This window comes from Oreochromis aureus, linkage group 3 (assembly GCF_013358895.1).
Source record: "Oreochromis aureus strain Israel breed Guangdong linkage group 3, ZZ_aureus, whole genome shotgun sequence".
Taxonomy (NCBI): domain Eukaryota; kingdom Metazoa; phylum Chordata; class Actinopteri; order Cichliformes; family Cichlidae; genus Oreochromis; species Oreochromis aureus.
Window position 1 is genome coordinate 86407515 of NC_052944.1, and position 275765 is coordinate 86683279.

The following is a 275765-nucleotide window of genomic DNA, read 5'->3' on the forward strand; positions in this document are numbered from 1 at the left end:
AAATAAGATAGCATTAACAGTTTGAGCGTAGTTACAGTCAACAGTGAATATAAATGCTAAAACTGAATATATTGCATAGTGTTCCCCCCCTCCACCGTTAACAAATGGTTCAGCCCATAGCAGGACCGGCTTTTTTCTTGTTTTCAGTAGCAAGAGATGCTTTTGATTGTGCCAGAGCACATTCTGAACAACACCATGGGAATTTCGGATTTTACACAGGTGGTTGGATGTTACACTCTGGAAATGTAATGAAGGTGAGTGTTATTAACCCTCTGTGGTCCACGGACATGCTGCACCTCCAAATCACATGACTGATGTAAGCTGACATAGCAATAAGCTGCAGCCAGGCTGAGTCTCTATTTCAGCCCACATTGAAAGTTCGGACTTCAAAGTTTTTACATTTTAATTACAGGCCAGTAAATCAAGAGTTATGATAATATATATAAGCCACGCTTTTTTCTAAATACTGCCGTCACGTTTGTGTGTGTGTGTGTTTTAAGCGTTTTCTAAGGACAGCGCGAAAACAGTAAAGAAAGGAAAAGAAGCCACCTCTTTCCTATCGGTGGAAAAATGCACCATGTAAACCAATTTTTTTTTAAAATTCAACACGTGGGATTTGGTTGTTTAGGAAGAATTTTGGGAATGACGGTAACGGCAGCGAGACAGAGCGAGCGAGTGAGCGAGAGAGAGAGAGAGTTTTTAGATGTGGGAGATTTGTGACGTTTAGTGTGGAGTGTATACTTAGTGTGTTGTGTTGTCTTGTGTAGCTGTTCTGTTGTGTAGTCGTTTTGTTTTGTGTGTCAGTGAGGCCACTAATGAATGTCACTAAGGCACATTGCAGTGTAAACACTGTCACTAAGTAGAAAACCAGCAGAGTGATACACCTCCTGTTGTCAGGCCTGCAGGTTTGTCCCTGTGCTGTTCTCCTCTGTCTTTTGGTGGACAAACTTTTTTTTTACTGGCACACATCATTTGTGGGGCATCTTATTGCGACACCTGATTGTTCTCTCATTTTAGTTTTAGTAATATTTTTAAATGGTTGTACAAAATGAAAAAAAAAACGGCAGGTGTATCGGCTGCATTTTTAGATAAATAGTTGTATATGTTTACAAAATGTACATTTTATATTTGCATTTCAAGTTATAAAAATTTACTCAGCATGTCTGGTTTTTTTTACAGTAAAAAAAATGCTACTAGGATTTTAAGTTCTTTGTGTGATTTCAGATCAGTAATACTAATGCAGTTTGTCAGTGAAAAAAAACAACTAAATTCAGTTGAGCTGAAAAGAATGAAACCAAACAAGGCAAGGAGGAAAAAATAAAATGAAACAATCTGAGGGTGAAATACAAACGTAAACTCAAAAGGAGTCAAAAATGGCCGGTTGTATTTCAGACCTGAGAGGGTTAATCCAACAAATCATGAAAAATTAGGTTTAAATTTTTGTTCATGACAGTGCAGATTTCTGACATTTTGTGTAATTTAAGCTGTAACAATGTGACTATTTTCTAACAAAAAACAGTTTGAAACTTAAGTTAGACTTGTGTTTGTAAATGAACCGCCCCATGTTGTGTAGCTTTCTGGATTTTATACTCATTGGGCTACATATTTATTAATTATACAGGCTATACAGTACATAAAATCAAAACTCACATGTTTTATGTAACTAAAGTGTGTAATTATGTGGGCTACAGACAATAATTAAGTTATAGACTATATTTATATGAAAAACATGTATACTTACTGCATTTGAATCATTTTAACCATATGTAACCACCTGCATATGTGTTTGGGGGGGGGAAAGGCTTTGATTTTGCCACCCCATTTGATTTCTTTGCCACCCTCATGCCACCCTGAGAAAATTTCTCTAGATCCGCCCCTGCACTGAAGGAACAATGGGCGGGGAGGTCAGTTCCTTAATCATAATTATGCAAATTCTCATGACCATTGATCAACAACCACTGACCAAAACCCACGTTAAGGTTTCTGGGAAGGGATCTCAAAACTGGATTATAGATGGCAGACAGCTGGTGTCGTAAACCACCGCCTCTCTGTCTCTCATTGGCATCCTCGAAAGAGTGACCTTTGACCTTTAGATGCAGATGGGCCGCTGAGTCTTGTCCCACGAAGGAGGCTCTTCTATGTTGTGCCATTTGTTTATGAAGTGGCTGTTTAGTCTCTCCAAACCAAGGGAGACCAAGAACTAGATAAAAAAGTAATTGTGTCAAGACTGAATGTACTTCTGTGTTGACCAACTGTTTGGGAAGTCCTCAGTCCAAACTGACTTTATGGTTCACTAATGTCAACTCAGGAAGCTGCTGCCGTGACCTCCCCTCTGTGAACACACACACACACACACACACAGAGAGACAGAGAGAGAGAGAGACAGAGAGATCATTAATGCAAAGGATTGCAGCAGCTTTTAGATTTTCACTCTCTGTTGGATTTTAGATGAACAGTCATATAAAATGTATCCCAAATTTTTTGCCTTTTCTTCCATTAAGATGTGTCTTTAAATCTATGATATGTTTTTTGTTCAAATAGTCCATTCACATAGTAAAGAAGTAGCTAGGGTACTCACTAAGTAGGAACAACAATAGTTTAAAGACATTTTTTTTTTTGCCTGTCCTGTTTGGATCTTTAGCCATCAGAATTGTTGTCTGAAGGCCAAGAAAGATGCCAAGCGGATTTACTTTACCAATTGGATCATCATGGCCTTGCCATATTGGTCCATTTGATCGACCTTTATCATAATTATGTATTTCTTTTACTTGATTTTTGGTTGTTACAGACGGGACAGACATGACTGGGGGATAGGACAGGAAGAAAGAATGAAAGAAAGAGAGGGAGAGAAAGAAAAAGAAAACCAAACAGAAGAGAAAACAAACAAAAAAGAGCAACATAATAAATACAACATCATCACAATAAACTAGCTAAGAGTAGATAACAGTAGATACTAAATATTAAATGTTGTTGTGCAGCACACAAGGTCGACAGCGCACAATGTGCTTTGAGGTAGCAGCCAAGAAAGGTGTAGCTTGTGTCTGTGAAAACCCGTGTGTACACCTGTGTGCACACCTGTGTGGATCAGCACGCTTGTAATCAAAAGGCTTCTCCATGGGCGTTTCTCAATATGCGTACTTGTGCGTACTTGCGTTCTCGTGTACTCGTGATACGTCATCAGTCGGAGACCAAGTACTGTTCCAATTCGAAGTACGCATCAAGCCAAGAACGCGAAAAAGTCCCGGATGTGTTCTCGCTCCGCCCGTTTTATCGAGCATGCATCGGTGGTGACTTGTGTGGACTTGGTACAGCTAAATATCCCAGAATGCATTTCGTCCAGAACAGCGGACTCCCGGCACATCGTTTTCAACCCCCGCCCCCCACGGTCTTTTCACTACTCAAGTTAAAGAAACCCCAGCAGCTGTCTATAGTATTGTGTAGGGCTGCACGATATTAGGAAAACCTGCGATGTGCGATAACTGTGATCAATATTGCGATAACGATATGACTTGCGATAAAATAAATAGCAAAACAAACAAACAAAAAACGAATACATAATTTCCATTTTACTGCAACAGTTTTATTTAAAGAAAGCTGCTGTATTAGCAGTGTAACAACAAAGTGCAGTCAAACATTGAAACATTGCCCCCATAAAAAAATTTCTGAGGCTTGAATTCTGAAAGACATCCTTCCCGGTCTCTATAATTAGTTTTAAATAAACATAACTTAAATTATACTGCAAATTATCTCTATGCAGTTGTTCATCATTTTACCACTCACCAAGTAGTTATGATGCAAGTCAAAACTGGAGTGGAAACTTTACTAGATTAAACTATAGGTAAGAACTTGTCTGCTGTGGGAACACACCAAAGAACAATTGTCTACCTTTGTGGTCGTACTGGCCAAGACTAATATTATCAACAATTAAGAACAATGTAGGTAGTGTATTTTTGTAATTTTTTGAAAAAAAAAAAAGGTTTCTCTATCTTGCATTCATCCTTCCTGAGTGAATGTTTTTTATGGCAAGTTCTTGGTAAGGAAAACCAACATGTTTACTCTCCAAGGTTTTAAACATGTGCACTGACATGTTACTATGTTTCCTGATGTACTAAAAAGTCTCTCTGAAGGTGAGCTACTTGCAGGTATGCAGAGATACTTCCTTGCAAGCTTGCTTAGCTGTGGGAATGTCATTTTGTGGAGTTTCCACCATGCCAAGGGGTCTTCCTCACTGTCTATGGCCGTGGATAGCAAGTAGCTGTTAAGCTCAGCTTCAACAGCTTGTGAGAGATGCATAAAAGAGGAGGTAGGGATTGGAGCTGCCTTGAAGAAACTGCCCAGTGACTTTTTTGCCTTCTTCAGGGGACGACTGGGTGGATCATCTGTCTGGGCCTCTGGTTCAGCGGAGTTTCTCTCCTGGAACAGAAAGCAGATTATAAGAAAAGTAAACATTTTGGACTAAATATGAATTGAAAGGTTTTATATATAAGCATGCATGAATACCTTCTGTGCCACTGCTTCCATTTCTGACATCACTCTGGTCTTGATGTCTGAGACTCGATCAGTGCTGGTGTAGCTGACTTTAAATCTGGGATCCATGAAGCACGCCATGTCCAGAAGTTCCTGGGTAGCTGGATTTTCATATTTAGTAATCAGGTACTCGAGGATTTTCTTCTTAATTGATTTTGTCAAATCACTGTCTTCTTCCTTCTCTGCAAGCACCGACGTCTTCATCAGATGAAGGACTGGTTTTACATATGAAACACTAACGTAGCTCTCACCAGACAGGGCATCTGTAAAGTCTTGCAGGGGGTGTAATGCCTGGTTGACAGACTCCAGTACCTCAAGATCCTGCCAAGTAGGAATCAAGTGTCTTGATTTCTTGTCTGCTGAGATGACATCAGAAATGGCCCGCTGCTGCTCCAGGACTCTCTCAATCATCTTCTGCCTGGAACCCCACCTGGTTGGGCATTCTGTGATCAGTGTGTGCTCTGGGAGGTTGAACTTCTGCTGTGCTTTTTTCAGAGCCATCTTTGCTTTCCAGCTGTGGCAAAAATGTCCAACTAACTTTTTGCAAAGTCCAATGGCTCGGGCAATGCGGGCATCATCTTTGATAGAATTTTCTGGAGAAAGAAGAGGAAACAAAAAAACTGTCATGTTTAAAACCTTTTTTTTTTTAAACTAATTGAAATTTATAACTAAAGTTGTCTAAAAAGGTAACATTATCCTTATCAATATCAATTTGATAATAATGTATAGCACATTTTCATTGCTAAAAAGATCTGCCTTGAATAAAACTTACCGATTGCAAGGTGCAGCCTGTGTCCAAAACACTGAAGTCTGACCCAGTTGTTTAGCTCTGTGGCTCTCACAACATTGGCACCGTTGTCTGTGGTGATGCACACTTGTCGATCTTCTTTAAGATCCCAGCTGGCTAACACCTCACGTAATACATGGGCTATATTTTCACTAGTGTGAGAGTCTGGAAAATACACAGTCTCTAGACACCGTGTTTTCAGTTCAAAGTCTAAGGTGAGGAAGTGCACTGTGAAACTCATATATGGTTCCGTTGTACGACTTGACCATAGGTCTGTAGTGCTTGCGTAGTTTTCAGCTTGGCTCAGTTCAAACATGACGGTCTTGCGGCATGTTTCATACATTTGTGGAATGGCGACATGGGAAAAGTAGTTTCGTGAGGGGATGCGGTATCTCTGGTCCACTTTATGTATCAGACTGGTGAAGCCCTCTCTGCTAACTGTATTTATAGGCATCATGTCTTTAGCCAAAAAATGTGTAATGGCCTCTGTTATTTCTTTGTACCGCTTCGACGTTTTCTCATAAGGAATTCCACTTGAAAAACTCTGATACAGAGACGGCTGTTGGACTGCTGTGCTCTTTGTCTTAACATTAGCAACCTTTGTTTGGCTAGCCCTATCTTTCTGGAACTCTTCAAACAGTTCTCTGTGGTTGTATTGAAGATGATGGTGGAGATTAGTCGTGTTTCCTCTGGTGGTTGCCACAAGTGTTCGGCAAGTTTTGCAGAGTACCTGTGTTTGGAGAACGTCGTCTTTATCAAATCCAAAGTACCTCCAAATAAGTGAGGTACTATTTTTTTTTTTTAGCCACGAGTTCAGTAGCATTCTCGTCACGCGTCTCGCTCTCAGCCATTACAACTCTGACTCTTTGCTGCAGCGTTGTTCGCGCCCGACCTGCGTAGGAGGCGGGCCTCTAATCCATTTGATTGGTTAATGCCGTGAAGGGCTCTATTCGACTGGTCAAATGTGTAAATGGATTTCTTTGATTGGTAAATTCTTTACAGCACGTGTGTAAACATTTTAAGGTACCCAATTATCGCAGTTTACGCCGTCTTTTGCGATGGGCCCATCGCACAGGCTGATATCGCGATGACAATAAATTTTCGATTTATTGTGCAGGCCTAGTATTGTGTGTCCACTAAAATAAAAATAAAAGCGTTCTAACATCTCACCTGCTTGTTTTTATTAAGGTATGTACACGTATGTACATGTACACTATTTTTATTATTAGAGGTTTCACTACTGAGGTTAAAAATGATATATAAGTCACTTAGATCACTTCCAAATGTTAATGTTTGGTTTATTTGAGTGTTGTATTTGTTCCTGAGTAAACCGGTTTGGCTGTGATTAAAGTTAAGCTTCATAACATGTTGCTAAGATAAGATAAGATAAGATAACCTTTATTAGTCCCACACGTGGGAAATTTGTTTTGTCACAGCAGGAAGTGGACAGTGCAAAAGTTATGAAGCAAAAATTAGAATAAAATAAAATAAGAATAAATACAGTACACAACTGTACAGAATAGAATAAAATAAAATACTATATACAGCAGAATAAAATAGAATAAAATATACAATAAGATAAAAATAGAGTACAAATGCTATATACAATTGAGTAAAAATACAAGTAAAGTAAAGTAAAAATACTGTTGCTCACAGTTACATTAAGAGGGGACGGCAGTAAAAACTCCGGACCTGTGACATCATCATCAGTAACATTTTAAACACTGTTTGAAAGCGCGGGCTACAACAGACATGTTTACTGTATTAAAGGGAGCAGAGAAACACGCTGTATTGTTGCAATTGTCTTTTGCATAAGCCACACCAGAAACGCTCTGTGCGAATAGCAAAGTCTGCGCTGAGGGGGTGGTGCGGCTGGATCCTCAGCTTCCACGCCGGGATCTGCTGCACAACCTCGCACTGGCCCCAGGGGCACGGCAAAACTTGTAAGCCCTAGTTCAACTCCCGAAAAAGAAGCTTGAGTTGTTCTTGCATCCAACAAAATTAGTTTTATTTATTATGTTACTCTGGGCTGCATTAGCGGTTATTGATACGGGCGACGGTTGCCCGGGGCGGCATCGTGGTGGAGGGCGGCATCACGTGCATCGGCAAAAAACCAAAACAAACAAAAGAAATTGCTCGTACTCATGCTGCCCCAACATCAGCCAGCGCATATTGGGAATGGCATAGGCACCGATTGGTTTTCTATCGCCCATTTGCTGGGAGTAAGGGCGCCCTCCGTTTGCGAAGTGCGCCTGCTGCTTGCGGCACAGGGAAGAGAGGGACTGCGGGGGATTCTCTGGCTGGCTGGAGCAGCATCTAATAACCAACTCGCAAAATGAAACAAAATAAAAACAAAACAACAAACACGAAAACACCAGACATAATGATACAGACTTATAATTTGTAGTGGTGGGCGGATCGATCCAAATATCGATAGTATCGATCCCAAGTCGGGATCGGTATCGGATCGATACTGGCCTGGTTAGATCGATTCTTTACTTTGAGTTCTGCTTGTTTGCTACGCTGTGCTTTCGCAAAAACGAAACAGCCAGGTCGCTGGACTCGCCGCTCCTGTGACAGCGGAGAGCAGGCACACTTTGCTCCCCCCCCCCCTTCTTATGTTTCGGTGTTGCGCTGACACATCACGTGACTTAGACACTTTCGGGGTTGTTAAGTTGTTTACATATTAATAATATATATTGTTTTTGTTGTTGAGAATTTTAATTGTCATTTTTGTATTATAGTTTATCAACAGTATTTGTTTTAATTTGTTTACTGGTTTGCGTGCACTTAAGATTTAGAAAAAAAAAAAAAAAAAAGATCGCCACCACGGCAGACCCGATGGCATTTTCGTGCTTGGCGCATCATTTATTCTTACAATAATCCCACGGTTGCTGTAATAGTACATTCAACGGCTGCAGCTCTCCGCTGGCAGCCGTACACATCACCACCACCAAACCTGCAGCGGCATCGCAGAACACGCCCCTGCCACATACCCCTGCCAGCTTCACCCCACCCCACGAGCAGGCGAGGGAATCGGCCCGGACCGTCGGCGCCCATTCCCGGCCCAGCGACGGGAAGTGTCCACTCTGGCGGTCGCCCGCGCCTCCAGTGGAAGCCCGGGAGCTGGCCTGATGGCCACCCATATGGCAAGCAGAGGCGGCGGAGCAGGAGTGGAAGTGAGCCGGGGCTCAGAGGCAGCTGGGCAGACGGCCAAGCGGACAGCATGCCGCCTCAGGCAGGACCCCCGCGCACCTCGACCTCCATCTCCAGCTTGGCAGGTCCCGCTGGCGCGCCAGCCTCCGGCTCACCCCGAGCGCGCTGTCCACCCTTACAGTGATCACACGGTTGCTGTAACAGTAGCCTACATTCAACGGCTGCAGCCTTCCTGCTGCCAGCTATACACATCAACACCAAAAACAACAACAGCACAAGCAGCGCACAGGTTTTAAGCCGGTGAGGCATGATTGTAGATGCAATGAAGGTGAGTCCATCTCACCTGCAGCAGCATCGCAGACGGCGGCTGCCACAATAATAAAGCATTTTTATTTAATTATAAATTAATTATTTCTCCTAATTATGTCCCGGATTTTAAGTAATAAATAATACAAAAGGAAAAATCACAAAAAACACTTAAGGTCATGAAAATTAATTGCGATTTAGCAATTCAATGAGGCATCCACCTTGTTTATTGAAAAGTATTGGTATCGGTATTGGTATCGGCGATACTGGCCCGTATTTACTTGGTATTGGATCGATACCAAAATATGCAGTATCGCACACCACTAATAATTTGCACCGATGTTTTTTCGAAATTTCCGCTACATACAGTCCAGTATATAGAGAGACGAGACGACAAGGCTCCACCCATATGGAAAAGAAATAGTAAAAACTTACATGATTTACTCATGAAAGTGGCCACTTTCTCATTACTTTCATATATTGTTTTAGTAAGTATCCAAAACATACAAGTTTCATTATATAATTTTTCAAGGGATCTTATATCTGTTTTCACTCTTGTATGCTTTTCATACAAGTTTCACACAAGACAGATACAAACTTTATAAGATTTATATATATCTTTTCCATATGGGCAGTTACAGCAGTGCAAGTAAACAAACAATATATATAAGAAGAGTAAGAAAATAAATATACACTTTAGGACTCGGGGTAAAGGGATCAATAACAATTTAACATTTACATTTATTTGATGATTTAAAGGCTCACACACAACCTGTCGAAAGGGGGGGGGCCCTGCTGCTTCCAAATAGAGCGCATTTCATTCATAATGTTGTAAATCCAAGCCCATTATGTATTCATGATTTGAATCCTGGGTTGTGTGAAATCTCAGAAATGCACCCTAGACAAAGTGAATCTGTGAACTAAAGTGTAGGTGTGTTAGGTTATGTTGTGGTGATTCTCGGGTTGGGGGATGGGTGTTCATGCTGGAGTGCAAAATTAAAACCAAGATGGACAAGAAAAGTTCAAAGCCATCAGGTGCTCAGTTTAGAAAAAAGAGAAAAGAAGAGGACAAATGAGCAAAAGATGCAGGTAAGCAGATGTGTCATTGGATAATGGCAGGTCATCCTGAAACAATCAGAATCAGAATACTTTATTAATCCCTAAGGAAATTATGTGCGTTACAGTTGCTCCAAGAAGAAATGGTAAAAATAGTAACAGTAACAGACTAAACTCCAAACAATACATTATGTTACAGATTTTAATATTAATTAGTCATTGTCAGTTGTTGATTTGTCCTGTTCTCATTGTATGATGAATTATGACGGCTGTTTGGTAGCTGCAAACACAAAGGGGTGATATATATAAAATTTAAAAATTACCTGTTTCTCAAGTATCTTTATAACTGTGTTATTGTATTTACATTATAATCAATCAGCTCCCTTTTGTCACTTAAAATATGTTTGCTGAACTATTGTTGCAATTTTAGCTGTCCTCTTGGCCAGATTACTCTTAAAAATACATTTTTCAAGTCAACAAGTTTTTTTCTAACTGAGGCTTCATCCGTGGTCTATGCCTGTAACACGTGTTTCCCCAGTGGAAATGTTTAGAAGCGTTTTCTCCGCTGTTCAGCCCTCTGATTCAGTCCAGTGCAGAAGTCCTGAGAGAGCTTCATACGTCCTGCTGTTAAACAGCAAAGACCCTCGTAGTGCAGATGCCAACTGGTCTGGATAACCCGTGTTCCGCTAACAATAAACATATAAAACAGCCAAATATTCAGTATATTCTAATAAATACGAAGCAAACTGAATAATATCTCCTACAGCGGGTCTCTGTCATTAAAATAATTTTCACTGCTTTTAAATAATTTCTTAAGAAATCCAAAACATTTCCAGTGAAATTAATGTTTAAATAAACATGATAAACTGTTTCAATTATTTTTTAAAAATCAACGTAAAATACAGATTTAAAAAATGTTATAAATGAATAAATATCCTTTAAAGCTGTAACATAATATGTTTTTTCTTGTGTTGGGGTGGTGCAGCCTTAAACATGAGGGAAAGTAATGACAGTGACAATGATGTTAATGATCCAGAGGAGCCCCTCTGGGTCATCGTGCAGGGCTCAGCATCTTCCTTAGATGTGGATAAACTCACAGGTGAGCCGGCACACGTGCCACATGGTGGTGCTGTACAAGAAGAGGGTCGCGGGTATGAATCCAGTCTGTGCTGTTCATATGTTCTTCCACTGTCCAGAGGATCACTGCGATTCTAAATGAAATCAAAGAATTGTATGATCCATCATACAAATCGTTTATCTCGTGACATGAATCCTGTTTTTTTTAAAGCTCAGATTATCTGTTGGGTTTGTAAAAAGTCTGTTGTCCTTAAATGTCTTTGAAATAAAACTAATGACACAAATCGGACAGAAAAAGATCCACATCAGTAACCTGTGATATCTGCTGTCACATCAGCACTGCTGTGTTCACCTTAATAAAGACGTATTTGCTGTGATGCAGAGATGGAGTAAATTCACCAGACTGCAGGAAATGAAGTGTCACACGTCCAGTAAAACTCGGTACGAAAGCATAGGGTTTCATTGTGGTCATAAATATTTTGTGCAGTTGTGAGTTTTGTACCCTTGTAAACATAAGATATCAGAAAATGTTATGTTTGTGCATCTACAGATGAGAATTTGTGTTTGTAAAAGATATTTACACAAGTTACTTTAAAAAAAATTGATCTGGTTACAGGTACAAAGCAAAAAAAACCACTTGTTTTTGCAAAGTGGTTGGTCAAACTCATGTCAATCAGTTGAAGGGGTTCTTTACTGAGCTCCTTTCAAAAGCACCCCTCCGACATGCAGATTGGATATTAAAATTTGTGATTGACATGACATTGACCAATTAGGTGAAAGGAAGAAAAATTGGGTCAAAATTTGTGCTTGCAAGTTGAAACTCCAACACAGCCAGGGAACTTGAGCGCAGTTTTACATGTAGTTTCTTGCTTTGTATCGGTAAGTAGAACTTAACAAAAATAATTTATTACACAAATCTTTTTTTGCACACTCATAATTCTCATCTATAAATGCACAAACCTAAAATTTTCAGATATTTTGGTTTACAAGGTTACAAAATTCAGTTCACAACTACGCAAAATATTTATGACCACAATTAGGAAATCACCGAAGCGAGTTTTTCAATACATCACCCTGTGATGTCACAGTGACTCATAAAGTTAGACACTGCAGCTTATAGAAACCAAAGACTTCCAAAAAAAAAATCTGTTCCGGTCATATGCGTAAAGATAAAAAACTATATGATCTTCTGGGTCAAAGGTCAGCGTCACACTGATTAAGATGAAGGATCAGCTCCAAACTTGATTTATTAAATATGATATTCATAATGATCTCTTTCTTGGTTTGAGGTATTTAAAAATGTCAAAGCAGCATACGACTTCACACTGACACACAAAGACTGATATACTATATTAATGTTTAAGAAAAACACCATAAAACATCACAGTTTTAGTATATATCTCTCTGAGTGCTTGTGTTTTATTTTTTTGTTCCTTCATGGAGTCTAACGTCACCGCTCTCTCTTTCTGTCTGCTGTTTATTCAGAAACAGAAGAAGAAGACTGGACGTAGTGTGCACCAGTGCCAGGACTGCAACAAGACCTATAAATCCAAACACAATTTAAAGCTTCACCATAGAATTCACACCGGAGAGAGACCGCACAGCTGTGACGAGTGTGGAGCAGCTTTCAACACTTTAGGCGCTCTACAAATCCACCAGCGCATCCACACAGGAGAGAAACCCTACAGCTGTGAAGAGTGTGGCGCAGCCTTCGCAGTTTCAAGTACACTGAAAAAGCATCTCCGTGTTCACACTGGAGAGAAACCCTATGTTTGTAAAGAATGTGGCAAACGGTTTACGGAGTCCAGCGCCCTCAGGGGCCATCAACGGGTGCACACTGGAGAGAAACCATATAGCTGTGACCTGTGTGACAAAACCTTTGCACAGCTGGGGGCCTTAAAGAGCCACCGCCGTAGCCACACTGGAGAGAAGCCATACTGGTGCGACAAGTGCAACAAAACCTTTTCTAATCGGTCCACTCTAACCCACCACATGCGTGTGCACACTGGAGAGAGACCGTTCTGGTGCGAAACGTGCGGGAAAACATTTGTTTGGCAACGCAGCCTGAAGGAGCATCAACTCTCTCACACAGGGTACCCGTGCAGACGCTGCGGGGACGTGTTCCCTGATCGAAGTCTTCTGTACAATCACAACCTTGGTCACAGGTGGAGAGACAAACAGGTCAAGAGAGCAATGCAAATGAAATCTGAGGCTGAGAATCAACACCCACCCTGTGTTTTTGTTTAAGCTTTTGCCCCTGTAGCAGGGGCAATAAGAACTGGCTTGTGGCCACGACCTTCAGACTCACTGTCTAATGTCAAAACTGACCTCAGTCCAGCTCAAGCAGATAGTATGAAGGATATGAAGTTGTTTCTTTGAGAAATGATTAAAATCCTTTTTTTTTAAATATCAATTCATTAAATCCAAAAATGCCAGAATCTCAGATTAAAACTCATAAAACTATTTCAACAAACGCCAAACAGCTAAAACGGCAAATGAGAGCAGGTAAACAGATTCAGCACAAAATGCAGACCTGATGCATCAGAATCTCACCAAGCTACACGAACTCGCCGTTGGAGCTGAAAGCCGACATCTCGCAGATTCTCTGCAGGTTTCATTATTCTCCGACCAAAATTCACTGAACCAGCAGAAAAGAAGATCAGAACCTTTTTTTCTTCAAAAATTCCGACAAGAAAGCCTAATTTCTGCTTTTCTGTACTGAAGAAATGTACACTTAAAAAAAAAAAAAAAAAAGATTATGCCAAATTACAAATTGCTGTGTCTCTAATAAAACCTCTGTAACATTACTCTGCTTCACTTCAGCAACATCAGGTCATATGTTGATTTTCTTTCGTTTTTATTGTATTGCAGAATATTTTTAAGGTTGTCTGCTATAAAAAGCCAGGCCAGGAAAATCACTTTTATGTTTTTCTGTGTTTTATCCCCAGTTAAGCTGGGCATACACTGTGCAATTTTTTTTCAGTCACGTTATTCAGCTCCTGCTCAAAGTGACTGAATCGCAGGGGTTAGAAGTTCGTAGGTCACGATGCAGGGTCTCACACTATACAGCCCGATGCTCAGCTCTGCGACCTGAGTGCTCACACTGTGCATCCAAATTTTAGCTTGGTAACATGAAGTGTTACCAAAGCTTATATTATATAGCTAAGATATAACACAAAATCTGTCTCTTGCTCTTCCTCTCTCTCCCTCTCTGTCTTTCACTCACACAGACACACACCACCAACAACATCAACTAAAATGCTAATAAAAAACACTGACTTACAACACAGCTGCAATTGAGCAGCAATGTCCATCCTACTTCTTTCGCGGATGCAATGATAATTTTCTAAGCCCACATCAAAAAGGCTTGGATGGGCTTGCCAAAGTTCTACAAGTCCGCTGCTTGCATCCAGATCACACACTGCACTGATTCATCTTTTTCACTTCGTTTTCTGTATTTGCACATGCGGAGTGTGAGATGTTGCGTTAAATTGGCTCTTCGCATCGCATCTATAGTGTGCCCTCACGAGTGGCAACCATGTGACCGTACAATTGCTGATTGGGAGCTGGTCGTGAGGTGTTAATCGCTTCTCATTACCCCATGTATACTACATGATGCATGACACACGATTAAGGTGAAACTCCCCAAATCTCCGTTAGCGAGTTGATGCTGACAGCACTAAGTAAAACAAAAGGAAAAGTCAGATTTATAAAGAGTCGATCTCCAAAACAGTCGCAGGAGTGAAAAATCGTCTCAAAATGGGCCATAAATTGTATGTCCAGCTTAACTTTGACACAAAGGCATCTGCTGTGATGTTTACACCTGTGATGAAATCTCACTAGTGTCAGATTTTATTTTATACACAGACATAAAAATATGGATATGTACAGATAAATGATCCGAATTATAATCTTTCTGTCTGAGTCAAAATTGAATCGAATTAAATCAATTATAGAAATCAGATACCCAGCCCTGTTTTTTTTTCTGCCAAATATTTGCTAATGTTTTTCAACCACAATTTTATCAGCTTGATAAAGAAATGACTGAAACACTCTTGTGAGGCCTGTTTAGTGAACTGATGTTGATCTTAACTGATTTAATTCCTACTCCTTTTCTTATTTTAAGTTTATCGTTCTAATCGTTTTCTGCTGCATTATATTTTCAATTTTATTTTGTTGTTTAGGGATTTTTGGCAACATGGGGGTTAGAAGGTCCTGAGTTCAATTCCACCATCAGGCCGGGGTCTTTTTGTGTGGAGTTTGCATGTTCTCCCCCGTGTTTGTGTGGGTTCTCCCCTGGTACTCCGGCTTCCTCCCACCATCCAAAGACATGCACTTTGTGGGGATAGGTTAACTGAAAAATCTAAATTGCCCACAGGTGTGAATGCTGGAGTGAATGTGAGTGTGAATGGTTGTCTGTCTATGTGCGTTGGCCCTGCAACAGACTGGCGACCTGTCCAGGGTGTACACCGCCTCTTCCCCTATGACAGCTGGAATAGGCTCCAGCACCCCCTGCGACCCTGAAAAGGATAAGCGGAAGCGAATGGATGGATGGAAGGATTTAGTTTTAGGTCTTTTTGTTACTGTTTTTTTTTCTTGTGTTCTTTTCTTCATGTTTGCTGTTCTGATTTTTTTTTAATTCATGGCTTTACTGTGAGGCTTTACATGTGGGGTGTTAGGTTTTTGTATTGTTTATTGTCATTTATGCTTAGAAATATTTACTCATATATGCTTAGAAGTATATAATCATTTGTAGATTGAAAGAATGTCTCATCCCAGGAGGTCTGTAACAACTCTGTGTAGCATGAAGAGGGGAGTGCGTTCACTCCTCTTCAGAGTGTTCTGGCATAGATCACACGCCTCCTAGGAGAGGTCGTATTTTCTCTTGCTGATATATGGTATAGCAAACACACGTATATCTGTGGCTCTTAGACTCTGTTTGAGTTTAAGAGCCTTTTGTTTAGATGGACCGCTAGACTCCTGGCACCAGCTTTGGGGAGTCACACACACACACACACACACACACACACACACACAGGGTATTCTTTGTTCACATGTATACCTATATAAGAGGTCATATGTTAATGAACCTATGCATATTCATGTAACCACAATAAAAGAGCAGTGTTACGGGAGAGCGGACGAGAGCAACTGGGGTCAAGCGAAGGAACGGCACCTGTCCAGTTCTCTCCCGTGCACGTGAAACATAAAGAACTTGCCTACTCGAGTCTTGCTTGCTGTGTAATTACATTGTCCTCGACGTTCCAGCGAATAGGTTCAAGCTACAAACCTATCAGGGTTTCACAATTTGTATTTGCACCCGGATTAAGATGTGCTCTCTAAATAAAGGTTTTCTTAATTGACTTCTGAACCAAATAACAGCTTATGAGGTGGTAACTATCTGGGAACGTGTCCTCAGGGCGCGAGTGCCTCTTGTTTTCTGGAGTAAAAACCTGTTCAGCATAACTGAAGAATAAAGGTGCACTAAACGATGAGGATGATGTTGAGTGGTGGTGACACATACAGGTTGCACAGCTGTGACTTCCAACCAACATAAAATCAAGATCATCAAAATGTAACGACCTCGAAAGGAAATCTGCAATGACCCAAACGCTTTAATAAAGTTTAATGAAAGAATCGTTTTTGCCTCAGGATTTTATAATCATCAATGCCAGTGCTGATTTATGAGAAACATCAATTTCATTTAATATAGGATTTAAACAGCACCAGATGAGACAAGGATAAAAGACAAAAGATAGCATGAAAAAAGAATAATGCACAACTAAAACCAAAGCCCTGAAATATTATTTTATGATTATTTGCTGTTTTCGTTCATCTTTAAAAACTCTCCTGAGAGACTGTGAAAAGCTGCCAGGAAACCTGAATTGTTTCAGGTAGGTGGAAAACATCCACAGCACCGCAATAACAAAATAACTCAAGTACCTTTATTAAGAGGAGTCGGCACCCCACAAACAGCTGTGGACGGCCTTGTTTGTGTAAACCCTTTGTTATTGAGAACAGATGAATAAATATCGTCACTTCACACTTCAGGAAACCTTTCCCTGTGTGTTCATCAGAAATATATTGATGACAATGAGCCTCAATAGTTTTTCTTTTTAAAAAGATTTGATTTTTTTGGATTTAAAATGGTTTTGTTAACATTTTTATTTATTTGTTTTTATTTCAGTCATTCAGTCTCCAGATTTAGAGGAACCTCAGCCATCCATCCAATAATAAATGCACCACTGTTTCATTTTCTTCCAGTTACTTTAAAGCACTTATTTTTTATTCTATATAATATAATATAATATAATATAATATAATATAATATAATATAATATAATATAATATAATATAATATGCCTTGCAGCTGGAGCTTCTGCTCTCATTTGATTCTAACTACACTACCCATGATGCCCTTCCCGTCCCGTTGCCAGGATACGTAACATTCCACAAAGGCCATTTTGACGCCGAAAAGCGAGTTTGGCTTGAACTCAGACGTCAAGTAAGACATTTAAAACATTTATCGGATTTGAATTTAGCTCTGCCGGCAGGTCGTTTGTCTCTGTATGCCGAGTGTGTGCTGTCTCAGGTGGGTTAACCGGCTTAAAACCGCCGGTGTCGGCTTCTTGTTAGCTGTCTGCTGCTAGGCGGCTAATGCTACTGTAAACCGTTGTTTCTGATGGAGGTTTTACTGTGTCCGCCCGCAGCTGACCCGCCGGACTCCGATGGAGCGGGCTGACCGGGACAGAGGAGGCCGCCTGCTGAAGAACCAGCCGTACGACGAGAGCCTGGATGTGGCGGACGCCGAGGAGGTACCGAGCGTGTACAGCCCGACTCCGCGCAGCCAGCCCCAGGTAATCTCCTCCTGTCCTTGCGGAGAGCTCCGGTTTAACCGGTGATCGTGACGCCTGCTCGTGTTTCTTCTTTATTTAAAGCTCAAGGTGTTTCCAGTCACAAACTCGTCTCATATAAGAAGCTGTGTAGAAATGACAGAAGACTGAATCCGGTGATGTTAAGTTGTGAGCATCATGTTTTAAACCCTAGTTTTTATTAAAACAGTAAATAAAGTTTCCTTCCATCAGAGTTGAACTGTAAGCTGAGTCACTCCTGCCATGCTCCAGGTTGGTCTCAGGTCCTGGTTTTGTTCCTTCGTCTTTCAGGTGGAGTTCAGGAGGAGCAGCAGGAGGGTTCACAGCCTGATGTCGGCCCACAGCAGCAGCGACGAGTTTGACGAGGACCACGGGAGGGGGAAGGAGCCGGCAGGGGGGCGGCCAGAAGAGGAAGAAGAGGATGATGACGAAGAAGATGATGACGACGACGACGACGACTCCGAAGATGACGAGTCGGAGGAGGACAGCAAGCTCCACAAGGCGCCGGAGGGCCTGTATGATCCCGCCGACTACGCCAGCCTGCCTGTCAGCACCGACATCAAAGAGCTGTTCCAGTACATCACACGGTGAGCAGAGACACACGTGCCAACTCATGTTTTTTAACACCATCTGGTGCTTGTTTCTGCTAAAAAAAACCTTATCAAAGTTTATTGATAAAGCACCGAATCACAACAACAGTCACCACAAAGCACTTTATATTGTTAAGCCCTGCAGTAAATCACGTAGTTGTCATGCACACATCTGGAGTGCTTCCATGTTTTGTCTCAGATACACCCCCGAGTCTGTTGAGCTGGAGCACAACCTGAAGCCATTTATCCCGGACTTCATCCCCGCGGTGGGAGACATTGACGCCTTCCTCAAGGTTCGAACACAATCACACCTGATAGCACAGAAAGCGCAACCTCTGACCTCAGAGTGACCTCATGTTGTAATCCCACAGGTGCCGAGGCCCGATGACAAACCGGACAACCTGGGGCTGCTGGTTCTGGATGAGCCCAGCGTGAAGCAGTCGGACCCGACGGTGCTGTCGCTGTTTCTGTCGGAGGAGACCAAGCAGCACGGCGCCACCGAGGTACACACACACACACACCTGTACACACACACACTCAGCATTAAAGTCAGAGTCACTCCTCATTGTTTCCTCTCCTGCAGGTGAAGAAGGTGACGAGCATTGCCAACCCTCAGAGCAACCCGCGGGCAGTGGACAGCTGGGTGGAGAGCATCAGCGCGCTGCACCGCTCCAAGCCGCCAGCGAGCGTCCAGTACAGCCGACCGATGCCTGACATCGACAGCTTGATGCAGGAGTGGCCAACCGAGCTGGAGGAGCTGCTGGACCGCCTGCAGCTGCCGTCCGCCCGCCTGAACTGTGACCTGCCGCAGTATGCGGACATCGTGTGTGGCCTGCTCGACATCCCCGTTTATGGCAGCCACGTCCAGTCCCTGCACCTGCTCTTCAGCCTCTACCTGGAGTTCAGAGACTCGCAGCACTTCACACGCAGAGCTTAGTGGCTGGAAGTACGACATCCAGAGGGTCACAAAAGTCTGTTCAGGAACTGAAAACTAACCCCAGATGTGCCAGATGTTCGACTCTTTTGTGCTGAGAACCTGTTGCTCTGCTTTTGTTTATTTCCTCAATTTGTTTTCTGTTTGTCCACTGAAATAAAAGCCATGTTCAAGCTCTTTGTAAAAACACAGCTTTCGAGCTTCATCTAACCTAAGCTTACTTTCACTGTGAACCTGTGCCACCTGCAGCAGCCTGAATACTTCAGGAACCAGATGAAGGTCCTTGATAAACACTGTAATAAACCAGCTGCTCAGAACAAGGTCACTGTCTGAACATCTGTAAAGTCCTGAGCCTGCAAAAACCGTCTATGTTACTCAAAGATGCCCATATATATTATATGTAGAATAGAATAGAATAGAATAGAATAATCCTTTAATTGTCCCACAAGGGGAAATTTGGTTGTAACAGCAGCCAAAAAGACACATATACAAACAAACAGGACACAGAACAGAAACGTACACAATTTTTCTTAAATATTTACATATGTAACTAATAAAGTAAACTCTGTGAGTGTAACCCAGTCATAGATTACATATTGTTATAATTACACAAACTGTGTTCTTTATACCTGACTGTGAGGACCTTCAAGCCTGTAGTTATATTCATTATCGGTTAGAGCCCCTTCTCATTGTTCTTCTTCGTTGGTGCAACCCTATAAATACAGTGTACCCCTTTGGTCTCTCCCGTTTTCTACAATTCCCCCGTGGGAGAGGTGGCTGTCATTTCTTTCCAGACCGTGTACAACACACATATAATTCATATTTAGGCACCCTGATGTTTCTGATAGTGATTTTAGTTCAATTATTGTCATCATTATGCCTGTTTTTTGTTAGACGCTATAAATGTGTAGTACGTGTGTGCCATAAATGTGTTTTAGGCGCCATTAATGCTAGCACGAATATATAATTATGGCTAGCTTGGAAGTTGTGATGGGTTGAGCTAACCCTCTCCCCCCACTGTTTGTATTTGGTTGTAGGAGCTGGAGCGAGCAAGTTATTTACTCGGAGGTCTTTCTTTTACCTTTCTTTGTCAGGTATGTCGGATTTTTTGTTGGTGTTTTTTTTTCTTATCTTATGTCAAATATGGTCCATATCAGTTCGTACTTTATGTTTAATGTAAAAATAAATGCCGCGCCTTTTCTACAATTCCCCTGTGGGAGAGGAGCTGGAGCGAGCAGTTATTTAGTTTGAGGTTTTTCTTTCTTTTACCTTTCTTTGTCAGACACAACGCAGAAACACACTGGTTACATGAGGTCAAAGGTCAAGCTCCAAATATAATTTTAAAAGACGTTTTCAGAAGTTTTCTTTAGGTGTGTTTTACTTCTAAACATTTAGATTTTTAACACTAATTTAACAAATAATCCTCTTTTGTTTTATTAGTATTTTAAGCTGTAAAAAAAAAAACTGCGTCTCCTCCCTCCTCCCACAATGCACCGCACTGTTATTGTTTGGGCTTCTTCAACATGGCAGCCGCGGGCTGCCTCTTCCACAGAACCCTGGCCCGGTCCAGACCCGGTACTAACAAGGTGTGCTTCCACTACATACAGCCGCCAGGACGATCTTGATCGGTCTGATTGATTAACCGGTTCCTACAGCTGCTAAATCTCCCGCCTTTTTTGCCGCCACCCTATCCTCCACCAGACTCCATTCAAAAACCTTCAGCTTTATCTTGACCAGCGCAGTCAGTATGACGTGTTAGCGCTGCTGAATGATTCTCACATTAAAAAAACATATGTGATATAGAAAAGGATCCGCCATGTTTACTGACCGATTACTAAATTAATATTACATAATAGAGACGTAGAAACATGTCCAAACTGTGTTATATCCGTTAGCTTTTAGCCTGTAAGAAACATGCTTAAATGTCAGATAATGGATGAGCTGCTTGAAACGCGCTTTCTAAAAAGAAACAGCAACCCGTCCGGTGACTGAATGTTGTGCCGAAATCAAATTAGGATCATAAGTATTTAGAAAAAAAGCCAGATGTGTTTTGGGTTTGTTCATTTGAAGGCGTGGAATACGAAAATCATTGATTAGTACGTTTTTAAAATTGGATTTGGTTTGTGTGACGTACCTCAGCCTGAAGGCGTCAGTAAATGACGGATTTAGAGTATAACCTGTTTTTATCCTTTAAAAATCAATCCGTTTTTATGTTGTACCTGTTGTATGTTGTTTTTAAGACTGCTTATCATCACTCAGACTTAAAGTAGAAACGATTCTGCTCAATTCCAGCTCCAAAATGTTTTATTCACTTTTTATTCACTAAAACTTTCTTCAGTTTTACCTGAATGACAGTTTAAAATAATAATTTAATCTTATTTTGGCCCTTTAAACTCCCCCCTGCTCCTCCTCCTTTAAAACAACTTTCTTCTCATTGGCTGCCCCTTCTGTCCTCTATGTGATGTCATACAGATCCAAGACTAGAAAAAACAGTGATAAACTGAGCTTTTGGAGCAGCAAGTACATACACTGAGCCCATAGTTGGTTATGAACGTCTACAGGTGTAGCAGGAGCTATGTTAAGAAGTAAAAGAAGAGTATATTACATTTTTAACACTTGTTTTTGCCTTGCAGGCATCTCCATCCTCTTCAGTCGTCTGCAGGGAGTTCCTCTATGTGGTGGACTTGCAGCGTTATACCAGGGACCAGGGCTTCCCCGTCTACTTCCCCCAGGCCGTCCTCAAAGGTCGGACCCGGTTTTAACTGGTTGTTTGATACTTCAATCTGATGACGATACTGGTTTTCTCTGGGTTTTACCAGTTTGATGTCTTCAGGTGACGACTTGTACGACGCCACATTGAGTGATGGGGACTGCCGGGTTCAGGTGACTCTGGATCCCGGTCTGAACCGGCTGGTGGAGAGGAACATCCTGCGGCCTGGGCTTGCAGTGAGACACGCCACTTTCAGCACTGCCATTACCGCACAGCTCCCAGAGTGCTCCGGGGCCTTTGGGGAAGGAGACAGGTGAGTGAGGACAATGAAGAAGATGGAGCTGTGATGCAGTCAGACCAGCTGACTTGTGTGTGCTCCTGCAGCTACAGGCTGGTGAGCCTGGAGGTGAAGGACGAGGATGAAGAAGTAGGGGTCAGATGGTCGGATGTGGACTGGGACTCTTTGCCCTGGTTTGGATCCTCAAAAACTGAAGGTAAGAGGCTAGAAACTAGGAGATTCTGACTCTCAGATTTTTCAGATTTCAGGTTGGAAATGACTTAAACAATTCTGAAAACATGAAAAAAAAAATTTATATTCTTTTTCACTGCTGATCTCTGTTTTTGTTTTGTGTTACAAATGAACTGCACCACTTTCATTTTGGTCAAGGTTTGATTTCTGCAGCGCTTCTTAGTTAAGAGAAGGTTGACACGATGGCTCTTCTCGTAGCACATATGAAGCATGTGAACCACACAAAAAATGATCTGTTTCACTTCTTCACAAATGTTATTCTGCTCACAACCATTGGCCTCTTCAAAGTGCACTAGTGTGATAAATGTACCTGTTCTTTCTAACTAGTTTTAGAGTTTTCTGGTGTTTTTGACCCTAAAGAACATCTTGCAATGGCAGCCACCAGTCACTTTCAATCAGACTGAGATGGATAGAATCATCCTTTACATGAGTAGTGAAGAAAAGAACTGGGTGGTGATGGACATGGTGTCCATTTCTCTAACACAGATTTTGGTCATCAAAGTCTTCTTTAGTCATTTTGTCTCAAGCTGAACTAAACAGCGAACTAAAGTTTGAACTTTGCTTTTACAGTTTTAAAGCTTCTGACTTGTTGATGTTGTTTAACCAGCAGGTCCTTTGGTTCCTCTGAGAGCCAGCAGGAGCGTCTTTCTCCCACTGTGGAACAATGTGGACTACAGCGGGGAGGTGTGGATGGAAGCTCCAGCCACTGATAAAGAGGGAGCGGGTCAGGAAGCAGAAGAAGAGCCAGAGGAAGGTACCTATGTATTCATTAAAAAAAACATCACTTCAAACAAACCCGCTGACTTCAAGACAGGAAGTGCTCTCAATTTCAGGTTTAAGGACTCATGATTCTTTCTTTTATTTACCATTTTTTATTTACCATTTATCTGGAAGTAGGCCTTTCTTCTCATTGCCTGTCCCCCAGAGAGCAGGTGGGTGTGGTATCTGTCTCTCAATGACATCACACAAATATAAGAGTAGAAAAAAACAGTGTGATTGCCGTTTTTAACATTATCATCGACCGCTAGAACAGTAGATATATGACAGAAGATTGTAATAGTAAATTATAGAATTATAAAATATAAAGTGAGTTAAGACAAATCCGTTCAGTGGATTCATGTCATTCTTATTGGCTTTGCGTGTTAACAGGACGATGTCCTGCTGTGACCATATCCAAGTTGCGTGAGTCCTACCTGTACGGTCGCCGGGGCATCACCAGAGGGGCCGTCCAGCACGAACTGATTGTACGCATCATCAACAAATCACATCTCATGTATTATGGGAGAACAGACAGGAACTGTGAGTGTCCTTATAAGGTCAGTGAGCATGTGCACTATTATTGAGATTGGTAAAAACATTGATAAAGATTTCTATTATTTATTTACCTATTCACTGTTTAAACTAACTCAAACTTAAACAACGTCAGACAATGTAAAAAAGCATTAATTGCTATGCCAGAAGGGGAAAACTGCTCATTCAGTCTCATTTTTAGTTCAGTGTTGCACATTGGAAGAATTGAATATTAGTTGTGATGTTGGTTTGATAAAGTATTTTAGTTAGTTTTAAAGAGTCATTCAAGTGAAACAGATAAAGACACAGTGTAACAGCCGTAAGGAACACGTCTTTGTATTTTCATAGTAGTACAAATGATGTAATTACCAGAGGACCTAATACTGATCCCTGAGGAACTCCAGACTTTCTGAACTGTTCTCTCGCTCCCTCTGCTTCAGGCGGTGCTGGAAGTGCACGATCGAACAGGAAATGTGTGGGTGGTGTTGTGGAACAGTGTATGTGTCAGCTGGTACCGCTGCCTCAAGCCTGGTGACATCATCAGCCTTAGACGCTATCGAGTCAAACAGCATTACCAGGCTGAGCTCAACGACATAGGTACACAGGACAAAAGCAATGAGACTTTTTTTTAGTCTTTTTTTGAACTCCTGTACTTTGGGGTAAAAAGTGTTTTATGATGTGCAGATTTTAAAGCTTAACATATTATTATATTAACTTCACCCTAAAACTCAGTTTGAACTGGGGATTCTTTGCTTTTGTGCCCAGTGGGCCTCTCATTGAGTTTTCCCACTTGTGTTATTCACACACGTCTATATTTAATCTTTCATTTTAGCCTTTTCAACTTCTCAGTTACCTTTAAATTTCACCACAGGTTAGAAGGCAGACTTATTCTAACTGAACATTGTATACGTGGACACCTGTGACTCACAGTTATCGCTCTGATTCTGTTTTTCTGTGCAGAGATCAGTGTGAACAGCAGAAATCCTGCTGCACAGATTTCTGTCCTCCAAGAATCCTCTGTTTCACCTGATTATCTGCCCCCTGCACCCACCTACAGCTTCTACAACAGGTACATGATCCTGTTTGCACATGAGGACTCTACTCAAACCCTTAGAGCAGTGTTTCCCAAACTTTCGGAGCCACGGCACATATTTCACATCAGAAAAATCACAAGGCACACTACCAAACAAAAATGTCACAAAAACCATATTTATTGAAATATAATGATAATCTGCTATCAATTTACTTACTTAGTGTGAAACCTGGGCCTGCTTAGTTGAACACAAAGCTGATATTCTTGCAGGAACTGAAGAAAGAAGTTCTTCCTCAACAGCTCTGAGTCTCTTTTTTCCTCTTTATTGCAGTCGTACTATAGTACTACTATGTACATTAGTATTTCTTCTTCGTCTTTTTATTAGTATTTTATTATTTAGTATTAGTATTAGTCTTTTTATTTTATTTATTATCTTATGTGTCGTGGCACAGTATTTAAACTCTTCTAGTTTAAATAAAGCATTTCTTGCTCCTGTCGGGAACCTTGGGCCTTGCAGCTGAATGTTTCCCCCTCACAGTTGACCGTGAAACTAAACTTTACCCTTGAAACAGGCAAGCATGTCCTCATAAATGAGAAATGTCCCCATAATTCAAAGATGTCCTCATTTTGATCGTTTAAAGCTGATGTGCTGTCATGGTGTGCAAGACAAGCGCACAGACTGACTCTTTTTGTCAGTAAGGAGCTGCTGGACCGCCCTAATGGTGCTGAATGTGATGTTATTGGCCTGCTGACGTTCTCAGGACGGCCGGAGCGAATCAGGAGCAAGGGTGAGGGAGTTACCATGGCGATAAAAACACACAATGACAACACAAGTTGCTGATTTTCTTTCAGTTTTCGTTCAGCCACAAAGAAATTGGCGTTTTATTATTAATTATTAATTTTTATTTTAATTTGAAGATGGCAGAGGGGTGGAGCTTCTGGAGTATCGCTGGCTACGATTGGAGGACGGGATGAGTGAGCAGCCAGTCATGGTGAAACTTTTCTCCACGTCTCAGCCAGAAACCCACCTGAGGCTGTACCCACGTGAGACACAGTAGCTTTGATCCGTAAACATGTGAATGTGTGTCTACAGCATATTTTATCTTTGTTTACCCATCCTCTGTCTGCAGTGTCCGTGGTTGTTTGTACACGACTGAAGGTGGTCAGGTCCTCGGATCAAAGTCACAACTGCTTCTACCTGACCAACACCACCTACACACAGGTGTACTGCACAGGTAACACGCTGTGTACGAAGCTAGATTTTCATTTTCAGTTGCAGCATTTCTCCTACTGACTCCTCCTGGCGGTCAATAGCGTGCGTCAACTCTGTCCTCTCTCCTGATTGGTCGACTGGCAGGCCAGGGGCACCACTCAGAGATGAGTTACCGCAGGCTCCGCCCAGTTCGGCAGTTCCTGCAGTGGCTGAGGAGCCAGGACGATGAAGAGGTTCTGAACAGGGCCCTGATTGGAGGCTTCTTCATCTACCCACCCCCTCCGGTCTCCTTGGAAACATACATGAAGGACAGGAGAGGTCAGCGTGCTGTGTTTATAGCTCCTGACCACAGAGCAGTTTCATTTTTCTGATCTTCATTTTTCTCCGCTTCGAGTATCTCAATGATGATCTTTCGTCTCACCTGTGCTGAATCTAAAACACAGGTGAGCTGGGATTCCTGCAAGGGGCAGAGCTTAAGAGGGAGGTGGAGCGGCTCTGTTACAGGGAGAGACACACCTTCTGTATCCAGGCTACCATCACCATGGTTACTTATAGCCGCAGAGGAGAGGTAACAGCTTAAAAAGTGCACAATTATTCGTTATGTAAATGTAAACTGCTTTACTTTGTGATTTGATCTGTAAACAGTTGAGTTATTTTCCATTTCTCATCTGTTCTAATGAAAATACATGCAGAGGTGAGGTCATGTGACTAACTCATATTCAGCATAACAGAGACTGGGTTTGGCAGGTAACCTGTATTCTTTATAATGGCCACTAGAGGGAGATAGCTGCGTGTAGAAGGGTGGAGATGACTTCAACGGTGATGAAAATGTGACAACTTTTTGGTGTTTATTTTCACTGCATATCTCTCGTTTTCTCTTGTGTTATAAATCAAGTGCACCTCATTTATTTCAGTCGAGAGTTACATTAAAGGTTTGATTTTTGCAGCGCTTAGTTTAAAGTTCACATGAAGGTTCAGATGACTGAGATAGATAGTTAGACAGATTTGACATAATTTATTATTTTATTAATCCTTTGCATGAGTTATGAAGAAAAGAGCTGAGTAGTGACGGATACAAATGAGACCCAGTGTGAGTCTTAATTCCTCTGACACAGACTTTGGTGGCCAAAGTCTCTCTTAGTCTCAAGCTGAACTAAACAGCGAGTGACTTTAAGCTTTCAGGAAGGGACAAAAGCAGGTTGCTGTAAAGTAACTAGCTTGCTTTCAAAACTTAAAACTTCCTGTTTGGACATGGGTCACATGTCTACAGGAAAACAGACAGACCAACAAACACTTTCTTATTAGTTCATGAGGTGGGAGCTCCTAATTTAAACGCTCTTTTTTCCAATTATTGGTGTAAACATTCAGGATAGATGTGAGGAAAGATGCTCAGAAACAAAGCAGGTGTAGCCTCGTGAATACGAATGTGCTAGCATTGACCACAGGTTACAGGATAAATCATGTATCACTTTCCTGCTCTCGAGATTCACCACAGTGAACATCGGGAAAAAAACTCGAGCTCCGGCAGCTTTAATTAAAAGAAGATCAGCTCTTTGTGTGAATTGTCCAAAGCGTCTCCATCAGTGTAAACTCCCCTGATCACCTGACCTCCTTCTGTTCCTCCTTTAACACCTCCTCATCTCTCCTTCAGGAGGATCGCTGCTTGTTCTGGACAGACCGAGCTTCATCTCTCTGCCCCTCCTCGGCATCCTCTTCCTCGCCCTCTTCTCGCCACCGCTACGCATCTCCCCCCTCCTCCCCCTCTTACTTCTCCCAACTCCCGTTACTTTCCACCCCTCATTCCTTCAGACCTCCCCTCTCCTCCTCCCCCTCATCCCCCTCTCTCTCTCTGGCCTCTCCGTCCTCACTGGTCAGTAAGTCGACGCCTTGTCCTCCGGACCGCAGAGCAGGGTGAGACTTTAAACCGGCTTTGACTGCAGCGCTCAGCTCTGACCGCGAGTCACACTCACCATGTTTGTTTCAGCAGGAAGTCGTGGAAGAGGAAGCAGCTTCTGCAGGCGGACACGCCAACCAAGAGGTCAGTTCTGAGGGGGATGTGTTAGGGTTCAATGTTGAGAGAAGAATCCATAAAAACCACAGATCCAGGCGTGTGCAATTTAGACGGCATTTTAATGAACACATGTGTGAGTTCAACAACCCAATCAGTGTTGAACTGAACTTACAATCATGAGACAAGGTTTTATATGGGTACAATAACAAAGCCCCCCTCTTTTACAAAAATAGACAATAGTACAGCTTACGTCAATCCAAACCACAAAATGTTCCCTGACCTTTAACATTGCTCTAAAAAACATTGTCTTCGGGTCGGTGCTTCCCCTCTTCGCTGTCGCTCGTCTGGTGCACTTCCTCTAAGTACGTCGGCACACTTCTGCATTTCTGTGTGTATGTGTCTGCAGTGTATGCTACGACGTGTCATGACCTCTCACTATTTGTCTGTGTGTACGTGCAGAGTTTGCATCTGCTTTCTGAACCTTAGTTGACCTCAACTTAAGCAACCAACCAGGCTAAGGCCATCCTGTGTGTAATGATCTTGACTTATATGTGAAATATATAAACAACTGTTTCAATCTACCACAACTGCTTAAGGCTTAATCCGCAATAAATGCATACTAAACACCCTTGCACTTAAACTTCTGGCTTCAGTTTCACTTCTGCAAAACATGCTCTGCAGACGCGTTTTGTTTCCTGTCTCATTTTGGCACAGAGAGTATTGTCCTGTCTCTGCCCTCTACACAGAGATCATAAAAGCATTAATAACATTTAAATTATAGATTCAACAGAACCATTTAAAATGGTTCTTCTTTGGACCTGTAATAAAGGCTATAACCATATATTTGAACATCTGAATGCATCTAACTGCAACCTCACTATTAATACTGAAATGTTAATGATGATTATAAAAATAGCAGCAACTAATAGCAGGACAATATTTCTATTCCTGACACTCCCACTCTTGACCTCTTGACCACAAGAGGTCACCATACTGTGTGTTGGGTCACTCCTTGGCCCATTCAACTGCTCCCCTGTCCATCCCAGACATCATGGACATTTAGGATCACTGTTCTTAGCTCTGACCCTCTCTTGGCATCCTGTGACTTAACAAATCAGACAACCTCATGTCATCTAGGTGGTCTTAATAATAAAATGCCAGCTCCCACTTGAGAACACTCATGCTTAAGGTTAATCACACCAAAGTATCAGCGAGCCTAAAGTTGATCAGGGCATGAGAGAATAAGAGTGCGAGCAGAGCTCAATCAGCACTCCTCCCTCACCCCAGAACCCACTCATACCCGGTGAAAGACCCTTACACTTGTGAATCTCTAGTGGTCTGTCCCTTTTCTGGGTCCCACTCTAGTGGAAATCTGGCCACCTGCAAAGGAAACAAAACACTTTCTCCCTACTATGCTCTAAGTTACTCTGTTCCTCGATTGTTCTCAAAACATGAACCTAATTTCGTATTTGGTTTTGACTTTTATTCCTATATAATCTTAAACATCACTCATCTCAATCTACAGCTTTCTAACAGTCTTACAGCACTGCTGTCATACGTTCCTGTTTTTCCTTATCTGATCATCAACATCCTGTGCACAAAACTGTCCCTGCTGCTGCAAGTGCCTCTCATCTAAAGTCACCTCTCACCAGCAAAATCATCATAAAATCATTATAACGGCTTATTCTACTAAAAGGATCAAAGAAAAAACAACCACTTTAATCACTAAGTGTAAGCACCTAGTTAATTGCTTCTAGATAAACTTCATCATAGCTAAAAACTGAACTCTAACAGTATTTTGAACTCCCATTTTCTGGGTAATAACCTGTTTGAATATATCATTTTATTTCATTTTGCTGCTTTTAATGTAATGCCTCCTCTAACTTAAACTTTATCAGACTTAACCAACATATATAAGCTTTCTCCCTTTGCTTCTGTTTTCTGTATTTCTGTATTCTGTAACTGCTTTTTATATAAGAGGACTAAGTTAGAGCTGCATCTGTTATCTCAATATTTTATATGTCACTCAGTTTAGTTACAAGCAAAACTCCTATTCAGTTCCTCTTTCTGTCATTTGTTATTGGGCCAACTCAAATTCAGTTAAAAGCTAAAGGAATTTCAGGCCCTAGGCCTCAAATCAATACTGTCCTGTGTGTTGATGAACTCTGTATGTCTGTAAGCGTGTGCAATCCTTCAAAACTCAGGTCATTCTCACAGTAGATTGGCTAATCATAACGTTAACCAAAAGTTTATGACCCTCAAGAGGCGACTCTCTGAGCCACAACTCCGTTAAAGGCCCCAAAATGCAATGTGTATGAAAAATCATTTCTACATATATAATCTCCAATATTATTCATTTGAGTCAGCGAGACTTTTAACATCCTCATAAAAAGCTCTCCACTACCCTAAAAATAACAACATTCTAACATTATGTCACTGTTACCACTTATCCTAAAAATCAAAAGAAAAATCCCACATTTTCTACTCATAAAATGTTCACTATTTTCCCCAAAGCATATCCTTTATTCCCACAATTTCCCTTTAATTTGGTGTACAACTTCTTTTTAACCCCAGCAATTTATCTTCTAAACAGAATTCAGTTCATTTTACTCCTTTCTTTAGAATTAACAATCTCTGCCTCAGTTTTACCATATCTAAATTATCAAACAACCCCAATCGTTATAAAATCCTAGTAAAACCCTTTCACATTAAACAAATTAAATCTTAAACCCCTCTCTTTTTGACACATCTCATGTGGCAAAAAACTCAACATGCTCCACCCAAGCTTAACAAATTAAAAGGAAAAAGGTTAGTCATTTCATTGCCCAGAACCGCTCAGCAATTCTCCTCTCCGGTGTTTTGCTTCAGCCCTGAAAACCTGTGTTTAAGGAACAAAATCAATTTAATCATCATGTCAAATCTCCTCCAACTCGTTGCTCCATGCAAGGTCTGGATCCTTGGAATTTCCTGAAAACAAAACCTGTAGTTTACATTTCATACTCAACTCTCCCTTATGATCCCGTCTATGTCATAACAAAAATAAACTTGAACAGAACAGTTATTAATCCTGAGTTACCTCAGTTAATGGTAACTTGAATCTCATCAAACAATGTTTCCCTTTTAGCATTTAGCATTCTCCCAACAATATAATGTAATCCCATAATCTAACCCCGTAAAAGAAATTTTCTCAAAGCAAACATCAGCATCCCAAAATCAGCCTCCCCAGATTTAAGTCTCCCACTTGTCCTGCCTATGGCAAAAGCAAAACAAAGCATCCCCTTTCTTTTCCTCACATGATAAATCTGTCCACATTTATTCATTCCCACCTTAGTCCAGTCACTCACATTCACTCACATGCATTCACTCATGATATTTTTTGCTGATCTGCAGCCTTCCGCGCAGACGTCATCAGATGCTCCACATCAGCAAAATGAGCTCAATCATTTGTTTTATTTCGTTTTCCTGTTTAGGAAAATAGTTCTCTATACTTTTGACTGGATTGAATCGATACAATCCATTTTTAGACAGAGACTTGCCGCCAATCAGTCTCTGATTGTAATCAATTATAATTCTGTAAAGCCCACCTGATTTTTCGTACTTGGTAATTTTGTCAGCGCCGTCCGTTCACTCTCTTCCAGGCCTGCTTAGAACAAAAATGAAAAAGAGAGCTGATTATTAGCTCATCAAAGTACCAAACAAAATCACCTGACAGGTTTTTTCCTGAGTGCACTTACTACTACAAAAAATTTTTGGGGCCCCTCTCAGACCTATCCCTGCCTTAATGAAACACCCTCTCTGGAAATAAAACAACAGCCTCAAAAATCTGAAACAATCTTAAATTTCACCCGTTCAACACACGAAAACCTCGTCAAAAGATCAAAGACCGTTTTCATTCAGCACAAGATAAAAACCAATTTCAACCACATATCATCCTTAAATTATAAATTTCCTGTCCAAATCTGCCCCTCTGAACAGACCTGACCACCGTAATCAAATATCCTGATACTTTACCATTATATATTTCTCCCAATACTCTTCAACAGCCACTGCTCTCTCTTGAACTGAACCGAAAGCCTCCGCCACACACACGCACACAGGAAGTGTCTTTGTCACTCACTCACTCCAGCTAATTTGCATAAACCCACAGCTCAACAGCCAACTTAACAAGAGGAATACATGTTTAAACTTTATCACGTTATTGAATTATTTTCATTTTCTTTCTATACTAATCACTTACTTTGATAAATCAGTGCAAGAGCACTCCTGAGTCACTCTTATAGACACTTTTCTTTTGTTTTTCCATCTATTTTAAATCTTTCCATCAATTGTATTAACCATTCACACCATTCTCTCACTCATACAAGCAGCAAGCAGATCTTCATTGCATATGCTTATGTTCTTAGCCAGGTTTTAAATCAATACCTGTTCATTAAGCTTCAAGAGCTTGTCTTTATAAGGTTAATGCATTTTCTGTTTGTGTGTGTATGGGTATATGTTATTTTGCATCTATGGCTTCACAGTCTCCCAGACTTCTTCCCCACTCTCCAGTTAAGCAGTCAGTTTTCTTTTTCCCCAATTACTAACCCACATTTTGATTTCCCACCTTAAATAAAGCACTCCTAGTCTTCAGCCAGGAGCTGGGGCTTGCTTTTCAGGTTCCTGGACACATCATGCTGTGAACAATTCAACCAGAAACTTGCCTTAACATATCCATTCATGTTAACCTGTAATTTCTTCAGACTCCTGCATCTGGAGAATTGGCCTGGGTCTGCTTTTTACCCTGAAAATAACAAACTAAGACATTTTCATTATTATCACCAGTGGTTAAATAACCCATTTCTCTATCTCTGATCAGAAACACCAATTATGCCATGCATGTAAGCGTGTTCTTCCCTGCATTTTATGTTAATTGGGTGTAAACTGCTTCTTCATTAAATTAACTCATTGAGTTCTTCGTTGCCTTGCGATGTATTCATGTTAATGTACACTACGTGTAAGCTGTTTCTTCATTGCATCCGATATATTCATATTTAATTTATGCATTTCACCACTGAGCTTTAGACTCAAACTATCTCACTTCTGATTCATTTCAAAAATAATCTCACATGTAACAATTTGTATGTGTTTTCTATTCATTAAGGTAATGACAATTATTTTCGTTCATTATTCCTACCTTTTCTAATGTTTACCTCTTTGTTATGCTGTAGTGGACATCCCTAAACAATTCATGAGTTCAGGTTTCAATTTTCAATCCAATTATATCCTATATTCTCGCAGTCAAACTCGTCCAGCTTCATCTCTCACTGGTCCTCTCTGCACAATGTCCTGTTCGGGCTTCAAAGCTCCAGCAAACACAGTCTCAACTCAGCTGTTGTCTTCTTCTCTGTTTCTTTACAGTCTTTCTTTCAGATTTAAGTCCCAGCATGGCAAAATATCACTCAATGTCCAGTGCTCTTCCACAATTCTTTATCCCACTGTTCAACTGCCCAGCCTGTATTTTCACAGTACATGTTACATTACTCTTACATGCTGCTGCTGGTCGTCAGTCGTCATCAGGGTTAATGGATCAGTGGCACTGCCGTTTGCCTGCTGTATTCAAGTTCACGATGTTCTATCGGTCTTCATCAGGCGATTGACTGTCCTTTGAACTTCTTCTCCGCTTCAGGGACAAAGTGAGAGATCCAGCCGCACAATTTCGAGCCAAAAACTGGCTTATTCTCCCAATTCTTTTAATCTACTTTTCTGCTGCTGAACTCAAGGTTGCAAAGTTGAAAGACGCCCACCTGTATTGACCATATAATTAGTATTATATTCATTTTTTCTTAAAGGCTTCATTTGCTCCCATTTCCTCGTCTGTCTCTCTGTGTTCTTTCTGCACACACTCAGTTCCCATATATGGGCATGCACAGTTCCTGTTCACTATTTCCTGTTGCTGCAGCCCCGATACACAGAGCAATATTTCCTGTTCCTCAAACTAATCTAACTCCTTTGTTTTTTGTTTTCTTGAATTAAAAACACTTTCAAACTTTAGCACATCCTACTTTTTCATCACCCAAGAAATATATTTCACACTCCTTTATTCCATACACACCTTTAAAAGTTCTCACCTCTTTCAGACGCCATAAATCGTCTCACACGCACTGCCTTTCTCTCACTCAGAGAACTCACGCAGAGTCACTCAAATCAAATACTGACAGCACTCACACAGTTAAAATCACTCGAAATACGCTTTCATACGAGTATTTTGGACATGCCTTCCATGATCAGAAAGAGCAAGTCAAAAGAAAAAGAAAAGAAAACTGAAACCTCTCATCATCCTCACGGCTTCTCCCCACACACATAACTGAAAAATAAAACACACCAACATTTATGGCTCACGAAATATACATCTATCAAAATTCAGTCATTTACTATGCATCCACACTAATATATTCACACTGTATTTACACTCTCATAATAAGCTCTTATATACAGGCATTTAGCAAAAAGCTCTCAGTCCTCTCAAAATTGAAACCACCCTCTCTCTGCGTCACTGCTGCTCATTTGCATTTACACACACAATCAGTGCACTTCCGGCTGTGCATGACTGACACAGAGACTGATCCTACTCATAGATCTCATATTTTATATTACAGACGTCTTAAATTACAACTGCACAGATTTTTTTTAGGCCTCTTAAATCCTATAAATTTCGACAAATTTATCCATAACGGTCCGACCGATAAAAGTCCCTGACTTTTTTGCGACCAATTTTAGCCAGTATTCCGTCCCTGACGGTGGCCCGATGCTAATGCCCTAACCAAATTTATCGTAGCCAAAAAGCGCAAGAATAGGGGACTTGAACCCCTAGCTTATCTCAGGATGCCCTGTACCCCACGGTCAAGCCAAACCGAGCTAACCCTACTCGCCGGTAGGTCAACAATGCGCGTCCGCATCGAGGAGGGATCGCAACGTCCGGGCTATGCGCTTCTTAACAGACGCCGCTGTCGTTCTAGAAAAATTTAGAATAATTTGAAACAACAATCTACACCCAACACAGGATTAAGATTGAGGACAACCCTCAACAGTTTTAGAGATTCCCCAGTCCTCTTCGGATGTTGCCCGAAACTATCCCTAGTCATCGCTAGGTGAAGGATAGATTTCTCTATCCAGCAGGGGCGCCACCTCCGAGAAAGTTCTTAAGGGTTGCATAACCAATGGGACTTGAACCCACACAATGACCAAATTCCCTATCATTCTAAAAGTTCACTTCGCAGTCCAACTGCTTTAATTCTCTTTTCATTCCTTTATTCTCATTACTCAGTACTGTCACTTATACTTCATTATCATTACTTCAACCGGTAAACTTCATCAAAATTTCGCCAAAATTAAAAAACAGACATTTACCAGTAATTCCAGTGAGTAGACTTTAATTTGACATGCCCAATGTGACACCTTTTGAAATATATTTCAACAGGCAGTGTCTTACCTTTAAATGCCCCGGGAATGCCTGCTCACTTTCACCACTGATTACCGTCTGCCCGTCCAATTACCACGGACCCCGGATCTCACCAAAACCCCAACATTCCCTCTCTCTCACCGAACGAGCCCCCAAATGTTAGGGTTCAATGTTGAGAGAAGAATCCATAAAACCACAGATCCAGGCGTGTGCAATTTAGACGGCATTTTAATGAACACATGTGTGAGTTCAACAACCCAATCAGTGTTGAACTGAACTTACAATCATGAGACAAGGTTTTATATGGGTACAATAACAAAGCCCCCTCTTTTACAAAAATAGACAATAGTACAGCTTACGTCAATCCAAACCACAAAATGTTCCCTGACCTTTAACATTGCTCTAAAAACATTGTCTTGGTCGGTGCTTCCCCTCTTCGCTGTCGCTCGTCTGGTGCACTTCCTCTAAGTACGTCGGCACACTTCTGCATTTCTGTGTGTATGTGTCTGCAGTGTATGCTACGTACGTGTCATGACCTCTCACTATTTGTCTGTGTGTACGTGCAGAGTTTGCATCTGCTTTCTGAACCTTAGTTGACCTCAACTTAAGCAACCAACCAGGCTAAGGCCATCCTGTGTGTAATGATCTTGACTTATATGTGAAATATATAAACAACTGTTTCAATCTACCACAACTGCTTAAGGCTTAATCCGCAATAAATGCATACTAAACACCCTTGCACTTAAACTTCTGGCTTCAGTTTCACTTCTGCAAAACATGCTCTGCAGACGCGTTTTGTTTCCTGTCTCATTTTGGCACAGAGAGTATTGTCCTGTCTCTGCCCTCTACACAGAGATCATAAAAGCATTAATAACATTTAAATTATAGATTCAACAGAACCATTTAAAATGGTTCTTCTTTGGACCTGTAATAAAGGCTATAACCATATATTTGAACATCTGAATGCATCTAACTGCAACCTCACTATTAATACTGAAATGTTAATGATGATTATAAAAATAGCAGCAACTAATAGCAGGACAATATTTCTATTCCTGACAGATGTCACTGACTCCAGGTCATCAGGTTATATTAATGTATAACCTGATGGGGCGATCGTGGCTCAAGAGTTGGGAGTTCGCCTTGTAATCGGAAGGTTGCCGGTTCGAGCCCCAGCTTGGACAGTCTCGGTCGTTGTGTCCTTGGGCAAGACACTTCACCCGTTGCCTACTGGTGGTGGTCAGAGGGCCCGGTGGCGCCAGTGTTCGGCAGCCTCGCCTCTGTCAGTGCGCCCCAGGGTGGCTGTGTCTACTATGTAGCTTGCCATCACCAGTGTGTGAATGTGTGTGTGAATGGGTGGATGTCTGGATATGTAAAGCGCTTTGGGGTCCTTAGGGACTAGAAAGCGCTATATAAATACAGGCCATTTACCATTTACCATTTATAAACTGCATACCGCACTATTCCAGTGTCTGACTAATCAGAGCTCCTCCTGACAGTCTAATCGAATGAGGTTGAATTGTTTTGTCCCTTCAGAAGTCCCCGGATTACACTGCAGCCAGAGCAGAACAACAAGACGGGTAAGCCTGAATGTTGTTTTAAAAAACCTGCACTTTGCTGAGAGGAAGTTTCTGTATGACCGAATCTAAATATAATAGAGAGCCTTTGTTTTTCATTTAAATGTTTGTCTTCAGCAGCTCTACCTGATAATTAAGACAAAAGGTCTGACCACTTCAGTCTACTTGCGAGGTTTTCTTCCTTACATGTAATAAAAACATAAAGGTCCTCCCAAAAAGTATGGTCCTCAGGTGGGATAAAAATGTAAATAAAATTAAATAAATTTTACCTGGTCCTGAAAAGGACTCCTTAAAAGCTGTTGTCCTCCTATGGGACACACACACACACACTCTGAAAAAAAATCTTAGCAGTGACCAGAAAACGTTTAATCATCACAAGAAGCCAAAAAGCCTGAGTTACTCACATCTGACTAGAAAAAAGAAGGATCATCGTAAGGGCAAAAAAAGAAAATGACCAAAGGCATTTCCACCAATCAACTGAAGTTCTCAGAAAATCTATGCTCCTCACAAGTGAGTAGGACCTTTTTGTGACCAGAGAGACTGTAATCATTTAAAAGGAAAAAAACAGAAATATTAGTCCTCACAAGATTCGACCCTCGTAGGTGAGAAAAAACAATAATCAAATGTGGTGCTAACAAAAAAACCAAAAGGACAGAGGTCCTCACAAGAGACCAGAAAAAGCAACTTTTCATAAAATAGACCCAACTGTGCTCCTTGTGTCTACCAGAATAGCCCAAGGACCTCACAGATGACAGAACACAAAAAGATGATGGACCTGGTAATCAGACAGAGGAGCTACGGTCCTCATAAGTGACCACGGGGACCGCGTTCCTCATAGGTGCCGTACGATGTTACTCGATTTTCTGTCTGTCTGCAGTGATTCTCTTTGAAGCCTCTATGGAGTTCCTTGAAAACACAAACTCTGATGACAACAATGATGAAGACGACGAAGACGATGATAATGATGATGAAGACACCTCGTCTTTTGTTACTGCCCACACTTTGCCGGCCTTCTCGCCTGTTGCTGTGGAGACACTCCCGATGCGTTACGACCACACCCACAGAGAGGAGCAGGTGGCTGCGGTGGCAATGGGAGGGCGGGTGACGCCTGAGAGATTTGACTCCACCCTCGATGGCTACTACACATTGAGACTGAGAGGTACACTTTAATAAGCGCACTGGTAACCATGGTGACTGTCATGATATCTTATTGAGACACGGTCAGATTTTCCAAATGTAAATGAACCCCTCTGTCCCCTCAGCTCTCTCAGACGGAGTGCTGATCGACACCGTCTTTCTCCCCCATGCCTCATCTTCCTCTCCTGCTCCTCTCCTCTCGTCTCACTCCAACACCTGGACCTCCATCTTATCACACGGAGCCTTCTCCTCACACACACCTCCACCTTCACCAGGTCAGTGAACACACTCAGACTGGGCAGTGTATCCTTTTAATGCAGAAATGTCCTCATAAATCCAGTGTTGCATCCAGCCAGACTGTGCTCAGAATACAGAGATGTCCCCTTAAAACAGAAATGTCCCCACAGAACAGCAATAAAAATAAAAGTTAACCCATAAAATTGTTCCTATAGAGAGCAATGTCCTCATAATGCGGAAATGTGGTCATCAAATATACAAATGTCCTCTTTGTGCAAAGATGTCCACACTGAGCAGAAACACTTTCATAATTAAAATTTCCTCTTAAAGGAGAAAGGTTCCCACAGAACAGAAATGTCCTTTTATTGCAGACTTGTCCCCAAAATGCAGGAACGTCCTAATACGCAGAAATGTCCTTGTAATGCATAAACGTCCCCACAAAGCAGAAATATCTTCTTAATTCAGAAATGTCCTCACGAACTAGATACGTTCCCACGGAGCATATCTGGTCACACCTTCCCACACACAAAGATGTGATAGTGAAGGGTCTTCTCTTTGCCTCTCAGGTGACCTTATCGCTATGGCGTCCCGGTTGACCAATCAGAGGCTGGTGTGCATTGTAGAGGCATGTTATCTGGGTGGAGCTACAACTGAACTCGTCCTAAGCAGAGCCTTTCAGCTGACCCACTGATGCCTGATGGGAGCTGTAGTATGTACACTTAGTATTACAAACGCTATTGAGAGTTGTAGTTTTTTACACTAATTTTAACTACATTGTAACATCTCCAGTGACAAATTTATACACTTTATTGCTGTTCTCTTTTTTTCATTGTTCTTATTTACAAAACGCTGGGAGTTGTAGTACCACTTCATCAAAGTACTCAAAGAGTACAGTAATATAACGAGGTATTAATAAAATGTGTATAGCAGGGTTTATAAGCTTAATAGAAGGAGGTAAAGAGTTAGAAGTGTTGTTGTTTAGGGTAAAATTAGGCGTAAAAAGTCCTTTTTACGCCTAATTTTGCTTTTATTTTGAATAATACACTAAGATTGTGTTGGTTCACGTTTGTACGGTTCAGTTTGGACCATTTTGTATTTACAGTGTAAAATTGTTTCTCATTTCCCTTAAAATTTCAGATTTATGACCTTATTTTATCCCCCATTTTCCTCTTGTGGACTGTGACATAATATTTAACATTTTTCAAACTAAAACTAAACTAAAAATTAACTTATTTAAGCTATAAGGAGAGAAGAGCTGATGTGGCGATTAATGCGATGTGGTTACTTTCTGTGCTTCTCACTGCTGCTGCTGCTGTTTCGTTGTTTGTGGTATTTTCTGCCTTTTTACTGTAAAATTTCTGTAAAGTATTCACTGTTACATTCAGTGTGTTTTCTGTGAAGGAGGCTTTGAAATAGGATTAACATTTGTGCTACAATGTCAGGTCCGCAGTGTTTTTGAAATCCTGTCTTTGTTTACCTGTTTTCTGTTATCTGTTCTTGCCAACAAAAAGCATTTAATAACTTTAAATTATATTTTATATTTTAGTATATGCCAAACCGCTTTGTTAACCTTGATAAATTTTTGTTTTCCTGGATTCACAGCTTGGGACATTGTATCTGTAGTATGGAAAACATTGTTGTTCTTCACTGAATGTTCTTTGGATTTCTACACATGTGAAGTTTTTATACTTCAAGCAAATATATTTCATTTAACATCCCAATAAAATGTCGCCTCATGTGAATGTGAATATTGTCCAACTGATGTTTTTAACTCCCTAAAAAGCTGTTTTCTCTCACTGACAGCAGTAATTCATCTTCCAGTGCTTTTTGTGTTTTTTCCACTACCAGTTTCTTGGATCTTCAAACCCATCATGGATCATCTGAATATCTACTTCTTTAAACCACCTTACAGATGTGTAGTTTTATTTTATGGTTATTTTATTTATCTTTTTTGAGGATTGGGAGGTCTGTATCACTTTGAGTTCATAAAGTGCAGTTTCTATTCTGGTATTCCTAAACATGGCCTTGACCAACACCTTCTGTAAAATAATAATAATGATATTAATAATAAAAAAAACATTAACACTAATAGTGACACAAATAAAAAACTGGTCTGGAAGCAGAAATTAGACTGATTGGAAAAGACAAAACCACAATGACTGGATAATGACTTAAAGAGTTAGTTCAGTTGTGGCTGGTGCTGATGGAGGAGAGCTTGAACAACCTTGTCCAGACATAGAAGAAGAAATATAAGAAAGAGGAGGTAAAAAAAAGTTTCACCTTCATAAAGTTGTCAGTGTTTCGAACTACTTCAGCAGTATGTACCAACATGTAGTACATGCTTTAAGGAGCCTGATTACTTTCCTAAATAGCTTGGGCATTTTTAGGAACTCATCTTTGTTTAACAATTAAGGAACTCTCAAATTTTCCATAGGAACTTGATAATCTATAAGAACTTAGACTTATTTAATTAACTGTTGAACTTTTAAACTTCGAGAACTTTTTAAACCACTAGAGAACTTCTGTAAGAACCTTTTGAACTTTTTTCAGTAACTTAATTTTAAAAACCTAAATTAACTCTGATTAACTTGAGAACTTATATAAATGTTGTTACGTGTTCACCCCTACATGTCAGTAGATTGCAGACAGCTGAGTTCTATATTTTCTTACCCCTCCCAATTCAAGTTCATAATCCTAGCTATAATGGTGGCTGTAGAACCAACATGTTTTAAGTCAGCCAAGACAGATCTAAGCCATTTAGACTGTAGCCCATAACCCCATACAGTGTACAAAATATGTACGCACACATTTAAAATGTACACAATATTCTAAAAATATGAACACTTAGCAAAAAATTAGGAAATGAAAAATAAACAAATTCTAATTTTATGCTTCCTTTCTTACATTTTTGTCCTTTCTTCCAATGTTTTTATCTCTTTTGATGATTTTATATGCATAGCACTTTGGTCAACAGTTATTGTTTTAAATACGCTATAATGAGGAAATTTTTTAAAAATGGACACAATCCATGTTCAAATAAATATTTTACAGTATTTTACATTTTGAGTCATCTTAAAAACTGTTTTTCCCTATAATGTTAACTGTGTACCTCAGCTGTCAATGCCTACTTTAGACTAAAGTTTTATGGCCTTCTTTGGACTTTGCTACATGTTTATGCATGTTTTCATATGTTACAGCCCTGACTTCATGTCTGGAGAGAAGTCTTGAAGTGAGGATGGCATTTTTTGTTTAATTTCTTTAGTGTAGGAGACTCCTCCAACATTAAAACATAGGTATGATGCTTCATAGCTCAAGTCTGAATGTGCAGGCATAAATTTAAATGTCGCTCCGTGGAAAGCAAATTACTGCAAGTTCTCTTCACCACATTTGCAACACAGATAATGATCCATTAACTCGAGGACTTTTTCAAGAATCCTGGGAGCTTTTTTAATGCACTTCAAGTTCAAAACTTTTTTAAGGAACCTGATCATTTAATTAAGGAATTCTCAAAAGTGACTTGGCTTAAGAAACACTTGATCTGTGAAACCATACCTTTTTTAGGACATGGAGAGTTTTCCTTTAGGGCTACTTTTTCAGGAATTCAAAGAACTATTTAAAGAACTTTTAATCTCTTGGTTTGTTCGGGATAATGAAGGAAGGTTTCAGGGAAATTGATGATGTGTTTTATTAGATTTTTGGGCACCAGTGGAGTTCTGGAAAATTAGGTACATCAAGATTTTGATACAGCATACAAACTGCAAAGCACTAATGAACTTTCCCTCAGCACAGCAGAAACAGATCATTCTGGTAGCTTGTAATCACACTATTCAATGGTGTCAGCTCACAGCTCACATCTGAGTTTAGTTCTTCATGGTGTGCCTCTGACATATGAAGCGCATTTTGCTGGAGCAGTGCAGATCGTTAAGACGTCCATCAGAATGAAGATGAGCGCAGTCTTCATCCCCGGGACCGAGACCATGATGGGTCCAGGCGTCAGGCTGCCCAGGTCTCCACCTCCTACAAAAGAATGATACAAAGTGAGTCTTAAGGTGAGCTGCAACCACCATGACAGACAAGAGAAGCCAGCGTCAAAGCACATGAAGTTGCAGTTCCTCTAATGTCCAATTGAGGCTCGTTCCAGCAGTCACTCAGTTCGCACAAATTTTCAAGGTAAAAAGTCCAACTTTACAGCCGCTATAAACATTTTTGCAGCTCATACAATGAACTATATGGGAAAATGCGCACAAAAATTCTCAAACACAAACGCAATAATGCCAAATAACTATTTATAGTTATGTCTTGATGCATGCTCAATCATCCAGGTAAGGAAATCTCCAAAACTTGATTCTGTTCAACGTTTCTCCCACTGAAAACGCTATGTCCAGATGAACAGAATCAAGTTTTGGATATTTGTAGTTACAGTTATCCCCAAACACACATAAGCATGACCAGTATGATATAAATATAATAGTGGTGTACCCCTGAGATTATAATAATGTAGATGTGACATGAAGCGCCTGAGGACTGGGACTTCAGTTCAGTAACGAAATGTTTTTTCCTGCCTGGAGGTCTGGACTATGAAGGTCCTGCAAAAAGACTTTCAGATGTCAGCAGCGAGAACAGCTGACAAGGAAGTGGTAGTCCCGAAGATGCCACTTAACGTTGATGTCTGATGATTTTCCATGATTATGGCTCTCTGGACACTTTTCCTTTTGTCCTTTGTGTTATGTATGGACCAAGAGTTATTGTGTGCTATGCAAGCCATCGCCAGTAGGGGGCACCACGCCCAGTTATGTGTGTGTGTTACGTCTGTGTTAAGGAATAAAGAAGAAGTCAACTAGTAAACAAACTATCGTGTGTGCAGTCTGACTCAGCATAAGCTCTAATAGTGTACTGACACTACAGTGGAAATATAACACTTTGCGTACTATGTGTGACATACTCTTTGTAGGTGTCTTTAAAAAGAACATGTGAGGTCATGTGAACTCATAAACATAAAGCAGGACACCCTCGCCACTTCATACCTTTTGATTTTGGAAAAAAGGATGTCTTTGTTTTTCCTGAAGCTCATAATGATGGTGATGATGGGACTGAGTATAACGTCTATTAAATCTATTCATTCTACAATTAGTATTCTTTAAAAATCATTGTCCCACAATGACTAGGGATGGGTACCGGTATGGCACCGGTTCTGACATAAACGGTAGTAACCAGACCGAAAAGCAGCCCACATTTCGGTACTTTATTTCGGTGATTTTTTTCCCTGAGATGTGATACACTTCAGATTCTAGCCAATCATTTTACGTTTCCGAGGATAGTAGGCGGGCCCAGGTACGTACGTTCTTTTAGAGCAGAGATTAAAAATGCCCAAGGTGAAGCAGTCAAAAGTCTGGCTGTACTTCACAGCAAAAGATGCAAACTCAGCAGCCTGCAACAAGTGCTTTACGCTGATACTGTAATACTGTGCAAAGGAGGTAACACCTCAAATCTGATGAAACACCTGGCGACGCATAGCGTTTTTTTTAAAGCCGAGTAATGCACCGTACCTACTAACGGGTGTGGTGCCTGTTATCGGACCCGGAGTTAGCAACATCCCCCAAAAACCCGAAGAGGAGAGTCCTGGCCCCTAGCCCTGTCAGTGTAGCAGAAATGCTGATGGATGATGATGGCAGCAGCAGCCGTTCTTCTCTGCGTGAGTAGCTTCATGTTGTTCGTGTGTAATTAACGTTGAGTACGCTAACCACATTATTACATTAATGCATGTAAGGTGAACTAGCAAACACCGTCGTAGTTACATGCGGCTGTCTTCTAGTTTGATGGCAGATACTCCTTTCACCCTGGCCAAAAAGGCTAAAATGACCAAAGAAAAATTGGAAAACCGTTAAACATGAGAGGTTTTTGGACAAAGTTTGTGTTTTTTCCATTGTTTAAGCACTGCTTCCAGCCAAGAGTGATACCATATATGCCCTATAGCTGCAGAAAAGGCTAACATTGTTATCTTTTTACAAAAAAACAGCTAAACATGAGAGGTTTTAGGACAAAGTTTGTGTTCTCCATTCTTTAAGCACCGGTTCGAGCACCGTTTAAGCACCGGCACCGTTTCAAAAGTACCGGTTTGGCACCGGTATCGGATAAAACCTAAACGATCCCCATCCCTAACAATGACTCTGGGTTAACTGTAAATAGAAAATGTTGCAGATGGTTTCCTGATAATATTGACTCATGATATTTTACTCATGATTAATTATATACCTTATAGTGTTTATAAATGAACAAGAATAAAGATTAGAAATATGCCCAATTAGAAAAAAAACAAACAAAAGAAACATCTTTTTTAACAAAAGGTTCATCATACTTGGACTGTGGTGCCTTTAGCAAAAAAACCCCTCAAACAAACAAAAAATCAGCATCCTAAAGGCCTCTCTTTGCTGTCTAGAAGTGAAGTGGTCGCAAAGAGGGCGCTGCTTTAGCAACCAATTTCACAGTAACTATCAGCCATCAATAACTGCTCACCAACTACTCAGGGAATATCCATTTTCCCCTAGTAACCAACACCAGGCCTGTGTGACTGAGGTCATTCATGGCTGGTCTAAATATAGGGAGTCTTGTAGCAAGATTACCTTTGAATGGTTTATACACTGGTTATGTACTATAGCACTATTTTTTTCCTTATGGCAGTGTTCCCAACCACTGTGTCATGGCACATAGGTGTGCTGTGAGAAATGATCAGGTGTGCTAGGAAGGTTATCTTGTTCCACCTGATTGGTATTCTAAGCTACCGGCATGAGTAATGGGCAGAACAATTACATTCTCTTCCTAATTGGCAGTACAAAAAACACAGCCCCTCATTTTCTTGCATGTATACCATCAGTTGTTTGTTTTTTTAAGTGTAACAGCTTACCTCCGGTTCATGATGTAGGGTGTCTGGTTGACCCACTCCCACTGCCCAGTCCTCTCATCAGTCAGACCCACCCAGTGGAAGGTGCCCACACTACGCTGGGTCACAAAATCCTGTTAAAGGCAGACGGACAGAAAACTCTAATTTTCAGTTTCAACCAAGAATCAATACAGGTTCCTCCCCTTTTCAGTCACATACATGAGCTATAGATCTGTTTTTATAGATTAGCTCATGACAGAGGAATTCCTGTTGAGGTGACAGTGTGTTTAAGCTGCATCACATATTTGAGTGTCAGTGCAAACAGATGAGAGGGACAGCCAACTCACCCACTCCTCGTCAGTGAGAAGAATGACCAAGTGAGATTCGTGTCCATTGCACCAGTCTCTGGCATCGTGCCACGATAATGGCGTGGTACTGAATAAGTAGCAGTTGGTGCCAAAAGAATCCCAATTCAGAGGACAACAGCCGTGTGCTGTCGTGCCTGACAGACGGACAGACAGAAAGTGTCTGGTTTCCATGTTTTATAAGAGTCATTTCAAAAATACACTTTTAGATATTGGAGACCTTTAAAAGGGGACAGTCCTAGAAGATATTAGACAGTCGTTGTGAGCACTATTTTTAGAACGACATATTTTTGGTGAAGAAATATGATGAGATTAACATCATCCTTTTCAAGAAAGATCAGTGGATGAAAGCACACAATCACATGGTTAAGAAAATTCTAAAATAAAAAAAGGCCAAACAAATAATAACAAATAAGTATAATAAACAAATGGAACAATTGGAGAGCTTAATACAAATCTTAAATTAGGAAATAACACGATTTAGTTACTAATTTCCTCATAAGACCTCGCTCCCCCCCAGAGAGACAAAACCTTTCTGCCTTAGCTTGTTACAGTTTATACAAAGAAACATGAATTTTGGTTCTTAGCTTCAAGAACCTGTTTAAACCTTCCAGTAATGCCTGCAGGTGTTTGAAGTTAGTCTGAGCTCATTAGATGCCTCAGACTCAGAGATAAATGACTTGGGTGCCAATGAACCAAGGCACATTTATACACAGGCTTCTTCTTTAGTAACGGTAAAGGTGTTCTATAAGCTTAAAACTGTGAGGGCATCTTTGGTCAATGAAGCAGAGGGCAGAACATTAGACTGGATGACTAAATGACGAAGAGGGGAGAGGATTAGACAGGAGCTGTGTACCATTGTTGACCAAGCGTTCAAAAGAACATTTGAGTTCGGCGACCGTCCTGCGGAGAGCGTCCAGGACTGAGAGCTGCCTCAGTGCCTCTGATACTGATGAGTTGCACACACAAAGCACAGGTATGTTAATGAAACTACTTGCTAGTGTCAATGTGTATGCAGTGTTGCTCTGCAGAGTTCCCACCTGATGCCAGCTGGTCCTTGTTGTTCTCCACTGCAAACTTCATTGACAAAACTTCTTTTGCTGTATCTATTGCAGAAGAACAGGAAATTACAGAGTGTTAAGAAGAAAGGACAGCAATTGAGTAACGCAGTATCACAGTATGAGTACATCTGAGCTACCTTTGGTGAGCTGCTGTGTGTCCCTCAGTGATTCAGTCAGATTAGAAACACTTTTCTCCGAAGACCACAACCGGTTCCATGTTGACGTGTCTGCAAACACACAGACATATAAAAAAAATTATAAAATAAAAATTTTTTTCTTCAAATCATTACCAAAAAGATTCTCACCATTAAATAAAAGTACTTACTGTTGTTGTTCATTTTATTTTGTGATTATTTACATCTGCTTAACTGTTTATGGCGTAGCACACATTATGCATCATTACTTTCTTTATCTTTTGCCTCCACAGAGCCAGCCTTTTTTGTAATCTTTTAAAAAAGCTTGAACTATTCTTCTCCAGGCTTTCTGAAGTTTTTTTTAAAGGTCATTGTTTTGTTGATATGGCACGGTAACTGAATCTTCAATAACAAATGTTTTGTTTTCTTCTACACATTATACAGGTCAGCTGTTCCACACAGATTTAAGGTTTATGTAATGCAATAGTTTGTAATGACACAGCTGGATCTCTATTCTGACCTCACTGTCTAGATAAAAACACACCTCTTTTGGTTGATTGAGGTAGACAACTGACAGAAAAGAGTTTCAAGAAAGAAACAAGAAAATGCTGGTTTGTGAGTCAGTTACTGCCCACAAACTATGTTTTACATGTTTGTTTTACACCGTCAGATCCACAACCTGAGCATCATTTCATTATATTGTGGCTGAAGTGAAGCCAGACACCTCTACAGTCAATATCTCCTAAAGTGGGCAGCTCACACTTGGAAAAATCCAAAAGGATAAACATCACTGCAGGCCAGACAGGAAAATCTATACACTTGTGTTTTAGGTGTCTATTTTGATAAATAGTGACCTTAAGGCCCTGTTGTGTCCTGAGTGTACTCACTGCTGGCTCCCAGAGCTATGATCAGAATCACGAGGAGTGTAGCCGTCAGAGCAGGAAAGAGCCATCGTCTGTACCTGGAGAACCTGGAGAAATCGACAGTACGAGGCTCTGCGGACAGACAAATAGGACATGAGTTTTTCATTTTACAGAACGCACAGACAGACAGACAGACACACAGACAGGCACCTTTGTTCCAGAAATTGCTCATTTCTTCGTCCACATTGTCATGGTATTCAGTCGTCATGGCGATTCTGGTCTCTGGGTCTGTCTCTGTGTGAAATGGTGTGCGTCTGACTTCGTCTTCATCCAGTCCCCAATGAACAAACAGGCGAACTGTCCAAACACAGAGCCTCAGGTCATTGGCCACGAGCTGCACTTTGCACTGGAAAACACCACCTGTGTGTGTGTGTGTGTTTGTGTGTGTGTGTGTGTGTGTGTTAGCTGATTACTACACCGAGATAATCTACATCAACAACTACAAAGAACTAAACTTTCATGGAAAAAAGGACAAACATCAGAAAATACCTGAGTCTGGAGCTGCAAACAGACTAAAAGGAAAAGTGACGGATGAACACATAATCATTAAAATATTTTTGAGTAGCAGTGGCAATAAAGGTAAGGAAGCAGTGACAGACACAGATTTGTTTTCAATTATTTTAATGTATGTCATAATGTCTGACTACAACATGTCAGTCAGCGGTTAGAGATCTTGCACTTTCCTCCCTGACACTTTTCAATCAACTGCTGCATCTGTTGTCCATCATAGGCAAGGCAAGTTTATTTATATAGCACAATTCAACAACAAGGTGATTCAAAGTGCTTTCCAGAGACATTAAAAACGAAAACAAATAAAAAGCATGATTAGAATTGATTTAAAAAACAGTAGATAAAATCAGAACAGTAGGTAAAATCAGTAGTTAAAATTTAAGTTTTGAAATTTAAGCTTAAGAGTGTGGATTTGGTGTTTTATTCAAATGCAGCTGAGAATAGGTGGGTCTTCAACCTGGATTTGAATAAACTGAGTGTTTCAGCAGATCTAAGGCTTTCTGGGAGTTTGTTCCAGAAATATGGAGCATAAAAGCTGAATGCAGCTTCTCCGTGTTTGGTTCTGACTCTGGGAACCGATAAAAAACCGTATCCGGATGACCTGAGGGATCTGGAAGGTTCATACTGGGTCAGGAGGTCACTGATATATTTCGGTCCTAAACCATTCAGAGCTTTATAGACCAGCATCAGAACTTTAAAGTCTATCCTCTGACGGACAGGCAGCCAGTGTAAAGACCTCAGAGCTGGACTGATGTGGTCCACTTTTTTGGTCTTAGTGAGGACTCGAGCAGCAGAGTTCTGAATGAGCTGTAGTTGTCTGACTGATTTTTTAGGTAGACCTGTAAAGATGCTGTTACAGTAATCAAGCCTACTAAAGATGAATGCATGGACTAGTTTTTCAAGGTCCTGTTGAGACATCAGATCTTTTATCCTTGATATATTCTTGAGGTGATAGTAAGCTGATTTTGTTATTGTCTTAATGTGTTTTTCTAAGTTTAGGTCTGCATCCATCACTACACCCAAATTTCTCGCCTGATTTGTGGTTTTTAGGTGTATAGATTGGAGTTCTCTGGTGACCTGTAATTGTTTTTCTTTGGCACCAAAGACTATTACTTCAGTTTTGTTTTTGTTTAGCTGGAGAAAATTGTGGTACAACCAGTCATTAATTTCCTCAATGCATTTACCAAGAGCCTGTACAGGGCCTCGGTCTCCTGGTGACATTGTGCTATATGTTTGTGTGTCATCTGCATAGCTATGATAGTTTATTTTGTTGTTCTTTATAATCTGTGCCAGTGGGAGCATGTAAATGTTAAACAGAAGGGGTCCCAAGATGGAACCTTGGGGAACTCCACATGTGATACTTGTCTGCTCAGATGTGAAGTTACCTATTGATACAAAGTATTTCCTGTTTTCTAAGTATGTTTTGAACCAGTTTAGTACAGTTCCTGAAAGACCTGCCCAATTCTCCAGTCGTTTGAGTAATATGTTGTGGTCAACTGTATCAAATGCTGCACTGAGATCCAGTAAAACTAAGACTGACATTTTTCCACTGTCTGTATTCAGACATATGTTATTAAACACTTTGGTCAGAGCAGTTTCAGTGCTGTGGTTCTGTCTAAAACCTGACTGGAAGGCATCATAGCAGTTATTCTGTTTTAAGAAGTAATTGAGCTGTTGAGAAACTGCTTTTTCAATGATCTTACTTAAAAATGGGAGATTTGAGATCGGCCTGTAGTTGTTCATTTGTGTCTTGTCAAGATTGTCCTTCTTCAGTATGGGTTTAATTACAGCAGTTTTTAGTGATTCTGGAAACACACCTGACATTAAAGAAAAGTTGACAATCTGTAACAGGTCTGACTCCAAGGTCTTTGAGACCTTTTTGAAAAAACTTGTAGGCAGGATATCTAAACAGCAAGAGGAAGAGTTCAGTTGACCTAAGATGTCCTCCAGGTCTTTGCTGTTTATAGGGTGAAACTGTTTGATGGTGTTTAAACAGTTTTTCGGTGGACACAGTACATATCCTGAATCTGCTGTTGATGTACTAATTGCTTGTCTAATCTTTTGGATTTTTTCTGTGAAGAATTTGGCAAAGTCATTGCAGGCCATGGTTGAATGAAGTTCAGCTGGAACTTCATTTCATACTGGAAAAATAGAAACAAATGAGGTGTGATTTACAAAATAACATGATCGCAAGGTTCAATGAATGTCATTTACGTTTTAGAGAAACAATATAAAAGATCAATAGGAGGATTTATTGGATGCCTATGTAGCTGGGATATAATATACTGAGTGTGAACATTCTCAAAACTGTATTGTATATAGTTTTTTTTTTTTTATTGTGTAAATTTAATTTTTGTAAAACTAAGGTTCCACATGTCACTGTTGAAGTGAGGCATTGATCAGTGTGACACCACTTGTAAACATGCTGCATGTGTGGGGGTTCCCAGCCAGTGCTGCATGGACTCCACACTGGTGAGGCACACTCTCTGTAGCTCCTCTCCCTGTATTAAATTATACGCTTAAATTTGGTGTATTTTTCTTTAATAAGTATTAGTTCTTTTGGCTTAAAGCTCCCAAAGTGTTTTTGATTACTTTGAACGAGGAAAATAGTAATTGGAACTGCCTTTTATCTGTTACACCATCCGTTTATGTGTTCCTTACTTGTGCTAAACAGGGATGAGCAGAGGCGTGCTGTTGCTGTGTGACACTGATTTTGCTGCTCCACTTTGTGTTTTAGGTATGTGTAAATGTATAGTTTTTGTTTTCTGTGTATAATGAGTTCATGATCTGAGGCTGCACACTGAATAGCATTTTCAGCCATGTTGGTAAAAGTTAAAGTTGTTTGAATATGTATTGTGTATTTGATCCATCTTAGTGGGAATTTGAATATTATAAGTTATTATTAGTGGCTTATTTTTGACTGCACCTTGCTTCATCTTTGTCTCTGTTTTACCCCACTATAACGTTTGATTTAAATGTGGCTGTTGAGAAAAACCACACCGTTGTTTTGATAGATTGTATTTTCTTTTATATATTGTAAGCAGTGCTGCATGGACTCCACACTGGGATGAGCAGAGGTGTGCTGTTGCTGTGTGACACTGATTTTGCTGCTCCACTTTGTGTTTTAGAAATAAATCCAGTTTCCAGCCAGTCTGTGTCTGTCGTCACAACGCAGTCAACCGTTCGAAATCTGCTACACCTACATGGAACAAAGTACATCTGACATCTCATATAAGTTTACAATGAAAATGAATGCACAGCTACATGTTTACTAAAGAAATAATGGGATGTTTTATTATGTACATTATATGCATATTGTCAACATGAGCAAGAGTCTGATCTTCATTTATTTAGATTTTCAATGTATTAGCATTATTTTGAAGCTTAAAGCAAATAAACTAAATTCTGGCTACAACTCCAATGTTTAGAGTTCCTCTCAGACAATAATGTGGAACTTTGTCATATTCTGGAAATTTGAGGAAATGTTCTAAGATTTATTTATTTTTTTAAATTAGGCTTTACAATGAGAGATGTAAAGATGGTCTGAAGTGTGTTTGTATAGGATGCGTGGACTGTTTCTAAATAGGCTATGTTGCATTTATTAATTCTGGAATATTTTGAAAGAACTCTACATTAAAGAGCAAGTCCACAGAGTGGAATTTCCTGATTGTATTAGAAGTTCTCATTGTTTTTCTATACAGTGCTTTAATTGGAGAGGTTCCTTTTATTCTGAAGTGAGTGGCGTCAGGCCAGCAGGTGTGTTCAGCCTCTCAGGTTGTCTTTCTGACAGATGAAGCGTTCTTTGATGGAGCAGTGCTGGTCGTTCATGCGTCCATCATTGTGAAGGATAGCACAGTCTTCATTCCCAGGTCCTAGACCATGATGGGCCCAGTTGTCGGGCTGCCCAGGGAACCACCGCCTTGAAAAACATGCACAAAGATGTTTATGTGTAATTCCTGTGGAGCACTGACTGATAATAATTCCTCTTTATGCTGAAAGCCCACTGCTCCCATGACACTCACAATCGCTGATCTACTGGTTACCGTTTCTGGACAAACGTTTTAGACTTTGATTCAGGATATGAAACCGCTTGGTTATATGTAGGCATTTAAAACTTTATATTAGGTTTAGGTAATAAAAACAAATCTTGAAAAAACCAAAGTCATTTTGTAACTAGTGCACGTTTGCTTTGGGACAAGAGCATACTGAAACAAACCTGGGCTCCGCTCATCCACCCATTCCCAATCCTCAAACACTTGTGCAATCGTGCCAAATAACTATGTAGGTACAGTTATCCCCAAACACACATAAAAGTATGACCAGTATAATGTAAATATAATCGTTAGTGGTGTACCCCTGAGATTATAATAATGTAGATGTGACATGAAGCGCCTGAGGTTTTCTAGGACTTCAGTTCAGTAACGAAATGAAGAGGCTGTTTTTTCCTGCCTGGAAGTCTGGACTATGAAGGTCCTGCAAAAAGACTTTCAGATGTCAGCAGCGAGAACAGCTGACGAGGAAGTGGTAGTCCCGAAGATGCCGCTTAATGCTGATGTCTGATCATTTTCCATGATTATAGCTCTCTGGACTCTTTTCCTTTTGTCCTTTGCGTACTATGTGTGACATACTCTTTGTAGGTGCCTTTAAAAAGACCATGTGAGGTCCTCATAAACATAAATCAGGACACCCTCTCCACTTCATACTCTTTGATAGTTAGTGGAAAAAAGCACGTCTTTGTTTCCTTAAGCTCATATTGATTTTTTAAGCAGCCTCTGCAAAAACTTGGTGATGATGGGAATGAATACTGCCAGTCTGTTCTATTTAGGCAGTGGTGAGTCTATGTAAAATGTCTATTAAATCTATTCATACTACAATTAGTATTCTTTAAAAATCATTGTCCCACAATGAATGTTGTCACAATCAGAGGTACCGGGAGACTACGTCCTCATTCCAGGTGTCTGCTGTCAATTCCCCGTCAATCAGCTGTTGATGATGTCAGCCTGTAACCTCTGCTTCAGATCGCTCTCCTAAACGCTCGCTCCATAGCCAACAAATCATTTGTACTGAGTGACTTTTTTTTTAGCAGTATTAGTATGGACTTTATGTTTCTCACAGAATCTTGGCAGCAGGGGAATGAATGTATCCACCTTAATGAGCTCTGCCTGGTCGGCTGTCACTTCATTGGGACTCCGCGTTTGGACGGTCGTGGTGGTGGTCTGGTCACTGTTCACCGAGACAATTTCGCTTGCAGGGCTATGGACTCTGAGTTTTTCCCTTCCTTTGAGTCACAACTCCTAAGGTTGGTTCAACAGATATATTTAATTGTGTTTTAATTTACCGTCCTCCCGGCCCCGCTGGTGATTTTATTCAAGATTTTACTGACTTTTTATCTTCCATTATTAAACTGAAGATGGTCTTAATGTTTGGGGATTAAACCTGCACGTGGATGATCTTAGTTGTAGCATGGCCTCTCACTTTCTATCTATTACAGACTCTTTTAATTTTATTCAGCATGTCTCTGGACCCACCCATGTTAAAGGCCACACCTTGGACCTTGTGTTTTCTCTTGGCTTAGATATAACTAATGTCTGTGTTAAGGACGTACAAGTGAGTGACCATTCCTGTGTCACTTTTAATCTTAGCTTCCCTCTGTACACACCACCTTCTAATTTCATGTTCCATAAGCGGTTCATAAATCAGGATGTTGCTTTGGAGTTTTCTAAATTGTTGGACCCTCATGTGATCAGTGGCTGCACTGATGCTGATGTTGCTACACAGTGTTTTGAGAATCACTTCTTGGAGAGTTTAAATTCGATGGCACCTATGAAATCTGTCATTGCTGCCTCAAAAAGAGCTCATCCATGGATAAATGATGATGTAACGAAGGTCAAAAGAATCTGTAGGAAAGTAGAACGCCTTTGGAAATCAACTAAACTCGAAGTTCACAGGCTCCACCTTAGGGAACTTTGAGTTTCCATACATGAAACCATAAAAACATCCAGATCAGGATAGTTTTCTCATCTAATCAAGCAAGAGAAATTCCAAGGTACTGTTTGACTCCATAAACTCTATTGTTTCCCCCGTGGTCCACTAAGTACCTGTGACCTCTATATCTGAGAGTGATGACTTTTTGAATTTCTTTGTGGATAAAGTTGATAATGTCCGTATGAGCATTGGTTCTTCACTACCGTGTGTTTGTGTCTCTGGGCCACCTCCCCCTCATTTACTGTCAGTGTTTAACCCAATGAACATACATGACCTTTCACTCCTGGTGGATAAAATGAAAATTACCACTTGTGTAAATGACATTCTACCTGCTGGGCTGTTTTAAAATGCTCTCTCTGCCATGGGCCCCTCTATTGTAGAGATATGCAATGCCTCTCTTTTAACAGGGGTGGTCCCTACGTTCTGTAAGCATGCTGTTGTTGAGCCCACACTGAAAAAGAGCAGTTTGGATCCAACTCAGCTTAAGAATAATAGGCCTATCTCCCATTACTGTCCAAATTTCTGGAAAAAGTAGTTGCAAAAACTACTTTTTTTGCAACTAAAACATAAAATTTATGATAAATTTCAGTCGGGTTTCCGTAAAAGTCACTCAACAGAAACCACATTACTTAAAGTCTCTAGTGACATTATGATGTCAGCTGACTCCGGAGCATCCACAGTCATATTTTTGTTGGACTTGACATCTGCCTTTGACACCATTGACCATACCATCCTGATTAACAGGCTCCGGGACGTAGTGGGTGTGTCCGGTCTGGCTTTGAAGTGGTTTCAGTCATACCTCTCCAACAGAACTTTTAGTGTTTTTGCAAATCAGTTTATGTCACAAACTAAGAATCTGACATGTGGGGTACCGCAGGGTTCAGTTCTGGGTCCTCTTCTTTTTCTTTTGTACATGTTACCTCTAGGACTTATAATTAGGCAGTTCCCTGAGGTGTCTTATCACTTCTATGCTGATGATATTCAGCTCTATTGCTCTTTTAAGCCAATGGAAGTCCATACATTTTCCTCTTTAATTAAATGTTTAGCTTCCATTGAACAGTGGCTTGGTGACAACTACTTACAGTTGAACTTTGAGAAGTCAGAAACATTAACTATTGCCCCCGACAACCAGATATCTCTAATCAAACAGCATCTTGGTTCTCTTGGCTCATCTGTTCACCCGAGACCTCAGGTAACTTGATATGATCTTTGATTCTGCCATGTCCACAGAACAACACTCTCGCCAGTTAATTAGGAATGGCCTTTTTCAGCTAAGAAACATCTCCAAACTGCAAACTTTGCTGTCTAAATCTGAGTTCGAAATGGTTATTCATGCTTTTATTTCATCTCGCTTAGACTATTGTAACAGTCTTTTTCTTTGTTTGAGCAAAAGGAATCTTGACCATCTCCAGTCAGTCCAGAATGCTGCTGCAAGACTTTAAACTGAAACACGAATTACGTAATGAACGTAACACCAGTGTTACATTTTAGAATTCATTTTAAAATCTTGGTACTGACTTTTAAAGCTGAATTGTGATGCCCCTGGCTACATTTCTGATCTCTTAGAACCTCACACTCCCTCTCGCAGCCTGAGATCATCTAATCCAAGGCTGTTGGTAGTCCCCGAACACGTTTTAAGACCAGAGGTGATAGATCTTTTAGAGCGGTGACCCCCAGGTTGTGGAATGCTCTCCCTCCATCATTACGTTGCCTTGATTGTATTTATTGTCATGGTCCTGGGCCACGTTGGCCCAGTATTCTTAGTTTTCATGTGTTTTTGTACTTTTGTTCTTTCATTACGCCATGATTCCTAGGTTCTGTTAAGATGTCCCTTATCTGATTACCCCCTGTGTGTCCCTCTGTGTATCTGTGAGCCCTCGTCTCTCCTTGTGTTTTATTCCATGTTTTCCCCAGCCCGCTATGCCCGTGCTCTCCTGTCTCCCCGTGCCCTCTCTCCTCCTGTCTGAACCTCTGTACTTCCTGTTTTACTTTGTCAGTCTCCCGTCAGTGTTGCGTTCACTCCTGCCGTGTCTTGTTATGATTATCAGTGTCACCTGTGTTCCCCGTGTGCTCCCACTTCCCTCGTTAACCCTCTGTGTATTTATGTCTGTGTCTCCCTCAGTTCTGTGTCGCGTTCTCCCTCATGGCTGTGTTTCCCTGTGTGTCTCTAGTTATCCATGTCCCAGTTTGGGTTTGTTATATTTTTTCGTACTAGCCTGCAATAAAGCAGTGTTTTGAGTTCACGTTTGTCTCGGTGAGTTTTGCGTTTGGGTCCTTCTCCTGCCTTTACACAGCCGATTCATGACAGAAGAACGCGACCACGACATGGACCCAGCAGCTCACAATCCCTCCGCTGAACTTCGCGAGGATTTAATTTACACGGTGGAGTATCACTGTCAGGAGTGGGCAGCGCTGCCAGGGGCAGAATATCGGGAGACCGTAGCCATCCGTTTACAGAGGATGGTGTCCGGACTCCCATGGCTGTTCGGCGCGCTACATCCCCACATCCAGGACTTCCTCGTCTCCACCATACGCATTCGCCCGGAGCTGCCGCTCCAGTATGAAGAGCCGGAGGACGTTCAGCCCGGTCCGCTGGAGGATTCGCGGCCTGGCTCGTTTCCTCCCCCTTCTCGGCGAAAACGGCGTTCACGCCGCCGTCGCTCCCATACAGCCAAGCAGGCTGCACCCGTGGGAGAGAGTGATTGTGCTTCACTCACTCAGCCCAAGCTTTCCGATCCCGGACTTCATGACTTATCCACCACTGTGAGTAGCACTGCTTGGTCCTCCGTGGATATTGTGCTGCCTAACTCAGACAATTCTGCCATTTTGTGTTTGGACTCTAAAGACAGTATTCAGCGAGGCACCTCAGTGTCAGATTATTCACAGGTTGTTTTCACTAGTGATCTTTGTGTTTTTGAGCCCTCAGAGTCTTGTAATGCTCGCAGTGATCTCCCTGAGTTGGCCAATATGAATGTTTCACCTGTGGAGTTAGCTGAACCAAAGACTGTTATCTTACACCAGACTCACCTACATACTGCTACCAGCATTGTAGCCCCGCAGAACTGTTTTAATCAGCCTGTACATTCCGAGGTTTCCCAGTCTGAGCTCAGCCACACACCATCACCATCATCGGCTCTAGATGTAACCATGCATAATGAGCAGCACAAACCATCTGAGACTGAGTGTTCTGTAGCTGATGCTCCTTCTAGTGACGGTTGCATGTTCCAACCAGTTTTGTCTTTTGACCTGTCCAGTGTGGCCCAGTCAGCTCGACAACCAGTGATTAATCGTTCAGTTTTTCGAGTGAGTGATAACAAGATGGCCGCTTCCTTTGTTAAGCTAGCCAAGAGACTGGGGTTAAGCGTTGCAGAGTTGGCTGATCAGGTCAAGTTCTGTGACCCACGGCAATGCATGCCTGATCCTGTTCACTATTCCTCTGAACCAGCTGTTGTGAAAACTGTTGTGGGTGCTACTTCGTCCCTGGACTGTGTGGCTCCCCATCCAGTTAGTTCTGAGTCGGCCAGCCGTGTCGCTTCACCTATGGACTGTTTGAAAATTGATTCTGTTTCTCAACCTGTGATTTTCATTTCATCCGAGATACTGAAAAGAACGGTCTCTGGCGTTCTCCCGTCCCTGACCTGTGTTAGACAGCACGCCGTTCCTCAAGAGACAGTTAGTGATGTTGTCTGTTTTGAAACTGCTTCTGTGACTGTCTCTAAGCTAATCTCCTCCAGGACCGCTAGCTCTATCTTGGAGAGTTTAAAAGCAGTGGATTTTCTAGGACCTGCTTGCTTTAAACCTAGACCTCCTAAAACAGAGTTCGGCACCAATAATCTTGTTCACCCAGTGACTGTTACTGCTCCTATGCTCCGCTTGCCACCTCCAGTTCCTGTACCCAGGGCAGCGCGGGCCCAGCTTTCCCTTGCACCCGTATCAGTTCCTCGGGTGAGGGTGGCTGAGGTCCAGCTGGTCCCTGCATCGGTCTCCAGCTTGGCAGAGGCTCCATTCATCCCGGCACCCGTACCTGCTCCTCGGGTGGGGTTGATGGACACCCAGCCGTTGCCTGCACCTGTTCCGGCTCCCCGGGTGAGGTCAGCTGTGACCCTGCCGACTCCTACACCCGTCCCAGTTCCTCGGGTGGGAGCAGCAGAGGTCCAGCTAGCTCCTGCACCTACGCCGGCTCCCAGGGTTAAGGCTGCAAGAGCCCAGTTCGTCCCTGCACCCGTATCTGTTCCTCGGGTGGGGATGGCTGGTGTTTGGCCAGGCCCTGCACCCGTTCCTGTTCCCCGGAGGAGAGCAGCCAAGAGTCAGACACCTGCTCAGTCACCAGTTCAACTACCTGCTGATCCACCAACATTACAGCCATTGTCACAACCACCACTACAACTTGCACTTTTGCCTATAGCACAGTCATCACCTCCATTATCTGCCCAGTCATCCATTTTGTTACCACCTCAGTTCCTTGCTCCACTGCCTGTTCAGTTATCAGCTCTGTCATTATCAACTCAGTCATTAACTCTGCCACCAGCTCAGTTATCAGCTCAGTCACTGCCATCCTCTGCTGAAAGCTCTTGTGTGCTCACTCAGCCAGTTAAGGACAGCATCGCGCTGACAAGAATTGGACAGACTGTTTGTACTGCACAGCCCCAGCCGTTGCATCCTAAGCCGGCTGTGTGCCCTGTGCCGCTACAATTAGCGTCCGCTGAGCCAGAGGTCTCCGCACCTACTGGCTCTGCATCTCTTCTCGCTGGGGGTTCAGGAGAACCTCTCCAGCCGTCCCTCGTCTCTGCTGGCGGCTCTGGTCAGCCCGGCCAGCACCTCCTCGTCTCCGCTGGCGGCTCTGGTCAGCCCGGCCAGCACCTCCTCATTTCCGCTGGGGGTTCAGGAGAACCTCTCCAGCCGTCCCTCGTCTCTGCTGGCGGCTCTGGTCAGCCCGGCCAGCACCTCCTCTCCGCTGGCGGCTCTGGTCAACCCGGCCAGCACCTCCTCGTCTCCGCTGGGGGTTCAGGAGAATCTCTCCAGCCGCTCCTCGTCTCCGCTGGGGGGTCCAATTCACCGTCGCCTGGTCCAGCCTCTGCATCAGCCTCGGCATCTGCTTCGCCGTCGCCTGGTCCGGCTCCATCGTCGCCTGTGGCTGCCACGCCACCGTCCGGTCCAGCCTCTGCTTCAGCTCCATCGTCGCCCGTGGCTGCCACGCCACCGTCTGGTCCCGCCTCGTCTGGTCCTGTGCCCACCAAGGTTCGACCAGTACGCCCGACGCTCTGCTGCCGCCGCCGTCTTCCACGCGGTCGGCCTCCAGACCCGCTCTGCTGCCGCCGCCGTCTTCCACGCGGTCGGCCTCCGGACCCGCTCTGCTGCCGCCGCCGTCTTCCACGCGGTCGGCCTCCGGACCCGTTCTGCTGCCGCTGCCACTTCTCGCGTGGCCGGCCTCCAGAACAGCCGAACTGAACTTTTCTGCCATCGCCTCCTGAGTTGACCTTCTGCCCTTTTTTGGACTTTGATTCCCTGTTTTGTGTGTTTGTGGACTCTGTTTTTGTCTCATGCTCCTTGTCTTTTGTTTGGTTTCGTTCCCTCCGTCCTGGTCCCCCGCCTCCCGCCCTGGGTGGGTTGTTTTGTTTTTTTTCTGGTCTTTCGGTTCTTGGGTTTCGGCTGTCGGGAGCCAGCCCTTGAGGGGGGGGTGATGTCATGGTCCTGGGCCACGTTGGCCCAGTATTCTTAGTTTTCATGTGTTTTTGTACTTTTGTTCTTTCATTACGCCATGATTCCTAGGTTCTGTTAAGATGTCCCTTATCTGATTACCCCCTGTGTGTCCCTCTGTGTATCTGTGAGCCCTCGTCTCTCCTTGTGTTTTATTCCATGTTTTCCCCAGCCCGCTATGCCCGTGCTCTCCTGTCTCCCCGTGCCCTCTCTCCTCCTGTCTGAACCTCTGTACTTCCTGTTTTACTTTGTCAGTCTCCCGTCAGTGTTGCGTTCACTCCTGCCGTGTCTTGTTATGATTATCAGTGTCACCTGTGTTCCCCGTGTGCTCCCACTTCCCTCGTTAACCCTCTGTGTATTTATGTCTGTGTCTCCCTCAGTTCTGTGTCGCGTTCTCCCTCATGGCTGTGTTTCCCTGTGTGTCTCTAGTTATCCATGTCCCAGTTTGGGTTTGTTATATTTTTTCGTACTAGCCTGCAATAAAGCAGTGTTTTGAGTTCACGTTTGTCTCGGTGAGTTTTGCGTTTGGGTCCTTCTCCTGCCTTTACACAGCCGATTCATGACATTTATTCTTTTAAAAAGCAGCTTAAGACTCATTTATTTAGATTGTCTTTTAATTAGATTTGTGCTGTATTTTTTTATTTATTTATTTATTTTTGTATTTTGATGTATTTTATGTATTTCTGTTTTTATATTACTGTGAAGCACTTTGTGGTTTTTATCCTGTGAAGAGTGCTATATAAATACATTGAATTGAAATTGAATAAGAATTCAAAGCATAAACTGAACCTGACACAGGGTAAGCTGTTAATGTAAATAGAAAATGTTGTTGATGCTGTCCTGATATTATTGACTCATGACATTTCATGTTTTTAGAAATTTATTTTATTTCTAAAAGTGTTTATAAATGAACAAGAATAACTATTAGAAATATCCCCAATTTTTAAAAAACAAACAAAAAAACAACAACAACATGAGCACTGGTCAGAAGAAAGCAAAAAAGGTATACTGGGGACAAACCGAGCCAATTCCGCTATGCCTGGTCCGCAGGGAAAATGTATCAATATCTTTTTTGTGACGCTTGTTTGGTGGTGCGCTGTGAGTTTTATAATGTGAAATCTGTGCCATGGCTCCAAAAGGTTGGAAAACACTGCCTTATGGAACACTAAAAGTTCTCTTAGAACTTAGAACAAAAAGCACAACGCCTCATTTTCTCGCATGTATACCATCAGTTGTTTTTTGGGGTTTTTTTTTAAGTGTAACAGCTTACCTCCGGTTCATGATGTAGGGTGTCTGGTTGACCCACTCCCACTGCCCAGTCCTCTCGTCAGTCAGGCCCACCCAGCGGAGGGTGCCCATGCTACGCTGGATCACAAAATCCTGTTAAAGGCAGACAGACAGAAAACTCAAATTTTCAGTTTCAATCAAGAATCAATACAGGTTCCTCCCCTTTTCAGTCACATACATGAGCTATAGTTCGGCTTCTATTGATTAGCTCATCACAAAAGAGCTCCTATTGAGGTGACAGTGTGTTTAAGCTGCATCACATATTTGAGTGTCAGTGCAAACAGATGAGAGGGACAGCCAACTCACCCACTCCTCGTCAGTGAGAAGAATGACCAAGTGAGATTCGTGTCCATTACACCAGTCTCTGGCATCGTGCCACGATAATGGCGTGGTACTGAATAAGTAGCAGTTGGTGCCGAAAGAATCCCAATTCAGAGGACAACAGCCGTGTGCTGTTGTGCCTGACAGACGGACAGACAGAAAGTGTCTGGTTTCCATGTTTTATAAGAGTCATTTCAAAAATACACTTTTAGATATTGGAGACCTTTAAAAGGGGACAGTCCTAGGAGATATTAGACAGTCGTTGTGAGCACTATTTTTAGAACGACATATTTTTGGTGAAGAAATATGATGAGATTAACATCATCCTTTTCAAGAAAGATCAGTGGATGAAAGCACACAATCACATGGTTAAGAAAATTCTAAAATAAAAAAAGGCCAAACAAATAATAACAAATAAGTATAATAAACAAATGGAACAATTGGAGAGCTTAATACAAATCTTAAATTAGGAAATAACACGATTTAGTTACTAATTTCCTCATAAGACCTCGCTCCCCCCCAGAGAGTGAAAACCTTTCTGCCTTAGCTTGTTACAGTTTATACAAAGAAACATGAATTTTGGTTCTTAGCTTCAAGAACCTGTTTAAACCTTCCAGTAATGCCTGCAGGTGTTTGAAGTTGGTCTGAGCTCATTAGATGCCTCAGACTCAGAGATAAGATGCTTATGGGGGGGACTATTGTGAAGGAAGGAACAACTTTGCAAAACCTAGAAAGCGAAATGTACGTCTATGCCGATGACACTACCATTCATACACAGGTTTCCTCTTTAGAGGCTCTGGTCGCTCTTAGAGGGTGTTCTCCTCGTGGCTGCGTGCAGCGGGGCTGGGGGATGGTCTGTGCTGGCGGACGTAGGTTACTGGCCTGGTGGCCTGGCTGCCCCTGAGTGGATCCGGGGCAGGCGTGGGGGCTTGGGGTTCGGGGGTGCTTTGTCTCCGTGCTGGGGCTCTGGCTGGGCCTTGGGGTCTTCGGTCCTCATCGGTGTGTCGCCGAGGTTGTGGGCGGGTGGGTGCACGGGGGCTCAGCCCTGGCGCAGGGGGCCTCTGGTGCATCGGCCTAACTGGGGGGCTCTTCAACTGGCAGGGAGGTTGTTCCGTCCTTGCAGAAGTCCACTCTGCAGGTGGGGGAGAGACACAGGAGAGGTGGAGAATAAACCTAACCTGGGTGTCTGTTGTCTTGTGTAGTCTGGGAGATGATTGAATGTTGGGGTGGGTACAGTTTCCTCTGGGGTGGGGTAGGGTGGGCTTCCCCGGGTCCTGTGGGGCTTGGCGGTGCTGCTGCCGTAGACCCCGGTCTGAATGGGCCTGGGCTCCCTTGCCTTGGTGGGTACCAGAGGACGGGGGTGCCTACTGGGGTCAGCGGGGGAGCTGGCCCTAAGGAGGGGCATCTTGCCCCTCCCTTCTTTTCCTCCCCATCCCCGGCTGCCTCCCTCTTCCCGCTCCACCACACCCACCCACACAGGTAGGGCCTTGGGGTGTGGGTGTGTCACCAGGGTGCAGGGGAGGCATCCCCCCTCCCCCCCCGTCCCCTTCTGGCCACCTGTGCCTCAATTTTATTCCACAACTTAGACATCCACATTATTCACACTCTCATAACACACACATATATATAGGGCCTTGAGGGTGACCACGTTAACGGTCTCTGTATTCAACCCTACCTCTGGCGCCGGTGCCCACCTCTCAATTTTAAATCCATGTAGACATTGAGGGTTCTCGGGAGGGGCCGTGCTAACACCTGCTGCTCTCTGGCAGCAGCACCATGCCCTCCCTTGTTTTAAATGCACTTTAGAACAACACGCAACAACACTACACATGAGTGGGAGGAGGGAGGTATGGGGTCTTCACACACCCCCGTTCTCTACTAGCCATCGGGGCGGGGGGCTGGGAGGAGATGTTGGCTGTCCGATTGGCCTCCCTGCTGCTGCGGAGCCTGGGGCGGTCTGCTTGCCTTCACCCTGGGGGAAAGGGTCACATCTCTTGGGTCTGGGTGCCGTTTCCCCCTCTTGGGGCGAGGGTACCTGGACCCGGGGTATAGAGTATGTTTGGGGAGTGTGATTGTGTTTACATGTCCATGTATGTTTATCCCTACGTTGGGTGAGTGCTGAGTGTTTGTATATGTGTGCATGAGGGTGGGAATGCATGTTTGTGTCTGTGTGTGCCTGTTTATCTGTGTCTATATGTCAGGTCGGGTCTTAAACTCCACCTCCCTGGGAACTCCCAGGCCCTCCAAAGTGTGGAGGCCTATCTCCCCTCACCACACTCCCTGCCGGTAACTGATGCCCTCAGGGGTTGGTGCATTGGTGGTTCTTGGTGTCCGGGGCTGGGCGCTCAGGTATGCACCAGCTCATTCCCGGTGGCTACTTGGCGGGGCCTGGTGCCTGTCGCTCGGTCAGGCCTCTTCCGGGGCAAAGGGGGCCCTCGAGCCTCCGGCCTCGGGGTCTGCAACTCGGTTCACTCTGGCACAGCTGGCTGCCGGCAAAGCCGGCGGGCACGCCAGTGCAGCCCCCTCTGGCTTCTGCTCCGTGGCTACTCGGTGACCCCTCGTCTGGGGATCTCCTCAGCCCTTCCCAGGAGGGTGGCACGGATGCCCTTCCGGTGGTACTCCTTGGGCTCTCGCAATCTGGGGCCTCTGGATGTCTGGAGCCTGGATCTCCTCCATGCCTGCTTCATGCCCTGGGGGACGGGGCTATGGCCCTCCACACCCTCTAGCAGACCGTTACATGGGGAAACCTTCTGTATACAAGCGCACTGATCCACACAGGTGTGCACATGGGTGTTCACTGTTCGTAGACATAAACTACACCTTTCTTAGCTGCTACTTCAAAGCACATTGTGCGCTGTCTGTCCTGCGTGCTGCACAACAACTTTCAATATTTAGTATTTACTGCTGTTCACACTTAGCTAGATTAATGTGATGGTGTTGTGTTTAGTATGTTGCTTTGTTTTTTTTTGCTTGTTTTCTCTTCTTTTTCTCTCAACAGGTGATCCAGGAGATTTTTTTTCTTTGTCTTTGTAAGTGCCCTTTCTCACTGTCCCTTTTCCCTTCTGTTTTTCTTTTCCTTCCTCTCTTTCTTTCTCCCTTTCCTATCCCCCAGTCATCTCTGTCCCATCTGTAACAACTGAAAATAAAATAAATAATAACAACAAAGGTTGATCAAATGGACCAATACGGCAATGCCGTGATGATCCATTTGGCAAAATAAATCCATTTGGTATCCTTGTTGGTCTTCAGACAACAATTCTGACGGCTAAAGAACCAAATGGGACAGGCAAAAAACAAAAAAAACAAAACAAAAAAAAAACAAAAATAAAAAGAAAGCGAAATGTACGTCTATGCCAATGACACTACCATTCATACACAGGTTTCCTCTCTAGTAAAGGTGTTGCACAAGCTTGAAACTGTGAGAACAGCCTTGTTAATTGACGAAGAGGGGAGAGGATTAGACAGGAGCTGTGTACCATTGTTGACCAAGCGTTCAAAAGAACATTTGAGTTCGGTGACCGTCCTGCGGAGAGCGTCCAGAGCTGAGAGCTGCCTCAGTGCCTCTGATACTGATGAATTGCACACACAAAGCACAGGTATGCACAGTGTTAATAAAAGTACTTTTTGGTGTTTATGGATATGAAATGTTGCTTTGCAGAGTTTCCACCTGATGCCAGCTGGTCCTTGTTGTTCTCCACTGCAAACTTCATTGACAAAACTTCTTTTGCTGTATCTATTGCAGAAGAACAGGAAATTACAGAGTGTTAAGAAGAAAGGACAGCAATTGAGTAACTCAGTATCACAGTATGAGTACATCTGAGCTACCTTTGGTGAGCTGCTGTGTGTCCCTCAGTGATTCAGTCAGATTAGAAATACTATTCTCTGCAGACCACAACCGGCCCCATGTCGATGTGTCTGCAAACACACAGACATAAAAAAAAATTATTAATAAATGACTATTTTCCTCAAATCATTACCAACAAGAAATACTTCATAATACTTCATAATTTTTCTCCTGGATACTGGCATTTATATATGTATATCTATATCTATATATATCTATATCTATCTATCTATCTATATATATATATATATATATGAGGAGGAAACAGTAGGAGCTGTGTGAAACTAAAGGCAGTGGATCCCTCAGCAGCTGGATTAAAAAGAGCACAGGTCACAATAACACATGTACCAGTTTTTGCATTGCAGAGGTATTCAAGCATAAAAACAATAATAAACACAATTTTCTGGTTCTATAACATTTCTCTATCATTACTTTATTATGGATTAGGTGCAAGAGTTTAAGTGTTGATAATTAATAATAATAACGGATTGGATTTCATATAGTGCTTTTCAAGGCACCCAAAGCGCTTCACATTCACACACTGGTGGAGGCAAGCTACTGTTGTAGCCACAGCTGCCCTGGGGCAGACTGACAGAAGCGAGGCTGCCATATCGCGCCATCGGCCCCTCTGGCCAACACCAGTAGGCGGTAGGGTAAAGTGTCTTGCCCAAGGACACAACGACAAGGATAGAGAGCCCGGGGATCGAACCGGCGACCTTCCGGTTGCAGATACGCTTCCCAACCCACTGAGCAACGGTCGCCCCGTAATCATAGTTTAACTCAGTAGCAGCTTGTGCCTTGTTCTCAGACGGACAGAAAGTGGACAGTGATAGATGAGATGAGGAGATGAAGGAGGAAGAGAGGCAAAGAGTGATTCACAGGCAGAGTCTAGTTTATTTCTCACAGTTTTGTTGCCTTATGGTTCTGAGCGCTGTCATCAATCTTTGCACTTTATTATTATCTCATAACACTTGTTTAATCAGCTACCATCTCTCCTATGGACTTTTTAATGTCTACAGTCTCAGATCAGGAGCAGCAGCAACCCCTCAACAGCAACATTGTACCCATCAGGTAAACATAGGCTACGTTTGCTTTGCCTTGTCCCCACCTGATGACAGTGACATAGTATGATGTGATTCAATATTAGTTTGTTGATGAATGTGGGTTGTTGTTATTCATGCTGATTTTTAACTTTGAGCATTCGCCCTTTTAAACATCTCTGCACGGCCCTGCAACAGTCAGGAGGAAACTGTCAAGTATCTGAGAACAAAGTTCCTGAGAGAGAAAGTTTCCGGTCATTTGGATGGAAAATGATGACTGTGTAGATAAAAACACACCTCTTTTGGTTGATTGAGGTAGACAACTGACAGAAAAGAGTTTCAAGAAAGAAACAAGAAACTGCTGGTTTGTGGGTCAGTTACTGCCCAAAAACTATGTTTTACATGTTTGTTTTACACCTTCAGATCCACAACCTGAGCATCATTTCATTATATTGTGGCTGAAGAGAAGCCAGACACCTCTAAAGTCAATATCTCCTAAAGTGGGCAGCTCACACTTGGAAAAATCCAAAAGAATAAACAGCACTGCAGGCCAGACAGGAAAATCTATACATTTGTGTTTTAGGTGTCTATTTTGATAAATAGTGACCTTAAGGCCCTGTTGTGTCCTGAGTGTACTCACTGCTGGCTCCCAGAGCTATGATCAGAATCACGAGGAGTGTAGCCGTCAGAGCAGGAAAGAGCCATCGTCTGTACCTGGAGAACCTGGAGAAATCGACAGTACGAGGCTCTGCGGACAGACAAATAGGACATGAGTTTTTCATTTTACAGAACGCACAGACAGACAGACAGACACACAGACAGGCACCTTTGTTCCAGAAATTGCTCATTTCTTCGTCCACATTGTCATGGTATTCAGTCGTCATGGCGATTCTGGTCTCTGGGTCTGTCTCTGTGTGAAATGGCGTGCATCTGACTTTGTCTTCGTCCAGTCCCCAATGAACAAACAGGCGAACTGTCCAAACACAGAGCCTCAGGTCATTGGCCACGAGCTGCACTTTCACTGGAAAACACCACCTGTGTGTGTGTGTGTGTGTTAGCTGATTACTACACTGAGATAACCTACATCAACAACTACAAAGAACTAAACTTTCATGGAAAAAAAGGACAAACATCTGAAAATACCTGAATATTTTCAGATGTTTGAATAAAAGAGGCACAGAGGTACCGTTGAGAGTATGATCACCAGCTGCATCACCGTGTGGTATGGCTCCTGTACTGGGTCCTGTAGGAGCCATACAAGACCCAGTGCAGCGGGTAGTGAGAGCAGTGGAGAACATCGTGGGTACTTCTCTTCCCTCCATCCAGGACATCTGTCACGGCACAGTGGCCCGTGGAAATGGGATGGACTCAAGTGCAGATGCAAAACCAGAGGCTTGAAGTGCGGTGCACCAAAAGAATTTTTATTCACAATGCTTGTTAGCAACTGAAGACTCAGACTATTATTTAGAAGAAACATAAACTACACGTCTGAGGCAGAGGAGACTAAGACTATAGTTAAATTAAGACAAATTCACTGTGACGACTGGGTGCAGAGACTGGTCGGGGGAAACTATGGCCAGCCAGGGCACTGAAACAGAGGAGAGGAAATCAGCGGGACCCAAAAGAGAGTTGCGAGTTAATCCAAGAGTAATTTCCTTGTGCTTGCAGGTGGAGATTGCTTGGAGGGGGGAAGGCAGGAGACAGAGGTCCAGGTGAGTACGGCATGTAATGCCAGAAACTCCTCTCCATTACAAGTGACTCCACTCATCGGTCCAATGGCTTCTTCAGTTTGCTGCCATCAGGAAGGAGATCGAAGAGCCTGTGGGCTACAACCAGCAGACTGAGAGACAGCTTTGTTTATCAGACTGTCAGGATGCTGAATTCACTCCCTGCTCTCACACACATGAACTTCAGACCTGCATTCACCTCTTCCCTTTGAACCCCCCAGACATACAAAACTCTGAACCACCACCATTGCCTTTTCATTGACTGTCCCACGCCTACTTTAGCACGAACTTGCCACAATTGCTATGATTGTGTTGGACACTGCTGTTTATATAATTGTTCAGCATTGTATTGTTTTGTACAAAATACTTTTATTTTATTTTTATCTTTTCATCTTTATATTGTTTTAGTGTATACTGAGGGCCATGGGAGCGCTGCAATTTTAAATTCCTGTGTATGATCTGTAGATATGGTCTTTGACAATAAAGCTGACTTTGACTTTTTGAAGAAGCGACGGCTGAACAGAAGCAACAAAAAGACAATGAAAAAGATTTCATAGGTAATCATTCAAATATTTTTTGAGTGGCGGTGGCAATAAAGATAAAGAAGCAGTGACAGACACAGATTTGTTCTCATTTTTATTGTATGTCATGACTTCTCACTGCAACACATCTTAGAGATCTTGCACTTTCCTCCCTGACACGTTTTAATCAATTGCACCTGTTACCCATCATAGTAGAAAAATATTAAGAAATGAGGTGTGATTTACAAAATAACATGATCGCAAGATTCAATGAATGTGATTTGTGTTTTAGAGAAAGAATATAAAAGATCAATAGGAGGATTCATTGGATGCCTGTATGGAACAAAGTACATCTGACATCTCTTTATGTTCACGGTGAAAGTGGATGCACAGTTTCATGTCTACTAAAGAACATTTGGGATGTTTCATTATGTACATTACGTGGCTTTTGTCAACATGAGCAAGAGTCTGATCTTCATTTATTTGGGTTTTCAATGTATTAGCATTATTTTGAAGCTTAAAGCAAATAAACTGAATTCTTTAATTGGAGAGGTTCCTTATTTGTGAAGTGGGCGGGGCCTGGCCAGCAGATGTGTTCAGACTCTCAGGTTGTCTTTCTGACAGATGAAGCGTTCCTTGACGGAGCAGTGCTGGTCGTTCAGGCGTCCATCACTGTGAAGGTGAGCGCAGTCTTCGTTCCCGGGCCCTAGACCATGATGGGCCCAGTTATCGGGCTGCCCAGGTCTCCACCGCCTTGAAACACACACACACATGCACGCATGCACACACACATTATGTGTAATTTCTGTGGAGCACTGACTGATAATAATTCCTCTTTATGCTGAAAGCTCCCTGCTCCCATGACACTCACAATCTTTGATCTACTGATTACTGTTTCTGGACAAACATTTTACAGTTTGACTTAGGATATGAAACCTCTTGGTTATATTTAGGCATTTAAAACTTTAATATTAGGTTTAGGTAATATAACAAATCTTAATAAAAACCAAAAGCATTTCGTAACCAGTGCATGTTTTGCTTTGAGGCAAGAGTGGACTGAGACAGACCTGGGCTCCACAGTGTACGGTGTCTCATCCACCCACTCCCAACTCCCAGTTCTCCAGTCAGACAAACCGACCCAGAAATACTGAGGAATTGTTTGATTGGTCACAAAGTCCTAAACAAAAAGAAAGAATGCTGTTGAAGAAGGTCTCATCCTCTGGGCAGCACGAGTGTGTGTAAAGCAAAGGGTGTAATAATAAATAAAGTTTGTGGTTCAGTCTTAACTTTTGCTTTGGGGTAAGGTTGAGTAGGTTTTTAGTAAAGCAATAAAGAAACATATGACAGCATTTTACCAGAAAGTTAAATACTTGTGACTCCCCTTCATCTTTTTCTCCTGAATATGCTTCTCTAATCAGAGGTGAACCATCTTCACCAACCTAAACAGAAGACCACATTTCTTTAACTCAGGCACTTAAAACTACGACGAACTGTCTTACCCACTGCATGTCAGTGTGGAGAATGATCAAGTGGGCTTGCTGTGTTTCACACCAGTCTCTGGACTCATTCCAGGACTGAGACTCATTGCTGAAGAAGTAACAGCTGGACTCAAACGCAGTCCAGCCCAGAGGACAACAGATTCCTGTATTTGAACCCGATCGAAAAAGACATATACACATATGTGGGCAGTGTGCAGATGTGCATTTTCCTGATATGGCCAAATATGAGTGAACGTACTGTTGTTGATGATGAGGTTGATGATATATTCGATGGCAGCAACACTCTTACTGAGAGAGTCAATGACCGACAACTTCTTCAGCGCCTTGGTCACTGAACACACACACAGCACAAATACCAGTCAGTGACGTATGAAGTTATCACCAGCAGAAGAAAGTGCAGTAATACAGACAGACCTGAGGTCAGCTGATCCTTGTTGTTGTCAACAGCAAGCTTTAGCTGATGAAGGTCATTAGCCATTTCTATAAACCAAAGCATTTAGCATGTTAGCACTTTAGCAGCATGGCTACTGAAATGAAACTTGATACTGCTACATGTAAAACAATCCAAATTAACTGAAGCCAAGAAAAAATTGATGAAACAACTTCTATAACTTCATGTCCAAACACCAATCTACAGTTGACATACACCATTGCCATTTTCTTTGCATTAAGGTATGTTTATGTACCACAAGGTGGTGCAGTAGAAGTTATTCTAAATGTTTTATAACACAGTAAGTCAATATATTCTTTATTTAACCAGGCGAGTTATTAAGAGCACATTAATCATATTGATAAATCCTCATTGGTAAAAATAAATAAATAAATAAAAATAACAGCCCCAGAGTGGTGAAAGTTCTTCTTTAAAATAATGAAAAAAAGTAGCTTTAACTTATGATGAATGATGGATGAATTGCATGGCTTAGTCTTTTAGATAATTTGAGGCGTCTGTTGCCTGAAAAATATTTTCCAATTACTTGCCATTGAATTTTGTTTTTTTCCTTTGTTTTCTTTTTTTTTCACAGCACATGAAGGAATCCCAATGTGAAGTATATCAACTAATAGGTGTGTTACCTTCAGTATGCCGCATTGAGTTGCTCAGTAATTGGGTGGCATCAGTCAGGCTGGAAACTCTCTGCTCCACAGATAATAGACGATTAGATGTGTCTGTGTCTGAACAAGGAGAAAGTAAAACCTTTTTAAAAAAATTAAGTTTAACCTGTCACAGGCTTGGTCTGTGAACCATTTTGTGTAATTCTGGTTTAAGTTATATTCTTTCATTTATTGTTTTTCATGTTTTTGGCTCTCTTTTGCTTTTAGTTCCTAGTTTCTAGTTCACTGTGCCTTCCCTGTGTTCCATGTTTAGTTACTCTTGTCTCCATGTTTCATGTTCCCTCTGTAGCAACCCTGGCTGAATAATGGTCTCTTATACTGATGCTTCACAGAGGTTTTATTGGAAAAGTTTTTATTGAAACATTCGGTGAAGACACCGTAAGAGCTAGGAGCAAAACAAAACCAACAATATTACTACCATAACATCAAAATATGAAGGAAACAAATTTCTCCTGCTCACATGTAGCATATACATCAAATTTACATCACTCAATTCATTATATCACCTCACTAACTTACAACTACACATAAAGGTCAAGGTCAAGGTTAACAACACATGAACTCTATTAAACGACATTTTGATTGCACATAACTTATTCCATTAAAGGAAACATTAACAAACCTTGTGCCACTGTCAGCCAGGTTCTAATTGGCAAAGGAAACGTACATATTTTTCACTTTAAAGCACACTATTTACCATATCCTAAAACAAACGTTACTAACAAGCCCTTTAACGGTTTTGCGCCAGTTTCCTGTTTCAAAATAAAAGCATGGATTTCAAAATAAAACCGAAGTACCTTTCAAACAAACGTAAAAAATTTTTTACCAAATTTAAAGGTCATTTACACCCTCTGTTCTGCTGGTCAGTCATGTCTCCATGTCACAGTGTTCAGTCTGCGTCTTTGTGAAGGTCTCATGTTTCCTGTTTTATTTTGATAAATTCAGTTCATTCAGTTTTGCTTCCTCCACGTCTCGTTATGTCAAATTAGTCCCACCTGTCCTTCCTGTTTCCTATTCCCTCGTTGGTCCCTTGTGCATTTAAGCCCTGTGTTTTCCTCTATCCGTTGTCGTGTCGTACCAACCTAAGTGCTGTAAGTTTCTCAATCTGGTTTCTGTCATTCTTAGTTCTGTGCTCCTCATATCCTAGTGTTTCTAGTTTCTCAGTGATTAGCTCTCAATTTCCATGTTCAAGTTATTTTATAGAGGATTTTTCCAAGTGGATAAAGCTGCTGCTTTACATTCAGTATACGAGTCCTGCAATTGGGTCCTTCATCCTTCCTGCCACACAGCCACACATGAATGTTTTGAAACAGGAAATTTTATTGAACATTATGAGTTTTAATTTATATCATTTTTGCTACTTCTGACATTATTTATGACATTTGTGGCTCACTGTAGCACTGAATGTGTGTGTGTCTGTCTTTGTGACTGAATGAACAGACAACAGAAAGGACAGATAAATGTAACATAGTCTGTAGCACAAGTTAAATTAAGCTAAGATATACGTATCTGAAAAGTAAAAATTATTGTTACTGAAGACAAAATATTATGTTCTGTGTGACTGAAATGAAAAAACAAAACACAATTTATTTTTTTTTAATGTTCTCATGTGTAGTCAAATTTGCTCTGATTATACATACATACATGTTGTTACCTTGAATATGCTTCAGTGAGTCATTCAGTAATTGGATGACATCAATCAGGTTGGAAACTCTCTGCTCCACAAATGATAGACGATTTGACGTGTTTACGTCTGAACAAAAAACAAACAAACAAACAAAAACATTGTGTTCAACCCTGCAAAGTCTGAACCATGAAATAACTGACAGAAAATGCTTTTAAAACTGGAATACTTCATACCTCTGTATCAATATGATAGAGGGGCATGAAATACTTAAAACATTTACTAACATCAAATTATGTCTTTTGTATTTACTGCTATCAAGCCACTGAACCCTGGGCCTCACAGCTCTGCAGTAAACTAGTGCCGACATTTAACATAAAAGAAATATTTGTGTGGACTCTGTGATCAGAATCACGAAGGCTGAGGCCACCAGAGCAGGAGGGTAACCTACTTTTAATATTTTATCATAGCTAATAGGTGTGTTACCTTGAACCTGAGGCACTGAGGAATGCTGCGACTGGTTGGAAAGTCTCTGCTCTATAGACCACAGTTGATTTGACACCTTCATGTCTGAACAAGCAGACAACATAAACACAAAGAAATTTAACAGAGTGTGTAGCACAACATAACATATACTCATCCAAAATGCTGGAAAATGATTGTGTTACTGAAAACGAAATTTTAACATTAAGGGAAAAAAATCTCAAAGTGCTAAAAAGGTAATGGGCTTTTTTATTTTTGGTCTATGAAGAAAAGTTATGAATATAAATGTCAAGTAAAATTAAAAAGCACAACAATAACATACAAAAAAGGTCTCTGTGAAGTAAATTTGTTCAATATAACACAACATAATAAAGTGAAATGAAAACAAATGACAATATAACTGATAATTGCAGCCCTAAACTGCAAACGCTGAAAACAATTTTAGCGATCATCACTTATTGGCTGTCATGTTGGACCAAAATTTTCTTCAAGTCTTCTACAAGACTGAGATTTAGCTTTAGCTAAGTTTTACTGTGACTGCATTTCTGTTAGCGTTATGTGCAGTCACAATGGTCTGGGTTTTTTTCCCCTTTTTTTCTAGCAGCTATAAACTAAACATATGGCATATTATTGTGTAACTAGGTCTGGAAAATGTCTGATATTAGTCTGAATCTTGCAGGACTTATCATGTTGTAACTATTTGCACCAGCATGCTGAAGTGCGCTTCAGAGATCCACAAACCACATGATACATGACTGTTTGTGAAGCTGCCAAAGGTTGGGCCTTAATAGTGACTCAAAAGCAGTAGTCCCCACATATAACATTAACAAGAATACATGTGCATAGTTACTGTTAGCTCCCAGGAATATGATCACAGTCAACAGGATCACGGCTGTCACAGCAGGAAATAACCAGCGTCTGAACCTAGAGACAGCCAACCGGGGAGTGGGTGGAGTCTCTGACAGACAAATATAATTTCATAAATCAGAAGGATGGTGTCAAAACAGAGACATTACCAACTCAAACACAAACAGTTACCACTGATCTGGAGCGCACCACCATCCTCATCCTTCACATAATGGTATTGGTCCATTGTTGTCAATTGCTTGCTGTTTTTACTGGATAATAAAACCATGATAACACTGAGTGAGTAAGTAGCCAACAACTTCCACATTCAGCTGATTTTATCGGCAACATGCTCAGTCTTAATCATGACAATATGAAAGTATAATTTTTTAAAAGTAAAAAAAAGAAAAGAAAACTGGTTAAAAAACACAAGTTAAGGTTGAATCCACTTGATGGTGTGGAAGCTAAAAGTCAGGATGACTTCATTAAATATGTTATGAAGTGATCTGTTGTACAAAAAACAAAAAATGTGCATCAACTACATTATAATCTGTATTATATACATTTATTATTACGACTATGATACTAAATCCAAGAGGAGTTGGATATAGAACAAAACAGACTGAGGCTTTAGAATAAGACACCCAGAGTGGCTGTGAAAATGCTTTGGCTGCAGTTTTTAAACAGAATTGAAATGTGTTTTGCAGCCTTGCAAATTTTATCGGCATATCTCTTGTAATTATGAAGTTAAGATGAAACAAAATTGCTTGAAAAAACAAACTAAAAAGCATAAAATGTTAGCACAGGCATTATGAAATGTGTGTTAAAAAATATTAATATTTTTTGACCTTTACTTTAATGATAGAAAATATTCATACTTTGATGGTAAAATTTAGACATTGTAAAAAATAAAAGGGGTTCCTCACCTCTTTTCTTTGTTGGTATAATGAGCAGAGAAGAAGAATCTGCCGTCTGTTTCCCCTGATGGCAAAATGTATAATGTTTCCTCTGTCCCACCCAAGAAATACAGAACTGAGTTTAAATATCCTGTCATCTTTTTTTAAGTGAATCTGGCTCCATGCCACCATGTATATCAGTTCGCTGCCCTCTTATTCTACAAATCATCTTGTAAGACATTTTTGGGGTTTTCCAGAAAGGGAATTTATTCTTAATTTTTACTTCCCTAAATCAACCTGAACACTAAAGTTCACAAACATACCCTAACCTTTCACACAAAAAGTTACCATCATCAGTCACTTAAAACACAGAGCAGTCACGTCTGATGAGGCAGACAGCATAATATACAAAAGTATAATGACAAAAGTGAGTCTTTATTTGGGCCACTGGAGGTACAGAGAATTTAACAAAACCAGAACTAAGAAAAGATAAGAAAAACACATGCAAAAACAGAAAAACAGACGCACAGAATGAGGAACTAGGAGACATGAACACCCATATGGAAAAGAAATAGAAAGAACTTATAAAAGACTTGCATAAGATGTGGCCTACTTCATATAGTGAATCATATAAGGCTTATATGATTTACTCATGAAAGTGGCCACTTTCATATATTGTTTTAGTAAGTATCCAAAACATACAAGTTTCATTTATATAATTTTTCAAGGGATCTTATATCTGTTTTGACTCTTGTATGCTTTTCATACAAGTTTCACACAAGACAGATACAAACTTTATAAGATTTATATATATCTTTTCCATATGGGCAGGCAGGGAAAACACAGTGGTAACATGAAGGTTGACATGGAGATAGACCAACAAGGGATACAGGACAGCATTCACTATTGGGGTGTTCAAATTCATAGGCTGCAGGCCGGGTAGACCGGAAGTGAGCGGCTGTGAAATTGGACGTTCTAGCCTCCAGTTTTGCGTCACCGCTGTCTCGGAGGAGTTTAATAAACTCAGCCGTCTGCTCCTTGCCATCTAAAATATAACAGGACGCTGGAGTAAACTCTCGATCATTTCACACTTCTGTTTAATCAGTTTTCTGTTTGATGTTTATTCAGCTGTGTAAACTATAACTTTAAGTCAATATATTCTTTATTTAACCAGGCGAGTTATTAACAGCACATTAATCATACTGATAAATCCTCATTGGTAAAAAAAAAAAAAAAAAAAAAAAGAAGAAGAAGAAAAAACTGCCCCCGAGTGGTGAAAGTTCTTCTTTAAAATTATGACAAAACGTAGCTTTAACTTATGATGAATAAATTTCACAGTTTAGTCTTTTAGATAGTTTGAGGCATTTGTTGCCTGAAAAACTACTGTCCAATATTGTTGAATATAGTTTTTTTTTTCCCCCCTTTGTTTTCTTTTTCTTTTTTTCACAGCACATGAAGGAATCCTAATGTGTGAGTTATCCTATTTTTAAATACAGATCAAAAGTTTTTTTGGCTAAGACACCCAACAAGTATGCATCAAATCATTCTTTAAGATTAACATTATTAGCATAAACAGCTACTCTACAAGTACTCTATAAATGACCCTTATAACAAGTTTTAAAATAACCTTAAAAATTATCTCTGGTTAGAAATAAAAGAAAACCAAAAGGATGCATTGCAATAAAAAAAAAAAACACTACAATATAACAAAGTGCAACAGCAAAACCTTTTAGACTGGTTATGCTGAGTTATAAGCAACTGTTTCATTTGGGTGTTTACAGTTTTTCTCAAATGCTAAAACACATTTCACAAACGTTCCCACCATGTTCCCCAATGTCTGAACACAACACCCTTTTCTAAAGCTACATAAACACAACCACACCTTCCCACTGCAAAACTCAAACTTTCACACCAAAAGAGCAGCTCGAAGCTTTCAAAAATGTAAACACCATACACATCATTACACACTACAGCAAAAAATTGAGAACACAATGCTCAATTTGTGAGAAGGTTCTTTGTTTCATAACTGCCAATGCATATTTTTAGAAACTATACAGTAACGGATCGCCGTAGATCTCTGCAGAGGATTAGGCATTTAGATTTGTGAGTTTCATATGAAGAGTATAAATCTATAGAAAATCCTGCATGTACGTACACTACTGTAACACAACTCAATGCAAAAACAGAATCTATTGCACACAACAGTACTCTTGAAAACATGATCAGGGTGTGAAGTTTTTTTATTTACTTTATTCACACCACACACACACCACAATCACTGTGCGGCATCATGTCGCTGAGCTGCATCGGGCCACATCACCTCATCCACATCACAGGCTATATTGTCTCTTGCCAGGCACCGCGGGAAAAACGCCCCGGAATGGCGAATCCATCCTTGGAAGGCCTCCGCTGGGATGTCAACACAGGCCAGCTCCATTGACCTTAGCAGGTTCTCTCTTGTGTATGGTTGTCTGTCATAAACCTTCCATCTCCACGATGAGAAGAACTCCTCTATAGGGTTCAGGAAAGGGGAGTAGGGTGGCAGACAGACGTTTAAAAAGTGGTCACTGTTGGTGGTGAACCACTCTCTGATTTGGTTTGTTCCGTGGAAGCGGACATTGTCCCAAACGATCACATAAATGTGATGTGTGGGCCCAGGATGGTGTTGTTGGCGGTCCAGGAGGATGTCTTTTAGCTCCTCTAGGAAGGTGAGGAGACGTTGGGTGTTGTAAGTCCCAAGGACAGCATGCCGGTGGACAAGCCCCTCTGAACCCATGGCCGCACAAAGGGTAATATTACCCCCCTGTTAGCCAGGGACCTCAGTGATGGCTCTTTGGCCAATGATGTTACGGCCTCTTTGCCTTCTTTTCTGCAGGTTGAAGCCAGCCTCATCCAGGAAGAGGTACTCATGAGGTCTGGCCATCGCGTCCAACTGTAATATCCTCTGTGAAAATGTGAAAGTGCACAGGTGTTCAGAACAACAGTCAATCAGGTAGCACAGTATTGTCCAGAAGTAATGTAGGCCACTGAGCAACACAGTATGTCCACTAACTGTACTGTGAACATGGATGTATACTTACTTGCACATACTTGTAACGTAGGTCTTTGTGTCGCGCAGAGTTGCGCTCAAAGGGAACCCTGTAGACCTGTTTCATCCGCGTCTTTTGGCGCCGGAGAACTCGGTCTATTGTGGCCAAGCTGACATCGTCAATGCCCTCAAAGTTGACATTATCGGCAATGACTTTGTCTCTGATCTCCCGGAGTCTGATGAGGTTGTTCCCACGAACCATATTCACAATGAGGGTTTCTTGTGCCGCTGTAAATATGGCAACCCTCCCACCTCTATGTGGCATTCTTTCAACTCTAAAGAAAGAAACGTGTTATCAATTGACACGTGTTACAATACAGTCACAACTGATTTGAAACCAATAGACTACTTTCACAGGTTTGTAAAACTGTATTGTGACAAAGAAAGCAATAGAGTACAATACCTGTTTTGTTGTCTGAATGCCCTGATAATGGTGGCCACGGTGAACCTACTCAGGTTTGGACGGACTCTTAGTCCTGCTTCAGCCATTGTCATGCTATGGACAATGACATGGTCAATGGCTGTTGCTCGCATCTCGTCCGTAATGATGGTGCGAGGTTGTCTTGCTCTCCCTCCTGGACCTTCTCCTCTCCCATGTTGGCCTCCTCCTCTTCCTCGTTGGCCTGCTCCTCTTCCTCCTCTCATTTGAACTCCTCTTCCTCATTGGCCTGCTCCTCTTCTTCCAGGGCCAGCTCTTCTCCCTCCTCTGCATGGAATTCCTCTTCCCCTGACTCTGCCTTCATCCATTGTGTTTGTTTGGAATCTTCAGCAAACTGTGCACTCTGAACTTGCTTTTATACATGTGGTCACAGCATTAGCAACAAGTGTCTTCAATTTTGAGTCGTTGTGTGTAATGAATGACGCCAGGTGTGTTCATTGTGTTCAAATATTGGTGACTGTGGCAAGCATGTTGCATCACATGAGCTTTCATTTGAGAATATGAGCAGAGTTCTTTTGCAACTTGTGTTTTAGCAAGGAAAGCTGTGGTTAGATTTGTGACAACGGAGGATTGTGTTCTGTGAATTGTGTCTTCATGTGACGTGTTTATGATATTGGTAAATGATGGCTAGATTTAGTAAATGTGTTTAGACAACTGGTCATTTGGTTTAGATGATTGGCTTTTGTGTTTTAGCATTTGAGAAAAACTGTAACATGTGTCCAAACTACCACATATTTAGTTTATTTTTATTTAATTTTTTACTGTGCTCACTGTAATGTGCATGTAAAACAAGCCCTGATTGTTTGTTTTAATCCAAAAAATGTGTTAATGTGTTACCTTGAGCATGCCACAATGAGTCGTTCAGCAATTAGGTGACGTCAGTCAGGTTGGAAACTCTCTGCTCCACAGATAATAGACGATTAGATGTCTCTGTGTTAGAACAAGCACAAAGTAAAACCTTTACAGTTATTTCTGATGGCTTGAGCACATTTTTTGTAACTATTGGCTATTTTTGCAAAACTCTACACACAAATAAGAAAACTCTTCACCCAATCAGCAAAACATTGTAGTTTTCTTGTAAAAGCGAATAACCCTTGCTTAACTCTCCACACTTTTGTAAAAAAGGTATTTTGGTATCCAACAGTTAACACAAGCCATCAAATTAATAAGCACACAATGCACCAACTACACACTGATGGTATGAATGAAAAACACATCTGGCTTTTGATTTCTCTGTGCACCAGGTAGGCCATGTCAGATTGAGGTCATACTTTTGTCATAGGTCCATAAACATAGACAGATCCAAACTTCAAGTACTGGTGTTTATTCACACACATCACATCATTTACCATCAAAACAAACACAAGTGTTTATTTCCAAGTCAAAACGAAATAGTAATTTCACTGAAGAAAAAAAAGAAATCCGTCTACATCGTGTCGTCTCTCTGGATCTGGCCACAAAATTTTGTCTACATCACATGTAGATGTCCTCTAGTCGAAGGCACAGAGGAAAATATCTTCTGGAATTTTACATCTATGGTATTGTTGTGTTTCTCATTGGCATATGGCAGTGCTACAGATCTTAGTGCAAAGTGACTGTACTAACCGATTCCTATTTCAAAATGTCGTTATGATGCTTGCTACAGTGTAGCGGCTCGAGTTAGGCTGAACCTGTTGGCCAGCTTCCCTCAGGGTCACTCCATGGTTGATTACATGGTCCACTATTGAAGCTCTGATGGGATGGGTATTGATAAGATTTTAACGATTCCGATTCCATTTTCGATTCTGTTTAACGATTCGATTCTTTATCGATTCTCTTATCGATTCTTGTTTTTACAGTTTTTCTCGATTGCTTAAACACTATAACCAGGCCTCTAAACTAAAATTTCAAAACCATAAACGCTATTGGTCAAAAAGCTCACCCATTTCCCTGAACTATAAACACTATTCCTGCTTTGACACATGACTCAAATTTGGTGAACTGGTACTGCAAAACTCTACACACAAATCCTACATTTTACAGTGCTTACACCATGTAGTCATGTAGAAAGCACTAGCATGCAATAATGTTAACTTAAGTCAGCATAGCTTGAGCCCAATTAGCACACAATTAACCAGGTGGAAACACTAGGAGTCAAAATTTAGCACACACCAATCAGAACCTGCGATGGATAGATAAAAGGGCCAAAGTCAGCTCATTCAGGTTTGAAACAATGGATCCAAAGAGATGCAAAGGAAGAGGACGTGGTGGAGAAAGAGGACGTGGTGAAGGAGGAGGACGTGGTGGAGAAAGAGGACGTGGTGAAGGAGGAGGACGTGGTGGAGAAAGAGGACATGGTGAAGGAGGAGGGACGTGGTGGAGAAAGAGGACGTGGTGAAGGAGGAGGACGTGGTGGAGAAAGAGGACATGGTGAAAGAGGGAGGGTGGTGGAGAAAGAGGACGTGGTGAAAGAGGAGGACGTGGTGGAAGAGGAGGAGGAGGTGGTGAAGGAGGTGGAGGTGAGAAGCGGCGGCGACAAGGAAGGGGAAGAGCAAGGGCACGAAGACAGTCAGTCTCGGATGAAATTCGAGCCACTTTAGTTGACCATGTCCTTGTCCATGGGATGACTATGAGGGAGGCTGGGCAACGAGTACAACCAAATTTGAGTCGCTTCACTGTTGCCTCCATCATCAGAACCTTCAGGGAGGAAAACAGGTAGGTGTACTTGCAGTAAGACTGCTTTGTACAGTAACGTTTAAGTTACTGAATTTATGTGTCTTGAGTTTCAGTATGTTTCCATTATTTTCCTGTAAAATGAATGTGTGACAGTTACAGTAATGAGTGCTTCTATTTTTGTAGGACACAGAGACGACCACCTGGTGGAGGCAGGTTAAGGCTTTTGTCGGAGGAGCAAGAGAGGGAACTTGTAAACATGGTAATTGCAAATAATGTAATCCGCCTGCAAGAGATTCAAAGGAGAGTGATTGAGGATGATCATCTTTTCGAGGCATAAATGCCATCAGCCTCTCCACAATTGACCGCATCCTCCGAAAGAATCAATTCCGGATGAAACAGGCATACCGAGTCCCTTTCGAGCGAAACTCTGACAGAGTGAAAAACCAACGTGTGGAATATGTTCAGGTATGAGTTTTGATACTGTATAAGGTATTGTGTACCATCACAGCATGGCAGTTTATGCTGCCATTTCAGCACTCTTGAACTTTGGTTCAGGGTACCGATTGACTCTACTGTGTTATGTGTTTTGCAGAGAATCTTTGAGATTGAAGGGACGGCCTGTTCCCCATGAAATGATCTTTGTGGATGAGGCAGGTTTTAACCTGACCAAAAGAAGGAAAAGGGGAGGAACATAATTGGCCATCGGGCTATTGTAAATGTCCCTGGTCAGCGTGGGGGAATGTCACTATGTGCGCAGCCATCAGCCAACGAGGGGTACTCCACCGCCATGCCGTACTAGGACCCTATAACACTATGCTTCTCCTTGCTTTTCTTGATGGTTTAAGACAACATATGTTCCAGCTGGACTACAGGGAACCAGCACAGCCAGAGCAGCCTCACTACGTTGTTGTGTGGGATAACGTCAGCTTCCATCGCGCTGCTCTGGTTCGTGACTGGTTTACCAATAACCCAAGGTTTTCTAATATCTTTCTGCCTGCATACTCCCCTTTCTGAACCCGATAGAGGAGTTATTTTCGGCATGGCGGTGGAAAGTGTATGACCGAGAACCTTATGTCCGTGTTCACCTCCTTCAGGCCATGGAAGAGGCCTGCCTAGACATATCAGTAGATGCATGCCAGGGGTGGATCAGGCATGCAAGAGGATTTTACCCCGCTGCCTGGCTGGGGCCAATATAGCCTGTGATGTGGATGAGATTCTCTGGCCTGACCCAGACCAAAGACAAGATGCTGTGGTGGGATAATGTTTCTGGTGTGTGTTGTACTGTATAGTACATGAATGACAATGTGCCACTGTACATACATTGGTTGCGTCTTTTGTGTTTATCATGTGACAAGGGTTTTGAAGGGGAGAACCATAAGCAACCTAATTGTTTTGGAACTATTGTTTTGAATTAATTGTACCAGTGTGCAAAACTCTGTTGTAGTGTGTGTGTTTTTGAGGGCTTGTGTTTGATGTCTGAGGGCAAAGTTCGGTTTTTCAGCAGGAGTGAATAGTTTTGGGTGTAGAGCTTCATTTTGACCTGGAAATAGGATGTTTGGGGAATTGAGTGAGATGTTATGGATTTGTGTTTACTGTTGTGCGGATATGAGGCGTAGTTTCAAGAAATGTGTTTTAGCAATCGAGAAAAACTGTAAAAAGGAGAACACTAAGGTCGATTAGCTTAGAACTGTTTTATATCTTCTCTTTCAACAAGATAGAAATTTAGGAGTAACATGGCCTTACAAACCCAACAGTGAGATCTTAAGAGATCCACAGCCTACGGCTCTTCAATGGGGTGTCACAGGGTCCCCGGGGAAAATTGTAAACGTAAAATAATAAAATAAATATTCTTCTGTAGCAATAACAAAGTATAACATAAATTATTCTGTAGCAATTACACAAGAATATCCAGTAATGTCCCTGCCTACAATTAAACACATTCACTTACCATCTGCTGTGGCAAATGGCTGCAAGGTTTTGACCACAAACTAGTCACTGCTCGGTGACATTCGGGCCTGAAAAGAGACGCTACCGGTAGACTGCAGCGACAACTGCCAGCAAGCGCCAGCCAGACTCTGTCTGTCTGTCTGTCTCATCATGGTCACCTAAATGCACAATGGCAGGTTTTGTAATAAAGCAGATCGCGCTAACATAATATGCACAGTTCGTTGATTATTTACCTGCCGCATTAACGGGAGATGACGTGCAAACGTTACCGCTGCTGCTGCTGGGTTGAGATTCACGAGTCCGGAGTGGAATTAAAGACATTCATTTAAGTTCATCGCGTGTTTTGTGAGCAAATGCTTTTGCATATTCGTAGTGTTTCCTCTCTTAATGAAATATCTACTTTGCAAGTATTGCAAGTTGCCCTGTTGTCATCCGTTCTCGTAAAGTATAAACAAACTTTTAAGCGTTTGAGCCGCTTAGGCGCCGTGTTTCCTGCCAGGTACACTCCGACGCTCCGCATAGCGTGGTGACGTCATTCGGGCGACTGGAATCGATAAGGGAATCGTTTGCAAAAATGGCAAACGATTCCAAGGAATTGAAACAGTGGGAACCGGTTCTCAACAAGAACCGGTTTTCGATACCCATCCCTACTCCTCCTCGTCCTTGTCGTCCTCTTCGTCCTACTTCTTCACCTCCACATCCTCTTCCTCGGCCTCCTCTACTTCTCACTCTTCCTGCTCCCTCCATTGTACTCCACACACAGAGCTTACCTGTATTATAGTGCTTAGGCTGATTGCAAAGTGAACTAATTATCTAAAAAAATTTTCACATGTGACAGTGTGCCAGACAGTTGGCAAAATATTGTAAATAATAGCCATGAATGTGTATAGTTTTGCTAGGAGTGCGTTGATCATTTGGAAATTGAGTGTAAAGCAGTGAGTTGTGTTTACAGTTCTGCAAAAAGAGTGCTGTGCAGTGGATTGTAGCTACAGGTTTGCAAAGTGTGTGTTACAAAATGGCAAACTGAGCGCAAAGCAGTGTTTGTGCTTTTAGTTTTGCAAACTCAGTGAGTGGTTTTGCTATAAGTATTAATAGTTTTAGAAATTGTGCTATAAGAATCACAGTTAGGGTTTAAGCATTCAGAAAAAACTGTAAAAAAAACAGTGAGTTTAACCCTGTTGTAAAACCTGAGCTGTCACAGGCTTGGTCTGTGAGCCAATTTGTGTAATTCTGGTTTAAGTTATATTCTTTGATTTATTGATTTTCATGGGTTTGGTTCTCTTTATTGTTTTCTGCTTGTGTTATATTTCTAGTTCCCTGTCTCTTCCCTGTGTTAATCTTGTCTCTGTGTTTCATGTTCCCTCTGTTCTGCTAGTCAGTCATGTCTCTTTATCAGCTCTTTGCTCTCTGATTCTATGAATCAGCTTGTAAGACATTTTTGGGGTTTTCCAGAAAGGGAATTTATTCTCAGTTTTACCTCCCCAAATCAACCAGAACATTAAGATTCACAAACACCTTTTACACAAAAAATTACCATCATTGCTCACTTCAAACACAGAGCTTGACCTAATGCTGGCCTTCAGGAGCATCATTCAGCAAGTGTGAATCATAACCAGGGGTTGGCTACTTTTGCATCTGACAAACCAGAGTCTGTATATATTGTAGCGGGTCAGGGCTGTTCGGGGATGTTATGGACATTTATGTTATGTTTTACAGTTCTGTTTGTTGTCATGTTGTCATGGTGACGGGTGTCGCTCCCTCTGTGTGTGTTTCCGGTGAGAGAGCGCCATTTTGTGTTGTTGTTGTTCTGTTTTGCCGCGCTGAGCAGTGGGCTCGAGCCAGTGGGCTCGAGCCAGTGTTCCCCAAAAACTCTTAATAAACGGCTGTGCTCCCAGGCTAACACGGCAGGTAGCAAGACCGAACGAAACCTCTGTCTCCTCCGTTTCCTGAGCTCGCCACATTGGTGTCAGAAGTGGGATAGCTCACCCTCGCTGGAATGGAGAGAGACATTCGGAGGCTAGAGCAAGCTATCGAGGAGAACATTACCCGCCTGGGAAGCTGGCGATTGAAGAGAGAGGAAGCTAGCGGCCATGTAAGTCCTCCGACGGGTCCCGACGGCGCGAGCGCACCGCGGCGGCGGCCCGCTGCGGCGGCCCGCTGCGACCGATGCTAGGGCAATGCTTGATGGGCTGCCTCCGTCGACCGACACACCGGGCCCCCGACAGCGAGCAGTGATGCCTGCAACGCCAGCTACGGTACCGAAATATAACGGGCTAACCCCGCTAGAGCCCTACCTCTCACAAGTACGGCTAGCCGTGAGACATAATGGCTGGAGCGACGAAGAGGCTGCTACACACCTAGCGCTAGCATTGGAAGGAGATGCACTGCAGGTACTCCTTGACCTAGCCGCGTCAGAGCAGCATGAGCTGCAGGCCCTCACCATAGCACTCGAGAGGCGATTTGGGCAGCGGCACTCCACTGATCAGAGCAGGGAGCAGCTGACCAACCGGAGCCGTAGGCCGGGGGAGAGCCTGGGCACCTTTGCAGCGGATGTGTTGCTGTATGCTCGTCATGGCTACCCAGAGTTCCCAGCAGCAGCCCGTGAGGAACTTAGCCTGCATGCTTTCCTGCGAGGACTTTTCCCAGAGCGACTACGCCAACACATCCGCCTGGCCATGCCTCAGACTCTCCGTGAGGCGCTCCTTGAGGCTGAAAGGGCCGAGCTTGTGCTCACATCGGAACCTCACCAGCAGTTGCGCCCCCCAAACCACCCTCAAATCAGAGCCGCAGACTGCGACAGTGAGGGGGAGGTCGCGGAGATATGCCAGCCGCAGCCCTCGGTGCCCTGGAGGCGTCCCCGTCGACCGACCGACCGCTGCTACCGGTGTGATGAGCCTGGCCACGTGGCGCGCGACTGCCGGGCGCCCGCCCCAAAGGCCAGAGCCATGTGGCCTCAGGGGGATGAAAGGGGGAGCGGTACAGCGAGGGGACCACCGCTCCAGCTTCCTGCCCCCCTCCAAGAACGATGCACGGTGGCGGGCCTAGTCGGGCACCTCAAGGGACTCTACCTGAGCTGCAGTGTAGAGGACCAGCCCTGCCAGGCCCTGGTGGACACAGGGTCCACCATTTCCCTAATACGACCTGGTGTATTTCCTGGAACATCTGGGCCGCTTGTGATGGGTTGGTCACCCATCAACACCCAGCTGATGACAGTGACGGGGGAGAGAACTGACATGCGGGGGAAGAAACCGTTGCGGATCCGAGTGAAGGATCTGGAGCTAGTGCACGACTTCTGGCTTGCGGACATCCAAGAACAGTGCATCATCGGCCTTGATCTGCTGACCCGCTGGGGGGCCTGCGTTGACACCACGAAGCTGGCTATCACTTTTGGTACAGAGACTCTCGCCTCCAGTGCGGGCAAAAGCAGGGAACCAGAGACTGCAGGCAGGCGCGCGGCTGGTTCAGCACACCATCGACACCGGCTCTGCTCAACCCACCTGTCTGCGCCCGCCAGCTGCCCTCTCGAAGCGGCAGGGGAGGCGGGCCCGGGAGGCACGGGCGTGGCTACTGCTCGGGCCACAGCCGGCGGAGGGGGATGGCTCTCGTTGACCATGCAGCAGCTGAAGCAGGAGCAGGAGGCTGATGCGACGTTGGTTCAGGTGGGGGCCTGGCTGGAGGCAGCACGACGCCCAGGCTGGACAGGGGTGTCAGGACAGGAGCCCGAAGTGAAGGCCTACTACTCCCAGTACAACAACCTGGAGACCCACGACGGCCTCCTGTACCGGAGATGGCGGGCCCTCGGACAGGGCAAGGATCTACTGCAGCTGTTGGTGCCTCGGTCGCTGCGGTCGCAGGTGCTCGAGCTTGTCCACGGCTCGGTGGGGGCCAGCCACTATGGAAATGCTAAAACTCTCCGCCGTCTCAGGGGACAGTTCTACTGGCCTGGTTGTCGACGGGAAGTGGAACTTCATGTGCACTGCTGTGACACCTGTACGGCACGGAAGGGCCCCACTCAACGCTCCACTGCCCCCTTGCAGCAGCATCGGGTGGGGGCCCCGATGGAGAGAGTGGGAGGAGACGTCCTAGAGCCTTTCCCCGTCCCCGTCCCCGAGGCAGAGAACCGGCGCGTGTTGGTGGCCAGGGACGGCTGCGGGAGGCTGAGGGAGCGGCCGCGAGTGGTTCATGAATACACCCACCAGGCCCAGGTCAGCGCCGCAGTACGACAGAAAAGAGCCTGCGACACCAGGTGCCGAGGGGGAGCTTTCGTGCCTGGTGACAAGGTTTGGGTGTACTGCCCGCCCGCTCCAGCAGCCGCCAGGGCAGGGGATGCTGGTGGCACCCCAGGTTCTCATCCAAGTGACTCTTCCCCTGCTGGTCGAGATCGGCCTGCGCGCCGAAGGAAGACACATGGACATTTGCAGGACTTTGTGTTGGGTAATGGGGTCGTCGGGGACGACTGACCCCTTAGGTGGGGGCTATGTAGCGGGTCAGGGCTGTTCGGGGATGTTATGGACATTTATGTTATGTTTTACAGTTCTGTTTGTTGTCATGTTGTCATGGTGACGGGTGTCGCTCCCTCTGTGTGTGTTTCCGGTGAGAGAGCGCCATTTTGTGTTGTTGTTGTTCTGTTTTGCCGCGCTGAGCAGTGGGCTCGAGCCAGTGTTCCCCAAAAACTCTTAATAAACGGCTGTGCTCCCGGGCTAACACGGCGGGTAGCAAGACCGAACGAAACCTCTGTCTCCTCCGTTTCCTGAGCTAACCACAATATGGAGGACCACAAGAGCCACGTGCATTGAAATAAAGATTTCTGTGCTTAAATAATGAATTGTAGAATAAATTCTGCATTTGTAAATTCATTTTTGAATTCCAATTTAATAAACTGCATTTCAAAATCCTTTTTTCCAATTGCACTTTAATAAACTGCATTTGAAAAACCTTTTTCCAATTGCACTTTAATAAACTGCATTTGAAAAACCTTTTTCCAATTGCACTTTAATAAACTGCATTTCAAAATCCTTTTTTCCAATTGCACTTTAATAAACTGCATTTGAAAAACCTTTTTCCAATTGCACTTTAATAAACTGCATTTCAAAATCCTTTTTCCAATTGCACTTTAATAAACTGCATTTGAAAAACCTTTTTCCAATTGCACTTTAATAAACTGCATTTCAAAATCCTTTTTTCCAATTGCACTTTAATAAACTGCATTTGAAAACCTTTTTCCAATTGCACTTTAATAAACTGCATTTGAAAACCTTTTTTCAATTGCACTTTAATAAACTGCATTTCAAAATCCTTTTTTCCAATTGCACTTTAATAAACTGCATTTGAAAAACCTTTTTCCAATTGCACTTTAATAAACTGCATTTGAAAATCCTTTTTCCAATTGCACTTTAATAAACTGCATTTGAAAATCCTTTTTCCAATTCCACTTTAATAAACTGCATTTCAAAATCCATTTCCCTTTCCTGTTCACTCAGGGATTAACATGTGGATTAGCTGTTGGATTAACAACTTCATTTTAAAAATCCTTCTGCTATTCAAATTAGCCACACCATGGGATGTAAGGAGCTCTCTGATTGGTTGGTCAGACACAGGCTGTCTGCCAGCCTGGATTTTTCTAGCTCATAGCTTCGCCCTGCTACGAAGCGTGTGTGCGTTCAGCGTCGGGATTTACACTCGGCTCGACACGGATATGTGAAGAATGAAGGGACCCTGCGGCGAAACGGAGAGCCCAACCTCTGACTGAGTGCCTGTTTTCGCAGTCTGACCACCTGTTGAAGGTAACGTGCTAACCTGGCTAACGCTAGCATCTCCGCACGTAGCCCCGTTATTTTAAGGTCATCTTAGCTTTTGAAAATTTTACGTCGCAGCTTTACGAGCTCGCTACATGTTTTGTAAGCTGCTGTGCTCTTCACAAATAAAGCTGGAAGCAGCTCAGACTATTAGAACCAGCACTGAGGCCTGTTACATTTATACGGTGTTAGAGCAATGCTGCAACCTACAGCCTTTAAACTAGCGATTAAAATGCTGACAGTAAACTCCATCCATCCTCATCCGCTTTATCCGAGATCGGGTCGCGGGGGCAGCAGCCTAAGCAGAGAAGCCCAGACCTCCCTCTCCCCAGCCACCTCCTCCAGCTCATCCGGGGGAACACCAAGGCGTTCCCAGGCCAGCCGAGAGATATAATCTCTCCAGCAGCGTCCTGGGTCTGCCCGGGGCCTCCTCCCGGTGGGACATGCCCGAACACCTCACCCAGGAGGCGCCCCAGGGGCATCCTTGTCAGATGCCCGAACCACCTCAACTGGCTCCTTTCGATGTGGAGGAGCAGCGGCTCTACTCTGAGCCCCTCCCGGATGGCCGAACTTCTCACCCTATCTCTAAGGGAGGCCAGCCACCCTTCGGAGGAAGCTCATTTCTGCCGCTTGTATCCGTGATCTCGTTCTTTCGGTCACTACCCACAGCTCGTGGCCATAGGTGAGGGTCGGGCGTAGATCGACGGTAAATTGAGAGCTTCGCTTTTACACTCAGCTCCCTCTTCCCCACGACGGACCGGTGCAGCATCCGCATCACTGCAGCCGCAGCACCAATCCGTCTGTAGATCTCCGGCTCCCTTCTCCCATCACTCGCGAACAAGACCCCGACATACTTAAACTCCTCCACTTGGGGCAGGAACTCATCCCGACCGGGTGGGCACTCCACCCTTTTCCGGCTGAGAACCATGGCCTCAGATTTGGAGGTGCTGATCCTCATTCCCGCTGCTTCACACTCGGCTGCGAACCGTTCCAGTGCGAGCTGGAGGCCCTCACCCGATGAAGCCAACAGAACCACATCATCCGCAAAAGCAGAGATGAGATTCTGAGGCCACCCAGTGAAAGCCCTCCGCCACTTGGCTGCGCCTAGAAATCCTGTCCATAAAAATTATGAACAGAATCGGTGATAAAGGGCAGCCCTGGCGGAGCCCATCACCCACCGGGAACGAGTCCGACTTATTGCCGGCAATGCGAACCAAACTCTTACAACGGTTGTATAGGGATCGAATGGCCCGTAGCAATGGGCCAGACACCCCATACTCCCGCAACACCTCCCACAGGACACCCCGAGGGACACGGTCGAATGCCTTCTCCAAGTCCACAAAACACATGTAGACTGGTTGGGCAAAACAGTAAACTCGTCAGTCCAGATGTTACCACATTACTTTGTGATACTTAGAGTTAAAACAACTGAGACAGGCTGATTAAAATAACAGCTGTCAGTTCTCTCATTCCTTATAGCAAGACTGGAGATCACACTACTGATTTCAGTTCATTTAATATGTGAGTGCACAGATTCATTCTCAACTGGACATAAATGATGATCAAAGGTTGTATATATGATGAATTCATCAAATCCCAGCCTCTAATGCCGGGCTCACACTGTGCGATTTTTTTCAGTCGCGCGATTCAGCTCCTGCTCAAACTGTACGATTGACTCGCAGGGGTTAGAAGTTCATAGGTCACGATGCAGGGTCTCACACTCTACGGCCCGATGCTCTGATGCGACCTGAGTGCTCAAACTCTGCCTTCATAAAATGAAGGTTATAACAGAAATTCTGCCGCTCGCTCTCCCTCTCTGTCTTTCACTCACACAGACACGCACATCACCACCATCAACTTTATGAAAAACATTGATCAGGCAGCTGTGATTGAGCAGCAGTGTAAATCCAACTATTTTCACGGTTGTTGTGGTCGTGATAATTTTGTGAGGCCACATCGAAAAGGCTCGGGTGAGCTTTCCAAAGTTCTACAAGTTGTGCCTCCATCGCTTGTGTCCAGATCACACGCTGCACAGCCGTGCTGCCGTCTTTTTCGCTGACATTTGTGTTTGCGCGTGCGCAGTGTGAGAAGCTGAGGTGACACCCTCACGACAGTCGCGAGGATTTCAAACAGGTTTGAAATCCTCCCGACCAAGCGATTGATGATCGGGAGCTGGTCGTGAGGTGTTAATCGCTTCTCGTTACCCCACGTACACTACACGATGCACGTCGCACGATGAAGGACAAACTCGGGCTGATCACCAAAACGGTCGCACGACTCAAAAATCGGCTCAAAATGGGCCAAAAATCGCACAGTGTGAGCCCGGCATAACACAGTGCACTGAATCTTAGCTTTGAATGTCCAGTATATTCTAATCAGTGCAATTTAAGCATTCACTGAACCTACAGTATCTACACCTGTGTGGCAAATGTGTGGTAAAGACACAGATAATGAAATTTAATTATTAATACAATATACATCATGAAAAACACAAGCTGAAATTGATTCAGTTTAGTAGGCTACTTTTCTCTGTATGCTCTGTGATTATAAAGGCCTTAAATTCTGTGATATATACTGTAAATGATTTTCACAGAGGTCTTAAAGTACTTAAATCACTGCTGATAGTCTGGTGGTTTATATTTTCACGTTTTTGTGTCTGTAGGGCTGTTTGATGACGATTTGGACTCCTCTGGGAGATGAGGACACACCCACATCTGTTCCATACTGCAGCCATTGATGGTGTTACAGCTCTGAGTCAGCTTTGGGGCATCAGATGTACACACTGGAAAACCAGCACCTGACTGTCCAACCAATCAGAGAGCTCGTTACAGGCCTGGAGCCTGGGGCTCGCTCCGGCCACTTCAGGGGTGGGGTGCCCTCAGCCTCTCGGCCTGGGGCTCGGTCACTCTGGCACAGCTGGCTGTCGGCGGAGCTCACGGGCACGTCACTGCAACCCCCCCTGGCTTCTGCTCCGCGGCTGCTGAGTGACCCCTCATCTGGGACTCTCCTCAGCTCTTTCTGGGATAGTGGCGCGGCTGCCCCTCTGTTGGTCTTCCTTGGTCTCTTGTGCTCTGAGGGCCTCTGGATGTCTGGAGTTTTGATCTCCTCCATACCTGCTTCATGCCCTGGACGACGGGGCTGTGGCCCCCCACACCCTCTAGCAGATCATTACATGAAGAAACCTTTTAAAAACAAGCGTGCTCATGCTCACAGGTGTACACACAGGTGTACACACAGGTGCTCACACACGCAAACGACACCCTTTTTGGCTCCTACCTCAAAACACACTGTGCGCTGTCGATCATACGTGCTGCACAATAATGTTTAATATTTAGTATTTGCTGTTATATTCCCATATATCATCGTGATGTTGTTTATTCTGTTGCTCTCTTTTTCTTCTGCTTGTTTTCTTTTTTCTTTCTCAACAGGTGATCCAGGTGATTGATATATGTATTTTTTGTCTGCTTATTTTGTTGGTTTTTGTTTTTTGCCCTTTATCCCCGTCCCTCTTCTCCGCTGTTTTTTTTTACCCCCTCTTTCTTTCTCCCTTTTCTTTTCCTCTGTTAAGTCTGTCCCATATTTAACAAATGAAAATAATAAATAAAATAAACAATAAAAGGTGAATCAAATAGACCATTAAGGCAAGGCTGGGATGGTCCATTTGGTAAAGTAAATCCGTTGGGCATCTTTCTGTGCCTTTAGACAATAATTCTGATGGCAAAAGAGCCAAACGGGACAGGGGGAAAAAAAAAAGAGCTCCTTACATCCCACGGTGTGGCTAATTTGAATAGCCGCACGATTTTTAAAATGAAGTTGTTAATCCAACAGCTAATCCAGAAATTAATCCCCGAGCAAACAGGAAAGGGAAATGGATTATTAAATTTATTAAATTGGAATTCAAAAATGAAATTACAAATGCAGAATTTATTCTACAATTCATTATTTAAGCACAGAAATCTTTATTTCGATGCGCGTGGCTCTTGTGGTCCTCCACATGTATAGGTGTACATAATTAGTCTTTTACCATATTTATGATAATTTTAAGTCAATCTGGCTCCATGCAGTAATGAATATCAGCTCTCTGTTGCACATGCTATTCATTCCGAGTCCTATGAATCAGCTTGTAAGACATTTTATTTTTTTTCCGGAAAGGGAATTGACACTCAGTTTTGCTTCCCTAAAAAAAACAGAACACTATAGTTCACAAACACACCCTAAGCTTTCACACCAAAAAATTACTAAAAGAATTCAAATCTTTTACCTTATTTATGACTATTAGAAAAACTTTAACTTTGCTTTTTCATTACAGTGATACCAGGTTTTATAACTTGTGGCTATAACTATGATATGATGCTTTTATGAAGTGTTATAAGTGCATGACAACTAAACAACAGTAAAAATAAGCTGTTGCCATGTTGTTCCTATGCAAAATAATGACACCATAACATCTGATATAGGAACTTCCATGAGATTGGTGTGCCTATTTTAAATTATTGAAAACATCAAATTAATAAAAAGCCTTTTTTTTTTTCAATTCAATGCAGATTTGTTTGTATAACACCAAATCACAACAACCTCAAATCACCTTAAGGACCCACAATAATACAGAGAAAAACCCAACAATAAACAACCCCCCTTGAGCGAAGGTTCCCTTTTAATAGAAAGAAACCTCCCGCTGGTAGGATTGGTTGTGTCAGACTACAGTAGATTTATAATATGCTCACTGTAAGTAGATATTTATTAAATTTCCTCAGCAGTTAAGTAGCTTGCAGCTTTGTGGAACTAATAAATGAATAATATATTATTGGGAGAAGTCAGCTGAAAGCATCACTGTGTCGGAGTCACTAAAAGTTTCAGTATAATCTTATTGCAGCTTGTTGATGGTGATTTGAATTAGCTTCAAGTCATCACAGCTCTGTAAGGTTAACACACCTATAACAATAAACAATAAGAAGAAATATGAGCACTCAGTGAGAAATGAGCGAATAACTTCCCTCTAACTTTGTAATTCCAGAGACATTTGGAGAATCTAGAAGCAGGTTGGTAAATGTTTACTTAAAGCACTTACTTTGTTATGATCATAGTAAAGGAATTTTAAAAGTATCAGGATGTTGAGGGAGAGATGCAAAAGCAACTTTATTACAAGTGAAAATGTAAACTAAAAACACTGCAAAAGTTGTCAGGTGACTCGGGTCATCCAACATAGAAAGGATGCAAGCTGAAAAAAATATTGACAAATAATTTTACAAAAACGAAGGACAGACTTTTTTTTTTTTAAGTAAGCTGAAGTTTTAAGTGTGCAATTGGATGCTGGAGGGAGCAGGGCACAGGTAAGAGCAATCAAAGGTTGAGACAATGAGGGCAGGGCATATAACTGGAAAGAAACACAAAGCAAAGTAAATCTAGAAAAAAAAACCCATCAGAGACTAACTTTGATAATAATGAGACATGAAGACAGCCCTAAACAAAATAACCGAGAGAAGAGGTCAAAGGCAACAGACAAAACAAAGACAGGGAAGCACTGAGCGAACCTAAGAACATCAGAAATCTAACAAAGGAAATTAGAAGCCAAAACTCAAGAAATCCTAAAAAAGAAAAACACCCACAGAATTTCTTGATGCAATTATCAATCATCCTCGCAAGGAAGTCCCAGAAAGTTGATTGTGTTAATCTTGATGTTGTTTTTCTCCTACTGAAAACAATGGGACATCACAGAGTGTTCTCTCTCAGGTTGTGGAGTTCCACAGGGTTTGATTTGATTTGATTGATTTGATTGAATCTTTATTTTGAACATGCTGAAAAAGTACAACAACATAGAATTAAAAAGAGACAAATAAACAAAGAAAAACAAAAGGAAAACGAGCAACCACAACTACAAATAACTTTCATGTTCAATTGCTGATCCTCCCTCCGTGGACTCCAGCTCCCTCCCACTGTACAAAGACATTCAATTTGTGGGGTTAGGTTAATTTGGTGATTCTGGTTGTCTGTCTGTATGTGTTGGGCCTATGACAGACTGGTGACATGTCCAGGGTGTACCCTTCCTCTCGTCCTGTGGTAGCTTGGATACGCTCCAACCCCCCCCCCCACCCTGCAACCCTGAGAAGAATGGATGAGAATGGATGGATGGCAGGATACTTTTTATTTAGGTTGAAATTGTATCCTTGTTTGTAAAGATGTTTGACCTTTTGTAACTACTGTACAGAATGGAAAATTTTGTAATTCACCTGTTTAAATTATCTCAAGGTGGGCCCTTTCATAAACAGTTACTAACTGTCTGCTAGGCACTCTGAACTCCAGCTCTGGATTATGTTTGTGTTGTGTTGTGGAGCATTTGATGAAATTATCTTAACAAACGCAAGGCTCCAGTGCAGTTAACAAATCATCCAAGAAGTCAGAGCTCCAATTTTGGTCAGTGAAAATCTAGGATTTTATCTTAATCTTCCTCGGCAGTAATTAACAGGCATTTGTGCCTGTGTGATGCACCCAACTGATAACTTAACACTCCACCCATTCTGCATATTGTTTCTGGCACCAAAAACCCAACATGGTGAGTCTATTATCCATGTGTGACATCACAGTGACCCTTGTATACTATCTAAAACATGCACACAGTAAGCCTGTTCAGTTTGAATGGTGGTGGGTGAAGCCTTCTGATACTTTTGCTCAGCGCTTGAATATAAAGGTTCATTTTAAAGAGCTAACATAATGCTCTTCTATTTTCTATAGTAAATATCCAATCCAATATATTTTAGTTAATAAGAGATTGTGACAAACCTAAACAGGGTTAGGCTTAGTGATCTGGAATAAACTGGAGCTGGTGGTGTGATGTCCCTAATATTCACAGAAAAGTATTTTACTATCACAACAACACAACCTGTAAAATCATGGAGTCCCATTCATTCTGGTCAAGCTCAACAGCGCCCCACTATGGAACAGGAAGTCCACATTAGAGGAATTCTACTTAATATGATAACTTTTTTCTGTCCTATAGTTTAAAGAGAAATTTTCTGTTTTAATAAACAACAGATGGAGAGCAGTTTATGGGCGGAGCCAGGACAACGAATGTGTTCAAATATTCAGGCTGTGTTTCTGACAGATGAAGCGCATCCTGGTGGAGCAGTGCTGGTCATTCAGGCGTCCATCACTGTGAAGGTGAGCACAGTCTTCATCCCCTCCAAGACCGTGCCCAGTCCAGCTGTCAGGCTGCCCAGGTCTCCATCGCCTGAAAATGTGCACATTCATTAAGGGGAACACAGGTAAACAGGAGAAAATGTAACAAAGTTTTCAGATTTCCACATGGACCTTGAGTTTTAAATTGCAGGTTAGAGAATATGTTATAAATGCAAGAAATAGTCATATTTATCCTTGTGTCTTGAGTTAATTGATATTAAGTGGCCGTACACAGTTAATGCAGCATGACAGGAGAAAATAACAGAGAATTTATATTTTTTGTTACTTAAATAGACCTGCGCTCAATCCTTTGTGGTGTCTGGTTCACCCACTCCCACCTCCCAGTTCTGGAGTCAGACAAACCGACCCAGTAGAATTGAGGGATTGCATTACGGGTCACAAAGTCCTGTATAAAGAGACAGGGAGAGCATTTTGAAAAAAACAAAAAAAACCCCAAAAAATTATTGTTTGTTTGTGTGTGTCTCGATTTGTTGTGAGATGTGTTCCTGCTGTTTTGAATATTTATCTCTGTTAAGACAGATAAATATCCAACAGGAGGTGTTTGCCTTTTCCCAGCATATCTTTGCAAATAAGAATTTGTATTTGATGACTAACCTGTTTAAATAAAAATTCCATTGACTCACTACTCCATCTTGTGGTACAATACAATATTGCACAAAGGCTCTAGTTATACAAAATGAATACACTTTTGCCATAAAAGTTATGGCAGTTTGGAAGGTTTAAAATTCTCTTTAAATTTTGGAAGGTTTTCCTTTGTAAATATTAAAAAGCATCAACCGTGGTGATTTCTTTAAAGACCAGAGTGTTTGCTAATTTGGTCAAATTAATTTAGGCTCTGAAAAGTCTTTAATATCTAAAGAATCCCCAGGTGTGTCTTTGGAAACTTTCGGGTGCCGTTAACCTCTCAACATCCATCAGGCACATTTTCAGAAACTAGGATACGTCACAGTCAAAATAAGTCTAAGATGTTTACTGACAGTTAACTCCCAGTGTGCAGTGTTTCATAGTAGATCATGTGACAGGTGTGGCAGGTCTTACCCACTCCTTGTCGTTACGCAGAATGACCAGGTGAGCTTGTTGTTTTTCACACCAGTCTCTGGACTCAGTCCAGGACTGAGAATCACTGCTGAAGAAGTAACAGTTGGACTCAAACACAGTCCAACTCAGAGGACAACAACCACCTGCAGTTGAACCTGACAGAGAGAAACAGTTACCACAGATGTGAAATTCAGTCTGCAGATGTGTAAAATGGTAAGATATGGTAAACGCACTGTTGTTGATGATGTGTTCAAGGGAACATTTGATGGCTGCAATATTCTTGGCGAGTGTGTCAACGAGTGCCAGCTGCTTCATGGCCTCCGACACTGATCGCACAGCACAAACACAGGTTAAACATGATGTTTAGAGTCATCACCAGCAGTAAAATCTACAGGGGGCAAACAGACCTGAGGTAAGCTGGTCCTTGTTGTTCTCAACAGTAAACTGCAGCTGCTGAACTTGTTTAGCTGTTTCTAGAAACAAAAAGATTTAGCATGTTAGCATGTTTGACACTGTGGATAGTTCACTGATTAAATTAGAATATCTCAAAAATCCTTTACATAAGATGTTGTTAAGGAACACAAGGGCTATGGGAAAACCCCTAAAAATGTCTTAATATGAAATGGAATATGTGAAAGGCAGCTATTTAAAAGCACCTAGTACTGAGTCAGTACTGGCTAACCGGGGCCTCAAGGGAACTGGTAGCCTTGGGTGGTTAGGCCTGAATGGGGTTTGGCTTAGCAAAGACCCATTGGCCTGCTGACCCTCAGAATGACAGACTTCTTTGTATCTGGAACATCACTACAGTCGTAAGGAAGAAACCTGACCTTGTTAAGAAGGTGGAGTGGCATGGGCTGTTTATAGTTGGCCTCACTTCTTTCTAAAGGAAGGTTTGTGGAATCACAATCTCAGAAAGTGAAAGTCACCTCTATGAACATTTAGCTCACAGAGGGTAATCCTCTGAGTGTGCATACTTGTGCAGCAGTTGAGAGCACCAAACCTTCTTGGTGAATTTTTGATCGAATCCTACAGTCCTTGTTGGGGACTACATAAATTGCTGTGGAGCCTTCAAAAGCTCATGTGGGTGACATAGTAGACACCTGTAGATTGCAAGGACTACCCAGTCTGATTTGAACCAGATTGGTATTTTGTTATTTCACTTCTGTACCAGGCATGGGTACAAACATCATGTTCAAGGTGGCTCATAAGTGCATATGGTGTTTGAGCACCTTAGGCTAAGGGTCAGTAATTAACTTTGTTGTCATATATTCTGATCTTATGTCTTAGACACTCAGAGAGAAAAGCAGCACTGTCAAGTGATCACTACATTCTGGTGACTTGGATTAGATGAATGCTGCTGGTCAGACCGAGTTATCCCAAATGACTGGAAAGATCTGGAGCAGGGCTTGTCTTTAGGGAGCCATAAAATTCTGGATGTTGTGGGTTACACTGTAAATCCCCAAATCTGTTAACTTAGAAAGTCTGACTTATAAAGTCTTTACATATCAACTAACCACATTTAGTTTTCTAATACTACTAAGACATTGACTAACAGGCATTTTACCTTGAGCTTGATGCAGTGAGGTGTTAAATGACTGGATGGTGTCACTCATGTTGGAAACTCTCTGATCCACAGACCACAGATGTTTTGATGTCTTCGTGTCTGAACACACAAAACGACAGCAAATAAAAATAATATTTAGCTAAGCTTGTGTTATAGTAACTAAAACAGTGAGCATAACCTATAATGGAATAAAAGTGACAGCCTTACAAAGCAGATCAGCATAACCACAAAAAGGTCAGTGGAGTAAAATTAGTCATAAAGAAATCTCTGTTTATGTGTCTGTGTCTGTTTTATACTCACTGGTAACTCCAAGCACTATGATCAGAATCAGCAGGATCACAGCAGTCAGACCAGGAAATAACCAGCGTTTGAACCTGGACATCGGTGAGACGAAGTACGGTGGAGAATCTGACAGACAGAGACAGACATACTTACTGCTTCACAATTAGATCTTAAAACCCTAAAATCAAAAAAGTTGCCTACTCAAGCTCAAACAGATACCTTTGGTCCAGAGGACAGTGGTGTCCCAATTATTCTCATAAGGTACGTCAGACATCGCGGCCACCTAGTCTGGTTAAATAAGAAATTTAAAAAAGTAAAGAAATCTGCACAAAAAGATTCTCAAAAAATAGCTATTCTAATCTTATTGCATTAACAGTGTGCTTGGGATTGTTGTCATGCTGAAAAATGAAGTGTTTAATTTTTTCATGTTTCTCAATGATTTGATTTTCAGATACTGTTTATCTGCAGCACACCGTTTTTTGTTGTTTTTTAGACCTGCCACTTCTTTGTCCAGCCAGTTTCCTGATTTTCTTAAGTCAAAATTTTCAGGTAATAGTTATTTGGGAATCACCTTGTTGGTGCAAAAATACTTGATTCCTGTCAAACTGTATTATATCAGATAATTTTCATAGATTGAGCCACAGAAATGAGAACTAATGGTGTGTTTTTGCAGCAGGCTGCTAGTAACAATGTGCCTAAAGATACAGTTTTAAAATTGGTTCGTTCTATAATGACGGTGATGTAGTTGTGGAAGGAGACAATCAAAAGGATAGTTCCAATGTGGTTTGAGATATTTATTCATGCGTGGGTCTTATTGCTCCCATGTGACAAAGACACATCCACTCTACATTTACATTTATACCTGCTGTTGCTTCACCTTTGATACCATATATGAGTATGCTGAAGACCCTTCTCTTGCTGGAGGTCTCCTGACCTCAACCTACCCCGGGCCTGCTGTTCCTGAAATGGTCTGAGTTACAGGGTACACGTCTCGTATGCTCCCCTATCCTAATCTCAAACTGGGTTCGTTAGACCCTTGTTCTAATTATAGAAGTCAGCAACATTTGTTGAGCCTTAATGTGCCCAAAGATGGAAGTTCTTTATGTCCCCATCGGTAAATGCTTGTCTGTCGTGTGTGTGTGTGTGTATCCAGCCTGTGTCTATGCTGAAAATGTTAAGGAACTGGACTGAAAATGGGTGAAAAAGCAGCCAATGGAAGAAAAAAAAAGACCTTAAGAAAGCCTGGAGAACTTCTGCTCAAACAAATTAATAATGAAAGAGTTTCTCACCTTTGTTCTGCCTCTGAAGTAGCAGGGATTCTCAGACATAAAGATTGATATGTCCTCCTCTTTCCTGCCCTTCATGCAACTAGCTGTGTGAAAATACTCAGTCATCATTTTTACGGGTATGTCACAACATTTTGGGGGTCTTAGCTTCATGTTTATCATCCTATTCGTTAGATTTCTGTGAATCAGCCCAAGTTTTACAGAAGTTGCTTTCAAAACTTCCTTTTTAATGGGAAACAGGCAGCCATTCCCTGCCAAAGAGCCACTTTTCAGTTGATACTTCCCTAAAATCAACCAAAACCTACAAAAACTGTATGCAATATGTGTGAAGATACAATCATAATATCTGACACTGACACGGCTTTATTCAGATGCTTTAAAAAAGTAAGTTTATTGCTATAAAGCAGGGGTGTAGATATAGAGACCAAAACAATTTTTTGTAATCAGGCTGTAACAATGTTTATTTCTGCTTTGAACTTGGACATTTGAATGTGAGAGTCTATGGGTAAGGATGTCCTCCTTTAATGTCCACTAGGTTCGTCCCCTAGGTTGGAGTGGCCAGCATTTCTACTTCAGGACCACAGACTTAGATAAGTTTATAAAAAATTACCACATCATGGTTAACTGACTGGAAGCATGGTTAAAGGTTACAGTGAAAATACCGTTAAAATATTATTAGATCTTGCTAATTATTTGGCACTGATGAAACACCTTACTGAGATGTTACATGGCCTAGTCCAGCCCTTGATGTGTGTTTTACCCACATGTGCACAATACAGCATGATGACCAAAAGGATTAAAGCAAACTAACAAGAAAAACAAATGCGCAGCCACAAATGATTGGAAATAGCTAAAATAATAATGTCATGTCCTAGCATACGCTTGGTCACAAGCAACCCATTAAGAGTTGAGGGTAGGGTTTGGCTAACATTAACCTCTTTATACATAATTTTATTCATTCAAAAGGTAGGGTTTTTTTAAATAAAGTTCCTCATTAGTATGTAGCTAAAACAAAACCCAACTCATGACCTAGTGAAAGTCCAACGTTCAAGAGGTCAGAGGTCAGCCCTCAGTGAGGTTGTCATTTAAGAGGAAGGAGGACAGTGGGGCTGAGCAGGTCTCACTGGAGTGCTGTTCTCGTTCAACATCTTCATGATGTCCTGAACAGTGCTGTTGTATTTCCAGATGTAGCATTGAGCGTCAGAGTTGTAGCGCAGGTAATGTTGGAGGATCTCCTCAGATTCTCCTCTGAGCACACCTGAGGGCATCAGGACGCTCATTAAAGAGCTCATGTGTTGCAATTAAAGGTCTTTCTCACTAATGTTTTCCACAGTGTCAGTTTTAATCCATGTTCTATTCAGTCTTTAAAGTAAACACCTTAGGAAATTTTCTACAATTTTACAATTTTCTTCTACAGCTCCATATAGCCTCATTAACCCTGGACCTGCTGGAGAGCGCCCCCTGTAGAGCAGTAAGTCCAGAAAGTGGGATATCTTCATTATATGACAAGTTTTCTATGATGCGGTGTAATCTGAGAGCAGATGTGGGCAAAGCCAGGGAAGCAGGTGTGTTCAGGCATTCGCGGTAGGTTTCTGACAGATGAATTGCATCTTGGTGGAGCAGTGCACATCATTCAGGAGTCCATCATCAGAAAGGTGAGCGCAGTCTTCATCTCCGTGACCGAGACCGTGACCGGTCCAGTTGTCCGGCTGCCCGGGTTTCCACCGCCTGGAAAAACACACATACATTACTTATTATGTTTGTGAGCAAATTCTATGCAGAAGTGAGCATAACTGTCCTATTTTCATCTTCAGGGTTACAGCAGCTTTTGTCAAAGCTGGCATGGCTCATTTCTGCACTAAAAGCTGTGCTAACACTGAGTAAATCTACAGGGAAAATGCTGCTTCTGCTAACATGCTAATTTTGTTTCTACAGTGTCTGACAGGAGGGATTTGCAGCTGGAAACCTGATATAAAATTCCCGCCAACTCTGGATCACTTTTTTTTTTTTTTTTTTCAGTCGAGTCAGTCTCTTTAAGGGCAATCTGTGGACATGTGTGCATGTTTTTGTAATTTCTGAAAAACCTATTTGAAAAAAAATGCTAATAAAGGGATGGTGTGGCTTTGAGTATGGCCCAAACATTTGGGGAATTAAATTCAATAAAAAGCAGGTTGAAACATGGAAAAAGGAAAGTAAGTAAATAAGTAAGGAAGACTTGTAGACTCACAGACTTGCAGTCACAAAGCACAGTACAGAAAAATAGTAAATGTAAAAAATAAGTTAAAGAAAAATGGAAAAGAATTTTTAAAAAGTTTGGAATGGCTGGTTTGGCTAGTATGATGCCAGTATGACTTTATGATTTTCATCCTCTTTCATTTGGAATTGTTTGATTTTGATTCTTTCCATATCATTAATGCAAGACAGAAAAGAGGTCACACATCGTTTTTTGTTTTTTGTTTTTTGTTTTTTAAAGACCTGGGCTCCATAGTGTACGGCGTCTGGTTCACCCACTCCCAGCTCCCAGTCCTCCAGTCAGACAAACCGATCCAGTAAAAGCGAGGCATGCTCCTGCGGGTCACAAAGTCCTGGACAGAGAGAAGTATAAAGTAATTTCTTGTTATTTACTTGTCTGCCAACTACTAAAGAAAAAAATAATAAAATGCAGGATGTTCATAACTTGAAGGTCCTTTGTGTAAATTCCACTTTTACCTCTAGGGGGCAGCATTTAAGCAGTGGATTTGCTAACATTAGTGGTGCAATGTCCTCATGTGACTTTGCCTTTTCTCGGTCTTCCATTTTAAATAAGAACTTACTTGCTTAGTTGAAGATGTATTTGACTGTGTGCACATAAAGTTTTCAAATCTTTTCTTAAATCCAGAAAATGTCAGACAGTGCATTTAAATCTTAAACCTTGACTCTTTATCTATGAGTCATTTTGAAGCTCTTTTCTAAGTGTTTCTGTCCTACTTCAGGCCTGCTTACAAAAAAAATGACACTGCATCAGAGGTTAGTAAGGGTGGTCTCTGCCTGTGCAGCTTCCTTTGGATAAACGCAGAATATATTCTAATGCTCAGGTGTTAAAATTCCTTGTTAAGGGTTGGTTTCAAAATGTTGTCTTTATGGGTGAAAGAGTTCAATTATGTTTTAAAAAGTGTGCCATGTCCATGACATTGTCCAATGACACCTCTGAGGCTCTGAAGTCTCTGCTGTCTGAATCTTTGAGATGCTGTTAACCAGACACATTTTTACAAACTAGGAAACGTTACCATTCAAATAAAGTTTCTTCCCCAAAGCGATAACCACCCTGAACTCACACATGCACCGATAACACAGCCCCCCACTTCCCACTTCCTCTATGGACCACCACTGTGCAATACCAATTCTATGTGCAATAACTCAACTGTATATACATAACTTTTTTTTTCTTCCTTAAAAATACGGCTTGTATATTGTACATTTTATATATATATATATATGTATATATCTTTTTGTTAATACTGTCCATATGTACATAGCGCTGCAGAACTGTACCCCCCCCCCCCCGAGCATGTTTACACTGAGTAGGAGATGCTCTGTATCTCATTGTACAACTGTATAGTGACAATAAAGGCATTCTATTCTAAAGACTCATGCATTTCATGCTGAATCATGTGACAAGTGTGGCAGGTCTTACCCACTCCTTGTTGTTGTGCAGAATGAGCAGGTGAGCTTGTTGTGCTTCACACCAGTCTCTGGACTCGTTCCAGGACCGAGAATCACTGCTGAAGAAGTAACAGTTGGACTCAAACACAGTCCAACTCAGAGGACAACAACCACCTGTAGTTGAACCTGACAGACAGAAACAGGTACACAGGTGTGAGCTTCAGTCTGCAGATGTGTATTTTCCTGATATAAACATGGTAAACACACTGTTGTTGATGACGTGTTCAAGGGAACATTTGATGGCAGCGATGCTCTTGCTCAGAGAGTCGATGACCGACAGCTGCTTCAGCGCCTCTGACACTGAACACACAGCACAAACACAGGTTAAACATGATGTTTAGAGTCATCACCAGCAGTATAATCTACAGGGGGGCAGACAAACCTGAGTTAAGCTGGTCCGTGTTGTTCTCAACAGCATACTGGAGCTGCTGAACTTGTTTAGCTGTTTCTAGAAACAAAAAGACTTAGCATGTTTGGCAACTGGAACACTTAAAACGATGAGGTTTGGTTTAGACTTTCACATTGTAAATGTAAGTCTGCATAAATCCCTTATGAGATAAATATTTTAGTGTCAGGGACCTGGGTCTGATGACCCAGGTGTCCTCTGCAGTTTTGGACTTATTACTTGTTATAAGTATATTTGATGTATGGTATGGCTGTCACTGGTTTCCCTGATTGCAGGTATGTGTGTGTGGGTGTGTATATGGGTGTGGGTGCATCTGGTAGGCTGGTTTACGGGCACCATTAGGCCTGGTGGGTGTGCCCTGCCAGGTGGCTGGCCACACCCGAGGAAGCTGTTCACACAAACCTGCAGATGATCAAGCCTTGTCGAGGGAGCTACTTAGCAGTGTGGTGGAGCTCTCTCCGATGCTGGATTGTTTTGTGAGACTTCCTGTTAGTTTCCCAGCTGGTAGTCAGTGAGTGTGAGTTTGTCACAGTGTAGTGTATTCACGGCTCCTTCTGTTATTTTCTCAGGAGAATTGCGGGATGAGAGGGCAGCAAGCATGGGTTACACGGAGCAGATGCACTGACACTGGATGAAGACACGGCACGGGAGTCTGGGACACACGGGGATTTATTGGTGAATTACTTCACCACCTTGTAAATAAACACTGTCTAAACTGAAGAGTTTAACGTTTGGGTCCTACTTCAGAAATAGAGAGGAATTACTTTAAACCTTTAAATCAGGTGGTTTTAAGGAAAACAAGAAAATCCCTCCAAATATCTTAATTTGACAAAGGTACCGAATCTACTCCACTATAAATAAGCAGTGCTTTAATATAAATGTGTCATTTTTAATCTAAATATATAATGTTTTAATATCTAGTGTTAAAAAAAAAAGACCTCTGGTGAGACACCAGCTCCACTCCTGGACTCAGATCCAGGACTTACATTTTGCATTGGGTAGCTCATTTATAAAAACTGACCTTCATTTTGTTTACACTCATGGATGCTGTTGTCTCCACGCTGCCACATTGTTCTGATTTTTTTTTTTGTTTTGTTTACATTTTCCACCTCTACTAGATAGCTGTAACTGTCATGATAGGCTGTGTGGCAGGCAGGCCGGAAAGGTGGACCCAAGAGCAGGGCTCAGAGCCGGCAGGTTAAACTTAAAGCACAGCTTTGTTGCTCGGAAAAAAACTCCACATAAATAAAACTTCCAAAAAAACAAAACAAAACTCTGAACATAGGAACTGAAACACTGGAACTGAGCAACTAAACAGAAGTAGAAGACAAACACACAGCTTACTGAGGGTAGCAAACATTAACAACACGACAGAGGGCAAAGGCAAACACAGGGCTTAAATACACAGTGGAGTAATCAGGGAATAGGAAACAGGAGGGAGACACATCTGGGAGAAATTAGGGCTAACCCGACAGGGGGAAGTAAAACGGAATACACTGACATAAGACATGGACCTTCAAAGTATAACAGGAAACAAGAAACAAATCACATCAAGACGCAGACTTGACACTGACTTGACACAAAACCTAAAAACTAAACTCATAACCAGGACGAAACTAAAGCCTAGAATAATAATAATTAAAATAGCACAACTAAAGAATCAGAACATAAATCATAATACAGAGGAACGGAAGAATACCAAAACACAAGAAACTGAAAATGCTGGGTCAAAATGACCCAGAACTGGGATAATAACTAGTTATGCTGTGGATCTAAACACCTTTAAGTTTGACATATAAAATCTATAAATGCTAACCACATTCAGATTTTAAGTGTAGCACAGTAATGTGCTAAAACTGTGTCCTATTTTTGTTTTGTTTTTTTGTTTTTTGAGTGTTCTCCAAAAAGACATTAACTACCTTGAGTGTGATGCAGTGAGGCGTTCAGTGATTGGACGATGTTACTGAGGTTGGAAACTCTCTGCTCCAAAGTCCCCAGACGATTTGACATCTTCCTGTCTGAAAAAAGAGATGGACAAGGTCTACTGTACACATCCCCCAAAAAGAGGAAATTGTTGTAGTATAGCAAACTAAACACTCTATAATACAATAAAATAATAGTGTAATAAAGAAATTTGCTCAACAAAGTAAGACAAAAATAAAAAATGTTCTGTAAAGCAAAATAATTAAAAGAACAAAATGAAACAAAACTAGAGATGATAAAATAAAAAGCTGATTTTAAAAACTGGCTCTATTACACAATGTAGATTCAATATAACAAAAACTGTAAATCAAATTACTTTTATCTTTCTATGGGTGAAAATTATATTTATTTAATAATAATATAATTTCAAGATGATGTCATGTAAATATCTATTGTGTGATTAGAGGTTTTTTTTACATTAGTAATTCCTTTTGTGCATAATTTTATGTTATTGTTAATAATAAATTAATTAAAGCAACAAAACAACCTGAAGAGCGGGTTCAGAGCTGAAAAAGCCGGCTCTTTTTAGTGAGCCCAGCCGAAAGAGCCAGTTCTCTAAAAAGAGCCGGAAATCCCATCACTAGAAAGCTGAGATGGTTGGAAAGTGTGCAGTGGAGGGATCATTGATATTGGACATATAGGAAAAGAGAAAGACCTCAAAGGATGTCTATGGACGTAGAGGTGGGATTTAGCATGTGGATTTGGACCCCAAATGCAGACCTAGACATGGACGGCTCAAGATGGTGGCATGTACGCACATATGCAGTGGCACAGTGCTTCCAACTACTGTGCACCTTTTTGTGTTTTTCTACTATTTATATTTTATTCCAACACATTTGATGTGGGACACCCAGAATTTAGTTGTGCATTAAAAATGACAAAAGACTATTCTATTCTATTTCTATTTTAAAAGGCAGACTGAAAACGCAGAGCCTACTTATAATATTGGTTACAGTTACTAACAAGGAAACGCGGTCCGTTACTATTTTTCAACAAACAGACGGTTGAAGCTGTGTTCAGCTTACCGCATCTTATATCAGTTGCACGGAAGCAGCTGTAAGTAATCTGGACGCTACAGCTTTAAGCAGCTGCGCGCTCCCGCGGACGGTAATCACGATCACTGTCTAGCACAACACCTGGAGCTCAGGGGGCAAAACAATCGCATGAGTGCTGCTGTTTGACTGAAGCAGAAGAATAAAGTAGTCATGGTAAGTCAATCACATGACCACTTAAAAATAAAAGTGATATATACCAGTTTTTAAATTGTGTTGATAGACCACGTAAAACCAGAGTCATGATAAACAATATATACGCGGCGTTTTTTCCTCAATAGTTTCGTCACGTTTAATGTCTAAGGACAGCGCTAGCAAGAACTCTCTACTTATGAGCAAAAAAAAACAAAATTAAAAACAACAAAAAAAACAGGGGAAGTTAGGAGTGACGGCGAGAGAGAGAGAGTAGAAAAAGAGGGAGAGCGAGTTTTGAGATGTGGGAGATTTGTGACGTTTAGCGTGTTTGGGGTGTGTAGTTAATGTGTTGTGGATAGTTTTGTGTTGTGTGTCAGAACAATGAGGCGACTGTTGTCTCCAGGTAGAAACAGCAGTGATACACCTGCTGCTGTCAGACCTGCAGGTATCAGGCTGTGATGTTCTCCTTTATAGTGGACAGAAATATTTGGAGTGGCCCAAATAATTTGTGTGGCATCTTATTGAATGCAGAGCAGCTGATTGTTCTGTAAATAGTTTGAAATGGTTATTTTAAAAAAGGGTAAAAGGTAAATGGATGCAAATAACTTTGTTGTTTGCAAAACTTGTGCATAGGATTTTAAAATTGACAATTTATTTTTGCATTTAAAGTTTTGAAATATGATTCATTAAACATGTTTGTGGTTGTTACAGTAAAAATATAACTTTTTCTACTCTGATTTTATGTTTTTGTCTGATTTTAGATCAATTGTGTTAATACAGTATGTCAAAATGAAAACATAACTGTAAATTCAGGCACGTGAGGTTGTGCTGAAAAGTATGATACCAAACAAGGCAAAGTAAATAGTTTTTAAAGGTAAAATGTGGAGGGAAAATCAAAAGTAGTTAAAAATGGCCAATTATACCCTGGACCCCAGAGGGTTAAACGTTTTGTTAAAGTAATGCAATAGTTACTTTTCAAGTAATTAATTACTTTTAGAATATTGTAACTCACTAACTCATTTACTTTTTTGAAGAAGTAACTAGTAACAATAATTAATTACTTTTTCAAAGTAACTTGCCCAACACTGGTAGTGTGTGTGGGGGAAAATACAAAAGAAATCTGAATACAAAAAGGTATAAAAATGCTCAGGAGAATCATTAAAACAGAAAACCACACCAAACAGAAACATGCCAGGAGGGGATAAGCATCCACTGTGAGTCACAGTCATTCAATAAAACAGGAAGTGAAATGTTGTTACAAGATGAGAAAAAGAGACATGAATAAAGATAATACAGGGGAATTGAGAACAGGAACAAACAAAATACGAAAAGAACAATATAACCAAAACTACAGACATGAAGCGAAAAGCAAAAGAAACCTAGAATCACCAGAAAATATTCAAAATAAAACAAAACTATGAAGTCAAGACACTGGGTCAGTGACCTAGGACCATGACAGAACAAGGACATGAAGAGAGTTGGTGTGATAGAGGAGGATCCTGGGGATAGGCTGAGATGTAGCAACTTCTAAAGACAGAAGCCAGAAAAAGATGAAGATGCTAGTGCTGCAATGATTTTAAAAGTTTAGCTCTCTAGAGGCATCCGGGTGACAAAATACTTGACAGTTTTGTGGTTGTGTCTGTTTATGAAAGTATAAACTGGGGGTCCTCACAAATGACCTGACAACAGTGGTCACCACATTTAACCTAAACTAGAATGTATGTGTGTGTGTGTGTGTGTGTGTGTGTGTGTGTGTGTGTGTGTGTGTGTGTGTGTGTGTGTGTGTGTGTGTGTGTGTACACACGCACTTACTGGTACTTCCCATCACTATGATCAGAATCAGCAGGACCATGACGATCAAACCAGGAAACAGCCACCGTCTGAACCTGGATGCAGATGAGGGTGCTGGACTGTCTGTTTGACAGACTCTCAGTTATTACAGGTGCACGCTACAACCAAGACATTCCCAACTTAAATGAAATGGATACCTGTGAGAGAGAGCGTTGTCTTGTCCCAGTAATTCTCATAATATGATTCCTCCATTCTGCTCACCTCTTACTGTGGTTAAAACAAACAAAAGTCTCAAAAACTACCTGGTGATGCCTCCCTTTATTACTTTCAGGTTAAACCGTAAAGTTATTTTAAACGTATTAAATATAAATCACATCAAAGTAGTTTAAATGAATACACCTATAGCTGGATTTATGTAGATATTCAGTATATAAATACACCTATGCTAATCTCAACAAAATCAAATTGTTTCTTTCTACCAAACTACCAAACTCACTTAAATATCAAAGCTAATTCAAACTAATAATGTAGAAAGAAATAAAGTGCTCCTCACCTCTGCTCTGCCTGTGAAGAATCAGCTGGAAAGCATCAGATAAATATTTACATCACCTCCTCCCTCCCACCCACCAAGTAAGAAACTATGTGCAAGTACCCGTTTTATTAAGCGTATCATAATTATTTTTGAGGATTTAGCTCCTGGTCTCACATCCTATTTTAGTATTTTCTGTAAAATGAGCCTCAGAATTTCCCTTTTGTTCAGAAACATTTTATTCCAGGGAGGGAAGCATTCCTCAGTCTGAACTTCCCTAAAATCAACCACAGTGTTCACAAATTCAAACTATGTGTAAATGCAAGATCACAAACAAACACAGACATGTGGTCTTAAAATTTAACACAAGATAACCATAAACACAAAGCTCGATATAAAACAAGAGATGCTCAGGACACAGCATTCATCTAAACCTTAAATGGTTTAATTGAAACACCTTAAACTGTGGAAAACCATCTGGATCAGTTTTTCTATGACATTAATTCATAATCACATTAACATTCACAAGGTTTTAGGGGATGGTCTCAAGTAAAATTTTAGTCACATGTTTGCGTTAAACATAATGTTACAACAGCAGCAAACAGGCCACACTACCATTAATGGAAACTTTAAGTGTTAAAACAATTTAAACAGGTGAATTTAGATTATAATTTAAATCTGAACAAAAGTAAAGGACCTATAACAGAGCCCTGTGGAACTCCATGACCTGTAAGAAAACACTCTGTGACACCCCATTCTAGGTTTTGTTACTCACAGTGTTCTCTGATGGTTATGCCATCCAGAGATACACCAACTATAGGCTAAAAAGCTTCAGGTCTGACTTTTACAGGCTTGTTATACATGTGTTTTACTGACGTTAACCTCCACTTTTTTAAGCCTTTAATTGTTGTACGTTATATGATATTAATATATATCTCATTCTACCTGAAATCTATTATTTGTAAAGGTTGTAAACATGTTAATTTCACCTGAAGAGTTGAATATTTTAACACGGGAGTCTATGGGGCCTGACTCACTGGAATGGACATTGAAGGAATTGCAAATGAATTAGGTTTAAACCAGGGGTGGCCAACATTTTCTCTTCATATTCATCTCGTCATATTTACTTAAATTTAGGGCTATTTAAAGATGTGAGGGGCTGAACTGATAGATGTAAAAGAAGATGTAAAATTAAGTCAAATGCAAAGAAACGACATATAGACATATAGACCAAACAGAGTTTGGCTCTGGATCAGCCTCTTTATGCACAAAATTTGCAAACTGCTTAGCTCAGTTAGCCATCAGGGAACTCAGCTGACCCTAACTGAGTCTCCGGTGACTTTGTGGGAGTCCATCTGTGCTAATGTGCAGCTCAGATTGGCCTTTAAAGAGAATTTAAGGTCTCTCTTTGGTTAAAACTTTCATCAAACGACAGTTAGAAAAGGCACCTGTTAGCACAGCTTTAATAAAATAACTGTTACTGTATGTTCTAGTCCACAGTTCAGGGTCAGAGGTCAGCCCTCGGTGAGGTCATCGTTGTAGTGGAGGAGGATGGCGGGGGTGAATGCGTCTCGGTCCAGACGCAGCTGTTCGAGCTCGAGGTCATTGTCTGGGACATTGTTCTCACTCAGCGTCTTGTTCATGTCCAGGACGGCACCGTTATATTTCCAGGTGTAGCTGCGGGCATGCGAGTTGTATCGCAGGTAGCGCTGCAGGATCTCGTTCAGAGTCTCCTCTGAGCACACCTGAGGGCATCAGGACACACATTGTGTTTGTAGCTAAATGTCTTTGTGACCACATCATGAAGGCGCAGTTACCCAAAGTGCATCTGGCTGAGGTGATGTGCTCACCTCCATCTGCTGCTCCTGTGACGTCAGCGTGTTGATGATTCGTATCCACCTGGTTTTAGTGGACAGCAGCCCCACCTCGTATCGGCTATCTCTCCACCACGGCTGTCCGATGTCGTTGTCCCAGTCGGAGCGCGGACCGGTGGGGGGGATGTGCAGGAAACGCCCCCTGGGGGTGTAGTACGCCACACAGCAGGTCAGAGGGTCCACGTACTTCAGGATCTGAGGAAAGATGGGAAATTAATTTATTATCTTTTTACATTGACAGCACAAGAGCATAAAACCACCAGATGCTGTTTCAGGTTTCAGGTCTGAGGCGGGCCACTGCCCACAGACTCCAGATCAGAGAACTGAAATGTCCTCATGAAGTAAGAGCAAAACCTGCTGGAGAAAACAGTGAAGTGTGTTTACTTTAACTGTCCAAGTACAAAGCAACAGAAAATGCTATCTGGTTATCTTTAGCTGAACTGTGATAAGAATTTTTATTTCTCTACATTTTCTATACAAGAAGATGTAAAGAAAATGATGTGACCTGGAAACTGATTCTGACCACTCACACAAGCCTAGAGAGCAGTCTGCACTCCCATGGAAACCACAGGTCTCTAGGAAAAAGTGTTTTTTTTTTTTCCTGAAAGTTGCTCGAGGTTGCAAGGATTTGGGCTGACTGAGCCTCGAGGCCTGTGTGACTTGGGCTTAAACCTGAAGTGAAGCTTCCTGTAGAGAAGATTAAACAACAGTATTTCAATTTTCTCCAAATCAGAACTCAGTAGTAGGCGAGTACATTCAGGTGAAAACACTCTTATTCAGCAGGATTAGGAATGCACGACTATTACTCAAGCTGCCCTTAATGACAGGTGTAGGAGATGACTGAGTGTGACTGTGGCTCAGGATGGTCCCAGAAGCATCCATACAAGCAGTGAGGAAGTGCTTAAAGTTGAAAAATGAAGTAAAATCTAAGACGTAAATGTAGCTTGTAGTAAACATGAACTCTTGGGTCTGTGCTACAGCAGAAAAGCTCTACACAGTCTAACACCAGTCCACATAAGTTTGATCGGCACTCACGTCTTCAGTTTTGGGGTCAAACCAGCTGCTGATGTCCTTCCCTGCGAACTCCATGATGGGCAACAGCAGAACATCACCTGCAGACAGAAACACACATTACCCTCATAAACACCATCTTTCTTAATACTCTCCACCTGAGAACTCCCACAGTGGTGTCTGATTTTAACCCACTCACATTTTAAGAAAGTTGTAGGAGGAAATACTACACAGATATTTACTTATACTCTTTCAAATTAATATTACAAAGGCTTTCAAACAGCAACAAAACAAGCTGATCATAGAGTCTAAAGCATGAAGCCAGTGTTGATGGAACAAAAACTGCAGTTCCTCTAATGTCCACTTGAGACTGCAGCAGCGAGTCAACTTTAAGGAAAGATTATTTTAGTGTCTTTGTTTTCAAAATAAAAGTGTCCAATTAGTAATTGTAAGGTAATGTTAGGTGAGGTAAGGTAATGAATGTTATGAAATCTCACATTTTCAAAATAAAACCTAGAGTTAGTTAAAATAATTCATCATTTTCAAAATAAAAGTGTATTAGATAGGGGATGGTAACAGGATGCTCTAAAATCTCTGATTTTCAAACTGAAATTCCACCTTTAGTTATATGAATGCATCAAAATGCTTACAAGTGTAATTTTGTCAGAGTAAAATCAGTTATCAGAGGAAACAGGATGCCTTGAAATATTAAGATTAACTTCCACACAAAGTTAATTCATCCAAGTGGTTTAAATATTCTCTTTCAAACTATTTGGGTCATTTACCCACCTTCGGCTTTTTCAGTTAATCTAATTTCATTTATATACATCATTTTAACAGTAGCTGATCTAGTTCATCTTTAGATGTTACAGTCAATCATTAGTTGTGTCTTTAAAATATCAAAAGCAAAAACACTTTAAAAAAAAAAAAAAAAAAAAAAAGGTCTTTGACACTTCAGTGCAGAAATGCCTGAAATGACCACCAGAGGGCACCCTCTTTCAGTAAAATGACTTGAGGTGTGTCATTTCATCCACGAGCGCCATCATAATACATAATAAATAAATGTAGTAATAATAATAATAATAATAATAATAATAATAATAATAATAATAATAATGATGAGAAGAAGAAGAAGAAGAAGAAGAACAATATGCAGCAAGCACCATCTATTGCATACAGTCTATGGATTAAATCAATGAACTGAGTGGAAAAACTGTGATCCACGTTTTCAGGGATTATTTTTTATTTATTTTTTTCCCCTTTGTTGTCATTTTGTGTCTTTGTACTCTGCCAGTCTTCATGCAACTCCTTCTGGTTGCTGGCTGTGTGGATTAGCAGCAGGAACAGACACTTCCGGAAACTCTTTTTCCTGTTGTGTAACTAAAGAGTCAAAAACAGGAATCACTCTCACTGACTCTGACTTCTCACAGAGGCACTTTGTGCTTTTCAGCCTGCCCTGTCTTCAACTGGTGACGCAGTAATCTACCTGCTGCGGCTCACCTTTGTATTGGCTCATCAGCGGGCTCAGGTCGTACACTTTGCCCAGAAAGGACACCCACAGGTCCTCCGCCGTGTTGTGAGCCGCCACCTCCGAGGGAGTGAAGTACCTGGGCCGTCCTATCATCTGCAGGCAGCTGTGTCCAAATCACGGAGAAACGCGGAAAAACAGCCCCGGTTCAGGCTTCGCTGTCTCCATGGAGCGCTGTTGACACGCTGCCATGGCAAGAGACGCCGAGGGCGGGGCTTCAGTTCATTGAAATACACGTGTTTATGTCGAGATCTAAAAATGACCTGAATCGATTTAATCAATTAAGATAGGGATGGTTTTATTTCCTAAACATTAATAAATTAATTAAAATTAATAAATTAAATAAAGTAATCACTTGTTAACTGTATGTATTTGTTAGAATCATTACTCTCCGGACCGTAATATATACATGAAAATGTTCAACTCTGCTCACCTGTAAATATGTAAATGTTGTCTCATCCCGCAGCAAATTAAAATAATGACCCAGGAAACATCAGTTTGAAAATAATCAAATGTATCTGACTGATCAAACGATTATCAGAATAAAAATGAAATAAATAAATATATTAAGTCATGCAAATTATTCATTAAGATAAAAATATTAGTTGAACATCGTGAAGTTTGTATGTTTCTCATAGTATCGACCAAGCTTTGTACAGTTAAACCTAACAGTTACCACATGACGGAAACACCAATGTTATCTATAATAAAGTTTATGCATTTATACAGGTCACGCTGATTATTGAACAAAAAACACAAAGATTAGATGTTAATTGCATTTCATTTCTATTTGAGTAATCTAAAACAAAATTCACATGTTTTAGAGTTTTGTCAAATACAGGAGCTGAAGATCAAATTTTACTTGCTAAGCTAACTGTCATCTATTTCAAGTATAATAAAAAACATATGCAAAAACCATTGGAGATGCTACTTCAAATTGCAGAAATAGTTTATTGAAAATAAGTTCACTCTTACAGCACAGACAGAATTGACAAAACATAGGCAAAAACAAAGAGAGTTGGGTCATAGACAGACTCGAACACAACTGAGGATGAACACAAAAGATACTTAATAACTCCCACTTTAACAGGTAGCCGTCTAACAAGCCCAACCTTTCTTTGAATTTCCACACTCTGATCTACTCTCCGGGAGGAAAAAAACCCCAATTTCCTTCCTTGTACCTGAAACTGATTCTGAAGTATGAGGGTACAGCAAGCATCGCAGTTTGTCTTGAAACAATTACTGTAATATCCACATTTTGACTTTTTTCTCAAACTGATCAATAATACTGTTTTTTCTTAATGTGTCCCTAATACTCAGTAGTTGTTCATCCAGCATCTGCACCAGCCTCTATGCTTCTTTAACATTTTTATTTTGAAGGGTTCAGAATGGCTCTGTTTCCTCTTATTGTTTAGTACTCTGTAGAGACCAAGCAGATCCATAAGAATATTTACTCCTTTAATTAGACATTATAATTATTGGGTCCTTTGCTTCAAGAAGTTTTCTCTAACTGGACCTTTTTAAATGCTAGCTGAATACCACCCATGCCGTTTTATTACAAATGAAGAACTACTTCTGTGCTTTTTTTGTTCTGTTTTTGCACATTTCTGTCCAGTTTGAATGTGTTTGATCAGGGGCTTCTTTCTTGGTCAGCACCCCTGGTGCTGTAAAACTCATTTGACTGTGGCCTAGCTATTTTCCTCTCAACTAAGGCTCAAAGTTTTTGTCTTCTTCCAAGCCTTGGCAAAGTGATTACACATCCAAATAACGCGTCAGAGCAGTTGAGATTGGAATGTGGAGTTGTTTAGGAATGGCTCTATTTCTCTCTCTCCAAGAGATTTTCCTAACTTCTTTAAATATATAATTTTCCTTCTGAGATCTTTACTGTCATCACTGAGTCCTTGGACTGTACGTAGTATTGGTCAGTTCAATGAGTGCTGACAATTTTTCACCCATTTTTAAGTCATTAAACATGTATTTTGTTCAATCATTCCACTCTGTAAAATGAATAAGTCAAAGAAATTATTAAAAGTTTTTAAAATTAAAAATTAAATTAAAATTAAAAACATCATGGGCATTTTAAAATTTTTAAAATGCCCATGATGAGTGTATATAAACTTCTGTTTACAACTCTAGGTATGTTAAGATTAAAACTCATTTTGTCGGGTCTTTACATAAGTACTTCAAGATGAATAGTGTTGTGAAGTGATAAACCCTTGAACCTTTCCAGCTAATATTTTGTGTTTTCTGCAGACGCTGTGCGCAGAGGTTCAGGAGCAGAATCCCATTGTAAACATATCATGGCATACCTGATGATGTTTGCATGAACATGCTTTACAGCTTCTCTTTATTGACCACTTCTCACACACGGTTGCTGTAGACATGCAGCTGGCTTTAGCTTTCCAGCACACAGCCCGACACATAACACAACAACAGAGAGAGCGCAGACTTTAAGGCGGCGAGGCGTGATTGCGGATGACGCTCAGGTGCAACCACCTCTCCTGCAGCGGCACTGCAGGCCACGCCCTGCCATACTCATTAACCAGGTAAAATAAATATTTATTCAGAGATTTTGTGAATATTTATCATTCATTTTTTAGGAGCATAGTGCTTTTTTCCAATTATTTTTAAAATTCAGGTCAAGGCTCTACACCAGGGGTGGGCAATCTCAGTCCACGAGGGCCGGTGTCCCTGCAGGTTTTAGATGTGTCCTCGAACCAACGCAGCTGATTTAAATGGCTAAATTAGCTCCTCAACATGTCCTTAAGTTCTCCAGAGGCCTGGTAATGAACTAATCATGTGATTCAGGTGTGTTGACCCAAGGTGAGATCTAAAACCTGCAGGGACACCGGCCCTCATGGACTGAGATTGCCCACCCCTGCTCTACACACTCCGAAAGCCCAAAGGCGATATAAGGATCAGTTTTTGTTTGCTACATGGATAATTAAAGTCCAGCTTTTTAATTCATTTAAAAGACTTTAAAATGTGTTCATTACATAAATAAAATTTCATTTACTTTGTAGCCTTTTGTGGATTTCATAAACAACACACTATAGTTGTTTATATAAAGCATAAAGGTAAAAAACAATGTATGCAGTGTTTTTTTTTTTTGTTTGTTTTTTTTTAATTTGTTCATTTCAGGCACAACAAAATACATATGTTATCTTCATTTTAGATGTCAAAAAGTATTTGCGGCTCCCAGTGTTTTCCTTTCCATGAAAACCGGGTCCAAATGGCTCTTGGGGTCTTAAAGGTTGCTGACCCCTATTTTAGCCCAACACAGAGGCATATCAGTGGCCTGCAGCTATTACCGCTGCTGTTGGGAGAAGCAGAACAGCTGTTTGGGTCGCTGACTCTGGGGAGGAGACACTTCTCTACCCTGTACGGTTTGTACCAATTTGTCACACTTCAGTTACCTTCCAGAGCCTCATGGACCGGGTGCTGCGGCTGCATGCTGCATATGCTGCCACCTACCTTGATGATGTGATCATCCACAGTAACACCTAGGTTTACCATGTGCAGCAGGTGGCCGTGGTTCTGGAGTCCCTAAAGCAGGCAGGCAGACCTCACGGCCAACCTAAAGAAGTGTGCAGTTGGATGGAGGGAGGTACAGTATCTGGGGTACCACTTGGAGGGTGGGCAGGTGTGTCTACAGGTAGAGAAGTAAGCCGCCATTGCATCCTGCCCACACCCCAAGACAAAAAAGGAAGTGAGGTGGTTCATGGAGCTGGCTGGTGATCATCGGTTCATGCCTGGGTTCGTGGACCTGACCTAGATCTGGTCTCATGGATGGATCAGTGCCAGGTGGCATTTGTGCAGGTGAAAAATGCTCTCTATGGGGAGCCGCTGCTCCACACACTTCGAGGTTGAGGTGAGTCATACTGCCTCGTGAAACACATCAAAACTTTGTTAAGTCATAGTCATGTGACCTGGGTGTGTTGAACCATGCTTCCGTGCAGTGTTTTGAAACATCTGTGCTTCAGAAGCTCAACACGGTCTTGAAACAACTGTTTCAAGATTCCCATCCCTAAGGATTATGAGACACAAAGTGATGAGCAAAATCTGGTGTGGATTCTGGGAGAAAATTGACATTTTCTGGATTTAAGCCTAAAAGAGATTGGACCTTTAAACTTTCACTGTAAATAAATGTAGTGTGGTCACTTGGATCCCTGCCTGTATGTCCGCCCTCTTTGACATTTGTTACTAATTTTACAGCTTATCTGTGTATGACTTAAAAAAAAAAAACTCAGATCAGAAGGAGTTGAATCCCTGGCATAACTCTCAAATGTGTACCTTAAAGCAGATAACATGTAGGCTGGAGGAAAGCATTTATAATGTAAAGAGAATTGGTCTTAGCACAGAACCCTGTGGAACTCTATAATTAGCATGGTGTGGAAGCATGGTGTGTGTGACTAGTGCATTTATCCACTCTTCTGAATTTAATCATCTCTGGATCTCTTCCATAGCATGCCTTTGTTCTGTTTTCCTCCCCTCATCACCAACCAATCGTGGCAGATGGCCGCCCCTCCCTGAGCTTGGTTCTGCTGGTCGTTTATTCTTGTTAAAAGGCAGTTTTTTCTTCCCACTCTTGCTCAAAGGGGCCATTTGATTGCTGGGCTTTTCTCTGTATATATGTAGGATGTTTACCTAACAATGTAAAGTGCCTGGAGTGAATTGTTGTTGTGATTTGGTGCTATATAAATAAAATTGAACTGAATTGTTTACTCCCAGTTAAAAATATTTGGCTGTGAATGTGCTGACAACTTCAGAAATATTTTTGTATTCTTTTTATTTCATTTATTTGTGTTATTTGGATGCCTTCAAAGACATCTGTGTCTTGATGTCTGGATGTCTATCTTAAATGACTATCAGACATAAGCAGACAAGCTTGTTTTATTTAAAAAAGTGGTCATGATTTATTGTTCTTACATGAAGTGACAATAGGGCGTAGGATGTCATGTCTCTGAGCTGCACCTCAGCTAGAAAGACCAACAGTACAGTGCTACCTAGTGTATGTACCTTAAGGCTACATCTACACTAATCCGGATAAATCTTTCTAAAAACGCTCCGATTCCACACTATCACTTTTAATCGTTTTCATCCACAATGAAAACGCTTCGTTCCAGTTCTGCGCATGCGTGCAACGTAAGAAGATTCGACCTGCATCACTCCTACCTGTGGTTTATTTACTTTCCGGCTCTTTGAAATGTCGCGGCAAAATGCAGAGGAAAAGTGCTGAGTTTTATCTGGAGCTACCTGGAGCATGTACAAAATGATATTAATCTTTAATAGGGCTGTCAAAATTCAGAGCAAACAAAACAACTGCTGTACAATGCCATCCACCATCTTAGTTGAATTGGTCACATGACTGCATCATATGACTAAAATGCATCATCGTGTTCGAAAGCCATGGTTTTCACAGTCCACACTGCGAAGTGAAAACAGTGTTTTCAAATGTATCCAATGTCCTTGACCAAAAATGCCGTCTCAGCGTGGACAGAAGGCCAAAACAGAGAGAAAAAGACGCATTTTTAAACACAGCGTATTAGTGTGGACATGGCATAAACCACATCAGTAATGTCTCACACAGAATCAAAGTTTGTAGGTTTCAAACTGTGACAAAAGGTTACTGACCTTGGTGTGTTGTGCAGCTCAGCAGTGAGGTCAGAACTAAAGAGAAATTCAGGTTAGTTTGAGGTTTCACACTTGGCACAACAGATGATTACTTAATGCACAGCAAGCATTCTGCAAGTCTGCAACATGTGCACACTCAAACAGCACCAACGTTTTTTCTTTCCACTTCTGTCAGATTAAAGTTAGAGTGGGACTGTGTTTTGGTTGTTCTTTTTTGGGGGGGGGCTTAATCCAGCTTTTCACTCATCTTACTCTTTTTAAAATAAAAGCTTTTAACCTCTTAACCACCGTCTGGTCTCAAGAGACACACTTATGGTTATAGTTTCACCGAGTACATTTTCAGAAACCAGAATTTGTGGTTTAATGAATCAGTCTGGCCTTGCAGTTCTTCTCTCTAAGAGTTTTAGCTCTAACTTTAATTTGGTGGAAACCTGACATACACTGAGATGTTAAAGTTTTTTAAAACTAATTTTTTTAACCCCTCCTCTTTCCTGACTGTCAGTGACTAATGTATTGTGGTTTTCTCACCATTTACTATCATGAGAAATGTTTCAAATGAGGGGAGAAACAAAGACTGCAATCAATGAAAATGAAGAAACTTTAAAGTAAAGTAAGTAAGTAAAATTTTATTTATATAGCACCTTTCAAGATAAAAATCACAAAGTTGCCAAAAAAGAAAACAAAAATAAAACTGAAAAGTGTGCTTTTGCTTTCACTTGAAAATTAATGCAATTTGAATGCACAACCTGAAGTTAATATTTTCATCAGTATAATCCTGGACTTTTCTTTTTAAGCATTTATCCTAAAATATTTTATTTTATAACTGAAATTTGAGTTTTGTAGAAAAACAACAACAAAAATAAGCTCTCTTTTGTAGAAGTACCTGCCGTTGACCCGAGGGGAAGTTGAAGAGGTAAGATGTAAAAAAGAGGTAAAAATGTACATGAAAGCATGTTTAGGTCAGCACTCCATCACTGTACTTCTTGGTCAAACAACTCTTACACATCCTGGTGGTGTGTTTGGGGTCATTGTCCTGTTGAAAAATAAATGATGGTCCAACTAAACCAGATGGGATTGTATGTCACTGCAGTATGGTTACCACAGGTAGAAGTATCAAAAAGTTTCAAAGTTGACAGTATCAAAAATTGAGGGCAAACAGAACAAGCAAGGCCCATGCTGGTTCAGCGTGTCCTCAGTTTTGAATAAATCCCCAACAGTGTCACCAGCACACACCATCACACCTCCTCCTCCATACTTCATGGTGGGAACCATGCATGCAGAGACCATACATTCACCTTTTCTGCATCACACAAAGACACAGTGGGTGGAACCAAAGATCTCAAATTTGGACTTATCCGGCCAAAGTACAGATTTCCGCTTGTGTTTCAAAGCCCAAACAAATCTCTTCAGCTTGTTGCTTTTCCTTACTAGTGATTTTTTATCTTCTTTTTTTGGTTTCATCTCTATCTATCTATCTATCTATCTATCTATATAGACATATATTTGTAAGAGAACATATATCTGTAAGGAGGACTACCAGCAATGGTGTGTGAAAACTTCGTGAAGACTTACAGAAAACATTTGACATCTGTCATTGCCAACAAAGGGTATAAAACAAAGTATTGAAATGAACTTTTGTTACTGAACAAATACTTACTTTCCACCATAATTTGCAAATACAAAAATTCTTTAAAAATCTGACAATGTGATTTTAATTTTTTTCTCATGTTGTCTCTCATAGTTGAGGAATACCTGTGATGAAAATTACAGGCCTCTCTCATCTTTTTTTTCTGTCATTTAAGTGGGGGAACTTGCACAATTGGTGGTTGACTAAATATTATACTAATATATACAGTGGGTTGCAAAAGTATTCGGCCCCCTTGAACTTTTCCACATTTTGTCACATTACAGCCACAAACATGAATCAATTTTATTGGAATTCCAGGTGAAAGACCAACACAAAGTGGTGTACACGTGAGAAGTGGAATGAAAATCATACATGATTCCAAACAGTTTTTACAAATAAATAACTGCAAAGTGGGGTGTGCGTAATTATTCAGCCCCCTGAGTCAATACTTTGTAGAACCACCTTTTGCTGCAATTACAGCTGCCAGTCTTTTAGGGTATGTCTCTACCAGCTTTGCACATCTAGCGACTGAAATTCTTGCCCATTCTTCTTTGCAAAACAGCTCCAGCTCAGTCAGATTAGATGGACAGCGTTTGTGAACAGCAGTTTTCAGATCTTGCCTTATCTACAAAGTATTGACTCAGGGGGCTGAATAATTATGCACACTCCACTTTTCAGTTATTTATTTGTAAAAACCTACTACAACTGAACAGCAGGCTGGTTTCTTTCCCCTCTCTGTTGTCTACATTTGCAGATCCAAAACCCACCAACAGCAACAAGAAGCAGAAAAACTGTTAGACCGATGATCAGTCCAACAGATTTAGGGTCCTTCCCTTCATCCTCTGTGTGTCCTCCTGTCTGACCTGCAGGTGAGAAACAGGTGTGAGGTGTCAGCTGTCAGGTAGGTGATGAGTGAAGAACAGAACAGAATCCATTTCCTCTTCAAACTGCTGTCAGACATTATCTACTGCACTCTGATCACATCACTCAGACCAGCTGCTTTCTACAAAGTCTCATCAACAACATCTTTAGAAACAGACATCAACAACCAGGAAGCAGCTTCACCTCTGATCACACACACACTCAACTCTACTCACTCAGCTTTTAACCTCTTAACCACCGTCTGGTCTCCAGAGACACACTTATGGTTATAGTTTCACCGAGTACATTTTTTAGAAACCAGAATTTGTGGTTTAATGACTCAGTCTGGCCTTGCAGTTCTTCTCTCTAAGAGTTTTAGCTCTAACTTTAATTTGGTGGAAACCTGAAATACACTGAGATGTTAAAGTTTTTTAAAACTATTTTTAAAACTATTAGAAAATTGCTGGCATAAAAACATCTTGAAAGAAATATTATACAGAAACAAGTACTAATATTCCCACAAAAAAGAGTGTAGCATGAAAATGGATCACACATACACTCTACTCACTCACCTAGAGGATCAACATCACTCAGGTTGGTGCTGTTGATGAGCTTCCATGAGCATGTTTCATTCATGTAGACCCAACACTCATATATTCCAGGGTCATTATTCATCACATTCTTCAGAATCAAATTCCATAATGTAGCATTCATGAAAGAAAAAACCCAGTTTTGAAAAGATGGATCCTTCTGAATGAACGTGACCATCACGTAATAAACACACATATTTCTCCACCATTGATTTTATCCACTTTACAAGAGTCATGACTAGGGATGGGTATTGTTTAGGTTTTATCCGATACCGGTGCCAAACCGGTACTTTTGAAACGGTGCCGGTGCTTAAACGGTGCTCAAACCGGTGCTTAAAGAATGGAGAACACAAAATTGGTCCAAAAATCTCTCATGTTTAATTGTTTTCCACTTTTTCTTTGGTCATTTTAGCCTTTTTGGCCAGGGTGAAGGGAGTATCTGCCATCAAACAAGAAGACAGCCGCATGTAACTACGACGGTGTTTGCTAGTTCACCTTACATGCATTAATGTAATAACGTGGTTAGCGTACTCAACGTTAATTACACACGAACAACATGAAGCTACTCATGCAGAGAAGAACGGCTGCTGCTGCCATCATCATCCGTCATCATTTCTGCTACACTGACAGGGCTAGGGGCCAGGACTCTCCTCTTCGGGTTTTTGGGGGATGTTGCTAACTCCGGGTCCGATAACAGGCACCACACCCGCAGTAGATGTGCACGGTGTGAGGTCTCGCAGCAAGCTATCAAACACAGCGCATTTCTCGGCTTTAAAAAAACCCGCTATGCGTCGCCAGGTGTTTCATCAGATTTGAGGTGTTACCTCCTTTGACAGTATCACAGTATCAGCTTAAAGCACTTGTTGCAGGCTGCTGAGTTTGCATCTTTTGCTGTGAAGTACAGCCAGACTTTTGACCGCTTCTCCTTGGACATTTTTAATCTGTAGCTCTGCTCTAAAAGAACGCACGTACCTGGCCCCGCCTACTATCCTCGGAAATGTAAAATGATTGGCTAGAATTGGCTCAGGAAAAAAAAAAGCACCGAAATAAAGCACCGAAATGTGCGCTGCTTTTCGGTCTGGTTACTACCGTTTATGTCAGAACCGGTGCCACACCGGTACCCATCCCTAGTCATGACTATATTGTCTGGAGCTTGACATAGCAGAGTGACATTTTGTCCTGTTTCAGCAGAGATGTTTGTCTGAAGAAAATGAAAAGGGAAACAACACAAAGCAGAACGGTTAAATTAACTGTTCACTTCCACAGCAGCCCACCACCGTGAGGCTCACTGCTCAGTAGTATCAGACAGGTATAGTAAACAATGGGCAGAAGAGTTAACTCACTTGAACCTGGGCGCACACCTGTTGCTGACAGACATTTACTTAATCAATACAATGATAACTCTTTGGAGCATCTTGTTTTTATTCTAATTAGGCTTGCACTTTTTCCTCCTTCAGTTATCACAGCTTCTGGTGATAGGATACTGACTGCCTTTAATTTATCAAAAAAAAAAAATAGCCTGCTATATCTTTTCCTAATTGCTTTTTCTTGATTTGATGGAAAACGTTACGACCACAGGGATATAGATTTGTATTTGCTCGAGGATTAGGCATTTTGGTTTTTCAAAACAGTAGGGCTGCGCAGCATCTCTGTGAAGAGCGCTGTGTAGGCGCTGTTTAAATATCGTTGAGTGTTGTAAGCCGGTTTAAGCAGATTTCATTACTCTCCGTCCAAAATTGACTGAACATCTGTGTTAAAGTTGCCAAAGAAAGAGTAAAAATGATAATAACTTGAACTCCGTAAGCGACATATAACCTTAATGTCCCTCCTGCCTCCAAATGCAGAGCTATAAAATTTTACTTCAGATCAATAATCTAAAAACAAGATTGTGTGACTTTAATCCTTATGAGTTTAGCATTAGCATTAGCATTCCCATATCGATCGAGAAATAAGAATTACTTACTGTTGTTTTGGAATCAGAGATTGCTTTTTCAATCATTTTGAGCAACAAAAACAAACAAAAAAAAACTTCACTGTCACTTTCCCAGAATCTGCAAGTTATTTCAAAACCTTTCTACCACTCTCTATAAACAAAATGCTGGAAGAGACAGAGCATCGACCCTGTCACATGATGGTGGGGGAGGGGATGGAGGATAGTGATGTGTCGGTCGGAAACGAAACGGCTCTTAGAGCCGGAGCTTTGAAGTGAACAACGCGAGCTGTGTTTTTTTTTCTCTCCCATCCTCTCTCTTTTTTCTTTTCTTTTTTCGCTTCACTCTGCACATGAGCTTTGTGCTTTGCGCTGAGCAGAGAGGGGAGGGGCGGTAGTTACACTCGCAGTTGCACAGGAACAGAGCGGGAGGGAAAGAGAGAGAAAGAGAGCCAGGGACAACAACAAGAGACAACAACATCACATTAAAAAGGTATAGTTATTATTATTATTATAACAGTAATCATCCACAACTATTTTCAGTTGCGAATGATAAAGTATTCAAAAAGTTTATTCATGCAGTGAATCCTATGCAATTCCAAGGAGGAAAAGACTTGCCCAAAAATCATCCCAGGCCTATATGACAGAGAATGTGCATCTTCTTTTTGTTTAGCAATGTGTTTTGGAGTTTGCATGTACTTTGTCTCTACAGGCCACCATATATATTTATATATAAACATATATAAATAAAACCACTTTTTTTTAACATTATTAATTCCTTTTGTGTATAATTTTATATTGTTGCTGATAATAAATTAATTAAAGCAACAAAACAACCTGAAGAGCCGGTTGGGAGCCGAAAGAGCCAGTTCTCTAAAAAGAGCCGGAATTCCCATCACTAATGGGGGAGTGGTCCTATCTCAGTTGTCATATGGCAACCGGGAAAGGTCACCAGTCTGTCACAGAATTTACAATATACTGAATAATATTGACAATTACAGTGATATTTGACATTATATAGCAGGATGTTTTGTTAAAACATCCTGCTATATGTTCCAGACTTCAGCATGGTCACTTCCCACTAGTTAATGCAGGGATTACTGTGATATGACTGAAATCTGTTTAATAAAAATTGAAAAAAAAAATAACTAAATGTTTGATTTTTGTAATTGCTAACAAAGTGTGGCTACTGTCTCTTTCTCCAGCTCTTTACTTTCATATCTTGAGTAAAGAGTTAAAGAGTTAAAGAGTACAAAGAGTTAAATACTGTCTTTAAACTAAAATAGAATAGATTTAATTGTCAATGTTACAAGAACAAGGAAACACAGCACAAATTTCGCCTCCGTGGGATCAATAAAGTCTTATCTTATCTTATCTTATCTTATTCCTGGTCCCAGTTGATTAACACTGTGTATTGTTGGGCCCCTTGTTGTGACACTGTGGTGTAGATTGTAGCTTTATTAAATCCTGAGACACACAGAAAGAAACCAGTGATCTAGAGTTTAGAACATCCCATACATCCACCCTCTAATAAGGTATGCTTTTAGCTTACTAGATGGTAAATGTAGAATAAATGCTGGATTGCTGTATTTACAGAACAGTTATGATTGCAGTCTCTTCTCCCAGCTCTTTACTTTTATATTTTGAGTCAATTATTTGGGAGAAAGTGATTCTTTTCTTTTCTTTTCTTTTTTTTTTTTTTTTTTTTTTTTTTTTACAAAAGAGCTAAAGAAAAACGATTTTGAAAGTTTATTCATGCAGTGAATGCTATGTATGCTGAATGTCAGTAAAAGAACTCACAGTATTAATATTTCATTAGGAAAATGTTAATTGTTTCTTAAATAAATTATGTAAATAAATACTAAATTATGATTACATTTTGGGTCTAATTATAATGATTAAACATCATTATAATTGCAGACATGCAACTTTAAAGCTATATAAAACCTCTGCCGACGTACGCTCTCTCTCCGTTTTTCCATGTCCTCGCTATGTCTCTCCCTCTCCCTCCCTCTCCTGAAAGCCTCAGACGTGGCAAAGATTCACGTACTCCATTTTTCACGAACTTTCTGTGGTTTAGCCCACCGAAAAACGGAGAGAAAAAAAGTTCCCATCTGTCTGCCTCTTATTGGCTGGTGGATTTCCGACTATCTGCGCTGATTGGATACCAGCTCTGTCCGTCAAAGCTGTATCGCGCCATTTCTGCTCTCATTGGCTGGATAGCTTTTTGCGGTTTCTGTCGACTTTATCTTAAAAGTCAGAAAAGGTGACGAGTATCGCGAGAGTTGAGTGCCGACTGAGCGGTGAACGTGAAGAGAGAGGGCTGGGGAGAGAGGAGAAAGAGTGGACTAAAGCTACGGCCTACAGTCTAAAGGGAGCCGTTTCCAAACATCCAACATGTCCTCCTGTTTTCTTCTCTGCTTGCTGTCTCTCGCCTTTTTCCAGGGCGCCGTGTGGGCCGAACAGCGGAAGCTTTCTCCAGGTAAGACCGCTGTGCGGGGTCCCCTGGCCGGCCAGGCGGACCACCGTAACCCGCTGGAGCTGTGGAGCTCCGGGTGGTTTACGGAAAGGCTGCTCATCACGTCACAAACCTATTCACTATTTTCAGAGTTTATTCCGTTATTCTGCTGCTGGGTGAGTTTAGGAAGGATGTTTATTAATGATTAAAACCGTTAGCGCCACAGGACCGTTAGCAAACTTTAACAGGGGTCCCTGCTCCTTTTATAACCTCATATACTCTTATTGTAATCCCTACAGGTTACTAATGATTCCCTAAACTCTGGAAAATCTTAATGCGCAACTTCGTTTCTACTGCGGATACACAGTGTGGTTAACATGTATCAGTTTTAATCAAAGTAACACAAAGGTACGAAGTGCTTCACATATAGGATAAAATTCAAATATTAAAGAAAGTTAGACATCCCCACAAACAGACACACATTCACGCAGGGATGCTTACATCCAGCAGTAAAGATTACAAATCACTGATCAACCCACTCAAACGAGGTTTTACAGCTTCAAATGAAAGCTGGGACTTTTAAAATAGTATGATTGTTTTGATTTAATATTTTACAATCATATAAGAATAAAGAATTTTAGTTAACTGCATTTAAATAAGTCAAACATTTATTGTAAGTGGATTAAATTAGTTTTAAAAAGCCACTGTGGGAGCCCACAGCATGTTTATGTAGCAGGATTAATGATTTCCATCATGAACCTCTCACGATGATGTTTTACACAGTATTGCGGCTCCTCCAACCTATGGCCGCGGCAGGCTAAACATGAGGACACAGATGACGCGCAACAATAAACGCATAAAATACACTTCTGTACCATTTGCTCCTTTTTATTCCGCATGCACCGTCCAATATACAAATCAACACATGGGATTAACTTCAACCAATTACACAAATGCACAGGCTGCACAAACAAATGACTGAAACTCAAAATGACTGCACTAACTACTATGCCTAACTACAACTTTCTATGGCATCAATTAGTTCATGAATATACACAAAATCATCAAGTAACAGTCAAACTATTTCAAAATCATTCAAGCTGCGCTCAAGCTGCGGTCAACAGAAAGTTTTGCCCCATGCTCACCCTACCTTTCTGCTCATCAACAGCAGGTGCTGTGAACAGGTGAGTGCAACCACATTTATCCTCTACCACACCCATGAGACACGCCCCACACCCGTGCACCAATAGAGTGAATCTATTTAAACCAACCCACTTACACAGAAAAAGAGCAACTCATATGGCTCCTACATACCGGCCCCTAATTATTTTAGAGCAATAATTACCTCATACTTACTTATGTAGGAGACATATTAATAAACATAATCAATCTTTCATCAAACATTCAAAATACAATTTCAATTCAAATAAGCAAATACACATTAATACAAATAGACATTTGAAAAAGTCAATCTTCATGACTCTTCTGCTTCCTGTAGAAGACACACTTTAGTGATCGGCCGGTCCAAACAACCAGTCTTTGTTTTAACACGAATCCGACGTACAAGTCCTTTACCGTCAGAAATTGCTTCCACAACTCTACCAGTCACCCAAGAGTTACGAGGCGCAGAATCATCGACAACGATAACCACATCCCCAGGAATGAAGTTCCGTCCGATTCTCTGCCACTTCTGACGCTCTTGAAGCTGGGGCAGGTACTCCTTAACCCAGCGCTTCCAGAACAGGTCAGACATGTACTGTACTTGCCTCCATCGACGTCGTCCATACACGTCCCCCTTCTGGAACACTCCCGGTGGCATCAATGGCTTGGTCTTAAGCAGTAACAGATTGTTAGGAGTCAAGGCCTCCAAATCATTAGGATCAGTAGAAGCTTTGGTTATTGGCCTACTGTTCACAATAGCCTCTACCTCACAAAGAACTGTATAAAGGCCTTCATCATCCAAGTTCTGCATTTTCAAAACAGAATTTAACACCTTCCTGACAGACCTTATGAGACGTTCCCAAACACCACCATGATGGAAATCAGCAGGAGGATTAAAAATCCACCTTTGGAGCAGCATCTCATGGATCTGTACCTGATTCCATCCTTCCACTGCGTCCTTCAACTCACGTTCACCACCCACAAAGTTCCCAGAGCACACCTCTTCCAGTGTAACCTCCAGGTCCAGTATTATGTCATTTCCTCTGGGAATATTCCTGTCCTGTTGCTGTCGGTTGCCACCAAACATGAACCCAAAGTCACCAAAGAAGCTGGAGAAGATATCTCTGTAAGAGCTGTGGTGACCCTCTTTGAGCCCGTACTCGCCATACATGTCAGACTGTTTCCTTTTCTCTTTATCTGAGAGGACCTCATAGGCTGCCCGCAAGTCTGCGAACTTGTCCAGGACTTGCGGGTCATCTTGGTTCCTGTCAGGGTGTAACTGCAAAGCCATCTTTCTGTAGGCCTTCTTAATGTCCCTGATTGATGCCCCCTTGTGTTCATTTGCACCAACAGCACTAACTAAAACGACCGTTTTAATCTCTGGATCACTTACAGAGACCTTTCCAAAATCAAGGTTCACTGGCCAATTAAGTTCTGGTTCAGTGAGAAACTTTTGCTCAGTCAACCAGGAATCATCCTTGATAAACATCCGTTTAAGGCTCATAGTTCGCTGTTCTACGACCTTCTTATTATTTGGCATTTTTACATGATTGCACCTAAAAGGTAAACCACCGGTATAATGACCATGAACCAACTCAGGGTCCATCACTGACTTCATAAACTGCTGATCTTCTCTAGACAAAGCAAACTGCTCATCCTGACTACATTCTGGAAAATCAGCCTTCATTTGACGTTCCCACAAGTCATCCAATCTTGCCACGGAAATCCTATTGACACTCACATCAAAAATGTCAGTCTTACGATCCTCTCTGAGAGGACCATTCACTGTCCAACCCAGCATAGTTTTTACAGCATAGGGACCTCCGTACTGACTTCTAACAACCTCCCATGGCTCTAAAGCCTTGGGCACATTGGTCCCGATCAATAGGTCTACCCCGGAATTTATCTCCAGTATGTTAATATAGCGCAAACGTGGCCATCTATTGAGATCTTCCTGTCGGGGAATATTGCATTGATGAACAGGCATGCTTTCCTGTGTAAATAAGTCAGGCAAGTCACAGTAGTGATCCAAACCCAAACCAGCTACTTCCAAATCTGAGACCACATAGCTACTGACCATTTTCTCCTGACCCATTGTCCGCAACAGAATGCCAGTTTTCCTTCCTGAAAGATTCAGCCTGTTCATGAGCCCTTCAGTACAAAATGAAGCTGAGCTCCCAGGATCTAGGAAAGCATAAGTTATCAGTGACTGATTCCCTTTCTTGGACTTCACTCTAACTGGTATTATGGATAGAGCACTATTTTGCTCACCGGCCCCAGTAACACCACTGCTTTGCACAGCACATGAAGGACCTTCATCTGGTGGTTCTCCCCCTCCTATAGTTTGCACCGAAACACTTACCCTCTGCTTGGAGTGGATATGTAAGAGTGTGGGGTGTTTCCGATTACAGACTTTACACAAGAGACGTTCCCTGCAGTCCTTGCTTCTGTGCCCAATGCGCAGACAACCAAAACACACACCATTCTCTTTCAAAAAAGATAACCTTTCACAGTGCAACTTTCTTTCAAATGAAGGACACAAATCCAACATATGCCCTGCTCCACAAAACAAGCAAACCTTGGTCATAACTGAACCACTCTCTCGCCTCAACACTGGCTCAATCTTCCCTTCCACCTTGGTCACTGTAGTAGCAAAACTACTCTTCTTAGCCTTAGGATAAAACTCAGACTTAACATTCCTCGCCTCTTTTCTGATGGCTGTTGGAGGATCCTGTATATCTCCAAACAATGGGTCACTTGCGATCTTAACTTGCTTTTCAACAAACTCAACAACATCGCAAAAAACTACTTTACGTTGAAACCTCTCCTGCAGATCGCAGGCAACATTCCTCCATCTATCCCTGAGCTTATAAGGCAACTTTTTTATAACTGCTTGCATGTTAGCAGAGACATCCAACTCACGCAAGGACTCAACGTCTCCCATTGCATTGCAACATTGCCTTAATAAGAACCCATATTCCTGCAAAGCCTTCACATCATCAGATTTTATAAGTGGCCATTTATTGACCCTTTCAATGTAGGCAGCAGCAATTTTCAGCGAATTGCCAAAATTCTCCTGGAGCAAAGATTTAGCTTTAGCATATCCATACTCAACAGGCATATACTGACAGCTTCTGACCATTTCTCTTGGATGGCCTCTAGTGTATTGCTCAAGAAAATACAAACAATCCTTAGCACTGTGAGCTTGACTCTCCACCATGTGCTCAAAAGCTCTCATAAATGTTTGATATTGCAAAGGATCGCCATCAAAAAACTGAATGTCACGCCTTGGTAGCAAAAACAGAGACTGCTGCTCAGCCAATAAAGTTGTAATTTCATTTTGTTTCTTCAAAACGGTGACAAGCTGATCATGACCCTCACTAGCTTGCTCTGTATGTGTAAGAGGTTTTGATCGTGTGTGAGACTGCGACATCATCCGAGTAGTCGAAACTACACCTGGAAATACTTGTGGCTTCGTCTCTGACTGTTCCAATGAAACAACCTTGGGCTGAGAAATATTTTTAACCTTGGGCCTTACATCCAATACCTGCGCTTGATGATCACTTACATCAACACCCTGATATGGTCGCTCTGGTAACACAGGTTTGAACATCGGAGCATTAGGATTTAAAACACCTAAACGCCCCTGTTCTCGTTCTAAGTACGAATTCATTCCATCAGATTTACCATTAACAGCACTTGAGACTCGGGACATTTCAGAAGCTTTCAAAACATTCACCTTTGCTGCTGAGGCTGCTATTTCAGTTTCTAAGTCAAGCAGCTCCTTTCTTTTCTTAAGCTGTATTTCTTGTTCCTCCAAAGCATGCTTTTCTTTCAACAACCTCTGTCGAACAAGAAGGGCCGCCATGTCAGCCTCTGCTGTTATGCGTGCTGACAAGGCAGATGAAACCATAGAGCCACTGAGTGATGATTTGCTTTTCCTACAACTTCTGTTTCCAACATTAGAGATGCTATCACTTGGATTAACATCATCTATTGCAGCACCTTTACCAACATTGCCAGCGTGCCTAGAAGCACCAGAACCATTTCCAGCTGGTAATACATCAGAGGAATCAACACCAGGTGGATTTAACTGAGGCAAATCAAGCTCAGACACCTGATTTTTATTCTGAGAGTTTCCCTTTGCATCATGAAGCCATTTCTTTATCTCCTCCATAAACTCAGTATTATGTGCTCGCACACTTATAAACCAAGCAGTTTGTTTTTCTTGCTCTTCTTGAGGAAGCAAAGGAATCAAGGTTTCATGCACACAAGTTGCCTCACTAAGCAACACAGACAAATTCTCTAACTGAGCCTGAACAGTAGAAACATTATCCTCAGATTGTTTTAACTCTTTAATCACCTTTATGACCTTTTTAATTTTTTTAACCTTAGTGTGACGTTCTGTTTGAAGCCTTTCAATCTGATTCTCCAAAGCCTTAGCAGTCGGTTTCAGCTGTCTTTTCTTTCCATCTTCATCAACACATTGTATTAATTGGTGTGTCTCCATTTTTCATCAAAGCATTTCAAAATCCAAACGCTGAAATGCACCTATGCCACACAGCTTCATTCCAACACATCAACTTGATGACATTCACTTCATAAAACCTTGGACACACACAATTAACAGGAGCAATATCCCCCACTATCTGCCTATTAAACCTAACTAACTCACCCTAGTCTTCCGTACATACTAGCGGTGGGTATTTATGTACCTCCATACCGTCAGCTGTGAGGAAGACAAACTGTCTTAAACACAAACTGCGGCGGTACTCCCAAGCCAATGGCTTCAGCCGCCTGATGCACAATAACTAGAAAGCAAATCAGTACAATGCCTAATGCAGCTGTACTGCTGAAACCTAACAGGGGAATAAGACTCCTAAAAGAAATCTGTTTTGTGTAGCCAAAGGCTTCATCTAAAAGCTTGTGGACAAAGGCAACAGCAAACTATAAAACTCTCACCAATAAAACTCATGTATATATAAATAATTCAATAAAACCTACAAAGTTTTCTGTTGACAAATTATTGCGGCTCCTCCAACCTATGGCCGCGGCAGGCTAAACATGAGGACACAGATGACGCGCAACAATAAACGCATAAAATACACTTCTGTACCATTTGCTCCTTTTTATTCCGCATGCACCGTCCAATATACAAATCAACACATGGGATTAACTTCAACCAATTACACAAATGCACAGGCTGCACAAACAAATGACTGAAACTCAAAATGACTGCACTAACTACTATGCCTAACTACAACTTTCTATGGCATCAATTAGTTCATGAATATACACAAAATCATCAAGTAACAGTCAAACTATTTCAAAATCATTCAAGCTGCGCTCAAGCTGCGGTCAACAGAAAGTTTTGCCCCATGCTCACCCTACCTTTCTGCTCATCAACAGCAGGTGCTGTGAACAGGTGAGTGCAACCACATTTATCCTCTACCACACCCATGAGACACGCCCCACACCCGTGCACCAATAGAGTGAATCTATTTAAACCAACCCACTTACACAGAAAAAGAGCAACTCATATGGCTCCTACACACAGAATAAACGTTTTAAAAAAGAATAACCGGTTTAAATCTGATCTGTGTTTTCCATATAGTCCTGTCTTTGGTGCGTCCCTGTGAGGTTTGTTTGCTCAGCTGTGGTTTGTATTCATGTTTATATTACTTATGTGATGCGTTTTTAAAGGGAGCAGAGTGAGACACGGGACACTGAGGAGGAGATTTCCTTCTTGTTGTAAACCTTTTTTAAAAAGTTAACAGACACTCGGATAGTAACAGGAAAAAATAACTGAACAAATGAGGTTTTTAAATATTGGACTGAAATCTGAAGCCATTTTCACTCATTCATGGGATCCAGTTTAAAGACTTATTTTGCTTTATCCTGAGATTAATTCATTCATCAAATCAATAATCAGTTTTACAGGTTCTTCCTCCTTCAGGATCTTTGAGTATGGCTGCTTGTTTGTAGTTGAGACACAGACGCTACGTCCAGATGAACAGAATCAACTTTTGGAGATTGAGACACAGTCAAACCGAAGTCCTGTGCACTTTCCTCATATTTTTGGTCTTTTGATACATAAAAGTGAATTCTTTGCTTGCACTTTTATCCCAGTCCTGATGCTTGTTCTTCAGAGGAACACCAGGATTGTTATATTTTAATAAAACCCCTTTTTTGTATATATAAAGAAGCTGTTAAATTGTTAATAATAGATAATAAGCTGGTGTTTTAGCTCATCTGAATGCTTCAGATATCTGAGCTCACAATGAAGTGTCTCAGTTTTTCTCAGGTTCTATGGCACACAACACAGCTCAGCTGAAGACGTATTTCCCTAAAACACCTCAGACAATCACAGACACAGTGAAGTTATATCTGAGCACTTCCTCCATGTTGTGCTCAGCGTCTCTGAATCTGACTTATGACACTGAGCATGACGAGTTTCTATTGGCTGAACTTAACAGAGTTGGTTCTCGTTATAACTGCAGTCACAGAGTTTGTGTTTCATCAGTTTTTATTTATTTTTTACATTTCTGTTAGAGACTTTTATAGGAGTCATTTATGTTGACTCTTCTTCATAACTGCTGCAGATCTCTGTGGCTGTTAGTTAATCACAGTTTGTAGGCTTCTGTTTGTCCACCTGCTTTTTAAGCACTGATCATAGATTGTGGATCAGATTAAGATGTGTCCATGGGCCCAAGATGTTAATTTGGGGATCTCTCCGAGGCTCTGTGTTGTCATGTCTTCTGACATGGTGCTCCCATCAGGCTGGAAGATGCTCCTGGCAGGTTGGAAGAAGGTGGTTTTTAGTGTGGTCAGTCCTTAGAAAGCTGAACAGGGATCAGCTCAGAGTCCAGATGAGGCCGTATGGATCTCCATCAGCTGGGGTTTGTGCCACTGATGAAAATCCCAGCTGAAGTCTGTCGCATGTGGAACTTGAACTGCAGGTTTCCGGTGTGAACCCCTCCAGTCTGCAAAATGGAAAATCCTTTGTGTACATGGAAATGGTCGGTAGTAGGGCTGCCACAAACGATTATTTTGATAGTCGACTAGTCACCGATTATTTTTGCGACTAGTCGACTAATCAGATCATGCATCCATTGGACGTAAAACGTACAGCTTATTGCACCAGCAGCATCTGCTCTTATACAACTATCATTAGCTTACAGCTTATAGTGTATAAGGTATGTGCTAACTAAACATAAAGACAAGATGAGAGTTTATTAAATTTTAATGAAATTTGCAGGTTGTTTAGGTGAAGTTTAATAAATTCAGCCGTCTGCTCCTTGCTAGGTAAAATATAACGGGACACCGGAGTATATTCTCGAGCATCTCACACTTCTGATAATCAGTTGTCTGCTTGATGTTTATTCAGCTGTGTAAAAACTAGAACTTTAATCTCAGCCAAACTGATTTACTCGAAACAAATAAAATACTGACAAAAGCAAAACGATAACATTTTTAAGTTATATAAGTGACTTATATATCATGTTTAACCCGAGTAGTGAAAGACGCCCAGAAAAAAATGTCTGGAAAAAAAAATGTCCAGATAGGTTTAACTTCAAACACCTGAACCCAGCAGGTAGTTCTGAACGGTCTGTAGGCCTGCATGCTTGCATGTGTGAGGCTCTGAACAGTTCTGCTTGTTAACACTAGCACAGTAACATTATGCAAACATTATTTGGACAAACAGTAAATGTTTATGCTGATATAAACTTCATGTATTTCCTTCACACTCGGCCGAGTGTGAAGCAGCGGGAATGAGGATCAGCACCTCCAAATCTGAGGCCATGGTTCTCAGCCGGAAAAGGGTGGAGTGCCCACTCCGGGTCGGGGATGAGTTCCTGCCCCAAGTGGAGGAGTTTAAGTATCTCGGGGTCTTGTTCGCGAGTGATGGGAGAAGGGAGCCGGAGATCGACAGACGGATTGGTGCTGCGGCTGCAGTGATGCGGACGCTGCACCGGTCCGTCGTGGTGAAGAGGGAGCTGAGTGTAAAAGCGAAGCTCTCAATTTACTGGTCGATCTACGTCCCGACCCTCACCTATGGCCACGAGCTGTGGGTAGTGACCGAAAGAACGAGATCGCGGATACAAGCGGCAGAAATGAGCTTCCTCCGAAGGGTGGCTGGCCTCTCCCTTAGAGATAGGGTGAGAAGTTCGGCCATCCGGGAGGGGCTCAGAGTAGAGCCGCTGCTCCTCCACATCGAAAGGAGCCAGTTGAGGTGGTTCGGGCATCTGACAAGGATGCCCCCTGGGCGCCTCCTGGGTGAGGTGTTCTGGGCATGTCCCACCGGGAGGAGGCCCCGGGGCAGACCCAGGACGCGCTGGAGAGATTATATCTCTCGGCTGGCCTGGGAACGCCTTGGTGTTCCCCGGATGAGCTGGAGGAGGTGGCTGGGGAGAGGGAGGTCTGGGCTTCTCTGCTTAGGCTGCTGCCCCCGCGACCCGATCTCGGATAAAGCGGATGAGGATGGATGGATGGATGGATGGATGGTATTTCCTTCATATGGGCCGTTCCTGTGAAACGTTTCCTCCTGACCCCCTCACAATCAGCTGTAGTATCTTCATAGTATGAACTGCTTGTGTTTAAACCGATAACGTGGAAATGTCCTGAACTTATATAGCTAAGAGGGCTATAAAACGAGTAAAAAGTGCCACATTTGGGCCAATAGTTCTTTGTACTTTGAGAGCCTGTAACTCTGAAAACACTCGGGTAGAAAACTTTTTGGCTTCATCAGAAGAAGAAAATCCCCAGTACTCGATGTTTAAGTGTCCTACTTGCCCTAAAAAACATTTGATCAAAGCTGAGAAAGAATCCAAAATGTGTTTATGATGTGCACGCTGTGCAAACTGATGTGAAAATGAAAGGAATGAGCCCACTCAGATCTGCTGCTTGGATCTGTAACATTCTCCAAGGCTCCACATTACTGCCCACATCTCCAACCTGGTGCTACAGATTCAAATCAAGGAATGGAAAAAGGAAGTCTCCTGAAGCCGTTTTTATATTTTCATCATGCGTGTCAGGAACATATTTCCATGAGAGTCGGCAAACACACAAACATCTTTGTAAGGAGCGAAATATGAATTCAGCTCATATTTGGTTATGGAAATGATTCAGTATAAACATGTAGGGAAGACCTGGGCAGAGGTCACTTTATGAATCGTTTGTCAGGATGTGACTCGGTTTCGCTGGCGCACACCTGCTTTTGTCATTCATTCATTAGGAAAGCAGCGTGATGAGGAAAGAGACAACAAACCCCCACAGCTGTGCGAGTACTGTCGGGGGGGTTGTTGTCTGACACTCGAGCCACAAACAGGAAGAAACATTCCCACCATTCAGCCTCACATGAGGATTCACACTTATTCCAGCTACAGACTTCCACAGCTGGAGCATTTATTTATAGTTTCAGAACTGATGTATTTCATTTGAAGTTTGCAGAGGATGAATTTAGAAACGTGAAATTAAAAAACAAAAAGATATTTATCAGTTATTTAATAATTAATCCTGAATGAATTCTGGTAGCAGCTGGATATTTGGGAGCTGGAGCTTCTCAGAAGCTGGGTGAGCCTGAATGGCGTTAACATCTGGACAGATACAATACAAAGATCTGTGATCTACGAAGCCAAACACCCGCCATAAGATGCAGGCTGAAGTCCTTCCATTTAGTTTGAGACCCAGAGTCTCCCTGCAGGCAGCTGCAGAGACTTTCATGGGTTGTTGACAATGCCCTTTGACACACCCCTAGGAATCTATTCAATTCAATTCAATTCATTTCAGATTTATTTATATAGCACAAAGGCATAACAACATTAAATTTTAGGGCAAGGACTGCAATAATACAGTGAAAACCTCAACAGTCAGACTGTAAGTAAGCACTTGGCGACAGTGGGAAGGAAAAACTCCCTTTCAAAAATCTAGAAGTTCTAAAAAATAAAAATGATAGGGGTTAAAAATAGTAGAATTTCCTTCCATATGCACTCGTGCAGCTCAGCTGAACTCAAACCAAACTACCCATGAGTGCTGCTGGTGGGAAGGGGAAGTCGTTATTTAATGACGTGTTGAAAAACAGTGACACCTGGCTGGAAACTTCACAGTAAACTTTCAAGACACTTTCAATCAAACGCTACCAAAAAAGGAGCAGAGGAGGAGGAGCTTTTCCCATGTTTGGTTTGATAGTATCTGAACCAGCTGTTTGCACAGAGAGTGGATGATATACAGTATGCTTAACTTGGATTATTCTGACTTAAAAACGTGTTTTATTCATCTGATCTGTGGATCCTCACAGACTGGATGCACAGAAATAATCGGTGACAGAGTCAGACAGTAGGTCAGCCTCACATGTCTGTCTGCAGGTAACCGAATTACCCCAGGTTCTGTAAAACCAGCTAAGTGGTCAGACTGTGGAGGTTTGCCGGGTGATGTTTCCAGATTAAAATACCTGCCTCTCCATCCGACCTCTCAGTGTGTTACTTTGCTCCATTGGACCTTAAAGGAAGCCTGTGGACACGGAGCTGATCTGTGATCTGTGGCGGCAGCTGGGAGCGATTTCTCTGGATATTTAAGGAGCTTTGTTGCACAGCTGAGAGCTGTTTTCTCGGCTCTACGCTGCAGTGAAAGTGTTATTGCTCTCGCACGTTAAAACACGTCAGACCCTCAGGAGCACAGCAGGGGTTTTTGTCACAGACCCTCTTCTCCTCCCCCATGCTACTCCTCCCCTCTTTGACTTTCCTCGGAATTTCAGAGGAATTCTACTCCCAATTCCTAATAAAAAGCCTGCAGGAAACTCTGGCAGCTGCTCGTGTCTGCAAACAGGACTGAGTGTTACCAGCATACAGCAGCAGATCCTCCAAATATTTAAATATTTGCTAAAATGGATCTTTATATATTTACGAGTTGTTCATTATTGCGATGGCATAAGGAAAAAACAAACAAAACAAAAAACAAGAGTTCTCTGTTGATTTGACAACGTCATGCTGATCACCTGGTGTGTTTGCAGAAAACTTGCTGGTCATCACCGTGGCAACAGAGGAGACGGACGGCTACCTGCGCTTCATGAGGACAGCCAGAGAGTTCAACTACACTGTGAAGGTAACACACACACACACAAGTTACACTGCTGGGTAACTTTGTGTTAAAGAGTAACCTGTTACCTGGTGAGGTTACTGCCATTAAAGAGTCATCCATTACATCCCTGGCTGAGGTTACTGATGTCTGATGCACGGCTGCACAGGGGTGCTGTCGCTCGTTCAAGTTAGACTCAGGTCTGAGATTAAATGTCAGATCGAAGCAGTGGGTCTGTACAAGTGTCCACACAGCTTCCCTCCATGATACTTGGAGTCAGCTGCTCCAAAGTTTGCACATTTCCAGTCTTATTTAGAGGTTTAGTGAGTTAGTTTGCCAGTGGAAGACCTAAAGGTGTTTTCATACCTGTGGTGTTTAAATCAAAGTCTAGACCCTTTTCCTCTTTTGTCCGGTTCATTTCTGAACACCGTAATTGCACCAAATCATCCACACTGAAACGTTTTGAAGGACGTGGTCTCAGGCTGGTTCCTAACAAACTCCAGTCCAGGCTTTGCATTCTGGGAAGCAGCAGGGTGCCATAGATTTGAGAATATCATTGAAATTAAAGTAAGGCTGTGTACTGAGTCCCCTACTGTACACTCTGTACACACATGACTGTGTTAGTACCCACCCAGACAACGCAGTCATCAAGTTTGCAGATGATACCACCGTGGTGGGGCTCATCTCAGGGGAGATGAGACGGCGTACAGAGCTGAAGTTCAGAGGCTGTCAGATTGGTGTGTAGATAACAACCTGGACCTCAATACCACCAAGACAAAAGAACTGGTAGTTGACTTCAGAAGGAGGAAGTCCGAGCTGCAGCCTGTCAGCATCAACGGGGAGTGCGTGGAAAGGGTCTCCAGTTTCAAGTTTCTGGGTGTGCACATAGACACAGACCTCCAATGGAGCTCTAACACCTCTGCGGTCTTAAAGAAGGCCCAACAGCGTCTCCACTTTCTGAGAATCCTCAGAAAAATGGACCTGAAGAAGCAGCTGCTGACCGTCTTCTACCGCTGCTCCATTGAAAGTGTGCTGACATATTGCATCGGTGTATGGTTCTCCAGCTGCACCACAGCACACAGAAAGGCACTCAGAGGGTCATCAATATGGCCCAAAAATCATTGGACATCCTCTTCCCTCCCTGAAGGACCTGTACAGCACTCGCTGTCTCAAGAGGGCACGCAGCATCCTACGGGACTGTACACACCCAGGACAGCGGGTGTTTAAGCTGCTGCCGTCTGGCAGGAGGTTCAGGCTGCTGAGGTCCCGAACAAACAGACTCAAGGACAGCTTTTACAACAGGGCAATAGCCCTAATCAATGCAAATAGCTGACCTGATTGGCTACCTGCCTGGACTTTTTTAGGGGAGGTAACAATGTTTAAAACAATAACAATAATAATATTTATATTTATAACAAGGTGCAATAATAATTAATGTGCAATAATAACAGTGTGCAATACACATAACACTTATTCTTCTTTTTTATTTCTAAGTTAATATACTGTGTTGTGTTGTTTGTGTTGTGTTGTGATGTGTCATATCGTGTCGTGTTGTGTTATATGTAGTACCGACGTAGGACAGTTTTTCCAATTTCATTGTACTACTGTACTATGTATGACTGTGCAATGACAATAAAGAATTATCTTATCTTATCTTATCTTATCTTATCTTGTGTTCTCCGGTAATCCAGAACTCCTCACCTCCTTCCCGTGTTTACCTTTGTTGCTCCACTCTGATGAGTTTGCTTGGATTTTTTTCCGTGTTTTCAAACTGCAGGTGTGGAAACAGCCTTAAAGCTAAAGTGGTTCAGTTACATCTTGATTGTTGGCAATATGCAGAGACTAAAGACTAATGTGTTGTTGTCCAAGTGGTCGGTACCTGAAATAGCTCAGTCTCTAACTTGTGGTTTTTGCTCACTTCATGAATGAGCCAATTGTTCCTGTATAAAGTTCCTGAATGCAGGGAGGACCTGTCGGGCCACACAGTGCAGCTCTGTCTGCAGTAAAACGTCTTTGTTTAAAGTGCAGGGAACAACTCCAGCGGCAGGCTTTCATCTCTGAGAAAAATAAAACTGTTTCTGTTTTTTGTGATCCTTTAAAAACACTTTCTGTGATCACATGAGCAGATCAGCTGTCAGAGGATTTATTGGATACAAATGAGTTTAATGATATGATGGTGGCGTGCAGGTCCTGGGTCTGGGCGAGGAGTGGAAGGGAGGCGACGTGGCTCGGACGGTGGGTGGAGGTCAGAAGGTGAGATGGTTGAAGAAGGAGGTGCAGAAACACTCGGAAAAGACGGAGCTCGTCATCATGTTTGTGGACAGGTAAACACCGTCTGGCTCGATCTCTGTGTGTGTGTGTGTGTGTGTGTGTGTGTGTGTGTGTGTGATATACTTGCTTATCGTTTCCATCAGCTCTGTCCTGATTTCTGTCTTTTCACACTCAGCTCTCCTCCTCCTGTTTTTTATCTTGTCGGTCTCAGTTTTCGCTGCTTTTGTTGTGTCTTTACTTTTTCTTTCTGACCTACTTTGACACATGAGGACAAAGCTTTTCTCACAAAAATGAAGGATATGAATTTTCGTATTGTTTAATTAGCAGATAAACAGTGAAATCAGAGCTCAGGCACCACCTGTGACCTGTGCAGGGATTTCACTGATTCTGAGCTGCAGTGTTGTTACTGTTAACTAAAGCTAAAGTTCAGACAAGTCCAGAAATACAAACCCAGTCACGCAGGCCTAGGGAAGGATGGGTGACCACTGTTTGTTAGGGGAAAAATGTTTCGTGACAAGTTAGCAAATGAGTGCTGGATAAACCATGAAGATGGAAGAAGCACACGGTACTGCACTGAAAGCTTCCTTTTTTGGATCGCTTTAGTCTTTAATAGATTGCCACGGTCTCCTGTAGTTTATATAAAAGACGACTTGCATGTAAAGACTCATCGACTACTCGCGACATGGCAGAAAAACCACACAATGGTAAATGGCCTGTATTTGTATAGCCCTTTACTAGTCCCTAAGGACCCCAAAGTGCTTTTACACATCCACCCATTCACACACCCATTCACACACTGGTGATGGCAAGCTACATTGTAGCCACAGCCACAATGGGTTTAAATCTGGGACTCTCCACCATTTGACCCTAGAACTGAAGAAGCTTCTCGGATGAGAGGTGAAACGTCTTCAATCAACTTGAAGAAGTCCAGACACTTTTCTTTCCAAGCTCCTTAGACTACGATGACCTGGATGACTGAGAACCTTCACAGACATACTGTCAGCCAATCCTTTTTATTCTGCCAAGAGAAGCCAGGTGTAATCAATCATGATCTCCAACAGGAAGTATATATGCTTTGGTCTTGTCCAGCTAAAATACATATAGAACCTTCAGCGCCACAAAATCTTTAACTGAGTGAATGTATATATTTGACCCTTAGAGAAAAAAGGTTAGAGAAAATCAGAAAATACACTCCAATACAGTAAATTCTTTTTTTTTGCCTGTCCCATTTGGTTCAGAATTGTTGTCTGAAGGCGAACAAGGACACCCACTGGATTTACTTTACCAAATGGGTCATCACGGCCTTGCCATATTGGTCCATTTGATCGACCTTTGTTGTTATTGTTTATTTTACTTTATTTTATTTTATTTTCAGTTGTTACAGACGGGACAGACATGACTAGGGGATAGGAAAGGGAGAAAGAAAGATGAAGGAAAAGAAAAACAGAGGGGAAGAGAGACAGTGAGAAAGGGCACTTAAAAAGAGAAAGAGAGAAAAAACAAAACTCCTGGATCACCTGTTGAGAGAAAAAGAAGAGAAAACAAGCAAAAAAAAAAGAACAACATAATAAACACAACACCATCGCATTAATCTAGCTAAGTGTAAACAGCAGTAAATACTAAATATTCCTTCAGCACCACAAAAACTTTAACTGAGTGAATGTATATTCAATGTATATATTTGACCCTTAGAGAGAAAAGGTTAGAGAAAATCCCAAATACAGTAAATTCAAACTCAGTTGAGTTTTTTGGTAATGTACGATGTTTGCTGCACAATTCCTCTACCCTGAAAAAGCCTGGAACAGTTCAAATAAATCAAGTCCAAAATCGCCATGAATTCATGCCCTTGAAGACTGTATTTAAACCTCTGACCACAACTGTAAAACTCCCCTTTCCTCCAGTATAACCCAGTTGTGGAACATCACAGAGACGAGGTGATTATCTGGAAGAGAGCAGACCACAGCAGGAGCAGGAGACCCCTCTGTTTCCTGTTTTAGGTTTTAATGAACACCTTAAACTCTGTACTGGAGCTGCTGTAGGCGGTCATTACTTCAGACCTGAACTCTTTCTGGAAAGAGACGGATAAAGTTCAGTGTTGTTTCACACTGACCGCCGGCACTTGCGAATGAGCCACACTCAACTGTGGAGGTCTGCAGCTCACACTGAACTCTTACTAATTTCTTCCATTTATCGTCCTTTAAATGTTTTATTTTTTCCTGTTTACATGTAAGCTGATGTGGCTCTCACGCTTTCTAGCCACTGCTCAGTGTTCAGTCCTCTGACTGTTTCTGTCATAAACATGGCTCTCTGTCTGCTTATCCCACATATTCAAACTGTTGCAAACAGTAACAGGCCCCCCTCTTTCTCTTTCTCTCTCCCTCTCCATGCAGTTACGATGTGATCTTTGCATCGGGTCCTGAGGAGCTGCTGTCCAAGTTTTCCCGTATGGGTCACAAAGTTATTTTCTCAGCTGAGGGTTTCTGCTGGCCTGACCAGCGCCTGGCCTCCAAATACCCTGAGGTGCGTACTGGGAAACGCTACCTGAACTCAGGAGGTAAGGAGCTCACTGCTATTTCTTTAAAATACTATAAAAAGTTTAAAGCAGTAAGTAAGACATGCCTTCTTGCTCTTCAGGGTTCATCGGCTATGCTCCAGAGATCAGTGCAATTGTCCAGCAGTGGAAGTACAAAGACAGCGATGACGACCAACTTTTCTACACCAGGATCTACCTGGACAAGACGCACAGGGTAAATCCAACTCCACAAACATTAAAAAAACAACCTGTAACCCACAGTTTTAAAGCCACTGTTAGACTTTTACCTCCTCAATTAATACTAGAACAAGTCACAGTGATGGTTAAAACAGGAACGTTTTCATGTAAATACTTTTTATTGCTCTTTTCTGTACCAATTGTAATGTAAGTTAAAGAACATACTATGTTCCCTCCAATGACAGAATAATGGCTGCAGTTCACTTTGCATTTGTTGTTACCATTAGTAACAACTAACATTAGTCTGAGGTTAGCTTCTTTAATGTTACCTCAGGTCGAAGGTCTTTGACATTGCAGACAAAACAAGTTCATCTGTACTGTTGGTTAAAAAACTGAATTGTTTCCAATATTTTGAACATATTCTTAGAAAATTAGCCCAGCAGTGATTTCAGAGAAGAAGAGCTGGGAGATATTCTCCGGCTTGTCATGTCTGAATTTATCTGTAAAAGCCCTGTGTCTAAATCTTGACAAAGCTGCTCTGTTGATCATTGTCACCTCAGACCAAGTTTAACATGACCCTGGATCATCGATCCCGGATCTTCCAAAACCTTAACGGAGCTGTTGGTAAGAAACACAAATATGTTTTTCTTTCTGAACTTAAATCTGTCCAGCATCTTTTCTGCCTCATGTGAGAGCTCAGTTTACATGTGAACCAGCTGTTTCACATGTAGCACTCTTTGTCTCCATCCACCTGTTATTCAAAGAGGCTATGCTCCTAATAATGCAACTCCAAGCCTGTTGTTATGAAGGTGAAATTAGCTAAAGAAACCAAAACAGCTGTATCAGGCTGTAAACATGTTTATTTCAGTCTATGGGGAATGACTCACCTTTACAAGCATATGGTTTAAATCTGAAAAAAAAGTAGAGGATCGATAATAGAGCCCTGTGGAGCTCCACGATTTGTAAGGAAACATTCATTCTGGTTTTTGTTACTCACTCTACTGGTTACTTCATCCTGAAAACCTTCAATTCAGATATTAAGAGGTTTATTATACATGTGTATTCATGTTTTTTTGGTTTTTTGTTTTTTGTTTTTTACATAAATCCTCTCCCCCAACTTTTTCAGCATACATTTACTGTACTCAGGCTCTTATAAGTATGTTTGGTCCTGACTGAATCAAGCTGTACCAAGGTGTAACCATGTTTGTTTCTACTGTAAAGTTGAACATTTTAACACAGGGGTTTATGAGGACTGACTCACTGCTGGAGCCTCAAGTGGACATTTGAGGAACTGCCGTTTGTTATTGAGCAGAAATACTTACACTAAATCTCCCCTCTAGATGAGGTCGTCTTGAAATTTGAGAGGGCAAAGGTCAGAGCAAGGAACGTCGCCTACGACACGCTTCCTGTTGTTATCCATGGCAACGGACCCACCAAGGTAACACGACAATGTGATAGTAAAAGCAGAGCACAGACAGATGTTTGTGATCAGGAGTCAAGTGTGACGTGTTAGAGTAAACCGCTGTTTAAAACTAAAGAAGCCTCTTTGATCTTTAAAGCGTCACACTTGAAACTGTTCCCGCCTATCATTAAAAATCTGATTATCAAACACAACAAATGTATTTAATAATTCTGCATGTCTCCTCGTTCATCTCTGCAGCTGCAGCTGAACTACCTCGGTAACTACGTCCCCACAGCATGGACCTATGAAACCGGCTGTGGGATCTGCGACGATGACGTGCTCTTCTTCAGCGAGGTGCCTGCGCCACTCTCAGTGGAGGACATAATGAGGAGAAAACGTTTTCCTGTTATTGTTTGAACTCTACATGTGTGTTTGTGTGTTCAGGATGAACAGATGCCTCTGGTCTACGTCGCTGTTTTCATCGAACACGCAACTCCCTTCATGGAGGAGTTCTTGGAGCGCCTGTCCACTCTGAACTACCCAAAAACGAGGATTCGCCTCTTCATCCACAACAACGTACGATGCACACTCGCACAGAGTTCCAGTTTCACTGCTCTCACTGGAACATCAAAGGGAGGGAAAAGATTCACAATTAAAAAGTCAGAATTGTCTTTGCAACAACAATCTGTGGAATTCACCAAGAGGTTTTAGGCAACTTTGACACAAGGAAAATGTTCCTAACAGTGGCTCAAGCAGAGAATAGTTTGAGTAGCCTTCAACTGTGAAAAATGTTTTGCCTGTTCACAAAATTTAGAGCCAAAGTTAATTTTTGCAGCATACAAAACTTCCTTCCTGTGTCATGTGATTTTTGACCTGTTGTGTCCCTGTACTGCAGGTCGTGTACCACGAGCGTCACATCCAGAAGTTCTGGGAGCGTCACAGGTCTCTGTTCCCAGACGCCCGGGTTGTCGGACCAGAGGAGAACCTGAAGGAGGACGAAGCCAGAACCATGGCTGTGTGAGTGCACAACCTCTAAGGAAATTATATAAACTTTAAAAGAGTAAAACATATAAAGTGCTGGAAACAGAACAGAGTTGGTTTGAAGAACTGGGGCAGAGTTATGACACCAAAACGAAAGGTAGATTTCAAACATGTTATCAACACTGTCAGCAAAATTGGCCTCAAATATTTACAAATATTTAACTATTTACATTTTTAGTACCAACCTTTAAAACTTCCATCCATCCATCCATTCGCTTCCGCTTATCCTTTTCAGGGTCGCGGGGGGTGCTGGAGCCTATCCCAGCTGTCATAGGGCGAGAGGCGGGGTACACCCTGGACAGGTCGCTAGTCTGTCGCAGGGCCAACACACAGGGACAGACAACCATTCACACTCACATTCACTCGTACATTCACACCTAGTGACAATTTGGATTATCCAATTAACCTATCCCCACAAGCTGCATGTCTTTGGACGGTGGGAGGAAGCCGGAGTACCCGGAGAGAACACGCAAACACGGGGAGAACATGCAAACTCCACACAGAAAGACCCCGGCCTGATGGTGGAATTGAACTCAGGACCTTCTTGAACAGTGCTAACCACCGTGCCACCGTGCTGCCCACCGTGCTATTTATTTATTTAAATAAGGCAGAAATAAACACAGAAGTTTTCCTTCTGTGGTTTTATTTGGGCCTCCAAGGTTTGGAGGCCCATCTCCCCCCACCACTTCCCCTGCCGGTGGCAGACGCCCTCAGACATCGGTGCGTTGGTGGTTCTTTGTGTCCGGGATGGGCGCCCAGGTACCCACCGGCTCACTCCTTGGCGGCTGCTTATCGGGGCCTGGAGCCTGGGGCTCGCCGGGCCACCGGGGATGGGGTGCCTCGGCCTCTCGGCCCGGGGCTCGGTCACTCAGGCACAGCTGGCTGCCGGCGGAGCTCACGGGCACGTCACTGCAACCCCCGGCTTCTGCTCGCGGCTGCTGAGTGACCCCTCATCTGGGACTCTCCTCAGCTCTTTCTGGGATAGTGGTGGCGGCTGCCCCTCTGTTGGTCTTCCTTGGTCTCTTGTGTTCTGGGGCCTCTGGATGTCTGGAGTTTTGATCTCCTCCATACCTGCTTCATGCCCTGGAGGATGGGGCAGTGGCCCACACCCTCTAGCAGATCATTACATGAAGGAACCTTTTAAAAACAAAGCGTTCATGCTCACAGGTGCACACACGGGTGATCACACACACAAACTACACCCTTTTTGGCTCCTACCTCAAAGCACACTGTGCGCTGTCGATCTCACGTGCTGCACAATAATGTTTAATATTTAGTATTTACTGTCATATTCCCATAGATCATTGTGATGTTGTTTATTACTCTCGTTTTCTTCTGCTTGCTTTCTTTTTTTTTCTTAACAGGTGATCCAGGTGATCGATATATGTATTTTTGTCTGCTTATTCTGTTGGTTTTTGGTTTTGCCCTTCTCCCCGTCCCTCTTCTCAGCTGTTTTTCTTTCCTCTTTCTTTCTCCCCTTTTCTTTCCACCAGTCAAGTCTGTCCCGTATTCAGCAAGTGAAAATAAAATAAACAATAAAGGTGAATCAAATGGACCATTACGGCAAGGCTGGGATGGTCCATTTTGTAAAGTAAATCCGTTGGGCATCTTTCTTCGCCTTTAGACAATAATGCTGATGGCAAAAGAACCAAACGGACAGGACAGAAAAAAAAAAAAAAAAAAAAAAAAAAAAAAAAAAAAAAGGAATTGAACTCAGGACCTTCTTGAACAGTGCTAACCACCGTGCCACCGTGCTGCCCACCGTGCTATTTATTTATTTAAATAAGGCAGAAATAAACACAGAAGTTTTCCTTCTGTGGTTTTATTTGGATTTATGTACAGCTCATATAGTGTTCATCAACTGCATATTACAGAACTTTGCCAACATATAAATGAAATAAAAGTGAGCAATTAATTCATGTGAAACAAAAGTCCAAATTTAGGAAAATCCAAAAGATAAGATAAAACCTAAATCCCAAAATAAGCACCTGGAACAGGCAGAGAATAAATTCTGAGGATAAATATACTCTACAGGTGGAAAGAATCAGGGAATCGTGAGGAACACAAAGACAGGAAATAAAAGGACAAAGACAGTCAAAGATCAAGAAAATAAAGGTAGACCTATTGATGAGACAGAGAAACATAAAAAACATGGGAAATCAACCAGGAATTGAGCAGTTCTCACTGCTGTATACAACCTTGAATCTCTTTCTTTCCTTAAAACCCAGCATTAGCAACCATGACTTGGCAGGAGCCTTTGAAGCAGGACATTTAAAGACGGAAATGAGCCAGAACAAAACACTTAAATTGCTCTGTGAAGCATATTTATAAACCAGGAAGTTAAATCTGTTTAATGAGAGGAGCGTATTTAGAACAATTACATTAAAAAAGGTCAGATTCCCTCTGTAGTAAGATACAAAATAAGTCTGACCATCAGCTTTATGGAAACTCTAAATACAAAGGTAATGAACCTTCCTGGCTATTTGTGTTTGTTTGTGTGCAGCGAGGTGTGTAAGAAGGATCCAGAGTGCGACTACTACTTCAGCATCGACTCCGATGTGGCTTTGACGAACCCCGACATCCTGAGGATCCTGATAGAGGAGAACAAGTACATAGAAGCTCTGTTCAACCCTGAGCATATCCTGCACTGGATGAGAAAAACTAAAACAAAAGACTACAAAAAAATGCCACTGTTGCATATTTGTTGATAAGTTTTTAAAAACTGACAGCATCGGGTGCCAAATATTTAAATGCTTTAGGCCAACGAGGGCTTTGTTGTGGACATTAAGCGTATTATCAGGACTTTTTCATGGTGACTGATCCAATATTCATCATTTTAGATTTTCTTTTTCTTGACGTTTGGTTCATTTTTGCTATTTTCCTTCTGTCTTATGATGGCATTTGTGTCCAGACTGTCACTCCAAGGTCAAATTCAGCTTTCCTAAACAGCTCTGACACTAACCAAGAGCTCAGGCCACATTTTGCCTCAACGTTCGTTGCAGGCTCTACCCCAAACCAAGCTCTAATCCAGATCTTTTCCAGCTTAGACGTTAACCCCCAAGGCTCAGTCCAGACTCTGTGCCAAGGTACCATCTAGACCCTAATGGCATAGAGGGTGTACTAGACGATAACCATTAGTGTAAACTCAAGGTTCAGTTCAACCTGTCTGGAGTTTAATGGATGCCTGAATGTTAACAGCAACACTGATTATTCTACTGGAGCCAAATAATTTTGACTATTTTGAACCTTAATACTTTAATACTCAGACTACTTTCTGCTACTTCTTTCCACATATCAGCCGCTATGTGTAAACACCTCAGTAGTCAGGCTTTATGTTAAATTCTGTTGGTTTTTATTTTAATGCAGATCTCTGAAATCCTTTGCTTTTCTTTCAGGTCTGTCATAGCACCCATGCTGTCCAAACACGGAAAGCTGTGGAGTAACTTCTGGGGCGCTCTAAGCCCTGAAGGATACTACTCCAGATCTGAAGATTACATCGAGATCGTCCAGGGCAAGAGGGTGTAAGTAACACACACAGAAACTGGTTAATGCTGCCTATTGTGATCCAAGACACTGTCACAAAAGAGATAATTTCAAGTTTAAATAAAGGTTAAATGAATGAAACAGAAGCAAAAACTGATTCAAACTGATTCAGTAATTGTATTTTAGATTGTGGTATTGGTTTGTGTCTTAAATTTCCATCATTTAGTGAAGAATAGAAAAGAAAATAGAAAATATATTCCTTTTTTAAAATTTTTACAGTTCAGCAAGTTGCTTTTTTTTTAAACGTTTAAGCAGGATTTTAAACATAACTCACAGTACTACCGTACACAAACTAGTCAGTTAATATCGTCATATCGACCAATAATAATAATAATTATAATGATGTATATTCAAAAAGTAGATGTTGCAGTTTTCCTAGTGTGTTCTGATTTTAATTCTAAAAACTATAAGAGACTCTACATATGTTTTTAGTTGAGACCTCATTTGAAAGCAAGTGATTTCTAGTATCCAGTGAAGAAGTGACTGTTTAACATCTGGTTAAACCAAAACCAACCCCAACCTTAGATGGGTTTCCCAAAAAAGTGATTCTTCTCCTACTTTCAGCTGATCTCTTACTCTTAAGTGCCACAGTTGTGTTTCCAGTTGTTGAGCTTTTGCTTTGACTACTATTTTGGGGTCACTGGTGTTTCAGTTTCTTTAATCCACGTGCCGGATTCTATAGCATAGATAACCAAATGTGGGATTCAAACAGGCAAAAATGGCAAAAAAGCATTTGGCATATTAGAAAAAGTCAAGAAAGTCAGCACGTCCAACTAAAGATGAATCCATAAGACATATAAGACTTAAGAACCAGCACCAAACTCTGAGACCGTGACATCTTGTCTGTAAAATAACCTTCTGCCTGTGTTTGAGCAGAGGTCTGTGGAATGTGCCGTACATCACTCAGGCCTACCTGATCAAAGGCAGCATGCTGCGGACTAAACTGTCCCAGGTGAGCCTGTATATGGACGAAGGGGGCATGGACGCTGACATGGTGTTCTGCAGGAGCATTCGAGACCAGGTAACACGGACGTTCTCATTTTTTTTAGCTGTAAGCACAGTCAGAGTGGATTACAAAAAAGTTCTTTTGTAAGCAGTAATGATGATGTTTCATTGAACATATGTCCACAGGGAGTCTTCATGTATGTGTCCAACCGTGACGAATTTGGCCGTTTGGTGGCCTCGTCCAATTTCAACACGTCCAGGCTCCACCCAGACATGTGGCAGATCTTTGACAACCCTGTGGTCAGGAAAATATACATGAAGACTCAAATTAGATGATGTGAGTAAAGCTAAACAAACTCAGACTGTCTGCCTGTATTTGCAGGACTGGAAGGAGAAGTATGTCCACGAAAACTACTCCAAGATCTTTGAAGATGAGAAGAAGTATGTAGAGCAGGTAATAAAGTGAGGAAGGGGAATCAGGAACTAGAGGCACAAAACACCACCTCCCATGTAGAGTATTTTCAGATCATTATTATTGTTGATGTTTGTTGCAGAATCATCTTGGGTTTAATAATCTATCTCTGTATTTCAGCCCTGTCCAGATGTTTACTGGTTTCCAGCTTTCTCAGACAAAATGTGTGACCATATGGTAGAAACCATGGAAGACCATGGCGAGTGGTCTGGTGGAACGCACAAGGTAAACACTTATTCTAACTGTCACACAAGGGCAGAAGTAAGTACTAAGATTTAACAGTTTTGTGTTTTCTGTGTTTCTAGGATGAGCGTCTGGCTGGCGGTTATGAAAATGTCCCAACTGTGGATATCCACATGAACCAGATCGGCTTTGAGAAGGAGTGGCTCAAGTTCCTCAAAGATTATATTTCCCCTGTCACTGAGAAACTCTACCCTGGCTACTACCCCAGGGTACGGTAAAAGCCTAACCCCAGTCTCAAGTTCAGACTCCCTACCCCACCAAGGAGTTCAATACACAACCTCCCTCATGGGAGAGCCCAGAGCTTACCCCAAAGTATAGTTTACACTCTAACCTAAGGGTTCAATTCAAGACTCTGTGCCAAGGTATTGCTGAGGAGATCCTAATCCCACAGTACAGTTTAGACCCTCTGAGTCCACACTTTAGCCTAAAGTGTAGTTTAGATCCAAATCTTAGTTTTCAGTGTAGAGTCTTTGCCAAAATACCATCAATACCATAACTCCCACCTAAATATACAGACCAAACCCTAGGTTTAAACTAGATACCAAGGTACTGTCAAGACCCTTACACTAAGATACAGACCAGATATTAACCAGAGGGTCGGGTCCAGACTCAACATTAAGGTTAGAGTCACCCCATGGCTTGAGGTACTGTCCACACCATAACCATAATGTTCAAGTTCCAGATACGTTTATCATTCAGAGCCTTCCTCTAAGGCAGTGGTTCCCAAACTTTTTTTGCCTTTGGCTTGGAAGGAAGTTGGTTTGGAAACATATTTGACGATGCTTCATCTCCTGCTTTGCGTTTGTGTGGGAGCCCCGTCAAAAACCTGTCCATTAGCAGTGTCCAAGCGCTCTTTTTTTTTTCTTTTCATACCGCGCCCCCCCTGCAATGGCTCTGCGGGGCGGGCCCCACACTTTGGGAACCTCTGCTCTAAGGTACAGTGCACACCCTGAACACAAGGTGCAGTCCAAATTCTACCTAAGAATATCTCCTTACCGTCCTCAGAGGTTCTCTCAAGACCTTACCCAAAGTTCAGCCCAGAAATATCTCATGATCTCAGACCCGATGCTTACCTCAAAATTAATCCCAGATATCGATCCACTACAAAACTTTTGACAGTGCAGCATTACAAAAAAAAAAATTTAGTATCTGCCCCAGGGTACAGTCAGGGTACACTGTGCTCTACTACACTCTCTAGTGCACTCTAAAAATAGTCTTCATGTACAAATTCACAATGCTAAGGAGCTATACATTAATCATGTTTTTCTTTAGAAAGTTTCTGAGTCAGATTTTTATCTGATGTTGGGAACATTGTTGTGTTTGTGCCATCTTTTGTTAATCCTCTTAAAAATGATCTGGTACTGTCTACATGCAGGCTCAAGCCATTATGAACTTTGTGGTGCGTTACCGTCCAGATGAGCAACCATTATTGCGGCCACATCATGACTCCTCCACCTTCACTATCAACATTGCCCTGAACAGGAAGGACATTGACTACGAGGTAACACAGATGAATAAACAAGAAGCCAAATAACATGCTATCCTGAATAATTTCCCTGAAGCTCTGCCTTTCTTAATGCAAAATGTTTACTTGTGTCAGGGTGGAGGTTGCAGGTTCCTGCGGTACGACTGTAAGGTGGAGTCTCCTAGGAAGGGCTGGTCCTTCATGCACCCAGGTCGACTAACGCACTACCACGAAGGCCTGCGCGTCACCAAAGGGACCAGATACATCATGGTGTCCTTTGTCGACCCCTAAACATACAGAGCGTGTGCATAAAAGGCTGCTGGTGTGTCTGTGTGAGCATGAGAAGATTAGCCAACCTCATCATCATATTCATAATGGAGGAAAAGACGTGATGACCTTGAATGCATCATGTTATTATTTCACTGTGTCCTTATTTCAGGTGTACATAAGATTTGACTTATCATCGTTGACATTTCAGAGTTTTCTGTTTTTACCTTATTTTTATTCCTAACATTAGTGAAGCAAATAAAAACGGGAGATTTGTGGTCTTGAAGGCATCGCTGTCGGACATTTCAAAATAAGAGTCTCATGCTTAAATTCAGTTGTCACCGTGCTGCCTTACGTTTTAAATGTTAACTAAATCTATGCAATCAAAACACACTCCATGTTGTGTTTCAACAGTCAGCTGTTACACTCCATCAAACTCTAAAAGATTAATGCCACCTGTTGTGCCAAGTAGAGGGTGTTACCAGTATTAGTGATGTGCTCGAGGGTAAATCCACCTCAAAGACAAGTCGGCTGGATTTGAGCATCAATATTCTAGACGTGCAAATCCTCAATATCAGTGAATATGATACAGAGAAAAAAGATGGGTATAAAGATGCTTTAAAGAAAACCATGTGAATTATGTGCCAAGAAGTCTATATGTTTGGTAAAAGTCTGTAAAAATAAGATTTAAGCAAGTAGAACTCCACTTTGAGGAATTTTTAGACTCTTAATTTGTAAACTCTAAAGGCCTTTTATGCATTTCTGTTTTATTCTTTGTCTTTTAGTCTTGTTTTTAAAATTTAAATTTCCTCCTTAGGTTTCCATGGGGTAGTCATCATTAGGGTGTGAAGCGCTGCCTCCTCTTGCAGGATTATGTCTTTATTTAAAAAATGCTGTGATGGTTTTGAGTCTGTTTGAGGTGCAGTGTTTCCACCCAGCCTCTGGTTTTCTTCTATACGTGCCTGTTTATCAAAAGTCTCTGGCTTTGTACAAACTGCATTAAATTATTTGTTGATGACTGACTGAATAAAGTTTTGAGATTTTAATAAAAAAAAGAACTGTCACATCAGTTTAAGTGGTCCTTTGTTGGGGCTCTCAAACTGTCAGGAAAATGACTCAATTTTTTGCTCTAGTATTTATCTTTTTACTTTAAGAATATTCTTCTTTATTTTTGCGAGTTAGTGCTGGTGGCGTTAACTGGCAGTACTTGTCTTAAACTAGTACCAGTATTTCCTCCATTCAGTGCACTGTCTTACTACACCATCCTGTGTTACAAGTTGGTATTACAGAAAAGTGTGACCCGGCCTGGCTCTGGAGTCAAAATAATGAATTTAAATACAGGTGTAGCCAAGGTGATGTTGCCTATAGCTTTGAAGCCTTGATTTTAGTGTTTTTGCCAGCTCTATATATCATTTTTCTAATTGCATCACACAGAGACATTCTGTTGAGTAGCATCCACAAAAGAACTATTTCTCTCACAAACCTGGAGAATAGATTTCTTGGACAGTGTGTCAGTTAATTGCTTAGGAGCGTATTATTGGTTAGAAAATTCCACTAAAAATGGTGCAAAACTGTCAGAGTCAGGTCAGGGATTGCAGTTAGATGCAGTGAAGTCTAACAGACAGCTAACCTTAAAATCCTAACCCCTGAAAGCCTATCTTCACTCAGTGCTGATTGGTGGATCTCTGGTCCACAGAAGCAGCAAAAGAAGTCTTTGAAATGGACATTTTAATTGAAGACTGAACATTTTGATTGAAAGGATTGCATACAGTACATTTACTCCAGTGTTTTAAACCCTGACGTCTAATATGAATAATACAACTTTTAAAGATATGTGACAAAGTGGCATCCTAATCTACCAATCAGTATTGGGGAAAAAACAGTGGTCAAGAGAGAAAAAGTTCAAGAACTGCTCTTTAGACACTCCCCACTGAGCTATATCCACAGCAATAGCTACGCAAGTTCCTTAATTACTATTACATGATTCAACATTTACCTCTTGGATATCAGCTTTTACTCCTTATAGCTTTGAGCTTTAGTATTCAGAACTCTAAGTGGTAAGACAAGATAACCCAGCAACAACAAAGTCATGGATTGAAGTCCACACTCCAACCTGCATAACCAGATGTTTGGTTAAATTAATGATTTTTTCTTTCTCTAAAAATGAACTGAACATTTTTAATTGGTGAACAAATATAAATCTGCAGAGCCTTGTTCTGTACTTTATTTCAGGGTCTTCTACATGGTTCAGGAACTGGCGAGGGTGATGAGTTTTTACACTTTCAGCATTCATAACATTTAGCTTGTGACACTGTATTTAAATAATTAATACGGAGAATTAGAGTTCATAGTCTGGTTGACACGTTGCTCATGAAGTCAGCGAGAAACCCTCGGATTGGCTGGTTTGGTGGGTGTAGTGGAGTCAGCAGCCTGAAAAGAAAAATTAAAGAATTTAATTCAGATCATTTAATTATTTTAAACTTATCCCTCCAATTTAACTTTGTCTCAGAAAACCGACACATCTCTGGTTCCTTTTGGAAGTCACTCTTTGGATGGCCCCAGTGCTGAACCATATCTGCAGGTTTAGAAGTAACATATGCCGCTATCCAGACGACACCTTTCTTACTCTAGCAAAACGATGCTAAATCAAATTGTAGTAATGAGTAAAGCTGTTAAACTGGCCTGTCTGTAGTTCAGAACCGTCAGCCACTAGAAGCATCTCAAATTCTATGAAATCAAAATAGGACTACATGGAGCAACTGAAATACATCAGTGGAAAGATTTGCCTTTCAAAGTATTAAAGGTGATCAGATATTTTTTAAACATCAACAAAATTTCTCAGTGTCATCGTTTCACACATTGTTTATGAATGTTATAAAAATGGATGTTGGATGGGTGGATTGATGGATGGATGGATGGATAAAATAAATAAAGGCTTTAACATGTTTCTGAATCTTTACATCATGGCTGCTGTGTTGTAAGGTTTTAATAAGCAGAGTTTGTAGTCTTGATGAGAAGAAGGAAAGCTGGAGAGCCAGACGGAGAACCTTTGTTTCTGCTCACCTGTCTTGATCCTCTTCCTCGCCCTGAGAAAACGGTGGTCATTCCCTTTTGCGCGGGGACGTGTCGGAGGGAGCGGTTTTTGGATTCCTTCAGTTCAGAAAGAAGCTCGGGGCTGGACAGTGACAGTGACAGACGAGCTGAACGAAGACAAAACAAATTTCAGTTTTCATATGGCTCCAACGAAATCTCTAAAACACAAAATGCAACACCCAAGAGTGGATCCTGTTTGTTTTACATCAGCACAATAAACCAGTAACAGCTCGTCAAAGTCTCTCAGAGATATGTTTTCTATTAATGGGTCCTCTCCACCAGGGCGAGTTAGTCACTTCACATAGGTTAGGACAGTACTTCCAGCCGGCTCACCTTGTCTGTCCTTGAAGCCAGGGGATGGTGAGGTGGATGATGAACTGGAGGGGGAGGAGGAAGGAGTGAGGCTGAAGGGGGAGGCCACAGGGGAGGTGGTGGAGGAAACCCCGCTGGATTCACCGTCGTCGCTGTGAGTCTTAAACTTGTTCCGACACTCTGGAAAGACAAAGATAAGAAGACATTTGTGGCTGTTTGTGCTTGGGATTTGGGGTTTTGCAATTCTTTTGTGGTAGAAACCCAGGACCACCTGGGCCCCTCAGGTTCTGTTTCAGGTTCTGTTCAGTTATCCATAAACACAAGATTGAACCTTGGAAGATGGGCTTTTACCTTTTAGAAACTCTGCTTGCAGCTCAGGACTTCCGAGAGACAGAGTAAAAGGAGGAGTAGGGTGAGAAGATGAAGAGGAGTTCAGCTGGGTTTGTTTCCCAGCTCTGATTGAGGTAGATGTTGATGCCGGTGATGATGATGATGATGATGGAGGAGGTGGTGCTGAAGAATTCATGATGAACACCTGCAGTGAGACAAGCTTTAGTGAAGTTTTAGTATATACATTTACTTATAAACAACATTTCACAGATATTTTTTCAATTTAACTGAATTTTGTTTATATAGCATCACCTCAAGGTGCTTTATATTGTAAGGTAAAGACCAGAACAATAACACAACGGGACACTGAGAAAAAAAACCCCCTCCCTTTTAACAGGAAAAAAACCTCTGACAGAACCTGGCTTTTCTCAAATCTTTGACAAGAAACAACGGCCTGGATACCAAACTGCAATGTTCAGGTGAGGACGAGTCCAGGTGAGATTTTTTCTGGCCTTTTGAATTAAAAACATTATGTACAGTGATGTGGGAAGCACACCTGCAGGGCTCGATGAAAGATTCATTTTGTCTGTCAGATCAGTGATACTCAACAGGGTTTTGAAAACAATCCAGATTTAAAGAAGAAAAATCAGTAACAGAGTGAGCAGATGAAGGTACAGCATTTTCACAAGCATTTCTTACTTTATTTACTAAATAAATAATACAGTTTATTTTTAATAATAAAAGTAATAAATGTTAGAGAACACCTGTTAAGGAACACAAGTAAGTAAGAAAAAGCAGGAGATACCTGTCAGCTTATTTTTATTAAAAGGACATTAAGATTTCTTTTACTGCACAATATAATACTGATAAAATATGCAGACTCCCTTTTTGCATTCTTTCACATGAAGCCTGTGCACTTTTCATTCGGTGGTTTGGACCTTCTAACTGCAGACAACCTTCATTTATCCAGAGGAATGGCTCTTTGAATGCCTGTCTGTTCATTAAAATCTCTAACAAACATTTCTGCATCCAATACTGACTCTAACTTAACATTAAACAAATCTGATAAAGTTCAGTGGCATGCTGGATGATAATATGCTGACTGAATAACTGTTTAGGAAGGGTAAGCTCTATATTAAAAGACAGACACAGACAAAACAGACAGAAGTATGTTTTGTGATGGGAAGGTCTTTCACACAGACAAGCCCATGTGAGAAAACCAGATCTATGGTGTCCTACAGAAAATAGACTCAGTGACATGCCTCACAAAATTATACTCCATAATATTCATAATTTGAGGTGCAGGGGAACAACCTGCTTCATCAATTTACAATTAAATTAAAACTATGTCCAACCTTAAAATGGAAGATTAAAAAAATGTCCAGGAGGAGAAGGCCAAGAGAATAATAAACAGGTTCTAGATTATAATTGTCTCTATATACTCTTTTGTTCTTTAATTCTTTCATATTTACTTTATTGTGTAGAGGTATGGGGAAATCATTGTAAAAATACAACAGCAACAGATACAGGGGTTCAGCTTGGGGCATTCACCATGCACTTAGATCAGGTCAGTGGGCTGCACCACTCCACAAAAACTGTTGAAGAACGGCTTGATGTGCAAAGACTTCTAGGCGAGATTCAAAGCTGCCTGATTTTAGTGCCACAGACTTTTTAGAAACCAATGAGAGATACTCTTCTTCTTCTTGCTCCCTTTAGGGATCACCATGGCGATCTGCCTACCTCACCAACAGCCCTCCTTCACTACATCCATGAACCTCCTCTGAGGTCTTCCTCTTTTCCTTCTGCTGCCTTTGTCCAATATATTCACTCACTATTCTATATTGTTTCTAATGACTTTTATTTCTCTAATCTCCAGGGCATTCCTACACTGCATGCTCCTATCCATGCTCTAAATCCTTCCTACTCAATCCTTTATCCCTCTAAGGGGTCCGTAAGTTACAAACTGAACACCATGTTGTATTTGCTAAGGCCTGAAAGTAGAGACTGAGACCATAAACTCACTAGGAAAGTGTTTACTGAGGCGAGAGAGAAGTTGCGTAATAGGCTTATTTTCTCATAGACTTCCATACAATCGGACCCCAGATGTCGCCCCCTATTGGACATTAAGAAGATTGCAGGTCGAATGCACTTCAACAGTGGCTACATCAAAGACCTGCTGTTGGAGCATATCGTTTTTAATTGATTACATGATCAATAATACGTCTGCTGTGCAGTTAATTGTACTAACAGACCATTCAAGAAGTCTGTGAGTGAAATTCTTGGATTGTACTTGGACTCAGCACTAATGACCAGGTGTCTGTCTGTGCCTGTGTGATGCTCCTCAGTCTATGGATGCAGTCCAGAAATCAGTCTTCTACATACAATCAATTATTTTCTTTCTAAAACAGAGTAAATAAAATACTTTAAAATATTGCAGTGGGAAATGTAAGATCAAACGAGCGGCTCTGGATACTTCCTGGAGCGACTGCCATTAAGTCATCTGGAGGTTCACACAGCAGAGTACCCACAGGTAGAAGCGATCACACTGCCCATGAAAACTTTTCCCCCCAACTTTGATAAACCATAATATTCTCATACAGAAGTGTGTTAGTGTTTTCACCTCATATATAAACACTGGCCCTGCTGTGATGTCACAGGCGAGGCCTTCAGTCACATGACTGACCTCTGAGCTGGACCTGCAAGCTCAGATTGAACATAGCCGGGATCAGTGACACATAGGCATTAAATGTGGTCCCCCCTCGCCCCCAGCTGTGAATCTTTCCTTCCAGTTCTCCCAGTTTGTACTCACTGGCTGGTGTGAAGTTCCTCAGCTGTTCGCAGTGTCGTTGGTGGTGTGGCGACTGAGTGACAGTTTCCGGCAGGCAGGGCAAAGTCTGCTCTGCTCCCTCCCTCCCTACACACACACACACACACACACCTACACTGTAATAACAGAGAGAGAGAGAGTGTGTGTGTGTGTGAGGAAAATTTTGAAAACACGCACACACAAAAGTCCATATTAATTATTGACGTGCTTTTATGACGTTACCATGGATTCCAGGTAGGAAAATAAGCCAGCTGGACCTTTACCCTCCTAACACACACCGAAGACAGAGTGACTAATGTTCAGACTTTATATTTAAATACTCTCTCTCTTTTTGTGTTACAGCAAGTGTGTGTGTGTGTGTGTGTGTGTGTGTGTGTGTGTGTGTGTGTGTGTGTGTGTGTGTGTGTGTGTGTGTGTGTGTGAGAGAGAGAGAGAGAGAGAGAGTGATTTGGTCTTAATGTGGTCCTGGTTCCGCCTGCTGTAGCAGGAAGGTGCACAAAGGAGCTGTGAGGTCTGTGTTTACCTGAAGTATTTCCAGGTGTGTGCTGGTTGTGAGCATAAAGGTATAAAGGAGTGTGATGCAGGTGTGGTCTCATTATAAGAACCTCTTTCGTTTACATACTAACACTTTGCCTTTTTCTAACTCACAGTAGGAGTAATACACACAAAGCACATACAAAGAAACAACTCAAAAGTTTTACAGTGCAATATTGAAAATAACCCCCATGTACAGGCAGACAAAAGCCCCACCCTTCCTACAGGAAACAGTTAGATGAAGTCATTTGTCTTTAGAATTTCTTTGTAGCTGTTTATCTGTTTTTTCTTTTAACCCTTTAAGACCTACCATAGAACCAAGTCCGCCAGAGCTTATCTTTATATTTTTACATGTAGTAGTGACATTTATGGGAGCATTTCAAGTTGCTATACATCAATACAACTGTTATAGCCCATAGTTTAATAATATGTATGCATTAAGTCCATAGTCCCTGAGGTGGATTAGGTTTGACCTGAGTTTCTGAAGGCTCTGGATGTTATGGGGCTGTCTTGGATGACACGCCTCTACAATGTTGCTTGGTGTTGAGGGGTGGTAGCTCTGGACTAGCAGACCGGGGTGGTGGTTCCCATCTTTAAGAAGGGTGTGTTTCAACTACAGTGGTATCACATTCCTCAGCCTCCCTGGGAAGGTCTATACTGGCGTGCTGGAAAAGAGTGTATGTCCATTAGTTGAACCTCAGCTACAGGAGGAGCAATACAGTTTTGTCATAGTTGTTGTCACGGCCAAGCGGCCAAGCACAGGGAAATGGACTCAGGTGTGGACACCACTCAGAGATGCAGAAACTGTGAGCAAAACACACCTAATACATCCACTATGAACTACGAAAAGGCGAGACAGGATACTAAACTAAATTACCTTAATATGTTACAGGGGGTGGGATTAAAGTTGCCTTGCTGGACATGCAACTTAACGCCTAAAAAGGCGAAATACTGTGAGCGGGCTCTTAGCCGCAATACTATGAACATACACTACTTCTTCTACGAAGGTACTATGAATGAAAATACACTGTTAATCTACAGACAACATTCAAATTCTTTAATGGCACTATGTGAAGGAGACTTCAGACCCTAACGGGCTAAGCAACCCAAACTAAAAAACGAGACACTGGTTTATCACTTGGTAAACAGGTTAGTGGCGTCCATGACGGAGTCTTGGGGCTGTTGCGGACCAAAGGGGGGAACCTGACACCAGGTAACAGCCAGAGCTGGAACTGTGAGATGAAGCCAAGGAAAAAGAAACCTTACAGTCACTGCAACAAGGGAGACAGGTGTTAGGAGGTCATCCAGCTGTTACTCCAGAGTGTAAAAGGTTTGATGTAATCAGTCTTGCTTTAATTTTCTTACTTTAGCAGCAGGTGTAGCAGCTGGAAGCACTGACATCCAGAAGATTTCTGTGTGGACAGAAAACAAAGTTAGCACAAGAAGAACTACGACTAGATTTCTGCATGATTTTAGCGGCCTTCACGAACGTGAGTTAGCAGACGTTCTGGCAGTGAGTGCTTGAGAACGCTGGTCATAAAAAGCCTGCAGCCTAATTACTCGCAGGTGAAGTGATGACAAGGAGGTGCGGTGGCTCCACCCCAAGGTGGAATCACTGGCACGCAGAGGCGTTCCCGCACTCACCCGGGCCATGACAGTTGTGGAACACTGGACCAGCTCTTTATCCTCTCAAGGAAACTTGAGGGTGCATGGCCATTTCCTTAACCAGTCTACATATTTTTGTGGACTTGGAGAAGCATTGGATTCTGCCTTTCGGAGTGTCCTGTGGGAAGTGCTTTGGGAGTATGGGCTGTGTGGCCCACTGCTATTGGATCCTTAGACAACCTTTGCAAGAACTTGGTCTGCATAGCCGGCAATAAGTCAAACTCGTTTCTTGTGCTTGATGAACTCTGTTAGGGCTGCCCTTTGTCACCGATTCGGTTCATGATTTTTATGGACAGAATATCTAGGCGTATCCAAGAGGTGGAAGGCTTTCACTTGGGTAGTTTCAGAGTTTCATCTCTGCTTTTCGTAGATGATGTGGTTCTGTTGGCTTCATTCGGTGATGGCCTCCAGCTTGTACTGGAACCGTTCGTTGCGTAGTGTGAAGCAGTGGGAATGAGAATCAGCACCTCCAAATCACCACAAAATAGTAATTTATGTTTTTGTTTTTTATAATGGATACAAACAAACTGTGAAAAAGTATATTTATGATAATTTTGCAGATAGTGTATTTTATGTTTTATATCATATTTTGTGTATCTTTTAAAAATATTGACCAAAACTGTTAAAATTACACACAAGTAATAGTATAAAAGCATGTTTGCATCATTTTTGAAGCGATTTCCATATTTACTTAGTTTGAACAATAAACATTAATGCCTGGGTGTAGGGTGCACACTCTTAACTTTAACATCAGATAACTTTCAAATCAGCAATGATGCAGTAACAAAACACACTTAACATAAAGAGACCATTGTGGTTTCTGGGTACTTACAAGCAGACAGTGTTGAATTTTTAACCTTTTGGTAGAGAAGGAAAAGGCTTTAATAAGATACCTGGGAATAAGGAAAAGCTCGGGGATAAAAACGGACCATTTCTAGTTTGAATTAGGTGAAGGAGGACCTTACAAGGACAATGAGCGTTTACTTGTTTGAAGTTGGGGGAAAAGGACCATTCATAATCAGCAACAGGCACAGAGGTAGTGCACATTTCCACACACCTTTAGAAACTTTACCATTAATATTAAACAAAAGTTTAATGTGACCAGTCATATTGCATCTGGTTAACAGAGGAGTCATCTAAATATTACACTGTTAACTCAGTGCTTTCCTCTCATAATGATGAAAGGAGAGTGGGCTTGCTAGCAAAGCTAATTACTGATCTGATGGTTTTACCTTTTTACATATCTGCATACAATAGTGAATGTTCAGTACAAATGCTTCTTTGGGTTCAAACAAATGTATCTATTCAAATGTCCTGTATACTGTACACAGAATAACTTTTCTTTTTTTCAGTAGATGCATTATATGAATTGTTGGTGCCTAGGGGCATTGTGCAAGTGAGTTTGCATCATAATTATTTTAGGGATGTTAAAAGTAAGTTTGTCATAGCTGTGGTGTTTCATTGAAAAATCTAAAATACTACTGACACATTAAAATTTACACAAAAATTAGGCGCAATACTGGTATCGATGTCATGTAGTAGGTTGCAAATTTCACTTCAGGAATTACAATGCTTTCAAGTGTCTTGTTTATTGTCATCACGAGTCACAATAATCACAGGACTTCAAAGGGACACTTTATAGAGCTACATGAAAAGTAAAAAGATACTGTAGTCCTGATTATAGACTTTAAGGTGTTCATTTTGTGTTCCCTCTGTGCGGTCCTTCTATGTTATTCATTCGGTAAACTTATTGCCTGTTTTTTATTTTGGTAATTATTTGTGTCCTGTGTTCATTGTCTTGAATAGCTTCAGCTGTGCCTGTTTAAATTTTGAATAAATATTTGTGTTTTGCAATTGATTGAAATATCTAAAAATGAACTTCTTTTTCTGTGTATTTGTGTATAGACTGAATGACTGAGCCTAATGTCGAACATGCTTTGTTTTTTAATTTAATGGATTCAATTAATTACCTATTGAAGGCCACATATAGTTTACTGAACTGCAGTAATCCTGTATTACAGCTGTATTATGATATCATTAAGCAATGTAAAGCTAATGTTTCAAAAAACATATTTCTTCCAATGTTTATCAGATCTGTAATAAATCAGTATACACTTTAGTGGATTAATTATCAGACTATTTTTTGGATATTGACAAAAAAAAAAAAACCCCAATTAACCCTATGTGTGGAATACCTTGGTAATGGTAAATATCTATTAAATATGCCAGATGTTTTAATTAAGTTTCACACACAAACCTGTTTTACAGTTGACATAATTAAACATGAAAAGTAGATTGTTTTCATTAGAAACCCAGTTACTTGTTTACCAACAGTTTTATGATGGATATTTTTTTTTTTTTTTTTTTTTTTTTACATTAAACCAGGTGATAAAATCTGATTAGTAAAATAAATTTTCTACAATTTTAAACCTCATTCATTGTATTACAATGCTACCTAAACATTTTACTTAGTATTTTCATTGTTTTGACACGTAAATATATATATATGTTATTTAAGACAAATGTCTCTAAAATTTCATGTAAATATAAAAATACAATGTGTATTTTGTAAAAATTAAAAAGAAATCTGTAGTTTTTCGTAAATTTAATTACCTTATGGCATTTTCTGGTGCCCTAGCTGCTGGAATATCTCAGGTTTTTTAGAGTTTTTGTAGTGTAATTAAACAAATGGTATTTGTTAGGCTAAGATTTAAGAAGTTCATAACAGAAAAATGAGAAACAGCAAATAAACATTACTTCTCATGTGAGTGTGATAGACAGATATGTGAAAACCTCCTCAGGGTGACTGTACGGATAAAAGAAATTAGTAAAGACTAAAACCGGCAACATTATAAAAAACTCATCTAGTCATATTTTATTTAGGTTTTATAACTACAACAACTAACTGCTCCTCCCACTCAACACATGTCAGTCTATATCCCAGCAAAATAAACAATCTCGAGAAACAGTGAGAACTAAAAGAGAAACAAAGAGCTTTGGAACAACGAGGCAGCAGGAGGACAGCTGCAGTTTAACAGCTTCAATTCACTGACAGGAAACAACATTAGAAACATCATCATCCTCAACTCACCTGCTCCACTGACACTGACACCTTCAACGGCAACACCTTCACCTCACCAACAGTGTTAATATATGGAAACATCCTGTGAGTGAAAGTGTGTGTGAAGGTGTGTATGTGTGTGTTAGTATCAGGATCAGAGAACGACAGCTTTCCTCTGTTCCAGTCCAGATTCACTCTGATCCTCTGGAGCTTCTTCTGGACTGAGAGAGCAGTGACAGGAGCTGATGGTGAGCGTGCATAGTATTTACCTGAACTTAACCCTATTTCCCATAATCTGGACCATTTATTTCCTTTCCTCTGGCTAGATTCTGCTAACACACCCAAGTCCCAGTCTACGCCGTCTCCAACATCAACATCCCAGCTGTGAGTCCCTGAGTTAAAGCCCTCAGAGCCCAGGACAGAGCAGAACAACTGAAACCTTTCTGGATTATCAGGAAGCTGCTGTTCATCTCCTACTCTCACACTGGTCAGATCTTCAGACAGGATGAGGTTTGGATGAGCAGTGTTTGGGTTCAGAATGAGAGGAGTGTAGGAGACCATGTCCTTCATGTTGTTCCAGATGTTGAAGGTCAGATTGCCCAGGTGTTTGGCCTGGTCTATCAGAGCTCCTGAGGGCAGCTGTGGATCATCCAGCAGGGGGCAGCGCTGGACTCTTTCCACTGCAGCCTTGTAGTTGTGCAGGAATGAGACGTCTTCAGCTCTCAGCTCCTCCTCTGTGGCTCTGACTGTGTCTGAAAGAGCTGCTATCTCTCTGCTCAGAGCCTCCATCTTCTCCTTCATCATCCCACTCTTCTGCTCCTCTTCCTCCCTCAGTGCAGCCAGCCTGGCCTCCTCTTCCTCTGCTAGAAACTGGTGAAGCTTCTTAAACTGCTCCTTAATCTGCCTCTCTGTGTGTCGGGCCTGGACCTTAATGTGTTCTGCTGTTTGATCAAACTTCACTTGAACTTCTTCACAAACCTTTAACTTCTTCTTTAAGGGCTCCAGAGTTTCCTGAAGTTCCTTCTTGTGTTGTTGTGCAGCTTCATCGATGGGTCTGAATCTGTGATTGGTGTGTTTTCTGAGTCTCTGCAGGCGACACACACTGGCTGCTGATGGTCCAGACAGAAGAGTTTGAGTTTCTCAGAGTGCAGACTGCAGAGAGCCTCTGAAGCTCTCTGATCTCTCTCCTGTAAGAACAACTCACACAGGTTCTTTAAAGCTCGGTTTAAAGGTGGTTCATCCTTTGAAGATCTTCTCTTACAAACTGGACACTCGTGTGTTGGTCTCTCTCTCCACCATCTCTTCAGACAGTCTTTACAGAAGCTGTGGCTACATGACAGAAGAACAGGATCTCTGAAGACCTCCTGACAGACCGGACAGCAGAGATCCTCCTCTGATCTGGAAGCCATTGAGTCTGTGAGTGAAGCTGAAAACAGCAGACAGGAAGTACAGTCAGTCCTGGCTCCCCTCCCTCCTCTACTACCTTCACTGAAACTTCCTTTGAGTCGTGTTTTTGCTTAAACTCACATTTAAACAGTGCTCTAATTAAGTTTAATGATATAATTCATCCAGTATTATCTGCTTCAATACCTTGTACCAAAACAGAGCAGCGTAGCTACCTGAATGCTGCTCCCACAGAGGTCAATTATTTCAATCACAGGTGTCAAATTCCAGGCCTCGAGGGCCGGTGTCCTGCAGGTTTTACACGTGTCCTTGATCCAACACAGCTGATTTAAATTACCCCCTCAACATGTCTTGAAGTTCTCTAGAGGCCTCGTAATGAACTAATCATTTGATTCAGGTGTGTTGACCCAGGGTGATATCTAAAACCTACAGGACATCGGCCCTCGAGGCCTGGAGTTGCCCACCCCTGATATTAATTATTAATAACAATTAATTAGTGATTTAATATCCTATCTGTATATGATATTTAAGCTCCTCTGCAAAAGATTGCCTCAAATCAGAAGTACTAGACTTCTAACTGTGCAGATAACTTGTAAGCTGGAGAGGACATTTAGCCATTCTTATATTTTGCTTGTTTTACGTTATTGTATTTTTGCACAACTCTGTTGCTTGTGAAGCTCGCACACAGGAATTTCACTCACATGTACTGTACCAGTGTACCTGCACATGTGATGTGACAATAAAAGTGATTTGATTTGACATTATGTCTCACTAATTTAGAAGATCACCATTTAGCCTGAAGAAAGAGTTTGCATCATCTAAAAAGCTAGAACATCTTACTATTCCTCATTGATTGAAGAAAATAAGAACAACCCTGGGTTTCTCTTCAGCACTGTAGCTAGGCTGACAAAAAAAAAAAAAAAAAAAAAAGAGCCAAGCCTCCCTTTAACCTTTACTTGTAATGACTTACTGAATTTCTTCACAAAAAAAATTAGAGAAAAGATTACTCATAACCATTTCACAGACCTAACATTATATACAGCTACTGTCATTAGCACTGATATGAAATTAGACTCCTTTTCTTCAATTGATCTTTCCAAGTTAACTTCAACAATTACTTACTCCAAACCATGAGCTTGTAGTTTAGACCCCATTCCTACAAGACTGCTCAAAGAATATTAATTAATGCTTCAGTCTTAAATGTTCTGAACCTATCTGCCTTCAAACTGGCAGTAGTTAAACAGTTACTTAAAAAGCCATGTCACGGCTCGGGCAGCAGTCGTGTGGCGTTTGTAGGAAAGAGGACCCAATATGCAGGAAACAGCTAGATGCAGGTGAGCGTTTACTTACAAAGTGGAAAACAGGAAATGAAGCATGAGAAACTACCAAAAACCTAAACTGGGAACACTAATAGGGAGACCTGAAATAATAATAAAGTAGGACGAATGAAGAGAATACCATGGGACACAGAGTAACACAGATGGAGCGACGACAAGCAGAGGCAAACACACACTATAAATACAAATTAGGTAATGAGGAAATGACACCCAGGGGTGGACACAACTGGAACTAATGGGCATAACGAGACAGTCCTTCAAAGTAAAACAGGAAATTCAGAGATTGTTTTACAAACACAAACTCAGAGACACAAACAGAACACCGGGAGAGGACACAGGTAGGGATAACAGAAACACTAAACACAAGACCCAAACCCTAAGAACTAATACAAAAACAGAAGAAACTAGAAAATAATAACAATAAACTCTAAACAACGGGGTGGGCGGTGGGAGCTCCAGTACTGAGGGCTCGGGGAAGACCCAAAACAAAAACGTCCATCACCCACACACACGGGGGCTTGTGAGTTCCAAAACATAGTTTCGGAGCTGACCCGGGGCCTGATAGCCCAGAAGTCCAGGGTGAAACAGTTCAGGGGTCGGCCACGCAGAAGGCAGTAGCGACGTGGAGACAGTTCTGGAGGTCAACCTGGAGTTCGCCAGTTGGCTGAAGCTTCAGGAGGCTGAAGCGGTTCCTCGGGACCCCCCGAGGAACCCGATATTTCTTTTTCTAATTCCACATTAATGATGCAGTTGTGTTATAGGGTTTCCCAAATTCCATTTCATAATGATATTGTAACACATTAACAGAGTAAAGTGAGCTTTTAGAGAGAGAATGAATGGGGTCATGTTATCAATCTATCAAAATTTGGCTTTCATCCACTGAGGCCCTTGAGGTCAACTTAATGATTTATTGGTCAAAAACCTGGTCAAAAACCCTTTTAAACCCTAACCCGTCACCGGTGACGGTTAGCATTTTTAGCAAGGGTAGGCAACTCCAGGCCTTGAGGGCCGGTGTCCTGCAGGTTTAAGGCTACGTTCACACTGCAGGCGAAAGCACATCAAATCCGATTTTTTCGCCCCTATGCGACTCATATCCGATCTTGGTATGACAGTGTGAACGGCACAAATCCAATATTTTCAAATCCGATCTGGGTCACTTTCGTATGTGGTACTGAATCCGATACATATCTGATGTTTTAGAAAGCGACTGCTGTGTGAACGGTCAAGTCGCATTAAATCTGTCTTTTACGTCACTGACACATGACAGATGCCAATTATCAGTGCCGGAGAAGCGCCCGATAGGACATCGCGAACGATTTCCTACCATCCGGTGAAACTGTTGGGAAGACAACGTTGGAGAAATGTGAACATTTTATTTTTACTGTATTTTCTGCAGATTCTGACAGAAATCTGCAACTATCCTTTGAAGCACCGCTCCTCTAAAACAGCAAAAACGATCATTATTAGGTCATCTACATTATTATGTAAATAACAAAATAACTTAAAGCAAAAATCTGGAAACATAAAGTCCGAAGTCTTTATATTAAGGGCAATCAGTCAAACAATATTGTTTGCTCTGGGTCTAAACAGAGCGAGTTGTGTGTGACATCTTCTTTTGCGCATGCGGGCCGCTTTGAGCGTTCACACTGGAGAGCATTTGATGTCGCATTTTATGTGTAGTGTGAACAAGCAGACAAAAAAATCGGATTTGATCAAAAAATCGGAATTGAGCATTAAGACCTGCAGTGTGAACGTAGCCTTAGATATCACCCTGGGTCAACACACCTGAATCAAATGATTAGCTCATTACCAGGCCTCTGGAGAACTTCAAGATATGTTGAGGAGGTAATTTAGCCATTTAAATCAGCTGTGATGGATCAAGGACACATCTAAAACCTGCAGGACACCGGCCCTCGAGGCCTGGAGTTGCCTTCCCCTGGTTTAAAGGCTAAATTAGGTCAGGGTTTAAAGGGTTAACTATGATTTTTGCAATTATTTCGTGTGTATTCTCAACATATAGAATGTACTGTGTAAATATTTTAAATGTGTCTCATTTGATCTGACCTCTTCTTCAAGGTCAAAAATTGATATCAAAGTGATAATAAAGGTATTGGTAGAGCTATTGCAGACTGTGCTTCTTACTGCCATTGCTTGCACTGACAACTTATAGCTGTCATAGTCTGGGTGAGCCTCTGGTAGTTTTCCAATGTTTTGTCATGATTCTCTGGTATCCGCCCTGGGGCAGAGCCCTTGTCCTTTTCCACAAAGTCACCCTGAAGTAAATACTTCAGAGTAAACACAGGTGGGGCTAGTCACACTAACAATAAAAACTTTCCCCCAACTTTATTGGAATCTAAATTCTAATTCTTGAATCTGCTATGTTGGGCACCTGCAGTGAAAGACAATAAATAAACTATTTTCTGTTGCTTATGTTGTACAGGGTGACTTTGCCTTAAACACCTAAACAGAAAAATTAGCACAGTCAGGGATTAAAGTGAGATTTGACAGGTAGGGGAAGACTAAGATCTGTTGTATTGGCTCAGGGTGGGGAAAGTACTAACACTAACTACAACAATTTCTAATGTGAGCTTCTTTTCTTTTCTTACTGTACAGGCTGTGATCAGCTGACCTGCTGCTCTTTGTGGATTTACACACTGAATTCAACAAGATATCAGCAGATGCTTCTTGGCTGTGTTCCATTTTTTGACTAGCAGTATACTGAATATTGTGTTTATGGTAGACAGTATAACGTTGGTAATGATGAAATCCAGGTTTGAATCTAGGCATCATCATCTTAAATATAAATCAATCTCTGCTACAGTTTATGTAAACTAAATCTGATCATGAGTACCACAGCCACTGTGCAGCAGTCCAATACAGTGCATTACTGTGAATTCACCACAGTAATGCAGACTGTTTACCCTGAGGAAAACTACACAGTATTTCCATGCAACATTTAATGAACACAAAATTAGTATAGATTCGTTTGTTTTGCAGCATGTTTTACAAAATTAAAATACATAATTTATATTAAAAAAAACCCCCAATAGCTGTACACATCCAATATGTGATTAAAAATGATGATATCGAATGTAATCTCAGTGTAGTTTATCAAGCTACACTGAGATGCCATTACCTTTGAATCTAAGCTCTCTTCTTCCTCTCCCTTCTTTCTTATCTTTCTCCGTGTCTGAGTGAAGTTAGTATTATTTCTTGTCTCGCTCTTTGAAATACAGCAGCTGGACCTTTAGCTACCAACACACTGTGAGACAAACTGCACAAAAACACTTTGTGCGTTTGCTGATGTTTGTTGAGCTGGTAGAATTATGATGCGTCAAAATGTTACACCTTTTGTGCTCATTCCTCTTCTGTTGCACTAGCTAGATGCTGACAACAACATACAGACACCTGCACTTGTTCAGGCCCACTTTAATCCCCGAGTATACTATACTATAGTATACTATAGATACTATAGATGATATCGTACAGATATTTGTGTAAATTTTGAGAGTAAAACTAAAGAGTTGCCAGAAAAAAAAATACTCAGGTGAAGTACAGATGCCTAAAATTCTACTTAAGTACAGTAACAAAGTATTTGTACTGTATTACTTCCCATCTCTGCCTGTTATGATGTTACAGGTGAGCCGTTCGGTCAAATGACCGAACTTGTAGCTGGACCTATGAGATCAGAGTGAACAAAGCCAGGATCAGTGAAGAAAAACTGGCTGATAATCAGGTGCCCCTGCTCCCCTGCCCAGCTGTGAATCTCTCCTTCCAGTTCTCCCAGTTTGTACTCACTGGCTGGTGTGAAGCTCCTCGGCTGGTCGCAGCGTCATTGGCAGTGTGGCGACTGAGCAACAGTATCCTGCAGGCAGGACAAAGTCTGCTCTGCTCCCCGCACGCACGCACGCACGCGCACACACACACACACACACACACACACACACACACACAGAGCAAACAGAGTGACTAATTTTCAGATTTTATATTTCACTAGCTGGGCCCACGTCCTCATTTTAGGTTTGACAGCGTTTTAGTAGGTAAAAGTGAATGCTTTGACATGAATTGAGCTGCAGTTTGGGGAAGGCCTCGAAGGGGACTGGTGACGGCTCCTGGGCCTGGCAGATCCCCGTGTACTAAATAAAAGTGAAGAAGTTAAAGAATGGAGAACAAGGAGGGAGGGTGGGGCATGTAAGTGTGACACACTGTGTCACGGGCAGTGATGGGAATAACGGCGTTACAAGTAGCGGCGTTACTAACGTCGTTGCTTTTTTCAGGAACGAGTAATTGAACTAATTACTATTCCTATCGTTACAACGGCGTTACAGTTACTAACAAGGAAACGCGGTCCGTTACTATTTTTCAACAAACAGACGGTTGAAGCTGTGTTCATCTTACCGCATCTTATATCAGCTGCAGGAAGTAGCTGTAAGTAATCTGGACGCTACAGCTTTAAGCAGCTGCGCGCTCCCGCGGACGGAAATCACGATCACTGTTTAGCACAACACCTGGAGCTCAGGGGGCAAAACAATCGAGTGCTGCTGTTTGACTGAGGAAGAATAAAGTAGTCGTGGTAAGTCAATCACATGACCACTTAAAGACAAAGCAACAAGGTGATATATACCAGTTTATAAATTGTGTTGATAGGCCACGTAAAACCAGAGTCATGATAAACAATATATATGCGGCGTTTCTTCCTCAATAGTTTCGTCACGTTTACTCTTTAAAGACAGTACTAGCAAGCACTCTCTGCTTATGAGCAAAAAACAAAACAAACAAAAAACCCCCCCCCAAAAAACAGGGGAAGTTTTAGGAGTGACAGATAGAGAGAGAGAGACACAGCAGAAAAAGAGAGAGAGCGAGTTTTGAGATGTGAGAGATTTGTGACGTTTTGCGTGTTTGGAGTGTGTGTGTTGTCGTGTGTAGTTAGTGTGTAGTGTTGTGGATAGTTTTGTGTTGTGTGTCAGAACAATGAGGCGACTGCTGTCTCCAGGTAGAAACAGGAGTGATACACCTGCTGCTGTCAGACCTGCAGGTATCAGGCTGTGATGTTCTCCTTTATAGTGGACAGAAATTATTTTTTGGAGTGGCACAAATAATTTGTGCGGCATCTTATTGAAGAACAGCTGATTGTTCTGTAAATAGTTTGAAATGGTTATTTAAAAAAAAAAGGTAAAAGGTAAATGGATGCAAATAACTCTGTTGTTTGCAAAACTTGTGCATAGGATTTTAAAATTGACAATTAATATTTGCATTTGAAGTTATGAAATATGATTCATTAAACATGTTTGTGGTTGTTACAGTAAAAATATAACTTTTTTTACTCTGATTTTATATTTTTTGTCTTATTTTAGATCAATTGTGTTAATACAGTATGTCAAAATGAGAACATAACTGTAAATTCAGGCACGTGAGGTTGTGCTGAAAAGAATGATACCAAACAAGGCAAAGTAAATAGTTTTTAAAGGGAAAATCAAAAGTAGTTACAAATGGCCAGTTATACCCTGGACCCCAGAGGGTTAAACGTTTTTTTAAAGTAACGCAATAGTTACTTTTCAAGTAATTAATTACTTTTAGAATATTGTAACTCAGTTTTTGAAGAAGCAACTAGTAACTATAATTAATTACTTTTTCAAGTAACTTGCCCAACACTGGTCACAGGACCGAGTGGTCTGTACTGAACTGAACTCAGAACGCAGAAACCCAGAGCAGAGTGTGAAGAATAGAAATATTTTACTGCTATTATTTGCTGCTATTTTTATAATCATCATTACCATTTCATGTTAATAGTGATGTTGTATTTAGATGCATTCAGATGTTCAAATATATTGGTATCATATTAGTCTTTATTACAGGTTCAGTATAACCACTTCAAACTGTGGAGTTGAATTTATAATTTTAAAGGCTTTTGAATGTTTTTATATTCTTACACATAGTCTTCAGTGGGTGACAGGCGGAGTTGCAGGCTGACAGGAAACACGTCTGCAAGGCATGCTCTTGCAGAAGTGAAACTGAAAGCAGACTCTGAATGCAAGTACTGTGAGTAGGATATGAAACTTTTAGTAGAGGCTTTTGATTAAAACATTTATTCAGTAGATTACATATATAGTTCCAGTTAGGTTATTATATGTAAGGATGGCCTTAGCCTGGTTGCTTGAGTTGAGGTCAACTAAGGTGCAGAGAGCATCTGCGTACAGACAGACGAGACATACACACACATACAGACACAAATAGAGAGGTCACGACACGTACGCAGTACACAGCACGCACGCGCCCCCGCACGTGCACGCACACACACATACACACCATAGTAGATCTATTTTGGTAGGGCAGAAGTGAAGATGTATTTTTGCTGCAAGTGCAAATTGTGCCGGCGTATTGTCAGATGCTTACAGGAAGTGCACCTGATGTTCGGGGAGATAAGGAGGCGCTCATGGTGCGACACCGGGATGGAGATGAGACATGATGTATTTTAAAATATGTTAAAAGTTAGCAGGAACATTTTGTGGTTTAGGCTGACGTAAGCTGTATTGTGTCTGTTTTTGCAAAAGAGGGGGCTTTGTTGTCTTACTCATATAAAACCTTTGTCTAATTATTGTAAGTTCAGTTCGACGCTGAAATCTGCACAGCGTTGGACTCACACATGTGTTCATTAAAATGTCGTCTAATTGCACACGCCCGGATCAGTGGTTATTTTTGGATTCCTCCTCAACATTTTTGAACCCTGACAAGAGACAGCAGGTGGTTTAACAATATTTTATTAGTAGCAAGGATTTTTGTCCTTGCTACCAGAAACGTAGCAAGGACAAAAAAAAAAACCAATAAGACGTGGCGTGGCCTGGGAAACGTGGCTAGGACGAGGGAACGGGGCCTGAGATGCAGAGTGGAGCTGAGCAGGGAACAGTCACACTGAAGAGAGAAGACAGTGGAGTTTTGGAGGTAGCTCTGAAGTGGTAAGTATAGCAATTCTTACTTGCAGTAGGGGACACAGAGTGTTGAGAGGGGAGTGACGAGAATCCAGGGGAGCTGAGTGGCGTGGCAAGGATGACCTGAGATCCGGGATCTTCAGATGGAGTGTGATGGCAAGAGGGCAGGCAGGTGAGGCCTAGAGTGATTTTCAAAATGATTGCTTGGTATCCTGAGTCCAGAGGTAGAGCGTGAGCCAAGATGAATCCAGCAACTGCAGCATAAGAAAGCCGTGTTAACAAGATAAATCACAGACAGAACTTGAAGCATAAGGGCCTGTTACCAACATGAGTTGATGACGAACTGGTGGTGAATGAACTGGCTTGATTGCTTGCAATTGGCTCCAGGTGTGCAGGAGCTGAAGGAGGTGGCCCTGCCCAGGGGCGGATCCCAGGTAGGTTCAGGAGCCTTATGGAAATTCCAGCCACCCACCGCAGACCATGACACACTGTAATGTGTGGTCACATTATGTGACTTAATTTTTGTAAATTGTATAAGCTTTTAGGTGTAGTTTTGTTAAGGAAGGGCCTTAATTTTGTGATTTTTGTTGGAGAACCAACATGTGGTGTGATACCTAGTTACGCCACAAGGGGGCACTTCCGCCCTAGTGAGATGGTTTAGTGTGACGCTACTGCTCGTCTTCAGATCTGGCAGAAGCCAGAGAGGAAACACACTACCTGTCGTCCATCTCATGATTTATCTGTTTTCTTTCAGGTTAGTGAGTAATAAGGCCACACATGTGGTCCACATAATTTACATGCCAAATAAGAGTAAAACCTGACCAGCAGTTTGTTTTGCTGAGATCTGTATTTGTCCGTTTTGTGCATTGAAATGTGTTACGATCGAGAGTAGGAGCTAGCTTAGCTTGCTGCATGGTGGAGTAGCCGTCGGCTTTGTTGTTTTCGAAACTTAAGGCACCCTCTTGTAACAAAAGTACACCACGGCTCCTGTATATTTGAGTTAATGTGTTCGCAGAGACAGTTTGATGTGTTGTCACTGTTATTGTCTAAAGTTAGTGTAATAACCTATAATAATTCTGATCGCTGTGCAATGTTGATGTGGAGATTTCCACTATACACTATATATGTGTGTATATGTATATGTATGTATATATATATATATATATATATATATATATATGGTACAGTACTGGAATGTTTGTTTTATCAAACTATGTGTGGAAAAGAGTGTGTTTTATAGCTCTTGGTAACAAACAGCAGAGATGACTGTTTAGATTTTTGTTTATATTATTTTAGGTTATTCTGATTTTGGGCTTTGGGAATGTGAGACAAAGAAGTAAGGAAGTTTTTGCAACCGGTTGTGAACACGTGAATGTGTATAAATAAAGATCTGGCAGAAGCGAGAGAGGAAACACACTACCTGTTGTTCATCTCATGATTTATCTATTTTCTTTCAGAATCAGACATAATCGAGAATCATCGTCTTGCAGAACTGGGAGGAACCTATATAGATGAGAGCCGGAAGGAGCGTGTTGGGAGGCGTGGTCCCGCTCATGAAATTCTGATACATAATCTCCAATTAAATTCTTGCAGCACCACTGTGTGTGTGTGTGTTTGTGATTAGGTCTTATTGTGGCTGAGTGATGATGATGATGAAGTGTGGTCTAATTGTTAGAACCTCTTTAGTTTACATACTAACGCTTTGTTTATGTTTGTTCTTGTTATGATTTTACTGTAAAATACTGAAAATAACCACTACATACAGGTGGGTAAATGTTCTCCACCGCTTGTACAGGAGACAGAAGTCAGTCGTCATCAGAGTTCCTTTGCAAGAGTTTGTTTTTCTAAGAAAGAAGATGATCCAGTCTTTGCAGCTAAAAAAACTTTAACTCTTGAACTTCTTCACAACCCTTTAACTTCTTCTTTAAGGGCTTCAGAGTTTCCTGAAGTTCCGTCTTGTGTTGTTGTGCAGCTTCATCGATGGGTCTGAATCTGTGATTGCTGTGTTTTTCTGAGTCTCTGCAGATGTGACAAACTGGCTGCTGATGGTCCAGACAGAAGAGTTTGAGTTTCTCAGAGTGCAGACTGCAGAGAGCCTCTGAAGCTCTCTGATCTCTCTCCTGTAAGAACGACTCACACAGGTTCTTTAAAGCCAGATTTAAAGGTAGTTCTTCCTTTGAAGATCTTCTGTTACAAACAGGGGCTGAAGCTAAACCAATACCAGCGGCTCCAGGGTCTTGGTCAGGTGGGATGTTAGAGCCACCTAGCTGTTGAGGTCCCTGGGATGTGGAGTCTTTGGCACTTGTACAACACAGGAGGTTTTCCAGAACTTTGGGACTCTCCCCAGCCTCAGGCTGAGGTTGAAGATGTGCTCCATCATCCCACACAGTTGGTCTGCGCAGGACCTGACAATCCTTGAGCTGATGTTTACAAAAGTAATAAATGTTGAGCTCATAAAAGAGGTCAAAGAAACAAAACTGAACTCAGGCAAAGACTGCAAACTTAACAAACCAAATGACTGCCCAAACAAACATAATTGACCTAAACATGAAATAACACACAGGGGTATATATAATGGCTGATCAGACCATTGTGACACATGAGGGGTAACAAACAAACACAATCATAAATCACAACACATCTGGATCCACTGCGTTCTTGGCTTTAATCATCCTCAGTTCCCTCCTAACTTGAGTGGATCATTCTAATCTTTGTGGTCCGAGGTGGTTCTTAGGCCTCTCCAGTCTTCGCTAACGTTGTTGTGCTGAGTTCTCCATCTTCTCCTGTGCCTGTCCTTCCCATTCCTTATCAGTCCTCTCAGCTTTCTCTGCACCCTTTTCTCCTCCTCCTTCTCTTACAAGCAAATAAAGAGGAGATAAGAAAGAAGCCTAGAATGAGAGGAGCTGCTGTACTAGGCTGCCACAAAAGGGGGGCGCTGAAAGAGACAATAAAAAGTGAAGTGGAGAATAAGGTGGATGCTCATGCCGGCTTATCTGATACTCAGCGTTTTCCAGGTTAGCTGACTGCGCTGCCCCCTTGTTTTGAGCAGAAGTATTGTGGCCCCCACATCCCATGCTATCAGAGGATGGCCATGATCAGTATGTGTTATGCTTGGACACTCAACATGCTTTATTAGCCAGAGAAATAAATTGTTTTATTTTGCCAGCATGGACTAGAGAGGCCCGTGTGCAACTTTTTTTTGCCCCCATATCATATCATATCATTTTATATTTCATATCATATTTATGTAGCACATTTAAAGACCAAAGTACACCAAAGTATGATACAGATAAAATAACAATATAAAATATCAATTACAGATATAAAATAATTACATAATATGAATGCAGAGCCAGATGAAAATCACACTAACGTGCTGCGTCATTTTGGACCAACTGCAATCGCTGAAGGAGGGAAGATTGGAGGCCCAAGTAAAGAAAGTTACTATAATCTAGTCTTGTGATGAATGCATGAATAAGTTTCTCTAGATCTTTGCATTAAGGTTAAGGTTTAGCCTTAGAAATTTGGCATAGTTGATGGAAGCTAGTTTTTCCACAGTAGACACCTGTTTATCCAGTTTGAAGGAACTATCCATAAAAAATCCAAGATTCCTAACAGCATCAGTGAGGTGAATAGCAACAGGCCCAAGTGTACCAGGTAGTTGTCCCAGAGGCATATTTCTATCAAAAACAATAATTTCCATCTTCTTTTCATTTAGAGTCAGAGAGATACATGATAAGTCTTTGACATCCCTCAAACAGTCAAACAGAGGATGTAGTGAAGATGAAACATCCCCAGTAAAGTCGAGGCAATTTGAATATTATCAGAATAGCAATGAAAAGAGACATTATGTTTTTCAAAAGTGGAGCCCAAGGGCAACATGTGGACAGAACAACAAAGTATTTAATGAGAATATGTGTATTTCATTGTTTCAGATCTAGGATGTCTTATTTTTGTGTTCCCCCTTTTTTGAGCAGTGTATAATTATCCTCAACTCATCTGCTCCACTGACAACTTCAATGGCAACACCTTCACTTCATCATCAGTGTAAATATATGGAAACATCCTGTGAGTGAAAGTGTGTGTGAAGGTGTGTATGTGTGTGTTAGTATCAGGATCAGAGAACGACAGCTTTCCTCTGTTCCAGTCCAGATTCACTCTGATCCTCTGGAGCTTCTTCTCTACTGAGAGAGCAGTGAATGGAGCTGATGGTGAGCGTGCATAGTATTTACCTGAACTTAACCCTATTTCCCATAATCCAGACCGTTTATTTCCTTTCCTCTGGCTAGATTCTGCTAACACACCCAAGTCCCAGTCTACACTGTCTCCAACCTCAACATCCCAGCTGTGAGTCCCTGAGTTAAAGCCTTCAGAGCCCAGGAGGGAGCAGAACAAATCAAACCTCTCTGGATTATCAGGAAGCAGCTGTTCATCTCCTCCTCTCACATTGGTCAGATCTTCAGACAGGATGAGGTTTGGATGAGCAGTGTTTGGGTCCAGAATGAGAGGAGTGTAGGAGACCATGTCCTTCATGTTGTTCCAGATGTTGAAGGTCAGGTTGCCCAGGTGTTTGGCCTGGTCTATCAGAGCTCCTGAGGGCAGCTGTGGATCATCCAGCAGGGGGCAGCGCTGGACTCTTTCCACTGCAGCCTTGTAGTTGTGCAGGAATGAGACGTCTTCAGCTCTCAGCTCCTCCTCTGTGGCTCTGACTGTGTCTGAAAGAGCTGCTATCTCTCTGCTCAGAGCCTCCATCTTCTCCTTCATCATCCCACTCTTCTGCTCCTCTTCCTCCCTCAGTGCAGCCAGCCTGGCCTCCTCTTCCTCTGCTAGAAACCGGTGAAGCTTCTTAAACTGCTCCTTAATCTGCCTCTCTGTGTGTCGGGCCTGGACCTTAATGTGTTCTGCTGTTTGATCAAACTTCACTTGAACTTCTTCACAAACCTTTAACTTCTTCTTTAAGGGCTCCAGAGTTTCCTGAAGTTCCTTCTTGTGTTGTTGTGCAGCTTCATCGATGGGTCTGAATCTGTGATTGTTGTGTTTTTCTGAATCTCTGCAGACGACACACACTGGCTGCTGATGGTCCAGACAGAAGAGTTTGAGTTTCTCAGAGTGCAGACTGCAGAGAGCCTCTGAAGCTCTCTGATATCTCTCCTGTAAGAACGACTCACACAGGTTCTTTAAAGCTCGGTTTAAAGGTGGTTCATCCCTTGAAGATCTTCTCTTACAAACTGGACACTCGTGTGTTGGTCTCTCTCTCCACCATCTCTTCAGACAGTCTTTACAGAAGCTGTGGCTACATGACAGAAGAACAGGATCTCTGAAGACCTCCTGACAGACCGGACAGCAGAGATCCTCCTCTGATCTGGAAGCCATTGAGTCTGTGAGTGAAGCTGAAAACAGCAGACAGGAAGTACAGTCAGTCCTGGCTCCCCTCCCTCCTCTACTACCGTCACTGAAACTGAGTCGTGTTGTGTTTTTGCACAAACTCACATTTAAACAGTGCTGTAATGAAGTTTAACAATACAATTCATCCAGTATTATCTGCTTCAATACCTTGTAGCAAAGCAGAGCAGCCACCTGAGCGCTGCTCTGACAGAAGTCAATTATTTTAATTATTAATACGATTTTAAGTTAATTAATTATCTGTATATGACTCTGAATACTTTGGCTCCTCTGGGGAAAAAAATTAAAATCAGAAGTTCTTGGCTCCTTCATCTAACTTTCAAAGATGTGCAGATAACTCATATGTTGGAGAGGACATGATGTCTCACTAATTTAGAAGATCATCATTTAGCCTGGAGAAAGACTTTACTGCATCATCTATGAAAAAAGCCCTCTGTAAAACTAGAACATATTACTATTCATCATTGATTGAAGAAAATAAGAACAACCTTCGGTTTCCACTTTACAGTATAATGACATGATAACACATTAACAGAGTAAAGGGGGCTTTTAGAGAGAAAATGAATGGGGTCATATTATTAATCCATCAAATTTTGTCTTTCATCTACCGAGGCCTTCGAGGGCAATTTAATGATTTTTTGGTCAAGAACTTACAAAGAGCCTTTTAAGTATGATTTTTGCAATTATGTGGCGTGTATTCTCAACATATAGAAAGTACTGTTTAAATATTTTAAATATGTCCCATTAGATCTGACATTTTCATCAATGTTGAAAATTAATATCAAACTGATAATAAAGGTATATAGAGCTATTGTAGACTATGCTTATTACTGCCATTGTTTATACTGACAACATATAGCTGTCATGGTCTCGGTGAGTCTCTGGTACTTTTCCAGTGTTTTGCCATGACTCTCTGGTATCTGCCCGGGGGCAGAGCCCTTGTCCTCTTACCTATGCAACTCACCTGACCCTGTTTGTTAATGATCAGCGAGACTGTATTTAAGACCAGCGTCATCATCTTTTCTCCACCAGTTCATCAGTTAACCCTGTTGGTAACTGTAATCAAAAGAACAGCTCTGAATTGTCAGGTTTGGACGGTGCCCCGACCGGTCGACCTGCGTGTGTGCGCGTGTGTGTGTGAGACCAGGAACTGGGACGGAGGAGATTCACGAGCACGAGGAGACACTTGGAGGAGAAATGGGCACTCACTACCCCGCACGGTCTGAGCATGGGAAGGAGTACACGACCAACCACTATTTACACATTCGAAATATTGTCAACCTTTATTCCACTGTAAATAAATGCACTGCTTGCATTCAGAGCTCCGCGCCTGAGTCCACTCTATCCTCAACCATGATATGAATACTTCTTGGAGCGACTGCCAAAAAGTCACCCTGAAGTTAACACTTCAGAGTAAACACAGGTGGGGCTAGTTACACTAACAATAAAAACTTTCCACCAACTTTAATGGAATCTAAACTCTAATTTCTCTTTCTTTTCTCTGTCTGTGAAATACAGCAGCTGGACCTTTAGCTGCAACACACTGAGACAAACTGCACACAAACAATTTGTGTGTTTGCTGATGTTTGTTGAGCTGATAGAAATGTTATGTTGTGTTGAAATGTCACTCATGTTGTGCTCATTTCTCTTCTGTAGCACTGGCTAGATGCTGACAACAACATACGGACACCTGCACTTGTTCAGGCCCACTTTAACCCCTCAGTATAAACACTATAGACGATATCGTACAGATATTTGTGTAAAATTTTGGGGAGTAAAAGTAAAAAGTTGCCAGAAAAATAAATACTCAAGTGAAGTACAGATGCCCGAGATTCTATTTAAGTACAGTAACAAAGTATTTGTACTTCATTACTTCCCATCTCTGCCTGTTATAATGTTACAGGTGAGGCGTTCGGTCAAATGACTGAACTTGGAGCTGGACCTATGAGATCAGAGCGAACAAAGCCAGGATCAGTGAAGACAAACTGGCTGCTAATCAGGTGCCCCCGCGCCCCTGCCCAGCTGTGAATCTCTCCTTCCAGTTCTCCTAGTTTGTACTCACTGGCTGTTGTGAAGGTCCTAGGCTGGTCGCAGGGTTGTTGTTGGTGTAGCGACTGAGTGACAGTTTCCTGCAGGCAGGGTAAAGTCTGCTCCACTCCCTTTCTCCACCACACACACAAACATACTGCAGACAGTGACTAATGTGACTAGGTCTTATTGTGGCTGAGTGTGATGCAGGTGTGGTCTCATTGTTAGAACCTTTTTGGTTTACATACTAACGCTTTTTGTTTGTTCTTGTTGTGTTTTTACTGTACAATACTGAAAATAACACCCAGATACAGGCAGGTAAATGCTCCGTCCCTCCTACAGGAAACAGAAGTCATTTGTCTTTAGAGTTCCTTTGCAGTCATTTATTTGTTTTTTCTAATAATGAACATGATCCAGTTTTTGCAGCTAAAACAACTTTAACTCCACTAATCACAGCAGCAACATTATGGTTTCCCATTGATGCATCAACAATGATGTTACAACAGGAAGCAGAAAAATTCATAGTCTGTCTGATTTAAATATCTTTTTTTTTAAGAATTCTTCACCAGGGTCACAAGAACCTTTACAGACAACACTGTAAAGTTCAAGTTCTGAAGGAGGAAAAAGGACCATTCATAAGCAGCAGCAGACACAGCAGTGGTGCACATTGCCACACACCTTTAGAAACTTTACCATTAATATTAAACAAATGTTTAATGTGATCAATCATATTGCAGCTGGTTAACACCTAAATATTACACTATTAACCCAATGCTTTCCTCTCATGATGATGGGAGTGGGCTTGCTAGTAAAGCTAATTACAGGTCTGATGTTACTGGCTTTACCTTTGTACATATCGCCACACAGTAGTGTTCCGTACACATGCTTCTTTGGCTTTAAAGAAACTTATCTATTGAAGTGTCATGGAGCATTGTGAATGTGAGCTTGCATCAAAACCATTTTAAGGATGTTCATTGTCATAGCTGTGGAGTTTCAGTGAAAACCCTAAAAAGTTACTGACACATCAAGAAGGGCTACGCAAAAAATAAAGCACAATCCGAGTGTCCATGTCGTAAAGTAGGTTGCAAGTCTCACTTGAGAAATTACAGTGCTTTTAAGTGTCTTGTTTATCATCATCATGCGTCACAATAATCACAAATGTTCGAAGGTACTCTTTATAGTCACATAAAAAGTAAAAGAATACTGTACTCCCTATTATTAACTTTAATCCTCAGTGTTCCCTCTGTATTATCCCTTAGTGTTATTCATTCTGTAAACTTGTTAGTCAATTGTCTCCCTTGTTATGCATTTTAGTTTCAGCTGTTCCCTTTTCTCCAGTTGTGTCCACTTCCACAAACTATCTTGCATTTATAATCTATTTCCTTTTTCTTTCTCAGATACTTTGCTTAAGTTCCCTCATGTGCTCCTTGTTCTCTGAAGAATTTTGGATTTGCTTTTTACTTTTCCATCTGTGGATTTTAAGATACTATCTACCTGAAGGTTAGGTTACAGTTTAACCTGCTGGTAACCTGGATAATATACAATTTTACTACATTAAATAAAAGTACATAGATCACATAGAATCAGATTAAAAAACCTAGTAATAACAGAACTTTTTGACAATTTTAGACCCCATTGAATTGTATCACAGTGGTATTTGACCATATTATTAAGGAATTCCATTGTTCTTACATGTGAACAGACTTTATTTAATATTAAAACTTAAATTTAAAACTACAACATTTTTTTGTAAAAATACAGAAAATTTCTGCAATTTTAACTAATGGTATATTTACATTATTTTTCCAGTCCTTTTTAAACAGTGATGGAAGAAAATGGTATTTGTCAAGCAGTAAGTTTTAAGAAGTTCAGAAACAGCAAATAAACACTACTTATCATGTAGACATTAACATGTGACACACAGTTATACCAGGCTGGTAGTGTTGATTAACAAAGATTAAAAACACTTTTTTTTAATCTGTTTTGTGAAACTGACAACATTTTCTGTTTATTCTTGTTTTATCTAAAGTTTTACAACTACAACAACAAATCATCTCCATTTACACACATCAAATAGAAACATGAATCACTTGTAATGATTAGAAACTTGATAGAATTTCAAATCTAGTTTGGGGAGTCATTCAGTGAGAAACAGTGAAATGATTTTCCATGTGAAAAGGTGGACAGCAGAAACAGAAAGAAACAGTGAGAACTAAAAGAGAAACAAAGAGCTTTGGAACAACGAGGCAGCAGGAGGACAGCTGCAGTTTAACAGCTTCAATTCACTGACAGGAAACAACATTAGAAACATCATCATCCTCAACTCATCTGCTCCACTGACACTGACACCTTCAATGGCAACACGTTGGCATCATTCACAGTGCCAATGAATGGAAACATCCTGTGAGTGAAAGTGTGTGTGAAGGTGTGTATGTGTGTGTTAGTATCAGGATCAGAGAACGACAGCTTTCCTCTGTTCCAGTCCAGATTCACTCTGATCCTCTGGAGCTTCTTCTGAACTGGGAGAGCAGTGAGAGGAGCTGATGGTGAACATGATGAGTATTGACTTTCATGAAACCCTATTCCCCATAATCCAGACTGTATGTGTCCCTTTCTATGGACAGACTCTGGTGACACACCCACTACCCATAATGTATTGTCTCCAACTTCGACATCCCAGCTGTGAATCCCTGAGTTAAAGCCCTCAGAGCCCAGGACAGTAAAGTATAAATCAAATCTCTCTGGATTATCAGGAAGCTCCTGCCTCCATCCTCCTTTCACACTGGTCAGATCTTCAGACAGGATGAGTTCTGGATGAGCAGTGTTTGGGTCCAGAATGAGAGGAGTGTAGGAGACCATGTCCTTCATGTTGTTCCAGATGTTGAAGGTCAGGTTGCCTAGGTGTTTGGCCTGGTCTATCAGAGCTCCCGAGGGCAGCTGTGGATCATCCAGCAGGGGGCAGCGCTGGACTCTTTCCACTGCAGCCTTGTAGTTGTGCAGGAATGAGACGTCTTCAGCTCTCAGCTCCTCCTCTGTGGCTCTGACTGTGTCTGAAAGAGCTGCTATCTCTCTGCTCAGAGCCTCCATCTTCTCCTTCATCATCTCACTCTTCTGCTCCTCTTCCTCCCTCAGTGCAGCCAGCCTGGCCTCCTCTTCCTCTGCTAGAAACTGGTGAAGCTTCTTAAACTGCTCCTTAATCTGCCTCTCTGTGTGTCGGGCCTGGACCTTAATGTGTTCTGCTGTTTGATCAAACTTCACTTGAACTTCTTCACAAACCTTTACCTTCTCCTTTAAGGGCTCCAGAGTTTCCTGAAGTTCCTTCTTGTGTTGTTGTGCAACTTCATCGATGGGTCTGAATCTGTGCTTGGTGTGATTTTCTGAGATGCAACAGACGACACACACTGGCTGCTGATGGTCCAGACAGAAGAGTTTGAGTTTCTCAGAGTGCAGATTGCAGAGAGCCTCTGAAGCTCTCTGATCTCTCTCCTGTAAGAACGACTCACACAGGTTCTTTAAAGCTCGGTTTGAAGGTGGATCATAAACTGATAATTCCTTACAAACTGGACACTCGTGTGTTGGTCTCTCTCTCCACCATCTCTTCAGACAGTCTTTACAGAAGCTGTGGCTACATGACAGAATAACAGGATCTCTGAAGACCTCCTGACAGACCGGACAGCAGAGATCCTTCTGTGATCTGGAAGCCATTGAGTCTGTGAGTGAAGCTGAAAACAGCAGACAGGAAGTATAGTCAGTCCTGGCTCCCCTCCCTCCTCTACTACCTTCACTGAAACTTCTTTTGAGTCGTGTTTTTGCTCATACTCACATTCAGTGTGTGGAGCGTCAGCAGCTTGAAGCAGCAGTATTGGAGTTTTCCACTTTTCTCTCCTGTAGCTGGACTCACTCAGAGGAAGCTGCTAGTTTGGTCTGAACTCAGTCTGATCGTCTGTGCGTCTCTCTTTACTGAGAAAGAAGAACAGCCTGTTTCCTGGTTCATTTCAAATGAGTCAGACGAGGAGGGGAGGTTAATTCACCTTCCTTTCTCAAATACTCTCGCTTTACCAAGAAATGAAGGTGTATTTCATTCCAGAGTTCAGCCGTTTACCTGCCGGCAGCTGTAAAACAGGTCACAGCATGAAGCTCAGAAAAGAAAGTGTGATTCAGTCGTGGAGGTGTTTGTGAGCTTTCATTGTGAAAGCGCTTGAGAGTCTTCAAGTTTAAAAAACAATGGAGTTTGTTCTTTTTTTTCCAGATACCTCAGGAGTGTAATGCAGGAACATATACACAGGGAATTTTGTGTGTTTATTGGTAAGAACAACAGTTTTCAGCTCATTAGTAATAAATCCTGTGAACTTGTTATTGAGTATTGGAATTACATTTAAACAATAGGTTGTTAAAGCAGACCAGCTGTTGAAAGATTTTATGTTTATGTTTAGAAGTACATTTTGTTTAAGCTTTTCTAGATGTGTTTGCTCTTTTTTACTAGAGAAGTTACGTTGTGCAAGCTTTGTGTGCATTCCAGAGCTCTCTGACTTTCACACACACATCCTGGGAGCATGAGAGAGGTTGTACCTTCTCTTACTGATTTATGGTATAGGAGGACACCTACTCTGTATCTGTTTTAGTCTAAGAGCCTTTTGTTTAGATGGACCGCTAGACTCCTGGCACCAGCTTTGGGGAGTCTTCACGGGGTCATATCTCGACCACACACACACACACACACACAAGGTATACGTTATATGTTAATGAACCTATGCATATTCATGTAACCACAATAAAAGAGCAGTGTTACGGGAGAGCGGACGAGAGCAACTGAGGTCAAGCGAAGGAACGGCGCCTGTCCAGTTCTCTCCCGTGCACGTTAATTTGTAAAACCTGTCTGAGTGTCATTTATTCCAATCTGAGTTGCATTACAGGAAAACTCCTTACACCAGCACATCAAATATTTAATGGATAATTAGTGAAAAACGGTACTCTGACAGGTTGCACTGTTTATAGTGACTATACTAGGGTGCTGGAAAACAGTTGTCCATATCGAAATAATTCCAACTTTTGTCAATACTTTCAAGGAAAGAAGACAAATTATACCAAAAATATTTGTCATTTTATCAATAACTTCACTGTATTTTAAAGTCAAGATGAGTGATATTTCTCTTCACATATTAATCACACATTACTGATTCAGGTTGTGCTACACTATAGCACGTTAACAGAGTCCAGATTTGTTTCAGACAGAGGATGAATTCAGTGAGTAAACTCTGACCTGGATAGAAAAGGATTTACAAATGATTCATGTAAAGCTACTGTTTTGAATTTTCAGAACAAAGCTCAAGAAAAGAAAGACATTAAAGACAAAAGAAGATGCTTTAGATGTTCAGATGTCATTCTGAATCCTGAAGTATGAGAATGTTCAAGCATCTACAAAGGGGAAGAGATTCAATACGTTCAGTCAACTTAATAAAAATTGAAACTTTTTATTTAATGAACAGAAAGAATACCTTTTCAGTGAGTATATAAGATCAAAATAACCAGAGCATTATAAAGTGAAGTGTCTTTCTTTGCATGTTATGAACACTTTAATTGAATCATTGCGAAACTGATAAATTATTAAAAAAATGTAAAGATTCTTAGAAAGCGAACAGTTCCTGCTGGCTCCTTCTGTCTGTTTTCTGTTTATGATGATAATTCCTCTTGAAAAGGAAGAGGAATTAGTATAGTCTGAATTTTCATTAATCCTTACAAAGTGCTTTAACATATGTGAAAAACTGAGAGAATTGTTAGGAATAGCTTTTTGATTTTACTATAATCCCTCCACCATTGATCCCACTGATAGTTTGCTCATGTTGTCTGACATGATCAAAGGAGCAAAATTAAAATTTCATGTTAAAAACTTTTAACACCCCGGACTTGCTTGTTGCTCAGTCGTGGTTGATATTAGCCCGAAGTACCTATTAAGAAATAGTACCATCCCACACAAGGTTCCAGCATTGTTACATTTCCTGTTGACCTTGAGGTTGACGTCACTGGCATTAAACCTTGTCCAAGGTTTTTAGTAGAAAGATCTATGGTATCGCATTGCCTTATCTCAAGTTATCGCATTCACTAACTTATGTGTCCAAATTGCACACCCATCCCCCTCTGCTTTGAAACAAGACCTGGCATGACAGTGCATTTATGACCCTATTGTTTAGCTGAGCATAAAATACAAGTATGCACACTACAGCCTGTGCATAGTTATACTTATAGCATATTCATAACATACCTTCATATTGTGTACAGTGTAACATATCCATAATAGACCCATATTTTGTACCCTTATACCTTTAATACAGCGGTCCCCAACCCCCGGGCCTCAGACTGGTACCGGTCCATGAGTCGTTTGGTACCAGGCCGCGAGAGTTGAGGCTCAGGTGTGAAATGTATGGTTTTCAGGGTTTTTATCGGTTTTCGGCGTTATTTTGTTATCGATTTTATTGTTAACTTGGTTTTCCTGGGTCTTTTCGCGTGTGTTATGAATAAATCTTCTTTTTTTCGGTACCGGTATTAGTTTTATTCTGTTGTATTTATCCGAGACACCTTAAAGGCCAGTCCGTGAAAATATTGTCGGGCATAAACCGGTCTGTGGCGCAAAAAAGGTTGGGGACCGCTGCTTTAATAGACCAATTTTTGTAATATATCTATATTATTGCCCAATCACTTTCTAATTTCCTCTCAAACTCGTGAGTGAGGGAGGGGGCTGAGTAGGCTAGGCCGGATGGCTCCTGACCTAAGTCGGGCAATGGGAGTATGTGGTGGGAGTGTGTTTGTCGCTATCTTCACTTTTTTTTATTACTATTGTAAATATATAAATTCCTGCCCTCTCTGTAAGACATTACCCACAACCTTTGGTGCTTTTTTGTTTTAACTGTGTCGTTTATTTGTTATGTATTGTAGACTGCTATTCTTAGTCTTGATCGTTCTGCTGTAACACAAAAATTTCCCTTGTGGGATCGAATTACCATGGAAAAAATAACTATGTACTTAGTTTTTCAAACTGCATTTTACCTTTATTTTTTTTTTAAATAATGACACAGTATAATATGTTGTGTTCTTTTGCTTTGTTTTTTTTATTATGTCCTGATATATAAAACTTTAAAACTGAAAGAGTATCTTTTTAGACATCATGTTTAGGCACTGGGTAAATCTAACTTTTGGGGGGGTTTTTGTTTTTGTTTTCTAGCTGCAGAGACGTTCATCATCATCATCATCATTCTAATCCACAGTAAAAAATCTGATGGCTAACAAGGGGGGATTCTCAAGCAGAACTGATGACAAGGCAGGGTTTAAGATCTAGTTTCTAGAACATAATGTCCATGTGAGACCAGTCCCTTTCTAAGTATGCTGTTTAGTCAAATCTGGACTCAGAGAATCATTACTGTTGATCAGCCACTCAAGCGGTCACTTTTTTTTCATGTTTGTTCATGTCACCATGGATTATTCTTCAGATTTATATGGTGTTTGACACAAAAAACACAAGATTTCAACACAGCTTTATATGCAATTTGGAGATGTAATTGGAAAAGTTAAATGTTTTTCACAATGTTTAAATGAGCACTAAGATCTTCTAGTCAGATGCTCTTAGTTCAACCAAGGTCTCGGCTGAAGTTCAGAGGTGATCATGCCTTTGCAACTGCAGCAACTAGACTCTGGAATAACCTTCCTGTTGATATTCATACTTCCGAGTCTATTCAGTTTTTTAAATCATGTCTTAAAACTCCCCTTTTTACTTTGGCTTTTGAGTCAAATAAATTTGACTATCATCCAGCTTGCTTTTTATATTTGTCACCTGTGCTGTTTGTTGGTCTGTTTGTTTACTAATGTTTTGTATTTAACTTTTTATTCTCTTTTTGGCTGATTGTGAAGCACTTTGGTCAACACTGTTGTTTTCAAAATGAGCTATAGAAATAAATTTTGATTTGAAATCCGAAAAGTTTTTTCCCCTCAACCATAAAAGGCTAATGGGGTATTGGGAAATGAGGGAACCTAAGTTTGTGAATGCGCTGACCTGACAATTTTCTATTAATTATGAAGATTACCGTATTTTTCGGACCATAAGGGCTACAAGATTATAAGGCACACTGTGGATGAATGGGTCTGTATTTATACATAAGGCGCACTGGATTATGAGGCACATTAAGCGAAACAAAAGAGTCAGATACAGTAAGTCAAACTTTACTCAACTCATTCTTCTTGCTTCTTCCACTTCCGTACTATTGTTTCATTAATGTTGAATTCTCACGCGGCTACTCTATTCCCATGTTGTTACAGTATATGAATGACTAACTTCGTAATGTTCTCCTGACTGAAGTTTGATCCGTTTACAACATCCTGCCATGCGATTGCATTTGTCCCTAAGCATCGGGAAACCTGCCTTTAACTTTTATCGAGTGGAAAAAAGTTAGCATTCATCCTCCAGCTTCACTGTTTATGTTATGCTAACATAGCTATGTAGCTAGCAATCACGTAGCACATCATTATATATCAGCTAGCCCAACTTCATGTTTAGGTGTAAGCTAGGGCCGGGAAATGATTTTTCAGGCGACTCATTCAAAGCCCATGGCCGGACACATGGTGATGCGAAAAAACTCTGGAGCGGATAATGGCACGATTCTATTGGCCCGGCATCTGGGCCGATGTGCGCCGCCGATGCTCGTTGTGTCCAGAGTGCCAGCTGGTTAGCCAGCCGGCCATCCTGAAGACGCCTTTGCGCCCATTACCCCTCATGGAGGTCCCGTTTGACCGTATCGGTATGGACCTCATCAGGCCATTTCACCGGAGTACACGCGGGTATCGCTTCTTATTAGTCCTGGTGGATTCGCAGTGCAGGAGGTGCCCCAGGCCTCCACGGGATTTTCTCCTTTTGAACTGTTGTACGGCAGAAAGCTGCGGGGGGTGCTCGCCCTGATTAAGGAAAACTGGGAGGAGGGTCCGAGCCCTGCGAAAAGTGAAGTTCAGTATGTGCTGGACCTGAGAGCAAAGCTGCACACACTGGGGAGACTCTCACGGGAAAATTTGCTCCAGGCCCAGCAGCGGCAGCAACACCTGTACAACAGAACTCAGGAAATTTTCACCGGGACATAAAGTGCTTGTGTTACTTCCTTCTTCCAGCTCTAAATTACTTACCAAGTGGCAAGAGCCCTTTGTGGTCACACGACGAGTGGGGGACATTGATTATGAGGTAGTACGATCGGACAAGGGTGGAGCCACGCAGATTTACCACCTCAACCTCCTTAAAGCCTGGAGGGAGACGGAGACCGCTTCTCTGGTGAGCCTGGTAAGGGAGAGGGCTGAGTTGGGGCCGGAGGTGCCAAAATCTAATATCCCCGCTTCCCTCCATTGTAGTGACCATCTCTCACAGGCCCAGAGAGCGGATGTTGCTGCATTGCAATGGCGCTTTGCCGACATGTTCTCCCCCTTACCCAGCCGTACTTCTCTCATAGAGCACCATTTTGAGATGCAGCCTGGCGTGACGGTGCATTCACGGCCCTACAGGCTGCCGGAACATAAAAGACAAATTGTGCTCCGGGAACTGAAGGAAATGCTGAGGTTGGGAGTAATAGAAGAGTCAACCAGTGCTTGGTGTAGCCCCATTGTTCTTGTGGTGAAGAAAGATGGGTCTATACGGTTCTGTGTTGATTATCGCAGGGTGAATAAGGTGTCACGTTTCGATGCTTATCCCATGCCCCATGGTCGACGAGCTCCTGGACCGGTTGGGTACCGCTCGCTTTTTCACGACACTGGATTAACCAAGGACTACTGGCAGATTCCCTTGTCTGCAGAGTCCAAGGAAAAGACGGCCTTCTCCATTCCGTACGGTTTGTACCAATTCGTTACGCTTCCATTCTGCTTGTTCGGGGCCCCTGCCACCTTTCAGCGCCTCATGGATCGGGTGCTGCGGCCCCACGCTGCCTCTGCTGCCGCCTATCTAGACAAGTGGGCGGAGCATGTGCGGCGTGTGGCTGTGGAGCTGGAGTCTCTGAGGCAGGCGGGGTTCACGGCCAAACCGAAGAAGTGTGCGGTTGGACGGAGGCAGGTACAGTATTTGGGGTACTACTTGGGGGGCGGGCAGGTGCAGCCTCAAGTGGAGAAGACGTCGGCGATTGCATCATGCCCGCGCCGCAAGACGAAAAAGGAGGTGAGACAGTTTCTGGGGCTGGCCGGCTACTACCGGCGGTTCGTACCAGGGTTCGCGGACCTGACCAGCCATTTAACTGATCTCACCCACAAGGGTGCCCTGGATCTGGTCCAGTGGATGGAGCGGTGCCAGGCGGCGTTTGTGCAGGTGAAATGGGCTCTCTGTGGAGAGCCACTGCTGTTCACGCCTAACTTCTCCCTCCCTTTTTGTCTACAGACTGACGCCTCGAGCAGAAGACTGGGGGCCGTTTTGTCCCAACAGGTAAGGGGAGCCGACCGGCTGGTCGTCTACATCAGCCGGAAGCTAACGGACCGGGAGTCATGGTATTGTACCATGGTGAAGGAGTGCCTAGTGATCCTGTGGGGGGTCGACTCCCTTCACTACTACCTCCTGGGACGCTCATTCACCCTCTGCTCAGACCATGCCCCGCTGCAGTGGCTCCACCGTATGAAGGATGTCAACGTCCGGATCACTCGGTGGTATCTGACTCTGCAGCCCTTTAAGTTCAATGTGATCCATAGGCCGGACGCGCAGATGGTCGTGGTCGATTTCCTCTCCCGCTCGCGGGGGGGAGGGGAATAGTAGGTTTGGGCGGTGGGGATGTGTGGCGTGGGTGTGGTCTCTGGCCGGCTGCAGAGGAGGGGTGACGCAGTGAGCTCCCGGGGCGGCGCAGGGGTGGGGTTGAACAGGTGTGCTGGGACGTGAGTGTGATGATGTCTCTTTATATGTCCACAGTATAATCACAGTTGAAAATAAAGTAGTGCTGTCAGTACGTTCGTGGCCTGCCTATGATTAACGGGTCCAACGTTACAGACACATTTATTTTATTTTTCTTTCTGTGCATCAACACAGTGAATTTTAATTCAAAATACCAACATATGACTAAAGTACAGATTTCTAAATTTAATTCAAGGATTTTAGCTAAAACTTTGCATTCACAGTTTAGAAATCTGGGAACTTCTGATCTTTGTTCAGTCTACATCAGGGGTAGGCAACCTTTTTGATGGCGAGTGCCATTTAAAATTTCCTCAGAAGTCAGTGTGCCATATGATTGCATTAGCAATAAATTTAATAACGCTCTATATTAACAGTTACACATTATATAGAACCACTTTATAGAATTATATTTGTTTGCAAATGTTGGCAGCTATCAGCGAATAGTTATCAGCTATTTTGAAACAAAAAAAAGACACTTTTTATCCATAACAAGAACTCCATAACAGCAAATGAACTGTACAACAGAAAATACAAATGCTATTTATGGTCTCCTCACAACAATGATAAGAAAAATAAACTGGGCCAATATGGTATGTTTGTTAATACAGAGACACACATGTCAATGTGATCTCTGGTCTCCCACTCAGAGACACAGGTCTATGAGTGTCCAGCATTCAGACGGCTACCTGAGGACACTCATGTGAGAGAAAATCTGCTCACACAGATATGTAGAGCCAAATACTGTCAATAAGGCCTCTGCAATGTTCTGAAGACAGTTAAACTTGTCAGGTAGTGATGTCCAGCAGGTGAAAATGCAAGCTCCATGAACACGCACAGCAGTGGATTCCAGCTGCTTCGATGTTGCATTAACTGGCATTAACTCAGCCAGTTAATGCGAGACAAATCCAGCTGCTCATTAAAGATTTTTGGTTTGATCAGAAAATAAAACATTGGTCCATACACCTGAAAGTCCCAAAAATGCATTGTGTCTCGAGTCTATGGATGCATTTTGACTAAACACCGGCCCCCCAGATATTAAAGCCATAAAGCCTTTGAATGAAAACAAACGCTGTTGTGACAGTGATGCACACTGTCTTGTTGGTAAATGTATGATTTCTATTCATTTTACGTCAGATAAAAACTTTGGTTGTAAGCTTCAGATAATTATTTAATAACAGCCAGACATTTTAAATGAGAATAAGAAAGTATTTCTTTGTGCCCCCCTTTCCCTGTTAATGCCCTACCTGGCCCCCTGGCAAAACTTTGCTAGATCCGCCCCTGCACAGTTACCAGCTGTCAGCTACATAGAAAACGATCCTGGCGTTATTTGTCTCTCAGAAACAGTTCATAACTTCCCTTCAACTCATTCATGTCACTTAAAAGGTAAACCTGTTTCTCCATCACCTGTTCAGCTCTGATGATTTAGTAAGGACATCTCCTGGTTTCATCTTCATGTTTCCCTCTCACCAGATATACAAACCGATATCATGACCAGCAGTTTTTACAGCTGTGGCTCCAGCAAACATCAGCTGATACTAGAAATTAATATTAAATACATTCTAACAACAGCTGACCAAGCTTAAACGTGCTGCTGTTGTTTAGCGCGACATCCGGCAGTTTCCTCTTTCTGGCGCAAAGTGAGCGATAAACAAACAAGAGAAAAAAGCTGATCAGCTGATCATTGATCAGTTTCATGATTGAAGTAGAAACAGGAGAGAGAGGGGGAGAGAATGAGAGGAGAAGAAGATGCAGCTGTGCAGCAAAGACGCAATAACTCCAGCTTTGTGTCTTTTTCCATCCTGGCTGAAGTCCGGGACAAACTGTGTTCCTTCTCAGCTCAACACGAAACGCGTAATAATTTCTCTGAATGCGAGACGATTCCGTTTGTACGGGACGGTTGGCAACTCTACTAACTAACCTTATGAATAAAATAAAGTTCACTATCAATAAAATCATAGCACCCGCCCAGCAGTATATAAACTCCGTCATGCTAGCTAGTACACAGTACGAGTTATTGTAACTGACTGTAAAAAGTCAGCACAACGAAAATAAACTCCACCTAAACTTGGTTTATATCTGACCCAGATAGACTGCAGGTCATAACTTCTTACCTGAAGTTCAGTTCACCTGACGTTCCGACTGGCAGCTGCCTCGGGTCTCTCCTCCTCCTGCCTCCCCTTCCCTCATCCACCTGCTGGCCTCCACCACTTGTTAATTTTACTGAATCTGTGGAAGCTCCGCCATAGCCGCCACCAAACAACTGAGTTATTTTTACACACCGACCAGCGTCTGGCCAAACCACCACCAAAAAAAAATAAAAAAATAAAAAAAATAATCGGGCCACCGAGCAAATGCCCTTATGCCCGATGGCCAGTCCAGCTATGGTCGTGCGTGCCATTAGTTAACCCTTCGCGTGCCAACGGTGGCACGCGTGCCTAGGGTTGCCGACCCCTGGTCTACATTATCTGTTCGTTATGATCAGATAATGTAGAGCATGCCGTTCATGTCTTGATCTCGTCTCTGTCTCCTGTTTGTCTGGGTTTGTTACATGTGTCTTCCTGTGAAGCCTGTCTTGTCTCTTGGGCTACGTCCGCACGTACCTGGGTATTTTTGAAAATGCAGATTTTTTGTCCACACGTAAACGGCGTTTTCAGTCACTGAAAAAGATTTTTAAAAACCAGGGTGGATATTTTCGAAAACTCTGTTTTTGCATTTACGTGTGGACGCAACCCGTTCTCACTCCCGAGGCGTAAAATACTGACGATTTGTCACGTCCCTTAACTTCTCATGCTGACGCTAAAGGTACCCTTCCACGTTTTTATGTGACGCTGTGGGTTGTCAGTTCATTCCAATATGATCCCGCTCGCGGCGATCAGAGACGCTTCAAGCAGAGGCTCCAGCCATCCATTTACACCAAATAATAACCCCGTCACGGCGAAACATGACGGCGTGAAGCACAATCTAACTATAGAACCGGGGACCCTCTCCGCGAACGGGTTTTTCTCCCGAATTTAATGCTTTCTTTTAATGACATCATTAACATTTCTCAACAAAAACACATGAAAGTATCACTGATAATTCAACAATAAAATCGCTTCATGTTGTGGCCATCACACAGTGTTTTCCAAAGTGATTCACTATCTGAAAGTGCGCAGATTTAACGTACATAATCCTTTGTTAGGTTTATTATTTTCATTTCACACGTAAAACACATTTATAGTTTTATTCACCACTCCTGTTAGTTTTGGATGCGCTCGGCTCCAACCAATCAGACGCAACCGGTGTAAGCAAAGGATGATGGGAGAACGGAGAGACCCGTTTATAAGAATAAGAAAATGAGGCGGAACTGATTGATTCTAATGCAGGTATGTAAAAAATACATATATTTAAAGTAATACCTTGAAGTGTGTTTCAAAGTTTGTTTTTCCTAAAAGCTTCAAACAAACAGGGGTGACTGATCTCGGAAACGATTTAATGCATTTAAAAATGGCTACAGCTACCGTCAGCATGCTTGCTAGGTAACCTACCTACACGTGGCTACTGCAGCATTAGCCATTTAATCAAACGATGGATTAAATCTATTACAAACGTTAAAGGACTTGTGTGTTGCAAAATACCCTCACATGATCCGTAAAGCAGTTTTTTTGCTTAAGAGTTCTGCTAGCTCGTTATAAACGGCTGATGCTAACGTTAATTGCTAACGTTAACCGGAGCACCAAGACTGAAAATCATTTGAGTTGCGTTAGTTATGTGTTTATGTCACTGAGTTCTGCAAAATCTCTTTCCTCTTTAGCTTGAAAATGAGTGATTCAGAGGATCCCGAGCTGGAGGAAGAGCTTCAGGCTGCTGACGAACTCCTTCAAGATATGCAGGTAAAGTAAACGTTATATTATTAGTTTTTATTAATTTTATTTTATTTTATTTTAATTTTATTTTATTATTAATTTTTTTAAATAAATTTTTATATATGTGTATATACAAGTTTATGTCAAATTAAGTTGGTTAACTTAAGATGTTTGATAATCTTTGCTTTAATCATAGACTGTATTTTAGGTGTTCCCTTTGTTCCTTGTTAATTGCGTAGAATGATGCACAGAGTGAACCTCAGCCAAGACCAGTGCGCTGGAAAAAACGTGACAGACAGGGAGATTTTATTCCTCAAAGGCCATCAACCACTCGAAGTACTACTTGCATGCCACGTGGTCAGTGTTCACACAACCATTGGTTTTATCTCACAACTTGTTTTCACCAAACAATTTCAGTAATTAAATATTCTTCAATCTTTTTTCCCCAGTGTCCAGAGATCAGCATCAATGTCCACGTGAAGAAACTAGTTATGTTACCAGTGTCAACCCAACAAAAGGTACTTTACCTTCTTGTATATATTGTGATTTCTGTTTACTTTTATATTTGTTGTTATAGTTGAGTTAGGCAGGGCTTTTGTGCAGTCCTAAGAAACATACTGCCTAGGGTGTTTTTCACTATGTGGAAGAGTTTCTTCCTTTCTTTCTTTTTTTTTTCTGTTAGTGTATGGAACTGAGGTGCTTCGTCAGGAGCTCCTTCAGTTGTTGGAGGATGGAGAAGAGGACACAGCCATGACTTGTGAGACGTCGTCTGAGTCAGCTGCTACTCACTGGGCGATCAGAAATATGGTGTCCTCGCAAAAGTGGAAAGAGGCCAGGCCTTGTCTTATAGACAAAATGTTATCTACTCTGGATCCACAGTCACACCGTGTGTGTCAGTGTGGCAAACAAGTAGTTGTGAGGTGTCTGGACTGCCTGCCTCTTCCATTCCTTTGTGCTGACTGTGATATTGCAGTTCACACACGCTTTGTCCTGCACAACAGAGAGGCAGTAACAGGAGGGTTTTTGCAGCCTTCATCAGAGTTTCACAAGCCAATAGGTACGGTTTTTAAGTCTTATGCGTTTCTTGCTATGTACTATGAGTGGGTGCTGTTATTGTATATTTTTTGTGTATCAGTTAATTTCCAATTCTTTTTATATATATATTGTGTGTTTTAATGTTAGTTCGGCTGTTGCCTGTCAAAGGCCAGACCATGTGTGTGACTGCCCAGCAGGTAACGTTGAGGTTTCACCCGGCTCAATTGTGGCTCTTGTAACCATAAATGGTAAGTTGCCCTTTTGTCACACACTACATACACAATAGATGTGTTTGGAGGTTTAATTGCAAATTGTGCATTGCTATCTTGGTTTGAATTGCCCTCGGCCCGCAGTATGTATGTATGTGGGCACCTGTCAAAAGGTCATTTGGATTTACCAGATCAATTTGAAAACAATATGAAATCTTCACAACATGAAAAAAAATGAATGCTTTGAGCCATGACTGAATTTATCCTTATCCTTTCTAAAGGCCGTTATAACCTTGCACTGCCAGTGGTGAGATGCACCAGCTGTGGCCTAATGTGGTCCCCCTCAGTTAAGGACATCCTGGGTAGTGGATATTGGCCTGGCACCTTAAATTTCTGCACCCTGTTTTCAATGGATGTCTTTCAGTCTTTCTATGACATTAAGAAGGCTGCACCAGGGATGTCACTTAAGGCATTTGTCAAAATGCTGGATGAACGAACAGCCCATTTTGGAAGGGTGAGTTTCTAAATTTGCCAAGTTTAAGGAAATTGTGCAAATCAATGTTTATGATGACTGTCCTTGAATATTCTGTTGTATGCCCTCTATTAAAAGACTGGCCGAATATCAGCTGATGCCTTCAGTAGAAGTTTCTTGGAGTGGAGTGCTGTAAAGTTTGATGTGGACAGGATGTGCAAGGAGCCATGCCTGCACTCCAGACGTGCTTGCCGTCTCAGTTGATGGAAACCGTAAGCTTTATCGCTTTCAATCTAATGCAAGGTACGTTATGCATTGTGTACATAAATCAAATATGGATTTGTAGAAAAATGTATTTTAATGTTTTTTTTCAAACAACTGTCACTGTGTTTGTTCAGCACTTCAGAGCAGGGGAACTTTGAAGGTGTCTTCATTGAAAAAGATGAGGACGTTGCTGAGTTTGTGAAATACATCCAGAGACACACAAATCATGTAAGATACACATATATATATTAGTGCTGTTAGCGTTACTCTTGTTAAAATGACGTTAATGCCATAACCATATACACGTGTGTGTGTGTGTGTGTGTGTGTGTGTGTGTGTATACATATATGGATGGGTGGATATTTATTTTATTTTACTCTTGGTGTTGTCGTAATATTATTTACTTTACTTTATCTTAATGTATACTTTCTTTTGTCACCATGTGTATTTAAAAAAACAAACAAAAACAACATGATTTTTATTTTGTGTTATCAGTGCTGTCCTGGGGAGATATGAGGTCTTGTGTGACTTAACACTAATTCAGCTAATTGTTATGCATTTGTTTTAAAAAGTTTGTCCCTGATATGGCTTAATCATGTCATGTCTTTTATGTTAAAATCTTTGAGTGTATAGGTCCCGGGGAAAGGGTTGTGCGGATCTTCATCTTGGACTGCAGCAAAGGAGTCGTCCAAAAAGTCCACTGGGAAGTTGGATGAAGAGGGCATGGAAATAGCTGTTTGTCGCCACGGAGTCCTCTTAGCTGCATTGAACATGTTTCGAGGGGAGATCTTTGCTTACCCCCTTTTTCTCCAGAGGAAGTTGGCAGCTAACGTCCCAGGACATATTACGTTCCTTTGCTCCGATGTGGCCTGTAAATATTTCCCATATTTAACCAAGGTGGCTCAGCAGTGCCCTGAGCTGAGGAACCTCTTGTCAATGCGTCCTTTTCTCTCCGTCATGCATGCAAAGGCTCACACTTGGAAATGCGAGGTATACTGCAGCTTGTAGTTTTGGATTAATTTGAGACATTTTCTTATAAGGTTGAATGAATTCAGCAGTCATGTATTGTGACCTCCTTTCTATAGATCAAATGGGGAGGTGCGTTTCAGGATGGGGCCGGTTCAACAGTTGGAGAAGAGGTGGAACAAGTAAACAGTTTCCTGTCTAGGGCGGCCATCACAACGAAGTACATGTCTAAAGCAGGTATGTGTTCGTGTCTGAGATTCCACTCAGTATCTTGCTCATTAATTCTTATTTGTATACTAATTGAAATGCAGGGCGAACAGACATGCTGACCCTCCTGGCTTTGGGTTGGAACAAAAGGAAAGTGGAACAACTGGGCCGCACTTTGAGCCAGAGATACCTCAAGGTGATTTTTTTTTTTTTTTTTTTCAAAAACCATTTTAATGTGTGTGGTAATGGGGGAAAAACACCTGTACTCTAAAAACATCAATGTGAATGACATTTATTAATGTATTCTTAGATCATAAGGATCCTTAGAGAACAAGTGGAGAGCCTGAATGCGACCAAAAATGAGCTGGGTGTGGATGACGACACACTGCAGCAATGGGTGGCTGATGTGCAGAAATGGGCTGAAGGTGAGTCTCAATATAATGCACCATAGGACCCACCATGGCCTCATTAAAGAACTTAAGGTAGAGTTAATATCTTTCTGACAGTGTCAACAAACAATGAAAAATAAGTTTTGTACAAGCAGAATTTATGGCAGAGTTGTTGCGTTTCATCAAATTGGATTGAACCTGGGTTGAAATGATGTCGTACTAGTTGGTTTTATAAACCTGAACACCGACATACTTGTTATCTAATGATAATGCAACACATGAAGGCTACAGATGTCTTATAATGAATGTCATCAAGTCAGTGATTACAGAGTCCACTGTAGTTTGGTGACTGTTACTCATCCTGTATTCTGATTAATATTCCTCTCACTTAGAAACTGATCAAACTGATGGCAGCCTTGGAACGTTGCAGGCACGAATAGAGGAGCTTGTCGTCATCATCAGAGTGCGAACACAAAGTCTTTACAGACAAAATGGTACGTCCCAGTTTCTTTGAAATGGACCGTTTGATACTTAATTTGTACAGCTACTTTGTAAACAGAATAAAATCAGATCCAGGTTTGTTTAATCTGGATGTGATGCGTGTTCTAGCAAACAAATTGATCGTACAAGCTTCATATTTGGTCAGTGTCAACTACACACCTGGGCCATGTTAAATTGCGGAGCTTTTGAGTTTTCGGGATACGGTGAGGCCGTGGCGCCACGGCGAATTTCGATGACTCGCCATGAAAATCTTATTGCCTCTCGTTCTGTCATACATTGTCCGACCTTGACCAAAGTGGACACATATGATAAGGCTCCACCCCTGAACATATTTCAACTGCCATATTTGACACCAGGGACAGCGCCACCTAGTGGGAACAGGAAATGTCATGTTTTACACTTTGGGGTACAGTATTGTAATGGGTGACATCTGCAGCCTCAAATTTCTCCAGGAAAGCCTTAAGGAGTTGGTCTTGGGTTACAGAGAAAACTGTGAGTTTTCGCTGAAGGGTGTGACCCCAGCAGCATGGCGAACATTGAGGTCTCGCCATGAAGAAACAAATTAGTGTAACTCAATGAAATCCAATGTGATCAGTACCAGATTTTACAGGGATGATGTCAGACCCGCCCTGAACAGATTGATATGCCCATTGTCAGGAATACGTAGAGCGCCACCTAGTGGCACCAGGAAATGTCATGTCTTTCATTTTGTTGTACTGATTTTCACAGGTTCATCGTGGCCACCTCAAAAGCGGTGAATATCACCATCAGTCCCTCTTGATGCTTCAGTGAGAAAATTGTGACTATAACCTGAACGGCGCACCCTGGTGGCAACGCAGTTCACCATGAAAGATGAAGTGGCTTTTGAGGGGCTTGAAAAGTTTAAAAGTCTTGAAATTTGGCACACACCTCTAATGTGATGAGGGATTTCTTTTTATATGTTCATTTTCCTTGAACAGCGCAAAATGGCTCCACAGCGCCCCCTACAAAACTTCAAAACAACAGCCCCTGCTCTGTGTTTTATGTATGAGTTTGAAACCTGGCAAGCTTATTGGAGATATCAAGATGTACAAAAAGTCTCTTGGAGCAATATCCCAAATCCAACAGGAAGTCAGCCATTTTAAAATTAATGTGTAAATTTGGCGACATTTTCCCTCTTTTCAGGCCTCATACTTTGACGAACTCCTCCAAGGGATTTCATTAGATTTACGCGATCTCCTGTGTGTGGAATCTAAAGACCTTTGTGATGTTAAATTATGAAGCTTTTTACGTTCAGGGAACGGGTGGTCATGGCGGCACGTGGAGTTTCAATCACTCGCCAAAAACAGTAATCTGCTGTCACTCAAAAACACAATGTCCAATCTCTCCCAAAGTTTGAAGGCGTGATGAGACTCGAGCTCGGAAATGTTTGTTATGCCATTTGTCAGTAATGGTTAGAGCGCCACCTAGTGGGACGACTATAATAATGGTTGAATTAGATGAAATGTTAGCTGGTGGTTAAATGCATGAATTCCATCAATGTGACATCAGATCGAAGCGCTGGTTTTAGGTGTTGGGCTTGGCTCGACGCTACGGGGTGCGAGGGCCCTCATATCGCTGCTTGCAGCTTTAATTATTATTATTATTATTTCGGCAAATGAATCGGCCTTTTGAGGGCCTAAACATGCTCAAAAACTCATGAAATTTTGCACACGCGTCAGGTCTGGTGAAAATTTACGTATTTTAATGTCCTCCGAAATATCAAGGGAAAATTGGCTCAGTAGCGCCACCTAGAAAAATGAAAAACGCGAGCCCCCGGTGTGGGTATGACCTACATGTATGAAACTCGGAACACGTATCTACCGTTAGGAGACGCAGAAAAAAGTCTGTAATGGCCATGTCCTAAACCCAACAGGAAGTCCGCCATTTGGACGTGAAAATGACATTTTGGCTCTAATTTTGCCATTTCCATGCCTCGAACTTTTTCGAACTCCTCCTTGGGATTTAGTAGTATAAGCTTCATCTTTGGTCAGTGTCAACTACACACCTGGGCCATGTTAAATTGCGGAGCTTTTGAGTTTTCGCGATACGATGAAGCGGCGGCGCCACAGCGAATTTCGATGACTCGCCATGAAAATCTTATTGCCTCTCATTCTGTCATACATGGTCCGACCTGGACCAAAGAGCACACATATGATAAGGCTCCACCCCTGAACATATTTCAACTGCCATATTTGACACCAGGGACAGCGCCACCTAGTGGGAACAGGAAATGTCATGTTATACACTTTGGTGTACAGTATTGTTATGGTTGACATCTGCAGCCTCAAATTTCTCCAGAAAAGCCTTAAGCAGTTGGTCTTGGGTTACAGTGAAAACTGTGACTTTTTGTGAAAGGGTGTGACCCCAGCAGCATGGCGAATATTGATGTCTCGCCATTAGGAAACAAATTAGTATAACTCAATGAAATCTAGTCTGATCAGTACCAGACTTTACAGGCATGATGTCAGACCTGCCCTGAACAGATTGATATGCCCATTGTCAGTAATGGTTAGAGCGCCACCTAGTGGGACGACTATAATAATGATTGAATGAGATGAAATTTTAGCTGGTGGTTAAATGCATGACTTCCATCAATGTGACATCAGATCGGAAGCGCTGGTTTTAGGTGTTGGGCTTGGCTCGACGCGCCGGGGGTGCGAGGGCCCTCATATCGCTGCTTGCAGCTTTAATTATTAGGGCCCGAGCACTGAGAGTGCGAAGGCCCTATTGTATCTGCTCTGTTTCTTCTTCTTATTATTATTATTAGGGCCCGAGCACCGAGAGTGCGAAGGCCCTATTGTATCTGCTCCGTTTCTTCTTCTTATTATTATTCAGGCAAAACAAGGGCCTTTTTGAGGGCTTTAACATGCTCAAAAACTCTTGAAATTTTGCACACATGCCAAGTCAGGTGAAAAATTTTGTATGTTAATGGTTTTGCATATGAGCACTGGGAAATGGCTCTAGAGCGCCACCTATGCGTTGTTAAATGCAGCCCTACGACCACATCGTTTGAGCTACATGTATGAAATCTGGCACACATGTGTATCATACCAAGACGAACAAAAAAGTCAGTGGGACCATTGACGCAAACCCAACAGGAAGTCCGCCATTTTGGATTGAAGGTGACATTTTGGCTCTAATTTTGCCATTTCCATGCCTCGAACTTTTTCGAACTCCTCCTTGGGATTTGATTGTACAAACTTCATATTTGGTCAGTGTCAACTACACACCTGGGCCATGTTAAATTGCGGAGCTTTTGAGTTTTAAGTGATACCGTGACGCCGTGGCGCCACGGCGAATTTCGATGACTCGCCATGAAAATCTTATTGTCTCTCATTCCCTCATACATGGTCCGACCTAGACCAAAGTGGACACATATGATAAGGCTCCACCCCTGAACATATTTCAACTGCCATATTTGACACCAGGGACAGCGCCACCTAGTGGGAACAGGAAATGTCATATTTTACACTTTGGGGTACAGTATAATGATGGGTGACATCTGCAGCCTCAAATTTCTCCAGGAAAGCCTTAAGGAGTTGGTCTGGGGTTACAGTGAAAACTGTGAGTTTTCGCGAAAGGGTGTGACCCCAGCAGCATGGCGAACATTGATGTCTCGCCATGAAGAAACAAATGAGTATAACTCAATGAAATCCAGTTTGATCAGTACCAGACTTTACAGGCATGATGTCAGACCCGCCCTGAACAGATTGATATGCCCATTGTCAGGAATACGTAGAGCGCCACCTAGTGGCAACAGGAAATGTCATGTCTTTCACTTTGTTGTACTGATTTTCACAGGTTCATCATGGCCACCTGAAAAGCGGTGAATATTAACATCAGTCCCTCGTGATGCTTCAGTGAGAAAATTGTGACTTTAAACTGAACGGCGCACCCTGGTGGCAACGCGGTTCATCATGAACAATAAAGTGGCTTTTGAGGGGCTTGGAAAGTTTAAAAAGTCTTGAAATTTGGCGCACACCTCCAATGTGATGAGGGCTATCGTGTTATGTGATCATTTTCATTGAATAGCGCAAAATGGCTCCACAGCGCCCCCTACAAAATTTCAAAACAACAGCCCCTGCTCTGTGTTTTATGTATGAGTCTGAAACCTGGTAAACTTATGGGAGATATCAGGGTGTACAAAAAAGTCTCTTGGAGCAATATCCCAAATCCAACAGGAAGTTAGCTATTTTAAAATTAATGTGTAATTTTGGCAACATTTTCCCGTCTTTTCAGGCACCGTTCTTTGACGAACTCCTCCAAGGGATTTCATCAGATTTACGCGATCTCCTGTGTGTGGAATCTAAAGACCTTTGTGATGTTAAATTGCGAAGCTTTTTACGTTCAGGGAAACGGGGTGATCATGGCGGCACGTGGCGTTTCAATAACTCGCCAAAAAGCCGTAATCTGCTATCACTCAAAAACACAATGTCCAATCTCTCCTAAAGGTCGCAGGCGTGATGAGGCTCGACCTTGGAAATGTTTGTTATGTATGTATGTTTGTCAGTAATGGTTAGAGCGCCACCTAGTGGGACGACTATAATCATGATAATTGAGATGAAATGTTAGCTGGTGGTTAAATGCATAAATTTCATCAATGTGACATCAGATCGGACGTCCTAGTTTTTTCGGTGTTGGGCGTGGCTCGACGCGCCGGGGTGCGAGGGCCCTCATAACGCTGCTTGCAGCTTTAATTATTATTATTATTAGTAGGGCCCGAGCACCGAGAGTGCGAAGGCCCTATTGTATCTGCTCTGTTTATTATTAGGGCCCGAGCACTGAGAGTGCGAAGGCCCTATTGTATCTGCTCTGTTTATTAGGGCCCGAGCACTTCGAGTGCGAAGGCCCTATTGTATCTGCTCTGTTTATTATTATTATTATTATTATTATTATTATTATTATTATTATTATTATTATTATTTTCATTGAAATGAATTGCCTTTTGAGGGCTTTAACATGCTCAAAAACTCATGAAATTTTGCACACATGCCAGGTCTGGTGAAAAATTTTGTATTTTAATGGTTTTATATAAGTGCATTGGGAAATGGCTCTGTAGCGCCACCTATGCGTTGTTAAATGCAGCCCTACGAACACATCTTTTGAGCTACATGTATGAAATTTGGCACACATGTGTATCATGCCAAGACGAACAAAAAGTCAATGGGACCATTGACGCAGACCCAACAGGAACTCCGCCATTTTGAAGTGAAGGTGACATTTTGGCTCCAATTTTGCCATTTCCATGCCTCGAACTTTTTCGAACTCCTCCTTGGGATTTTGTCATAGAAACTTCATATTTGGACAGTGCCAACTACACACCTGGGCCATGTTAAATTGCGGAGCTTTTGAGTTTTCGGGATACGGTGAGGCCGTGGCGCCACGGTAATTTCGATGACTCGCCATGAAAATCTTATTGTCTCTCATTCCCTCATACATGGTCCGACGTGGACCAAAGAGCACACATATGATAAGGCTCCACCCCTGAACATATTTCAACTGCCATATTTGACACCAGGGACAGCGCCACCTAGTGGGAACAGGAAGTGTCATGTTTTACACTTTGGGGTATAGTATTGTGATGCGTGACATTTGCAGCCTCAAATTTCTCCAGGAAAGCCTTAAGGAGTTGGTCTTGGGTTACAGCGAAAACTGTGAGTTTTCGCGAAAGGGTGTGACCCCAGCAGCATGGCGAACTTTGATGTCTCGCCATGAAGAAACAAATTAGTATAACTCAATGAAATCCAGTCTGATCAGTACCAGACTTTAAAGGGATGATGTCAGACCCGCCCTGAACAGATTGATGTGCCCATTGTCAGGAATACGTAGAGCGCCACCTAGTGGCAACAGGAAATGTCGTTTCTTTCATTTTGTTGTACTGATTTTCACGGGTTCATCGTGGCCACCTCAAAAGCGGTGAATATCACCATCCATCCTTCATGATGCTTCAGTGAGAAAATTGTGACTTTAAACTGAACGGCGCACCCTGGTGGCAACGCGGTTCACCATGAATAATGAAGTGGCTTTTGAGGGGCTTGGAAATTTTAAAAAGTCTTCAAATTTGGACCACACCTCCAATGTGATGAGGGCTTTCTGGTTATGTGATCACTTTCATTGAATAGCGCAAAATGGCTCCACAGCGCCCCCTACAAATATTCAAAACAACAGCCCCTGCTCTGTGTTTTATCTATGAGTCTGAAACCTGGTAAGCTTATGGAAGATATCAAGATGTACAAAAAGTCTCTTGGAGCAATATCCCAAATCCAACAGGAAGTCAGCCATTTTAAAATTAATGTGTAATTTCTGCGACATTTTCCCCTCTTTTCAGGCAACGTACTTTGACGAACTCCTCCAAGGGATTTCCTCAGATTGACCCGATCTCCAGGGTGGGGAATCTAAAGACCTTTGTGATGTTAAATTGCGAAGCTTTTTACGTTCAGGGAAACGGGGTGGTCATGGCGGCACGTGGAGTTTCAATCACTCGCCAAAAAGCAGTAATCTGCTGTCACTCAAAAACACAATGTCCAATCTCTCCCAAAGGTCGCAGGCGTTATGAGACTTGACCTCGGAAATGATTGTTATGCCATTTGTCAATAATGATTAGAGCGCCACCTAGTGGGACGACTATAACAATGGTTGAATGAGATGAAATTTTAGCTGGTGGTTAAATGCAAGAATTCCATCAATGTGACATCAGATCGGAAGCGCTGGTTTTAGGTGTTGGGCTTGGCTCGACGTGCTGGGGTGCGAGGGCCCTCATATCGCTGCTTGCAGCTTTAATTATTATTTATTATTAGGGCCCGAGCACAAAAGTGCGAAGGCCCTATTGTATCTGCTCTGTTTCTTATTATTATTATTATTATTATTAGGGCCCGAGCACCAAGAGTGCGAAGGCCCTATTGTATCTGCTCCGTTTCTTCTTCTTCTTCTTCTTATTATTATTATTATTCAGGCAAAACAAGGGCCTTTTTGAGGGCTTTAACATGCTCGGAAACTCTTGGAATTTTGCACACATGCCAGGTCTGGTGAAAAATTTTGTATTTTAATGGTTTTACATATGAGCACTGGGAAATGGCTCTAGAGCGCCACCTATGCCTTGTTAAATGCAGCCCTACGAACACATCGTTTGAGCTACATGTATGAAATCTGGCACACATGTGTATCATGCCAAGACAAACAAAAAAGTCTGTGGGCCCATTGACGCAAACCCAACAGGAAGTCCGCCATTTGGAAGTGAAGGTGACATTTTGGCTCTAATTTTGCCATTTCCATGCCTCGAACTTTTGCGAACTCCTCATTGGAATTTCATCATTACAAGCTTCATATTTGGTCAGTGTCAACTACACACCTGGGCCATGTTAAATTGCGGAGCTTTTGAGTTTTCGGGATACGGTGAGGCCGTGGCGCCACGGCGAATTTCGATGACTCGCCATGAAAATCTTATTGCCTCTCGTTCTGTCATACATTGTCCGACCTTGACCAAAGTGGACACATATGATAAGGCTCCACCCCTGAACATATTTCAACTGCCATATTTGACACCAGGGACAGCGCCACCTAGTGGGAACAGGAAATGTCATGTTTTACACTTTGGGGTACAGTATTGTAATGGGTGACATCTGCAGCCTCAAATTTCTCCAGGAAAGCCTTAAGGAGTTGGTCTTGGGTTACAGAGAAAACTGAGTTTTCGCTGAAGGGTGTGACCCCAGCAGCATGGCGAACATTGAGGTCTCGCCATGAAGAAACAAATTAGTGTAACTCAATGAAATCCAATGTGATCAGTACCAGATTTTACAGGGATGATGTCAGACCCGCCCTGAAGAGATTGATGTGCCCATTGTCAGGAATACGTAGAGCGCCACCTAGTGGCACCAGGAAATGTCATGTCTTTCATTTTGTTGTACTGATTTTCACAGGTTCATCGTGGCCACCTCAAAAGCGGTGAGTATCACCATCAGTCCCTCATGATGCTTCTGTGCGAAAATTGTGACTTTAAACTGAACGGCGCACCCTGGTGGCAACGCTGTTCACCATGAAAGACAAAGTGGCTTTTGAGGGGCTTGGAAATTTTAAAAGTCTTGGAATTTGGCCCAAACCTCCAATGTGATGAGCGCTTTGTTGTTATGTGATCATTTTCCTTGAATAGTGCAAAATGGCTCCACAGCGCCCCCTACAAAATTTCAAAACATCAGCCCCTGCTCTGTGTTTTATTTATAAGTCTGAAACCTGGTAAGCTTATGGAGGATATCAAGATGTACAAAAAGTCTCTTGGCGCAATATCCCAAATCCAACAGGAAGTCAGCCATTTTAAAATTAAGGTGTAATTTTAGCCACTTTTTCCCTCTTTTCAGACCTCATACTTTGACGAACTCCTCCAAGGGATTTGATCAGATTAACCCGATCTCCTGTGTGTGGAATCCAAAGACCTTTGTGATTTTAAATTGCGAAGCTTTTACGTTCAGGGAAACGGGTGGTCATGGCGGCACGTGGAGTTTCAATCCCTCGCCAAAAGCAGTAATCTGCTGTCACTCAAAAACACAATGTCCAATCTCTCCCAAAGTTCGCAGGCGTGATGAGAGTCAAGGTCGGAAATGTTTGTTATCCCATTTGTCAGTAATGGTTAGAGCGCCACCTAGTGGGACGACTATAATAATGATTGAATGAGATGAATCGTTAGCTGGTGGTTCTAGGCATGAATTCCATCAATGTGACATCAGATCGGACGTGCTGTGTTGTAGGTGTTGGGCGTGGCCCGACGTGCAAAAGTGCGAGGGCCCTCATAACGCTGCTTGCAGCTTTAATTATTATTATTATTATTATTATTATTATTATTATTATTATTATTATTTTTCATTGAAATGAATTGCCTTTTTGAGGGCTTTAACATGCTCAAAAACTCATGAAATTTTGCACACATGCCAGGTCTGGTGAAAATTTTGTATTTTAATGGTTTTACATATGAGCACTGGGAAATGGCTCTGTAGCGCCACCTATGCCTTGTTAAATGCAGCCCTACGAACACATCGTTTTAGCTACTTGTATGAAATTTGGCACACATGTGTATCATGCCAAGACGAACAAAAAAGTCACTGTGACCATTGACGCAAACCCAACAGGAAGTCCGCCATTTGGAAGTGAAGGTGACATTTTGGCTCTAATTTTGCCATTTCCATGCCTCGAACTTTTTCGAACTCCTCCTTGGGATTTGATTGCATAAGCTTCATATTTGGTCAGTCTCAACTACACACCTGGGCCATGTTAAATTGCGGAGCTTTTGAGTTTTCGGGATACGGTGAGGCCGTGGCGCCATGGCGAATTTTGATGACTCGCCATGAAAATCTTATTGCCTCTCATTTTGTCATATATGTTCCGATCTGGACCAAAGAGCACACATACAATAAGGCTCCACCCCTAAACATATTTCAACTGCCATATTTGACACCAGGGACAGCGCCACCTAGTGGGAACAGGAAGTGTCATGTTTTACACTTTGGGGTACAGTATTGTGATGGGTGACATTTGCAGCCTCAAATTTCTCCAGGAAAGCCTTAAGCAGTTGGTCTTGGGTTACAGTGAAAACTGTGAGTTTTCGCCAAAGGGTGTGACCCCTGCAGCATGGCGAACTTTGATGTCTCGCCATGAAGAAACAAATTAGTATAACTCAATGAAATCCGGTCTGATCAGTACCAGACTTTAAAGGGATGATGTCAGACCCGCCCTGAACAGATTGATATGCGCATTGTCAGGAATACGTAGAGCGCCACCTAGTGGCAACAGGAAATGTCGTGTCTTTCATTTTGTTGTACTGATTTTCACGGGTTCATCGTGGCCACCTCAAAAGCGGTGAATATCACCATCCATCCTTCATGATGCTTCAGTGAGAAAATTGTGACTTTAAACTGAACGGCGCACCCTGGTGGCAACGCGGTTCACCATGAATAATGAAGTGGCTTTTGAGGGGCTTGGAAAGTTTTAAAAGTCTTCAAATTTGGGCCACACCTCCAATGTGATGAGGGCTTTCTGGTTATGTGATCACTTTCATTGAATAGCGCAAAATGGCTCCACAGCGCCCCCTACAAATATTCAAAACATCAGCCCCTGCTCTGTGTTTTATCTATAAGTCTGAAACCTGGTAAGCTTATGGAAGATATCAAGATGTACAAAAAAGTCTCTTGGAGCAATATCTCAAATCCAACAGGAAGTCAGCCATTTTAAAATTAAGGTGTAATTTCTGCGACATTTTCCCCTCTTTTCAGGCAACGTACTTTGACGAACTCCTCCAAGGGATTTCCTCAGATTGACCCGATCTCCAGGGTGGGGAATCTAAAGACCTTTGTGATGTTAAATTGCGAAGCTTTTTACGTTCAGGGAAACGGGGTGGTCATGGCGGCACGTGGAGTTTCAATCACTCGTCAAAAAGCAGTAATCTGCTGTCACTGAAAAACACAATGTCCAATCTCTCCCAAATGTCGCAGGCGTTATGAGACCTGACCTCGGAAATGATTGTTATGCCATTTGTCAGTAATGCTTAGAGCGCCACCTAGTGGGACGACTATAACAATGGTTGAATTAGATGAAATGTTAGCTGGTGGTTAAATGCATGAATTCCATCAATGTGACATCAGATCGGAAGCGCTGGTTTTAGGTGTTGGGCTTGGCTCGACGTGCTGGGGTGCGAGGGCCCTCATATCGCTGCTTGCAGCTTTAATTTGTTTTGTTCTTTTTACAGCCTCCCTTGTTGGCATGTCGGAGGATGCACAGAAGGGACTCCATAGCCTGGTTTTAAAAAAACAAAGTGAACTGAAAGCTGAAATGTTAAAAGTAAAGGACATGTACAAGAGAATCCTCAGCCACCAACCACTCCTGGAAATGGACTCGGAGGAGGAGGAAGACATTCCAGATGATGCCACTGAGAGTGATTTGAGCACTTCTGATGAAGACTGATTGTGTCATCCTTGATGTTATTTTTGGTAAAATAAAAAGTTAATCACATCTCTGTTTAATGTGATTTTTCAACAGATATTTTACATTTTGAGAAGAAAAATGGAATTTCCTTGGTGCAGTTGTTTACCCATAATCATGCTTTCCCATGTAATTTAATGACTAGTGTACATGTTCAGATAGACTAACATAATTTAATTTATGGGATGCTTTCTGGGCTGCTCAAATTATCACAAAATTTAAAAGCACGAGGCAGCAAACTCAGAAGTAAATTTTTTGTTCAGTGTTTTGTCGAAGAAATCAGCAAGTACAATTGATATGTTTGCTATAGCGGTGTGTTTGTTAAGAAGCATGCCAGCACACTGGTGAGCTGACAGTCCCCGAATGCACCCGAGCCACTGACTCGCCCCAGAGCAAATGAAATTGCTTATCTAGAAAGACAACCGTCATCAAAGAAGAAGTAAAAGAATAGGAAACAAATGGTAAGGTAAGGTACTGTGCAGTAGGAAAGAAAGGCCAGAGCCGTGCAAAATGACCTCCAGCAGGCCACAAATGTGCACGTCTGCTCAAACGGTCAGAAATGGACTACATGAGGGTGGTATGAGGGCCCGACTCCTGCCCTGTGCTCCTCACAGATGAAAGCAGGTTCACACTGAGCACTTGGGACAGAGTCTGGAGACGCCGTGAAGAACCTTCTGCTGCCTGCAACATCCTCCAGCATGTCGGTTTGGCATTGGGTCAGTTTTGGTGTGGGGTGGCATCTCTTAGGGGACCGCACAGCCCTCCATGTGTTCGGCAGAGGTAGCCTGACTGCCATTAGGTACTGAGATGAGATGCTCAGACCCCTTGTGAGACCATATGCTGGTGCGGTTGGCCCCGGGTGCCTCCTAATGCAAGACAATGCTAGACCTCATATGGCTGGAGTGTGTCAGCAGTTCCTGCAAGACAAAGGCATTGATGCTGTGGACTGGCCCGCCCATTCCCCAGACCTGAATCCAATTGAGGACATCTGGGACATCATGTCTCGCTCCATCCACCAACTGCACCACAAAATGTCCAGGAGTCTGGGAGGAGATCCCTCAGGAGAGCATCTGCCACTTCATCAGGAGCATGCCCAGGTGTTGTAGGGAGGTCATACAGGCATGTGGAGGCCACACAGACTAGTGAGCCTCATTTTGACATGTTTTAAGGACATTACATAAAACCAGATTAATGATTCTGTATTGCATTGATTAAGGAACCAACCCAATAGGAGCTAAAGGAATCCTCTTGATATTACTTCACTCAGTAAGTTTATATTATCTTTAATGTGCATTTTCTTCATCAGTTCAGGGGTGCCCAATCCCGGTCCTCGAGAGCAACCGTCCTGCAGCTTTTAGATGCATCCTTGTTCCCACACACCCGAATCAAGTGAATGGCTTGCTATCAGGCCTTTGCCAAACATGATGGCATGCTGAAGAGGTAATCAAACCATTTGATTCAGCTGTGTTGGAGTAGGGATGCATCTAAAAGCTGCAGGATAGTAGCTCTCGAGGACTGGGATTGGGCAGCCCTGGTTTAGAACATAACATGTTAGCGCTCCCTGGTCCTTTTTGGAGACAGATCCTGAGACAGCAGGCAGCTATGGAGAACTCGTGTCAGCTGTGGTAATTAAGTAATACTTTGATTTAATATTGATTTCATGACAACTATCCTCAGGCACATATTCCTGGATATATATAATGACATAAGTAAAACTCCCATTTTAGAATCATTGCCTTCTTTGATCTGACTTATTGCCTCAGACTTTGGCCCTGTGTCCCCAAAAGTCTAGAAAATCCATGACACTGAGTAAGAGGCCTTGATCATGTTATAAGTGAGAGAGTTTGGTGTAACAATGGTTGAACATGCCAAATCAACCCACAACATACTGCCATTCCCGAGCTGTAACCTGCATATGCATCAAACAAAAAACCAGTATCATAGCCACATGATAGACATAAACATGAGGTTAAAAGGGTTGTATCATTTTGCCAGATAGATTCATCCCCAAAAAGATAAACATTCGTCAAAAACCAAAGTTTGTGAATATTTGCTGTATTGCCAGGCCTAAACCAACCTGTTAAACTTATCAAATTATTGTCATAGATACAAACCTATTGATTGAAACAGAATAATCCATTCAAGCCTCCATCATCATCCAAGATCACTGTTACTATTCAGATTATTTTATCTCTTTTTTCCTCTAGAATGTTTTGAAAATCAGCATTTTCAATAGATCAATAGACTTTTTAAAAGTTTATTTTGATCCTATTGTTTACTTGTGTAATTGCATTTTTATTGAAATTATGACAGGAAAACCCTTAATCAAATTGTATCTTTGATATCTAATAATATTAACAATAATGTTACATATGTAATATGTACACAATAATAATTTGCAAACAAACAAGAAAAATAGCAAAAAATGTCAATTTCTTTTCTAATACCCTGTATATAAAAACCACATATGACCACAATTCCAAATGTGCAATTGTCACTGCATCTAAACATGACATATTGCAAAAGGTAGAAACATATAATATACAATATGTTCTGAAGCTGGTACTGGTGCAGTTAACTTTGCTTTATGCTCCCATACACAGTAGGTGTTATTTACTTTAACTTGTAATATGTTATAATAAGCAAGTCACTTCTATATTTATGAGAATGTAGACAATAATGTTGGCTGATATGTAAAACTATGAGATATTGAGTGCAGGGAAGATATTATTGATCGATCAGATTCATGAATGTGTTAGGTACAAAAGCCACTTAGAGAGTGAAACAGAGACTGGCACTGGTTGAAATGTATAGAAAATATTTTATTTTGAACTTTTATGCTGAACTACAAACTGTGAACTGTGCCATCTCTGCGACCTGTGGTGCCTGGTTTACTCTGTGTAAAACTGCGCCGGTTCCCATGTGTCATCCCATACTTTGCCACTGTCAGGAGAAAAACATAACAAACAACAACCACAACCATACACAAAATAGGATAATTTAGGTTGTGACATATGACAATTTTTTAGGATGAAATATCTTCTATATTCATGTCATACTTTATACACCTTCATTGTAATATAAATTAATCAAATCAAGTCAGAGAGTAATAATATATGTAGTAGATGTCAAACAGGACCACAGCAGCAGCCACGAGCCATCGGAACCTGCTGGATGAGAGAGCACAGAAACTCCAGGGAAGAAGTTTAGTTAGTAACATGCATGAACTGCATTACTGAGACATGTATGCTTACAGATGGTGAGGGAGAGGGGGAGAGTTTTTAGTAAAAGGAGATGTGACTGCATCTTCAACCAATACTGAGCCTGCATAACCCTGAAAGAGACAGACAGACAGAGAGAGGGGGGGGGCACTAACCCCCAGCAGTCTGGTCCTATGACAGCATAACTAAAGGCTGACCTGAACCAGCCCTAACTATAAGCTCTATAAAGAAGTAAAGTCTTATGCCTACTCTTAAAAGTATTGACCATGTCTACCTCCAAAACTCATAATGGACTTTGGAGGTGGACAGCTATCAAGCTCCTCACAGAAGAGGAGCTCGATAGCTAAAAGCTCCCAATTTACTTTAGTTCAAATACATGAATTCAAATTGAGGTGAGAACTATTTATCAACAATATGAATGCCTGTTCCCGTTGTTACTACATACCATGTTAAGCAGGGCTTCCACTTGACTTTAACTTCTTCTTTTTCCTGAAAAACATGGTATAAACAAACAGTTAATTAAGAAAGACATGCAAGTTGGATACAAAAAGGAGCTTATAAACATTTATGTACTATTGAATGGCTCAATATATTATAAAATTAGTTTACAAAAACATAAGAACCACTACAATGCTTGTACTGCCAGCATCGAGTGCATGTCAGCAAAGCAACACTGCTTACATTGTGGCTCACAAGCAAAACTAACTGAAGCAGATGTTACTGAATGGGAAGGAGCACCTCCACATCAATCACTCCTTCTGAGCATGATGTCAGGAGGACTTTAAAGAACGTAAACACCAGGAAGGCAGCACGACCAGGTCATATCAGATGGTATGTTCTTATTTAATGTCCTATTTGGAGCAAAATACAGACTCAGTGGCTAAATTAATGTAGATTCAACAAACACAAAAGCTCATGGATAGTCAGTCAGGCACAGTTCAAATCTGGGAAGTCCAAAGATGCAAACAAATCTGCACAACAGCAGGCTAAATTACTTACATTTACAACTCTCCTGTCTACTATCTCTTCATATTTGAAAATTTTCTGCGTACGGTGTTTTCGGCATTCTGAAAAATAACAAATGAAATATTTACATGAGGTCTGTAAAACTGGAGATAATGCAAACATTAAGAAAAAGAAATCTTAACAAACTTAACGAACCTGTCATGTGTTTCGTACATTTACAATACCATAACGTCTAACCTTTCCTTGTCCTTTTTTTGTTTGGGATATCAGAGGTGTACACCGTAGAAATTGAGGGAGATGCAGGATGTGGAGATGGAGAGGAGGATGCAGGAGGAAGCAGAGACAGAGAGGAAGATGCAGAAGGAAGCAGAGACAGAGAGGGGGATGCAGGAGGAAGTAGAGACGGAGAGGAAGATGCAGGAGGAAGCAGAGACGGAGAGGAGGATGCAGGAGGAAGTAGAGACGGAGAGGAAGATGCAGCAGGAAGCAGAGATGGAGAGGAGGATGCAGGAGGAAGTAGAGACGGAGAGGAAGATGCAGGAGGAAGCAGAGACGGAGAGGAAGATGCAGGAGGAAGCAGAGACGGAGAGGAAGATGCAGGAGGAAGCAGAGACAGAGAGGAAGATGCAGGAGGAAGCAGAGACGGAGAGGAAGATGCAGGAGGAAGCAGAGACAGAGAGGAAGATGCAGGAGGCTGACAGAGGGAAGATGTTGGTACAGGCTCTAAATGAAGAATAAATTCCTCGTTTAGAGCCTCTGGGTCTGGGACTGGTCCAGCATCCACATTGTCAGCAGAGGATGGTCCAGCTGCTGGTGTAGAACTTTCAGCAGGAGGTGAAGCTTGTAATTCTGCAAAATTTTAAATATTACACATTCATTAAAATGGGTTGAAAAAATGTACAGTACACATAAACACATAATAAGTAGTGATTTGCATGTTTTCAGTTAATTTTTTACTAAAGTTACAACTTGTAAATATTGGCATCAAATAAGTCATCTCACTCACTCTCACTGACCCAAATCATTCAGTACAAGTGCCCTCGGGGGTAGTGTGACATCTGTAGTGCTTTTCTACATTGTACATGAATAAATTAATGAGTGTGACTATAAATCCAGATAGCTAATGATTTTTTTCCTCTGATGACACTACTTACCTGAATTTGTAGTGCATAACATTTGACACTTAAAGCTAGTGCTGTGACTTAAGAGTTTTGTACAATGGTGATGCTAACTACCTAAGGAAGGTAATCAGGTAACCTCTTAAGAAGTATATAAGTTATTTAAGAATCATGGTGTTCATATTGGTAACATTATATAACATTTGTTATACTAGAAAGTCTCGAAGAGAATTATCAGGTCTGGTTTTCGTGAAGATTTTTAAAATTACATTTGTATATACATGAGTGTGAAAGACCATACTATACACACACACACACATACAAAATTGTTCAGGTGGGTAACACCAGAGGTTCAGGATGGCTAGCTTTGGTGATGTGAACGCCACATGGGGAGGTAATAAGGCATATATAACACTATTTTCATGTTAGCAACAGGACATGTAGGGCAGCTGTCACCTCACAGCAAGACGGTTACTGGTCTGAACCTTGGCTGAATAATAGAATAGAATAGGACAGAATAGAGTAGAGTAAAATAGAATAGCTGGTGACTGTTAACTATCCTCATCCTCACCATCTTGTTTGTCTCTGTGTACCCCGTGATGATCTGCTTTCTTATCTAGGGTGTACCTATGAGGATGGGCTACCTGATAAGGACACCTGGTTACAGATAATGGACAAAGCATATCTTACTTCTCAGAAGGTGTTCATAAAGCTTCCTCATCTTCATGAGGATGTCACGTGCAGCACCTTCCGCTGGTTTGATCTGAGTGATCACGTCCCCTACTATACGGCCCTTACGGTCAAACTGTCCAAGAAACAGAATAGGCTGGTAGCCCAGGGCATGAAGTTTGAAACCTGCAAGAACAACAACAAAAAAACATATGCAGTCAGTCTTTCGTGTAAGCAAATTGATGTTTAAGTTTCACATCTTTGTTGTTTTATTGTTGTAGATAGTTAAAAGTATTTATGGTGACCAAACCTGTAAATGTATGATAAAATCCATCTTGAAATGTTTTGTCTCTCAGTTAATAGCCGATTAAATTAAAATTCAGAAGTAGCTTAAATAAAAATAGTTTTTAACACGTCAGTAGTTTGATGTCTTTCGTGTGATGATGTTATTCTGATATGAATAACTTTTTATTTATGCTCTTTTATGTGTATATACCTGTCTTGTTAGTTTCTTACTTCGTGATATACAAGAAAACATTGACAACTGTGATTAATAAAGAATTGTCTAGCAGACCAACCACTTATTAGATCAGAACTTTTAAACTTACTGACAACTGGGCTGAATTAACCACCCTGCTCGCATTTCTGTTTTTCTTAACAGAGGCAGCCCAGTTAATGTTTTTAAACTGTTCTTTTTTTTTCAATCCTCCTTTACGTTCAGGCTGCCCAGGCATCCACTGCATGTCTTCCTGTTGCAGGTGTTTGGAGCCTGACAGGAAGGGCATGGTTTGGTTTTGGTTTGTCATGTCTGCAAATGAAAATGTAACATGTAGGGATTATTGCAGGTCTGCTTTGGTTAAATGATTACAAAAATAATTTATGACCAAAGAAATAACTTATATTACGAGGCATTATTACACCATATTTAGAAAAAAAAATCGATTAGAGATTAAAGTCGTTAATATTGAGTTAATTACGTGAATAGGGTTAAAAAAAACTGAATTGATTAAAGAAAAGATACATTGCTAAAATAGAGCAGTACTAACATTAGCTGGGTGGCTAAGCAAGTGTCTTACACATGGGAATACATCACAAAGAAAAATTAAATAAACTTTTGCAGAAGTAGTTCTCTTGGTACACAGACTGCTCTGTGAAAACATTTCAAGTTTAATATCAGCTGATTAATATTTCAGTGAACATGCAAATTACCCACAGTTTATCACAACTTGCCTAGCTAAGATCTGTGTCGAATCGGAAAATTCCTGCAGGACCGTGAGTTGAAAGATACATTTACTACGACTCCCAAGATGCATTGCAGTAAAAACCATCCAATCGCCTTGCTTAAGATCTGTTGACGTGTCGCTAAAGGCGCGCTGTAGATAAATATTGCAATTTGTAAAAAATAAAATAAATAAAAATACATTTGCAATTTGTAATTACATAATTAAACACTGGGCCAGTTTATTTTCGCATTATCAATGGTTATTATTTTAGAGTAAATAAAGGAATAACGGGTAGCACCAAGCTGTTGTTATCTTCATTTCCATAGCAACGGCGGTTGAAGATTATGGGTAGTGTGCAGTTACGGGATTAGTGTGTTGTCTGCATAAATTGGTCTGATTGGTTGGAGCCGAGCGCGTCCAAAACTAACAGATCGCACTTTCAGATCGTGAATCACTTTGGAAAACACTGTGTGATGGCCACAACATGAAGCGATTTTATTGTTGAATTATCAGTGATACTTTCATGTGTTTTTGTTGAGAAATGTTAACGATGTCATTAAAAGAAAGCATTAAATTCGGGAGAAAAACCCGTTCGCGGAGAGGGTCCCCGGTTCTATAGTTAGATTGTGCTTCACGCCGTCATGTTTCGCCGTGACGGGGTTATTATTTGGTGTAAATGGATGGCTGGAGCCTCTGCTTGAAGCGTCTCTGATCGCCATGGCGGGATCATATTGGAATGAATTGACAACCCACAGCGCCACATAAAAACGTGGAAGGGTACCTTTAGCGTCAGCATGAGAAGTTAAGGGACGTGACAAATCGTCAGTATTTTACGCCTCGGGAGTGAGAACGGGTTGGTGGACGAGGAAAACTGAGTAAATGCGGCATCAAAGGTGTGCGCCTTTTTTGACGTCACACTGTGCGCCACGTTATTGTTTTGGTGAAATGAATTTCTACAATGGGGACTTAGACAAGATACTGTTACTGTTAATTGTACTCTCTGCAGTGTTTAAATGCATAAATATACACACACAGTTACTGTCCCTCCACACATAGGACTCGGTTCTGCTTCTATGCCCCATCTTTGTTTGCTATTTCCCACCGAGGCTTCTAGACTTCTGATTGGCCAACATTTCTACACGGTTATGCATATATCGCCACCTGTTGCTTTGGCATGTTCCTAGCAGTGTTTTCCTTCAGTTTTGCATTTACGTGTGGACGGGATTATTTTTTAAAACCAAAACCGAAAATCTCTGTTTTCAAAAATACCCATGTACATGTGGACGTAGCCTTGGTGTTGTTGAATGTTTCCCCGGTCATGTCTTTGTCTGTCTCTCTCGCCTCTTGCCCTCCCTCCTCCCTTGCTCTCTTACCCTCTCTCATCATGCTCTTTCGTCCTGCTCTCTTGCCCTCTCTGACATCCCTCGCTCTTTATGTTCCCTGGGTTGTGTCAGATCCTATCTCAGTTTGTGTGTTCCCCGTATTTCCTTTATCCCTTTAATAGTCTCTTGCCTGGTGTGCATCATATTCAGTTTTTATGTCCCCTGTCTCGTTTGTTTGATTGTGTCCAGCTGTGCTTCCCAGGTGTCTCCTCTTAGCCATGATTCCCTCATTTGCCCTTGTGTGTATTTATGTCTGCATCTACCTCTGTTTTCATTCAGTCTCCCTCATTCCCTGTCTGTGTTTTCAACTTGTTTATATAGTTTTACTATGCCTTCTTTAGGCAAAACACCAAAAAAGCTGCTTTCGAGTTAAGTCCTGCGTATCAGTCTGCATTTTGGGCCCTAATTCCTGCCTGCTTCACACCACCAAATGACACTGTTTAAAAAAGTCTTATCTCTGATTCTATGTGTATTACTCAGCAAGCACTGCACAGTTTGAATGGAGCTGATGTGGGTGAGGGGACTTGCCTAGTTCTGGCTGCATCAAAGTCCAGGTTTTTTCCTTGCCTTCTCTGATAAGAGCAGGGGACCTGAGTAGTGATTTTAAAATAGTTTAAACTTAAAAATCATGCCATTGCATTTTCTTCTTTTCAGTCTCATTCTTAATATAGAAAATTCCATTACATATGAACATTCAGTCACATATAAGTAGGCTTCACTTCATGTGTCATCCATTTTATGCTATTTTACTTCAATTTCATTAGTACATTCTTGTGTACTCATTCAGTTTAGCATTATCCCTTTTAAACCAAATACTTTCATATCTTTAAAACCCTGTATTTGTCAATCACAATTTACTCAAAACAATTTCTTTTTACTAAATCGTACACCTTAAAAGTCAGAGACTCAGAAATCAGTGTGTGTGTCTGCTCTCATTTATGCATTTCCTTACATGTGCACACACACCTTTATCTTATCTCTACCTTACCTTATCTCTTTTGATTAAGAACAAAGAATAAAGTTACTGTTAGTAAAAGCACACAAAGAAACTCTATTATAGCACACTACAATCACATATAAGACTGGAGGTTGTGCCTTTTTATCCTCTTTTGGACGTAATGGAATTTCAATCTCTCTATGTCCCAGTCATTAAAAATACAATCAATATAATTTATTATACTTTTTATATTTCATTGTGAAATATAAATGTATAAAAACTATAAATACATTTTCCATTACATATTCAATCAATTTATATTTGCATTTGAATAATGATAACTTTAGTAATGTCTAAATGAGTAAAACAATTAAAAATAAATTCAATTTACTAATGCGTCCATTATTGCACAATTCATTATTAAAATGCAACATTTTTAGGTAGATCAACATTTACAAATACCAGAAAAGATATGTGTAACAATGACCATGCATAGCTGACTATAATGTGAACCGCACCAAATACTGGATGGGACCATTGCCATTATTAGTAAATACATGCGTTGCCTTTAAAATTCTCACCTTTAATTTTGATACAGGCCTTGCAACAACTGCCTTACAGTAAGACTAGTTTTAATTTTTATTTTTAAATATTTTTAACAACAAAGATAGCATATTGACATGTAGTAATCCTGCATTACAGGAGTATTATGATGTTAGTGAACAAATTAAAACTAATGTTTTACTCAGTGCAACTTTTTCAGTGTTCATGTTAATTAAAATGCACAGGATTGTATGTGGAATCCATCCATCCATCCATCTGCTTCTGCTTATCCTTTTCAGGGTCGTGGGGGATGCTGGAGCCTATCCCAGCTCTCATAGGGCGAGAGGCGGGGTACACAGGGGGCAGAAAACCATTTACACTCACATTCACACCTATGGGCAATTTGGATTAACCAATTAACCTATCCCCATTAACTACATGTCTTTGGATGGTGGGAGGAACAAATCGTTGTTGTCCTTATCAGCACAACAAACCTCCTCAGGTTTGTTGAGCTGATAAGTTATATTAATAAGTTAAAACTGTCAACATTTCATGATGAACAACGAGGCAGCAGGAGGACAGCTGCAGTTTAACAGCTTCAATTCACTGACAGGAAACAACATTAGAAATATCATCATCCTCAACTCATCTGCTCCACTGACACTGACACCTTCAACGGACACACCTTCACTTCATCCCATGTATAAATATATGGAAACATCCTGTGAGTGAAAGTGTGTGTGAAGGTGTGTATGTGTGTGTTAGTATCAGGATCAGAGAACGACAGCTTTCCTCTGTTCCAGTCCAGATTCACTCTGATCCTCTGGAGCTTCTTCTGTACTGAGAGAGCAGTGAGAGGAGCTGATGGAGAGCATGCTGAGTATTTACCTAAACTGAAACCGATTTTCCATATTCCAGACCTTATCAGTCCCTTTCTCTGGGTAGATTCTGCTAACACACCCAGTTCCCACCCTGTACTGTCTCCAACTTCAACATCCCAGCTGTGAGTCCCTGAGTTAAAGCCCTCAGAGCCCAGGACAGAGCAGTATGAATCAATCCTCTCTGGATTATCAGGAAGCTGCTGTTCATCTCCTCCTCGTCTCACACTGGTCAGATCTTCAGACAGGATGAGTTTTGGATGAGCAGTGTTTGGGTCCAGAATGAGAGGAGTGTAGAAGACCATGTCCTTCTTATTATTCCAGATGTTGAAGGTCAGGTTGCCCAGGTGTTTGGCCTGGTCTATCAGAGCTCCTGAGGGCAGCTGTGGATCATCCAGCAGGGGGCAGCGCTGGACTCTTTCCACTGCAGCCTTGTAGTTGTGCAGGAATGAGACGTCTTCAGCTCTCAGCTCCTCCTCTGTGGCTCTGACTGTGTCTGAAAGAGCTGCTATCTCTCTGCTCAGAGCCTCCATCTTCTCCTTCATCATCCCACTCTTCTGCTCCTCTTCCTCCCTCAGTGCAGCCAGCCTGGCCTCCTCTTCCTCTGCTAGAAACTGGTGAAGCTTCTTAAACTGCTCCTTAATCTGCCTCTCTGTGTGTCGGGCCTGGACCTTAATGTGTTCTGCTGTTTGATCAAACTTCACTTGAACTCGTTCATAAACCTTTAACTTCTTCTTTAAGGGCTCCAGAGTTTCCTGAAGTTCCTTCTTGTGTTGTTGTGCAGCTTCATCGATGGGTCTGAATCTGTGCTTGTTGTGTTTTTCTGAGTCTCTGCAGACGACACACACTGGCTGCTGATGGTCCAGACAGAAGAGTTTGAGTTTCTCAGAGTGCAGACTGCAGAGAGCCTCTGAAGCTCTCTGATCTCTCTCCTGTAAGAACGACTCACACAGGTTCATTAAAGCTCGGTTTAAAGGTGGATCATAAACTGATATTTCCTTACAAACTGGACACTCGTGTGTTGGTCTCCCTCTCCACCATCTCTTCAGACAGTCTTTACAGAAGCTGTGGCTACATGACAGAATAACAGGATCTCTGAAGACCTCCTGACAGACCGGACAGCAGAGATCCTTCTGTGATCTGGAAGCCATTGAGTCTGTGAGTGAAGCTGAAAACAGCAGACAGGAAGTACAGTCAGTCCTGGCTCCCCTCCCTCCTCTACCACCTTCACTAAAACTTTCTTTGAGTCGTGTTTTGGCTCAAACTCACATTCAGTGTGTGGAGCGTCAGCAGCTTGAAGCAGCAGTGTTGGAGTTTTCCACTTTTCTCTCCTGTAGCTGGACTCACTCAGAGGAAGCTGCTAGTTTGGTCTGAACTCCGTCTGATCGTCTGTGCCTCTCTCTTTACCGAGGAATAGGAACAGCTTGTTTCCTGGTTTGTCGCAGTTTACTGATGTCAAGGGCCAGAGCTCTGTTCACCTCCCTTGGCTGTCAAGAGTTTTGCGTCAGCCGTAAATAAAGGTGTGTTTCATCACAGAGTTCACTTGTTTACCTACCAGCAGCTGTAAAACAGTTCAAAGCATTAAGCTCAGAAAATAAGGTGTCACTTCATGTAGTTGTTTGGGAGGCTTTATTTTGAAAGTGCTTCAGCCTGCCTTGATATTTGGCAGATTCTCTAGCTGCTGGTGTGTAATGCAAACACAGGGGATTTCATGTGTTTAGTGGTGAGAACAGCTGGAGTCCTTCTTTCTTACTACCACAAGATGCAACAGGGTTACAACTTTCTTCGATCACCTGACTCTCCAGAAGGTGTTGAATATGGGCCTTCTCATACTCTGAAGGTGCAATGTGTCAATACCGCTGGCAGACAGGAGTCTCATCTAAGAGTGCAATCTCATAAGTGATTAAATTGGTACACTCCAAATCTCTATCATGAGAAGAAAAAACAAAACTGGTAGTCACACAAAGTGATCTTACCCAGTCCTGCTCCTGTACAGTGAGGGCTGACAGTTTTCAGAGAGTTTTACTCCTCACTCTGAGTTGCCAGGGTAACTGTCAGGGTCCTGGGTCTGAGCGACCCAGGATCTCTGACCAGCTATGGCCTTATACAATACAAATAATATAACATATGTATTTTTGGTGTTGCTGCCACTACTGTTTTGTGTGTGTGTGTGTGTGTGTGTGTGTGTGTGTGTGTGTGTGTGTGTGTGTGTGTGTGTGTGTGTGTGTGTATGTGTATATGTGTATATATATATATATATATCTATATATATCTATATATATCTATATCTATATATCTATATCTATATATATATATATATGTGTGTGTGTGTGTTTGGCTGTAAGAAGATGTCAAGCACCTGCAGGCCTGGTGGGTGTGGCCCTGCTGGCGGCCTGGCCACACCCGAAGCCACACACCTGCTGCTGATCAGGGCTCGTCGGGGGAGCTACTTAGGAGAGTCTTGGAGCTCCCACCGATGCGGGATCATTGTGTTAGACTCCACGTTAGTTTTCCAGTTTAGTTAGTGTGTGTGTATGCCCGCGGTTGTATGTGTCCTGACGGCTGCCTCTATTTGTGTCCCCAGGAGAGGTGTGGTGCGCCAGACAGCAGCCAGCACGCGGAGTGCTGAGACACGGGAGCGGAGAGCACTGAGACACGACACGGGAGTCAGGGGAAATCACAGGGGATTTATTGTCATTATTCCATTCACTGTAAATAAAGAGCACCGTTTGCATCGCAGAGTACCGCGACTGGGTCCTCCTTTCCCCACATCCCCACGGTCCGCCATGCCAGACCGTGACAGTAACACATTTTTCCTCTCCCAAATCTTCCAATAAACTGGTCAAGCCATCTGATTGGCTGACAATTTCAACTTGGCACAAAGTGCCAAGCTGACTGCAAGTTGGCAAAATGGTCTCGGTTAATCCCACATTGGTGACAGGGATAAATGCAGTGCCACTGACTTGAACCAAAATTGGAGAAGAAAGGAGGCCATGAGGCAAACCTGTATCTAATGGTTCAAAAAGCGCTGCTCCAGTGTGTAATGAAGAAGCTTTTCGACATGTGGTTAATACAAATTTCAGTGTTCCTGCTGGGATGCAAATTCTTCTTCTACCTTTTACTCTCACTGGACCACTCACCTGTGCTTCAGGATGTAGCTGAGCCATTTGGCAACGCTGCAAAGCCTCCTGCCAAGGATCTTTCTGCACCATAGGAAGGTCGAAAAGAGCAGAGCCATGTTCCAAAAACAGCTCCCTATAACATTCACTGATCACATTCATGCAAAGAACTTCACATATTTCTGAGTTGGGGCTGGCCTCCAAAAGGATCTCTAATAACTAGCACACCACGCTTGGCTATTTGCCTCCGTAACACCTGATAGTGAAGTTCCAGGTAGCCAACGTAGGGAATATCTAGCCGATTAGCTGCACTGTCATGCTTTCAGTTTTTCTTGACCCCAGTTCTTAAAATGTTTGGTAAAAAAAACTCTCAATGTGGTAGTGACCATGGACCCAGTGTCTAGTAAACAGGAGACATCTACCCCTCCCATATTAATGGTAACCTTTGGGCAGGATCCTACCAACTGGGGTGGGGGGCCATTGCAACCGTTGGAGCCAGTTATGTCCCCATCTGATATGTGGCTCAGCATAACAGAGGGTGCTAGTTTTACGACCACATGGAAAAGGTGCACTGACCAGATGAGCTCGTGCAAGGGGTTGAAGACTCAAAGGCTACTACCCTTTCATTATCTTGGAGATTATGTGTTGGAATTTCAGGCCCGGGAGCCATCGCCAGTCCCCTTCAAGGCCTTCCCCAAACCGCAGCTCAATTCATGTCAAAGCATTCACTTTTACCTACTAAAACGCTGTCAAACCTAAAATGAGGACATGGGCCCAGCTAGTGAAAGACTCTTTAGCAAAATTGCCAGGTTTCTGACAATGTCTGCAACTGACCTGCCTTCCTCTCTGCGTGACCATTTCCATCTCATTTAAGTAATTATTTCAGTTGGATATACCAAAATAAATGTCTAAAAAATTAACTTATATTTTTGTGTTATATTGAGGTTTTTATTTACATTTATTTCATTTAAAAAAAAAAAAAATCAGCATTTGGGTTACAGAATACCTTTTTTGCATGTACTTAATATTTTGTTTGAAACTGAATCAAAATATTTGAGATATAGGTATCTGTTGCACACTTGTATTAAAACGAATTGAAACCTGTGTGGCTCTGTGAGTTTGACTTTACTGGGTCTGCAAATGTATACACAGTACATTGTTACACATCTGTACTAGGGGTGGGTTTTAATAATCGATTCATCGATTAAAATCGATTCTGGCTTGGATAACGTGAAATCGATTCATTAAAATCCTGAATCGATTTTTTAATATAAATTTATTTTGCCCGAAACGCCAGAATCTCAGGTGAAACCTCACAAAATTTCAACAACCACCAAACAGCTAAGACAGTAAATGAGAGCAGGTACACGGATTCTGCACAAGGACGTAAACACACAGCGCGGACCCGCGGATCAGAATCAGTGAGATGTCGCCTTTCTCACCCGACGGGCGCTGCAGCTTTAAGCGGCTGTGCGCGTTCCCGCGGACGGCAATCACTTTCTGGCAGACAATCACTTTTTGGCACAACAACTGCAGGGACACGGTCGGGGCTGAAAGCCGACAGCTCGCTGATTCTGATGTTTCGGCGGGTCCGCACTTTGTGTTCACGCCCCTTTTGCGCTGATTCTAAAGCTGTTAGTTTTATCTCTCTCCAAACAATATTGACTGAACCAGCCAGGCCCGGCCCTAACCAATCTGGCGCCCTAGGCAAGATTTTAGGTGGCGCCCCCCTACATCGGCAGTGTAGTGTATGTACTCACAAGAAACCGAATAGCTTTGTCTTTGACCTTCTTTTTTTACTTAAAGAAAGCAAATTCACAATCAGAATAATTAACAAGATAAAAAATATATGAATAAATAAATGAATACAAAAATAAAAATGAATATATGAAATACAATAAATTTTACATACATAAACACAATAAAACGTGTCAACAAGTTGGATAAAATAAATTAAAAAAACAATATAAATAAGGCACTGCACAAAACAAGATATTAAATAAACCAGTATGACTTTAACAACTATATTACAAAAAAGGGGATCCTACCTACAGAGTTCTCTCGTTGTGCTTTTTAATACTGCATTAACTAGAATGACTTACAAATTACTGTACACCACCCCCTCATCAACCTCACATCACCTGCTACAGCCTTACTCTCCAAGTCTTTCTTGCAGCAAAGTCATCTACAACATCATCATATGACAACTGATTTGAGACCACATGATTTATGCTTATGATGGAAAGTCCACTGAGACGTTCTTGCATCATAGTAGATCTCAGGTAGGTTTTAATGAGTTTGAGCTTAGAGAAGCTTCTTTCAGCAGCAGCCACTGTAACAGGAAGAGTGGCAAAGATTCTCAGAGCAACCCACATGTTGGGGTAAATTTCTGCCAGCTTCTTCTCATGCAGGAAGGTCAAGAGTTCCATGTTTGTCATGTTCTTTGATGGCAATGGTGGGAAATTCTGCATTTCCATTGCAAGTTCTGTGCCATTAATGTCCGGCTGGCTGTCATGGGTCAGAGTAGTACTCAGTGTTTGGCACTGCTGTAGCAGCTCTTCTTTTGTAAGTTGTGGAAATTGAGGAGTACTCCAAACTTGTCATTCACCTCTCCAAGGTTCTGAAATCTCTCATCAAGTGAAGAGATGGCTGTATCCACTACCACATTAAAAAATGTGGTTTCCATTTTTTTAAGTGCATCTTGTATGGGCTCATCTGGAGACTCATAACCGAAGTGCCTTTTGGTGGTTCTCAATCGCTTTTTGTTTGAGTTCAGCCTCCACATTCATTTCTTCACACATCTCCTTTGCCGTTGTCTGTGCATCAGAAAATCCAGTGTTTCTGTAGCTGGTGAGGGAATCTTTGGTTTTCTTCAGCAAGTCGACAGCCACATCTAGCTGCATGGAGGGCGACTGCATGAGTTTACTCACATACTCACATGATTAAGAGTCTGTTAAAATAATCATGCTGACACCTTCGTCCGTCTTTCTGTTTCGGGAATGTGAAGTCACTATCAATTACAAATGGACCTCTGTGAACTAACTCTGTTCGTACCTTTTCAGTTAAAGCAGAAGGCCAGTCAGCAGGGTCTATTGGTGCAGCAGGAGGACCGCTTGATGCTGCTGCATCACTGCTGGGTTGTGCTGCAGAGGTGGAGGCAACAGAAAGACCGCTTGATGCTGCTGCATCATGGCTGGGTTGTGCTGCTGATGCTGCATCACTGGTGGGTTGTGCTGCTGAAGTGGAGGCAGCAGCGGTAGATGGTAGATGGCCCAGGGGTGGGATTTAGAAACTTCAACAGTGCATCTGAAGAGAGGAGTATGTGACACCACTGAGTATTAAAGTCTAATAATAAAAACATATGATTCCAGGAATAAAATGAAATGATATAATATAAACGAAAAACCAAAGAGATATATGTATGATGTTAACTGATATGCAAATTAGATTAGATTCAATTTATTGTCATCATTACAGTGAAATGCTGAATAGCAGAATGCAAAGTAACAGTATAATATCATATGAGAATGTTATGTTATGATTATCTTTGACCGAATCACAGCAGTGCTCATATTAAAAACAGCATTCCTCTCATGTGATATTGCTTAATTAACATTAATGATGTGCACTTTAACAACTAGGCTTACAACTATAATATATACAGGGGTGGAAAAGTGACTATTACCTGCAGGGTAAACGTTAGCTAACCAGAAGGCAATAATAATGTAAACAAAAAAACACCTGCTTAAAAGATGAATGCAAATGAGGAATGGTGGGAAAGGTGGGAGTACTGTAATTACCTAACGTTACATTATTATTTTCCATAACAATTTAGCCCCTCCACAATATTAACTGACGTTAAAACAGTTAACTAGCTATTTATTGATTAGCAATTAGCGAATCATGTAACATTAGCTTAATGCTAAAAATTTAGGTTACTATCACATTCAGACAAATAATTTCATGTAGGCTAACGTTACCTACCTCTGTCTTTTTCTCGTTTCTCCTCCTCTTCTTTTTCTTTTTTTTTTTCTTCCCTGGGCACCTGACAGTTTTGGCCGTTTTGACATCTTGTGTTGATTTTTGATGTGGTGACGTCCAAAAGGAACCATGATACGGGAAGGAGGGGCGCACCGGGGGCGTAATGTTGTAACAAATAATATTTCTATTAAATAAGCTTTACTTTGCATTTTAATTAACCTGGGATTATTTTTTGTATTTAGAAATAATAGTACCAACTTTTTTTTTTTTTTTTCAACATTTGTGGCACTGGCATGGCGCCCCCTGATGGACGGCGCCCTTAGCATTTGCCTGTACAGCCTATGCCACGGGCCGGCCTTGGAACCAGCAGCAAAAGAAGATCCAAACTATGCTTCACGTAAACATCGTCATGAAATCACTCTGACTTTTACTGTTTTGCTTCACCCACGATAAAAATCACACTTCATGCATCATGCACAGCTCTCTCTCTCTCTGTCCCTCTCTGTACTGTTTTCTGCATTATTCGCTTGCTTGTTACGCAGAACTCTACCGTTGTTTACAGCGCTGTCGGCCGCTATTTTTTTTTTTTTTCGTTTTACATACTTCCGAAAAGAAAACCTAATTTCTGCCGTTCAATACTGAACAAATTTAAACTTTTTAAAATTATGCAAAATGCAAAACGCTTAGCCGTGTCTCTAATAAAACCGCTGCAACATCAGAGGTAACGTTCATATGTTGATTAATGGTTTTCTTTCGTTTTTGATGTACTGCAGAATATTTTTATAAAATCCCAGGCCAGGAAAATCACCTTCATGTTTTTCTGTGTTTTATCTTCAGTTACTTTGACACAAAGGCATCTGCTGTGATGCTCACACCTTTGATAAAGTCTTGCGTGTGTCAGCTTCCTTTTTATAGATACAAAAATATGTCAATGTACTGATCTGAATTTTAATATTTCTGACTGTCAAAATTTCCCAGATTCACATCGAATTTAATTGAATCGAATCGTGGATCGAATCGATTCGGGACCTTGTGAATCGGAAATGAATCCATTCTAGAAATCAGTGACGATACCCAGCCCTAATCTGTACAGTCTCACACAGCTCTTGATAGGTGCACTGCATTTTGGTTAGTGGCCGGGCTTGTTTACTCCTGCTAGAGCTGCTTTTTTATTGAGAGACTCCTTCTTGTGGTGTAAGGGAGGAATAACTACCCTTCCAGCACTTTGTCTTATTGGAGACTGGGGCACACATTATTTTACAACAACCAAAGAGAATAACATATTTGAACAATATGAACATTTCAACCAAATATTATATTGTAACTAAAAGATTATGGGGGCGTGGGGGTGGGGTTGTGTTGTTTTTGTCCTTGATGCCTCTCTTGTCCTTACATATGTATACTTATCAGTATCTTGGAGTAAAATTGTTAATTACTCACATATTATTTATATTCAGCAACTACAACTTCAAAGTTTAAGTAAAACATGATGGTAGTAATTTACTCTTAGTGCGTGTGAAGAGCGCGCAGCCTCACGGGAAATCTTTCATTTCTGCACAACGGCGGTTAATGGACACAAACTCACAGCGGAACATTTGCTGGTAAGTGGCCTGAGAGCAAACTGTTAATGCAATGTTAACCATGTCTCAGCCACTGTTCCATAGTACCTGAACTTTCATTCTTAAGCCATTTGCCCATTGTCAGTACCAGTCTGATTGCCTTATTTTATTTTTTTATTTGAGACTATTAAAAGAAACATAACTTGCGGTTAATACTTTATCCTACAATTTGAGTTGTAATAAGCATATTTTTTCTCAGTAGTGAGTATGTTGCAGAATGTCTCTGTGTGTTGAGCCTTTTTTTCTGTTTATATCTTTTGTCATCATGGAACAACCTGTTCATTGGAGACAACGGTGCTTTTGCCTATCAGTACAAATAATAAAAAGGTTGTTCCATGTTCCTTTGTATGCATGAAATCCGTTAACACATGTCACCAGAGATGGGCAGTAACGTGTTACAAGTAACGCATTACTGTAATGCGATTACTTTTTTCAAGTAACGAGAAAAGGGATTACTATTGCAAAAAAAGGTAATTAGATTAAATTGATACACCCCAAATCTCCATCATGAAAAGAAAAAACAAAACTGATAGTTACTGCTTTACTAAAACCATAAATTTTTTTTGTGTCTCATGAAAATTACGTAAGTGAGTGCAACCTTCGTGGCAACAGCTGTGTGCAGATCAACAATGGATAATATATAGAGTGCGTTTAAAGCGTGGAAGTACTGACTTTACTTTGAGTTTGATTCCATAAAAAGTGACAAAAACATTAGTGTCTGTTGTTCACTGCGTGGGAAGAAAACTTCTTTTTACAGCGAAAAACCCCTAAACTTTCGAGGAAGCACTGAGTGCACTGCCACAGAATGGGAAATTCACAGAGAAACTCGCGGATTCTTCCACTGACCGCTGCGGCACACCTGCACCAGGGCAAACCTCTGCCTACCACAGTCCTGCTTTACAGGTGAAAATAGAGCAACAGGACCGCTAGTCTTTGATTTGATTTATTTTCTGCTGTGTTTTACTTGCATCTATTTGAAAGAGTGAGTGTAAACACAAAAAAATATTTTATTTTATTTTATTTTATTTTATTTTATTTTATTTTATTTTATTTTATGTGCTGGAATGTGCAGAAAATAGGTTTAAATGTTAAACAAATTTCTTCCAGTCAGATAATGTTGCATATAATTACATTTTTGCTTGATGCATAAAGTTAAAAGATTAAAACTAATAAAACAAGTTTAAAAAAGAGACTTTTCCATTTGATTACATTTTATATGATGGATTATGCAGAAAAAGTAGAATTGGGCTGAAAGAGCTATTGCTTTTTTACCTATTCAGGTTGTAAATCATGTTTTTAAAAAGTAACTAAGTAACTAATTACTTTTTAAAATAAGTAATCAGTAAAGCAACAGGATTTCTTTTTGGGGGAAGTAATCAGTAATTAGTTACTGATTACTTTTTTCAAGTAACTTGATCAACACTGCATGTCACTGGCACGTGAGCTGATGCTGCTCGCCGAATGCCCGTTTTTTCATATTTACATCAGTGTAGGTGCCATGTCCAGATTTCTAATGATCTCTAATGTAAAACGCCCATGCCATTAAAACTTAGCATCCAGCCTAGAACAGTTAGTGTGCATGTTTTACTTTACTTTCTACAGGTTTTCGGTTAATTATTTGAATTGTTGTTTAATACCAATTTAAGCCATTTGGTAAATACTTTTTTATAGCTTAATGTAAAAAGTTTTGTTCCATCAAAAATACAAGTGTTTAATTCTACAAAGTGCTTAATTTCTCTACTGTTAATTTAACTGCCAAAGTTATGTTTAGGCTTGCACAGAAAAGCAAGAAGATGTTTAAATGTGCAGTGTTGCATAGTTTACTAAGAGCTACTACTTTGTGTTTTACAGAGGGACATTCCCATTGAGAAAACAAGAGAGGTGATCATCAGATGTCTCACTGACCATGTGGGAGAAGATGCAAATGCCCTAATCAAAGACTTCAAAGTTGGTGCAGTATGTCACTTTCAGTGATTTTAAAAGTTTTATATTGTGGGTAACGGGATCATAAGTTCCATGCAATAAATGAAAATTTGATTGTGGGAAATGTGTAGTAGCGCTGTTTAAGTTTATTTTATTTGTTGCTGTTTGTTTAATGGTTGGATGTAAGCATGAGTAATGTAATTTATTTTTTTGCTGACATTCTCCACCCAGCCCCTAAAGTAGGTTTGAGTGAAGGAAACTGGACTCAATTCAGAAAAACACCTTCAAAGAACTAAAGAAGTCTAGTTTCCTTCACTCAAACCTATGAGGATCACCATGACCTGGATGACTGAGAACCTTCACCACACATGAAGGAAGCATCAAATAACTTTATGGTGTGTATCACTGCTCAAAGACCCTCGCCCAGTCTAAAACAACCACTTCCCCTATATAATTTCACACAGAGAGACCATTTATGCAGCGCAAAAGCTTACTTGTTTAAAATGACTTAAAACTGCAAATTTCAGTGTTAAAATTAGTAGCTTCAGATTTCATGTGAAAACAGACTTCTTGCATCCTTCACTGCCCGCAATGATATATAGAAAGAAATATAGATGTATCTAAAGATCTATATCAGGAGACACATGCGACCTAATTTCTCAATGGTGCGACTAAAAAAAATTGTTCGAGTACAAAAAAAAAAAAAAAAAAGGTCAAAGAACAGTCTGCCTGTGGTCAACAACAGACACACATTATGCCCATATCGTGGTCCAAACCAATCAAAGATGCTCAGGGATGGGACCTCTGATTGGCTGTGGTCCAGATATTCCTCTATTCCTTCGTGCGTGTACGTTTGAAAGTGCAGGTGGATAGAGGGAGGTGAGTAGTTTGAATAAAGCATATCGATTCATTAAATCCTGAATTGACTTTTAAATTTAAATGTATTTTTCCACAAATGCCAGAATCTCAGATTAAAGCTCACAAATCTATTTCAACAACCACCAAACAGCTAAAACAGCAAATGAGAGCAGGTAGACGGATTCCACACAAAGACGTAAACACAGAGTGGACCAGACGCATCAATAAGATGTCGGCGTGCCCCCGTATGTGCCGTCGGGGCTGGATGCTGACAGTTTACGGATTATGGGTGCGCCCTCTGTGTTTACGTCTTTTTTGCGCTAGATTTTGATGCTGCAGGTTTTTTCACTCTCCAACCAAAATCAACTGAATCAGCAGCAAAAGAAGATCAAAACGAAGCTTCACATTTGAATTCCCTCTTACTTTTGCTGTTTTGCTTCCACCACGATTAAGAAAAAAAAAAAAAATAAAAAAAAAATAAAAAAAAAATCACACTTTCTGCACAGCTCTCTTTCTCTCAGAGTACTTCAAGAACAGTTTTCTATCTTAAATCTCTGTTTTCTGCATTATTCGTTCGCTAATAACGCACAAGTCATGTGCACCGCTGTCGGCCGCTGTAGTTGTTTGTTTTTTTTCCAGAAATGGCCTCCAAGAAGAAAGCCTGCTATTATTAAACTATTATGCCAAATTACTGATAAATGATCAGAATTATAATGCTTCTGACTGTCTGAGTCAAAATTGAATCAAATCCACACCTTGTGAATCGGAATGAATGGACTATAGAAATCAGTGACGATACCCAGCTCTAGTGAGTAACCTAGGCCTGACAGAGGTAGATGTAGCTGTGGGTAATGAGAAAAGATGAAAAGAACGACTGATAACTTTTTCGTTAAGGCCTGATCTATCTGAAATTCATAGCCAGTGCTCTGATACAGAGCCATCAACCTCTGAAAGTTGAAAAACCACAGTGTAAATGCACTGATAAATGTGATAAATGCACTGTCCAAGTGTCCCCTGTCCCCACTGCCTTTCAGCGGCAGGCAGCAGCCTGGCCAATGTGATGATAAGCACAAGAGATTGTTAGTTAATCATTTACAAACGAGCAGTGTTGGGTAAGTTACTTTAAATTAGTAACTTAGTTACATTACTAGTTACTTCTCTAAAAAAGTAACTCAGTTACTTCAAGTTACTCGTTACTTTCAGAGTAACTAGTTACTAGGGAAAGTAACTTTGGTTTTACTCAGAATTCTCTTGTTAATGTGTTGCTTCCGTAACTGGATACCCAGCCATACTGCCAGTCTTCTAGCTTGCTTACTTGCCACAAGTGCACTGTGCCACCTACCAAAGAAAGGAAAAAATAATGTGCACATTTCCACGAGAGAAATCCCACGCCTGGACCGTCGTTGACCGCCGCCATGATTCTAGCCTGCTTTTTACATCCAACACAAAAACTGCAGTCGTGGTGCTTTTGATTGTACTCAGAACTTGGAAATTCTGCCTTCTGAATAGGAAGATGTAGGTAACACCAGACTGCAGATGAGCTGCATACAGAGTTAGACTGAGACAAAACAATCGTCCCAGGCATTTTGACTAGAGACCGGCCCACCATTATAGGAAAAATCATAAAGCCTTTGAATGAAAATAAACACTGTTGTGACAGTGATGTACACTGTTCTGATGGTATATATGTATCAATCTATCAATTGTTTGTTGTAAGACTCAGATAATTATTTATTTATTTATTTTTTAAAAAGCGAGACATTTTAAATGAGAATAATAAAGAAAAGTATTTCCTTGTGCCCCCTTTCCTGTTAATGCCCTACCTGGCCCCTGGCAACACTTTGCTAGACCCGCCCCTGCACAGTTACCAGCTGTCAGCTACGTAGAAAAGGATCCTGGTGTTATTTGTCTCTCAGAAACAGTTCATAACTTCCTTCAACTCATTCATGTCACCTAAAAGGTAAACCTGTTTCTCCATCACCTGTTCAGCTCTGATGATTCAGTAAGGACATCTCCTGGTTTCATCTTCATGTTTCCCTCTCACCAGATAACCAAACCGATATCATGACCAGCAGCTTTACAGCTGTGGCTCCAGCAAACATCAGCTGATACTAGAAATTAATATTAAATAAATTCTAACAACAGCTGATCAAGCTTAAACGTGCTGCTGTTGTTTAGCGCGACATCCGCTGATTTCCTCTTTCTGGCGCAAAGTGGGCGATAAATAAACAAGAGAGAAAAGCCGATCAGCTGATCATTGATCAGTTTCGTGATTGAAGTAGAAACGGGAGAGAATGAGAGAAGAAGAGGCAGCTGTGCAGCTTCAGCTTTGTGTCTTTTTCATTGTAGCTGAAGTCCGGGACAAACTGTGTTCCTTTTCACCTCAGTACGAAACGCGTAATATTTTCTCTGAATACCAGACAATTCTGTTTTTTAGGGGACGGTTGGCAACTCTAATAATTAACCGTATGAACAAAATAAAGTTCAACATCAGTAACATAGCACCCACCCAGCTGTATAGAAACTCCGTCGGGCTAGCTAGCACGCAGTACGAAAATGTCAGCATACCGAAAATAAACTCCACCTAAACTTGGTTTATATCTGACTCCGATAGACTGCAGGTCATAACTTCTTACCTGAAGTTCAGTTCACCTGACACGCGGACGGCGGCCGCCGGTCTCTCCTCTTGCCTCCCTTTTCCTTCATCCACCTGCTGGCTTCCACCACTTGCTAATGTTACTGAATCTGTGGAAGCTCCGCGATATCCACCACACACTAAGTAACGAGTAACGAGCCTATCTAAATCCCAGTAACGAGTAACGCGTTCCTGGTTTTGGCATAATAACTAGTTACCGTGCTCGTTACCACAATAATAACGTAGTTACTGTAATGCGTTACTTAATAACGCGTTAGTCCCAACACTGCAAATGAGTATTGTCTGTATGGGGAAAAAAAAAAAAAAAAAAATTATAGATAGATTTATAATTGAAGCTGTTTTGCGAAAAAGAATGGGCAAAGATTACAGTCTCTAGATGTGCAAAGCTGGTAGAGACATACCCTAAAAGACTGGCAGCTGTAATTGCAGCAAAAGGTGGTTCTACAAAGTATTGACTCAGGGGGCTAAATAATTACGCACACCCCACTTTGCAGTTATTTATTTGTAAAAAATGTTTGGAATCATGCAGGGGCGATTCTTGGATCAGAGCTTTGGGGGTGCTGAGCACCCAGAGAGCTGTTCAGCCAGGCAAGGTAAACTTTACTTGTCACGATGAGACTTCTTCCCTGTCTCTGTCAGTCCCTGCATCCTTAAATGTCTCGAGTTGTCCCGAGTTTCCTCTGACTGTCTCCTTGGTGCATTTAAACCCCTGTTCCTCCCTGTCCTCATCGTCTGTTGTCTTCATCTCCATTATCAGTCTTCATAATTTTACCCTCTCTGTGCAAGTCTGCAAATTTCTTTATTGAATCATAAGATTCTTAAACTCAAGTCTCTCTGTGCCTGGGTCCTCGTCCCACAACATGACATCATTGTTTTGTACATTTTAACACAATTTAATCCCCACATTTGTGAAAGAAAAGCAAAACACTTTTTTGAAAAGTCTGTAACAAAATCATCAAATCAGATAAAGGTTATTTAAATGCTGCAAAAGAAGAATGGATTGGAATTAAAAAAAACAAAAAAAACAAACAAAAAAAAAACCATATCCTAACCTTAATTACTGTGGGAGAATAATGAATGATGCTCATAGGGAGTAAAAAGTAAACTGAGTGCATTTTTTGGACAGAGATTGACTTTTAATGTGTATGTATAATACAACACAGATATATAAAAATACACTCCAAAAATAGAATCCTTGAAATGTACAAACTATTGATGAAAAAAATTATAAAAATGGAGGCAACTTTGCCTATGGTACAATGTATACAATGTATGAAAAGATCTTTACTGCAGATACTACTATGGCTCTGCAGATTTTTTCTTTTAATTTAACCTATGTCGCCTCACACCTTGAGGTTGGCAAATCTCTCTCACTTTTTGGTGGTCAACTTCCTTCCTGACCTTGTACTTTCTCCTCATGTTCCCCTCTTTCCTCTCTCCCTCTTTGGACTGACAATCATACACAAATAGACTGTATTCAATTAGATTTAAAAAAAATACTATTAAGATCACTAATAAAAAAAAAAAAAAAGTCCTCCCTCAGTGTACTTTCAACCAAAAGGCAAATAACCAAACCACATGTACATCTAATAAAATATATAAATGTTGAAACACTGATCCAACATTATCCTTTATTGATGGATCATTTGTTCTTACACTTTTACCTGAATGTTGCTCCTGGGTTTAATATCGGCACATATGACAAAATAACCAGCTTCTCTCATTCCACTTCAAACAGGACAGTGCTAACAACAGTAGGCTACGGACAATTTTAAGTTTTAGATTTTAAATAGGCTAAATTTCAATGGGAGCAACAGGACGGTCAAATGTCGCTGAGTTTACTACAGAGTAGGACGGATTGTAGGCAGGGCTGGACTAGGACAAAAAAATTGGCCCGGGCATTTTGACTAGAGACCGGTCCACCAGGTATTATAGGAAAAACCATAAATCCTTTGAATGAAAACAAACGCTGTTGTCACAGTGATGTACACTGTCTTGTTGGTACATATGTATCAGTCTAATAAACTTAAACTTACACCATCCTCCCTATGCTGGTATTCTAAACAGTACCCGAAAGTAGACTGCTTGGTCGAGTTAACCTCCTGAACTATCTACAACATGGTGAAAACCTGAAATTAAGACAGAGAAGACTAGAGGTGAGACATGATCATTACTGATTAATGATGACAGATTTAGATATACTTTCATAAACCATTCATTTACCACATCAATAAACAGCATGGCAGGGCAAAATATTTTTTCTAACATGGCAACCTTTAAAAAGTGAAAGGAGATAGAAAGACAGATGAGAAAGAATAAAACTTAATTGACTTTTTGATGGCATTTTACACACAGTACTGGTACAGAATCTAGAAAATGTGGGAAATTGCTGGCATCATAAACAGTACTTAGCTACTTCTGAAGAAATTATGATGGGACCCTAAAAAAATTACTATGTACAATAATGGATTTCTATACATTTTACATCAGATGAAAATGTTTGTTGTAAGATTCAGATAATTTTTTTGTTAAAAGCAAGACATTTTAAATGAGAATAAGAAAGTATATCTTTGTGCCCCCCTTTCCCTGTTAATGCCCTACCTGCCTCCCTGGCAAAACTTTGCTAGATCCGCCCCTGCACAGTTACCAGCTGTCAGCTACTTAGAAAAGGATCCTGGAGTTATTTGTCTCTCAGAAACAGTTCATAACTTCCCTTCAACTCATTCATGTCACCTAAAAGGTAAACCTGTTTCTCCATCACCTGTTCAGCTCTGATGATTCAGTAAGGACATCTCCTGGTTTCATCTTCATGTTTCCCTCTCACCAGATAACCAAACCGACATCATGACCAGCAGCTTTACAGCTGTGGCTCCAGCAAACATCAGCTGATACTAGAAATTAATATTAAATAAATTCTAGCTTAAACGTGCTGCTGTTGTTTAGCGCGACACCCGCTAGGTTCCTCTTTCTGGCGCAAAGTGGGCGATAAACAAACACAATAGAAAAGCCGATCAGCTGATCATTGATCAGTTTCATGATTGAAGTAGAAACAGGAGAAGGAGGGGAGAGAATGAGAGAAGAAGAGGCAGCTGTGCAGCAAAGACACAGAATAACTCCAGCTTTGTGTCTTTTTCAATGTAGCTGAAGTCCGGGACAAACTGTGTTCCTTTTCACCTCAATACGAAACGCGCAATATTTTCTCTGAATACGAGACGATTCCATTTTTTACGGGACGGTTGGAAAATCTAATAACTAACCTTATAAATAAGATAAAACAAGTTCAACATCAATAATATCATAGCACCCACCCAGCAGTATAGAAACGAGTTATTGTAACTGACTGTAAAAAGTCAGCATAACGAAAATAAACTCCACCTAAACTTGGTTTATATCTGACTCAGATAGACTGCAGCTCATAACTTCTTACCTGAAGTTCAGTTCCCCTGACACTCGGACCGGTGCTGCCTCGGGTCTCTCCTCTTGCTTCCCCTTTCTCTCATCCACCTGCTGGCCTCCACCACTTGCTAATGTTACTGAATCTGTAGAAGCTCCACAATAGCCACCACCAAACAATTGAGTTATTTTTACACATCTCCCTTCATCTGGCCAATCCACCACCTTTCAGTGTTTATACCGTTACGGAAAAAACCGAAGAAAAAAAACCCATCGGCCCGTAAAAACGAAAAATCACCATCGGCCCACCGGGCAAATGCCCGGTATGCCCGATGGCCAGTCCAGCTATGATTGTAGGGTAGCAAAAATCGTCGGAAAACACGTTTCCAACACTGCAGGTTCCCTGGGTGTAATGTTTTTCAGCTAAAAAGAAACATGGTCTGACTCCTACCTAATTATATAAAGAGTAACTGAAGGTTAAATGCAGCTAACATGTCCTGTTTTAAGCCAGGCACTTACTCCTCCGCTGCGTCTCAGCCACCATCGCTCTGGCAGCAACGGTGCTAGAGCCAGAGCAGGGGAGAGGCAAGCTGGAACAAACCATTTTGGGGGAGTTATCTATACTTTTGTTGTTAAAATGTTACGTCTCAACCAAGTACTGTATGCTTTTTATATTTTTAGCAGTGTGGCACACAAACAGCAAATATTGTCCAAAAAAGTAAGAAATCTTTGGGGGTGCCTTGATCCATTTTTGGGGGTGCTTTCAGCACCCCCAAAAATGGGCTAAAATCACCCCTGGAATCATGTATTACTTTCGTTCCACTTCTCACGTGTACACCACTTTGTATTGGTCTTTCACCTGGAATTCCAATAAAATTGATTCATGTTTGTGGCTGTAATGTGACAAAATGTGGAAAAGTTCAAGGGGGCCGAATACTTTTGCAAGCCACTGTATATATATTAAACGAATCTAAAATACAATCGATACATGCATTGGTGCCTACTGATACAGTGAAACAACAAAAACAAATAAACAAAAACAACAACCTGGCTGTTGAATTATTAAACAAGATCGAAATAAATTAAAATAACCACTGGTGTATCTGGACCTCGGCCACAAAGCCAGAGATCCACCCTGGAAAAGCAGCAGCTTGACAATCTGTAAATGAAAACAGGACATCACTTTTACTGAACAATTGACCGCAGCAGGAATATCCCTCCCACCTGGCTTCATATATATTGTTCAGTTACCTGTTTACAAGTTTGGGACACCCCCTAACAAATATCGACAAACGCTGGTTGAGTCCCCTACACGTTTTGTCACAGGAACAAAACAATGGTTTCTTCCTACAGGTGGTACAGATACAGCACACTAAACCTCCGCTAAATCACCAAAACACAAGCGGACCATTTTCGGTGACCTACCGCTCGAATAAAAGGCTAAGGGACCCACATCAAAGTTCAACGTGCCAAATACCACGGCTTGGACCAGGCACTCACAGAGCTCCAGGTTCACTTAAGAGAATGAGTAATTGCCTGCACCTGTGCTTATAAAAGGGAAAAACCTGGCCCCACCTACTAGGGGCGGTTCTCAGTCTCAGGTCTCACCTTTCACAATAAGGTCTGGATGTAATGTCCTTTTACCTTCTCAGATCTAATGAGGAAAGCTGGGAGGACTTTAATCTTTTCCTCAAGAATAGGGGAGACCGGGGATAGTTGTAACATTTTTGACATTTCTGTCTGTAAATTGGAGCTCTTTTAAGGTAGTGGATTCAAAATGTAATGCAAAGTATTTACATGTCTCTGCTATTAAATAGTGCAGCTATTTTCTCTGCAGCACAATTATCCATTGCATGGTATGGTCTCAAACACAAAGAGTGAAATGTTACAATTAACCCCATAGTCTGGGTTAGTTGTAACATATCCTGGGGTGAAATGTAACACAATGAAATAAGGGTACTGACAAAACATTAACATGCAATCTTTTTTATTCAACACATGAATGCACTTAGAGCCATTTATGTAGCTATGTGTGTGTGACAGAATGCAGAAATCTAGCTTTTGAACATATTCCAACCCCCCAAAAAAGACAAATTATGGAATTTTCTGCAACTGAATATTTCATTAATTTTGGTTGGTCTGCCTTGAGTTTGGCCTCATTGGCTCAGTGGGCATTATAACTTACAACTCTTGCACCAACTTTTGAACATAACAATGAAGCTGAAAAAATGTAGTTGTGCACCAGCATCGCAATTCCATTACTTTTTTTCATGGCTTACCTTGGTGTGGTTTGCAAAGTGCTTCAGAAAGATCAGGAAATCTGTTTCTTTCACCCATCCTGATTTATTTCCACTACCAATACTTCCTACTGGTCCATCTCTGACACAGTGGTCTGCATAATGTATTTGTGGGAACACAAACAGTGGAGGAATTGTGTTGCCAATGGCATTAACCGCATATACAAAGGCAACCAGTGAACCTCTCTCTGCTGATGTTGTTGCCCCAACTTGTTTAATATAAGTGTAGCACCCAACTCAAGTAGCTCTGGATTAACCCTCGGTTAAGGTGGTGTTAGTACTATGAGCGGGGCCCTGGGTACGTTACTTAATTTTACTGGTAAACAGGAGAAACAATAACTAACCAGTTTTAACCTTTGTATTTAGAAGTCTTAATATTGGCGGTGCCTCCACTTAGTGAAAATAATATGAATTCTGTTTAATCTTCACTAAGAATAATGAATTTATCTAACACGTTAAACCTCCTTTTTACCTTTTTAGTAACCCTTATCACTTATAAACTCTGTAAATAATAATTATGACACAACACAAAACTTTAAATTCAAGATGTAAAATTTAGTCAAATTAAAGTATGATTTAAATAAAAAAAAATAATACAATATTCCAAGTCTGAAGTGTTTCCTTACAGTTCAATTGGATGTTTTCTCTTCACAACTCACAGTCAATGTTTTAGAAAACACATTTATCCAAAATACTCCCCTTTAAGTTTAGTTCAAATTTTGTAACCTTTGTGAGCTCATTCACTGAAACCGTTGCAGGCCTGATTGTTGGACCAGAAAACACACAAATGGCCGCTTCACTTGGTAAACAAGCAGAAAACAAAACGCACGTGCTCAGGTCTACTCACAAAGCGGCTGGTACTCTGGTGCAGTCAGCACAATCTGGAGCTGAACACTCTTAAAACTGTAGAGATGGCAGTGGACTTCAGGAGACATCCCTCAACTCTGCCCCCCCTCATCATATCAGACAGCCCTGTGTCGACTGTGGAGATCTTCAAGTTCCTGGGTACCACCATCTCCCAGGACCTGAAGTGGGAGACCAACATCAACTCCATCCTCAAAAGACCCAGCAGAGGATGTACTTCCTGAGACAACTGGGAAGTACAGTCTTCCACAGGAGCTGCTGATCCAGTTCTACACTGCAGTCATTGAGTCTGTCCTGTGCTCCTCCATCACAGTCTGGTATGGTGCAGCCACTAAACAGGACAGGTGCAGACTGCAGCGGACTGTACAGGCAGCAGAAAGGATCATCGGCGCCCCCCTGCCCTCCATCCAGGATCTGTACCTCTCAAGAACCAGGAAACGGGCAGGGAAAATCATCACAGACCCCTCACACCCTGGACACAGACTTTTTGATCTGCTGCCCTCTGGCAGACGGTACAGAAGCCTGCAGACCAGGACCACCCGACACAGGAACAGTTTCTTTCCCCTCGCCATCTCCCTCCTAAACAGTTGACCTGTCACACTGCTCCCACTGCCAGACTGCAACTGCACCTTATGTACATTCTGTAGTATTCATTCCACCTCACTTCATTTCTGTATTTTATGTATATAAGTTTAGATTAGTTATTTATAGTTGGTTTACACAGCTTTGTGTATGTATGTGTATGCATGTGTAATGTATATATAGATACGTGTGAGTGTGGGTGTGTGTGTGTGTGTGTGTGTCTGTGTGTGATTTACATTGCTGTGCTCGAGAGCCACCATCTACCGGAACCAAATTCCTTGTATTTGTCTCCACATATACTTGGCCAATAAACATGATTCTGATTCTGATTCTGAAAAGATAGTGCTCAGCTGCAGATGAGAGAACACCATGATCACGCGTCCCTGTGAGTATAAGTCATCTGTTTTATAGCGACATGTGGCATAACTCCATCTGACACTTTGATGTTCATCTATATTCACCCAGAAATCAGGACAAACAAGCCAGTCTCTGAAGACGTCTCAGAGCAGAAGTTTTCCATGGGGTGCCCAATCCCAGTTCTCGAGAGCTACTATCCTGCAGTTTTCAGATGCATCCCTACTCTAACACAGCTGAATCAAATGGTTTAATTACCTCTTCAGCATGCAATCACATTTGGCAAAGGACTGATAACAAGCCATTCATTTGATTCAGGTGTGTCGGAACAAGGTTGCATCTAAAAGCTGCAGGACGGTAGCTGTCGAGGACTGGGTTACTGTCTTTGGAATCTGTCTCAATGAGACATTTGTTTTAGAAATGTTTAGCATGTGTTTATTATTTATCACACAGTTGTCTACAACCTCTAACTCCTTATTAAGCTTTGAAGTCATTGATTCAGGATTTAGCTGCGTGTTTTGTTGTGTCATCACAAACTCAGCAGTCTGTGCCTTTTTAATACAAATTGAAGATTGTTAATAAAAAATTAAATAATGATTGCTCCAAACAGCTACCATGAGATACTCCACACATTACTGCCATTAAAATAAACAGTGTGGTCCTGGTCTGCCAGACAGCTTTCTAACTTAATTATCAAAATGGTGGATTTTAAATCAAACCATCAACATAAACAAGTGACTTTCAGTACTTTTAATTTAACATAAACTGCATTAACTGGTAAGCAATCAGGCAGCTTATAGATTGATCCCATCTCTGCTCCATCTGCTCTACATTATCTCATCGTTATGAGAAAATTCTATCAGGATTAGAAACTTAAATTTTTATATATTTATTTTAATTTCTGTTAAATTTCCTTTAAATTAAGTTCCAGGGTGGGTTTAATTGTTTTACTTTAGTATTTACTGTTCAGACATTTTGAGCTTTTTCATTGTGGCATGTGCGGTATTTTTCAGGCTATGGGATTTAAGAAACTCTATTGTGTTAGAAATTTTTTGACAATATATTTATTTTTGTCATAAACAGACAAGAAAAAAACAACAAACTGCTCCGCCCCATTCAACACATGTCAGTCCATATCCCAGCAAACTAAATCATCTCAATTTGCACACATCAAATAGAAACATGAATCACTTATAATGATTAGAAACTTGATAGAATTTCAAACCTAGTTTGGGGAGTCATTCAGTGAGAAACAGTGAAATGATTTTCCATGTGAAAAGGTGGACAGCAGAAACAGAAAGAAACAGTGAGAACTAAAAGAGAAACAAAGAGCTTTGGAACAACGAGGCAGCAGGAGGACAGCTGCAGTTTAACAGCTTCAATTCACTGACAGGAAACAACATTAGAAACATCATCATCCTCAACTCATCTGCTCCACTGACACTGACACCTTCAATGGCAACACTTTCACTTTACCATCAGTGCTGATATATGGAAACATTCTGTGAGTGAAAGTGTGTGTGAAGGTGTGTATGTGTGTGTTAGTATCAGGATCAGAGAACGACAGCTTTCCTCTGTTCCAGTCCAGATTCACTCTGATCCTCTGGAGCTTCTTCTGGACTGAGAGAGCAGTGAGAGGAGCTGATGGTGAACATGCTGAGTATTTACCTTCATAGAACCGTATTCTCCATAATGCAGACCGTATGCTTCCCTTCCTCTGCACACACTCTGCTAACACACCCAGTGCCCACCATGTACCGTCTCCAACTTCAACATCCCAGCTGTGAGTCCCTGAGTTAAAGCCCTCAGAGCCCAGGACAGAGCATATAAATCCATTAAACCTCTCTGGATTATCAGGAAGCTGCTGCCTCTCTCCTCCTCCTCTCACATTGGTCAGATCTTCAGACAGGATGAGTTCTGGATGAGCAGTGTTTGGGTCCAGAATGAGAGGAGTGTAGGAGACCATGTCCTTCATGTTGTTCCAGATGTTGAAGGTCAGGTTGCCCAGGTGTTTGGCCTGGTCTATCAGAGCTCCTGAGGGCAGCTGTGGATCATCCAGCAGGGGGCAGCGGTGGACTCTTTCCACTGCAGCCTTGTAGTTGTGCAGGAATGAGACGTCTTCAGTTCTTAGCTCCACCTCTTTGGCTCTGACTGTGTCTGAAAGAGCTGCTATCTCTCTGCTCAGAGCCTCCATCTTCTCCTTCATCATCCCACTCTTCTGCTCCTCTTCCTTCCTCAGTGCAGCCAGCCTGGCCTCCTCTTCCTCTGCTAGAAACTGGTGAAGCTTTTTAAACTGCTCCTTAATCTGCCTCTCTGTGTGTCGGGCCTGGACCTTAATGTGTTTTGCTGTTTGATCAAACTTCACTTGAACTTCTTCATAAAGCTTTAACTTCTTCTTTAAGTGCTCCAGAGTTTCCTGAAGTTCCTTCTTGTGTTGTTGTGCAGCTTCATCGATGGGTCTGAATCTGTGATTGGTGTGTTTTTCTGAGTCTCTGCAGACGAGACACGCTGGCTGCTGATCATCCAGACAGAAGAGTTTGAGTTTCTCAGAGTGCAGACTGCAGAGAGCCTCTGAAGCTCTCTGATCTCTCTCCTGTAAGAACGACTCACACAGGTTCTTTAAAGCTCGGTTTAAAGGTGGTGCTTCCCTTGAAGATCTTCTCTTACAAATTGGACAGTGGTGTGTTGGTCTCTCTCTCCACCATCTCTTCAGACAGTCTTTACAGAAGCTGTGGCTACATGACAGAATAACAGGATCTCTGAAGACCTCCTGACAGACCGGACAGCAGAGATCCTCCTCTGATCTGGAAGCCATTGAGTCTGTGAGTGAAGCTGAAAACAACAGACAGGAAGTACAGTCAGTCCTGGCTCCCCTCCCTCCTCTACTACCTTCACTGAAACTTCCTTTGAGTCGTGTTTTGGCTCAAACTCACATTCAGTGTGTGGAGCGTCAGCAGCTTGAAGCAGCAGTGTTGGAGTTTTCCACTTTTCTCTCCTTTAGCTTGCTCTGAACTCAGTCTGATCGTGTGTGTGTCTCTCTTTACCCAGGAAGTGGAACAACCTGTTTTCTCGTTTCTCTTAGGTGAGTGACATGAGGGGCGGAGCTTCATTCACCTTCCTTTTACAAAGCTGTTGCATCACCCAAAAATAAGGGTGTGTTTCATGCCAGAGTTCAGACATTTAACTGCCAGCAGCTGTGAATCACATCATATTGTAGCGGGCCAGGGCTGTTCGGGAATTTGTTATGGACATTTATGTTCTGTTTTGCAGTTATGTTTGTTTATGTTGCCATGGTTACGGGTGACGCTCGTTCTGTGTGTTTCCGGGTGAGAGGGCGCCATTTTGTGTCTTGTTGTTGTTCTGCTTTTGCCGCGCTGAGCAGTTGGCTAGCGGCTTTTGTTCCTCTGGCAGTTAAAATAAACGGCTGTGCTTCCTGGCTAGCTCGCCGAAAGCAAGACCGAATGAAACCTCTGTCTCCTCCTTGTCTGAGCTCGCCACAATATTATGAAGATCAGAAAATAAAGTGTAATTCACTGCACCTACCCACCCTCCCCACCTGAGTTCTGCCAGTGAGGAAGTCCAACACCCATGCACACAGGTGACTGTTGAGTCCTAGATACTTCAGCTTTGAGAACAGTCTGCCGGGCACTATTATGTTGAACGCTGAACTGTAATCAACAAACAGCAATCTCACATAGTTACCCTGTTTCTTGTCCATGTGACTGAAGGTGGTGTGCAGGACATGGGCAATGGCATCCTCTGTGGTTCTTTTGGGAGGGTAAGCAAACTGGAGCCAATCTGTGGTGTTTGCGATGGTGGAGAAGATGATATTCTTCAACAGCCTCTTGAACACCATCATAACCACTGAGGTTAGTGCAACTAGCCGGTAGTCATTCAGGCATGAGGGCTTGTTGTTCTTGTGCATAAGGATGATGGTGGATCTCTTGAAGCATGTGGGGACCACAGACTTAAACATGGACTTGTTGAAAATCGAAGTGAACACACCTGATAATTTGTTAGCACTGCACCGTAGCAGACGGCCAGTGATGTCGTCTGGTCCTGCCTCAATCAGAATCAGAATCAGAATTTATTAATCCCGAAGGAAATTAGGGTTACAGCAGGCAGCACTCTAATGGCACATGAGCACTTACAAAGGAACCTTCTGACCAAACATACACAAACAACACATTGGGAAGACATGTCAGAGAGGTAGGCTGATAGGAAAAAAACAACAAAAATACATAACATGAGGTGAGAGGAGGACTCTCAATCTCCTGTTGGAGAGCTGTGAGCTTCTCCATGATGTTATCAAAGTTATGCTCCATGATGTTGTCCTTCTCGTGCTCAAAGAGCAGATTCTGAGAACTCACGACCGCAGTGAGCTTCTCCAAGATGTAATCAATTTTCGCTCAGAGGTCTTTTTCTGAGTGCTTCTCCAAGATGTAATCCAATTTTCGCTCAGAGGTCGTATTCTGAGTGTTCACGGCAGCCGTGAGCTTCTCCAAGATCTTATCCGTGCCCATTTTGAGAACTCACCACTCGTCCCATCGTTTCAATCCCAGCGGGCAGCCTTGTGGGGTTTTGAACAGCCGATTCCGCTTTCTTTAATCTTCGATAAGCCGGGGCCAAGCCAGCTCCGATCAGCAAGAAACACTCAGGCTCACCCGAGCCCAGACTTCTCGTTGAGAAAAGGGTGTCAATTGCATTCAGGGACCAGTTGATCAAATCCATAATTCCTCTTTAGGTTTTAGAGAACAGACTGTGAGAGTGTTCCAGGGAAAAGTAATACAAAAATACATGAGACTAGACAAGGACACAAGAGGCTAAGCAGGGAAGATAAGGGGGAGAGGAGAGGAGAAAAAGTGCAACTGCCTTCGCCAAGAGCCTTGTGCTCACTCTCCTCAGCGCCGCTCGGACATCATGCTGTGCGATGCTGATCGCAGGTCCCTCTCTGATGACGTCACTGTCCTCAGTTGTCAGGCAGTAGTTAGCATTAGCCAACTGGCAAACCTAGAAACAGGCGTAGAACTGGTTCAGCTCATTGGTGCGTTGGTCGGTGCAGTGTCCTTGGCTTTGTAATCCGTGATTGCGCGTAGTCCGAGCCATATGCTCCGTGTGTCGCCCTGGCTGAAGCAAGACTCCACATGCTCCCGATACAGACATTTAGCATCACTCACAATGTGCCACACGCTGCATGAGGCCGCTTTGTAGGCGCTCATATCGCCAGTGGCGAGACCTGCGTTGTAGGTGGTGGTCCTGATGTTCACTGCAGTGCAGATTGATCTGTCCACCCACGGTTTCTGGTTCAGAAACGTCACGACTCTTGCAGTGGGGATGATCTCCTTCGCTAGCATGTTTACGAAGCTTACTGCTACATGCGTAAACTCATTGATGTCGCCTCAGCATGCTCTCAACATGTCCCAGTCTACGTCTTTAACCACGTCATGTAGCATCGCATCTGATTGGGCAGACCAGCGTTTCACCTCCCTCGTGGTTACTTCATCCCTCCGTATGTGTTGTTTGTACTCCAGGTTGAGGAAGATGGCACACCGGGCTTTTAGACTTCCCAAAAGCCCGGTCTGAAACTGCCTTGTAGCCCTTCTTGTCTAGCAGTGTTCCAATATCTCCCCTCATCGGACATGTGACATTTTGGTAAAGGTTCGGCGTGACTTGTCCGAGGTTTGCTTTATTAAAGTCTCCTGCTACAATGAAGGCTGAACCCGGATCCCTGTTTTGAAACGCACTCAGCACATCATGTAGATCAGATGGTGGTGGGATCTAGACCACTGTGGCGATTACTGAGGAGAGGAAGAAGAAAGGGCGACACTTAATACTCAGGTCGCTGTTGCTAAAATATAAGCAGACACAACTGACAGATCCTGGTAGAACTTCCTGCGCATGCTGAGTTTCAGTGCATACACATGACGTACATATATGTGTGGATGTTCAAGCTATTTAATTGAATTTTAGACCAAACAATCCCTTGTTGCTTTAACTTAAGCACTTAACAATAGTATTCTGTTAGTTGTTTGGGAATTTTAACATTTTTATACACATTTCTTCACTAGTTGGCTCACTGGGTCACTAGTTTAAGTGAAAACTTTAATTAGTGAAAATATCCACCAGAGTCAGAGAGTTCTTCATAAATGTTGAGTGGGGTTCTATTTTAAGTTTATGTACTTTGATTTATTGTTATTCATGGTTTTGGTTCTCTTTATTGTTTTATCCATCCATCTATTGATCCATTCATCTTCTGCTTATCTGGGGCCGGGCCATGGGGGCAACAGGCTAAGCAGAGAAGCCCAAACCTCCCTCTCTCCAGCCACCTCCTCCAGCTTGTCCGGGGGAACACCGAGGCATTCCCAGTCCAGCCGAGAGATATAATCTCTCTAGCATTTCCTGGGTCTGCCCTTGGGCCTCGCCCAGGTGCGACATGCCCAGAACACCTCACCCAGGAGGCGCTCAGGAGGCATTCTTATCAGATGCCTGAACCACCTCAACTGGCTCCTTGTGGAGGAGCAGTGGCTCTACTTGGTAGATCGTGGGGCAAGAGTTGGCAGTTCGTCTTGTAATCGGAAGGTTTCCAGTTCGAGCCCTGGCTTCAACAGTCTCGGTCGTGGTGTCCTTGTGCAAGACACTTCACCTGTTGCCTATTGGTGGTGGTCAGAGGTTCCCGGTGGTGCCAGAGGGCCCGGTGATGCCAGTGTCCGGCAGCCTTGCCTCTGTCAGTGCGGCCCAGGGCAGCTGTGGCTACAATGTTGCTTGCCATCACCAGTGTGTGAATGGGTGAATGACTGAATGTAGTGTAAAGCACATTGGGGTCCTTATGGACTAAGTAAAGCGCTATACAAATACAGACCATTTACCATTTAATTAGAGCCCCTCCCAGATGGCTGAATTTCTCACCCTATCGCTAAGGGAGAGGCCAAGCACCCTTTAAAGGAAGCTCATTTCTGGCACTTCTATCCGCAATCTCATTTCTTTTGGTCACTACCCACAACTTGGGACCATAGGTGAGGATAGAGATGTCGAGCGACCAGTAAATTTTTACACTCAGCTGTCTCTTCACCAATATGGACCGGTAGAGTGTCTGCATCACTGCAGCCACAGCACCAATCCGTCTGTCAAGACACTGACCTCGTGAACAAAACCCCAAGATACTTGAACTCCTCCACTTGGGGCAGGAGGGGAGCTGGAGGCCATCACCTGATTAAGCCAACAGAACCGCATCATGCGCACATCATCTGTGAACAGAGATGAGATTCTGAGACCACCCAAGTGAAAGCCTTCCACCACTTGGCTGCACCTAGAAAGTCTGTCCTTAAAAATTATGAACAGAAATGAACAAAACTGGTGACAAATGGCAGCTTTGGCGGACTCCATTACCCACCAGGAACAAGTCCGACTTATTGCCGGCTATGCGGACCACACTCTTGCAATGGTTGTATAGGGATTGAATGGCCTGTAGCAATGGGCCAAACACCCCATACTCACGGAACATCTCCCACAGGACACTCCGTAGGATATGGTCGAATGCCTTCTCCAAGTCCACAAAACACATATAGACTGTTTGGGCAAACTCCCATACACCCTCAAGTATCCTCTAGAGGATAAAGAGCGGTCTTCCGCTACCAGGACGAAAACCGCATTGTTATTTTATTTCATTCATTTATTTATTTTTAGAAAGAGGGGCAATACATATTGTTAAGGTTCAAAAATATTGAGGAGGAATCCAAAATAACCACAGATCCGGGCTGGTGCAATTAGACGACATTTTAATGTACACACGTGCGGAGTCTGAACGCTGTGCAGATTTCAGCGTTGAACTACCTCACAATAGTCAGACAAAGGTTTTATAGGGTTGGGGGTGATACTGCTCCCCCCCCCCCCTCTCAGACACAATACAGCATACGTCAATCCAAAACCACAAATGTTCTGTCAACAACTTTTAACATAGTTTTTTAAAAAGAACATTGTCTTCGGCTCGGTGCTTCCCCTCAGCTCGTCTTCGCTGTCGCTTATCTCTGGGACATCTGGTCCACGTTCTGCACAAACTGTCACTCATGCAGGCACAATTTTGCAGTCGCAAGCAAAACATAATTAAACTCTTACCTACTCAAAGGAGTCTATCTAATATGTGTGTATGTATATGTCAGCTTCTGCTGCCCTTTGTTTCACCTCTCACTTCATCAGCTACACCTTGTAACCTTTCCCCTAGACAGAAGGCCAGCACAACTGAAACTATGTGTGTGTGTGTGTGTGTGTGTGTAATAATCTTGACTTACATGTAAAATATATAAAACAAATGTTTCAATCTAATACAACTACTTAAAGGTTAACCAAAGATATTAATGCATAATAAAACACCCTGCTCTTAACTTGCACTTAGACTCTGCTTTCGGTTTCACTTTTGCAAAGCCTGCAACTTCAAAAGCCTATAACTTCCTGTCTCATTTTGGAGTTACTCTACGTGGGGCCTTTTCTTTCACCATGCAGTCTGCATACAAACATTTAAGATTATAAATTCAACTCAACAGCTTAAAGTGGTTATAACTGCTCCTGTAATAAAGACTGATATGATACCAATATATTTGAACATCTGAATGCATCTGAATGCAACATCACTCTTAATAATGAAATGATACTGATGATTATAAAAATAGCAGCAAATAATAGCAGTAAAACATTTCTCCTCTTGACAATATTAATGAACATTTTAATAAATGTAAATATGCCAGATTATAGCCTTGGGCTAATTTCCATCTGCAGACCCTCTGGCAGGTTGGTGTTAAACACAAGTTAGTAAAAACATACAGAGACACTATTTACAGGTCATGTGACAAGGACAAAAACAGTCATCACATTATACTAGAACAAACAAATGACAAGAAGAGTGGACACAGAGGACAGTATAGATAAGTATAGATAACAATAACGGAAACACATCAATTATATTGCACAAACCCCAGTATTGCACAGTATTGTTCTTCTGAGGTTTGACTAATGGATGGATGTCCTTTCCAGCACCCCTGTCATAGACTTTTCCAGGGAGCCCGAGGAGTGTGATTCCCCTATAGTTGGAATTATGAATGGGAACCACTACCCCGGTCTTCCAATCCAGAGGTACCGCCCCTGATCTCCATGTAACATTGTAGAGTTGTGTCAACAAGGACAGCCCTACAACATCCAGAGCCTTCAGCAACTCAGGGCGGACCTCATCCACCCCAGGGCCTCTGCCACCAAGTTGTTTAACTGCCTCAGTGACTTCACCTCCTCCACAGAAGATGTGCCAGTAGAATTAAGGAGGTCCTCGAAGTATTCCTTCTACTGCCCAGCAATTTTCTCACTCGAAGTCAGCAGCACTCCAACCGCACTATACAGGTCCTTCTCAAAAAATTAGCATATTGTGATAAAGTTCATTATTTCCTGTAATGTACTGATAAACATTAGACTGTCATATATTTTAGATTCATTACACACAACTGAAGTAGTTCAAGCCTTTCATTGTTTTAATATTGATGATTTTGGCATGCATAACTCATGAAAACCCAAAATTCCTATCTCAAAAAATTAGCATATTTCATCCGACCAATAAAAGAAAAGTGTTTTTAATACAAAAAAATTCAACCTTCAAATAATTATGTTCAGTTATGCACTCAATACTTGGTCCGGAATCCTTTTGCAGAAGTGACTGCTTCAATGCGGCGTGGCATGGAGGCAATCAGCCTGTGGCACTGCCGAGGTGTTATGGAGGCCCAGGATGCTTTGATAGCGGCCTTAAGCTCATCCAGAGTGTTGGGTCTTGCGTCTCTCAACTTTCTCTTCACAATATCCCACAGATTCTCTATGGGGTTCAGGTCAGGAGAGTTGGCAGGCCAATTGAGCACAGTAATACCATGGTCAGTAAACCATTTACCAGTGGTTTTGGCTCTGTGAGCAGGTGCCAGGTCGTGCTGAAAAATGAAATCTTCATCTCCATAAAGCTTTTCAGCAGATGGAAGCATGAAGTGCTCCAAAATCTCCTGATAGCTAGCTGCATTGACCCTGCCCTTGATAAAACACAGTGGACCAACACCGGCAGCTGACATGGCACCCCAGACCATCACTGACTGTGGGTACTTGACACTGGACTTCAGGCATTTTGGCATTTCCCTCTCCCCAGTCTTCCTCCAGACTCTGGCACCTTGATTTCCGAATGACATGCAAAAGTTGCTTTCATCTGAAACAAGTACTTTGGACCACTGAGCAACAGTCCAGTGCTGCTTCTCTGTAGCCCAGGTCAGGCGCTTCTGCCGCTGTTTCTGGTTCAAAAGTGGCTTGACCTGGGGAATGCGGCACCTGTAGCCCACTTCCTGCACACGCCTGTACACGGTGGCTCTGGATGTTGCTACTCCAGACTCAGTCCACTTCTTCCGCAGTTCCCCCAAGGTCTGGAATCGGTGCTTCTCCACAATCTTCCTCAGGGTCCGGTCACCTCTTCTCATTGTGCAGCGTTTTCTGCCACACTTTTTCCTTCCCACAGACTTCCCACTGACTTCCCACTGAGGTGCCTTGATACAGCACTCTGGGAACAGCCTATTCGTTCAGAAATTTCTTTCTGTGTCTTACCCTCTTGCTTGAGGGTGTCAGTGATGGCCTTCTGGACAGCAGTCAGGTCGGCAGTCTTAGCCATGATTGCGGTTTTGGGTAATGAACCATGCTGGGAGTTTTTAAAAGCCTCAGGAATCTTTTGCAGGTGTTTAGGGTTAATTTGTTGATTCAGATGGTTAGGTTAATACATCGTTTAGAGAACCTTTTCATGATATGCTAATTTTTTGAGATAGGAATTTTGGGTTTTCATGAGTTATGTATGCCAAAATCATTAATATTAAAACAATGAAAGGCTTGAACTACTTCAGTTGTGTGTAATGAATCTAAAATATATGAAAGTCTAATGTTTATCAGTACATTACAGGAAATAATGAACTTTATCACAATATGCTAATTTTTTGAGGACCTGTACACAATGCAGGTAGAGCACCACTTTCCCTCCTTAGTTGCCTGATGGTTTGCCAGAATCTCTTTTTTCATGGCCTTTCTGAACTCCTCCCACACCTGAATTTTTGCATTTAGCCATTGCCCGAGCCGCATTCTGCTTTGTCTGTCGGTACCTATCAGCTGCTTTCAAAGTCCCACAGGCTAACCAAGCCCAATAGGATTCCTTCTTCAGCCTGGTGGCTCTACCATTTGGTTTGGGGGTTACCACCACAACAGGCACCAACCACCTAGTGGCCGCAGCTCAGTGCAGAGACTTTGGCAATGGACGTGCTGAACGTAGTCTGTTTGTACTCAATGTCCCCAATCTCCTTCTGAATACTCTTAAAGATCTGCTCTAGGTGTGCGTTGAAGATCTCGCAGACCATTGCTTCTGCCAGCGGTTCCCAGCATACCCCCACTATATGTTTAGGTGCGCCAGGTCTGTCCAGCGTCCTTCCTCACTACCTGATTGAACTCACAACCAGGTGATGATCAGTTGACAGCTCAACCCCTGTCTTTACCCAAGTGTCCAGAACATATGGCTGCAGGTCTGGTGATATGATTACAAAATCGATCATTGACCTGCACACTAGAGTGTCCTGGTGCCACGTGCACTTATGGACACTCTTATGTTCGAACATGGTGTTCGTTATGGCCAAACTGTGGTTTGGAGATCAGGGAGGCCGTTCCTCCCTTTCTGTCTCATGGGCCCTCCTCCACTGCTTCCTCAGTTGTCTTCTCTCTTTCACTAATCTGTCAATTTCCCACTGTCTCCTGGACTTTAACTGGTTTAAATAGCCTTTCTTGTTCTTTACCCCAAATCGCTCGGCCCGATAGCTGTAGATTATGGTTCTTAGGTTCTCCAACTTCCTTTCAACTGGACCCTTTTGTTGATCTAGTATAAGAGCCATTTCTGAGTCGATGGTTTCCCACTCTCTTTTCTCATTGGATCTGGGCCACAGAATCTGATCTTTCCTATCTTCCATCTTCCTTTCCCTTGCTGGTAGTGGTTGGCTAGAGTCAGTGTTGGAAGATTCTGTTAGCTGTTTCTGGATGAGCTCTGGGCTGGATGATGGTGTTGATTGATGCTGGGTTACATCTGTACATAAATGTGTTGCTAGCTGTTGGTGGTTAAACTCCAAGCTAGGGGCTAATTTTAAATGCCTGGGCCCTGGGCTAGAATCTAATATTGGGTGTGGTTGGCTAAGCTCTAGACTGGGAACTGCTATGGCTGGGTTTGACTGAGTTCCAGTCTGGAGACTATGGGGGAGTCTGTTTGACAATGAACTTTGATTGGGGTGCTGATTTGACTTACTTCTCAAAAAGTATGTGTCAATGCGAGGCCCCTTTCTCGCTGAGGCAGTTCTTCCTTCCTTGGTGGATTTTAAGACCCATGTCAGTTGTTAGTTTTGACCAGCCACAAATGCAGTTCTGCAGCTTCTTTCCTACCGTGATTGATGGTCCATTATTTGCAGTGGTGGTTGATCTATTCATCGTTGGTGCTGTTCCGTGGTTCGTTGCCATTAAATCCATCCAGAAAGGTTCTTCTTCCACCCCTGCTCTCGCAGACCCTAGGGGTATCTTCTCCTTTGAGATTTCTGTCAATATTGGGTGTACCCAAGTACTCTAAAAAGTGCTGGGTCCTGCTGGTATGAGGCGCTAAACCACACCAGCCCCATTAGGGTCTATTCCCTCCTGTCAGCAGTCTTTCCAGGCTGTCATCTGGTCTTTCCCTGATTGTCAGCTGCCCTTTTGCAGCAGTGACTGGATCACTGCAGAGTTCTGATTCAGTAAAAGGAGTAGATATTGTATTCCTTGATAATGCATTACTTTTAATGGTGAGAATCTTGAGGGATGGCTGTTATGAGCAAAGGCAGCCCAGAAACTTTACCAGCAGCACAGATTGTAGTGGGCCACAACTTTCGGTCTTTCACCCAAGCTAATCTGCCTTTTTTGGGGGGGGATTAGAGATCTGATCTGGATTATCATATTAAGATTTGGGACACATCATCAGTAGTGGATCTTGGATCCATAGGGTGTTTCGGCCATTACCACTAGACACCCTCATCCAAGGATGCCTTGCCAGAGTTGATCAGGCCCTGGACTGTGTCACTGGTTTATGTTAAATTGTTATTTATCTTCTTCTTTCTTCTGTTTACTTTTCTACAGTTTATTTTCTCCTACCTATTCACTGCAACTGAGAAATAACACTTACCTCTTTAGCATTTATGGAGCCTCACCTCTTCAAAGGGATAGAATATATATTAGAGATGTGCAAAGCAGCCGGTATTTGTATCTGTATTTGTATTTGTTGAGGGGGAAAATTATTTGTATTTGTATTTGTATTCGAGTATAATTCAAAATCAAGTTTTTTGCATTACACTTCTAATTAATGGTATAGTGTAAGTATTCTTTAATTATATCCATTATAATAATTATGGATATGCAATATTAGTTGATGTATTTGCATACATCCAGCAATAAACATGTAACAAGGAACATCATTGAAAAGAAAATAACAACAGCCATTGAACCATCCATGGTTAAACCAACAACTAATAAAATACCATTATGAACATTATGAACTCCACCACCACCCGTCCTTGTTGGAGGACGCTGAACAGACAGTGAAACTGACTTACAGGGCAGAACAAGGCTGTGATGATGAGTTGGTGCTGCTGGGGGGATTGGTGCTTGTGGGAGGAGTTGCCAGACAGTACCAGGAATAAGATGCTTTAAGTGCATGTGATTATGCATAACAGATGTTGACAGATGTTTGATATCTCTGCTTTTGCTAATCTGACTTTGGCACACATTACATATCAGTTTGGCTTCATCTGCAGCACTGAGTGTAAAATGCTTCCACACAGAACTGGATCAAATTTATTTGGCTGGTGGAAGACCAAGAGGTGGCTCAGCAGCAGCAACACTCTTTTTCATTTGGTTGACCAAATCCATGTGGGGAGTTTCAGCTAAATTAATGAGTGAATGGACAACGGGAAGCTCTGATTAACTAGCCTATAGCCTATATCTTGCTGTCTGCAAAAGACAGAGTAACTTATATGAACCATATAACTCCCACAAGTGCATACAATTCGACACAACTACACAAGCATTGTTTTATCCTTTTAAACCATACTTTAAGTTACTCTGTCAACACTCTGTCAACAACCTATTGTCTAAATCCTGCCCCCAACCTTTTTTGTGCCATGGACTGGTTTATGTCTGACAATATTTTCACGGACCGGCCTTTAAGGTGTCGTGGATAAATACAACAAAATAAAACCAGTACCGGTACCAAATAAAATGTATTCACAACACATGGGAAAAGACACAGGGAAACTGAGGTAATGATAAAAACAATAAATATTAAAAATAAAAACAAATAAAAACCCTGAAAACCACAAATTTCACATCCGAATCTCAACACTCGTGGCCCGGTACCAAACGACTCACAGACCGGTACCAGTCCATGGCCGGGTGTTGGGGACTGCTGGTCTAAATTACCGAGCTAACAGAGCTACATAAACAAGAGCGAACATGGGAGCACCCGATTGCAGACGTCAGCATAATTGATTAATAATTGACTCTGTTACTGTGTGGAGCAGCCTGTGTCACTCACCTTTTACACATCACTTACTCACTCTCCGGGCATGCACTATGGTCTCATAAGGAAACCCAGCTTTTTGATATAAAGTTTTTCTTGTTCCCGAATACAAATATTTTTGTATTTGGGAACAAGTATTTGTTCGAAATAAGTATTCGTAAAAAACGTGATATTCGTGCCTTTCCAAATACCTTATTCGGGCTCGCCTCCACCCCAATACACATGCAGGGCTCTAGAGTGCGACCAATTTGGTCGCAAATGCGACCAAATTTTTCAGTGGTGCGATTAAAAAAAATATTTGGTCGCACCAGTGCGACCAACTGTTCGGGTAACAACAACAACAACAAAAAACTCTCTGCAGCTCTCTTATTATGAGAGAGCTTATTATGTCCGTATCGTGGACTAAACCAATCAGAGATAGTCAGGGGCGGGACCTCTCTGATTGGCCGTGGTCCAGTTGAAAGTGCAGTTGGAAGAGGGAGGTGAGTAGCTTGAATCAAGCGATATCGATTCATTAAATCCTGAATTGACTTTTAAATATAACTGTGTTTTGCCAGAAACGCCAGATTCTCAGATTAAAGCTCACAAAACTATTTCAACAACCACCAAACAGCAAATGAGAGCAGGTACACGGATTCCACACAAAGACATGTAAACAGAGCGGACCTGACGCATCAGAATCAGCTTTGTCTTTCTCGGTTTTCTCACCCGACGGCCCGTACATGGACATGCTTTAGGAGCTCAGCGATTCTGATGCGTTGGGTCCGCTCTGGGTTTACGTCTTTTTGCGCTAGATTCTGAGCTGCAGGTTTTGTCTCTCTCCAACCAAAATTCACTGAGCCAGCAGCAAAAGAAGCAGCAAACTACGCTTCACATTTGATCAATGTCATCATGAATTCCCTCTGAGTTTTGCTGTTTTGCTTCCACCACGATAAAAATCACACTTCATGCACAGCTCTCTCTCTCCCTCTCTGTGTGTACTTCAAGAACAGTTTCCCGTCTCAAATCTCTGTTTTCTGCATCTTTCATTCGCTTATTACCCATCAGTCTACCGTTGTTTACAGCGCTGTCGGCCGCTGTCTTATTCTTTTTCTTTTTTTTTTCACTTAAATGACCTCGGACAAGAAAGCCTATTTTCTGCTGTTCAATACTGAAGAAATTTAAACTTTTTAAAATTGTGCAAAATTACAGAATATTGCAGAATTTTTTTAAGGTTATCTGCTATAAAAAGCCAGGCCAGAAAAATCTCCTTCATGTTTTTCTGTGTTTTATTCTAAGTTACTTTGACACAAAGGCATCTGCTGTGATGTTCACAATTCTGATGAAGTCTCACATGTATCAGTACTGATAAATGATCAGAATTATAATATTTCTGACTGTCTGAGACGAAATTGAATCGAATTAGGACTTTGAGAACCGGAATCGAATGGATTATAGAAATCAGTGATGATACCCAGCCCTGGTGAGCAGCCTAGGCCTGACAGAAGTGGATGTAGCTGTGGGTAATAAGAAAAGATGAAAAGAACGATTGATAACTTTTTTGTTAGGTTAAGGCCTGACCTTAATTTAAACCGTCTGAAATTCATAGCCAGTGCTCTGACACGGTGCCATCAATCTTTGAATGCTGAAACAGCACAGTGTATCCAGAAAGCACATTATATGCTGCAATAAATGCACTGCCCAAGTGTCCCCTCTCCCCACTGCCTTTCAGCAGCATGCAACAGCATAGAGGTCGTCAGAGGAGCCAAGATGATGATCAAGGTTAACATTTTCTGCAATATTGACAAAGGACTTTAAGCACAAGATTGTTAGTTAATAATTTAGAAATCAATATTGTCTGTATGGACTGCAATTTCCCCTCCAAAAAACTGCACATGTAAAACTGCGGTGTTAAGCGATGCGGTTGAAAAATTTGGCGCTTTGGTGCGCCCATGGCAAAAAGTTAGTCTAGAGCCCTGACATGTGTATGTATATATACATCACAATGAACACCGGTGTACCACAAAACTGTGTGATGAGCACTTTCCTCTACTCCCTCTTCACCCACGACTGCAGACCTGCCGATGGTTCCAGCACCATCATTAAGTTTGCAGATGACACCATGGTAATTGGCCTCATCAATGACAACGATAAGGCCGCCTACAGGGAGGAGGTGGATCATCTGGCTGAGTGGTGCGACACAAACAACCTGCTGCTCAACACCGAGAAGACCAAGGAGCTCATCGTGGACTACAGGAAGAATGCTGACCCACATCCACCCATCTACATCAAAGGGACGGCTGTGGATCGTGTGAGCAGCTTCAAGTTCCTGAGAGTCCACATCTCTGAGGATCTCATCTGGATGACCAACTGCTCCAAGCTGGTCAAGAAAGCGCACCTCTTCCTGAGGACTCTGAGGAAGAACCACCTGTCCTCAGACATCCTGGTGAACTTCTACCGCTGCACCATCGAGAGCATTCTCCCTCTGCAGCTGGATCCTTAACTTCCTGTTTGACAGACGCCAAGTGGTCAGACTGGGCAGCACCACCTCATCCCCATCACACTGAACACTGGTGCTCCACAGGGGTGTGTACTGAGCCCTCTCCTGTACTCACTCTACACCTACGACTGCACGGCCACTAGAAACTCCAACATCATTGTGAAGTTTGCGGACGACACTACAGTGGTGGGTCTTATCACCAACGGTGATGAGGCGGCCTACAGGGAGGAGGTCAGCGCCTGACCCACTGGTGTCAAGACAACCATCTCACCCTCAACGCGTCGCAAAGACAAAGGAGTTGATAGTGGACTTCCGGAGGTGCAGAGGAGTACACACCCCATCACCATCAACGGCGCCGCTGTGGAGAGAGTGAGCAGCTTCCGCTTCCTTGGTGTACATCTGGCTGAGGATCTTACGTGGTCAGTACACATAAACAAAACAGTGAAGAAGGCGCAGCAGCGCCTCTTCTTTCTCAGGAGACTGAAAAGATTCGGCATGAGCCCCGCATCCTCAGGACCTTCTTCTATCGCTGTGCCATTGAGAGCATCCTCACTGGATGCATCACCACCTGGTATGGCAACAGCACCGCTTACAACCGCAAAGCTCTCCAGAGAGTAGTGCGGTGTGCTGAACGGATAATTGAGGTGAGCTTCCCTCCTCCAAGACATCTACAGGAAGCGGTGCCTGAGGAAAGCGGGGAAGATCATCAAGGACTCCAGTCACCCCAGCCACAAACTGTTCAGACTACTTCCATCAGGAAGGAGGTTCTGCAGCATCCGGTCCCGTACCAGCAGACTGAGAGACAGCTTTTTCCATCAGGCCATCAGACTGCTGAACACGTCATAGACACCTCACCCTCACTACTGGAACTTCAACATTATGCACTCCATACTGTATATAAATACCACTGTTTTGCACATACCAACCTCTGTATATTTTATATATCTAAGCAAACAAATGGACAATTGTAGCCTCATACACACCATAATAACATGGACTGAACCACCACTCACAACCACTAGCACTTTATATAGCCTCTGTAGAAATTATCCACATATTTCACTTATCTGAACTGCACCACTGTAAATGCTGTATAGACAATCATTCTGTACAATACGATAATTATAATTCTACAACTGTTTATAACTTGCACAGTCCATATTTCTGTATACCTTTATATTCCATACTTCTGTATAGTTCATATTCCTTGCTAAATGTCCCAGTTCTTTGATCTTTGGGCTGAAGGAAGCACAACACTTGGGGTATAAATTCTCAATCAACAATCTCTTTTTTCCATATGACACTTTGAGCATAAACGTCCAGCTGGGAGATGTGGACAGGAGGGTGTCCGGCAGCTCTCGAAGTGTCTGACCGTTTCTCACATTCTCATAGCTTCAGCCCCCCTCCAAAGTCATAGAAGCTAAACATCCACATTATTTCTTTCTCTCAGTGAGTCTAAGTTACGACCTTGGGTTCCTGTTCAGTATGTTTTGTTCTTTCTAATCAGAAAAGGAAGGCCATGATTCTACACAAACAGCATTTCTTATAACTCAGCAGTATAAAAACAGTCATAAAACAGTGTAATGATTTCACAATCTTTAATCCAGGGCATAATATGGCCTATAGCCATATAATGAGTCAACAATTCTTTGATTAGACGTATAAGGTGGCATAGGATGGTATAATAATCTCACATTCTGTATAGCTTTTTATTTGATATTTCTGTATAGTTTTCATATTTATATCCTGCAAACTGCATTTCGTTGCCTTGTACTAAGCGATGGGAATAATGGCTTTACAAGTAACGGCGTTACTTTTTTCAGTGATGAGTAATCTAACTAATTACTATTCCTATTATTACAACACCGTTACCGTTAATAACAAGAAAATGCGTTGTGGTCGCGTTACTATTTTTCAACAAACAGACGGCTGAAGCTGTGCTCAGCTTACCGCATCAGGCTCATAAACCAGCATTTATGAGCCCGATAAATGGCCATTCTAAATACCACACATGGTGTGTTTCAGTGCACACCAAAATATCCTGGTGAATTTTCAGTGGCTTTAAGATCAAACAATACCTTTGCCTTTAATTCAAGGGCATTAGCAAAAGTGTGGTATTCATTGTTTGTGAATTACAACATTTCTATACACAGTTCCTCACTAGGTGGCTCACTGGATCACTAGTTTGAATGAAAACTTGAATCAGTGAAAATACCCACCAGAGTCACAGAGTTCTTCATAAATGTTCAGTGGGGTTAAGATCAGGTGACCGTGGAGGGTAGTCAGCACTCTTTATATCATGGTAGTGGGTCTGTGACCCAGTGTGTGTAAATTGTAGTTTAATTTTATATTATTAGATTTTTTTGTTTTTCATGGTTTTGGTTCTCTTTATTGGTTTCTGCTTATTTTATTTTTCTTGTTACAAGTCTCTAGGTTTCTGTTTCTGTGCCTTTCCTGTGCTTTACATTTCTCGTTTAGTTACTCCTGTTTCTGTGATCCATGTTCCCTCTGTCTCCCCGAGTCAGTCATGTCTCAGTGTCGTAGTGTCAAGTCCGCATCTTATTGTTTGTCTCATGTTTCCTGTTTTATTGTGACAGTTCCAAGTCCTGTGTTCAGTGTGTTCAGTTTTGCTTCCTCCCTGTCTCATTGTACCTGATTAATTCGAGCTGTGTTCCCTCCTGTTTCCCATCCCCTCGTTATCCTTTGTGTATTTAAAACCTCTGTCATGTTGTCCCATATTACTATGTGTTTCCTCTGTGCTGCATGTTACTCCTAGTTCTTGGTTCAAGTCTTAGCTTCACTGTTTCCCAGATTTATTTCCTTGTTTCTAGTTTTTCCCCCTTGTATTTGGTGTTTGAATTGTACAGCACAATACAGCTGCCTCTTTTAGTTTATCCCTTTAAAGTTCTGATGCTGGTCTATAAAGCTCTGAATGGTTTAGGACCAAAATACATCAGTGACCTCCTGACCCAGTATGAACCTTCCAGATCCCTCAGGTCATCTGGATCCGGTCTGTTATTAGTCCCCAGAGTCAGAACCAGACACGGAGAAGCTGCATTCAGCTTTTATGCTCCTTATATCTGGAACAAACTCCCAGAAAGCCTCAGATCAGCTGAAACACTCAGTTTATTTAAATCCAGGTTGAAGACTCACCTGTTCTCGGCTGCATTTGAATAAAGCACCAAATCCACACTTAAGTTTAAATTTCAAAACCTACTTTTTAACTACTGATTTTATCTACTGTTCTGATTTTATCTACTGTTTTGATATTGGATTTTATATACTGTTTTGTTTGTTTGTTTGTTTGTTTGTTTGTTTGTTTGTTTGTTTGTTTGCTTGCTTGCTTGTTTTAATCAAATTTAAATCATGCTTTTTATTTGTTTTTGTTTTTAATGTCTCTGTAAAGCACTTTGAATCACCTTGTTGTTGAATTGTGCTATATAAATAAACTTGCCTTGCCTTGCCTTTGTGTTTATGAGTCCTGCATTTGGGTCTTCTTCCTGCCTGCCTCACAGCGTACCCTGACACCTTAGTCTTCAGATAGTTCTTCAGAGCTTTGAGGTGTTTTTGGTCTCATCCTCCTGCTGCTGTATGAATCCTTCACCACAAAGATCAGATCAGATGGAGCATGTCTCTTAAGGGTGGAGTGCTGCTTCGAGTGTCCAGTTAGCAGCCAGTCACAAAGCCAGCTTTCCTGAATGCTTTATTCAGTCTGTTGCTGTCTCCAGCTGTGATGCTGCTCAGCCAGCAGACCAAAGCACAGTACATTAATTGATATTAACTCTTGTAGAAATGTTTAGCTTATTTTAGAGTTTAGAAATGTGTTAAGATAGAATGTAGAATTATGGTAGAGACACTGACACTGCCCTGGATATAAATAAAGGCCTGACTGTGTCATGAACTTAGGAGTAGATCTTAGGAGACCCTCCCCCAGTTGAACTGTGAAAGTAAGACAAAGAGGAGTTAACGCTGAGTGGAAATTCCCCAGAGGATACCTGTGTGGGGGTCTCAATATTTGTAACTTGATAACTGTGGTCTGGAGGGGAGATGGTATTTATGGCCCCTAGGAAGAGACACATACCCACAGTGTTTTAACTGATATACTCACACATCCACATGCACACTCACTCACGTGCACTCACATAGACACGCGGGTACGCGCACACACAGGCACTCACGTGCTCGTGCATACACACACAGACATACGGAGTTTCCAGCACACCATGGGGGATTTATGATGGGGTTGCCTCTGTATAAAGCTGCCTGGAACTAACAAAGGGGTGAAGATTGTTTCAGAGGGACACCGGCCTCGTCTTCCCTTCTAGAAGTGCATGCTTAAATGAAGATGAATAAAGATGAATAAAGATTTTGTAAAAATGACTACTGAGTTCCGGTGTCATTTTCTGGATCCCTCGACGAATAAAAGAACTGGGGTAAAACTGATTTCTTAACACTCTCAATCTTTAACCTGAACATATTGAAGAACCTCAGATTCCTTGGGAAACAGAGTCTGCTCATCTCCTTTGTTGTTGTACAATCTTTGTGTTGGTCTTCAAGTTCAGTCAGTTATTCACTTGGTCCACTCATCTACTGCATCAACTTCCGAAGGGGCTCAGTGTTCAGCCAAAGGCCATCACCTAAAACTAGTACAATAGACAAAGTAGCTTTTTTAATTCAAATGCGCTCCATTTTATATATTTCAGCCCTAGTTGGCAGTATTAGTGTAGCCTCCCTTGTTGTAGGACACCAGAAAATAAAGTATTTGGGCTGAGATCAGGGTGGTTTGGCAGTTTGCGCTGTTGCCTTACTGGAAGAAGATTTGGGGACTTCCTTTTCAAAGGAAGGATTTCTCTGTTCAGTTTGAAAAGACGTTTTTGTTAGATTAACTGGTGACTCTAAATCATGCAGAGGAATATGATAATTCAAAGAGGTTACGAAAACTAATGTATAGATAGTCTGGGAGCAGTTTAAAAGACAGCTGTGATGTACGGATCACACACAGCTGGGTTTTTTTTTTAAATTTATTATTAATGTAAGATGAAGGGATAAAGGCTTTTGGTGTTTAAATAGGAACAAGCTCCAACTTGTGAGCACACATCTCTTGTAGGCAAAGGTGGTAAAAGTACAGACATTCTGTGCTTAAGTAGAATTGCAGATATTAAAAAAAAATCTTTTACATATTCAAATCCTTTGATCAAGCAAATATCAAAAAGTCCAGGCTCTAAAATTTACTTAAAATAAGAAAGTAGCTTGCAGGACAATTCTACCAGCAGCTTTTGTACAAAGCCAAATGACCCTCATGGTATATTAATATAATACAGTGAGTTCATGGGAATATAAACTTTGTTTCAGTCTAAATTTACACTCTAACGAATGTACACAGCTTGAATCAGTTTGATAGAACATGATCAGAAGAAGACATATTTTAAAATTAGCTCTATTTTCTGTTGCCTATATTGTAGAATGTGGGTTTACCTTCACATCTAAACAGAAAAATGACTACAGTCAGGGGTTAAAGTGGGATTTGGTAGGTGGGGAAACCCTAAGCTTGGCTATGATGGCTAGGCATTGGGAAAAGAATCATAAGTTAAGGTTCAAGTCGATTTTCTTAGTTTTAGCTGATCTGGGCTACTGCTACTGGTACCAGTACCAAAGACCTCCCATCCCAAGGACCTCAGCAGCTACAGGCCGGTAGCCCTGACATCACATCTGATGAAGACCCTCGAGAGGTTGGTTCTAAACCATGTGCTCCCCCTGGTGAGGTCTTCATTGGATCCACTGCAGTTTGCTTACCAGCCTGGCATTTGGGTGGAGGACGCCTTCATCTAACTCCTGCACCGAGCTCTGACTCACCTGGAGAAGCCTGGAAGCACTGTGAGGATCATGTTCTTTGATTTCTCCAGTGCTTTCAACACCATCCAGCCATAACTTCTGAGGGACAAGCTGGAGCTATCAGGAGTGGACCACCACATGTCCCAGTGGATACTGGACTACCTCACAGGATGCCCACTTTGTATGAGGACACAGGGCTGTGTCTCTGATGGGCTGGTCTGCAGTACGGGGCCCCACAGGGAACTGTGCTGGCAGCGTTGCTCTTCACCCTCTACACTGCAGACTTCTCCATCAACTCCCCACGCTGCCACCTACAGAAGTTCTCTGACGACTCTGCCATAGTCGGCCTCATCACAGGTGAGGACGACTCAGAGTACAGACAGTGGACTCTGGACTTTGTAAACTGGTGTCAGCAGAACCACCTGCTGATCAACGCCGGGAAAACCAAGGAGTTGGTGGTGGACTTCCGGAGACGCAGATCCACCACACTGACACCGGTGAACTCTTTACAGGAAGGGTCAGAGCAGACTCTACCTGCTGAGGCGGCTGAGGTCATTTGGAGTCCAGGGAGCGCTTTTAAAGACCTTCTATGACTCTGTGGTGGCATCCATCATTTTTTACAGTGTTGTATATTGGAGCAGCAGTTTATCTGCAGCTGAGAGGAAGAGGTTGGATAAACTCATTAGGAAGGCCAGCTCTGTTCTGGGATGCACCCTGGACCCAGTGCAGGTGGTGGGAGACAGAAGGACTCTGGCCAAAATAACATCTCTGATGGACAGAGTCTCCCACCCCATGCATGTAAATGTTGCTGAACTGCAGAGCTCCTTCAGTGACAGACTGCTGCATCCTAGATGCATGAAGGAGCATTTCCGCAGGTCCTTCCTCCCTGCAGCTGTCAGACTGTACAATCAGAACCTCTCCCAACAAACATAGAGGTTTACATCAGCGCTGTAACTTGGACTATTTTACCACCCGATTCACACTACAACCTTGGTTTGCCTCTTATCTGTATTTAATTTTATTTAATTTTAACAAGTGCTCAGCATCTTTGGGAACTCCTTCAAGACTGTTGGAAAAGCATTTCAGCTGATGACCTCATGAAGCTCATGGAAAGAATGCCAAGCTTTGATTAAAAATCAAAAGGGTGGCTATTTTGAAGAATCTAAAATATAAAACATGTTTTATAATTCCATATGTTTTCATTCACAATTTTGATGCCTTCAGTGAGAATCTATGATGTAAATAGTTGTGAAAATAAAGAAAAACCACAATAAGGTGCATCAAAACTTTTGACTGGTTGTGTATGTGGCTAGTATATGGTTTAAATAAGCTGCTAATGCTAAATGTTATGATCGGGTCTCCCTGTGGATCCTCTGCAGTGAGTATAAGTAATGTCTTGTACAGCTATGTGTGGCGTAACTCCATTGTAACATTCCAATTTTTGGTCCTCACCAAGATATCTAAACATGGTACACACACACACTGTATCTGTAGCTATAGGGCATATATGGTCTCACTCTTGGCTGGAAGCTTTCCCTAATCAATGGAAAAAACACAAACCTTGTCCAAAAACCTCTCATGTTTAACTGTTTTCCAATTTTTCTTTGGTCATTTTAGCCTTTTTGGCCAGGGTGAAGGGAGTATCTGCCATCAAACAACAAGACAGCCGCATTTAACTACGACGGTGTTTGCCAGTTCACCTTACATGCATTAATCCTAGAACACTATCGCCGGGTGATTTACACCCGATCAAATACATTTACATGATTTCTCTCTCCTGCAGCTGTTTGCGTGTCGAGGAGCCTGTGCCTTCACCAGGGAAGTCTCAAATTTCCCAGGAATGGGTGGACCAAAGACCAGCTTTCCAGAGTCATTATTTTGTTTTAGGAGGGTTTTTTTTTCATTTTGTTAGACATTGCACAATTGAAAGTAAAAGACGACCACTCTAATTTGTCATGTGTTGTCATATTTTGATATATTTGATTACTTTTTATTGGTTATATTATATCGGGTAAAAATCACCCGGCACTAGTGATTGTGTTACTATTTATAGTGATAGTGTTCTAGGGTTAATTTAATAACGTGGTTAGCCTACTCAATGTAAATTACACACGAACAACATTAAGCTACTCACGCAGAGAAGAACGGCTTCTGCTGACATCATCATCCGTCATCATTTCTGCTACACTGGCAGGGCTAGGGGCCAGGACTCTCCTCTTCGGGTTCTTGGGGGATGTTGCTAACTCCAGGTCCGATAACAGGCACCACACCCACAGTAGATGTGCACGGTGTGAGGTCTCGCAGCAAGCTATCAAATACGGCGCATTTCTCGGCTTTTAAAAAAACGCTTTGCGTCGCCAGGTGTTTCATCAGATTCGAGGAGTTACCTCATTTGCACAGTATCACAGTATCAGCTTAAAGCAGCGGTCCCCAACCTTTTTTGCGCCACGGACCGGTTTATGCCCGACAATATTTTCACGGACCGGCCTTTAAGGTGTCGCGGATAAATACAACAAAATAAAACTAGTACCGGTACCGAAAAAAAGAAGATTTATTCATAACGCACATGAAAAGACCCAGGAAAACCGAGTTAACGATAAAAACGATAACAAAATAACGCTGAAAACCGATAAAAACCCTGAAAACCATACATTTCACACCTGGGCCTCAACTCTCGCGGCCCGGTACCAAACAACTCACGGACCAGTACCGGTCCGAGGCCCGGGGGTTGGGGACCGCTGGCTTAAAGGACTTGTTGCAGGCTGCTGGGTTTGCATCTTTTGCTGTGAAGTACAGCCAGACTTTTGATCGCTTCGCCTTGGGCATTTTTAATCTGTAGCTCTGCTCTAAAAGAACGTACGTACCTGGGCCCGCCTACTATCCTCGGAAACGTAAAATGATTGGCTAGAATCTAAAGTGTATGACATCTCAGGAAAAAAAAAAAGCATCGAAATAAAGCACCGAAATGTGCGCTGCTTTTCGGTCTGGTTACTACCGTTTATGTCATTGCACCGGAAACCGGTACCTATCCCTAGTTGCTTCACACAGACTGTCAGCTATGCCTGTCTCTGAAATCATTGGGCTTTTTGCTTACTTTTATTCTTATTAATCATTTTATCAAAACTCAGCCATATTTATATTTACTGATTATGTTCTGATCAATCCTGAGCATAATAAACTACCATCAAATTCACATATCATAATTACATCATAATTCTGTGTTTAACCCTTACAATATTTACCACTGATTTTCTTGTTCAAAAATATAATGATGGGTTTGTGACCAATGTTCCCTCTAATTTTTCATGTGTCTGAGCGAACACACCACCTCCCTGAGCGATCCCTTCGACCACTGTGAGCGACATCAGACGTGTGCACTGTGGTCACGCCAGCATCGAATCCATCCAAGTTACATGGTTTATTAAAATAATCAAATTACAGCATTTACATTTATGTTAGACTACTTTTAATTAACTGCTTTAGCCCACTTACAATAAAAATTAAAAAAAATCTTCTTGTTCATGACCTGTGTAGTATGTTAACACTACTGGAAGTAAAAATAACTTGAACTCCAATTTTTAAAACACAACTTTCTTTTTTTCCTTTTTCTTCTTTTTTTTATTTATTTATTTATTTATTTTTATAAAACTCTGACTTTTATTATGAGTCTGTGGTCTGGGAGAGAGTCCTGTAACTCTCTGTCTGCAAAATACAGTATATAATGACCAATGTTGGGAAAGTAATTATACAGTTACTTCTTCAAAAAAGTAACTGAGTTTTGCAAACAACAAAGTTTTTTGCAGCTGTTTACCTACAAATGCAGCCAAGGCGTTTTTTTAAAAATAAACATTTCAACAATCAGGTGTTCTGCATCAAATTTCATGCCACACAAACTATTTGTGCCACTCCAAAAAATAATTTCTGTCCACTATGAGATAAAGGAGAACAACAGCCTGATACCTGCAGGCCTGACAACAGGAGATGTATCACTGCTGTAACACCTGTAACACTCAGCAGTCGCCTCATTGTTCTGACACACACTATTGACTACACTACACACTAACTACACAAGATTTCCGTTAAACATCGCAAATCTCTCACACCTCAGAGATGTGTCACTCCTAAAACTTCCCCCCTTGATTTTTCGACATGGTACATTTTTCGACCAATAGGAAATGGTGGGTTTTTTTGGTTTTGTTTTTGCTCACAGGTGGAGAGCGCTTTCGAGCCTTTTTTCTTATAAAACGCCGTTTTTACCGTTTCTTCCCGCAGTAAATATAAACAACGATAGCATTCAGGAAGAAAACCAAACATTGCAAATATTTTTATCATAACTCTGGTTTTACGTGGCCTATCAACACAATTTAAAAACTGGTATAAAGTCCACACTTTTCCCGTCAATTGTTCCGTCTGTCCTGCTCACATCTCCAGTGGTTGTACACGTTTTCATTGACGTGGCTTCACTCCACATCAGCCACGCCGCTTTGCTAGCTAAAACACCGGTGTTGGCACATAAGGACGCTGTCATAGCCTGTCAGCGACGTTGATTAGCTGCGTATATATGAATGTGAATCGCGTGATTGGCTGGAATATGGGATAAGGTGGCATCGTTCTAATCCCATACGGGAGCAGCCAGTCACTCACTGACTAACACTGCAAAACAGAATTGTTAAAGTATTAATTTTAATTTCAATTTAGGTTCGATTTTTTTTGTGCGCAACGCAGATTTTCTGTGCGCAGAGACCGTGCCAGCAGTGCGCAATTGCGCACGTGCGCAGCTTAGAGGGAACATTGTGTGACACAGTTCTTATCTTCTCAAACTCAGACATAAAAGGTCGATGATACTCAGACTAGAAATCTGCTAACATATTGATCAAACTTACATATACGATTTATCATTGAGTTGGAATAAAGATGTTCGACTTACTAGCAGATTGGAAAAGCTTTTTTTCAGCACTCCAACACTCGCCATCACAGCTGTTGGCCGGGGGAACTTCAGTCTCTCTTTCCAGAGTTTTCATACAGCACTACATCGTTCTAATAAACATTATTCTTCTCCAGTGTAATTTCCATTTAATTTTGTTTTTACATATCTCATCTCCATTCTTGTTCTTTAGTTCCATCATCAGGTTATAAATGTCATTTTGTACACAGCTCATACACACTCTGTCTTTTTATACAGAACAACTTATTTACAGCTCTGGTGATTTTAGAAATACTGTTGTAGTGCTCTAACTTAATAAGAATTTCACCATGAATAACTATAACAGTAAGTTACTGTTTTCTCTGGAGTATTTGTTTTCACTTTTCAATATGTGAGCCTCCTTTCTGTTACAAATTTTACTTGATGACAATGTTGACTGAAATCAGAAAAGAGCATTGCAAATAATACACTCATCTGCTGTTGATTTCTGATTAAACTGAAAAGAGCGTAGTATCCAACATATATTACTACACATCTCATTGAATACTTTCGGATTAATAAAGTATTCTGACATGAGTATTTTGAGCTCCTTGTACTTTTTAAACATCTCCTGCTGAAGCGCTGGACCAGAGCACACAACAGAAAAGATGTGATTTCAACACTTTGTTGAACATAACTATTTCATCACCTGGTGTCTTGAGCATGCATCAAGACATTTGTTTTAGTAACATTTAACACAAGGTTATTTTCTGTCACTCAGTTTTCTACAACATCCTTTTAAGCCTTTAAGTTAATTTGTGAAGCTTTAGCGCCACATTTTGTTAAGATATCTGTAAACTCAGCAGTCTGAACCTTTTTAATACAAACAGAAGATTATTAATAAAAAAATGAAAAAAATCATGGTTTCAAACAGCTACCTTGAAATATTCCACACATTATATGTCAATGAGAAACTGTCATTAAAATAAACAGTGTGCTCCTGGTTTGTCAGATAGCTTTCTAACTTCTAGCATCAACATGGTGGATTTTAAATCATACCACCAACTGTCGATCTGTGGCTCAGCACCCAATACAAGAAGTCTGGTTTGGGTCTTTTTTGAAGAATTTCTAATGAATGGTCCTAAGAGTCTTACCCAGCAGGTAGCAGAGCTTGGATGGAGCTGATGAGTGGTAATGGAGCTCGCCCAGTACTAAATGGTTCAAAATCCAGGTGTCTTTCCCCCTTCTCTAATAAGAGCTGGGGACCTGAGCAAGTCCAGCCTCATCAGCTACACCTGTTAGTGGAAGCTCCCCTCTAGATTGTGGCACTTGTTAAACTGGGATTGTTTTAGAGGTTCCAGTAGGCCCCAGGAGACTTTTATTTTTATAAGCTGGAGTAACCTCTAAAGATTATTTAAGCTAAAATTAAACGATACTCAGATTTATCCCTTCACTGTTTCACAACAGAATAAGAATGAAATGTCCACAATTTATACTTCAATTGCAGGAAAATTTTTAAAGCAATTAAGTAGGAGAAAGGCAAATGCAGAATAAAAAATAACTATTACATTAAATTAAATTCACATTTATACAACATCAAATCACAACAACATTTGCGCTAGGTGCTTTATATTGTAAAATAGACCCTAAGAGAGCATGAGATGGGAAAGGATGTTTGTATCTGCGTGTCTCTGTTTGTTTGTGTCTATATGTCAGGTCGGGTCTCAGACGCCACCTCTCTAGGGACATCTCAGGCCCTCCAAGGTTATGGAGGCCTATCTCCACCCACCACTTCCCCTCCCAGTGGCGGACGCCCTCAGACATCGGTGCATTGGTGGTTCTTTGTGTCCGGGTATGTGTGTCCAGGTACGCATGGGCTCACTCCTGGTGGCTGCTTGTCAGGGCCTGGAGCCTGGGGCTCGCTTGGGCCCCTGCGGGGGTGGGGTGCCCTTGGCCTCTCAGCCTGGGGCTCGGTCACTCTGGCACAGCTGGCTGCCGGCGGAGCTCACAGGCACGTCATTGCAACCCCCCCTGGCTTCTGCTCCATGGCTGCTGAGTGACCCCTCATCTGGGGCCCTCCTCAGCTCTTTCCAGGATAGTGGCGCGGCTGCCCCTCTGTTGGTCTTCCTTGGTCATTTGCTCTGAGGGCCTCTGGATGTCTGGAGCTTTGATCTCCTCCATACCTGCTTCATGCCCTGGAGGACGGGGCTGTGCCTCCCCACACCCTCTAGCAGATCATTACATAAAGGAACCTTTCAAATACAAGCGTGCTCTTGCTCACAGGTGTACACACGGGGACTCACACACACAAACTACACCCCTTTTGGCTCCTACCTCAAAGCACACTGTGCGCAGTTGATCCTACGTGCTGCACAATAATATTTAATATTTAGTATTTACTGTTATATTCACATAGATCATCGCCATGATGTTGTTTATTATAT

General features: G+C 41.7%; 17 protein-coding genes, 2 long non-coding RNA genes and 1 pseudogene across 24 annotated transcripts; 7 read left to right on the plus strand and 13 right to left on the minus strand.

Annotated features, from left to right (window-relative positions):
* Positions 1–202: 202 nt before the first annotated feature.
* LOC120437767 (gastrula zinc finger protein XlCGF49.1-like) lies at positions 203–13898 on the plus strand. Its single transcript, XM_039608320.1, has 2 exons — positions 203–254; positions 12395–13898. The coding sequence occupies exons 1-2, from the start codon at positions 228–230 to the stop codon at positions 13154–13156; spliced, it is 789 nt and encodes a 262-aa protein (XP_039464254.1). The 5' UTR covers positions 203–227; the 3' UTR covers positions 13157–13898.
* Positions 3656–5077, minus strand: LOC120437766 (E3 SUMO-protein ligase ZBED1). The gene is made up of 2 exons (XM_039608319.1): positions 4501–5077; positions 3656–4413 (listed from the first exon to the last, which is right to left on the minus strand). Exons 1-2 carry the CDS (start codon positions 5026–5028, stop codon positions 4018–4020), a joined length of 924 nt encoding a protein of 307 aa, XP_039464253.1. The 5' UTR covers positions 5029–5077; the 3' UTR covers positions 3656–4017.
* A 3413-nt stretch (positions 13899–17311) lies between the features above and the next one.
* ift46 (intraflagellar transport 46 homolog (Chlamydomonas)) lies at positions 17312–19626 on the plus strand. Of its 2 annotated transcripts, none has more exons than XM_031758116.2 (6): positions 17312–17414; positions 17620–17766; positions 18073–18368; positions 18571–18664; positions 18743–18874; positions 18955–19626. In XM_031758116.2, the coding sequence occupies exons 2-6, from the start codon at positions 17638–17640 to the stop codon at positions 19306–19308; spliced, it is 1005 nt and encodes a 334-aa protein (XP_031613976.1). In that variant the 5' UTR covers positions 17312–17414; positions 17620–17637; the 3' UTR covers positions 19309–19626. The 2 variants fall into 2 exon arrangements, with proteins under 2 accessions (XP_031613976.1, XP_031613975.1); XM_031758115.2 differs by having other exon boundaries at positions 17343–17501.
* A 1163-nt stretch (positions 19627–20789) lies between these two features.
* si:ch73-71d17.2 (RPA-related protein RADX) lies at positions 20790–40228 on the plus strand. Of its 3 annotated transcripts, none has more exons than XM_039608321.1 (19): positions 20790–20891; positions 21939–22050; positions 22139–22328; positions 22400–22509; positions 23152–23298; positions 23694–23860; positions 24275–24431; positions 24795–24903; positions 25564–25655; positions 25786–25911; positions 25998–26102; positions 26225–26398; positions 26524–26648; positions 27732–27991; positions 28065–28118; positions 37066–37109; positions 37984–38265; positions 38369–38518; positions 39047–40228. In XM_039608321.1, the coding sequence occupies exons 1-19, from the start codon at positions 20829–20831 to the stop codon at positions 39169–39171; spliced, it is 2592 nt and encodes an 863-aa protein (XP_039464255.1). In that variant the 5' UTR covers positions 20790–20828; the 3' UTR covers positions 39172–40228. The 3 variants fall into 3 exon arrangements, with proteins under 3 accessions (XP_039464255.1, XP_031613980.2, XP_031613981.2); XM_031758120.2 differs by having other exon boundaries at positions 28068–28118; XM_031758121.2 differs by having other exon boundaries at positions 23155–23298.
* Positions 40229–42146: 1918 nt separating this feature from the next.
* On the minus strand, positions 42147–48139 carry LOC116334655 (C-type lectin domain family 10 member A-like). The gene is made up of 8 exons (XM_031758123.2): positions 47991–48139; positions 47805–47912; positions 46921–47010; positions 46763–46828; positions 46579–46671; positions 45705–45859; positions 45382–45491; positions 42147–42497 (listed from the first exon to the last, which is right to left on the minus strand). The coding sequence occupies exons 1-8, from the start codon at positions 48046–48048 to the stop codon at positions 42341–42343; spliced, it is 837 nt and encodes a 278-aa protein (XP_031613983.2). The 5' UTR covers positions 48049–48139; the 3' UTR covers positions 42147–42340.
* A 3478-nt stretch (positions 48140–51617) lies between these two features.
* Positions 51618–67488, minus strand: LOC116334644 (C-type lectin domain family 10 member A-like). Its single transcript, XM_039608322.1, has 8 exons — positions 67351–67488; positions 67165–67272; positions 65466–65555; positions 65308–65373; positions 65117–65209; positions 61626–61780; positions 61303–61412; positions 51618–52269 (listed from the first exon to the last, which is right to left on the minus strand). The coding sequence occupies exons 1-8, from the start codon at positions 67406–67408 to the stop codon at positions 52113–52115; spliced, it is 837 nt and encodes a 278-aa protein (XP_039464256.1). The 5' UTR covers positions 67409–67488; the 3' UTR covers positions 51618–52112.
* Positions 67489–68880: 1392 nt separating this feature from the next.
* On the minus strand, positions 68881–75371 carry LOC116334654 (asialoglycoprotein receptor 1-like). Its single transcript, XM_031758122.2, has 11 exons — positions 75261–75371; positions 74527–74606; positions 74339–74446; positions 73492–73575; positions 73036–73134; positions 71343–71441; positions 70686–70751; positions 70510–70602; positions 70272–70414; positions 69840–69949; positions 68881–69525 (listed from the first exon to the last, which is right to left on the minus strand). Exons 2-11 carry the CDS (start codon positions 74579–74581, stop codon positions 69369–69371), a joined length of 1014 nt encoding a protein of 337 aa, XP_031613982.2. The 5' UTR covers positions 74582–74606; positions 75261–75371; the 3' UTR covers positions 68881–69368.
* Positions 75372–94240: 18869 nt separating this feature from the next.
* LOC116334645 (C-type lectin domain family 10 member A-like) lies at positions 94241–100622 on the minus strand. Its single transcript, XM_031758110.2, has 9 exons — positions 100522–100622; positions 99452–99520; positions 99251–99358; positions 98951–99049; positions 97794–97859; positions 97620–97712; positions 97387–97541; positions 96624–96733; positions 94241–96379 (listed from the first exon to the last, which is right to left on the minus strand). The coding sequence occupies exons 2-9, from the start codon at positions 99504–99506 to the stop codon at positions 96226–96228; spliced, it is 840 nt and encodes a 279-aa protein (XP_031613970.1). The 5' UTR covers positions 99507–99520; positions 100522–100622; the 3' UTR covers positions 94241–96225.
* LOC120437770 lies at positions 97533–106548 on the plus strand. Its single transcript, XR_005611400.1, has 3 exons — positions 97533–97599; positions 102992–103124; positions 105196–106548. It is a non-coding gene; the product is annotated as an uncharacterized LOC120437770 (long non-coding RNA).
* Positions 100881–110185, minus strand: LOC116334647 (C-type lectin domain family 10 member A-like). Of its 3 annotated transcripts, XR_005611399.1 has the most exons (10): positions 110141–110185; positions 109785–109854; positions 109609–109710; positions 106546–106644; positions 104603–104668; positions 104428–104520; positions 104192–104346; positions 102994–103103; positions 101963–102246; positions 100881–101831 (listed from the first exon to the last, which is right to left on the minus strand). XR_005611399.1 is itself a non-coding variant. In XM_039608323.1 (9 exons), exons 2-9 carry the CDS (start codon positions 109837–109839, stop codon positions 102090–102092), a joined length of 837 nt encoding a protein of 278 aa, XP_039464257.1. In that variant the 5' UTR covers positions 109840–109854; positions 110141–110185; the 3' UTR covers positions 100881–102089. The 3 variants fall into 3 exon arrangements, 2 of the variants coding, with proteins under 2 accessions (XP_039464257.1, XP_039464258.1); XM_039608323.1 differs by having other exon boundaries at positions 100881–102246; XM_039608324.1 differs by lacking the exons at positions 104428–104520; positions 104603–104668 and having other exon boundaries at positions 100881–102246.
* Positions 110186–110539: 354 nt separating this feature from the next.
* LOC116334648 (cytochrome b5 domain-containing protein 1) lies at positions 110540–115011 on the minus strand. The gene is made up of 4 exons (XM_039608325.1): positions 114502–115011; positions 113026–113102; positions 111967–112185; positions 110540–111861 (listed from the first exon to the last, which is right to left on the minus strand). The coding sequence occupies exons 1-4, from the start codon at positions 114623–114625 to the stop codon at positions 111631–111633; spliced, it is 651 nt and encodes a 216-aa protein (XP_039464259.1). The 5' UTR covers positions 114626–115011; the 3' UTR covers positions 110540–111630.
* A 12418-nt stretch (positions 115012–127429) lies between these two features.
* Positions 127430–155286, plus strand: plod3 (procollagen-lysine, 2-oxoglutarate 5-dioxygenase 3). The gene is made up of 19 exons (XM_031758111.2): positions 127430–127653; positions 139799–139890; positions 142051–142187; positions 144525–144688; positions 144769–144881; positions 145405–145468; positions 146185–146282; positions 146505–146600; positions 146691–146822; positions 147142–147263; positions 149791–149895; positions 150683–150808; positions 151707–151851; positions 151962–152075; positions 152158–152229; positions 152368–152472; positions 152553–152699; positions 153866–153991; positions 154091–155286. The coding sequence occupies exons 1-19, from the start codon at positions 127569–127571 to the stop codon at positions 154244–154246; spliced, it is 2199 nt and encodes a 732-aa protein (XP_031613971.1). The 5' UTR covers positions 127430–127568; the 3' UTR covers positions 154247–155286.
* A 649-nt stretch (positions 155287–155935) lies between these two features.
* LOC116334652 (putative protein TPRXL) lies at positions 155936–161920 on the minus strand. The gene is made up of 7 exons (XM_039608328.1): positions 161792–161920; positions 160767–160871; positions 160578–160653; positions 157979–158162; positions 157649–157807; positions 157286–157422; positions 155936–156652 (listed from the first exon to the last, which is right to left on the minus strand). The coding sequence occupies exons 4-7, from the start codon at positions 158151–158153 to the stop codon at positions 156599–156601; spliced, it is 525 nt and encodes a 174-aa protein (XP_039464262.1). The 5' UTR covers positions 158154–158162; positions 160578–160653; positions 160767–160871; positions 161792–161920; the 3' UTR covers positions 155936–156598.
* Positions 161921–162601: 681 nt separating this feature from the next.
* Positions 162602–167556, minus strand: LOC120437771 (annotated as a pseudogene).
* Positions 167557–178812: 11256 nt separating this feature from the next.
* On the minus strand, positions 178813–183290 carry LOC120437773 (nuclear factor 7, ovary-like). The gene is made up of 2 exons (XM_039608327.1): positions 183177–183290; positions 178813–181101 (listed from the first exon to the last, which is right to left on the minus strand). The coding sequence occupies exon 2, from the start codon at positions 181082–181084 to the stop codon at positions 179702–179704; it is 1383 nt and encodes a 460-aa protein (XP_039464261.1). The 5' UTR covers positions 181085–181101; positions 183177–183290; the 3' UTR covers positions 178813–179701.
* Positions 183291–184845: 1555 nt separating this feature from the next.
* LOC120437772 (E3 ubiquitin-protein ligase TRIM39-like) lies at positions 184846–187603 on the minus strand. The gene is made up of 2 exons (XM_039608326.1): positions 186966–187603; positions 184846–186864 (listed from the first exon to the last, which is right to left on the minus strand). The coding sequence occupies exon 2, from the start codon at positions 186845–186847 to the stop codon at positions 185462–185464; it is 1386 nt and encodes a 461-aa protein (XP_039464260.1). The 5' UTR covers positions 186848–186864; positions 186966–187603; the 3' UTR covers positions 184846–185461.
* Positions 187604–197293: 9690 nt separating this feature from the next.
* On the plus strand, positions 197294–198185 carry LOC120437795. The gene is made up of 3 exons (XR_005611409.1): positions 197294–197395; positions 197824–197902; positions 198115–198185. It is a non-coding gene; the product is annotated as an uncharacterized LOC120437795 (long non-coding RNA).
* A 498-nt stretch (positions 198186–198683) lies between these two features.
* Positions 198684–212883, plus strand: LOC120434540. Its single transcript, XM_039602775.1, has 11 exons — positions 198684–198932; positions 199058–199158; positions 199401–199633; positions 199730–199894; positions 199990–200083; positions 200489–200845; positions 200941–201058; positions 201133–201224; positions 201339–201453; positions 201810–201911; positions 212669–212883. The coding sequence occupies exons 4-11, from the start codon at positions 199794–199796 to the stop codon at positions 212881–212883; spliced, it is 1194 nt and encodes a 397-aa protein (XP_039458709.1). The 5' UTR covers positions 198684–198932; positions 199058–199158; positions 199401–199633; positions 199730–199793.
* A 9916-nt stretch (positions 212884–222799) lies between these two features.
* On the minus strand, positions 222800–225240 carry LOC116334650 (nuclear factor 7, ovary-like). Its single transcript, XM_031758114.2, has 2 exons — positions 225108–225240; positions 222800–225006 (listed from the first exon to the last, which is right to left on the minus strand). The coding sequence occupies exon 2, from the start codon at positions 224987–224989 to the stop codon at positions 223601–223603; it is 1389 nt and encodes a 462-aa protein (XP_031613974.2). The 5' UTR covers positions 224990–225006; positions 225108–225240; the 3' UTR covers positions 222800–223600.
* A 21313-nt stretch (positions 225241–246553) lies between these two features.
* On the minus strand, positions 246554–248517 carry LOC120437777 (nuclear factor 7, ovary-like). Its single transcript, XM_039608330.1, has 2 exons — positions 248418–248517; positions 246554–248316 (listed from the first exon to the last, which is right to left on the minus strand). The coding sequence occupies exon 2, from the start codon at positions 248297–248299 to the stop codon at positions 246905–246907; it is 1395 nt and encodes a 464-aa protein (XP_039464264.1). The 5' UTR covers positions 248300–248316; positions 248418–248517; the 3' UTR covers positions 246554–246904.
* Between the last annotated feature and the right edge of the window lie 27248 nt (positions 248518–275765).

Coding starts and splice junctions, on each gene's coding strand:
- LOC116334654 (XM_031758122.2), bottom strand. CDS start 74,581: ATGGACCAATACCATTATGTGAAGGATGAGGATGGTGGTGCGCTCCAG. Junction 74,447..74,526: donor TGGTGCGCTCCAGATCAGTG/GTAACTGTTTGT, acceptor TTTGTCTGTCAG/AGACTCCACCCACTCCCCGG. Junction 70,752..71,342: donor CTCAATGCGGCATACTGAAG/GTAACACACCTA, acceptor TTTGGTTTATAG/AAATGGCTAATGACCTTCAT.
- LOC116334647 (XM_039608323.1), bottom strand. CDS start 109,839: ATGGAGGAATCATATTATGAGAATTACTGGGACAAGACAACGCTCTCT. Junction 103,104..104,191: donor TGCACAACAACAAGGAGTGG/GTAAGACCTGCC, acceptor CTCTCTGTCCAG/GACTTTGTGACCCGCAGGAG. Junction 102,247..102,993: donor CCGTACACTATGGAGCCCAG/GTCTTTAAAAAA, acceptor GTGTTTTTCCAG/GCGGTGGAAACCCGGGCAGC.
- LOC116334645 (XM_031758110.2), bottom strand. CDS start 99,506: ATGTCTGACGTACCTTATGAGAATAATTGGGACACCACTGTCCTCTGG. Junction 99,359..99,451: donor CACTGTCCTCTGGACCAAAG/GTATCTGTTTGA, acceptor TCTGTCTGTCAG/ATTCTCCACCGTACTTCGTC. Junction 96,380..96,623: donor CCACAAAGGATTGAGCGCAG/GTCTATTTAAGT, acceptor GCACATTTTCAG/GCGATGGAGACCTGGGCAGC.
- LOC116334655 (XM_031758123.2), bottom strand. CDS start 48,048: ATGACGACTGAATACCATGACAATGTGGACGAAGAAATGAGCAATTTC. Junction 46,829..46,920: donor CACACAGCAGCTCACCAAAG/GTAGCTCAGATG, acceptor CTTCTGCAATAG/ATACAGCAAAAGAAGTTTTG. Junction 46,672..46,762: donor CAAGGACCAGCTGGCATCAG/GTGGGAACTCTG, acceptor GCAACTCATCAG/TATCAGAGGCACTGAGGCAG.
- LOC116334648 (XM_039608325.1), bottom strand. CDS start 114,625: ATGATAGGACGGCCCAGGTACTTCACTCCCTCGGAGGTGGCGGCTCAC. Junction 113,103..114,501: donor GCTGATGAGCCAATACAAAG/GTGAGCCGCAGC, acceptor TTCTGTCTGCAG/GTGATGTTCTGCTGTTGCCC. Junction 111,862..111,966: donor CACAGGAGCAGCAGATGGAG/GTGAGCACATCA, acceptor TGATGCCCTCAG/GTGTGCTCAGAGGAGACTCT.
- LOC120437772 (XM_039608326.1), bottom strand. CDS start 186,847: ATGGCTTCCAGATCACAGAAGGATCTCTGCTGTCCGGTCTGTCAGGAG.
- LOC120437766 (XM_039608319.1), bottom strand. CDS start 5,028: ATGGCTCTGAAAAAAGCACAGCAGAAGTTCAACCTCCCAGAGCACACA. Junction 4,414..4,500: donor TGGAAGCAGTGGCACAGAAG/GTATTCATGCAT, acceptor TTTCTGTTCCAG/GAGAGAAACTCCGCTGAACC.
- LOC116334644 (XM_039608322.1), bottom strand. CDS start 67,408: ATGACGACTGAATACCATGACAATGTGGACGAAGAAATGAGCAATTTC. Junction 67,273..67,350: donor GAGCAATTTCTGGAACAAAG/GTGCCTGTCTGT, acceptor GTCTGTCCGCAG/AGCCTCGTACTGTCGATTTC. Junction 65,374..65,465: donor CACACAGCAGCTCACCAAAG/GTAGCTCAGATG, acceptor CTTCTGCAATAG/ATACAGCAAAAGAAGTTTTG.
- LOC120437773 (XM_039608327.1), bottom strand. CDS start 181,084: ATGGCTTCCAGATCAGAGGAGGATCTCTGCTGTCCGGTCTGTCAGGAG.
- LOC120437777 (XM_039608330.1), bottom strand. CDS start 248,299: ATGGCTTCCAGATCAGAGGAGGATCTCTGCTGTCCGGTCTGTCAGGAG.
- LOC120434540 (XM_039602775.1), top strand. CDS start 199,794: ATGTGGACAGGATGTGCAAGGAGCCATGCCTGCACTCCAGACGTGCTT. Junction 201,454..201,809: donor TGTGCAGAAATGGGCTGAAG/GTGAGTCTCAAT, acceptor CCTCTCACTTAG/AAACTGATCAAACTGATGGC. Junction 201,912..212,668: donor AAGTCTTTACAGACAAAATG/GTACGTCCCAGT, acceptor TTCTTTTTACAG/CCTCCCTTGTTGGCATGTCG.
- LOC116334652 (XM_039608328.1), bottom strand. CDS start 158,153: ATGAATTCTTCAGCACCACCTCCTCCATCATCATCATCATCATCACCG. Junction 157,808..157,978: donor GCAAGCAGAGTTTCTAAAAG/GTAAAAGCCCAT, acceptor TTGTCTTTCCAG/AGTGTCGGAACAAGTTTAAG. Junction 157,423..157,648: donor TGGCTTCAAGGACAGACAAG/GTGAGCCGGCTG, acceptor GTCTTCGTTCAG/CTCGTCTGTCACTGTCACTG.
- LOC120437767 (XM_039608320.1), top strand. CDS start 228: ATGTTACACTCTGGAAATGTAATGAAG. Junction 255..12,394: donor ACTCTGGAAATGTAATGAAG/GTGAGTGTTATT, acceptor CTGTTTATTCAG/AAACAGAAGAAGAAGACTGG.
- si:ch73-71d17.2 (XM_039608321.1), top strand. CDS start 20,829: ATGGCAGCCGCGGGCTGCCTCTTCCACAGAACCCTGGCCCGGTCCAGA. Junction 22,329..22,399: donor GCCTTTGGGGAAGGAGACAG/GTGAGTGAGGAC, acceptor GTGCTCCTGCAG/CTACAGGCTGGTGAGCCTGG. Junction 26,103..26,224: donor CACACAGGTGTACTGCACAG/GTAACACGCTGT, acceptor GTCGACTGGCAG/GCCAGGGGCACCACTCAGAG.
- LOC116334650 (XM_031758114.2), bottom strand. CDS start 224,989: ATGGCTTCCAGATCACAGAAGGATCTCTGCTGTCCGGTCTGTCAGGAG.
- ift46 (XM_031758116.2), top strand. CDS start 17,638: ATGGAGCGGGCTGACCGGGACAGAGGAGGCCGCCTGCTGAAGAACCAG. Junction 17,767..18,072: donor CTCCGCGCAGCCAGCCCCAG/GTAATCTCCTCC, acceptor TTCGTCTTTCAG/GTGGAGTTCAGGAGGAGCAG. Junction 18,875..18,954: donor AGCAGCACGGCGCCACCGAG/GTACACACACAC, acceptor CCTCTCCTGCAG/GTGAAGAAGGTGACGAGCAT.
- plod3 (XM_031758111.2), top strand. CDS start 127,569: ATGTCCTCCTGTTTTCTTCTCTGCTTGCTGTCTCTCGCCTTTTTCCAG. Junction 144,882..145,404: donor ACCTGGACAAGACGCACAGG/GTAAATCCAACT, acceptor TTGTCACCTCAG/ACCAAGTTTAACATGACCCT. Junction 150,809..151,706: donor ATCGTCCAGGGCAAGAGGGT/GTAAGTAACACA, acceptor GTGTTTGAGCAG/AGGTCTGTGGAATGTGCCGT.